The following is a 288,358-nucleotide window of genomic DNA, read 5'->3' on the forward strand; positions in this document are numbered from 1 at the left end:
TGCTGTAATCCATGAGGATCCCAAGACTCTGGAATCCTGCTAGGAATTACCTTGCCACTACTGGACATGGTTAAAGAAACTTTAGACCTGTGTAATTTACCCAAGTCAATGTTCTCAACCCTTGCTGCATTTTAGAATCACCTGAGATGTTTACAAAGGACCAACTGGACACTAGTATTTTTTCAAAAGTTCCCCCAGGAAATTCAAATTTGTAGACGCAATAGACAACCTCTGAACTAAACGTACTTAATAATCTTAATACTTATAAAAACCAACCAACTAACCAACCAACAATGACCCAACAATTTTATTTCAAATAGGAAATATCCAGGTAGCTTCAAAGCAGGAAGAAAATCCCATATGTCCCATAGACTGTAGAACATAAGTCATCAGAAACATTTCACATTTGCTTTCTGTTGTTCTGTTATCAGCACAAAGCAGTTGGGAAACCGAATGCCCTTGGGAATACTGGGCTTTTTGACAGTTTGAATGAAGGGGTATCCCTTGATATAGAGCATCCCCTGGTGCTTGTAACTCATAGGCAGTCTTTTGTCAAAAGTAACATCTATTAGAGAACTTCAAGGGGAAAAGACTGAGCCAGAGGAAATCACCTGAATGTAATGTTTGGTGCTGGCAGGAAGGAAGATCAAGACTTAGCAAGACCAGAGGTAGCTTAGGAAGGGAGGACTTCTGATAATGTTTTTCAAGCAAATGAAAGTTATGATTACATTGCTACCACTTTCCTTCATCTGTACTCAGTAAGTGTGGGAATAGACCCAGACAATGAGGGTCTTTGTATCTTAAGATTGAGGAACATTATATCTAGAGGTGTATATATTCTAGAAGCTGCCAATTCCACTTTAGCCAGCCAGGAAGACTTGACAAAGATTCTCAGTCAGCTCCTGATCTTCTGAAAGGTAGAGGAATGCATTAGATAATGTTCAACCTTCCATGTGCTCTTGGACAACTCAGCTTATCTTCCCTAAGATTTTGTTTCTTTGTCTGAAAAATGGGCAATGTGGCATTTGCCTCAGATAGTCATTATGAGGATTAAATTAGAAAATGTGTGTGAAAGTGCCTTGTGAATTGTTCAGCCCAATAAGGTAATATTGTCTTTTTGGAAACCTCCCACTCTGAAGATTCAGCTAGACCAGGATCCAGTGGCTTTCAGTTTTGGCTTCTAGGGCATGTGTAAAATAACGGACAAGCACAGTTGTTGATATAACTTGTCAAACGTCTGTTCTCAAGTGGGCAATTAGGAAAATACATTTGAGCTAAAAAGACAGAGTGATGTATTTTTCATGACTGAGGTTACAATTGTATTTTAGGTTATTATATACTAAAGACTAGGAAATTAATTGGTGTCCTCTAAAATGCAGGAGAGCAAAAGATTAATCTGATAAATGGTTTCCATTAAAAATTCCATTTGGCTTCTCAAATTCATCTTGTCTCCTGCAGTTTCTGAATGCCACAATGTCCTCCCCTTGTGCCTTCCAGCTGCATTCGCTTGCTCCCTATATCACTAGGTTTGGAGAATATGAGTTTTTATACAAATCCAGTAGCACAGTATAACTAGAAGCTTAACCCATTAGCTCCCTAATTCATGAATATGTTGACTGAAACTATGGTTTTGTCTTTCAATTTAGGGTTTGGTTGATACTCAGAATGTAATCTTTGTTGATATTGAAGAAAAGGGTTTTGGTGACAGCATTTCATACAGATAGTGCAGCTGAGACCACCCAAATGAGACTATCATCGAGATGTGAAGTTATTAGTGCTTACCTAGGAAGAATTCCCATCAACGATGAAATAAACAGGGCAGGAGAGAAGGCTGTTTCAGGGGACGGTCAGTGTTATCCTGGGGGAGGTGGGGGTGGGGGACACTGGTAGAGAAGTGGTCAGTGTTTCCAAACTTTTACTCAGATGCTTTTCCAATTAGGTGTCCCATATGGCCAGCAGACAAAACTGGGTGGATTCCACTTCAGGCTTACAAAAACACAGACACTTAGATGCCATCTTTCTGAAGAGAATCCAAACTGATTGCAAATCCAGAACTGAGTATGCCACTACATGATGACACTGAGTTCATATTTCTCTGATTTGTCCTCAGATTGTTCAGCCTTAAAGACTGAGTCAGGCTCTGGATGGTGGATTTCAATGACAAGAACATAGATGAGGCCTCCAATGACAGCACCAACCAAAGGGCCCACTACAGGAATCCACCAGAAGTTGTTTCCAGCTCTGAAATCAAACAAGAAATTAGTGATACATTTCTTGGCCTTCCTCCTGGTATTACTGTCTAGTTTTTCACTCACTTGTTAGTCTTTCTCATGCTCATGGTTCCCTCTTAACTCAGCAAGATCTAAGTATAAGGAGGGGTCACTGCAGCATGGCAACTGTCATCCTTGATTTTCCACTACACCTGATTTCAGATGATCTATTTCCTTGTCCTACTAATATTTGTGAGATATTACGTCTTACTTATTTTCCTTTTAGAAAATATAGTGCCTGAGCGAGCCCATGGTTAGGATTGAGGGTCCCTAAGAAAGTTCAGGTCAATTACTCAGGAAGTGCCTTTCCCTCATCCTGAAATAATGACGCCTGTGGATTACGAGTAGAATGTGGAGAGATTCCTGGGCATTACTCGTGTATGAGGGCAATCAAACTAATCAATCAGGAAATGTTTTTCAATTAATGAATGAATTTTTAAAAAATCTAAGGTGGACGTGTGAATTGCCTACTAAATATAATTTAAATCCATACGTATTTTTTAAGGTCATAGCTTGAAGCTACCCTTTGATAAGGTTGTCATGCCATGATGCTCTTTCTTCCAGAAATCCTCAATGTCAGTACATTACAGCAAAGCTATGGTTCTGGGGAAAAGCAGGTACCTTTGTGAGTTGTCACCATCTTCTTTGGAGAGAGAAAATTCATGTAAATAATTTCTTAGAAAGGATCAGGAAAGCAAACAAAAGTATACAGTATATTGTTTAAGGATATGTACATTTAAGATAAAAGTATTTTTAAAAAGCGGAAGAATGGCAAACACAAAAGTTCAGGATAAATGCACAGGGGGTGGAAGCCAAGAGGAGTCCCCAGAGGCATGTGAGAATTTCAGTGTTCTAGTTGGATTCTAGAAGGACCTAGAGCTGTTCTTTTCATCATTATGCTTAATAACTACACATATGTTCCATGTGGCCTTTTGTGTATCTCAAACTTTGATTAGAAAGAACGATAAAGGAAATAAGCAGGAAATAAGAACTCTGTCCTAGAATCCAGGAGACTAGGTCTAATCTCAAGATTATCTAGAAGGTCTTTGAGCAAATCAAACTCCCGTTCTCCACTGTGAGCTCCACTTCCTCCATCTGCATGGTCCTTTCCACCTGGAGCACCTAGGTTGTCTCTGAAGTCCTCCATCGCCCATGCAGGGTTGATGGAAGAGCACTGAGCCTGAGCATGGCAGCCACCAGATGTCACTCTTACAACACGGCAGTGAGGATGCTACACTGCCGCTCTCACAGTGCCCTTCCCCAGGCCCCAAATCCGGATGGATTTTTCTAGAGGAGGCATATGGAGGGTGGCTGCTTCTCCCATTTGGCTGTAAAGACTTGAAGTCTTCTTTAGAGCTCAAAACATGAAGGGAGTATAAGCTACCTGTTGGGTCCATCATTTCCTTTTGTGGCAAATCTCTTCCTGTCATTCAGCAGATGAAGTTCCAAGATATCAGCCAGGGTACATGTCCTCCTTTCACTGGCTGGACACTTTTTCTTTTATCAGACTGGACATGTTGTGTGAGGTTCACAAGTCACAAATGGAGGCGCTCAGATGTGGTTACCTGCCTAGCCTAGTCCCATATGCACACAAATAGTGATCATTTGCACACTATGATTCGGGGGATGCTAAGAACATATCTATGTTAACTGTCTAAAGGATCATCTTTAGAGATTCGTTACTTTGGGTCAACTATTTGAAAAATTTAATAATACTCCTGAGAGCTTTCCCTGATTAAGTCATTAACATCTTAATGTGAATAAGTGGAGAGAACTTTGATGGGAAACATCTTAACATTTAAAGGAAAAACCAAGAGTCGCCCAGGGTCTTTTGACTCTTGCCCTCATCAGACCCTCTGGCACCTCACTGTCCCTGCCATCATTCCACTGCTTGCCATTCAGGGGTACATGGGGTCCTGGGAACAAGGTAGCCTTGTTTTTTCTCTAAGACCTTAGGTGTGGATCCAAGCTAGGGTATCTACTGAGGGACTTCCCCTTGGATATAGAACTCTGAGGAAATGAGACACTCTAAGAACACTTTGGAAGCCTGTTGTCCCTCAAAGGTTTTGGGGAGAACTTTTTGGTTGAGGAGTACCAGCCAACCCTGCTCTTTCCTAATGAGTTTCTGCTTCCTCACTCTCTCCTTTTTCAATCAGTCCTATAGGATGATGTCAGATTAATTTTGCTAAATTGACATTCTAAACCTGCCAAACTTGTACCCCAAATACTTTGCTACTCCCTATAACCTACAGAATAGGGAGCAGAAAAAAAAAAAACCAAAATTCTCATTCCGGGAGTCCAGGTCCTCTATGATCTGACAACTGCCCTTTCCAACTTTCTTTCTGCACCCTTCCAGTTAAACTAGATCACTTGTGATTTTAACATTGTGTCTTTAAATAAGGGTTCTCTCTGCCTGAGATATCCCCTCTGTTGCCTGTTTAAACATATCCAAATACTATAAATGCTCCCACTTCCACTCCCATAACTCTTAAATTTGGAGCTGTAGACCTCTAAACTCCTGGAGTTAATTAGTCAAATATCTTTAATGGCACTTGACCACTTTAACCTTGTGTAAGAGCTTCTGCAATAACTTCTTAAATAGAGTATAAATAAAACTGTGAAGGACAGAAACTAGGTCTTATCATCTTTAGCAGAGAGCCTTGAGTAAGAGATCAAGCAGCTGTGTGAATGAATAAATGAGTGCATAGAAGGGAAAAGATACTGATGCTAGCTAAGGACATGGGACATTAGGTGATTCCAGCATTTTCCTCCACGTGGGTTCTCCTAACATATACCTAACACAGCAAAGAGACGTTGGGGAAGATCTCCATCTGTTTCGGAACAACCACGTCTCTTGAACTTTTGAATGAATCACCAAGGAGGGCTCAAAGAGGGTGGGAGAAGAGCATGATCTCCAAGACTGAGACTCTGGAAGGTGGAATTAAGGGAAACTCATGGGCTAATTCTGGGCTCTGGGAATAAGGAGATCCTTAGGATGTATGTTTCTGATGCTCCATTGGAAGGATACAAGAGATCCATCCTCGTTGGGGACATTTTCATGTTCTAGTTGTGATCATTCTAGGACAGAATTTCTCAACCACAGCCCTATTAACATTTTGGACTGAATAATTCTTTGTTGTGGGAGGTGTGCTCTGTGCATTGCAGGATGCTTAGCAGCAGTCCTGGCCTTTACCCATGAGATGCCCATAGCATCTCCTTCCCCCACCTCCAGCTGTGACAACCAAAATTGCCCAGGGGAACAGTTGCCCACCTCTGGTTGAGAACTGCTGTTCTAGGAAATTTATTGCATTGTCAATTTCTTGAGGACAGGGAATGTCAACTGAGTTGCTTTGCATCCTTCTACTCCTAGGAACTGTCAGCACATAGAAGTTATTCATTCTTTTATTCAATACCTTGTTATTGAGCCTTTCTATGAGCTACACCCTGTTCTAGGCACTGGGGATATACCAGGAGAAAGGCTGTCAAGGTACTCGTGGCACTTACACTCTAGACGCTCTGAGTGCTATCTGTGGTGGCAATCTCAATGGTACCAGTTATTTTAACTTCTTTTTCACCCTGGTGAAAGGCAGGCCAAACTCCAATGACTCTATGTCTAGGTCATCATTTGGGAACACTCATGTCCTTTGTTCTCACAGGAAACATTAAACTAGAATTTGCTCACACATGCTTTTCCTACTTTTCTCCATGGTAGAGCCCTGTTTCCTGATGAACCAAAGTGAGCTCCTTCCCTGCAGGGAGTTGCCATGGGTGGATGAGGATGTGCCTCTGTGACTGCATGCAGAGAAAGCAGGAAGGAGTGAAGGGGCAAAGTTTGTCCTAGAAGGTAGGTACCAACAGCTGGCATATTTCCTCAGCACATTCTGAAGTAGAAAGCGTGGAGTCTTGCCATTTCTGGGGCAGAGGCTCGATCTTTACGTCTGTCCTGTCAGGAAGTTCTTACTCATATCTCCAGAACCAAGTCAGCTCTCACATTTGCCATCATGTCTTTCCCAGCTTCCCTGGCAGTTACTAACTGGTCATCTGTGTTCCCGCAGCACTTTTAGGGGCTGCCAGAGCACTTATTATATTGCTCAAGGCGAGTGCTTTTGCTGATTTGAAATTTCCTTGCTTAGCACAGTGACTAAAGCATAGATAATGCCCAAGAAATATCTGTGGAATAAATACAGCATAGGTTGCGTGGTTCACGAGGAAGAGCCCCGTAGTGGCATCAGAGGATGCAAATTCTAGTCCAACTTTGTCACAAAGTGAATCTGCAGACAAGTTATACAGCTAAAATGTTCACATAAAATCATATAGCAATTGAGGGATTATTACTATGTGGGACAGGTTTATCTCTATTGAATTTACCTAGAGCCGCCTCTCTTTCTGTCTCTTTCGCGCGCGCGCATGTACACACACACACACACACACACACACACACACACACACACAATCATGCCACAAAATACCAGTGCAGTGTCCCATGCTTATGACCAGAGTGTGCAGTTAACCTTGGCGCTGTCCTCTGAACTCCCCTGTATCTCCATGCCGAAGCCCCGCCCTGCTGGTAAGGCGCAGCATAACTGTCTCCTCCCCACCACTGTTACTTACCTGAAGACTTCAAACCCCCAGCCTGCCAAGGCAGTGAAAAGTCTGGGACTCAGGTCTCTAGCTGGGTTCATGGCACAGCCACTGTTCAGTGCCAAGGAGGAAGAAATGACAGTGATCAGGAGGCCGATGACAATGGGCTCTAGGCCTCTGGGGGCTCCCAAGTTTCTGGAGTCAAAAATGGCAAAGATGATCATGAGGAGTATTGTGGTAGCCACCACCTGGAGAGGGAGAAGTTGAGCCAGGGCTTTAGCCTGCATTCTGCTCACCTGCATGCCTCAAAACCATCCTTTCTTACTATTCTACAATATTACAGTATTACTTTACTTATATTACAATATGCCTACTAATAACTGGCATGTACTGGGTGAGTAATTGTGCCAGTCTCTTCTTTCTGCAACACTGTTTCCAAGATATTGTTTCTTTCCAAACAATATCAAATGTTAGGAAAAGGATATCGTTATTTCAGGCTTTTCTAATCGAGCTAAACAAGTACTATGCTTTCAAAAGGAAATTGAGCAATAATTTAGCAATATACATTCAAAAACATAAATTTATGTATACAATTTGATGCTGCCGGATATTTGAGAATCACCCCGTGGAAATAACCTAAAATGTGGAAAAATCATTTTAAAATGTCCACGTTAGCAAAATTTATAGTACTGAAAAACTGGAAGCTTTTACTCTTTTTTTAGTCTACTATATAGCCATTAAAAACTATAAACATAAAAGCTATGTAGTAATATTTAAAAATGCTTATGACTTTAAGTGAAAAAAAATTTGTATGTGCTTTGTGTTTTCCACAGCTGTCCCTCAGTATCTGTGAGGGATTGCTTCCAGGATTTCCTGCAAATACCAAAAATCCATGGGTGTTCAAGCCTCCAGTATAAAATTGTGTATTATTTGTATATAATCCATGCTCATCCTGCTGTATATTTTAAATCATCTCTAGATTATTATAATACCTAATATAATGTAAATATGGTATTGTTTAGGGAATAATGACAAGAAAAAAGTCTGTACATGTCCAATACAAATGCAATTTAAAAAATATTTGTGATCCATGGTTGGTTGAATCCATGGATGCAGAATACACAGATATGTAGGGTTGACTCTACTTAAAAACACACATAAAAGAAAACTTTTAAGACAATAAACAAAAATGATAATAGGTATTCTGAATTGGCCAATTATAGCTGGTTTCTATGTTATTTATTTCCCAAACTACTGTTTAACAGTTAAGTGATAGCCATTATTTATTGAACATTTATTATATGCCAGGTACTTTATATGCTTTATCTCATTAAAACTTCATAGTAGGGGCCGGGTATGGTGGCTCACACCTGTAATCCCAGCATTTTGGGAGGCCGAGGCAGGTGGATCACGAGGTCAAGAGATCGAGACTATCCTGGCTAACATGGTGAAACCCCGTCTCTACTAAAAATACAAAAAATTAGCCAGGCGTGGTGACGGGCGCCTGTAGTCCCAGCTACTGGGGAGGCTGAGGCAGGAGAATGGCGTGAACCTGGGAGGCAGAGCTTGTAGTGAGCCGAGATCGCGCCACTGCACTCCAGCCTGGGCAACAGAGCGAGATTCCATCTCAAATAAATAAACAAAATAAAATAAAATAAAATAAAATAAAAACTTCAGAGTAATGCTGTGAGGTAAATCCTGTTATTATTCTCAGTTTATAGATAGGAAAACTTCAGTAGAACAAGGTTAAGACACTTGTCCAATGTCAGACTTGTAAGAGGAAGAATCGGGATGGGAACCAGGCAACTGATTTTAAAGTTTAAGTTCATTATCATTTCATCTGCTTTCCAAAATAATAATGTTAAAATAATTTTTAATATTAAAAGACACAGGTTCCCCCAAGAGCACTCTTCTGTGGAAAGCCTTCTCCAACTCTCTCTTGCAGAGTAAAACCTCCCGCCTCTGGGCTTCCATGACATTCTGACTTTACTTCTATCACTATCCTTGTCACTCTGCAAAAGAATATCTGTTTACTTGTTAGATTGAGCCTCAAGCTCTGAACTCATTGAAGAAGGAAGAGCATAGAGCTGTACGTGGCTAAGTAGGTGCCCAGTAAATAGTTATTGGGTGAATAAGTGATTGATTATTAACAAAACCAAGGAATATGTTTGGACAATATTTAGAGCTAAGCAATTTAGTAATCTTGAGATAAGGTGACCCCAAAATATGGTCATGATGACCAAGAACTCTGTTGGGTGTTGACTGACTGATAACTGGTAATTTTTGGAACTCTCTCCAAAGCCTAAGGAATTCAGAGAGCCTACAGAGTTTGCTGATGGTTACAGCATCAGGGTTTTCTAATATTTGCTTTTTCTACTTGACTATGTACACAATAATGGACTTAGAAATCACAGACCTTAGAGAAATTGCAAACTCACTCTGAGACAAGGACACAATGAAGAAAGCTCAGGATATAGTATGCAGGTCAGCATTGATCAAGATACAGCTTTGGGAGACTGAGGCAGGCAGATTATGAGGTCAGGAGTTCGAGACCAGTCTGGCCAACATGGTGAAACCCTGTCTCTACTGAAAATACAAAAATTAGCCAAGAGTGGTGGCTCACGCTGGTAATCCCAGCTACTTAGAAGGCCGAGGCAGGAGAATTGCTTGAACCTGGGAGGCAGGGGTTGCAGTGAGCTGAGATCATGCCATTGCACTCCAGCCTGGGGCAACAGGCTCAGTCTCAAAAAAAAAAAAAAAAAACTTAGAGAAAAACACCAAAATAACCAAAATTGTCGTAGCTCTTCTATGCTCTCTGCTTCAAATTTCTATTATAATATGGCCCCTATACTCCAGTTTCTTATCTAATTATGTATTTTTTCTTTTATTTTCTTCTTTTTTTTTTGCCCAGGCTGAAGTGTAGGGTGCGATCATAGCTCACTGCCGCCTCCAGCTCCTGGGTGCAAGCTATCCCCCAACCTCAGCCTCCCAAGTAGCTGGGACTACAGGTAAGCACCACCACACCTGGCTAATTTTTGTATTGTTGGTAGAGACAGGGTTTTGCCATGTTGCCCAGGCTGGTAGTGAACTCCTGGGCTCAAGTGACTTGTTCACCTTGGCCTCCCAAAATGCAGGGATTAAGATGTGAACCACCATGCCCAGCCCTATCTAATTATATCTTATTTTGCATTGTTTCCTTGTTCAATGCTCTTCAACTAGATTCTAAATTTTTGGGGCAGATACTGTTTATAATGCATTTTTCTCATATTTTTCTTTTTATCCTCATAAGTAACTTCATGAAGGCTCATGTTACCCCCATTTTACAAGTGAAAAACTTGTGACCCAAAAAGTTCAGTACTTTTCTGAAACCATGCAGGAAGCTGGAGGCAGAACAGCTATTTTAATTCAAGCATTCAGACTCTGCATCTTGGATCTTTACAACTCACATTTGCTTGTCAGTCTTTCATGCTCCAGACACAGGGTCAAGCACATGGTGAGTTTTTAATAAACGCTTGTTGCCTGTTTGATTTATTGATGAAAGTGGAAAGTAAAAAAGCTAAGGACATGAGGGCATAGTTTTTCATCCATACATTGAATGGAGATGGGCAGAGCTGATGAACTGGAACATCCATTTTATACACATGCCCATTCTGATCTGCTCCACTGTATAAACCTGATCATAGAAGCAGAACTTGGAGATACTGAAAAACATAGCCTTCCTTCCACTGCACTGACCAAGATGACTAGCAGCCTTCTTGGGACACCATAAGGGAAGAAGAGTCTTTTGAGTTGAAAATGTTAGTCCTGCCACAAGCTGACCAAATAGGTGTGCTATTGGTTACACCACAGTATGCTTGGGTGCCAGAAGCTTGTTTAAATGTCAATAAGGCAGAGATACTTCTAGCCACCTTGACAGTTTAAATAAATAAACCTATGTACATGGTGAGACGGAGAGGACTGATGATACCCTAGGCTCAGCTACCACCCTTCACAGTCCCTTTGATTTGAAATAGAACTGTCTTCTCTTGTGGCCTCCACACTTAGACCACATGTTAAAAGAGACAACAGTGAAGTGAACTCCATTCGTGTCTACAGGGGTTGAAACGTTTAGTCATTCATTCTTTTCTGGATCTCAACTAATGGGAACAAGTGTATGTATTAAAGAGGAAGGAGAAAACTTTTCTGGTGGTATCAGCTTCCTGCAAAGGTAAAACGATTATCAAGAAAGCTTGAGTTATGCCCAGCAACCTTTGCCGTTGGAAATACAATCTCTCCTTTCTGATTGGTCTCTAATTCTCCAATGCATTTCCCTTATAAGAGCATATCTTTTCACCAAAGTTAAGTCTTTGTTGAATTTACACTTACTTGATCTGCAAATGCATTCGCCAGAGATAGATACGGAGCTGGGTATGTTGCAAAAATGTGTGCTGTTGCATTTTCTCCCACGATCAGCAGTTTTCCACCAGCAAAGGACATAAGTCCATCTACGAAAGACAAAACTCCAGCACATTAGTGTTCTCTGGGAAGAGGTGAAGGAGGCCTATGCCAAGCCTTCTGCTAAACAACCAGTCACTCAGGTTGAGCTTGGCATAGGCATGTCATTTGTCTCTCTCTACTTCTGAGGAATGATAGTTTTAGGAATGCCCATGTGAATCCCAGGATGGAGGGTGAAAGGAAGAAGGCCCTTGGCCTCTCTGAATGGCCCACTCCAAACTTGGACAAATTCTTCTTCAATAGGGTCCTGGGAGTGAATTCTCTTTTGTGGTAATTCTTGGATTTTTCAAGGTCAACTGAAAGCCAAAGCGGGGCTTGGTCTCGCTCTAGGAAGAATTTGTACTTCCCAGAGGGCTCTCAGTAACCCCTAATACCACTCCAGAATTTAAGGGTGTTGCAGTATACTGAAGACACCCTTAGAGCTAGGGGTATGGCAGCCACTGCCACAGCCAGCACTGACCCCAGGCCATTCTTGCCATAGCAGTGGGCTCTGAATTTCCTGTGTGGCCTTGAATTCCCTTTTAGCCCTTTTAGACTCTAATTCTCAGAGAGACACTCTATGGGGAAAAGTCCCTTTCCATAACCTATTTCTCTTTTTCTTTCTTTTTTTTTTTCTTTTTTCTTTTTTTTTGGAGACAGGGTTTCTCTCTGCTGCCCAGGCTGGAGTACAGTGGCGTGATCCTGGCTCACTGCAGCCTTGATCTGGGCTCAAGCAACCTTCTCACCTCAGCCTCCTGAGTACCTGGGACTACAGATGTGAGTTACCACACCTGGCTTATTTTTAATTTTTTTTTTTTTGAAGAGACAAGCTATCCCTATGTTGCCCAGGCTGGTCTTGAACTCCTGGGCTCAAACGATCCTCCCGCTTCTGCTTCCCAAAGTTTTGGGATTACAGGCGTGAGCCACCACACACCTAGTCCTCCATGACTTCCTAAGGCCTTCAGTTTGGGAGTCATAACGTATTAAGTCTCACCTTGGGTTAGAAGGAAGGAGCTGCTTTAACAGTTGATTTCATGGAAACACCAAGGTGTTTTAGTTTGAAAGGCCTCGAGAGTCATGTAATTCAATTTTCTCATTTTCCAGAGGAGGAAACTGAGGCTAGTCAGATCAGATGACTTATTTAAGTCGCACAGGTATTTACTGAACAGCTAGAACTAAAGTCTGGTCTTCTATCACCAGTACTGTGTTTTTCCCAAGGACTGTTGCAGAGTGGAAGCCCTGGCTGTTTGATAGAAGGACAATGAGGCTCCCACCCAGCCCACATCTCTGCTGTGTCTCTTCCTTCAAAGATATCATCCCAGAGTCCTTCTCTCAATACTTACTGGTCACACCTTTGCCACCAGAAAACACCTCCTTTCCCAGCCAAATCAGAGACAGCAGTGGGGAAGCCACTGGCCTATTGTTTGTTGTATGGATGTTCATGTTGTAGTTCTGGCTTGGCACAAAGATAGGCTTTCTTTAAGTTCTGCTTCCCATTTAAGATATGACCATTTTCATCAACAGGATTCTTGAATTTGCTGGAATGATAATTTGGCCTCATTTTCTCAAATTTAGAACTTCCTGTCACTTGTAGAACGCTTCCTGTCCTTGCTTTTTCTCACCTGTGCCTACCAAGTAATTCTGACTTTCAAATTATGCCCAGCTCTTCCTAATCTTAAGACTCAGGGACTTTACTCACCATAGTAAATGCCAAAGAGGGTTGCGGCCCCCGCAAAGGCTCCCAAGAACTGGGCTCCCACATAAAATGGCAATTTGAACCATTTCATCCGTCCAAAGAGACACATTGCAAAAGACACAGCTGGATTGATGTGGCCACCTGCAAAGAAGGGAAGATTGGAGAAGTGAGAAGGCAGGTCAAGATGAAGAATATACAGAAAACCATCTAGAGCTCTCAGGTGGAATTCAGTCTTCTAGGTAGAGAACTACTGCCTGTGACGAGAAACAGGGGTGTGTATGCACATGAAACAGAGAGAGTGTGTGTATCTGAGCAGGGAGAGAGGGAGGACTGATCATTTTCTTTTCTTTTCTTTTTTTTTTTTTTTGAGACGGAGTCTCGCTCTGTCGCCCTGGAGTGAAGTGGCCAGATCTCAGCTCACTGCAAGTTCCGTCTCCCGGGTTTATGCCATTCTCCTGCCTCAGCCTCCCGAGTAGCTGGGACTACAGGCGCCCGCCACCTCGCCCGGCTAGTTTTTTGTATTTTTTTTAGTAGAGACAGGTTTCACCGTGTTAGCCAGGATGGTCTCGATCTCCTGACCTCATGATCCACCCCTCTCGGCCTCCCAAAGTGCTGGGATTACAGGCTTGAGCCACCACGCCTGGCCAGGACTGATCATTTTCATGGCATCCTTGGATAACTGTTTAGAATGTTTATCTTGATGAAAGGAGAGTCAGGTATAAAAAGAAACTTGATGTGCTCAAGTGGCTCTTTATTAATAGGGTTGTATCCCTCTGTCTATAAAGCAATCACCCCAAACAGATTGATTTAGCTATTAACTTCAATATCTTTCAAAAGTCAATATGCTTATCCAATATATGTATAGGATTTAAATCTATATCTAGCAATTTCTCAGGCCATGACCAGAGGACATAAAAACAAGCTCAAAAGAGACGTATCTTTAAGGGAAAATGACCGTGGGTTGCTGAGGGTGGGGGCATAGTTAATTTTGAGGTGGTCACAGAGTTTGAGTGGCTAGTTCTCAGTTCCTCTGCATAAACAATGCATTTCTGTCATACACAGAAATGTAGCAACCCTTTCCTGAGCCCAACCCAGGCTCCAGCTAGAGAAATCAGCTTCCTTGACTTGCATCCAGCCATAAAATCAAATGGAGAGTTTGCTCTGTGGTTGGTCTCTAACATCTCCCGCTGGCTTTGCTAGTAACAACAAGAGCAGCATTTATCAAATACTTGCCAGACACTATTGTAGGGGTAGTAGGTGCATTTGATCCCCTTAAGAACCCAATGAGATGGGTACTACTCCAGTTAACAGATGAGAAAACTGAGGCATGGACGGAAAGTAAGTTTCTTAAGGCTACATGATCAGTAAGTGGAAGAACCAGGATTCAAATTCAGGTTTATCTGAATTCTAGAGGCTACATTTTCTGCTATACCACTTCCAGACCATCGTCACTGTGTTTATAAAGGCTTCTCTGCTTTCTTGGGCAGAAAAATAAATAAAGAATTTTTTTAAATTGTCTGAGCCTATAGGCTCACTTCCTAGTGAAAACAGATGTTCATTTGAGGAAGACAGATGACATTTTGTGTGGAGGGGGAATCAGAGACACCACATTGAGATGTGGACTTTCAGGCTGTGGACTTAGTTGTAAACAAAGGAGAGACGATGGTGGTGACGATGATGATGCTGATCCTACACAGAACCAAAAGGTGCACTTGTTTCTAGTAGCCTCTACCACTCCCTGTGGAGAAAGCTATGCTTTTTCCAAGTCTACAGGACAAAGTGGATTTGCAGTGGGTAGGGGGATTCTGGCTACTGGCTAAGCCACAAGGGTCCTTTCCTCACCTGCCCCTGCCACTCAGTGGCTACTGTGAGTGAGAAAATGCCAGTGTATTGAAGCACAGATGATTTCCTAAAGCATTATAAACACTTCAACTGTTGGGTTTTCTTTTTCAGTGCAGGAGAGCCACAATTCTGGAGACTAGCAGTACGCCTTACCAGGGAAGGCTAGAAACAGGGGTTAGGAGGGAGTAGGGGGCACACAGGGCAGTGGGAAGTTCCTCTTCTCCCAGAAGCTTGCTGCAGAGTAGCTACCTCCAGCTGCCTGGAGGTAACCATTGTGAAAGGAAAAGGGGCGGGGGGCCAGGCGCAGTGGCTCATGCCTGTAATGCCAGCACTTTGGGAGGCCGAAGTGGTTGTATCACGAGGTCAGGAGTTTGAGACTAGCCTGCCCAACATGGTGAAACCCCGTCTCTACTAAAAATAGAAAAAAATTAGCTGGGCGTGGTGGCAGGCGCCTGTATTCCCAGCTACTCGGGAGGCTGAGATGGGAGAATTGCTTGAACCCAGAAGGTGAAGGCTGCAGTGAGCCAAGATGGTGCCACTGCACTCCAGCCTGGGCAACAAGAGCGAAACTCCGTCTCAAAAAAAAAAAAAAAAAAAAAAAATTAGCTGGGCATGGTGGCTCGCACCTGTAATCCCAGCTACTCGGGAGACTGAGGCAGGAGAATTGCTTGAATCCAGGAGACGGAAGTTGCAGTGAGCAGAGATTGTGCCACTGCACTCCAACCTGGGTGACAAAAAAAAAAAGAACAAGGGGGCTGTAAGGGATCACCTCCAATCCAACTCCCTTCAGTTTCATCTACCAGTGGGAGATCTCTTTGTTTAACAATTTCCTCTTCCGAAATAAAATTTCCCATAAGTAGGTTTCTGTTTGTTAGCTCCTTCTAAGCATCTTAAGGCTGGAACTATTATTTACCTTGGACCTCACATGATGCAAGGCATTTAGTAGGTGCTCAATATAAAAGCTGAAGAAATAGGCTGGGCGTGGTGGCTCAAGCTTGTAATGTCAGCACTTTGGGAGGCCAAGGTGAGTGGATCACGAGGTCAAGAAATCAAGATCATCCTGGCCAACATGGTGAAACCTTGTCTCTACTAAAAATACAAAAATTAGCTGGGCGTGGTGGCACACACCTGTAGTCCCAGCTACTTGGGAGGCTGAGGCAGGAGAATCGCTTGAACCTGGGAGGCAGAGGTTGCAATGCTCCGAGATTGTGCCACTGATCTCCAGCCTGGCGACAGAGTGAGACTCCACAAAGAAAAAAAAAAAGGTTGAAGAAATAATCAGAGGCCTTATTTAGATAGCTCAGACTACAGAGATCTACAGAGGAAAAAAAAGTTGCTTGGGGATCAGAAAGGGTATGTCTGGAAGGGTACTTTGCAAAGCAATGAGGAAAAGGGCTGGAAAGGAGGCAGAAAGGTTCAGAAAGAGAGGTGGACAAGTGGCACCCTGATGCCTCTGGTTAGAGGCCAAGTGGCTGCTAGAAATTTCTCCCTGTAGAGATGAGTGGTCACCCTGAGTTATCACAAGGACAAGGCAGAGCAGTGTATTGGAAAGAACATGAGAACTAGAGTCAGTGCACTCAAGTCTTGGCTTTGCCAAGCTTGCTGGGACAATCAGATTATTCACATAAAGGGCCCATGGGCACAGCTGGAGCCCACAGGGCACAAGATGAAAGTCTTAGGTGAGCAGAGGGAACCCCTTCAATGTTCTATTCTATGCATATCCTTTCCTTCTCCCCACCCATACACAATCCTGTGATCAAGATAACCCTATATTTTATTTGTTGTGAAAACAAGGCTATTTGCTTTTTCAATAAGTTTATTTTAGTCATAAAATGCTACATCAAGAGCAATTACCATTAGCCTAAATGCTTTGTGCAGGATGCTACATAATTAGGGTATTATGACCGCTGATTGACTGGATTTGACTGGAACATTCCCAGGGGAGCAGGATGCTGTAACTTCTTTACAATAAGGTGATGTTTTATATTTAAAAGACAAATATCTGATGACCTCACTAGTTGGTGACCACAAAATGGGATCCCATTTATATTTATGCCCAGTATAAATTGGTTACTTTTGGAATTTTCAAGCAGATCTTACAAACCAGTATGTGCCCACAAACCAGTATGTTAGCTGCAGCCACAATGAGAAAGTCACCTCACACACACAGTCCTCTCCTATTCCTGCACCTGCTGAAGCTGATACTGATCCTGTTGTCCACACAGATGTCATGATGGGCCAGTGTGTTGTGCTGCATGTTCCCAAAAAGTTCCCAAAGCCACCAGTTCTCAAGGAGCCTGAACTTTGCTAGATTCCAGAGATAGAATGGTAAGGACTGCCTTTCCAAGCCAATGTTACCATTTTCCAGCCAGTCTCAGACACAACTCTATTTGTATTTTAGGGTGTCATAGTTGCTCATAAACATTTTGGTCAGGTCCTGGCTCTCAGCCAGAAGCACAGCTCCTACTGAAAGAAGTCCCATCAGTTTTGGCCCTTACTCTTCTAACTCTAGGGACTCAACCCCAGTTTAGGGGCCACAGAAGACTTCACACCATTTCTTCACTCCTTCTTCCTGCTGGTTCTTTCCCTTTTTCCCTCCTACAGTGACTGCAGAAATCCCCAGGTATATCAATGGACACAAACAGATATGGATTGCAGTGGTGAAGGGTGTTAACAACAGTGGTAGGGTCTGGGGCCAACTAATTCTAAGTATCTACTTGATGTTCAGTTACACAGGCAAAATACTCCAAAACCATGTCTCTACCTAAAAAACGGCTGAAAATATGGCTACATCTACATTACCTGGTGAACGCAGTGGGAGCTTATAGGGGAAGCAGTTAAGCCTTGGCATATTTAGGGCAGTCCCCTGGTTTTTCTTGTGCCCTTCTTGGAGTTTGCCTTGAGGTAAGCAGTACAGTGCTGGGATCACAGCAAAAGCTGGACAAGAGTTTGAATGAAGACACTGTGCATGCTAACAAATCACGTATACAGGAATCTGGGAGGTCAAGGCTGCAGTGAGCTGTGATCCCACCACCACAGTTCAGTCTGGGCAACAGAGTGGGACTCTGTCATAACCTGGACCGCCTTTGGATCTGAGTCTGGCTGGGATATGGAAAGGGTGCTAGCCTGTCAATGGCCATTCCAGGTGCACAGCCCAAGGAGCTCCCAGGGAGTCTAAGCAATTGTTCTTCAGTGCTACAAAGGCAGTGTTTGCTACCAGGCCAGCCAGCTTAACTGCAGGATCCTCTGCCCAACTAACCTGCTTGTAATGCCCTTCTCATAATAGAGCGTTGGAAATGCTGTGTAAGAATGGGGATGTGTTGGCTGGGTGTGGTGGCTCATCCCTGTAATCCTAGCACTTTGGGAGGCTGAGGCAAGTGGATCACTTGAGTCCAGGAGTTCAAGACCAGCCTGGGCAACATGGCAAGACACTGTCTCTACAAAAAAATACAAACATTAGCTGGGTATGGTGGCTCATGCCTGTAGTCCTAGCTACTCGGAAGACTGAGGTGGCCGAAGGTAGAATTGCTTGAGCCTGGGAGGTCAAGGCTGCAGTGAGCTGTGATCCCACCACCACACTCCAGCCTGGGCAACAGAGTGAGACTCTGTCTTAAAAAACAAAAAACAGGCAGGGTGCAGTGGCTTACACTTGTAATCCCAGCACTCTGGGAGGCTGAGGCAAGTGGATCACCTGAGGTCAGGAGTTCGAGACCAGTATGGCCAACATGGTGAAACCCTGTCTCTACTAAAAATACAAAATAATTAGCCAGGTGTGGTGGTATATGCCTGTAATCCCAGCTACTCGGGAGGCTAAGGCAGGAGAATCGCTTGAATCCGGGAGGCGTAGGTTGCAGTGAACCAAGATTGAGCCATTGTGTTCCAGTCTGAGGGAAAAAAGCGAGACTCCTTCTAAAACAAAACAAAACAAAAAACAAACAAACAAACAAACAAAAAATGAGGATGTGCGCTTCACTGTCATGCAGATCATGTGAACCTCGGCCAAATCTTGGCCTTGCCTCTTTACCAGCTACAGGGCTTCCAGTTATTTACTGACTCCCTCTCAATAGGGATCTCTTTGTAGAATGGAGACAGTAATACCCACCTCAGAGTGCTGTTGTAAAGGAGAGGGAGATAAAGGCAGTCTGGGATTTAGCACAGTGCTCAGCATACATGGTTTCTCAGTACCCTTTCTTCTCTTATCACCAAGTCTTGACTCAATGCTCTTAGGATCCACACCAGGCTGCTGAAAGATTCTGAGTGTTTTTGGTAACCAGATCATTTCCACAGTCACTTCCTAAGTCCCTAGACTGCATTAAATTATCATCATTTCATTTTGTTTCTGAGAACCATGTGAATGGCTTCTAATCAGTTTACTCCTCAGGGCAGGATTAGACTAAGACCTTGTAGATCAGATCTACATGTCCATGAAAGCACCATCCATTTTGCAAGAGACCCAGACTCTTCCTGTTTGCTATGGATAAAGGTCCAGGACTTGCCTCTGTTGGAGTGACCTTCACTGAGCTATTCACAGGGTATCTGGGAGTTGGATTCCAAATGTGGGCTAGAGCAAGTAAAAAATCCCATTGACTGGTGGAGAATAAGATGTAGCAGCCAGACTTAGGAATGAATCCTTTATGAGCTCTAACCCCCATTTCTGTCTCTTGTTAAATGTTGCCTTTGCATAAGTTACCATTGGTTGGTGATTTTAATTTTATCTATAAAAATTTAATTTTATCTATAAAAATAGGATCCAATACACACTTTTGCAGGATTTTTAAGATATAAATAAATGTTGGTATGTGTAGCACTCAGCACTGTGCTGCCACATTGGAGTGGTTGAATTAATAGCAGCATTCATTATGTCTACTGCTTACCAGAGACACCGCCAGTTACATAAATGGCCATTGCAACTGCCATTGAAAATCCAACATTGATAGTGATGATCCCTCCAAAACTTCCTCGACTGAGAATAGCCTGGGCAACAGACCCGCATCCAAGGACCTGGAACGAGAGGGAAACTCAACAAGTAAGTGAGGACGGCTAGTGTCAGAAGTAACGGAAACTCGCAGTAGCAAGTATTTTTAAAACAAACTCGTGCATTGGGTTGCCTTGGGTTTTATACAAATCAAATTATAATGATTCAGCTATACGCAGAGCAAAATGGTGAACCCAAGGCTGCATTTGGCTTATAGATAGATGAGTTTTGCTGTGCCTGCACAATGCTCAGATTTTGCCTACATTTATAAATCAGGAAATTTCACACAGTGATCTAGTTATCTGATTTTCTTTAAAATTAAATTTTTTATTTTGAGACAATTATAGACCCACATGCGTTGTAAGAAATAATGCAGAAAAGTCCCATGTACCTGTTACCCGCTGGTTCCTTTTAATCAACCAGAAGATCTGGTTATTCACAGGGAAATAATCGAGCACAGTAGCAGCTAGGGGATGCCTTTAAACAAAGCTTATGCCTTCCCAACTGGCTCATTTCACTGCCCTTCACTCATTTAGGTCACCTTCCTGGCCTCTGTAGGTATTTGAGTTTGACAGTCCTGTTCTTGTAGCTCCCAGTATAAAAGCAGGACCAGGCACACAAACCACCATACACATATCCAATAAAGGGGAAAGGCCATTTGTACTATGTATTAGAAAAAATGTCTGATATGCAAGAAAACAAAGGAAAATCTTAGGGGGATAGATTTGGCAATCAGGACCCCCTTATTCTCATGTAATTTCTCCCTGATGGGGCTATAGTTTCCTAGGGAGCACAGGCTGCCAAACTCACTGCTTCTTATATTCCCTATCGCACCAAGCCCAGTGCTGTGTTGACAGTAAGCATTCTGCAAACAGTTGCATAGTGAAGTGTGATAGTGAGTCTTCCACAGTCTTGAGCCGGTAGAGGATATTTTGGAGAATGAAATCCATATTCAGAAAGGTTTGCAATAAATATATGATGGTACATCCAGTCAGTAGACTGCTAGTCTACTGAAAAAAAATATAAGTAAAAGAAAATAGAATAAAGGAGATTCGTGTGTACCAAGTGGAAAGATCCCCAAGGTATATTATTAAAATTTTAAAAAGATACAGAGCAGTGCTAAAACATGCTGCCAATTGTATTAAATACATTACATGCATTTATTTTTATATACATGATCTCTCTCCATGAATACATAAGCAGCAGAAATGGGGTTAGACCCGAAAGGGTTGTGGGGAGCACATGACTGGGACAGAGGTTGGAAGAGAACTTTTCGTTGTATATCCTCTCTTTTTTTAAACCCATGTGTTTTCTACTTTTTTGTTTTAAATGGGCCCCACATATTCATTGAACAATCAGTTAAAACCATTTAATCACAGTCCATTAAAGAAATACTTGGCAAAGGACGGTTCTTGGGAAAGACAGAACAGTTGCATACAATTTTGGTAGGAAAATGAGACAGCAAATGACCACCAGCTTTCACTGTGCTGTGGTTTAAAAAGCGAGTGTGGTCCCGGAGGCATAAGTGTAGGAATTATTAGATGATTAGATGGAATCCAGTTGGGATTTTATAACTAAAGATGAGCAATTAACTTGAGGGACATACTATTTAGGGGCAGGAAAATAGAGCATATGAGGAAATATTTCAGAAACAAACATATTTTAGGAAAAAGAGATTAACAATGTGAAGGTTTTTTATCAGGAAGATAATAACCTACTATTGTGTCTTTTCATAAAGGGTTGAAAATGGAAGAGTCTAAAACTAAAATATGAAAGCTTGCACAAAGACAATTTTTTTATTGTGATGAATTAATTCTAAATAGCTCCCTCAGGAGCTATTTAGAGGAGTATAAGTTACAAACAAGAGATATTTAATACATATAGAATGATTTCTCTGACAGTGGAGAAATTACGTAGATGATGCTTTCATGTCCCTTCCAGTCCGCAATTCTAAGATACATCCACTTGTCTTAGCAAGCAGAGAAAAGATGGAGAGCTTTGCAGCCTACACTGAATGTTAAATACAGTTACAGCAAGAACATGTCCCCTTTCTCTTTTCAAAAAAAAAAAAAAAAAAAAATCCCCTGGGTCCATTTTGTAGCATAACAATTTCACCTAGACTTGACATTACTTTTTCCTAGAATCCTTACCTATTATAATAACTGCCGGAATTAAAACTACATTGGTGTCTTTCTTTCATTTTAATTTAAATCCAATTAAATGCTCTGGGCACAACTTCCAGGCGGACTGACATTTTTGTAGTATCTCCTAAAATGAGGAATAAAACAATACTGACAGCTGAGATGACTTGATTTAGACAGCCGGGGCTAAGAAGAGACACAAAAGAGAGAGGCCAGTCCTGAGCTATGATTGCTTTCTAAATAAGCGTCTCCCCTCTTTTATGATCCTGATGTACATGCACTTGTGCGAGTCTAGAGGGGACATAAAAGCTTTAAATGGTTCAAGTGGGCCCGTGGAGGCTTCTGCCTTGTCAAATTTCACTATGATTAATCCTCTCCTCTTCCACTCTAGATGCTGAAATGGCTTTTCTTAGGAGGATAATCAATGCTGTGTGCTGCAGGAAACAGGAGGAGAGAGGAGCAATGTGGGGACTTCAGTTACCCTCATCAGAAACGCCGCTCAGAGGATTGGAGCCCAGATTTCCAGCACTGCATCTTAATTTAGAAATGTATTTGCTGTAGCCCGAAAAGCAACAAGGAAGCCAGGTAACTGCCTCCTGGTTTCTTCCTTTGCCTGCCTCCTCTTGCCTATATTCGTAGCACCAGGACAGCAGATCATGGACATTCTAATGTATCATGAGCTGCTTGCTGGAGATCTGGTCACCCACTCTGATTCTCTATGTGTTCAGTGTAATTTTTTCCTCCGAAAATGAGACAACTGTTTTTTATGGTATTGACAATAAAAGTTCCATCCTGATTCCCTGCTCTCACCTTCAAGAACTGCCATTCCTTTCCCTTCTTAGACTCAAAAAGAGCACATTATCATATCCACTCTGCTTGATTTTCCTGGTCTCCCCATCTAGAAAGCATTTCTTTTTTTTTTTTTTTTTAATTTTTGTGCCGGAGTCTCTCTCTGTTGCCCAGGCTGGAGTGCAGTGACACGATCTCGGCTCACTGCAAGCTCTGCCTCCCGGGTTCATGCCGTTCTCCTGCCTCAGTCTTCTGAGTAGCTGGGACTACAGGCGCCCGCCACCATGCCTGGATAATTTTTTGTATTTTTAGTAGAGACAGGGTTTCACTGTGTTAGCCAGGATGGTCTCGATCTCCTGACTTCGTGATCCACTCGCCTCGGCCTCCCAAAGTGCTGGTATTACAGGTGTGAGCCACCACGCCAGGCCTAGAGAGCATTTTTAGGTCCATCGCCCATTCAGATTTTTCTGAACAATCCTAGTGTCTCTCCTCTGAAGTTCAATTGTACTGTTTATACTCTACAGTAAGTACTTAGTTACCTTCCAAGTGCCTAATCTTGATTTCCTTATCTAGAAAACAGTCTCTTGGGTTCCTTTCCATGTTAACATTGTGGATATTCTAATGCATCATGGTCTGTAATATGACAGTCTCTTTGATTTCATTCTGGCCTCTTGGGTGGTTTGCTTCCTGAGTCCACCACCCACTCCTCCTCGGCAGGCCTACAGACCCTTAAGATTTCTTCTACCTTCTTGACAGGACCTAGCACTTGCTCAATCTAGCTGCCTCTTCAAGAAGAATTAGAAAAGTCACAAAACTATAGAGGAGATGGAGGGCATGACAAATGCATGGACACAGTGAAGATCTAGTGTTCAATGAGTCCTTCACTGTGTCTTCAAAGTTCCTCATTAATCTTTCATTCATGTTCTCTCGATAGCTTCACCAAGCCTTCTCTTCTCTCATCAGCACATCCCACCCAACTGCCTTTCTGCATGTAACACCACCTTCTAGTTGACTCAGCACCTATTAATGGATGTGAAGACCAATGGTAACTCAGAATACCACACAAATTTTGTATTTCAGTTATCCAGCACTGAAGAATTCACCATCCCCAAACTTAGTGGCTTAAAATGATAACATTTATTTTGCTTATGAATCTGCAATTTGGGAGGGGTTTGGCAGGGCATCTCATCCCTGCTCTACTTGGTATCAAATGAAGTGGCTCAAAAATTGAAACATTGGAATTATTTGAAAGCTTGCATGTTCATGCATCTCGAGGTTGATGTTGACTGTCCACTGATACCTCAGCTGGGGCTTACAAATGGTTTCTCCGTGGGGCCTGGCTTCTTTACAATATGGTGATTGAGTTCCAAGACTGAGCATCATATAGCTTCCAGAGACTGTGCTCTTAAATCCTGTACCATGCCATCTCTCAGTTATGCCATTTTGCTGGTTCTGAACTCAATAGCACACAGAAGGCATGTGATACAGGTACTATCCCTAAAACATCCTAAATCGGTGTTCACCTAACCCATACTGGATCACCTTTAGGGATAGGGCGCTCATTACCACATTAGGCAGCTTGTTCTGTATACTTTTTATTGTTCCTGTGGTTGGAGCATCCTTCCTTACACGAAGTTGGACGCTTCCTTCCTGTAACTTCTGTCCATTAGCCCCCGGCATACTGTTGAGACCAATGAGAATAAGCTTTTCACATACCAGGCATTGCGATAAGTGGAGGGGCATAATGCCCTCCCTGGGTTTTCTCTTTGTTTGGATACTTGTCCCTTCATCTTTGATCTCTGCATCTCCTTGGACTCCCAGTGAGTCTCACCTGGGTAAGCTCTATGTTGTCAGTGTCCCTCTTAAAACACAGAGCCCAGAAATGGACACAGTCCTCCCATATTTGTATATCACATTATGACATGGTAATTAACCTTCTGACTCATGGCTTCTATTGCCATCTGGTGCAACTCTTAGCCATGGAATGTTACTTAACTGTTTACATATTTATGCCTGATTTTCTCAATTGTATAAGAAGATTTTCAAGATAATATGCTGAACTCTTTTTGTCTCTGTAACAGCTTCTAGTATATTGGGTGTTTTTGAGTAACAGATCCTGGACATTATTTCCAGGGATGACACTTGTTGGCAATGTAAATGAACATGTTATTTCTCATTCTCAGCTTGCTCATATATTAAAGGGGAATAATGATATGTGCCAGGTTTGAATCATATGGATTTTTGATAAAGCATCAAATGAGATAACAAGAATAAAGGCAATATTTAAACAACAATGGGCAACAATAAGGGTAGGATATTATTGTTTTTAGTATAAACTCAAAAATTCCGGTTTAGGGTGAATAGGTTAAGAAAATAGACCCATGAACTTAACTGCTAACTCACTGCCTGGCAATAAAAACAGGCGAGAAAAGACATCTATAACAGAATACATCTAGTTGAAATATTTGCTGTTTCATTCCTAGTCATGGGATTTAATTTTGGTGAGAGAGGGAAAGCAGGAAGCCGATAAGATCTTCAAGGTGTTTTGACTATTTGTGATTACTCTCCAAAGATCGGCCATTTCATAATTGGCAGGATTTTAGTGCTTTCTGTAGGAAAGCAATGCTAGAAAATAGAAAGATAAATGCTTTTTTTTTTTTTACTATCAGGTTCCATACATGGAAGAGGAAAAGACTTCCATTGGAAAAGGAAGAAAGACACTTGAAAGGCAGAATTCCTACAAAACATTGATTGGTGGGAATTCCTCCAGTCATTCCCAATTACCCAGAGCAAAAATTCTGGGATTATTAATACCTGTTATTCCTTCCCCTTCTCTCCCTTGGCCACCCATAGTCCGTCATTCCCATATCTGGTCATCTGCAGCCTCCAATCAGTGTCCCCACCTCTGATCTCTCCCCATCCAGAGACCATTCCAGATGAAGCACCACACACCACCTCCCCACTGCTCAGGAAATGTCAGCCCAGAGTCCTCAGGCTGGTACTCAGGGCTCTCCATTGCCTTACCTCATGATTCCCAGCCACCTTCCTTTCCAGTATTCTTTAGCACAGATCTGCATCAGCCAGGCTGACATCCTAGTCACTTGGAGCCCTTTGAGCTAATGACACTTGTTTTCATCTCTGCATATCTGCTATGCTGTGCCTTTCGGAAGAAACACCCTTTCCTTGCACCTTCTCCAACTAAACCCAATCTGTTCTTAATGATGAGCTGAAATCTTGCCTTCCCGATAGGACTTTGTCTGACAACAGAAGCCCTCATTGACTTCCTGTGCCTACTCTACCACGTCTGCACTTTGCCATTTTATTATATACCTGCCACCTTGTCTTGTGGCACCAATCCCCCCAAAACTATAATGTGCACCAGGGAAGTACATTTGTTTTTCAGGTTAATTGGAGAAAAAGCATACAAATTTATTTAACATGTATACATGGGAAGAACTACAGAGTGATTACCCTAATTCTTTATATTCCATGCTTAAATAATAATATTTGATGAAAGATATTAAAATATCTAAACTTAAGCAAGGGCAAAAAAAATATTTCCCTGCTTTCAAGGAAAAGCAGGAAAAGATAAAATGTTTAGTTTGGCCTATCCATCTGATAAGGGATTAATAACCAGAATATATAAGGAGCTCAAACAACTCAATAGCAAACAAACAAACAAACAAAATCCAAATAATCTGAGTTTAAAAATGGGCAAGAGATCTGAGTAGTCATTTCTCAGAAGACATACAGTGACCAACAGGTATAAGAAAAAAATGCTCAAACAATCATTAATCATCAGAGAAATGCAAATCAAAACCACAATGAGATAGCAACTCACCCCGGTTAAAACAGCTTTTATCAAAAAGACAGGGAATAATGGATATGGAGAAAGAGGAACCTTTATACACTGTTGGTGGGAATGGAAACTAGCATAGCCACTATGGAAAATAGTGAGGAGGTTCCTCAGAAAACTAAAAATAGGACCGCCATATGATTCAGCAGTTTCACTACTGGGCATGTGTCCAAAAGAAATAAAATCAGTATGTTGAAGAGCTATCTGCAGTCTCATGTTTACCGCAGCACTATTCACAATAGCCAAAATATGGAATCAACCTAAGTGCCCACCAACCAGATGAATGGATAAAGAAAATGTGGCATATATATGCAACAAAACATTATTCAACCATAAAGAAGAAGGAAATCCTGTCATTTGTAGCAATGTGAATGGAACTGGAGTCATTATGTTAAGTGAAATAAGCCAGGCATAGAAAGACAGACATCACATGTTCTCACTTTTATGTGAGAGCTAAAAAAGTGGGTCTCATGAAGACAGAGAGTAGATGGGGTGGTTACTAGAGGTCAAGAAACGGCAGAGGAATGAAGAAAGGTTGACTAATAGGTAAAAATACACAGTTTGATAGAAGAAATAAGACCTAGTGCTTGACAGATCAGTAACATGACTGTAGTTAACAATAATCTATTGTATATTTCAAAGTTGCCAGAAGAAAATAATTTGAATATTTCTAGCAGAATGAAAAGACAAATATTTAAGGCAATGGATCACCCAATCACACTGATTTGATTTTTATACATTATATGAATATATTAAAATGTCCCATGTACCCCCAAAATATGCACATCTGTCATGTATGAATAAAAAAAGAAAAGCAGGATACAAAACTACCCTGAATAACCCTCCTTTAAACAATGTGGAAATGATAAATAAACAGGAATCTTAAAAAACCCAACTTAATTTGGAGGTATGATATGAAATGTGAAAAGTAGGAGGTGTAATTTCTAAGAAATATCAAGTGACACTGCTGGGCAGTTCCCAACTGAGCCATGACCCCTATGACAAGCTGTTTATTGGACACAATGTAAAAGCTGACATGGTGAAGTGATTATCACAAGCTGAAATGCTGGGAACAGAGAGGGAATAATCAACCCACAGGTTTTATTGCACGTAACCCTTCTTAAATCTCTTGTATATTTATTACGTCCTTTAAAGTGTAAAACAAGATAGTCCTAGCAGAATACCTGGTGCATAACAGACACTCAATAAATATTTGTCCAGTGAGTATTTAAGAACTGAGTCCTTTCAGAAAAGCAGTAGTTAATGAAGTTTAGGAATTTCTTAGTGAAGTGTTTGTGAATGCATGCAACCTGGGGCCAGGGACCACCATGGAACCCTAGAATTACCGCAAGAAGTCTGTGATTCCTTGTGTGCATCAAACATTGTCCAAAAATTGAAACAATAACATGTCTTCTATCTACCTTTTGTGATCTTGTATTTTCAGAATTAATGAATACCAAAAGAATGCTGTAGTGTATACAGTTCTTGAAAATTTTTGAAGTTAAAAAGATCTCCTTGGGAAAGATTGTCACGGGCTTTGGAATAAATACTGTACAAAAAGTTGACCATCTTGACTCATCTGTTTAGGGTAGTGTGAATAAAGGTATACTAGCTACCCTCTATTTAGTTCATTCTTTGTGCCAGGTTGCATGCTAAGTGCTTTACTTGTATCCCTTTATCACTGTCCCATTATTAACAGTTGTAACATTCTGGGAGGTAAGGAGTATTATCTCCATCTCATGGATGAGCAAATTGAGGCTGAGAAAGACCAAAGCCACTTGCCTAATTTTTCATCATTGTAAGGAGACAGAACCAGGATTTGATCACAGGTCTGTCTTAGTCAGAGGCCTGAACTTTTAGCCATCACACACTGGATGGAACAAGCGGTCATCAGATGCAGCTGATGCCTCCAAGAATCCATGGATATCTTCAGGGAGGATACTGGGTTTTCCACAGGATGTGGAATAGGGGCATCAGTTTTTCTAGCTGCATGTTGAAAGCAGAGGGCTGCCTGGGAAGGTGAGGACTTGAAGACCCCAGGTAGCAGCCATCTGTTCCCAATCTATCTAGTATAAATGGCCTCATTGTAAACCAGATGTGTCAGTCCAAAGAGAAAGGACTGAGGCTGAAGTTATCTGTCTCCTTATAGTTCCTGGTCTTTGCCAGGACAAGTGCTTTTCTGGTAACAATAAGTATGGTCACCCTAGTTCAGAAAATATACAACACTCGTGCTTTGTCATCAAAGCATCTCAGAGATCTAGAAAAGAAAATCTTTCAGCTCCAATTTCCCTTCCTTTCTCAGAGATGACTGAAATATTTTGGTGATTACCTCCAGCTTTTTCAATTTATGCAAAATCTATTTTCTTGATTTCTGCTCACTTGATTTCTAGCTCCGCTTGCACAGACAGCTTCCATTAGATGATCAAGCGCCCACCAGGAGAAAACTAGAGTGAAAGGTACAGTTAAACCCTTTCCTCTCTTGTTCTCTCTCACACTCTCCTCTCCTCATAGTGTCTTCCAATTTTGTGGTTATCAACACACACTCCCCGCTAATGCTGACCAAATATGCCTAATGCTGAAAGTGAGTATGGACCTAGAAGGGGCCTTTTCCACACGGATGAGCCACGCCCAACAGCCACATGGGTTTCTGTGGCACTGGTCAGCATTTGGGGCGCTTACAAGGGAGTTGAACAATTCCCCTTACTCCCACCTGCCCCCTTTATTACATTTTATTTAGCTAAAGTCAAACAAGTAACCCAGGTGGACATTCTAAAATGCCCCAATACCTCCAAGTCTCACCCAGCTGGAATGTGTTCATTATTGTTCTTTCAAAGACTTTTCTGGGAAGCAGATCCAGTGGTGCCAGTTCAGTGCACCTTTGCTCCGTGCTATGTGGACAGCAGCAACGTGACCCAGGAACATGAGTTCCGTGTGACTGCTTTACCTCGTACCCTGCTGCAGGTCTTCTTGGATACAGGAAAGGAACACATTTAAATTATTAAACAAAAATACTCTCCAGTAATTTCTCATTAAATGATGCAAATATTTATAAAAACAGAAGCATTAAAAGAGCTTATTTGTGGCAACACGTATTTTAAATCAACTGATTTGTGTGTATCACGTGTGTATGCATGTATATATGTGGTATGTATATTCTCATTTAGTCCTCTTTACGGGGAGGAAAGGACTCCTTTTTCCATCGAAAGAAACCGTTGGACAAAGAAATTAAGTAATTTTCCTGAGGACATTTGTAGGGTAAGCGCACCTGATAGCAATAACTTAAGCCTACCCTTAGACTGACCCTGTATGGCAGATGCACCTGAATGTTCTGAGCTAGGGAATCTGGAAGTGGCCAACCCAGAGATGCGTTCCCTATCTATGATAAACACCTGAACCCTGGCCAGTTCTATGCAACATGGCCGTACAAGGGATTGAGGCCCTGAGTTTTGAGTTAAATGAAGGTTGATAGGTGAAAGTCATTAAGAGGAGGTTATTAAGCGAAAATACTATATAAACTGCATGCTGTTTACAGGGGATTGCAGTTTTCCTGCGCAGTCTGCGGTCCCTGGGCCGTGAGGTTACATCCATATTGATGAGGAGTTTCTTGACCGAAATGCGCTATGTTCGATGAACGATTTAAGGTACTGTGTAATATTAAGGATTTTTAGTACGGGTTGATATTCGTGTTGACTAGTTTGAGTTAATACGGTTGATATGGTGAATGTGTTATAGTTGATTCGGGGATTGTTAATATGTGGTTATATGTATGTGGATTATATTCTTGATGTACTTTAATGTATTAATGTACTATATATGGTTACACAATTATAGTACAATATATTATTCATGGGATTAACAGTAATGCACCAAGTACATAAAAGCACTTAGGTATTAGTTCATTAATGCTGACATAGTGGTTCAAGTGTGTGCCGAAAAAAGTACAGGGAATAGTTTAATTAGAATTTCAGCTTGGGTGTTGATGGTGAAGAAGAAATGCTTCTTCCCTGAGTTGTCCTGGGGAGGGAATTCTCCATTTCTGGTTTACAAGACCAGAGTATTGAGTTATACTACAAGGGCAGTTTCATTTGAATAACTTGTTTTCCATTAAGGCCATAATTAGTATAAGGTGAGGATAGTAGAGATGTGCATAATGGATGCTGTTTGTCCAATGATAATAAAAGGGTAGTTGACTGGCTGCACTCTGATTCATGTGAGTGTGAGACTAGTGGACAGAATACTATGCCTTGCTGTTTAGACATGTGAGGTATAGGAATAACTGCTAGAATAAGAATGGAAAATATAAGGGCCAGTACACCCCCTAGTTTATTAGGGATGGATCATAAGATTGCATATGCAAATAAAAAGTATCACTCTGGTTTAATGTGGGGTGAGGTATTGCGGGAGTTGGCTAAAGTGTAATTATCTGGGTCGCTCAGAAGATCAGGTGAAAATAGCACTAGAATTATTAGAATTATTAGGAAGAGGAGGAGGAGAATTAGGCCCAGAATATCTGATTGTGTAGTAGGGGTGGAAAGTGATTTTGTCAGGGTCTGAGGAGATCCCTGAAGGGTTATTAGATCCTGTTTCACATAAGAACAAAAGGTGAACAGCCGCTAAAGTTGCAATGATGAAAGGTAAGATAAAATGGAAGGCAAAAAATTGTGTAAGGGTGGCTTTGTCTACTGAAAATCCACCTCAGATTCATTGTACAAGGTCAGTTCCAATATATGGAATGGCTGATAGTAGGTTTGTAATTACTCAGAATAGGTTTGTAAAAACTCAGAATATTTGGTCTCATGGGAGTATGTAACCTGCAAATGCTATTGCTGTGGTCATGAATAGCAGGATAATACCAATATTTCAGGTTTCTAGAAATATAAATGACGCATAGTATAAGCCTTGGCCAACATGTAGGAAGAGGCAGATGAAAAATATTGAAGCGCCGTTAGCATGAAGATAGCGAATTATTCAGCCTTAGTTTACATCTTGGCTGATATTGGCAATTGAAGAGAAGGCAGTTAAGGGATCTGATGTGCAGTGTATGGCCAGAAACAATCCTGTGGTGATTTGGAGAATTAAGCAGGCACCAATAAGTGAGCCAAAGTTTCCTCATGTAGAAATGTTGGATGGTGTGGGAAGATCAATGAATGAATGATTAATAATTTTTATTAGTAGGTGTTTTGCGTGTTTTGGTCATTAGTGTTCTTACAGTTGAAATACAATGATGGTTTTTCATACCACTAGTCATGGTTGTAGTCCATGTAGGAATAATGGCTTATATTTTATTTTTATTAAGTATTCTTTTGGTTATAGGGTTTGCAGGTTTTTCTTTGAAACTGTCTCCTGTTTATGGGGGTCTATGGTTAATCATTAGTGGTGCTGTGGGTTGTGGTATTGTGTTGAATTTTGGTGGGACTTTCTAGGGGTTAATCGTCTTCTTAATTTATTTGGGTGGTATAATGGTTGTTTTTGGTTGTACGGTGGCAGTGGTTGTTGAGGAATATCCTGAAATATGAAGGTCAGGTATTAACATTTGAGGGGCTTTATTATTAGGATTATTAATAGAGTTGGTGTTGATTTGGCGAATGGCTGAGTATGATGGGATGGTTATTACAATTAATTTAATAGCGTAGGGAGTTGCATAACTTTTGAGGGTGAGGGTGGTTTGCATGAGGATTCTGTGGGTGCAGCTGCTTTATAAAGTTATGGGTATTGGTGGTAGTTGCTGGTTATTTGTTAGTATTTATGTTGCACTTGAAGTTACTCGGGGTGATGATTAGATAATTAAGATTAGAGTTGGAAGAGGTAAAATTAAAAAAAGGAGAGGAAATAGAGTTTCTTAGGCCTTTTGGGGCAGATACGGTAATGGAGGCTGATATCTGAGTTTGTGAAATGGTTTTTGGTATGGACTTTCCTATCAAATATTTTGGCTTGTAAATAGGCTTGAGTGGGTGGGGGGGGTGCTGTACGGTGGATTGTGGCTGAGTAAAAACCTAGTATATTGGAGAAGTTAAATGTCTGTAATGGATACTTTAGCTTAAGGTTATTCATTATAAAATTTAGTTCTATTGCTAGTAAGAGGCCTGACGTGGTCACACCTAGGGCTGTGAGTTTTAGGTGAAGTGGTATAGTTGTTTAGGGGGATGAAGTGGGAACAATATTATTGGTAATGAGGAATCCAGCGAAGATAATGCCGATTATTAGGCGCTTAACTGGGTTAATTAGGAAAGGGTTACTTTTATTAACAATGATCAGAGTTGTGAAGCTAGGTCGTCCTATCAGAGGGAAGAAAATAATCTGGGTACTATAGACCGCTGTTAGGGAGGTTGCACTAAGAGTAATAGAAAGGGCTCAGGCATTGGTGTATGACTTGTTTGCCATTTCAATAATGAGGTCTTCAGAATAAAAACCTGTGAGGAAAGGCATACCTGTATGTGCAAGGCTGCCAATGATAAGGGAGGAGGAAGTGAGGAGTAGAGTCTTGAATAGTCCTCCTATTTTTCAGATGTCTTGTTCATCACTGAGATTATGGTTGATGGATCCTGAACATATGTAGCTTTTACAAAGACGTGGGTGTGGATATAAAGAAGTGCTAGGTGTGATTGATTAATACCCACTGTGACTATTATAAGGCTTAGTTGGCTTGAGGTGGAGAATGCTATAATTTTTTTTTTTTTTTTTGGATGTCATTTTGTGTTAGAGCACAAATTGCTGTAAATAAGGTGGTCATGTCTCTACACATAATGTAAAGGTTTGGATTCATATATTATTTTCTATTAAAGGGTAGAAGCAGATAAGTAGAAAAACTGCTACAACTATAGTGCTAGAGTGGAATAGGGCTAAAACTGGGGTTGGGCCTTCTATAGCAGAAGGAAGTCAGGGATGAAGGCCAAATTGAGCTGACTTTCCTGCTGCTGCTAGGAGAACACTAATTAGTGGAAAGGAATTGGGGGTAAGATTTAGAAGAAATATTTGATGAAGCTCTCATGTGTTGGAAAATAAGAGGAATCATGCTATAGCTAAAATGAAGCCAATATCGCCAATCGTTTATGCAGGACTGTTTGGAGGGCTCCTGTACTGGCATCTGCTCGGCCGTATCATCAGCCAACTAGTGAAAAAGACATAATTCCCACACCTTCTCATCTGATAAAAAGTTGGAAGAGGTTATTGGCGGTAACTAGAATTAATATTGTGGTGAGGAAAATGAGTAAATATTTGAAAAATTGATTAATATTAGGGTCTGAGTTTATATATCATATTGAGAACTCTATGATAGATGAGGTAACAAACAGTGCTACTGGATAAATATTGTGGAAAAGTAGTTTGAAGCTTAGTGAGAGTTGAAGAGTTTGAATTGTTATTCAATGTCAGTTTGAGAGAATTATTTCTTGATCTATGAATATGTATATTGTTGCAGGGATGAGGCTGCTAATAAAGACACATGCGATAGATATTTTTACATAGTATAGGTCTCAATCTTTCTTGCAGGGGTTGGCTAAGGTAGTAATAACTGGTAAGATTAAGGGAATTAGTGTTTTTATAATAGTGGTATAATACATGTTTATTACTTTTACTTGGAGTTGCAGCAATATTTTTGGTTCCTAAGACCAATGAATAGCTCTTATCCTTTAAAAGTTGAGAAAGCCGTGTTATTAGGGATGGGAGCATGAGTTAGCAGTTCTTGCATACTTTCTCGGTAGATAAGAAGTTGCAGGTTTCTATTATTAGATCCACAATCTAATGTTTTGGTTAAACTATATTTACAGTATGCAAACCCCATAATAATCTTAGGGTTTAAGGATAATAGAAAGATAGTTGCAAGGTATATAAGTATGAATGTATTTTCTTGTGTGAACGAGGGTTTAATACTGTTAATGTAATATACAAGTGTCCCTCGTTGTGTTGTGATTAGTATATGTAGGGAGTAAAGATCTGTAATTAGTATATTAAGTCCTATAAGCATAATGTTTGATCAAAAGAGTAAAGCCATAATGATGAAGAGTTCTATTAAGTTAATAGTAGGAGGAAAGGCAAGGTTAGTAAGACTTGCTAAAAGTCATCAAGAGGCTATTAGTGGAAGCGGTGTTTGAAGGCCTCAGATAAGTAATATAATTCGGCTATGGACTCGCTCGTAGATCAAATTTGCTAGGCAGAGTAGTAAAGATGAAGTGACTCCATGGGCAATTATAAGGGTGACTGTACCTGTAAAGCTTCAAGGGGTTCGAATGAGAATAGCCATAATAACAAGTGCTATATGGCTTACAGAGGAATATGCAATAAGTGATTTTAAGTCTGTTTGTCGTAGACAAATAGAGCTTGTCATAACTATTTCCCATAAGGATGGTGTGAGGAAGGGGTAGGCTATATATTCTGTTATGGGGTTGAGGATAAGGGTAAGCCAAATAATACTGTAGCCACCTAGCTTTAGGAGTACCTCTGCAAGTACTATTGAGCTAGCAACAGGGGCTTCCACATGGGCTTTGGGGAGTTATAGGTAAAGTCCATATAGAGGTATTTTTACTATAAAAGTCATAATACATGCTAGTCCTATAAGATTATTAGATCAGGAAGTTAATAGTTCTTGGGTGGTAAATATTATTATGATGATGATGATGTTTAGTGAACCCAAGGTATTTTGAGTATGGGCAAGTGTGATAAGTAGGGGAAGAGAACTATTATAGAGTTTTTTCCAGGGAGGTCACTCATTGGAAAGGTGATGTTGGCTTGCTAGAATTGTAAGACGTAGTAGTGAGGTTGTTAAGATTAGAAGGGGCAATGTTAGTGGGTCAGAGGAGAAAGTTAGTGAGAAGTTAGATGAATTATCATTTAATTGGGTAAGATATAGTAGAGTAATGAGGCTGATGAATAGGCTGTGGATGGTTATGTTTATTTGGATTATAGAGTCACTACAGAGTCATGTTATTGGTAACAGTATAATTGTTGGAATAATAACTTTTAGCATTGAAGTAAATTTAGATTTTGTACATAATCTAGGCTGTATGTGTTGGAGATTGAAACTAGCAAGGCAAGGCACACTGCGGCTTCGCAGGCAGCAAATACTAGGAGAATAATGGGTATTATGGAAGCTAGAGTGAAATGTATATTTAAAGTTAGAGTAATTATAATGAATACTGATAATACTATACCTTCTAGGAATAATAGGGATGATGTTAAGTGGGATCGATAAACTAATATTCCCAGCAGTGCTATGGTGTATGTGAATATAATATTGATATAAATAAAGGGCATTTGGTAAATATGGTCTATCATAATCTAATGTGTCGAAATCATTTATTTTAACTTAAATTATCTACCAATTCAATTCAGTCAAATCCTTTTTGGGTTCATTCATAAGTCAAGCCTAGGATTAAAATGCTAATTAGTATAAGGGCTGTGCTAATTATTAGTGTCAGGTTGTTTGTTTGAAGGGCTCATGGCAGGGGCAGTAGTAGAGCAATTTCTAAGCTGAGCAGGAGAAATGTGGTGACCACTAGGAAAAATTTTATGGAGAAGGGGAGGTGGCCAGAGGTTAATGAGTCGAATCCGCGTTCATAAGGACTGGATTTTTCTATATAAATACTAAGTTGTAGGAGTAAAAATGTAATTGCTATTAGTAATAGGGCCAGTAAGGTGTTGGTTACTAGGGCTAGGGTCAGGCTAATTACTCTTTTTCAAATATTGTTGAAGTTTATTGATTGGAAGTCAATGGTAATGCTTATACTGAAAGAGTAGGATCCTCCTCAGTAGATAGAGACATATAAGAATAGTCATACTACATCTATGAAGTGTCAGTATCAGGCAGCGGCTTCAAAGCCAAAATGGTGGTTAGATGTAAAGTGAAATTTTAATTGGCAGAGGAGGCAGATAATGAGAATGTTGACCCAATAATGACGTGAAGTCTATGAAAGCCTGTGGCTATAAAGAATGTTGAGCCATAAATTCCATCGGAGACAGTAAAAGGGGTCTTGAAATATTCTGAAACTTGTAGGAGGGTGAAGTATATGCCCAAGGTAATTGCGATGGCAACTACTTTCCATCAGGCTGTGGTGAGCTCAAGTAATTGAAATTCCTGATGCAAGAATGGGGTAAGGCCACAGTGGAGAGGGTCTGAATGGCAAATGTCCCTCTGAGACAGGGCATACGCTATCCATTTCCCCGCAACCCCACTATGCCCACATCACTCATATGTGTTGCCTGTTTGGTCTCACTTAGCTTTGGAGCTGTTGACTCCTGTCTTAAGGTCTGGGAAGATGAAACCATTAAGCTTTTGGTGCCAGCGATTTCCTGGCCTTGCAGATACCATGGTGATAACACACCTGGGTTGGGATGCAATCCTAGCTCCTGAAGAAAGAATCTGTGGCTACCATCAAAGGAAGGGCTGCCTATGGGCAAAACTTTGTCTAAGGTGGTGGCCATAGTGTTTCCAAACAACGCAATCCCCATTCTTGAGAAGGGAGTCACTTTAGGGCTTACCAGAGGCTTCCCTGCTCCTATAAGTTTGTAACTGGAGGGAAAGGAGAATCCATGGCAATCTGTCAGCACGGCACCCTCTGCAAACCTTGGCCCTCCAGCCTGTGCTGTAGGTGTGTATTAGAGAAGTCTCCCATCCGTCCTGCCCCACCTGTTTATTCCCACCTATTCAGCTTATGTGACTATAGCCTTTTGAACATATGAAGATAATAATAACACCAATAACAACTGATCTATATTGAATGATTTTTGTGAGTTAAGCACTTTCCATGCATTAGCCCATCAGTCCACACAATGACCTATGAGTCAGGCCCTCTTCCTGTCTCCATTTTACAAACTAGGAAACCAAAGCTTAGAGAGGTTAAAACAATTGCTCTCACATTCCCGTAAGTGGTAAGTGCTGGGGCCAAGGTTTGACTGCACATGATTTTGACCAGCGATGGGTGAAAGAGGAAACATTCACGTGGCATTGGAGCCATGGTGAGGCGCTCTCACGCACTTTACTTCTATGAGTCCTTCCAATACTTCATCCCCAGTTAAAAACTGAAAGTTTGAGTGACTTGATACAAGACGTATTGCGAATAGGTGACAGTTTCTGAATCTGGAGCCAGATTCTTTCATTCCCATCCCAGTGTTCCTCCTGTGACAACTGCTGCTGCCTCTGTGGGTCAGCCTGTTTCCTTTATTAGCACAGAGTGCAGATTTATGCACAGCTTTCCCGTCAGTTAGTTTTCCAATTACAAAATAAAACTTTCTCAGTCATAACAAAAATAGTCACAAAGAACCAAGACTGAAACCTGGATCTTCTGACTAAAAAATAAAGTATGTGGTGGCATGCAGCCTAAGAGAATATCAGCATAAGATCAATCACCCAAGAACCAGCTGTACTTGAAAAGAGGCAATAATAGGGCAGGCTCATAAAAACAGGAATCTGCAATGTGAGAGCCAGGTGAATGGGAACATGGCCAGCCTCAGTGCTCTCCAAGCAGAAAAAAGTACCAAGAACCAACTCAAAGCTCAGAAAGGAGAGGTGATTGAACTCCACTATCTCTACTGGGCTGAAAAGAACAATGCTCTCCTTTTCTGATCCCGCCAGGCATTCACATCGCTCAACTCATCCCAAATGCTGACCTGGATGGGAACTTGATCACCATCCCAAGGGCCAGAATAAGAAATGAATGAAGCATTTATTAATTAAGTTATGTGTGTTTGCATTAGGATAACTGTGACGCTGAGTGGGCTGTGTGTGAGTGGGGGTTGCTGAGGACAGTTCTCCCTGTACCCACAGGGCCCAACAGTGCCAAGGCCACCTCCTATCACTCTCAACCTGGGAGATCTCTGCAGATGGAGGAGTTCTGAGGATTGATGTGTTTCCAGGGTCTGCAAATCTCAAAGTATGTTTCACAGATCATTAGTCCCATGAGATGCTCCTCAAAAAAGGGGTTTGTGGTTAAGTAGAGCTGAAGACAGCTTTACATTCTGTTCCCCTCTTAGAGATTTATAGAGAACATTAAAGGCTCTGATAATTCCTGCAGTTGAGAAAACTGCTTATTTTTGTTTAACCCAGTGTTTCCCAAGCATATTTGGGAAGGACCACATATTTTCTTTCACTTAATTCTTATTTGCATCTTTTGGAGCTAGTATTTTTCAGAACAGATTTTGAGCAACTCCCTAAAAAAATGCTTTGAAAAGGCATACTCTACTGGGTGAACTCTCTCATGGGGAGGAAGAGGGTGAAGAAAATACACATGAATAGGTACAATTTTTAAAATTTCAAAAGGGTACACAATAGAATATAAGAAATGTGTTTCCTTCCCACCCCAGATTTTAAATATTATTCTCCACAGGTAACTAATATGAATACTTTCTGGTATGTTGTCAAAAAGATGTGCATGTGCCTGCGTGTGTGTGTGTGTGTGTGTGTGTGTGTGTGTGTGTGTTTATACAGGTGAGGGTATTTAACACATACCATTTCTGCCTTTTTCTACTTGAATAGCTTAGAGTATTTTCATATTAGCATGTAAAGCTTCTATTTAATGACAAAACAGGAGTCTTGCATAGATGCACCCCCATTTCTTTAACCAATCACCTGTTGATAGAAGCATAGGGTTTTTGGGAGGTCTTCTCATAACAAAGCTTGAGTTTTCAGACAGACTCTAAGGCATGTGCGCTGAGAAGGGACTAAGCCCTCAAGTCCTTTATGGTCTTGACTGACTGTTCCAGGCTTACATCTTAGCATGATCAGCCAAGATGCCAAGATGGAGAAAAGGGCAGGGGGCAGGGCAGGCACACTTTGCTGGCATAGTTTCTCTTAAATCATTTGCTTTGCTTAGAAGTTTCAATGAACTCAGCAATCCTGCCCCAGACATGGAATTAGGTGCCTGCTGGAGGTATAGTGGGCACCTAATTTCTTCACGGCTGAACAGCCTCAGCCATTTGAACTATCTGTGGGTTGTTAGGTCACTCTCACAGGGCTGATGAGTAAAGAAGGGCCAACTTCTGCTCTCATTACCATGTTTTCCTTTCTTGTCAAGTAATGAGAACATGTTGCAATGGGCTTCGTCACTAAAGAAAAACTAACCAAACCCACTTCTGGAAAGTAGAAAAAAAAAATACTTCCCCTTTGAAAGTCAATGAAAACAGTGAGTTTTCTGGGAAAAATTAAAATTCACAATCAGAAGCAGAATCCTGTTTGGCAGAATCAAGTTTGGCTCTGGGAGTCTGCAACCCTTAGATCAATGATTCAGAACTGACTTTTCTACCAAGCGCCTTAAACCGTGTGATTTCCCAGGCGAGCCTGGTCCTCTGCGTTCATTGCTGACAGGAGGAAGTCTGTAGGAAAATTCTCCCTCAGCTGCTACTGACTCAAAGTCTAAGGATGTCAGAAGAGCCGACCTCGTTTGTAGGAAGCACGAAGTCTCTCAGTCACTCATGGTCACACGTCCCAGTTTGGGAGAAAGGGCACAGAGCGCTGTTCTTTTGGGAGAGTGCTTTTCAACAGGCACCTACCTGCATCCCCCAGGCTTCTCTTTTCAGTTTGCCACTTCACAGTAATCATTTCTGGCTGGCGTTATACCTGGGGAACCCAGCAGAAACAAATGCAAACCTGCTCTGGAAGAACAAATCCACAGCTCAGGCCACGTGGAATTCCCACAGGGAAAAATAAATCTCCCTGAAGAATTTACAATACAGATGTATAAAACAGTAAAGGAAAAGATCCTTTATGAATAAGAGTCAGTAGATAAAATAGGCAGAATGATTCACTCCCCCAAAACTCGAGATGACAGAACAGGTTTAAAATATTATAAATATATTAGGCTTTGGTGAGTTAAGGAAATGAAAGAAATAAGCACATAAGAAAAGAAACTAAAAAAAAGAAAAAAGCAAACAAAACATATAGAAATGAAAACATAATGAAACTAAAGACTCAATGAATGTGTTAAACAGAAGATTAGATAGAACCGAATAGGGAATTGGTGAACTGAAAGATAGATTTGAAACAACTGTACAAAATTCAGCACGGATTAAGAGAATAAGAGAAGAAATATGAAAAAAATGGTTGAGACTTTAAAAAATGACAAGGTCAAACATGCATACCAATAGGAATTCTAAAAGGAGAAAACAGACTGAGGGAAAGACAAGGTAATAAAGATGAAAATTTTCCAGAATTGGTAAAAATTGTAACTCTTTAAACTGAAGATGAAAAATGAGTTAAGCACTGGAAATAATTTCACCTCTAGTCACATTATGGTGAAATTTCAAAATAAAAAACAAAGTAAAACTCTTACTAGTTACTAGATAAATTCAGATTATTAAGGAACAAAATGAGACCAACAGGCTTGTCAGCAGCAATAATAGAGACATTGGAATGACACCTGAAAAATGCCAAGCAAAAATAATTATCAACCTAAAATGTATCAGCTAATTTATCATTCAACCTTGAGCATAAAATAGACACATTCAGACAAAGACTGAGAGAGTTCATGTGTCACACACCCTTCCTGAAGAATTTTCTAAAGGAAGAACTGCAAGAAGAAGGAGATAGAACCCAAGAGAAAGTAGTGGGTTTATGCAGTAATGATTAGCAAATAAACCAGTAAATGATAGGAATGCATTTTTACATAAGCAAATAAAAATAAATATTTATTTTAAAACATCAGTAATAACCATAATAATGAGGGAAAAATTTATTAGACAACAATGACATGTAAGATGGAGTGGTTGATTGGAATTAGGATTTTTTAAAGTTGTTGTGTTGTTCAGAAGAAAAATTGATTTACTTAAATATATATATGTAATTTTTTTTTTTTTTTTTTTGGACACAAAGTCTTGCTTTGTTGCCCAGGCTGGAATGCTTTGGCACAATCTCCACCTCCCAGGTTCAAGCAATTCTCCTGCCTCAGCCTCCTGAGTAGCTGGGATTACAAGTGTGCACCACTATGCCTGGCTAATTTTGTGTTTTTGGTACAGACCAGGTCTCACCATGTTGTCCAGGCTGGTTTTGAACTCCTGACCTCAGGTGATCCACCCGCCTCAGCCTCCCAAAGTGCTGGGATTATAGGCATGAGCCATTGCACCCAGCCTAAGGGTAAATACTTTAATAGAAAGGGCACACAGAGGAGAAAGGGCAAGAATAAAGAAAGCTGATCAACTCAATAGGAGGACATAAGGAAGATCAAAGCAGAAATTACTGAAGTGGAAAACAAAGAAACTTCTAACTTCTTTTTAAAATTTGAAAAGAGGATGTCACCTCAGATATAGTAGAGATTTTTTGTTTGTTTGTTTGTTTTGAGTTGGAGTCTCGCTCCATTGCCCAGGCCAGAGTGCAGTGGCACAATCTCAGCTCACTGCAACCTCCGCCTCCCGGGTTCAAGCGATTCTCCTGCCTCAGCCTCCTGAGTAGCTAGGACTACTGGTACATGCCATCATGCCCAGCTAATTTTTGTATTTTTAGTAAAGATGGGGTTTCACCATATTGACCAAGTTGGTCTCGAACTCCTGACCTCTTGATCCACCCACCTTGGCCTCCCAAAGTGCTGGGATTACAGGCGTGAGCCACTGCGCCTGGCCAGACCTGTAACTTTTAAAGAAATTTTTTTCTTGTCATCTGTCCATCCCTCTCTTTTTTCACGCACATGCTGAGTAATCTTCAAGAAATAGATAACTCCCATTTTACACAAAGTGCTCCAGAAAATAGAAAAAAAAGGGAAAATTTTGATTCATTTCATGAGTCTAATATAACCTTGGTAATAAAAGTAGAAAGAGAACAACAACAAACAATGTTCTCAACAACAAAAAAATGATATATGAGGTAGTGCAAATTTGGACAAACAGAACAATGGCTCTGAGTAGTCCAGATATAGAACCACATAAGCGTGTGAACAGGTATATGATAGGAATGTCATCACAATCAGTGGAGAAAAGACAGACAGTCAAAATTGGTCCTGGGACAATTGTCTGTCGTTCCAGACATAGATAATAGACCCCAATCCCACATCATACACCAAATGCATTCTAATTATTTAAAGACACAAATATGAAAAGCAAAATATTAAAAGTCAATAAGAAAACACAAAATACTTTAATGTATGGATTTAAAATAAATACAGATATCCTATAACAATTAAGAAAAAGTAAAGTATCCCAAAGAGAAAAGTGCAGAGGCTTTAATCAGGCAATTTACAAGAGGCACCTAAACATTTAGTAAATATATGAAAGTAAATCACTGCACTGGAATTGAGTACAATTACTAGTGAAATTCCATTTTTCTATCTGTCAAATTAGCAACATATAAAAGTTGGATGATATCAAGGGAGGTTGAGTATGTGCTAAATGGGAACTCATGTCGCTGCTGGAAGTACAACTTTGAAATCACTCTGGAGAGCGATTTTATAATTCACATAAAGTTGAGAACGCACATACCCTAGGACCACCAGGTCCTCTTCTAGGTATATACTCCAGAGAAACTCTTGAACATGTGTACGGGGAGACACATACCAAGATGTTCAATGCAGCAGTCTTGGTAATTGTAATCAACAGCAAGAGGGCGATGGATACATAAGGCAGCCATACATGTTCCCAAATTAATAAATTTAAGAAAGTGTCTCTGGGGAAAAGTCTCAGACTGGATGAGGTGTACAAGCTATGAAGCTATATATGTAAATTTTTAAGCATATAAAACTATAATATATATTCTTATAGACAACTGTAGTAAAAGTTCAAAAGCATATATTAGAATGTTAACTGCAGCATGGTTAAGAGAAACTGGAGAGATTTGATTCTATTCCCAGCTCCACCACACACTTGCTTGTGGTCAAGTCACTTAACCATACTAAGTCCTAATTTCCTCATCTATAAAATGAGAGCAATATCTTTATCTCATTAGATTTAGTTTAGATTTAGTTTAAGGATCAAAGTGTCTGGGGTATAGAGTATGCTCAGTGTTAACCTTCTTTGCCCTCTCTTTTCCTTGTCATCATACTTGACAGGAGAGAGTCTCGGGTCTTTAAAGTCTTGCTTCAAGGTAAGGATCTGAGGAGAATCCTCAGTGTTGAGCACTTCTGCACACTGATTTAGAACCTCAGACATTCTTAAAGGGACAGAACTCCCAAGTACAGAAGTACCAATCCTTGAAGGATTGAGCATTGAACATAAATCATAATAACAAGAGGCAGGTGAAACTGACTGTAGACATCCTCTAACGTTCTGCTGTGGTGGAAAGAGCTTTTGATAAAATTCTGTAAGACTGTGGGTGTCTGTTCTCTCATCTGAAAGATGCAAGGGTCAGGCAACAGAGGCCATCTTATTCCAAAGCTTCTGAGTGAGGGCCCGAGGATGGTGGATACCTGCATGACTTGGACAGACAAACCACCCACAGACAGAATCATCCAGGGTACTGCTGACAGCAGGGGCTTCTGATCTATTATCTATTGGCCAACTGACAGCTCTAACTCTGTGTGACCCTCAGTCCTGGGCACCCTAGACTTGGAGAGATGGATGGTTTTGTAAAATAGCAAGCTAGAAGAATCAAGCATGGAGGAAACAGAGAAAGAACAGGTGGCTGTTGAGCCAGAAAGCAAGAGAGAGAAGTTATGGGATCTCTTGAGGCCCACTTTCCTATAGGTCCTTTGCTCTGAACCAAAAGAGTGGTCTTGAGGAGAAGCTAGAAAACAGAAATACTAGAGGAAAAACACAGTGCATTGCATGGTCAGTGAGTTTATCAGAGCTGTGAAGACATCGCTGAGCCACCTCAGAACCCTGGTGTTCCTTGAGGTTTGAATGTGTTTGTAGGTGGTGAAGAGATCCCAAGACTCTGCTAGCAGATCTTCTACAAAATGTCCCCCCCACCACGTCTGTTCTGTAAAATCATCTTTTGACACTGCTATTGTATTTTAGGCTGTAAAATTTGTCAAGTTTTCTTGGGCTTTCACATGAAAGGAGTTAATTCTCATCAAATGATGGTATTAGGAAATGACTGGCGTCAAGATAACAAGCCCAGCTTTCATTCAAGGGCTGATAAGTCTCTTAATTATGTTACACTTATCTCTCCATCTGGCAAAACGCAGTTGATCGCTCTCCTTTCTCTCTCTTCAGGAAACATATAAACAGAAACAAGAATTTGGATGAGCGAATACTCTGTGCTGCATGAGGGAAGAGCACAGTGGAAGTCCAAGGGCGAGTGTGTGCCCAGGGCAGGTCAACTGGGCTCTGGGCTGATTCCTGGGATGCATGATTACATCAGGCTCTGCTCAGCTTCTCCACCAATAAAAAGGGCCAGTGATATCTGCCCACCCTTATCTCAGAGCTCTCCTGCCAGTACCTGGGCATTCCAAATAATGTATTAGACCAAAATTGTCCTGGATTCTGCCCTGCAAAGTGAATGTCTCCTTTAATTTGGCTTACGAACTTTTCGATTTCACTCTAAATCCTGACCATAGATTCTTTTGTCTCAAACGCTCCCTAAGATAGAATAGACCTACTTGAAGATCTGAACAAACTTTGTAATAATAATTTTAGCCCTAGGGTGTCTATAACCAGCATATCTGATTGAGAATCCTCTCAAAATGGAGTGACAAACTCTGTGACCCCAGCAAGGAGGGACACTTTCTCACCCAGTCCTGGCAGAAGGTAGGAGCAGGAAGAAGGGAACACTGCAGTGTCTGAAATTTCTCACACACAATCGACCATCCCCATCCTTCCTTCTTCCTTCCTGTACTGCCCACTCCCCTATTTCCTCCATAGTCTGTGTTCTAGGATAGTTTCTTTCTATTTCCTTCAGGGCACTCAAGGTAAAGATCAAGGGTACTACTTTTAGCTGAAGTACTTGCATTTTTTTCCATTCTAAGAGATGCTAAAAGTTATACCTCTAATGTGGAAGTTTGACAGGATGAGAAAAGAATTTAGGATCTGTCCGTCTGCACAGTATGTTATCTACTCAAAAGTCCAGCCCTGGAAGGCTGTCCTTCCACCTTAGGAGGAATTGGGGCCGCTTGCTAGGTTGTCACTTCAGCATCTTAAATAAGATGAGCTCTGTATCAAAGAATCCTGAAAAGTTTGAAGAGAGAGGAGAATATATAGAGTAGTAGGAGTGAGCATGGTTCCTGTGAGAAATGACTAGACATGACTAGAGAATCTGTGAAGTTCAGCCTAAGGAAGAGATCAGCGTTTTGCATTGCAAACTTTGCCCCGACACTAGTAAAGGTGAAAGGCCTACCTATCCCAATGACTGAAAGGCCACATTAGAGCTAGCTTTTTGGCTTATGACTTAATTGTTGTTGGTTTTAATTGTAGTTTATAAAGAATTTTTCATGGACCTTCTTTTCTCTTAATGCTACCAGTAGGCCTTATCAATCCTTTACACCAACTGCTCCCGATCTTTTGGCACCAGGGATCACCTGTACCAGTCTGTGGCCTATAAGTTGGGGACCCCTAATTTATACCATGGTGTGGATTAGTTTGAGATGCTCCCCATAAGAGCAGTTTTTGAAAGAAGGGAAAAAAATAGCACCAGACTCCCAAGGTCGAGGGAAAAAACCGATCTCACATGTTTAAAGGACTGAGTCCTTCATATCCTCTGCCATCTTTTTAATGTTCCCCTCCCCTTTGCCTTATCAATATGTAAAGCTTTTTACTAGAAAATACAAGGCACAATGCACATTCTCTAATAAAGCAGAAACAATTACTTTGGATAAACTTTGAGCAAAACCATGTAGATTTCTTGGTTTAAAAAAATTGTGTTTGTGCAGGAACTTTTTGTTTATACATCCCCCCAAGCTCCAACAAAACTGAAGACGATAATCAAGGTTGCAGATTTTATTAGGGTTCACTTTAGAAAATAAACGTATGGTATAAATGGAAATTAAATATTTCAGGAAATGACTGGCTTTATCCAGAAGATATAAGGTTTAATTTTTCAACAGACAATATCAAGATGTTCTTTATTAAACCCCCACCTTGCGTGGTGGGGAAGACACAAGACCAGCTGAGCAGTGAACTGCTGAAAGCAACTTTCACTTACAATGCAGAAAGCATGAGATTATGAAACAGGTTCTTCTTAAGAAATAAAGAAGGTTTTAAACTTTTTGGTTGCAAAAAAAAAAAAAGGATATGTAGTTCACTTCCTCCTCTGTTTTCCGCAGAGCACTAAGAATTGTAACTGAATTTGCTTCACTTTTCTGACCCACTCGTCACTGTGAGGCTGTAACCAGTCTGTACTGACAACTGCTTTCCTCTTTGGGGCCAGATTGTCAGGTAACATGACAGAGGGGTCTCAGTCTCCCTAAGAAAGATTTTCCAGTAAGCAGTGACTGGGAATCATAAGAATCATTGACTTTTATCTTCTCTCTTTTCCTTCTAACTCCTCTTACTACATTATGACAGTGAGTGTGGTCAGAGCAGCCAACAACGAATGCCAAGGGAAGATGAAGAGTGCAAGAAATTGTCCATAGCTCCCTGAAAATACTTTAACGAATCTGGTCTAATGTGTCTCTCAGAGATCAGAAAATTTATGACTGTCTCTTCATGTTACACTAGTTCAGTATTTTGAGTTCACATTTGTTTCTCAGTCTTGGCTTAGCTGATGCATTCCGAGCTTATTCTTCTAAATTATTATGTATTTGCCCAAAAGCAAAGAACTTTTAATGCACAGAGTTTATGGGCTATTCTCTATAACTTTAAGGAAAATGAAATTATTTATACCTAGAGTAGGAACTCCTTAAGTAGGATAAAAAAAAAAAAAAACAGTTGAAATCAATAGTTGCCACATGATAATACATTTCTATTCACAAATGGTCTGGCTCCAGGTAAAACTTCAGGATACAGAGAATGCTAGAACGTGCAGCAAAATGAAAGCCCAGACTACTTAAGTAAACTTTCCAGTCTCTTGTTAATAGCTGAGTAAATCTCTGGGCAATCCTCAAGAGGTTCTTAGAAGTCATCCCTCGTTTATATCTAGAAGGTTCTTGTAATTGTCTTGTAAATCTCCAAAGATCTTTAGAGATTACTTTACTTTAAATAGAGACAAAGAATGATACCAAACTAAGCTGGACTATTGCCTGGGACACTATTTCTACCTAGTGCAATTTTTAATTTCTTAAAAATCAAGTGATCTGACAGCACAATACTTGTCAAGCACTTGTCATACTGGGATGTCTCTTGCCATCTATATACGTATTTTTGCCAACCATATTTATTGACTATTGATGCTTATTCCAGGTGACCGAGTCACCCCAATGCTTAGAGGAAGCAAGCAGGGTACAAATCAGTTAATCAATGAAAACATTGTCTAATGACTGACTTTTAAATCACAAAGCCATTTTAGAGTATAAGTAAATACCTGAAATAAAGAAGGCACTTCACACACTCCCTCTCTTCCATTTCCATCAACTTTTGTGGACAAATGCAATGGGTAATTGAAAACTTAATATCACAACCACTAAATAGTCAAACAGCCTTTAGTAACTTGTTGCTTCCTGGAAAAGATGAATCTGATAATTAACTTAAAGAAAACAAACTGAACAGAACTCGCCACTACCAGCCTGGCAGCTAGGGAGGCAGTATTGGGTCTGAATCGAGGAAATCAGGAAATACTTACAATCATGATGAACGTGCCCAAGAACTCAGAGAGGGTTTCTTTCGCTAAGCTGCTCTTCAAGACCAGTCTCTGCTTGAAGCTTTTCCTCTTTTCTGCTTTCTCTGGCTGCATCTTGGGGCTTCTCTGAGGACTCCTGTTTCCACCAATGCCTATCTGTTCTGGTCCTCACTTTCACAGCCACATGAAAATGGACGTTTTGACAGTGGCTCACAGATTCCTGGAGATGTCTGGTGAGAGTCTCTGACGCACAAATGCCGTTCCAATTAGAGGCTGTGGCTTAATCGTCTTCTGGTGGAACTGTCATTCCCTGTTCGCTGCTATTTGTTTGAATCTGCGACTTAGAACCTGAAATCCCCCAAATGATCCTTTTTGTACCTGATAGATTAATCATTACCTTTATTCTCAAGGTACTTTTTTCTCTGTTGGTTTTTTTCAAGAGATGAGAAAAGAGATGTGCCGGTTGTGTTGCCAAACCACAGTGATGGGCCCTTGTCCAGAAAAGATTTGCATGTTACACAATTGCAGGCTTCTGATTTTTTTTTTCTCATTCAGAAGTGGGTTGTTGGAGTGTAGTTTGGAATTGTCAAATCAGGTGTAGATATATCCAATGTAAACATTCTTTTCTGAAAAAGGTTTTTATTGCAAAATGAAGAATTTGAAGAAAATATAGATTTATCACCCTAGAAGATTAATCACTCTTGTTTTCTTCCAGTATCATTTCAGTGACTTCATGATACCACTCTGAGGTTAGTAAGAACCACAGAGGCCATCCTAAAGATAGAGAAATTAACATACAGGGAGACGATTGCAAGCTTCACACTGCAAGTCTCCTCTTTGGTTATGAAACTGGGCTTCATTTGCTGAAGATACTTTAGGATCCAAGAATCAGAAAGATGGAGGAGTCACCTTTTTGGGTTTCTTCTGAAGAAGTATTTCAGTTTGAAAACAGTCACTCTTCTTCATTTACCATGAAATATTTAGACATAATACATAGGAAATAAACAATAGCAGGTTGAAATTCTTTACTGCATGGAGATGACTGAGCTGGAAAGAGATCAATCAGCATGTATGCCATCCTAATCAAATAAGAAAGTACACCTAACCAAGGCTCCTAGGTTATAGCCTTTAAATTTGATAAATTGACATCCTTGCTGGCAACAAACTGTGTTTGGTACTAGCTTCTTGTCCTGCCAAATATTCAAGCCTCGTTTTTCAAAACTGGCTTGTCTGAAGAAATAGAATACAGCATTAGTTTCTAAACACCAAGGCGGGCCTAGTTTCTGATTACCAGTGTGGATTCATGGAATTAGTACCCACGCTGTGTGGTTCCTTCCAGTCCTCCCACAGGGAAGCCAGCTCTGCATCAGGCCCTCCCCTAGCTTTGCAAAAAGGGAGGGAGGAGAGGACATGGAGAAAGCAGCTGATGAGAGGCCAAAGGCAGAAGGAGACTTCTGATCTGTAGGTGACATTTAGAATTTAGACTTTAAAAAGTTATAACTTGCCTGAAGCCACACTACTGCAGAACCAGGACAAAACCTCAGCATTTTAGCTTTAATTCCTGGTGAAGTTATCAGAACTACCATTGTCTAGAAGGATTAGCTATGACCATACCATTACCAAGTCCCAGTGGATGGACCAGAGAAACCGGACTTTCTTACTGTGACTACAGCTAATAACATGCAAGAGTGTTCTCTGGTCTTCCCATTCACTCATCTAACAACTATTTATTGCACACTCAGTACATGCCAAGCACTGCACTTAGCAAGAGCACATAGGGTTCTTGCCCTTCACAGAGCCTAGAGTCTAGTGAAGCAGACAGATGTAAGTGAAATAATCACACACACATAAATACAAAATCACAACTGAGATGTATGCTGCAAAGATGGGGGCCATATTTCTATAAGCAAATATAACAAAAGGATTTGACTTTGTCAGAGAGATCGCTGATGGCTTCTCCAAGGAAATCATGTATGGACCGAGATCAGAAAGAAGCATGGGTTTAACTACATGAAGTGGGGAAGAAAATGCATGTACAAAGGTCTTGGTGGGTTTGGGGGTAGAGGGTAGGGGACAGCATGATGTCTCTCAATAAGAGAAATTTACTGTGGTTGGCCCCAGAGAGAGTGAAGGAGTACAGCATGCAAAATGAGCCCCGAGGTGTGGGCAAGGGTCAGACCTTACTAGGCCTTGTAAGTGGTAGTTAGGGCTAAAAGCTTAAGTCATTGAGGTGGTTTAAGCAGAAATACGACACGATCAGATTAGAGTTTTGAAAAGATCCTCCGAGCTGTGAGGTAGAGAGGGGACTGGAGGGGACTTGGAATGGTCATAGGTAGATCCATTTGGGGGTATTACTGAATTCCAGAACCAGGTGGTAGCTTTGATAATGGAGACATGGAAGGATCCAAGAGTTCTTTATATCTTAAAATTGGAAGAATTTGGTAGATCAGATGTGGGAGATGAGGAAAAGAGACTGAGAAAGGTTGGTTCCTGGTTCCTAACTTGCTGGGGAAGCTGCTGCTGAGCCCTGTGAGAAGAAATCCTGGAAGAGGACCAGAAGTGCAGTGGAAGATTGTTAATTCTGCTTGTGCAAAGTTGAGCCTCAGGGGCTTCTGAGTGACGTAAATTAGGAAGTGATATGGGTCCAGATGAAGAAGGAATGTCTGTGTGCTCATGGTGGTGATAACTGGAGCCTGGAGTGAAGAGGCTCCCTAGGGAGAGAGTTTGAAGAGAGCTAAGAGTTTGATATGGAACATTTCATGCTTAGGTAGAGGAGGATGGAATCTTCATTATTTCTGTTTTTCTACCTTCAATTGACAGTCACACGTCTCACCTCCATCATCACAAACAGCTCATCATCAAACATAGCTGAGTCATATAAAATATTCACTGGACAAAATGTTCCAGCCACCTAACAAAATGTTCAAAAGCATTCTAAGAGGGTAAGCAATGAATAGTATTCCTCCTTTCTTCCACCTGAGAGGAGGCCTTTGTCAAAATACCCTGACTCCAAAGTGCTAACTGGAAGCATAAGGGAGCTTTTAAATTTCATTCACTCAGAAAAAGTTTTCATTGAATATGTACCATGTGGCAGGCATAGCATTAAGCAGTGGGAATTTAAAAATGAAAAAAAAAATCTCTATTATTAAGGAATTAATAGTCTAAGTGACAAAGACATCTGAATGAATACACCATAGAGCAGAACAGAGTTGTAAGCAAGATACTGAACCAAAATTTCTGTCACCATAGGGACATCTGAGCACTAACTCTGCATTTGCCAACATACAGAGGAAAGAATGAGTACGGTGACTGCCATCAACAGTTCTAAAGCTGATGAGCTTTCCTGGATGCACTGCTATACTGATTCTCCAGGGCTGGTGGATGCTGTTCTTTTATTAATAGTTCCCTTGGCTCTGCCCCTTCCTACCTTGTCTTCTCCCCCACATTCCATTCTGTGTTTATCTACTTCTGCCTTGCGTAACCAACTTTGCCTACACTCACGCAATCCCAAGATAGAAGCCTGGTGTTTATAAGCATAACCACCTCACATCCTGACCTCACTTCCCCTACACCTCCTTATTCTAAATTCCAGTCCCTCAAAGCCTTCCTCTCCACCTAGTTATTACCTCGTGATTACCCAGGTTAATGATGCACTTCCCAGCATCTCAGGTTCCATTGACCCAGTGACTTTCTTCTACATCCATGTTGCCAAAGCCCAACTCTGGGTATGCCCAACCATCTTTTTTTTTTTTTTTTTCCCCTTCAGAATTTCTCTTCCCAGGCTGCTAAATGTTGCTGAAGAAAATCACAAATGTATTGATTGACTCTATTGCAGATAATTGTGATGTAGGATCAGCAGTGGCCCCATGTTCTTAATCTTTTATTTCCAAGTTTCCAGATTTTAGCATGCATTAAAATCAGCTTCACTCAGACACTGGTTCTGTAGATCTGGGATGGAGCCCAGGAATCTCACAAGCATACTTGATAATTCAGAGCCCATTCTTTGCCCAGCAGCAACCACATACCTCTTCTATGCCCTCCAGCTCACAGTCCCAACCTTCCCACTCAGATGATTACTTTTTTCTCCAAATCCACTGGGAAAGCATAGGTTTCATTGACTGTAAGTCCTTTTATGCTCTTACTCCTAAAAAATTTGCCTTAGTTTTATTTATGTTATCCTCCTTTCCCTTCCTTATTCCTACCGTTTGCCCCATGTTGGTGTTCTGTTCCAGCCCCTCTGGAACCTTGGCCAGTCAACATTCCCTTCACTCTCAGTCTCTTTCCAACATTGGCTTTCTCCCACAACCCCAGGACCAAAACAAACAGAGGTCTCTCTAATACTGAAAAACATTCCTCAAAGTTGTTTTACTCCAAATTACCACTTTATCTATTAATATCTCCTCCACTTTCTTTCTTTTCCACTTACGGAAGAAATAGCCTTTTTCCCATGAGTGTAAAATCATATTACACTGTGAAAAAAATTAGAAGTATTTAAATTAAAATGTTAAAATTTCTTATAATCCCTGTCATCAGAGATAACCATTGTTAACAGGTTGGAATATCTGCAGAATTTGTTTCAATAGGCTGGGCATGGGAACCCACGCCTGTAATCTCAGCACTTCGGGAGGCCAAGGCGGGTGGATCACCCAAGGTCAGGCATTCGAGACCAGCCTGGCCAACATGGTGAAACCAAGTCTCTATTGAAAATACAAACATTAGCTGGGCATGATGGTGCATGCCTGTAAGAGGACCAGCCTGGAAGAGGACCAGAAGTGCAGCGGAAGATGGTTAATTCCACTTGTGCAAAGTTGAGCCTCAGGGGCTTTTGAGCGATGTAAATTAGGAAGTGATATGGGTCCAGATGAAGAAGGAATGTCTGTGTGCTCATAGTGGTGATAACTGGAGCCTGGAGTAAAGAGGCTTCCTCGGGAGAGAGTTTGATCCCTAGGGAGGGATCAAACTTTTTTTCGATCCCAGCTACTCGGTAGGCTGACACTGGAGAATCGCTTGAACCCAGGAGGCGGAGGTTGCAGTGAACCAAGATCGCAATTGCGCGCTGCACTCCAGTCTGGGTGTCGCAACCAGACTGTCTCCAAAAAAAAAAAAAAAAAAGTAAAGAAGAAGAGTTTGTTTTAGTAGATCTAATAATATATAAGTATCTATTCTTTTCTTCACCCTAAAGGTAGGGTTATACTACATTTACTATATTAAAATTTTTTTCCCACTTGAACGTTCCTGTTTAGCCTTCTATGGCAATGTAAAATTCATCTTTCTAATGACTGTGTAATATTCCCTTGTACAAATGTGCCATAAATTAAACAAACTCCTCTTAATAGGCAATTGATTGTTTCCAATTATTGTTCATTAAAACAACTCTGCAATGAACATCCTTGAGTATCTGTATCTCGTAGCATAACTTCCTAGAAGTTGAATAATTAGTCAGAGTATGCACATTTAAAGTGTGTTAAAATATTTGTTTTCTCATTTTCTTTAATATCGGGTAATTGAAATCTATTAAATGTTTTTCCCAATCTAACAGTTAAAAAATATTGTTTTAGTATGTATTCCTTTGCCTAACAGTGAAGTTGAGCATCTTTAATGCATTAGCTATTTTTTATGTTTTATTTTTATGTCCTCTGCCTACTTTTCATCTGTAATTCTTACTTTTTATTACTTTGTTTCAGCTCTTTATAAGATATGAATATAAATCTTTTATTTGTTAGATGTGGCATGTCATTGTCCAGTTAGTTATTTATCCTTTAAGTTATGATGATTCTATTTGATTGTGATATAGAGGTTTAGAAAATTTTGTGTACTCAATTCTGAAACCTTTTTCTGTTTAGTTTCTAACTTTGTTATTTGTGCTAAGAAAGACCAGCACTATCCCAAAATGACAAGAGTATTAAAATGTGTCCTATATTTTATTCTGGTATTTTTACTGTTTCATTTTTATATTTAAATCATTAATTTTTCTAGAATATATTTTGATGTATAAAGTAAGGCTCTAATATTTTCCCAATATTTTGATCTCTTATATATAAAAACTTCCCAGAAGTAAAGTTGTTATTTTAATACCTCTAGTCTTGCTATATATTTTAATGACTTTCTGGTAGATCTCCCCTCATTATTTTCTAACATATATGAGCTAGATGAACTTTAGAATCATTTTTTTAAGTTCCATCTCATCCCAACTATAATTCATAAAAAGGCATTCACTTTATGGATAAAGTTATAATATAACTTTCATAACCCAAAATATAGTCCATCTGTCCATTTAGTCAAATCTTTATGTCCTTTAAGTTAAGATACATTGTTTTCTCTGTTGCGTCTTCCAAATTCTTGTTAAGCTTATTTCTGGGCATTTGATATTTATTTGTATTTATTTTTGAAATTAGGTTGAGATCTCTTTTTTTATTCTATTTTCTAACTGATCATCACAAGCAAAACTCTATTTCTGTGTGTATATCTTCTATCTGCCCACTCTAATGAACTTTCTTTATAGGTTAAAATGGGTTTCTACTTGATATTGTTGAGAACATTGTTAGTTTTCTACTTGGCATCTATTAAAACTTCTTTCTAGTAGACCAAGTTTTCATTTAAAATATCTGCCTTTCTTTCTATGCAACTGGGCTTTTGGTGGAAGACTGATCATTCTCAGATCTAAGGGAAAACACTGATTAGTCTAAGCCTACAATAATGATTTTCCTCCCCTTGAAAACATGACAGGTTCAGGAAAAATGTGATTTAATTTGGGCCAATGAAATTTGAGAAGATGTTAGCTGGGGTTTTGGAAAGAAGGTCCTCATTTCTGTGAAAGCTACAAAAACCCAGTTCTCTGTCATCTACTGGATATGAGCAAGGAAGCTTGTGGCTATTAAAGACAGCCGTTCTGAAACCATGGATAGGCAGAGGGCATGAAGGGGAGGGAGGATGACTTGATACAGAATCTAGCAGGGCATGAAAACAGGACATACTTGCATCACTGATGATATTACTTCTGGATCTACCAAACTTGAGGCCTGTTCTACCCCAGGGCTTGCAATTATTATATGAACCAATAATAGTTAATATTTTCAAAGCCAATTTGAATATGTTAATTTCTGTTAATTTCAACATTAAAAGCCCTAACTGGTTTATTAGCTTAGATTTTTGAAGGTAGAATATAATATGAACTATAACAACTCACTTTACCTCTTCTAATACTTCAATTTATTTCTTTTTCTTATGTTATTATATTGGCTGAAGCCATTACAAAAATATTTAATCTTAATAATGAAAATTAGCATTTTTCTATTGTTCCAAAATTTAAAGGCAATGCCTTTCTGTGTCATTCAGTAAGTATCATATTTCCTATTATCATGCTTAGTTTTTTTGTTAATTACTGAGATTTTTAAAAACAGTAATGAATATTGAATTTTTATCAAATGTCTTGAATATTTAATGAGAAGTTTTCACTTTAAAAACTTTCATTTTTCTTTATGTCATTAGTTAGTTACATTACATTTTAAATGATCTACTGTTGAAACAGCCTTACATTCCTGAAAAGTCTCCTGCTTGGTTGTGATATACATATACTGCTAGATTTAGTTTTCCAATACTTATTTTCGATTTTTTTGCTTGGATATTCATAAGCAAAACTATAAAAGGGTAGTTCATGTTTCACTTATCAGACTTTGATATCAGACTAACACTAGCCATGAACAAATGAACTGCATAGATTTCCATATTTCTCTACCCTATGGAACAGTTTAAATAACCCAAGAATTATCTGTTCCTTAAAAGTTAATGGGTTTTATGTACATGCAAATATGAGCCAAGTCCTCTTTGGCTAGTAGATCTTTGAGAATATTTTAGTATCTACTATCATTACTGTCATCTATAGGTCTTAGGTACATTTTAGTCATTTATGGTTTTCTAGAATTTGTTCTACTCAACTTAGAATCTCAGAATTAATAAAACACATACAGTGTATAATGTAAAGCATCCTTTATCCTTTTAAACGTAATCTATTTGTGTTTTCTCTTTTTTCTCCTTGGTCTCAATTGCCAGAAGTGTATCCTTTTTATTGTTATTTTTGAAGAACCATGTCTTTATTTTATTTGTCAAAAATAGTTTTGTTTTATTTAAAATTAATTAATATATGATATTCCCTGAATTCCCTTTTCTGTATATTTCTGATTAGGGTGGACCACAAGAGAGATTCTTTTGCAAGACATGAAGGACAGGTTTGAACAGCAGCCCTGTTGTAGCTCACACATTCCATCACCTATCTGCTTGTTCACCTTTGTGGTGTAAGGCAACAGGCACACAGCAAGCACACCCAGGCCTTCTCCACCTTCCCCTGGGTCCTCCTTCAGTTTCTCTGGCTTCTACACTAGATGTGTACATGTTCAACATCAACATGAAGTGTTCCAGTTTCTGTAGGACATGTATACCATCAAAGTCAGAGGCAACAGGAACCGACACAGGTTTTGACAGGTGTCAATCTGAGACAGCCAAGTATAAAGAGGTCCTCGGAGAACCTCTAACTGGCCTGCACACTGGGAGGAGTGTACACTGAGGTGGAGCCTCGGGAAGTTTGTACCGTTTGCAGGGAGGAGGATCCTGGCCTCTCCCGTTCCAGGGTGGTAACCTGGGGATTCAATCTGTGATATGGGGGCTTGTTAACAGGAACATCTTTCCCATTGCTGAGTTTTTTCCCTTTTGCCCAATAAATTTCATTTTTTTTTCTCACCCTTCAAAGCGTCTATGAGCCTAATCTCTCCTGGCCACGTGACAAGGACCCCGTTTTTAGCTGAGCTAAGGAGAAAGTCCTACAACAAGTGTGTCCTCATGAACTCCGGACTGTGTTGGTAGGTTCCAGATTCTTCTTGTTCCCCTTCAAATTGCATCTATTTTCTTTTGACTGCCCGCCCTGTGGACATGAAGCATTAGCATCAGACATAAAAACAATAGCCTTATAAGAGACTGTTAAACCATCTCTCACAATTGTGTAAGGTCAATCACTGTAACAGACTCCTTCATACATATGTACACACATATATATGTATTTGTATACATATATATAAAAGACATATATGTGAGATCCTGCTTCTGTAATTGAACCCTAAGTTATTTATGTAGGCATTTTCGCAGCTATGCGGGCATTTTCACAACAGCTTCCTTATGAGCTACATCTTTTATCAAAGTAAAGCGTTATTTTTCAGCTACTAAATGCTTTTTTGTTGTATACTATACTTTGTGTGCTGTTAATATTGTCACTCCTACTTTTGTGTTTGTTTGCTGTATCTTCATCCATCCCTCAATTTTAAATCTGTGGAATAAAAATTAGATCTACATTATGTTTTACAGTCAATCTTTTAGAATCACCTATTTAGTTTACTAGCAAAATATCATTTTACAAGAGGCTGATATGTATTTAGCTATGTTCCTGACTCTGAGTGAATCTCTACATTATCTATTTTGTTTATTTTTATTTATTTATTTATTTATTTTTGAGACGGAGTCTCACTGTGTCTCCCAGGCTGGAATGCAGTGGCACGATCTCTGCTCACTGCAACCTCACCTCCCGGATTCAAGAGATTCTCCTGTCTCAGTCTCCCAAGTAGCTGAGATTACAGGCGCCTGCCACCATGCTCAGCTAATTTTTGCTTTGTTTAAATGGAACTAGATGAGTGAAGTCATAATAAGCAGATTGATCAGCATATGTTAATAAATAATAACTTTGTATTGCCATTATAATTTACAGAGTTAGTACATAAATAAAACTTTCAACAAAAATTTTAATACAGGCTTTTCATTTAACAACCATTCATATTCTAAATGTTACAAATCAACATCCTTGAAACTTAAAAGAAACCTCTCAATATTGTAGGAAAGTTTTTGTCCTTTTTAGTAAACATACAAAGCCAACCTTCTGATGACAAGATTTAGAATAAGAATAGATATAATTTAAATTTTTGTAGCCATAGGTAGTCTTCCCCATTAGCTAGATGAACAAAGGTGACCTGCTACTCCAGCATTTGATATTCTCAAAAGTACTTATGGCAAATTTCTGCTACTGAAGTTTGGGAAATTTGATCTCAATTTTAATCAAAGCTAAATTACATATATTTGGAAATTTTAATAATTTATTTCTAGAAACTTTTTCAGTGTTTTCTGTTTGAATGGTTAAAATTAATAGTGACTGGGCTTCCTATCATCAGACTCTCCTTCTCCTAGACTGTTTTCAACCATCATCCTAATGCACATATCATTACTCATTTCTCCTTCTTTCATAAACTGTAGAAAAAAGTCAAAATACTGTAGGCCTGCCATCTGTTGTTAGCATAAGATAGATTTCTGAAATAAGACACAAAATGCATAAACCATAGACGAAAATGTTATATTTGACTGTATTAAAATGAAACAATGCCTTTTTATCAAAAGACAACAAAAAGGAGAAAAAAGAGGATATTTGCATCATATATAGCAGACAAAGGCCAATATCTAATATACACATAAAGGAGAAGTAGGCAACCCAATGGGAAGATGGGCAAAAAACCTGAAGAGACACTTCACAAAGAGGAACCTCAAATAGCCAATAAACATGAAAAATGTTCTCTGCTTCACTAGTAATTAAACAAATGCAAATTAAATCCCCAATGAGATTACATTTCATACCAACTGGATTGGCAAAAGTCAAAAAAGAAAAGAAATTGCAGTATCAAGGGTCAGCAAACATGTAGAACTACTACAACAACAACACATTTCTGGTGATAGTGTAAACTGGTAAAATATCTTTTGAATGAAACTAAACCCAATTTGCCAATTTGGTATTACCTAATAAATTTTCAGGTGTGTGTACATAATGATCCAGCAATTTCACACCTAGGAATCCACCCTAGAAAAATTATTGCATATATATACCTAGAGAAATATATAAAATGATTCATGACAACACTATTTGTAGTAACAAAATAACTGGAAAAAAATATGTGAATCAACGGTTAAATGGATAAACAGTACATTTTTATAACGAAATGCCATAAAGCAGTTAATGGCTTACAATTACACATGACAACATAAGTGAGTCCCAGAAATATAACATTGAACAAAAAACATGTTGCAGAAGAACTGTTGGTTGCCATAAACTGAAAGGTGGGTTCACAGGTGTTAATTGTACCATAAATTATTATGTCTTATATTTATTTTATTAATAAAGAGAAAAAAATAAAACAACATTGAAAACATAGGAGAATAAATAAACTTCCTGCTCATGATTCACCTTGTGTCACCTTGTTTGGGGGAGAAATCTTTTAAAAACATAATTTAGATAGAATATTCCCATTTATTTATTTATTTAGAGGTGGAGTTTTGCTCTTGTTGCCCAGGCTGGAGTGCAATGGTGCAATCTTGGCTCAGCAACCTCTGCCTCCTGGACTCAAGCGATTCTCCTGCCTCAGCCTCCCAAGTAGTTGGGATTACAGGTGTGTGCCACCACTCTTGGCTAATTTTTGTATTTTTAGTAGGGAAGAGGTTTCACCACGTTGGTCAGGCTGGTCTTGAACTCCTGACCTCAGGTGATCCGCATGCCTCGACCTCCCAAACTGCTGGGATTACAGGTGTGAGCCACAGCGTCCGGTTAACATTCCCTTTTTTAAAACTCAGTGATTCCCCTCTACGTAATAGGTAATGTCCAAACTTTCTAGACTGATATTTAAGTTCTGTCATAAATCTGACTCCTCCATAGTTGCACAAATATGTATCTCAATATTCCCAGCATGAAATACTGCATTTTATCTGAAGGGTCCACATAGATTCTTCCACAGCACTCCTTATTCATTTCTGCCTACAAGTCTTTGCTTGTGCTGTGTCCTCTCATCTGGAAGGCTCCTCTTCTGCCTCTCTTTCCATCCAAATTGTACTCACCTCACCTTTTGAAGAATTGGACTTACTAATTCATTTATGAGTCCTTCCCTCACAATTCCATTGAACAGGGAAATCTCCCACAATCAAATACGTATACCACTCACTGTATGAATTACTCACATAGTTTAATCACATCAGTTTCTTCTCTCTTCTTGTATATTTGTACATATGTATGTATGCATATGTTTTCTCTCTCCAAATAGATTATAAACTCTTCAGAAAAACGAACTATGTTTTATACTTTTTTGGTATGGTCGAAAGGGCTTAGTACAGGTAACGTGTAATACAAAGAAACAAAATTTACCAGTAGCTTGCATAGCAGACATGGTCTTTTCCTTCCTTCTGTGTCCCGAGACTCATGGATCTATGATCCTTTGGTCACAGGTTGCAGGAGCAAGGAAAGGAAGTGTGTGTCTTAGAGGCTGATGAGAGATGGATAAGGCTTTGGGAAAGGATAAGAGAATACAGAGCCACATCCGGGTAGTCACGTCAAATCTTCTGCTTTAGAAAGATCACCTCATTTCAATGTATTCTATTTTCATGAACTAAGAAAACCTAGAAGATTGTTTTTACCAAACACACAAAATATTTTCACAAAAAAATGATAATCACAGAAGTACAATTTAATAAATATGGAGAACCAAGTATGGACAGAATGCTGGGCCTTTCATTAAAATAAATAGCTCTTCACGGTTTATCAAAGATTTGCACCAACTATTTTATTTGTATCTCAAAACAATCCTATAAAGTAAAAAGAATAGATATATTGCATATTATATGTATACACGTATATGAATTTCTTGTTTCTTGCCTGTCTCTCCTACTACAGTGTCAGTGCCTAAAAACAATGTTGACTATTAGACTGTTAGATACCCAGTGCCTAATCTTTTTTTTTTTTTTTTTTTTTGGCAAAATCTCACTCTGTAACCCAGGCTAGAGTGCAGTGAGCATGATCTAGGCTCACTGCAACCTCCGTCTCCCAGGTTCAAAATATTCTCATGCTTCAGCCTCCTGAGTAGCTGGGATTACAGGTGTGTACCATCACACCCAGCTAATTTTTGTATTTTTAGTACAAATGGGGTTTCCCCATGTTGGCCAGGCTGGTCTCAAACTGACCTCAAGTGACCCCCTTGCCTCGGCCTCCCAAAGTACTGGGATTACACACCTGGTCTGATGTGTAATCTTTAATAAACACACGAGAAATTGTGAAGCAAACCCTCACTATACAGTTGAGGAAACTGAAGCTCAAGAAAGAGGACTGACCTGTTGAAAATCATGCAGTTAGTGGAGAGCGAGGATTCAAATCTACACCTCTGGAATCCTGTTCCATTTCACCTTCTGCCATTGCTCAACACAATGGGGAAATCCCATTGCCAAAATTGAAAGGACATTTTGATCATAACTTTTTGTTTGTTATGATTTTTTTTAAAATGTTGTTCAACTTTTTCTAATTTCTTTATGATTGTGCTATTTACATAGAATGAATACACTAAAACTGGGGAAAGGTACCTTAGGTAGAATTGCAGCTCTCTGTGAGGGCAAAGCTGAGGCCAAGAGCTTGGTCTTTGTCACTTAGCCTAAATGGACTCCGCAGGCCCAGCCATGTGCGTCTCCCAGTCACACAGCTGATCACACAGGCTGGGGCGATCCAGTCAAAACTCATCTTCAGAACTGCAAAAACACAAAAGCCTGTGCCTTGATGACAGGGCATTAGCAACAACTGTGCATAAGGTGCCTAGTATTACAACTGCAGTGTTAGTATTTCAGGAGCCTAAATTATTTACCAGGTTACCTGGGAGTTGGGTTGAGGAATCACATTTCCCACACATTAACAGTGGACTAAAACATCTAGGACTTCCATTCTCTGTAAGTCACTGCATTTTTCCACTTCCATTCCCCAACTAGCAGGGGTGCTGAACACAATATCCTGAGAAAGGCATTGAAGTTCCCCTAAATTCTGAGCAATCAGGATAGGAGTACATTGCTTGCTTTTCGAGCTTTGGTAGTGGAAAGCCTCAATGCCTACTGCTTGCCAAATATTAGTCCCGTGTACTCTCTGGATAGTTCTGAGAATCTGGGGATTCCTTCTGGTCCTAGCAACTATCACTCTTTCAGTTGGTTATATTGCCATTCATGTCTGTGAAGGTGCTAGATCATAAATCTCTCCTTCCAGAAGGAACTCAACAAATTTCCATTCCAACTGTTGCATTGAGCAAAGAGCACACAAAAATCAATTGTTATGGCTCTTTTCAATAAAACCCTCTTCTCCTGCTGTCGTATTTGTAACACAATGGAGAGAAACAGCAATGCCCACTGATCTCAGTTAGGTGACCTTTACTTCATCCTCGGGAAAGATGCCATGTCTTTCCTGGTGCCAATATCCTGTGGCTCTCCATAGACTTCCAGGAGACACTGAAGCACATGGGCAAGGAAAGCTTCCCTCGTCTCCCAAAACCAGCAAGGCTTATATTATTAATATTATTATTACAATTTAAAAATTAATTTGGAAGCTGTTGAAAATATACTACAATGACCTGTAGAAAATGAAAAACAAAATAATGTCATTTCAAATAGACCATTATCTAGGAAGTCACTGCAGAATATGTCATTGGTACCAAAACCTTTGTTCTTGGTAGTGAATGAAAGGTGTGTTTTTAAATGCCATATTTCTTGATGGAAATACACTCTCAAAAACACCTTGAAATACCTCTGGCTTGATGCAAAGCCTTTGGAGATTTTGACCATGTTTACTCAGGTAGATCTTTTGTAGATGAATCTCAGAATAATTGATCAAATTCCCACAAACCTGAGTGGCTTCAACAGTTAAAATGATAAAAGTAGCTAATCAATTAATAATTGTATAAGCAGTAGGAAAAAAATTTAAGTCAGCTCCATTTTGACTGAGTGATCTGAATTGAACATAGTCATGACTGATGTGTGCTCGCCAAAGGGCTCCTTGACTCTGACTTTTATGTCCTCTATGATCTGAGTTCATTGATCTTTTGGGTACAAAGATGAAGACCATTTGTTTACCCAAACATTTGTTCAGAGAGAATTCGTTTAAGGCAAAGTGAGTTGACTAAATGAAGCAAGGTCACTTTTGGTTTTGTTTGTTTTTGTTTGATCCATGATATCAAAGAGACTGTTGAAATTTGGTATGCTACTAAAGGACATGAAGAAAAACATTGCAATCTATTTGAAACTAAATGGAAGTCAATAATACCTTTCAAATGAGCATTTTATCTATAATTTTAAAATATTTATTATGTTTGGTACATGAAAGAGGTAAAGTGACATCTTGAAAGTGGTTTAATCCACTATCTTAAAACAAATTGAGTGGATTTCCTATATTGTCTATATTATGATATTTTTAAAAATTCATATTGACTCAGTTCAGTTCAGCAAACATTTTTTGAATGTATGGATGCTTAGCACTGTGCTAGGCCCTGAATACAGGAAGATAAATGAAAAGCAGCCCTGGCTCTCAAGATGATTTCAATCCAATTAAGAAAACACTTACAGTGTTGGTAAATTTGGTAAATGTATAGAACTTCTATGTTATCAAATACTCCAGGGTGAAATTAGAACAGAGATGAGGACTCGCTGGTTAATAAGTACTCATCCCTTTGTTTAGCAAATGCATTTGCAAAGAAAGTAATATAACATTATCTACTTTCTTGCAGAGAGATTCACAAGATCAGAATTTTAGAATTGGAAAAAGTGGTAACATACACATAACCCAACTCTTTTATCATCAATAAGGCAAGAGAGGCTCAGTGACTTCCCTGGAGACAGCTCATGGGGAACCAAGACTAGAATGCTAGAATCAAGGATTCTAATTTCTTTTATTCTTTTGTTTTTGTTTTTGAGACAGAATCTTGCTCTGTCGCCCAGGCTGGAGTGCAGTGGCACAATCTCAGCTCACTGCAACCTCCCAAGTTCAAGCAATTCTCCTGCCTCAGCCTCCTGAGTAGCTAGGATTACAAGCGTATGCCACCACTGCCCAGCTAATTTTTGTATTTTTAGTAGAGACAGGATTTCCTCTTGTTGGCCAGGCTGGTTGTGAACTCCTGACTTTGTGATCTGCCTGCCTTGGCCTCCCAAAGTGCTGGGCTTACAGACCTGAGCCACCGCACCCGGCCCCTAATTTCTAGTCCTCTCTTCTTTCCTCTAGAATGTGCTGTCCCTCCTTGTTCTGCTATTGATTTTACTCATGAACAGTGGGGCCTCAGGGTCGAAAGTCTGGTTGGAAGAAGAGCTGGGGGACTTGCCTTGGAGTTGTGTTGAGTGCATGACACGGACCCATAGAACTGTTTTGTGAAGATACTTTACATAAGATTTGAAAAATATCAGTTACACTCCTTCTAAATTGGTCCATTATAATTACATTTGGGGAGGACTGAAGGAGATGATGGAAATTGGGAGATTCCTAAAGCCCTACAAGCCACCTCTTGGTGCCACTACTGCTTGTAAAATATAATATTGTCATTTAATTTGCATGCAGTTGAATTAAATGAGCTCTTAGTACATAGAATTTATGGAACTTCTTGCCTCTAAAAAGATGTTAAGGTAAGACTGATTAACTCTCTTACAAGAGGGGATAGGATTGTCCTTTGAGTGGAATCAACTGAGACCCAGGATGTCTTCAGCTTCCCAGATCTGGAAGCTTAATTTTATTGTATTGCCCAAATGTGACTGAGCCCTGGAGAACTGAGTCGTGATACAACATTCACCAGATACTGACTAACAAACAAGATGACCATTTATTAACTTACATTGTGCAGAACAACCATGATTACCCTGTTGGCTGATCAGTACATGCTTCCTTAGTAGTAAAGTCCATCAGAGCAGCTAAATTACTCTTGGAATCTTGGAAAACATGGATTAGAGTGGAGGGAATGGCTGCCTTAACAACTCACTGTTATTACTGAACTGCTCCTTCCACCCACAGACAGGTTCCCTTCAAGAAAGAACTTGCTTCCCATTCCACTCTCAGGGATTCTCTCTCCAGGTTCCAGATCCTCCTGAACTTGATGAGTCCGTCTGGTGGCTCTATTTCATACTCCCTTTTCCTCAGCCAGATTTTCACCTTTCAGTCCACCTGCTTTGGGATTGATATTTCTTTAGATGGTTCCTGGCTCTCAACCCAACTTTCACTCCTGGCTTCTGTCCTTCAGATAACTCTTGGAACTTGTCCCTATCCATTCTGACATCTAGCCCAGCAACCAGAATCTTTCTGTGTCAGAAATGCTAGCATCCTCACTCCTATCACTCTGTTCCAGAAAAGATTCAGACAGTAACCTGATTGATGTACCTATTTCTACTGTGGGGATCTATCTATGGAAAGAACCAGAACATTGTGTTCGTTGGTCATGACTCTATCACCCGAGTGGTGCTGGAGACCATTTCTTTACTCGTGAGAGAGAGAAGAGTATAGCGTTGAGTTCGAAAACTCCCAAGTTAGAGGGCTTGGGTTTCTATTAATATTTCTCTTTCACTACTTAATAGCTATGAATCTTAAGCAAACTATTAACTGCTTTGCACCCAGTTTCCTTTTAGAACATATGAAGATAATAATAGTTCATACCTCATGGGACTCCTCTGAGGAGTAAATGAATTATTTCATATAACACAGTCCGTATGACAAACAGGAAGGACACAATACTTGTTACTCTTCTTACTTTTTCTAGATTCCAAGCAGCCCCTTTTCTTTATGACAGCACCATGACCTCAGACATTTCACAATCCTATGGAGTGGGTTGTAGTTTCAGAGTAACACCCCCTTGATCTGATGTGGAAGTAGATTAAATTAGATTAGATTAGAAGAGATTAGATAGAATGTGATTGTGGAGGAGCACAATCGTATTGTGTAACATCTCCAGGACATACCGCCTAGCAGCTGTCTTATCAAATGACAACAGCCACCTCTTACTGAGCATTTTTTTATGTGTCAAGTACCATGCAAATTGCTTTATGAAAATTGTTTTGTAATCTTTTATGTGATGATCAGTCAGGTGTGGTCACAAGAGGAGATACAGGAGAGGCTCAGGGAAAAACAACAAAGTTTATTATACTCACAGATCCTAGAGACAAGAGGCATGGCAGGCCATGCTACCCCACAAAGTGCTACATACAAGGGAAAGACACTAGGGTGGTCGGGAGGCAGATGACAGTAGCAAGGAGAGGGTTTAGGTCTTTTTTTTTTTTTTGAGATGAGGTCCTGCTCTGTCACCCAGGCTGGAGTGCAGTGGCATGATCAAAGCTCACTGCAGTGTCCAACTCCTGGGCTCAAGCAATCCTATCACCTCAGCCTCCCTCACAGCTGGGATTATAGTCATGTGCCACCACACCCTGCCAATTTTTAATTGTTTGTAGATATCTTATGGAGGCAAGGTCTCACCACATTGTCCAGGCTGCTCTTGAACTCCTCAGCTCAAGTGATCTTCCCACCTTGGCCTCCCAGTGTTGGGATTATAGGGGTGAGCCACTACAGCCCTAAATGAAGATTTCCAAAGAAAGGGAAAGGCAGGACCGGGGGTACAGTTTAGCATTGGTTATTTTGATAATTTCAGTGGGCTTTAGGATACACAGTGGGTTGTGAGTTGCCTGGCAGCTGGTCCTGGGATGATTAAGGCAGAGAAATCTTGCCTCTTGGAGTGTGTGGACCAGATAGAGAAGGTATGGCTCTGGATTGGTTAGTATATCAAAGATGTGCTCCTATGTGAGCCATTTGTTGATCTTTAAGAATTGGCTAGCCCTGGAGGAGCAGTCTCTGCTCAGCTAGCAAGGTTTTCTTAAGATATCAAAAAATCATAAATATGGAAAACTAAAAATAATTTATAATACAAATATTACCACACATAATCTTGGTAATATCTTTGTAAGGAAAGATATTGTTATTGCAGTTCTAAAGATAAGAAAACTAGACTTCCAGGCATTAGGACATTTGCCTGGGTGGGCAGTAATTGGAGGAGTCCTGATTTGAATTGAGGTCTTCCTGGTTCTATGTTGGGAAAAGCTGAGTGTTGGGGCAAGCTTGCATGTCTGACAAAGTAAAAGAGTCTTAGAACATGTCCAGGGTCCAGGGTCTAAAACCCTTTGTGGCCTTTGGAACACCAAGCTCTGTGCTAAAGAGTGATGTACCATAATCTAAGCCTGGGGCATAAAACCCCTTGTGGCTTGGATAGAATCCAGGGCTCATGGCTCTGGAATGTGTCTAGACTTTCTGGCTCCTTGATCCTTGCTCCCCAAGGATTGATTGTATCTTGAGTTAAAAGAACCTGCTCTCCATTATCTCCAGTGGCAGAGCATACGCTAAACCATCACAGCTGTAAATCATGTTCTTAATGCAACAACTCCCTTTCAACCCCACATTCTCACCATCTGTTTCTTTGTTTGATCACCAATAAATAGTCTGGGCTTCCAGCGCTTGGGGCCTTCTCAGCCTCCACACTCACGATGGCCCCCTGGTCCCACTTTCTCTCTCAAACTGTCTTTTCTCATTCCTTTAACTCCACTGGACTTTGTCACCCCCACGACCTGGTGTTGGGTCCAATCACCCCAACAGTTCCAGGGCTCATACTTTTCTCCAGAATGTTCTATTTTTTTTCTGCATACAATTTAGAGTGACCCTTTCCTTAAACTGTCTACCTATTGTAGGGGTACCTTTGTATAGACTCCTAAAATATTGACATAGACCTCATTGTCCATTATCAAGTTAGACCAGGTATCTGGAATTTCCTGGGACAGCCCTGGTTGTGTCTTTTCACATTATGCTGTCCTGCACCTTGTTTATTTATTTTGCTTCTGTTGTTTATTGTTGTTTTGGCCCCAATTCTGAGCCAATGAACTATATTTTTCCATCTTAACATCCCTCTGGCTGAAGGCCAACTTACCAGTCTTCCTAGGAACTGAACTGATCCTGGGGTTGAACCTCAGGTAGCAGTCAATTATTATATTGATTAGAAGAACTGGTGGGTACAGATTGGGGGCACCATCCTCACGCCCACCTCTGTGGCATCCATGATGATCCATTTCCAGTCCCTTCCTTGGCTCCACTCAATTCCTTGCTGGGGTAGCCATACCCCAAGTTCTGTTCTTGGCCTCTCTCTTGCTCATTCACGTTTCTCTTCAAGGCTGAGCTCTAGCCTCTGGTTTGCCTCACATGAGTGTTCTGCTTGGGCGTTCTAGGTCCTGAGATGAACTGAAGACCTTGAATGGTAGCCTCTGTATCACAGGCTGTACCCCACATTTTTGCCTGCAAACTTTCCTGTCTTCTCACCTTCTCCATATCTTGTTGACATATCCTATTTTCTTGGTCTCCCAGGTTTGAAATCTTGGAGTCACCTTTAATGTAGCCCTGTCCTTAGACTGCAAATTTAGCCATCTACTGTAATACCTCTTAGATTTACATTATCTTTCCCTGTCTTACTGACACAGCCCTAAACCTTTTCATTACATGTGTTAAGTATTAAAATAACCTGTCAACTCCAGGGTTTATTAACCTAGGAACTAAACACCCTCTATAAGGTCCACAGATGAGCTTTGATGTGACTACAAAGCCCCTGAAATTATTTTTTAAGTTCTTGTGTGTTTGTGTGCATACATGTATTTCCTGTGTAAAATAATACTTTTCATCAGCCTCTTAAAGGGGCTTGCATCTGTTTCTTAGTACCACCGTAACAATCACTAAAAATTTAATGGCTTAAAACAACATAAATTCATTCTCCTACAGTTCTGGAGGACGGAAGTCTAAAACCAAAGCTTTGGGAGGGCTTCACTCCTTCTAGAGGCTTCCACTTCTTTGACCTTCCCAGCTTCCGGATACCACCAGCATTTGTCGGCCTGTGGTTCCCTCCTTGCAATAGTGCAGCCCTTGCTGATATCATTACATTGCCTACTCGCTCTGACCTCCTGCCTCTCTCTGATAAGGACCTTTGTGATTACATTGGCCCCACTCAGATAATCCAGGATAGTCTCCCCATCTCGAGATCCCTAACATTTGCAAAGTCCCCTTTGCCACTTACAGTAACATTAATGGGTTCCAGGAATTAGAATGTGAATATCTTTGGAAGGCCATTATTCAATCTACCTCAGCAGTCAGTGCCCCAACTACGTTGTGAGCCACTGGCTTAACTGATTTTTTTAACAATCCAGAAAATTATTTCTCTAATGTCGCTCTTATCTTGCCATTCTCCTGCTACATTTACAGTGTCTTCTCTTACCTATCAGATCAATCCACTCTTTGCACCAAGCATTAAAGTCTGTCAGCCAACGAGACCCACTTTATCTCTCCAATCTCATCCCCAACATTCCCCAGCTGGGACATTCTAAGTTATTCCCATGAGAATGCATTGTCACTCTTAACTCCGCTCCTGTTCATGCTGTTTCCCTGCTAAGAATGCTCTGTTATCTCACTTCTCTCCACCAGTGTAATTTCCTCCCTTTTATCAAAGACTTTCTTCCGTGTAATTTATCCTTCATGTTTTCCTTTATGAAGTCTTAGAGTTATTACTGACTGATACTATAATCATTTATTATTTTGAATCATCCTCTTGCTGGGGGTGAGTCAATATTCTGAGGGAAAAAGCTTCTTATACATTCCTTGGAGCACCTAAAGGAGCTTATGAACAAATAATTCCTTTTTATCTGTTTCATGTTTTCTCAGAAAACAACTATCTACCTCAAAACACATTGTGTCCTTCATTCTGGCCCTTTGTCCACCATCTGATGATAGCCATTCTGAAATATGGTCCACCATGTGACCTACACGAAGAAAAAAAAATGTTCAATGGACAAAAGTTTTAAAAGTATTTAACTAAAAATATTAACTTTATTTCAGCTCTTGATATTTAAAAGCCTGAAAGATATTTTGCAGGTATTTTCCCTCATAAAAGACTGAAAATGGCATAACTTGGAGGGCTTTAGAAAGTGAGATTAGGACTGAGTGTGGTGGCTCACACATGTAATCTCAGCACTTTGGGAGGCCAAGGCAGGTGGATTGCTTGAGCTCAGGAGTTACAGACCAACCTGTGCAACATGGTGAGACCCCATTCTCTGGCAAAAATACAAAAATTAGCCAGGCATGGTGATATGCACCTATGGTCCCAGCTACTTGGGAGGCTGAGGTGGGAGGATCGCTGGAGCCTGGGAAGTTGATGCTGAAGTGAGTGTGATTGCACTACCATACTCCAGCCTCAGCAATAAAGTGAGATCCTGTCTCAATAAATAAATATATAAGGTGAGATTATTTAGCCTATGGTACAGATGGAAAGTGTTGTTTATTTATAGTGAGCTGGAAATACTCCATCTGTCTTTTCCTCTTCCCGTCAAGTGGGGATGGGCTTGGCAAACATGCCTTGGCAACTTCTCATCAGTTTCTCTTTAGAATCCTGGGGAAAGTCTGTGATTAATAATAGGATCCTTCTACCCTCACCTTCTCCATTTGCTTCTCCTTTTGGCCCCAACTGTAAATTGTCTTATTGTCTCTCTTCTGGTAACCAAATTTCTTTTGTGACTCTATTTTCAATGGTTCATTCTTTTATATCTCCTCTCCTACCTACATCTCTGGGACAAGAGAAAGAGACCAACCTTTCTGAGTCCTCACTATTTCCTCAATCCTCATTCCTTTGAATTCCAAACTCTTTGGCCACATTGTCCTTCACCTTTTCTAACTTCTGTCATGCTGTGGTCACGGACCTTATATGAATGTCCCAAGAACACCTCAACTCATTCATATAGGAGTTCGCCCTCTTTCCTGTAAAGCCTTTTCTTCCTCCTGTATCCCCTCCCCCTAAATGGCATCACCATGACCCAGTCATTTCATCCAGAAACATCTGTAAACTCTTCTCTCTCCTGCATTCCTCGTATGCAATCCATTAACACGTTCTCTCAATCCTCCATTATTCTTCTAGAATGTTTTCTCTTCTCTTCAGCCCCACCGCCACAGATATAATCCAGGCTCTCAGACTGTCTTGCATGGCTTAGTACCAAGGTTCCTAATGAATCCTCTGGCCTTGTTCTGCTCCAGCCTGTCCTGCACAGTGTTGGAAGACTGACTTGCCAAAGTGCAGACTGGATCATAGAGGTCTTCTGTTGTCATCCTCCCTGCCCACTCCCCTCAACTGGTCGAATCAGTTTGTGTCTCAGTTGAGAGATTAGGTCAAGTGGGACAGAGTGGAGTCTCTGGGTGACTTCTCTTGGGAACCTTTCTCAATCCTTTCCAGGTAGAATACGCCACTTCTTCCATTGTACCTCCTCCCACACGTACACTGTATATTCTCCTACCATAGCACTCACAATACCACAACACTGTATTTGTTCACATGCCTGTCTCTGCCTACTAGAATAAAACCTCTTGAAAGCAAGGACTACACAGAAAACAGTGTCTATGCCCCGCCCTACATCCCCATGCTGACTTCTGAGCTTTTCTGCAACTGCAGATGATAGTTATAGATCATGCTGGCACCTTCCTAGCTCAAGTATTGGTCCACCTGCTTTGCTGGCTGAGGGCTTTCTCCAATGCCATGGGAACTTGCTCTGCACAGCTGCAGAGCAACTCAGAAGTGCCAAGAATGTATTGCTTCCAGGACAAATATCAACCAATGAGAGATAGAAATCTGTGGGAAAATACCACAGTTTCATGGCCCTTGTTAAGACTATTTTGAGGCATGATTTCGTAGAGGATAACCAGAGGAACTGGGCCCCGGTTGTCCACAATAACACAGTCATTAATGCATCCCTTGCTAGCTTTTAATTCCTTCCCTCTCATTATTTCCCCACTCCTCCTCCTGTGCTTCCTGGGAGCACCTCCTGAATAAACTATAGCCTAACACTTATCTCAATATCTAAGTTAGCGGAGATTCCAAACTAAGACAGACAATTTCTTATTCATCTTTTTGGTACATTTTAAATGCTTAATAATAGTTGATCTATAAGCAAAGGAATACATTAATGAGGGGTGTAATGATTCCAGAAGCCAGATGGGAAGTTGTCTTAGAGTCAGGGATGATGAGATGGGATGAAACAGTGGGAAGTCAACAGAACTGCCCAAAGTATAACGAGTAGTCAGAAAGAGGCTAGAACAGAGATTGTACAGAAGAGAGTTGGGGTAAAAATCTAAAAAATGAACCAATAGACAAATTAGTTGGATAGTTGAAGATTAGTATGAACCACGGGGTCTATTTAGACTGGAAGGAGTGAGGATCACAGTTGGAATGATTTCTTTGAGCAACAGGGCAGAGCAAGGCACACTATGAGACAAGATCTCTTGTTTATAACTGATGCTACATGCATTTCACAGCTTACAACCTCAACCTTCATGAATTGCCCCACTCATCTTTCTAGGCTCGTATCTCATCATTTCTCTTAAGAACCCTGCTCTCAGTCCCTGTACATCTGCAGTTCAACATATGGTATCCAACTATGTTCTTCTATCTCAAGCTTCCACCCCTTTGCCCATGTGATTTCCTTCGCTTAGAAGAGACTTCCCCAACTCAATCATCCTAGCTAACTTACAATTGTCCTTCAAAGTTCAACTCTAATATTATCTCTTCCAGAAAGGTTTTCCTGTTCTCTTCCCCACCATCTCACAAAACCAGGCAATGCTCTTCTTGCACACATAGTACCTGTGCATGGAGCCGAGTGCACCCTCATTGTGGTCTACTTCTCTGTCTCCTTTACTAAACTGTTCTCTTTCTTGGGAACTTTGCACAAAATCTAACACATTTGGAATGTTTAACACAGAGGATTCTGCATAAATGGCAGTAGCATGGCAGGATAGCTTTTGTCTTCCTAAATCACCACATAAAAACAGAGAGTAGGCCAGGCATGGTGGTTCACGCCTGTAATGCCAGCACTTTGGGAGGCCTCATTTGAGGTCAGGAGTTCAAGACCAGCCTGGCCAACATGGTGAAACCTCGTCTCTACTAAAAATACAAAAATTAGCTGGGCAGGATGGTGCATGCCTATAATCCCAGATACTCGGGAGGCTGAGGCAAGAGAATCACTTGAACCTGGGAGGCAGAGGTTGCAGTGAGCTGAGATTGCACCACTGCACTCCAGCTTGGGTGGCAGAGCGAGACTGTCTCAAACAAACAAACACACACAGACTGCCTAGCTAGCAAAACCAAAAATTCATGATCAACAGTTATAACAAAACTGAGTGACAAGATTTCCCCGACCCCCAACATATAAACAGGTGGAACAAGCCACTAACTGCTACAATGCTTGAGTCTTATGTGCTTCTGTCAGGGAGGAAGTGAAGCAGAAAGAAGCAAGAAGACATCAAAACTTGAAAAGAGAAAAACCCTGAATCAGCCAACAGATATCCAACAGAAACCATGGGAAAAGAGGGATATGAAGTCAGCAGCTGACACTGGGAAATTTCAGATCATCTCTAATAATAGGTGAGTGTAAGGGGCCCATGGTGAGGGCCTAGGGGATGGGGAAAGTCCAGCCCCTCGTACACTCTCCAAACTGACCCATCAGGGCTCCCTTCCCATTTAAGATCTGACTCCAGGAGAAAGTGCTAGGAGTGGAATCAAAATAGAGATGAAGGCTCAGATAAAAGTGAGTGGGCGGAACAGAATCAGAGTATCCCAGAAGGCAAGCCTTTATATATTTTTTAACACCACCTGAAAACAGCAAGAAGGAGCTTTGTGACGTTTAAAGAGCTAGCTAAACTTCTTTCTTCTAAATGTTCATGAAAACAAAGTTGGCCAATCAAATTCACACAGAAATTAATAACAGAAAACTACTGAGGTCAAATTCTATACAAAATTAGTATGAGAAAATGAGATACCCGTTTATTAGAAAGGGGGAGATAGCAACTTGAAAATGGAGGAAACTAATGTAATTGTGGAGGTGAGGAGTAATTCATACTTGAGCCAGTGATACAGGGTCAGAATTGAAAAACTGGAAATGTAAGAGGTATCGGAGAAATATAATTTCTAGAATCTAAGAGAAGGACTATATTTGGAAGACTAAGTAGATTTTAAATCTCTCTCAGGTAGGTAATGTGTGATAGGAAGTGTTGTAGTGTTGTTGTTTAGAGAATTTTCCTTTTCTCTTTGAGATGAGGCCTTGCTTTGTCATCCATGCAATCTCAGCCTCCCAAGCAGCTGGAAATACAGGGGCGGGTCACCATGCTCAGCTAATTTTTAAAAAAATGTTTGTAGAGATGGGGTCTCTGTATGTTGCTCAGGCTGGTCTCGAACTCCTGGGCTCATGTGATCCTACTGCCTTGACTTCCCAAAGGGCTGAGATTACAGGCATGAACCATTACGCCTGACCTAGAGAACTTTCTATGTGCCAGGTACTTGCCTTATACATTTAATTAATATTTTGAAATTCAAATGAAATAAAAATAGTATAGTATATGTAAATAATAATATATGTATTTATTGATATATGTGAATTTTCTATTATAATAAAATTTTAAATTATTGTAAGATTATTGTAAAAGCAATATATAAACATATTAAAGTACTTAATTCATTAATTCAGTTAATTCACAACAGCCTTAGGAAGTAGATACTACTATTATCTCTACTTTATGGATTATAAATCTAAGGATAAGGAGGTTAATTCATTTGCCCATAGTCACCCAGAAAACAAGTTGAAGAGCTGGATTTGAGCACAGGTAGTTTTGCTGCAGAGTCCAAATAATGACACCTGGAACCATTACTTAATAGTTCTGTGATCTCTGGCAATTGTAGCTCTAAGTCTCACTTTTCTCATCATTTTTATGAAGTGGGAATAAGAATCCATACATTTTGTGGAAACGATGAAATGAGAAATTGTAGGAAGAGCAGTGCTCACAATCTGTTTCTTTAGGTCTCCCTGCCAGACTCAGAAAAAATGTTCTGCAGACCCATGGTGTTCCTTTGCCTGATATCTCTTCCCCTCTCTTTTTCATCTATTTAAAGTCTACCTGCCCTTCCAGTTATTTTCTTCAAGCTTCCTTGACTACACAAGCACTAAATCATCTGTGTTTCAGAAAATACAGATCTTAGAGTTTGTGAAGAAGTTAGAACCAAATACTTTGATACTTCTCTATATTAATCCCATTTCATCTACATGATTCAAACTTATCAGAGCAGTGCCATATATTGAGCATAACATGATAAATAGAGCCAGGCTTCACACGTGCTCTGTAATGAATGCACAGTCCCACTGCTAATCAGCTATCTGATTGTGATCATGTACCAAATAAGTTTCAGTTTCTTCATCTATAAAGCTACAATAAAAACTAATGCCTTGATGGAAATAAGTTTCATAAAGTATAAATTGATATGCAAATGTAAGGTTAAATGCTGATAACTTACCAAAAATGTTAAAAATGAGGCTGGGAGAGGTGGCTCATGCCTATGATTGTAATCCCAGCACTTTGGGAGGCTGAGGTGAGTGTATGGCTCGAGCCTAGCATTTTGAGACCAACCTGGGCATGGTGAAACCCCATCTCTCCAAAAAAAAATTAGCCAGGCATAATGGCACACGACTACAGTCCCAGCTACTCAGGAAGTTGCAGTGAGAGGGTCACTTGGGCCCAGGAGGTTGGGGCTTCAGTGAGCCAGGATTGTGCCACTGCACTCCAGCCTGGGTAATCAAGCAAGACCCTGTCTCAAAACAAAACAAAACAAAAAACTAAAAATGTTTGTTAGTGAAAAAGATGAAAAAAGGGCCTCTGAAAATTGTCTCCTCTGTAAAAGCAAAAAGAACACTGGCAAAAATGGTCAGAATCAGCTTTTTACAGGACTCTAAAGTTAACATGATTTGCAGCAATTCAGGTAAGCATTTATTTAAGAAAAATGGACACATCTCAGTAAGAACAGGAGGCTTGTGGCATTTTAATTTGGACTATTTTCGGCCCCCTTAACAGGTATGTGGTAGTCTTAAAAACCAACAGTCCACAATGATGGTAAAAAGCAGCACCTGGTGGCCACCAGAGAATGAGTTTCTTCAAAGTCCCATTCCCGGAAAATTGTTATTTGATTTTTTTCTGTGGTTTTTTGGCTAATTTTGACGCTCTGTACAAGCAAGAAGTGAAGATAAAATTGGAGTTGTAACTTTTAGGATGAATGTTAAAGGCATGCTGCCAATAAACATACAGAGCCACTAGGCAAAGACTGGGAGACTTCACTGGTTCCAGGCATCTAAGGAAGTTTATGTCCAAACAATGGCTGACCACTAAGATAACTGAGCAGAGACTTCAAGTGGCCATACACAATAAATAATACGGACTTTACAGAATTAGTTCAGAAAGTTTATCAAACAAACAACAATAAATATTGATGAGGGGAGATAATCTGGCTTCTAGAATTTTCATATTATGTTATTTGAAATGTCCAGTTTGCAACAAAAAATTATTGAACATGCAAAAAAATCAAGAAAGTATGGCATATAAATGGGGGATAAAAAAGGAACTAATAGAAACTTTTCCTTAAGGAAGCCCAAACATTAGCCTTATCAGTCAAAGACTTTGAATCAGCTGTTTAACATATATCCAAAGAACTAAAGGAAACAATGTCTAAAGAACTAAAAGAAAATGTGAAATGACATCTTATCATATAGAGAATATTGATGAATATAGGAATGATAAAAAGAAACCAAATAGAAATTCTGGAGCTACAAATTACAATTACTGAAATGAAAAATTTTCCTGAAAGAATCAACAGCATATTTGAGCAATAGAAGAGTCAGTGAACTCAGAGATAAATCCATTGAGATTACACAGTCTGAGGAACAGAAAGAAAAAAATGAAGAAAAATGAACAAAGCCTCAGAAACCAGTGGACACAATCAAGCATACCAGCATATGCATAAGAGGTCAAAAAGAGAAGGAGAAAAAGGGGCAGAGAGAATATTTAAATAAATAATGTCTATAAACTTCTCAAATTTGTTGAAAACTATTAATATATGCATCAAAGAGGTTCAACGAAGTCCAAGTAGGATAAACTCAAAGAGATCCACATCTAGACACATAATTAAACTGCCAAAAGACAAAGACAAAGAAAGAAGCAAGACAGAAGTGACTCATGGCATCCATGTGAGTCTCGAAAAAATTGATGGCTGATTTCTCATCAGAAACCAGGAAGGCCAAAAGGCAATGGAATGACATATTGAAAATTCTAAAATAAAAAAAACTAAGAATTCTTTATTTGGCAAAAATATCCTTCAAAAATGAAGAAAAAATTAAGATATCCCCAGATAAACAAAAACTGAGAATTTGTTGTTAGAAGATATGCCCTACAAGATACACTAAAGGGACTCTTGCATATTACAATGGACAGATACTAGATAGTAATATCAATCCACATGAAGAAACAAAAAACCTTTATAAAGTCAACTAAATAGGAAAATATAAAAGGCAGGCTAGATATATTTTTTGTTTGTAACTCATTTTTTTTCGTATCTGGTTTTTAAGGCAGCTGCATAAATCAATAATTAAAAATCCATGTTAATGGGCATATAACATATGCATATGTAATTTCTGTGACAATAACAGCACAAAAAAGAGAGAAGAGTATAAAGCTATACATGAACAAAGTTTTTTGTTTGCTAATAAAATTATATTGGTATTAATCTGAGCATTATTGTTCTAAATTATGTTAATTGTAATCCCTAGGACAATCACTAAAAATAAATTTTAAAATATAGTATGAGGGAATTAAAATGGTACAATGAAAACTACTTAACACAAAAGTAGGAAGTAATGGAAGGATAAAGAAAGAAAAGAAGGCATAAGACATACAGAAAACAAATAGCAAAAGGGCAGACGTGAATCCTATCTTATCAGTAATTACATTAAAGGTAAATAGATTAAGCACTCCAATCAGAAGGCAGAGATTGGCAGAATAAATTAAAATAAAACATGAACCAACTGTGTGCTGTCTACAGGAGATATACTTTAGATTCAAAGTCACAGATAGGTTGAAAGTAAAAGAATGAAAAAAGATAAACCATGAAAATAGTAATAAAAACAGAGCTGAAGCAACTATACTAATATCAGATGCAATGGACTGAATGTTTATGTTCCCTCCAAGTTCATATGTTGAAATCCTAACCCCCAAGGTGATGGTATCAAGAGGTGGGGCTTCTGAGAGTTATAGAATCAATGCCCTTATGAAAGAGACCACAGAGAGAACCCCCTCATCTTTTCCACTATGTGAAGACACGACAAGAAGACAGTTTTCCATTTTCAAACCAAGAAGTAGACTCTTGGCAGACACTGAATCTGCTGGTGCCTTGATCTTGGACTTCCCAGCCTCTGGAACTGTGAGAAATAAATTTCTATTGTTTATATGCTATCTAGTTTTGAAAGTTTTAGATACTAGGATGAAATCACTTTTTTGTTAGACCTCCCCCACCCCCCCCCCAAAAAAATAAAGCCAGGAGAGCATGAAGGGGGAGAATTAATGCTTGCATGTCTATGGTAAAGTCTGTTTCAACAACTTTATGCAATGACCCCACAAGAAATTCTTTCTTTAGGGCTGTGGAAATTTAGATAAGATGCTCTCAAAAGAACACCTGGCCAGTAATAGCATCTCCACCAATGAACTGACACCAACTCTGCATTTGAGTATTCAAAACCAATAAACTGTGTTTCCAAGCAGTTTATGTGAACTTCCCTTTTGCCTAATCAAAGTTTTTCTTTACTCTCCCCTCTTCAGACATATACATGACTTGGCATAGCTGTGCATCTTATAGTCCTCATTCTAATTCTCAAGTAAATTCAACATATTTGGAGACATTTTTGTCTGCTGTTTCTTGTTTGTTTGGTTGTTTTTTTTTTTTTTTTTTTTTTTTTTTGGTTCACATAGTCTAGGACAATATATTATAGAGGTCTAAAAGGACTAAGACATTAGAGAAATTAGACTTTAAGGAAAAATTGTTGCTGGAGACAAAGAAGGATGTTTTACAATGATGAAATTATCAATCTATCAGTAAGACATAACAAGTATAAGCACATATGTATTTAGCAATAGAGTCCCAAAATACATTAAGAAAAACTGACAGAATTCAAGAGAGAGATACACATTTCAACAATAATATTTGAGGATATCAGTACCTCACCTTCAATAATGGATATAACAACTAGTGAGAAATCACGAAGTAAGAAAAGACTTAAACAACACTATGAACCAACTAGAACTAACAAACATCTGTAGAACACTCAACCCAGCAACAGATTACACATTCTTCTCAACTGGGCATGGAACATCACACAGGATAGACACTAGGTCAGGCCACAAAACAAGTCAGAAAAAGTTTAAAATGACTGAAAGCATACAACAAAATATGCTCCTCAAACACATTCGAATGAAATTAGAAATCAGTAGTATAAAAGAATTTGGGGAATTCACAAAAATTGTGGATCAAACATACTTCTTTTTAAAATTTTCAACTTTTATTTTAGATTCAGGGGGAATAAGCACAGGCTTGTTACAGGGGCATATTGCATGTTGCTGAGGTTTGGGACATGGATGATCCTGCACTCAGGTAGTGAGTATGGCACCTGATACATAGTTTTAGCCAATTTCCCCCTTCCTCCCTTCCCCCAATAGTCTCCAGTGTCTATTTCTTCCATCTTTATGTCCATGTGTACTCAACGTTTAGCTCCATTTATAAGTGAGAACATGCAATAGTTGGATTTTCAACAAAGTTGACAAAAAATGAGTGATGGGGAAAGGACTCCATATTCAATAAATGGTGCTGGGATAACTGGCTAGCTATATGAAGAAGAATAAAATAGGACCCCTACCTTTCACCATATTCAAAAAATAAGTCAAAATGAATTAAAAACGTAAATGTAAGACCTCAAATTATAAAAATCCTAGAAGAAAACCTAGGAAATGAGCTTTCTCAATATCAGCCTTGGCGAATAATTTATGCCTAAGTCCCCAAAAGCAGTTACAACAAAAACAAAAATTGACAAATGAGACCTAATTAAACTAAGGAGCTCTGCACAGCAAAAGAAACTACAGGCAGAGTAAACAGACAACCTACAGAATGACAGAGAATATTCACAAACTATGCATCCAACAAAGGCCTAATATCCAGAATCTATAAGCAACTTAAATAAATCAACAAGAAAAAAAAAAAACAAATAATCCTATTTTTAAAAATGGGCAAAGGACGTAGACAGACACTTTTGAAAAGAAGACAAGTGGCCAACAAAACACATTTAAAAAACGGACATCAATACTAGTCAAAAAATATCAAATGAAATGAAATGAAAATCAAAATCACAATGAGATACCATCTCTTATACCAGTCAGAATGACTATTATTAAAAAGTCAAAAAATAACAGACGCTGGCGAGGCTGTGAAGAAAAGGGAATGCTTATATACTGTTGGTGGTAATATAAATTAATTCAGTCACTGTGGAAACCAGTTTGGAGATATCCCAAAGAACTAAAAACAGAACTACCATTGGACCCAGGAATCCCATTGCTGGATATATATCCAAAGGAAAATAAATCGTCTACCAAAAAGACATGCACATGTATGTTCATCACAGAGCTATTCACAATAAATAGCGAAGCCATGAAATAAACCTAGGTGGATAAAGAAAATGCGATATATATATATGTATATATATATATATAGATATACACACCCACACACCATGTATATGTAGATTTATATATACACACACACATACTATGGATACCATGGAATACAACACAACCATAAAAAAGACCAAAATCATGTCCATTGCAGTAACATATATGCAGCTGGCAGCTATTATCCTAAACAATACACTCCTCAATAATCAATGGGTCAAAGCAGAAATCACAGGGATGTTGGAAAACACTTTGAGATGAAGGAAAACCAAAACACAACATTAAACTTTTGGAATGCAGTGAAAAGAGAAGAACTTATAACTACAAATATCAACATTTAAAAAAGAGAAAGACCTCAAATTAATAATTTAACTTTCCATCTGAAGAAATTAGAAAAAGAAGATCAAACTAAACATGAAACAAATGCAAGGAAGGAAATAATAAAGATTAGAGCAAAATAAATGAAATAGAGAATAGCAAAACTAGAGAAAATCTATGAAACTCAAAGTTGGTTCTTTGAAAATATCAATAAAATTGACAAACCATTAGGAAGAATGACCAAGAGAAAGAATCAAATTACTAAAATCAGGATGAAAATAAAACATTATTACTGATCTCACAGAAGTAAAAGTACTTTAATATTATGATCAATCGTATGCCAATTAATTAGGTAACCTAAAAAAACGAACAAATTCCTGGAAAGACACAAACTACCAAAACATACTCATAAAGAAATAGTAAATATGAATAGATCTATAACAAGTAGAGATTGAGTTAGGAAAACAAACAAAAAAACAAACAAACAAAACCTCCCACTAAGAACCAGGTAACTTCATTAGTGAATTCTACAAAGCATTTTAAGAAAGATTAACACCAATTTTTCACCAACTCTTCTAAAAAATAAAAGAGGAGGGAAGATTTCTCAAGTCACTTTATGATACCATTATTATCCTGATACCAAAACCACACAAAGACATCAAGAAAAAAAAAAACTATAGACAAATATCCCTTAGGAATATAAACACAAAACTTGTCAACAAGTACTAGCATGTTAAGTCCAGAAGCATATGAAAAGGATTTATCTCAGGAATACAAGGTATCTTAACATATTAAAATCAAGGTATTTTAAAATACTAACATCAATCAATGTAATGAGCCATGTTAATAGAATAAAAGATCCAAAAAGCTCAATATTATCTCAATAGAGGCAGAAAAAGCATTTGATAAAATCTAACATAATACAAATCTTTGATATTTTGTAATAAAAGTACTCAACAAACAAGGAACAGAAGGGACATTTATCAATTTGATAAAGGACATCCCTGAAAAACCCACAGCTAACATCATACTAAATGGTGAAAGAGTACTTAGTTTTTCCTTCTAAGTTCAGGAATAAGACAAAATGTCTACTCTTGCCACTTCTATTCAACAGTGTACTGGAGAGTCTAGACAGAATAACCAGGCAGAAAAAGAAATAAAAGGCATCCAGATTATAAAAGAAGAAGCAAAACTCTCTCTATTCACAGATAATAGGATCTTGTACATGGAAAAGTTAATGAATTATGCACTGATAAAAAATCTATTAAAACAAATAAATTCAGCAAGTTTGAAGAACATAAGATCAACATTAAAAAATCAGTTCTATTTCTATATATAACCTATGAACAATTTGATGATGAAAAAGAATTCAATTTATAATAGCATGAAAAATAATTAAATGCTTGGGAATAAATTTAACAAGCAAGTGCAAGACTTCTGTACTGAAAATAACAAAACACCATTAAAACAAACTAAAGACCCAAATAAATAGGAAAGACATTCTATGTTCATAAAGTACAAGATACAACATTAAGATGAAAATACTCCCTCAATTGATCTATAGATTCAACACAATCCCTATAAATATCCAGGTCTTTTTGAGCGAAATTTACAAGCTGATTCCAAAATTCACATGATAATGCAAGTGACCCAGAATAGGCAAAACCATTCTGAAAAAGAAGAACAAAGTTAGAGGACTCGCATTTCTAAACTTCAAAACTTACTTCAAAGCTACAGTAATCAAGATAGCGTGGGATAAAGATAGATAAATGGGGGCTAAGGATAAGGATAAGATACATAAATCAGTGGAAAAGAATTGAGATTCTAGAAATAAACCCATATATCATGGCCAGTTGATTTTTGACAAGGATGTAAAGACAATTGAATGGAGGAAAGAATAGGCTTTTCAACAAATGGTGCTGAGACAATTGGATATCCACATGCAAAAAAATTAAAGTTAGATTCCTACCTCACTTTGCATACAAAATGAGTGATAGACTTAAATGCAAGACTTAAAACTATAATAATCTTGGAAGAGAACATAGGTGTAAATCTTCCTGACCTTGGATTTTGGACAATGCTTCCTGAGATATAATAGCAAAAGCACGATAGATAAAAGAAAAATAGATAAATGTCAGCAAAATTAAAAGCTTTTTGCATCAAAGAACACTATCAAGAAAGTGAAAAGACAACCCACAGAATGAGAGAAAATACTTGAAAATCTTATATCTAATAAGGATTTAATATCCAGAATATATAAATAACTCCTAGAAATCATCATTAAAAAGGTACCCCAATTTAAGAGTGTGCAAAGGGTTTGAATAGATCTTTCTCTAAAGAAAATATGCAAATGGATAATCAATGAAAAGATGCTCAACATCATTAATTGTTAGAGAAATGCAAATCAAGACCCCAAAGAGATGGCATTTTAATAGCACTAGGATGATGATATAGTTTGGCTCTGTCCCTACCCAAATCTCATCTTAAATTGTAGTTCCCATAATCCCCACGTGTTGTGGGAGGGACTCAGTGGGAGGTAATTGAATCATGGGAGGCAGTTACCCCCATGCTGCTGTTCTTGTGATAATGAGGGAGTTTTGACGAGATCTGATGGTTTTATAAGGGGCTTTTCCTCCTTTTGTTTGCCATTTCTCCTTGCTGCTGCCATGTGAAGAATGATGCGTTTGCATTGTAATTATAGGTTTCCTGAGGCCTCCCCGGCCCTGTAGTACTGTGGGTCAGTTGAATCTCTTTCCTTTCTAAATCACCCAGTCTCGGGTATGTCTTTATTAGCAACGTGAGAATGAACTAATACAGATGGCTATAATCACGAAAATGGATAATAATAAGTGTTAACAAAGATATGGGGAAATTAGAGCCTTCAAACATTGCTGGTGGAAGTCAAATGGTGCAGCTGTCTTGGAAAACAGTCTGGAAGTTCCTCAACAGCTTAAACATAGAGTTACTATATGACCTGACCATTCCACATCTAGGTCCGTATCCAAAATAATTGAAAATATACGTCAACACACAAATTTGTACACAAGTATTTAAAGGAACATTACTCGTAATAGCTGAAAAGTGGAAACAGCCCAAATGCCCATCAATTGATAATGGATAAACAAAATGTGGTATAGTCATACAAAGAAATATTATTCAGCAATAAAGTATGGATGAACCTCAGAAACATTATGTGAAGTGAAAAAAACCAGTCACAAAAAGCCACATACTGTATGATTCCATTGATATGAAATATCTAGAATGGTTAAATTCATAGAGACAAGAAGCAGATCAGGGGACGGGGAAGGGGAAATGTGAGTTGATTCTAATGTGTGCACATTTCTTTTAAGAGTGATGAAAATGTTTGGGAATTAAGGAGTGGTGACAGTTGCACAATTTTTAGGAATATACTAAAAATAACTAAATTCTATACTTTAAAAGAGTGAACTTTATCGTATGTGAATTATCTCTCAATTTTTAAAAAATACTTGTTGGATGGCTTAGACCACCTATTACTAATTAATCCACTTCCAAATATGTGTCCCTGAATGTCCAAAGGCACCTTGAATGTCTCTGTTCCAGTGGAAAAAGTGCCTGGTGTATAGCCTGCCTTTAGACTATCTCTGAGATCAGAACCTCCCTCCAGCTCTCTGTGAGTTTCAAGTCAGTGTCTGCTCAGATGTGCAACCAAGGTAAGCCCAAATTGAATACAGAGTAATTGGACTGGCTGCTATGGGAACACTGATTGCCCAGGGTCAGATAAAGGTGGGCAGAAACAAATTAAGCACTTGGTTTGGGAGTGTGTTGCAAATCCAATACACACCTGTGACTCCAGCAGTCAGGAAACCTTGTCCCAGAGGCACCTTCCTGTCAGAGCAGGGCAGGAGCCAAGAAGCCAAAACAAAGTCCAAAACACTGCTTTACTAAGGAAGACTAGCAGCCAGAACAAACTCAGAGAAAAAACACACTTAGGTAAATATAGAGCGTGGGGGAAGGACCTGAAATGAGGGATGTGGACAGATGTACGAAAAACCAAATATTATTTACCACGGGAAAAGTACAAAGAACACTAAGTTTGGAGTGGAGAACCTCTTTTACTATTAACTTTGAGTAGTCTTAGGCAGTCCACATTGAGCCTCAGTTTTTTCATTCTGAATTGGAGAGGCTGGACTAAATGATCCCTGAGAATTCTTTTGGCCTTTGGTTACTAAATTACAGGGCATAGACTTGAGAGCCAGACAGCTTGGGTTCAGGTTGTGACTCTTCCACTTACTTACATGTGTGACCTTGGGAAAGTCACTTAACTTCTCTGTGCCTCAGTTTCTTATCTATAAAATGGTAATGGTTATAACACCTGTGATTGTTGCAAAGAATAATTAAATAAATCTAGGTAAAGCACTAAAAATAATGCTTGGCACACAGTAGGTACTGGGCACACATTAGGTATTGTTAATTACATTCTGCAGTTCCACACGATTCCCCTGCCAGAATTAAAGTAGCACTGAGGACAACTTGCCTTCTACTGTGTTTCTTTCTGACATGTACTGCAAAGAAGATGCATGAAAGATAAAGGGGAAATCTCTGTTTCCAAAAGCACCATGCTGAGAGAGTACCCTATATCCTTGCATGGAGGCAGAGAAGTCAGGGACTCATTATTATTGACTTGGAAAAATATCTTAAATCGGCATAATTTTTTTTTTATTTTTTAATTTTTTTTTTTTAAGAAGGCGTCTCGCTCTGTCGCCCAGGCGATCTCAGCTCACTGCAAGCTCCGCCTCCCGGGTTCACGCCATTCTCCTGCCTCAGCCTGCTGAGTAGCTGGGACTACAGGCGCCCGCCACCACATCCTGCTAATTTTTTGTATTTTTAGTAGAGACGGGGTTTCACCATGTTAGCCAAGATGGTCTCGATCTCCTGACCTCATGATCTGCCCTTCTCGGCCTCCCATAGTGCTGGGATTACAGGCGTGAGCCACCGCACCCGGCCAAATCAGTGTCATTTTGCTAATAGTTCTATGATGTTGCCTAATTATTTTAAGAAGCCAATTACCAATAGATGCCAAATTTGGTTGTAGTAGGAAACATGCTAAGTGAAATGAGATATGAAAAAATGGTCTCATTTCAGGGCCTAAGAGTCAAAGAGAGAAAGATGTCTTTGTGCGTGGAAAACGAGGGAATCATGTCCAGCGTTTTTGATCATAGCCTCAATGGTCTTGAGTTGGTTCTGGTTTTGTTAGTTATGTCATTCCTGACCATGGTTTGAGATCTGAGTTCTACGTTCCGGTTTCTTCCACAAAATGGTGAACTGTTCTATTCATGAACAAATCAAAAGGAGTAGAAGCCCTTGTTATAAAGAGATGATGATATCCTTCTTGAATTGAGAAACAGGAAGATCTCAATGACATTATTACAAACCTCAGAGTTAAGAAAATGGAAGCGGCACCAGGCGCGGTGGCTCACACTTATAATCCCAGCACTTTGGGAGGCCGAGGCGGGCGGATCACGAGGTCAGGAGATCGAGACCATCCTGGCCAACATGGTGAAACCCCGTCTCTACTAAAAATACAAAAATTAGCTGGGTGTGGTGGTGGGGGCCTGTAATCCCAGTTACTCTGGAGGCTGAGGCAGGAAAATGGCTTGCACCCAGGAGACGGAGGTTACAGTAAGCCAAGATCATGCCACTGCACTCCAGCCTGGAGACAGAGGAAGACTCTGTCTCAAAAAGAAAAAAAAAAAAAAAGGAAAACAAAGAAAATAGAAGAGGCCTAAGAAGGAAACAGAAATGTATCATATGTCTATAATACTGTCTTTAGGAATAAATTTTGCTTAGGAAGGAAAGAATGTATTATTTGAAAGCATTTAACTTGCATCCAGTCTTTGTGGGGGCTGAAGTGATACAATTTGGGGACCTCCTCTAAGAAAAATTATACAAAATTAATGCCCCAAAATTTTGATGGGGTCCAATTGATCAATCTTTTCCTTTACGGTGTTGTATATCTTGTTTAAGAAATCCTACTCAAACTTTGAGGTCATTCCTCTGTACAATCTTCTTAGATTTTATAATTTTGATCATTAGGTTTTTAATCATCTAGTACTGACTTTTATGTCTGGTATAAGATAGGAGTTGAATTTCATTTTTCCCCATTTGGACAACAGTTGTTCCAGCCTCATTTGTTTTCTCACTGTTACCACTGCGCCCCTCTGTCATTCTTCACGTGGAGGTGTTTCTGGGCTCTACAGTCATTTCCAATTGTCTATTTCTTTATCCCTGAACAAATACCACATTAACTCAATTACTATGCCTTTATAATAAATTTTGACTTGTGGTCACCCAAGTCCTCCCATCTTGTTCATCTTCAAGCGTATCTTTGACTTCCTGGGTGCTTTGCATTTCCAGATACATTTTTAGAATCAGTCCCTCAAGTTCTACAAAAGTACTTATTGGGATTTTTATTGGAATTTCATGAATTTTAATCATATGGGGCAAATTAGCATCTTTACAATATTGTCTTCCAAGCCATGAACAAAATATCTCTCATTTAAATGTCTACTTTAAAATCCTTCAGGAAAGTCTTATAAATCTTCCTGAAGTGGTTCTATAGAATCTTAAATTATTCCTAGGCATTTGATATTTTCAGATTACTAATGGTATCATTTTAAGCATTTTAAATTTTCTATTTGTTGCTAATCTATAGAAATGTATTGATTTTGTATCTATCAACCTTATTAAGTCTAATATTTTAATCATAGATTATTTTGGATTTTATATGCTCAAACATAATACCTATGATTAAGTAACTTTCAAACCCTTGTACTTTTTATTTCTTTTTCTTGATTAGTGTACTGCTAGGCCCACAGAAGCCATCTTTTTTTGCTAATGGTCTTAAAGAGAAAGATTTAACTATTTCACTATTAAGTATAATATTGGCTCTAGGTACTTTTTAAAAAATAAACTTTTTAAAATTAAGAAAATTTCCTTTTATTCCTCATTTGCTAATTTTTCATGATGAATGGATGTTAACATTTATCAAACACTTTGTGCAACTACTGAGATGGTCATGATTTTTCTTCTTTAATCTGTTAAGATGATAACTTTCGTTATACCGTTTACTAATTTTAAGTTAGCCTTACATTCTTGGGAAAGCTCAACTCATAATTCTTTGAATATACTGCTATATTAAGTTTGCTAATATTGTATCTAGAATTTTTGAAACTATATTCATTGGTGAAATTGGCTATAATTTTTCACTTTTGTAATGTGGTTTTGGGATTTTGGCATTAAAGTTACAAGCTCAGAAAATGAGTCTTTCTCATTTTCTGGAAGAGTCTTTTCCTTGGATGTTATGCAGCATTAGCCATGGGCCTGGACTTTTCTTTGAAATAAGTTTTTTAGGTACTGATTTAATTTCTTTACTGGTATAGCAACATTCAGATTTCTATTTCTTCTTAAGTCAATTTTGGCAATTTATGGGGTTTTTAAAGATATTTATCTACTTTATCTACATTTTCAAATGTATTGCAATAAAGTCGTGTATAATATATTCTGACGCTTTAAAACCTGCAGCAGCTAGAGAAATAACATTTTTATTATTCCTGGTATTAGTTATTTGTATCTTCTCTCTTTTTTCTTGATTAATCACATTAATGGTTTGTCAATTTTATTAATCTTTTCAAAGACTGATCTTTTGGTTTTGTTGACTTTATTGTATGTTTATTTTCTATTTTATTAATGTCTGCTCCAATTTTTATTACTTATTTCCTTCTACTTTATTTGGGTTTAATTTTATACATTTAAAATATTTCTTAAGAAAGATGCTCTCTACACAGTTCCAGAGCCTCTCTGTTTCCTGGTAGCTTCACTGTGTGGGTTCCTCACATGGTATTTCTAGCAGGAGAACTGGACATTTTAAATGGAATCTCAGAGCTTCAAAAGAGGGAAAAGCAGAAGTTTCCAGGCCTTATTAAAACTTGCTCCCAGAGCTGGCATAGCATCACTTACACGGCCATTTCTTGAATATAGAATTACAAAGCCAGGGCAGATGCAAAGGGAGGGGAATAGCTCCACCTCTCAATGAAATGAGTGGTAACTCATTTGTGATTACCTTCAGTTTATCACATTTATCATACATGTATTTTGCTGCAGATGTGCATGTTGCTGTCTTTTGTATATACCCATACTCAATATATCCAATTATAAGGTATTTATTTATTTAACTCTATTAAATTAGACTATTCTCCAAAGTGTGGTATTAATTTACACCATTAATAATGTTTCAGAATTCCTATTGATCAGTATCCTTACCAACACTTGATAAAATCAGTCTTTTTTCATTTTAGCCTTTTGGGTGAATATGTAGTAGTTTGATTGTGGCTTCAGTTTACATTTCCCTGATTACTAATGAGGCTGATTCTCTTCCCATATGTTAATTAGCTATTTGGATTTCCTTTTTTGTGAAATGTCTTTTCAAGTCTGTGACTCAATTTTTGTTAGATGATCTGTCTTTACATTTATTTGTATAAGTTCTTGATATATCTGGATATGAGCTTTTACCAGTTACGTATGTTGTAAATATCTTCCCTTTATTTTGTGGCTTACCAATGCATTGTCTTCACTGTGTCTCTTCTGATGAATAGTTCTTGATGCTAGTGTATTTCCATTTATTCATCTTTATAATTAATGCTTTTTGCCCACGTTTAGTCTTTCCCAACCCTAATATTATGAAAACATGAAGTTTTTTTATATTATCTTCTCAAACCTTGATTTAACTTACACATTTAAATCTGCAAACAACCTGGAGTTAATTTCATGTGTAATGTGAGATATTTTTCATCCTGTGTGAGTATCTATTTGACTTAGCACTGTGTGTTTAAAAAAGTGTTGTTTCCCTCATTGCTTTATCATAAACCAGATGTCCATATAGGTATTGATCTTTTATGGTTAGACCATTCTCTTCCATTGACGTGCTGACATATCCTTGTATCAAGACCATAATGCCTTCATCCTGTAGTTTTAAATAAGTCTTGCTAACTGATAGAATAAGCATTTAATGTCATACATTTCTTTGTAGGTATAGTTTTAGTTCATCTGAAATTTTTTATAACACTTATTTTTTGGTTATAGGTTAGTTCTATTAGTTACTATTTTTCATTATGATTTTATTTGATCCATTAGTTGTCTAGAGGGGTATTTCAAATGTTAAAATGTAGGAAAATTTTAAAGTTATTTTTGTGTTAATTGCAGAAATTCATTACTCTCTGGTAAAAAAGCATGATCATAATATATCTCATTTAAATTTGTTAAAGCATCAATGTGTATTCTCCAAATAACCTACTGATTTTTTTTTTTTTCTGGATCTATCAATCTGAGAAATTGAGAGTTGTGAGAGAGTTGTGTCAAAATCTCTTACCTTGATGGTGACTTTATCTATTTCTCTTCATGGTTTTGTTAATTTTTACTGCATATGCATTGAAGCCTTACTTGTATATATAATTTTGGAAATGTTATTTTCCTGATGAAATGAACTATTTGTTGGTTAAGCTATTTTACTCTGGCATTTTTTTTAAAAAGTCAATTTTGTGTGACATTCTTCTCAGCTAAAAACCCAGCTTCCCTTTGGTATTTCCCTGACCTTTTTTGACAATTTAAAAAATAATTATTGATTATCTTTCTACAAGTCTTGGAAAATTCTCAGTCAATATTGCCTCTTTCCAGTTCTCTGTTATCCTTTTATGAAATTCCAATCAAACATGTGCTAGTTCTTCACTCTCTAAGCTCCATCTTTTTACCTCTTTCACATACATCATCTTTTTGACTCTCTAAACTACAGTCAGGAAATTTTCTTTGATTCTATCTTTAAGTTTACTAATCCTCTCTTGGTCTATGTCTAATCTATTATTTAAACATCAAATATCAAATTTTTATTTTCAATTATTATATTTCTTTTCTAAAATTTTATTTGATTTTTTCTTCTTGGTTTTATATAATAGTATTTTTAATTAGTAGTATTTTTAATAGGTGGTATGTTTTATATATATATATATAAATAAAACCAAAGTATGTATGTATGTGTGTGTACATACACATATACCTACCTATAGGTGTATATATACACACACATACAAATACACACACCTACCTATTCCATTCAACTGGAGTGTGTGTGTGTGTGTATATGCACACTCAGAAAATACTTTATATATGGTATTATATATATATATGCCATTCACTACATAACAATGTTTTAGTCAACAATGAACCACATATACAATGATAACCCCTTAGATTTTGGTATGTTTTCATTTTCATTTGTTTAATTTCCATGTGTTTGTGTATTTTTTGAGGTTCCTCTTGTTATTGATTCTAGTTTTATTCCAATGTGGTCAGAAAAGATACTTGATATAATTTGAACTTTTATGGTAATTTGTTGATCTTGTCTTGCGGCCTAAGATATGGTCTATTCTGGAGAATGTTCCATATGCTGAGAAGAATATGTATTCTGCAGCAGTTGAATGAAATGTTCTATGAACATTTGTGAGAACTACTGGGTCTAGCGTGTAGTTTATCTCCAATGTTTCTTAGTTGATTTTCTGTCTGAATGATCTGTCCATTACTGAGAGTGGGGTGTTGAAGTCACCTACTACTATTGTATCACAGACTCTCTTTTTAGATAATTAGCATTTGCTTTATATAATTGGGGCCTCCTGTGTTGAGGGCATATGTGTTTATACTTGTTATATCCTCTTGCTGAATTGACCCTTTATAAAGTAACCTTCCTGTGTTTCTTTTGGTAGCCTTTGATTTGTAGCCTATTTGATCTGATAGAAGTACAGCTACTTCTGCTCATTTTTTGGTTTCCAGCTGCGTGGAGTATCTTTTTCTGCCCTGTCACTTTCAGTCTATGCATGCCTTTCTAGACGAAGTGAGTTTCCTGTGGACAGCATATAGTTGGGTTTTGTTTCCACATTCACTCCATGCCTTTCAATTGGAGAATTGGTAAGCAAAGGCTTCCTATTGCCATTTTGTTGCTTGTTTTCTGGTGGTTTTGCAACTACTCTCTTTGTTTCTTACTGTCTTCTGTGGTTAAGCAATTTTATCTGGTAGTATGTTTTAATTTGTTCCTTTATTATTTTCAGTGGATCTATTATAAGTTTTTGCATTGTGGTTACCATGATGCTTACAAACCCGTGTACTTTAGTATTGCCTACACACAAGGATATCCTCCCACATGTATGCACTATAACCATCAAAATCAGGACATTAACACCAATACATTATTACTGTCTAATCCTCAGGCCCCATTCAAATTTCACTAATTGTCTCAATAGTGTATTTTATAACAAAAGAAGCCATTCTAGAATCATGTGATACATCTAATTGTCATGCTTTCTTAGTCTCCTGGGAACAGTTTCTCGGTCCTTTCTGGCTTTTCTTGATCTTGACACTTTTTAGCATTACAAGCCAATTATTTTCTAGAATGTCTCTCAATTTGTGTTTGTCTGATGTCTTTTCATGGTTCAATTCAGCAAGGACACAATAAATGAGGCAAGACTCTGAGGCTAAGTGTGGAAAGTGAGCTCAAGAATGTAGGTGGAAAGACAAGCCCCAGTCCCAAGGAATGGTTTTCTTAGGAAATGAAAGGTACAAATAAGATTTTAAAAATAAATGTTGAGACTGATTACAGGGAAGTTAGAGGAGCTTGTGTCCCATGGCCTCATTCTTCATGGCCAGACTTCCTGAAAGACAACTCTGCCTCCACTTCCTCTTCACTCATGCACTCCTGCCCCCACAAATTTAGAGAAGCAATTTCCTCTTTAAAGGTCACCAAGGAATTTATGATTGTAAAATTCTATAGTATTTTCTCGGTATTCATCCTTCTTGACCTTTTTGCAATAACCACATTATTTTTTTTTCTTTAAATAGCTATATTGAGATAAGATTGAGATAACATATTTTTTCTTTAAACAGCTTTATTAAGATTTATATATTATACAATTTATCAAGTAAAGTGTACAATTTAATACCTTTTAGTATACCTATAGAATTGTGCATTCATTACCACACTCTATTTTAGAATACTTCAAGGAAACACTGCTCTCCTTAGCTTCCAATCCCCAATTCCTCCACCTTCTCCCCCGCCCTGCCCAACCACTAATCTACTTTCTGTCTCTGTGGAACATTTTATATAAAGGAATCATATAATATGTAGTCTTTTGTGACTGGTTTCTTTCACTTCATGTAATGTTTTCAAGGCTCATTCATATTGCAGTATGTATCAATCCTTCATCTTTTATGGCTAAATAATATTCCATTGTATGGCTATACCACATTTGTGTATCCAGTCATCACTCAATGGACATCTGAGTTGTTTTCACTTTTTGGCTACTGCAAATCATGATATTTCTGTTCATGTTAAAATTCTTCTTTTGGCATTGACACCATTGTATGCCATCTTACTTTAATGATTTTCTGATAACTTTTGAGGAAAGAAAGAAAGAATGAATGAATGCTACCTGACCAGCCTGATACTCAGAAATCTGCATAATATGAATTCATTTTTCTGTCTCTCTTATCTCTGTTACATATTCCCTTAACTAGAGGCAAACCATATTCAGTGATTGGAAGCCTCTGAATTTTTAGATGCTTTTTCCATTTGTCATTCTTGCCAAAGATATCCTTTCATCTTTCATGGACTAAAATATCATACCAAATCTTTGAGACTTATTTCAAATGCTATCAATAACTTTTCCATAATCCTTCTAAACTAACTTTTACTAAATGTTTATGTTCTTTGTTTCTGCCACTGCTGTACTCTCTTTACTACCAAACTGTTAGTCCTTGAGGGCATGGGTTATGTCTTCCCTTTGTGTATCTAAAGCCCCTTGCAAAGTTGATCTATTTGAAATAGGGACCCAATAAATACTTTGAAACATCTAGGGGAAATCATATAAATTGACTCAATGTTTCAAAAGAGTATCCAGATAATTGGGGGAAAGTTATTTGGGGATTCTGACTTATCCAGAATCTGAAACTTCAGTTATCTTTAAGTTAAGGCATGACCACAGAAAAGATGATTATTATCTTCTGAATATTTCCTATTATATTCCATTTGAGGTAATGACTCATTGTTTTAAATATACTGTGACTCAACACTAATTCTAAGTCAGTATCTACATATATGAAGCAAATGGTGAGTGACTTTAAAAAATAATTGAGTCATTAGACTTAGGGGCACATAATTTCCAAAACAGTACTTTTATTGAAAATAAACAACAGCAGCAACAAACCAGTACGACTACATACAGCAGGTAATGCAAAGTGAGGGAGTTCTATAGTCAACTGAATGGAACTACCACCAAGGTTATGATATGCCTGGGTTTGTGGCAGGGAAAGATTTCTAAGATTGATTTTAAAATAGTAAAAATTACATCATTATTCATCCTCAAAAGACTGCTAACTATAACACCACTTATGAGGTATTCTGGCCTATAAAATTTGAACATAAATCTCATCAAGACTCTAAGTCAAACCCCCATTTTACATGAAATACAGAAGATAGAGGAACAATTGAAAGAAAACTGTAAATAATCAGCTAAATCCTGAATGTAAACATTCCATGACACAAATATCGTTTTTGTTTTTGAACAAATCAATGTCATAAAGAAAATAACAAGAGATTGAGGACTATTTCAAAACAAAAAAATCTTAAGAGATATAACAATAAATGCAATATGTGAACCCTGTTTGAATTCTAATTCCAAAAATTGACTATGGAAAGATACCTTTAAGACAACAGAGAACATTTGCATATGGACTGGGTTATAGATTATATTAAGGAATTGCTCTTAATTATGTTAGATAAAATAATGTTCTGGTGGTAAGTTAGAGATACATACTAAAGTTTTAACATGTGGCATAGCTTAACTTTTAGGATTTGCTTTAAAATACTGCAGATAAAGGCTGGGCGCGCTGGCTCATGCCTGTAATCTCAGCACTTTGGGAGTCTGAGGTGGGTGGATCATGAGGTCAGCAATTCAAGACCAGCATGGCCAACATGGTGAAACCCCGTCTCTACTAAAACTACAAAAATTAGCCAGGCACAGTGGCAGGCGCCTGTAATCCCAGCAACTCGGGAGGCTGAGGCAGGAGAATCACTTGAACCTGTGCGGCAGAGGTTGCAGTGAGCCGAAATCGTGCCACTCTACTCTAGACTGGGTGACAGAGAGAGACTCTGTCTAAAAAAAAAAAAATTACTGTAGAAAAATAGTGAAGAGAGGTAAAATGTATTTGGCAAACTGTTGACAAAGGTGGATAATGGGTACACTGGGGTTTATCATAATTTCACTCTTCTTTTGAGTATGTTTGAAATGTATCATAATAGAAACTTTTCTTAAAAAAAGATTACTAATATGAAAAATTTGGATATAAGTGAAATATGCCAAGTACTTACTGTGGGTGAGATCCTGTACTAGATGTAACATTTTTATATATGATACTTTACATAATTGTCAGTATAATCCTGGGTGGGAGATATTCCTCTCCCTCATTTTATATATGAGGAAGTCAAGGCTTAGAGAGATGGAAGAATTTACGTGGGCTCACAGAGTTGGTCAACAGTGGAATTAGAATGCAGTCGGCCTCAATGACTCTAAATCCAAAGCTCACAGCTATATCACAGCTATTTCATAATCTTATCAATAATCTGAACGTGATTTTAGCCAGATAAATTAAATTCATTATTCTCTTATGTTATTACAGGGAGATAGATCAGACAAGAGGAAATGAAAAAATTGAGGGATTCACTTCCTTCTGTAAGTGGATAAAAATCTTACAAAGAATAAAAAAGTGAAGAAGCAGAAAGTATTACTGATCGAAAGGGACATCAACTTTTGGAAAGGAAATGTTTTAAGGTAAATAGTAGGACAAGAACGTGTGAAGTTGGTGGATTTTGGGGAAACTTAGAGGAAATGAGACCAGATCATTTTGAAGATTGCTGATACTGAACTGCACTGCCCCATTGCCCCAGTTACACAGCCTTCTCCTGACATTAATAATATGTTAGTGAGAAAAGTCACTTGCAAATTAGGTAAAACTTTACTAGGGGCCAACCAACATGTTATCTAGCTACCTCCACCTTGGGGAAGGTCTAGGGAGGAGTTTCAGAAGATTTATGCAGTAGACAAAAGATGAGGACAAACGAAGATGTACTTGGTTTGTAAATAAAACTAACATTACCATACCAGCAAGTCTGAGAATGATTTGCTTGCACAGTTCTGCCAGACCTTCCACTAATGCAGTCATAATCACTTTAAATAAGCTTAGTATTTGTGAATCCACCTTAGCCCATAGGCTAAAAATAGACCACTGATGCATGGGAAGCAATGCTAGCATTGGAACACTTTCTCCTGGTATGACACCCTTGGAATTAGTTTAGGTTATCAATAACTGTTAGGCCATTAATAACTAATAACCAATGTTAGTCTCCTGCCTTAATTTAACCCTGCTGATGACTGCTACCAAGGAGAGTCAAGCTCCCAAAGGTGTTACGACAGGCAGAAGACTGAGTAACAGAATGATTAGAGTCAGTTGATTAAGCCCACTGTAGGAGTTTGTACCATTATATAAACTTTCTTGCACATGTCAGAGCTGAAAGATAGAGAAGATATGAATCAAGGCTTTACTTGCTCTGTCATCCCATTCTTAGCCATTCCTTCCAATTTTCTTCCTTTTCTTTCTATTCAGGTACTCTAATGACTGCTTTGAAAGAGTCAACTTACAGAAATTTTCAAGTTAAATGATCAGAAGTACCGTTTGAAGTAAAACCATAGGCTGGGCGTGGTGGCTCATGCCTGTAATCCCAGCACTTTAGGAAGCTGAAATGGGAAGATTGCTTGAGGCCAGGAGTTTGAGACCAGCTTGGAAACATAGCAATACCCTGTCTTTGTAATTCTTTTTTAAATTAGCTGGGCATGGTGGTGCATTCCTATAGTCCCAGCCATTTGGGAGGCTGAGGTGGGAGGATCACTTGAGCCCAGGAATTTAAGGTTACCAGAAGCTATGATCGCATTACTACACTCCAGCCTGAGCAACAGAGCAAGACCCTAACAACAAAATCAAACCACAGAAAATGTACTGATTACCCTTGGTATTTTCCAGCAGATCCACTTTTTGGGTTCCACCTGGTTATACCTTGCATGTATGCACATAGGATGATGACAAGTTGCACAGGTGTTCTTCAGGGCTGGCTCTACTTTTCACTTATCTTCCCCTAGAACTCAGCAATCCAGCCAAAAAGACAAGAGGATTTTACAAGCTACCATATTTCAACCAAGTGTCTATGCAAATCTCCTCCTGCCACAGACAATATCCTTGGGTGATCCTAGGAAATTATATAACACTAGTGAAAGATCACACAGCTCCCACCCAGTAGACACATCAAGATAAAATAGGATAAACAGACATGCCTGGACTGAATTGTGCCCTTCCCTTTACCTTAGTTCGTGTGTTGAAATCCTAACCCCACTATCTCAGAATGTAACTGTGTTTGGAGACAAGACTTTTAAAGGAGTGACTGAGTTAAAATGAGGCCCTTAGGGTTGCCCTAATCCAACCTGACTGGTCTCCTTATAAGAAGAAGAAATCTGGGCATACAGAGAAACACCAGGGATGTATATGCCCAGAGCAAAGACCACGTGAAGAGGCACAAGATGGTAGCCACCTGCAGGCCAATGAGATAAGCCTCAAAAGCGGCCAACCTAGCCAACTCCTTAATCTTGGACTTTTAGCAAGCAGAATTATGAGAAAATAAATTTCTGTTGTTAAGCTGTCCAGACGATGGTATTTTGTTATGGAAGCCCTAGCAAATCAGTACAAGTCATCACTTATTTTGCCTAGTGACCATAATGATCAAAGAGAGAAAGAGATTCTTCAAGTATTCAAGTATCAGTCAATGGGAACACTTAAATCTTGATTGGAAAATTAAGATATAAAAGAAAACAAAACAGTTATATATACATATATCCACACATACATATACATGTAAATGTGTGGTATTAAATTGCCATACTGATTCCATAATTATTTAATTTATTTATTATTATTATTTGAGACAGAGTCTTGCTCTGTTGCCCAGGCTGAAGTGCAGTGGTGCAATCTCCACTCACTGCGACCTCCACCTCCTAGGTTCAAGCAATTCTCCTGTCTCAGCCTCCCAGATAGCTGGGATTACAGGCACCCACCACCAGGCCTGGCTAATTTTTGTATTTTTAGTAGAGACAGGGTTTCATCATGTTGGCTGGGCTGGTCTTGAACTCCTGACCTCAGGTGATCTGCCTGCCTGGGCCTCCCAAAGTGTTGGGATTACAGGTGTGAGCCCCTGTGCCCAGCCCATATTTATTTATTTATTTATTTATTTATTTATTTATTTTTTTGAGACGGAGTCTCGCTCTGTTGCCCAGGCTGGAGTGCAGTGGCCGGATCTCGGCTCACTGTGAGATCCGCCTCCCAGGTTCATGCCATTCTCCTGCCTCAGCCTCCCGAGTAGCTGGGACTACAGGTGCCCACCACTTCGTCTGGCTAGTTTTTTGTATTTTTTAGTAGAGACAGGGTTTCACCATGTTAGCCAGGATGGTCTTGATCTCCTGACCTTGTGATCCGCCCGTCTCGGCCTCCCAAAGTGCTGGGATTACAGGCTTGAGCCACCGTGCCTAGCCCCATAATTATTTATTTACTGCTGTTAGCTCCCTGGAATTGTGGCAATAATAACAACAACAATAATAATAATGTCTAATGCTTAAATAACATTTACTGTGTGTCAAGTACTATATCCAATTATTTAACCTGAGAGAGAGAGAAAGAGAGAGAGAGAGAGAGGGAGGGAGAGAGAGGCACTATTATTACCCACATTTAAAAAACAAAGGAACTGAAGCATAGGAAGGTTAAATAATTGTTCCAGGTCACAGAACTAACAAGTGGCAGAGTTAGGATCTGAGCCCAAATAATTGGTTCCAGAATCTGGGTTGCTAAGCATCACGACGCCCTGTCAAGTTTTCGCGACCTAGTAGAGAAGGATTGAGATCTAGGGTAGAACCTTGCACAGGTCTAGTGAAAGCCTGCCCATGTTAAAAGACTTAGCAGTTAAGATCTAAACAGTCACCCAACCGTTTGAATATGATTGGTCAGTATGTCACTTTGTAGATAAAAACAAATTCAGTGATTATACCTGTGCAGTTTGCCTTCAATTACTGTCTCTATAAAGCTATGGCCTAAATCTGCCACATTTTCTGGCATATAGCAAAAAGAATTCTGAATTGGAAAGTCAAAATATCTAGCCTCAAGGCTCTGCTTTATCATTATGAGCCACTTAACCTTGAGCATGTCACTTAACTTAGATTGGGGAAGATTGTCTTAACTGTAAAATGAAAAAAAAAAAAAAGACTGTGGGCTTGATGTGAGGATGGAGTAAGATAATGAGTAAGATTCTGGTAGAGAGAAATTGCTCAATAAATTCCAGAAAAGTTAAATGAAACATCCTACTAAGATGAAAAAGAATGCATGACAGTGAATTTAAGATTTTATTGCCAATGATTCTTAAATTTAGAGATGAGTCTAATATTTGGCAGGAAGAATAAAACATAAATGAGGTGGAGGAAAAATTTTAATTCATTTTCTTTTTGGCCTGTATCACTTTCCTAAATATCCCTTAGATGTTTGCACTCTACCATGTTAAATATGGCTAATAATTAAAGAGTCCTGCTCTAGGTGGTGAAGGCTATCACACATTTAACACTACTTTATGCAACTAAATCATTTGTATTAATAAATACATGGTTATTCCTTCAGTATTTACAATCATCTTTGGGGTCAAATAGTATGCAGTAATGTCAAAGGCATGTGAACCAGAACAGCTCCATTTTGAATAGGAGCTGGGTAAAATAAGGCTGAAACCTACTGGGCTGCATTCCCAGACGGTTAAGGCATTCTAAGTCACAGGATAAGATAGGAGGTCAGCACAAAACACAGGTCATAAAAACCTTGCTGGTAAAACAGGTTGCAGTAAAGGAGCCGGTCAAAACCCACCGAAACCAAGATGGCTATGAGAGTGGTGACCTCTGGTCGTCCTCGCTACTGCACTCCCACCAGCACCATGACAGTTTACAAATACCATGACAATGTCAGGAACTTACCTTTTATGGTCTGAAAAGGGGAGGCATAAATGATCCACCCCTTGTTTAGTATATCATCAAAAAATAACCATAAAAATGAGCAACCAGCAGGTTTCGGGGCTGCTTTGTCTATAGAGTAGCCAGTCTTTTATTCATTTCCTTTCTTAATAAACTTACTTTCACTTTGCACTGCAGACTCATCCTGAATTCTTTCTTGTGAAGATCTAAGAACCTTAGATCTTTGCAAGATCTTAGGTCCCTGGGTCAGGACCCCTGTCCTGTAACAGTATTAACTATAGTATAGAACCCCAGGACTAAGGTTCCTCCTGAACCTGGATGCTGAGGAGCTAGAGGAAGCAGAAAAGTCTAGATAATGAGACTGACATCACGACCTTCAAACGTGGAGAGAAGAAAAGGAGAAAGAAACTGATGAAGAGAAGTAGGATTTTTGTCACTAGACATCATTAGGGAGGAATGAGGGCATCACGACAATAGACTCTGAAAGTCTAGGATCTGGATATAAGGAAGCAGAAGAAAAGGATGATTCTCCAAGTGGGGAGTGGTAGAGAATCAGCTCAAGCATTTTGCCTCTCACTTTTTGGTTACATGAAAGTAAAAGAGTTCCAAAACAAAACTAAAATTAAGAAAGTATTCCTTTAAAATGGAAATTGCTTTCCTGCCCTACCATCCCTCCTACATGGCCTGGATAACCGACAGCCTCCTTGAGGTTATTCCAGCCTCTAAGCAGCCCTTCCCCCACCAACTATTTCCATATTGCACCAGGCCTGTCTTTCTCATTTGCAATTCTTAGGCCATTCCCTGATAAAACAAACAAACAAACAAACAAAAAACCACCTTCACTGGTTCCTCAGTGTTTGTTAGTTTTAATTTATAAAGAAAAAAAAATTTTTTCTCCCAGCAAGCAATTCCTTGACATGACTTGTATCTGTTATCTTATTGCTGTATAAAAAATTACCCCCACACTTAGTGGCTTCAAACAGCAAGTCATTTATTATCCCTCATGTTTACTGTGGGTAGACATTAGGGCAGAAGAGAGCAGGGATGACTTGTTACTGCTCTGCGATGTCTGAAGCCCTCCAAGAAGGCCTCACCTCTAGATGAAGGAATGTAAGTTCCATACTGTGGGATGGAATATGTATCCATGAGGCCATCTTTGGAAAATATAGTCTGTTACATTACTTACTTACCAGCCTACCTTTAAGCATCATTTCCATCTATTCTTTACCATTCATTCTACTCTCTTTCCATACAGATCTTCTGTTTTTTTTTTCTTTGAACATGAGAAACTTTTCAAAGTCTCCGTTCCTTTGTATATGTGGCTTCCTTCACCCTGTTAACACCCAAGTGAAAACCTTCTTATGCTTCTAGTTCAAATTCAATTGCAGCCTCTCTGTAGAGGCTCGTCCTGGCCCAGAGGTTAACGATGCCCTCCCCTAGGCTCCTATCTATGCTATGGATGTCTCCATCATACCGTGTTATCTCTTAGATTTTTTATCCTCACCAGACTGTGGGCAACTCAAAGGGAAGGACCAGGCCTTGTTCATTTTTCTACGAATTCCCCTTATTCTCTCCTGAATGCCAAATATTTAACACAGTGCTTTGTACAGGTACTGCTCATTAAATGTGTGTTGAATGGCTGAACAAAATTTTAAGGCAATCTTAGGAAAATTATAATTTCAAGGGCAAGTCGGGATTCTTGGTCTTCTATTACAAAAGTTTTTTTACTGCTACTGTTATCTGAAATACTTTATTCTTTTAGGCCTTATATTAATACTTAAGACAGAGCGGAGGGAAAGGCTGGAGAGAACAAATAATGAGTCCAGCAAAACAGTTTTCAGTCAAAGTATGGATGACAACTGCAGAGACATTTCTATGGATCTAGGAAAGAAAGGACTGAGCACAGGAGACCCTGGGGGAAGACCCTGGGGGAAGAAGAGGCAAGGGCACTCATGGGGGGAGATAGAAAACAAAACGGGAGGTTGGAAGCACCAGGGATGAGTGCTGCTGGGCTCACAAATTTGCCCTTAGGCAGATCTTGCTCATCTTCAGCTGTCTCTGGACAAATAGAAGCTGGATGCAAAAGTACCCCATGCTCTGCCTGATCCTGGTTCCTCAGCGGCAACACAGTCCCGGATTTTCCTCCCCTCTCCTTCCTTTCTTCCTTCCCACTGCTCAAGAGTTGCAGCTGTTGTGACCTCACAGGGCTGAAGGAGTGGGACGGAGGCCCCCCACTGCCTGGATCCCACACTCCCAGGAGCCCCAGGGTGAATCTCAGATGGGGCTCTGGCACAGACACCAGTGAGGTGATGATAAGGTCTCCAGTTTCATCCACAGCTATTCTGCTTTCCAGTCTCTCCATTCTGATTCTGGCCCTAATTTTCCAGACTTCTGTAACGGATGTGTCTTCCAGGATCTGAGTTTCCTCATCTGTCATAAAAGGTGACGGGCTCCATCAGTGCTTCCCCAAACTGCCTGAGCACAGGGATCCCCTGGGGGATTTCAAGTCATTAAAGACACGGAATCCTGGGCCCTTCCTTGGAGACTGATCCAGCAGGCCCAGGAGGAACCTGGGAATCTCTTTTATTTGCAAGCGATGACATTAAGTTTGGGAAAGCCTGGAAAAGATGACCTCTAAGTCCCTGGTTGGACTTGATTGAATCACCTGCTTTCAAATTTTCTCTTTTGGCAGCATAAAGGGTGGACTGAAGTCGGTCAAGTCCAGAAGCAGTAAGAACAAATTATTCCAATAGTCCAGACATCCTCTCCTCCCATCAGTGGCTTAGAGCATTCTTGTTTCTCATATCCTACAGGAACTGATCTGGTGCCCTTTACCTTTAACTGAAATTCATTCTCATCAGTACATAACTTTGCAGAGCTGCGTATGCTGCTCAAGAGATGCAGAGGACTACAACCAAGGAAGTAGCATTACTGGAGAGAAAGGACTCCATAGGGGGAATAATAGTGAAACAGAAGATGCAGGACTTGATGAGGAGAGGGTTAACAGAGACCACTTTGTATCTTGCAGGGTGTTGTAGCCACTGCAGTGTGAGTGAGCATCTTCAGGCATCTCACAACCCTTTCTTTTTCACCTTCTTCCTTTTCCTATAGTTCTAGGAATTTCTCCCATGCCTAAGGATCCTTTGATTTCATGCACAGACCTTTTGGACCTTTTTCTGCTTTTACCTAGCTGTTTACAATGTTGAATGACAGTGACTTACACATCACACTTCTCTAGGACTTGCTACCATCTAACACCTGTAATACTAGTGTAAACAGGAGACAGAGAGAGCATGTGAATTGATTTGCTCTAGCTCCCCCTTCTGCCTAAACAAATTTCTTGTCATCTGGGCTAGCTTATTTCCTAGGTTTTGTTCCACAGGTGTGCCACACTGTAGCCAAACTTTTCTTTTCCAAAATTTGCCCAGTCTTCCGACCAATAACCTAATCTTGCCTATGTCCCTTCCTCTCTATCATGCGGGTCCAGGTAAACTCCTTCTGATCCCCACGGGGACATACCACTTTCTCTTTTGGCTCTCCATAGCACTGCACACCTATTTAGGGACAAGACCATCACTGTGCTCCCTGCTGGCCTGCACAGAGAGGTCCTTGATGGGAAACAATGATTTAAGCATCTTTATACTTTGCAGTACCTAACAGTGCTGTGGTTGTTTTTGTTGGATGATGAAGATGTAATGTAATAATAATTTCTCACTTATCCTATAACTTGTTTAGCTCAACTGTGCCCTGATTCTTTATTCCACAGTTTTGTGAATAGCTTTGTAACATAGTTATTTTCCTTTTATATTTAAAAAAAAAACCTAGATCCTCTAATATAAACTTTTGCATATTCTTATGGAAAAATGCTGATATTAACATTGACATTTTCTATTGGGAAATGACAATTTCTCTTGGGAAGCTGGGGACATTTGCAGTGGTTCAACACATTGAATAAGAGAATAATCAGGAATTGAGTTTTGGTTTCCTGGGTCCTGATCCAGTGTCCTTTCAATTATTTAATAAGGTAAACAAACACAAAATTATTGAGATATGGAAAACATCAATAACGTTGACACAGCCTGCTAACAATACATGAAAACCACTTAAAAATGAAGATCCAATTAATGTACTGAGTTTAAAGTCAAACATGTTTCTGGAACTACTTTGCATATCTTTTCAGAGAGAACTTAAAAAATATTGTGGGCCCTCTCTATCCACGGATTCTGTATCCGTGGATTCAGCCAACCTTGAATGGAAAATATTCTGCAAAACAAAAAAGGATGGTTGTGTCTGTCTTGTCTTTTCTTTTTTTCTTTTCTTTTCTTTTTTCTTTTCTTGAGACAGGCTCTCACTCAGCTGCCCAGGCTGGAGTGCAGTGGCACACTCACGGCTCACTGCAGCCTTAACCTCCTGGGCCCAAGCGATCCTCCCACCTCAGGCTCCCTGGTAGCTGGGACTACAGGGATACACCACTATGCCCGGCTAATTTGTGTATTTTTGGTAGAGACACGGTTTTGCCATGTTGCCCAGGCTGGTGTCTGTTTTTTCTTGTCATTATTCCCTAAACAATATAGTAAAACAACTCTTTACAAAGCACTTACATTTTGTTAGATATTGTAAGGAATCTAAAGATGATTTCAAGTATACAGGAGGATGTGCATAGGTTTTATGCAAATACTATGCTAATTTCTATCAGGGACTTGAGCATCCATGCATTTTGGTATCACTGGTCCTGGAACCAATCCCCTATGGATACCTAGGGACACTGTATGCAGGAGGGTTATTATAGGCAACTGATGATTTCTGAAAAGGTACATGGAATGGACACAGAGAAATATCAATCTCTTGAGCCTACAGAGAAAAGCAACTCCTTTTACCTAGGCCTACTCCTAATATTTGTGGGGAAAAAAACCAAATGGAGACCCAGAAACTAGACATTCAAATATTTTACAATCTTAAACTAAACTTAAAAACTGTTAAATATAATGTCCTCTCCCGCTTTGACAAATAGAGCTTCATGTTGGTAAAATGTTTAAGTATGTAAAGCTATACTTTTTACTTGACTGAAAACAAAATATCAAGACTGTTGAATTTAATTATGACTGTGTATGTCCTATTGTTCTGCTGATGTGCCAGCAATGTTTGGATAAATAATAAACATATATATAACTCATAAATTACATATTTATTTGATAAAATGCAATTGTTACATTTATTTCATCAAATCACAATATTGTTATAATCAAAGTTTTCACACAATTTGGTGATATTGACAGTAATACTTTAAAGGATCTTTAAAAAATGAATTATATTTGAAGTATACAAATATGAAGATATTTTCATCAGCGATGTGAACTAATTAAAATGGAAACATTATATTACTTCCCTCATAGTTTTTAAAGTTATCTTTTCTAAAATATTTTAAAAATTTTTTAAATTAAAGGTAAAATAGAAATTAAAATTAATGAGTGCCAAACTTTTAAATACAATTATTAAAATGTTATTTATTCGGTTTTTTAAAATGTAAGTACTTCTTTTAAAAATTTTTATAAGAATAAAACTGTTAGCAATTCTAGAGTTTAATGTGTACCTAGTCGCCCATGTAAAAGGTCAAATTCACACGTTATGTCTAGATCTACACATATGAAAATGTAAGAATATTTTGTTGTTTAATATTGCAAAATATTCCTCAGTCATCACACAGAACTACTGAGAAAACCATGTTAATTTGAGACTATCCTAGAAACTATCAACTAGAACACAAAGAGAAGCAAGAAAATCTAGACACTCAGCATGGCACCTCTGGGAAACAGTTCTCCCACTTTGGAAGAATTGGGTGCATTCATGCTATCTGAGAGGAAGGACGTGATAAGTTCATTAATGGGTCTTTCTCTCACCTTTGTACTTGCACTGCTCAAATGGTGACACCCCATACTCTAATGATGCTAGCTGCTTGACACACTGATCTTCCCAGTATTCCTTGCAAAGGACACTGTCTTTCTTTCTCTGAACACAGGGCTAGAGATGAGGAAGAGCACTTCCTTCGGGCCTGAACAGTGTTAGTTGTGACAGTGATTGTTTAGGGTTAGAGATGGTGCACACATCTGAAACAGCCTGTGTCAGATCGCAAGTGACAGAGGGTCCCACGTATTCCTTACTGAATTTGCTTTTTGTGTATTTATGACTGCAGGGCCCTCTATAGCATGAGTACCAGGGCAGACACACTTCCTACTCAGGTACTACTTGTACCTTCCCCTTCCAGTTCCTCTGAGCACACCAAGTGCCGTATTTTTTTGTCTTTTGTTTTCATTTCCTGTGCTCCTTAGTAGTGAGAGCAGCATGGGAAAGATTTACTCACATGTGTACTTTTTTTTTTTAGATACTGAAAAGGGTAAAGCACAGTTAAAACACAGTAAATCTAATCTTGTGGGCATAGGTGTATTTGTAAAGTCAATTATGAAGACTTATTATGACAAACAAATTGCAAATTTCTTTAGTCATAAGCAGAATTTATGTTTTCTTTTTCATAACCCCAGGGTATCTAGCCAGTGCTAAGCACATTAAGAGTCCCTTAATATCAAACACATGAATATAGCAGTAATTCATTTTTAGAATATTTGGTAACGTGCACTTGACACAAGGATATTGGCACTTTGCATCTGTATAATTCAAGGGAAGAAATACAGACTTTTTATAAGCCAAGTGTCACCTTGAACGTAAGGAGTATAAAAATCAGTAACAAACTTTTCATGCCTCAGTAGAGTAGCACATACACGACCTCAAATTCTCTTTCTATCACACTGCAGACATCAGGCCAAAGTGACTTGTTCACCTTCTGTTTTGATGTCGAAGACATCACATACTTTGAAAATGATTTCTGATTATTTTCCCCACAGTCTTGCCATCCTTAAAAACAGTTTTTCAAGTGAATTCTAGCTCTTACCCACCTTTCCTGAAGTGGGTGGCTTTTTATAATTACTAAAAATGACTATTTCTTTATAACCAGAGAAACAAAAAGCCAGAATTTTAATAACTGATATTACACAAATTCATTTTAGATCTCTGAATTATCTAGATTCCAAATATCGCTGACCATAGAACATTAAATTATTCAAAGTATCTGGACACATCTTTAAATCATGAAATCAAGTGAGTTTTGGAGTGATCCTAAGGTATACTAAAGATTTTATTTGATTTGTGATATTAGTTTTCTCATTTAGTTTGTTTTCTCAAGCATTTGTTATGAAAAACACAAGTTAGAAAAACTCCATAATCTGGAGTAACCATCTAGATTTGTACATTTTTGTACTAAAAAATGTCTTCAGATGTGTTTTTTGTTCGTTTGTTTGTTTGCAATTTTGAATTTTGCATTCCTCTACAAGCGCAGGTTTCTCTGGACAACATATTGTCTTTCCTATCTTGGCAAGTCCATAAAACTCCTTAAGAGCAGTACAGTACTCAGAAATGTGAAAATGGAAAATTTGAGCTATTTAATTTATATAACAGACTCTTTCTTCAGAGCAGAAAAGTTTCAGTCATTTCAATTGGCAGGCAGATGTTGCCCTAGTGCTGCCTCCATATTCATTAGCCCATAATGAATCTATTAATTGAATATGTAAGTTTGGCTAATTAGATGTAAGACATTACTTCAGATTTAAAGGGTAATAATAAAAAATTTAAACTGCAACACCAGATCAAGCATTTAAGAGTTGATAAATGTGAACTGGAAAGTGCACAATTCCAATATAAATTAGCTAATTGCCTCTGTTAATTTAGGTGAAATACATTAGCAGAAAGGTCAATCCATTTGAGGCTGGATGTGTTTTTCAAATACTAAATTAAAAATAGCAAATCAAAGAGCACTACAAAGTGGGAAGGCACAGAATCCATTTGCCCAATCCAGAGGTTTAGAGTAGATTCAAGTAACCTCACATGGTTAACCTTCTGGGGGTTAAACAGTGGTCCTCAAACCAGGCTGTTTCTTACTAGACATCAGAAAGTTTGTTTAAAATATCAATGCCTTGGGCCACATCTTAAATTAACTGAAATCTCTGGAGGTGGGACCAGGCATCCATATTGTAAAGCTCCCTAAATACAATTGGAACCTGGTTTGAAAACCACTGGTCTATTCCATGAAAGTCTAACCCCTTGACTAAACAGGAGTAGGTGGCAACATCTCTCTACAGTAGGTGTGTATGCACTAGAAACATGACATAGTGTTATATGTAATACTCTTAAGTGGAAAAAAAATAAGCTGCCCTTGTTTTCACCTCTATTCTCTCTTCCGGCTAGGTCTGTATCAAAGGGTATTATACTTGAGATCATATAACTTGAATTTGGGAAGTGGGAGGTAATCTCAGCTCCAAGTATTTGCTTTTGGAAATTCCAGTTTTACAAATTGCTAATTTGGTAGATACCATCAGTTACCTTTACACTAAAAAATGTCAAATAAGTCTTTGTTGGGCTATGCTCTGGAAAATGTTCTCTTTATCTTTTGTGTCACATGTTCCTCATAGCACCCAGAAGATTATAAATGCCCATGGGAGGCCCCTCCAAAAACATTTGTGTGTCGGTTGTGAATGGGCTGTCCTCTTTTAGACATCCTCTTTCACTCTCATTCTGCACTGGATATTCTGATTTCTTTCTTGTCTCATATGATCTGTGAATATTTTCACAGATTTGATTACTGTCATTCCACAGCCTCACTGTGAATTTGAGGGTAGGGATGTGCCACAAAGTTTCTCTGGGTTCTTCATAGACTCTATGTCAATGCTTGGCACGTAATATATGCTCAATGAATGTTTGTTCAATTGAACTTAGTTGATTGACAAACAGAGAAAAAAAAATCCAGGTTCAGGAACTGCAGTCAGAAAGACACAGATGCTCTAAAAGTGGGATTATACAGCCTGAAGCAAGACCCCTCCTTGCCATTTGGTGGTAGATGTCCAAAGTGGGTGCCTACCCCAGCCCTAAATGCCTCACAGCTTTACTCTATGCCTTTCGCACAGCAAACTGTTTGGTTGAGATAAAAGAGGCTGCCATGCCTCCTCTGTTGTCAGGACATCTAAAGTGTTCCTCGTTAGTTATCTTTTCAGTGGCCCATTTCAGCATGTAAAAAGAGTGAGAGACAGTTCACTTAGCCTCATATTCTAGTGAATATAAATACAGATCCCTGCCCCGAATAGTGCCAAAGTTCATGTGAGAATTCCTTATGCCCAAAGACCCTGTAAGTTGAGTGGCTGTATAAGCACAGATGGACTTGGGGAGGAACCTTAGGAATGGGAGGATCCCATGTTAAGTATTAGGTTGATGCAAAAGTAACTGTGGCTTTTGCCACTACTTTTAAATGGCAAAACTCGCAATTACTTTTGCACCAACCTAATAATAACAGGAGTTATTTGTAGAACTGAGGAATTTTAGAAGGATAAAAAGAAAAAGGAAAGCTAAAAAATGTGAAATAAAGAAAAACAGCAGACAACTTAGTTACATGCCAAGTACTTATCTGGGCAAAAAGAGAAATAAATTCTGGAATCTGCCTTTTAATAATTCTTCCTCACTCACATGATAAAAAGAGTAGCTTCCAATCTAAGACACACTAATGCAAAAATGCAACTTCCTCTGTGACAGAGTGCTCTGAACACTATGTGAGTGGGACCACAGTGTTCTCGTATTGCACTTTCTATGGTAAATTAGGCTAAGAAACACTTTTGTTCTTTTCCTATAAGTCAAAATAAAGTCCTTCTCCTAAACTAACTAAAATCTAAAATTTGTCTGACTCTATGAGATTATTTTTTCTCAAGGCAAATTCAAATTAAACGATAACATCTCTTAAGCATTTCTCACCAGTATCAGATAAAAATACATTGAATCCAAGCTATTATGTTTGAATGGACAATACTCACTTGCACATACACACCATCGGCTGTAGGGGGCGCCAATGCATTTCCCTCAGGCCCTTCAGAAAAGGTTGCGTAGCTGGAATTTTAATTTCTTCCTGTGTCTGTTAAGTGTGATTATTGATGAAGTACTGAGCTCATCCCAGTACCCAAATTGAAGCTTCTTGAACATATACGAAACGGAACTGGGCTTTACAACAAAGGCACATCTAGTTCCCAAGTTTAAAATAGTCTCCTGGGGTCCCTGAAAAGTAAAGGATTTAATATATAAAGAAAAGAACTGTGTTTTGTATCAAGACATAGTTTTTTGAGTCATAATAAATTAGGACTCTACTCCCCGCAACTCCAAATACCTCTTCTCATTGAATATAGTGACCAGAGGCCACATCAAGAAATGAGGAACTTAATATGTAGAGAATTTTTATGGTTAATAAATACCACAGTCTCAGCCTCTTTTCTTCTGGATGTTAGAAGGAATAGGATAATTAAATGGGAGGTTAGATCTCACATAAAAAGTTAATATACAAGTTAAATAAAAATATAAGTAGATTTATTTTATAGAAGTTTTCATAATGGGTCCCAAATACTTCATTAAGCATTTCTGGATAAAAATATGTAAAGCTCTTTATAAGCTTTTGTTAATAAATTAAATACCATTTCTCTATAAATATACCTTGCATTAACTGTTAGAGTTTTCAGGAAACATTTCAAATAAAGTGGCCAGGCATATCCCATTTGAGATGAATGAGATCATTAGGAAACACTTATACCTGAAATAAGCACCGACATCATTCTGCATACAACCTAAGGGCCCTAATTTTTTAAATATTTCAAACAATGTGCCTCTTTCAAATCATTACATGTAGAGACATGTAAGGAACTGATTCAATTAGCCCAGAAGAGGGGAATGCTATAATGTGTGATTTATTTTTGAAGATAAATTAAAACGCAAGTGTATCTGTTAGGAAAGGTAGGTTGTCATCATGGTTAGTAATGGGAACAGGAAAGCAATTAAGCAGGGCCACCTGAGGCTGAAATAGCCCCTAAACACAGAAGCTTGATGTTCAAGCTGGACATTCGGTTATTGTCAAAATCAAAAGTGTATCTTCTTTGAGAGAGATCTTTGAGCTACATTTAGTTCCCTTCATTGATTTCTAAAGCACAGTTCTCAACTTACATACTTTCCTCCCCTTAACTGCAGCTAACAAGAAGCCTAAATTGTTATGGTTTCATAACTTAAAGCCGAACTTCACATAAAGCTGATGCCTTAAAATTACAACTTTGCATTCTATTATTTAGGTGAGGAAATATGAGGCAAGAATTTATTTTTCTCCTCTGCAACTCCAGGATATTGGCTCCACCAGGCCTAATAAATTGTTTTCATAAGGAAATAAATAGAGCATGCTGCAGCTTAGGTTCCCTTATGCAAGCAGTTTCAAACAAGATGTATGCTAAGCAATAAATAATTACAGATGGGGGGGTGGGAGGAGAAACACTGTAAGGGTGGGAAAAAAACAGTTTCTTAGCCAAATTGGGGGAAAAAGACTGAAATTAAAATTGTTAGAAATCTGAAGGTAGTTGACTGTCATTTTAGAGACAGGGTCTCACTCTGTCACCCAGGCTGGAGTGTAGTGGTGTGATCGTAGCTCACCATAACCTTGAACTCATGCTTCAAGCAATCCTCCTCCTTCAGCCTCCTGAGTAACTAGGGCTATAGGAATGCACCACCATGCCTGACTTTTTTTTTTTTTTTTTCTTGGTAGAGGCAGGGTCTTGGTATGTTGTCCAGGCTGGTCTTGAACTCCTGGCCTCAAGCAATCTTACCACCTTGACCTAATTACAGGTGTAAACCACCACATCTGGCCAAAGATGTCTTCTTAACTATTGTGAAATCTGTAGAGAATATGAGAAAATGCTAAAACAAGATGATAAAAGAAAAAGAAGAGGAAATAAGAAGGCGAGAAGAGGTGTTAAGGCAGCCTTGAAAGTAATAGCCATGTAAATCTTACAAACTGAAACCAAGAAGATGAACACCAAAGAAGCATTTATAATTCACTGTTCTTTTCTACTAAATCTTGTCCCCACCTTGATTTAAAAAGCTTGAACAACGACCGGGCATGGTGGCTCATGCCTGTAATCCCAGCACTTTGGGAGTCCGAGGAGGTTGGCTCACTTGAGGTCAAGAGTTCGAGACCAGTCTGGCCAACACGGTGAAACTCCATCTCTGCTAAAAATACAAAAATCAGCTGGGCATGGTGGCAGGTCCCTGTAATCCCAGCTACTCAGGAGGCAGAAGCAGGAGTATCGCTTAAACCCAGGAGGCAGATGTTGCAGTGAGCCGAGATCACGCCATTGCACTCCAGCCTGGATGACAGTGTAAGACTCTATCTCAAAACAACAACAACAACAACAACAACAAAACACATACAAACAGATGGGGAAAAGCAAAACAAAATTTAAGATCAAGAGGAGAAAATGTTCCTTAATCAGAGTGAAGGAAGTTACTTTCACTTATGGTGGAAGTTGTAAAAAGTGCTCTGTCTTTTGCTCACATCAACCAACAAAAATTCTTATTAAATAGTTGTTATGTGTTCCACACTGTTTTAGGAACTGAGGAAGGCACAAGGGAAACAGACTGGAATGCAAGATCTCCGCTCACTGCAACCTCTGCCTCCTGGGTTCAAGCGATTCTCCTGCCTCAGCCTCCTGAGTAGTTGGAATTACAGGCGCCTGCCACCAGGCCCAGCTAATTTTTGTATTTTCAGTAGACATGTGGTTTCACCATGTTGGTTAGGCTGGTCTCGAACTCCTGACCTCAAGTGATCCACCCACCTCGGCCTCCCAAAGTGCTGGGATTACAGGTGTGAGCCACAGGGATTACAGGTGTGGGCCACTGTGCCCAGTCTCTATACCTTTTCTATAGTGTTCTTTTTGCTCTTGTTGAAGCCTCCCTTCTCCCTTAAGATCCATCCAAAGGTCAACTTTCCCAGGGAGTAGGAGTTCTCCTTGGCCGAGCACCCAGCTCATGTTGTTATGGCTCTTTTTCATGTTTTCCCCACATCCTCTCATAACTAGTGATACGTTTTTCCACAGGTATTACTGTTCCCCCTTGCTGGAACCTTCTCTTTCTCCCCAGTGAACTCTAAGATTTTACTTTTTTATTTCTGAGTTGTATCTCTAACCTTCTAAGGCTTTGATAAAAGTATATCTTATGAGCATACACTGTTACTAAGTCATCATTTTTGGCCATAGAAATTCCCTGAGATCCCTCAACCGCCCAAGGTAAGGTCTGTAGTTTCTCCATGAAAACAATTCAGCCAGGTCACTTTGGGTTCTGAGAGGATGGAACTTATTTCTATAAACTTAATACTAAAATGAAATATTTTTGTCTGTTTTCACTATTGCTTAGCATCCGAGCGCTGAGCATTAGGCAGTTTTAGTTACTTAAAGTATCTAAGGAAAGATGTTTTCTGGTTGACGCTTAATGTTTTCTTAACACCCAAGAAATGGGACTCCAGCGGGTCTGAAAATGGCATTTTAGACGAGAATCAGGCCGGGCGCAGTGGCTCATGCCTATAATCCCAGCACTTTGGGAGGCTGGCGTGGTAGGGTCACTTGAGCCCAGGAGTTCAAGATTACAGTGAGCTATGATGGCGCCACTGCATTCCAGCCTAAGTGAAGGAGTGAGACCCTGTCTCTTCAAACAAAACAGAAAGATGAGAAAGTGTTGCTTGGTAGTGTAGAAAAAGCGTTTATCAACACTGTAGGCCCCCGTCAAGCTTACATTTGGAGTGAGGAGTAAGGAAGGGAAGGGACTTATGCAGGTCTTTGCATTCGGCCCTGATTTAGTCCACGGAGTTCAAAGCCCATTCTGAGGCAGGGTCTCTAGGCTCTTGGTTTACACGTGCAGGCTGACCCACAGACGAGAGGGCAGCTTGTTGGACTTCGGAAACACTTAAATTAGGGGGGAGATGGAAGTTCAACCCTAAAGGGACAGTAAAATGAGCCTAAGGTCTGGCGGGACGATAGCTCTCAGCGTGTAAGGAACAGAAAAACAAAATAGGGTTTCTGTAGGTGTGCTGGGGTGAAGAGGGGAAACAGCCGGAAGAGGGGATCCGAGAAGAACGAAAGGAACCCACGAAGTACGCAACTCCTCCAAAAAGCCGGGGATGACCAAGGCCCACATCCTCCCGCCACAGCGCAGGCCGCCCGGGCGGTCCCAGCCGGCAGAGGGCAGCAACTGGGCGGGCGACGCCTGGCAAGGGCCGCCCCGCGCTGACCCGCTAGCGGGGATCCTCATTCTGAGAGCGGGGCGAGGGGGACTCGCACCCACCGCCACCTCTCCCCGACCCTCTGGCCACCACGCACCCTGGCCCGGCTGAGGGGAGTCGGGAAGAAGGGAAAGAGGGCGTCGCTGCCGAGAGCCCGGCGCGCCTGCCCGGAGGAGGAGAACGGAGGGCGCCCCCCGGGTCTCCGGAAAAGAAGGGGGACGGCGTTCGGTGGGCTCTGGGACGGGGATGGGAGGGACCGTGGGCGACCTGGGAGCCGTCCTCCGCAGTGTGAACTTTCCCGGCCGCTCTCCGCTCCGAGGCAGCACCCGACCGCTCCGGTCCCCGCCAGCCCGTGCCAGCTCCGCTTCCGGGGGCCACGACCCCCTCCCGACTTCGGCCGCGGTGCGCCTCACGCCGACTCTGACCCAGTGAGCCGGAGACCGAGTCCGGTTGGCTGAGGCCCGCGGGCCGCGGCTCAACTTCACGCTCCCGCCGTCGAGGACTGTGGAGGCAGCGTGGGCGTGGGCTGGTCCCCGTGGCCGGGGGACGGGGGAGCCGGGCGGACTTGACCGTGGGCTCAAGCGTCTCCGGCCGCGCGGCGCGGGCTTTATGTAAATGGAGGCTGCGCCGGGCGTCCTAGGTAGGATGGACCAGCCCCCCGCGCCTCGGCCCTCACGTCCAATAAGAAGAGCCCCAGCTTGACACCTGCCTATATACAGGCGAGCGCGTCCCCGGGCCGCGGACCGCGCACAGCCCGCACTGCCCCACGCCGCGGGCTAGGGACACCCAGCCTGCCACCATGACTTCCAGCAAGATAGAGATGCCTGGCGAGGTGAAGGCCGACCCGGCCGCCCTCATGGCGTCCCTGCAGCTCCTGCCGTCGCCCACGCCCAACCTGGAAATCAAGTACACCAAGGTAAGCGGCCGCGGAGCGCCCGTCGTCCACGGAGACTTTCTAGAACTTTCTTTCCCCGATCTCTTTAGCGGATGAGAGCGGCGTGAGGGGGACGGGGGGCCGGGGTCGCCGGGGCCAGCCTGTCATCCCTGCTCAGCCGAGGGACCCCCTGCCTGTCTTCGGGACTTGGGCGTTTGAAGCCCCTCCGCGGCCTTAGGACGCCTTGGGGACTTGCCCCAACCTGAAACGCAGCGCTGAGCGGCCGCCGTCAAAGGCTCCTGCCCCGGACTCGGTCTGAGGTTGGTTTCTGTCCGATTCTCCCGGTCCCGACTGCCGCGGGGAAGGGGTCGGAACCGCTTCGTGTCCTCAGATGGAGGCCGGGGTTCCCCGTCCGCTTGGCCACGCAGCCTGGCAGTCGCTTCTCTGTCCCTTCGGGGCCGCTCGGCTGCTGGTCCCAATCAGGTCCTCCGCAGCCCGGAGGGTGCTGAGGGGCTTTCCCGTAAGAAATTGTCAAGATACCAGCGCTCTGGCCGGTTTGACAAATTTCACAGAAACCTGACTGATAAGTACAGTAGATCCAACGTCAGCGTTTCATGTGAATTTTGTAGGCAGTGGCAGTTTTCCTGGGAAACTTAAAAAGTTTTAAAATTTGTTAGCATGTTCGGTTTTAAACTGAAGAACTTATTTTTTTTTTATAACGAACTTTGACATCTTGGGTTTGCTAAGGAGGATTTTTGTTGTTGTTGCATCGCATAAAAAAGAATATGCGTCTGCTACCTAATGTAAAATGAATATACTTTCCACAAATTCGGCATAGAAAAAAATGACCGATTACAAACATGGGTGTATTGTAATGCTGCAACATTTTGAGGGAGGTGGTGAGAGAGAGATGGGATTCAAAACCACGTTTCTTGGAGTTCATTTTGTAGTTCTCTGGTTTGATTTTCTAGTCCTTTCGGTACATTTCTACACCCAACTTCTCCCAATTAACTCAAACGCGTAGACGCACATGCATATGGTTAAAGGTTGATTAAAGATGTATTCCATCATGCTTTTTTACAAGATAAATTTTGTAGAGAAGTAAATTGTTTGCATCTGGCTTAATGGTTGAACGAGATACACAAGAAACAACATCAGAATATTGAGATTTTACTTGCATTGAGTTTTAGCTTACAAAACAGGGCGATTTGTGTTTTCAATGTCGATTTAGATGGATTTAAGGTACCTGCTAGCTTTTTTAGATGGTGTGACAAATTTTTCAAAGCCGTTTTAATGAGAGGTCGTTAATGGTTATAGCCTTTTAGGCATTGTTTGCATAACAATAGTGCCAATGTGTGGCACTTCTCTGGGTTTAGGAACGAGCAGGGAAAGCAAGCAGCTTAAAAGTTTTGTTTTATGAGGGTCTCTAACCTCTTCAGGCTCTTTTTAAAGGTTAAAATGGAAGGTCTACACTTAAGACCTAACCCTCAGATTTGGGAAGGTTTGATTTTAGTCTTATTTTTGATGGGATTTTCCTAACAGCCTCTGAAAGAACTTTTAGGTATGCAATAGGTACGTTTTTCAGAATTTAATTTGGAAGCTCTTCCAGTTCTCTTATTCCCTAACTACCCCCTCTCTTTTTTCTCTCTTGTTCTCCCCCAGTAGGAAAGACAACTGATTTATAGCTAATTGGAGCCTTTAATGTGGAGTCTTTTAGCTCGGGGAACTTTTATCCAGTATCCACTTTCCCACTTCATACAAAGAAAAACAATCAGAAATGAAATAATGGATTGTAACTCGATTCTTTAATTTGTGGGGAGGAGGTACCTTATTTTTGTCTTGACAAACAACCCTCATAAACACTTAGTAACACTCATCTAAAGGCGAGCTCTTTCCACAAAAACTTGTTAAATCAGGTATCTGTGAACATTCCCAGCAGTTTTCCTCCTCAGCTCTTTAGTGAGACTTCTAAATTTTCTAAGACAAGCATGGTGGACAAGCAGTATTTTTTAAAAAACATGAAGAGCAGAAGCTGCTCTTTTGGTAGCCCAGGGTAATGACTTTTTTACTTAAAGGAAAAATAAGATTAATAGTGAGTTTTTAAAGAACATGACCAGAAGCTAGGGAAATTATATTAGCAGTTTCAAACAGAAGAATGAACAAGATAGAATTGACAGTCCTTTAGGATAGTGATACCATGTTCATTAGGGAATTTAAAAGGGTAATGGCTACAAAATTATTATGCTTTAGGGCCTGTTAAATATCACATTTGAAACAAACACAATATTTGCATCAGAAAATGATACTATAATACAATATGTTATTAATTTTTTTGTCTTGCTAAACATACATCTTTAGTGAAGGATATGACTTTCTGTATGATTTTTCATTGTGGTACTGGGACCCACATAAAGTCACTACTTACTAATAAATGACCGGACTATGAGAATTTCAAGTAATGTGCACTTAGAAAACTTTGTACTTGTGATCTTGTATTTTTCTGTATTTTTGCTCCAATTTCCTTCTTCTTCTGGAAGTATTTTACATTTTTTAATAAAGGGAATGGGGGAGATGACCAGAATTAAAAGTTAACTGCCTTTGCTTGCCAGAGGTCCAGTGGAAATGCTCCAGAATTAAAGTTCATTTCCTAAGGATGTTGAAAGGGCTAAACTCATGGTTCTGTATGGACTTTTAGGCAGTTACATTCCATTTTTAAAAGTACGCTTACCACTCTGAAATTCCAGTATCCATATTAGACCAATGATCAATGGCAATACCATTTTTGGAACGTGTCTGTTTCTATTTCCCTAATACAGAAAGCTGGACCCCAAGTTTTAAAAGTGATCCCTTATTAAGGAATGTGCTTTTTAAAACAGATAGTGTTAGTCAAGGAGGAGTGAACACTGGCATGAAGTATTGAGGGGACCAATTTGGTACCAAGAGAATGTGCTCTCATTTGCTTGTATCCTAAGAAGACTGCATTCTGATTGCCTTGAGCGATGTGTTTATGAATTAAAAATTTTCTGAGTTGTCTATTTTATTAGTCTGACGTTTATAATTTTGTATAGCTGATATGGGAATACGGACATTACAAAATCAAGGCTCAGCACTTTACTGACAGCCCCTGTCTGCAGGGGATACCTCTTAACATATTCCCAGGTCTTTGGAAACTTGCCCTCTGTATTCCACTTCCACCTTCTTTTCTTGGCTGTATATTCTCTTCTGGCTCTACCGGTCTCTCCTTTCCTTCCTCCCTCTCCTAGATCGTTGTGCTGCGTTTCTGTTGGTCACTTCTTCAATGAGAGTTTATGCCCATAACTAACAGTAGCAAAGAGTTATATTTTTTTTTCCTACATCTGATACTATACGGAGCTAAAACAGAGGGAGGAGGGGGATATTTATCAGATACTGACCTGCTAAAATAGAAGAGGCAAAAAGGCAATCAACTTAAAACTCAGAGCTAATATGCATCGTGAGTCTAGTGTTTGTCCTTTTATTTATTCTTTTAAACTTCTGTTTTCTGGGGTCGATTTCAATTAAATTCAAAAGGCATTTGAGTGGCCGTGTTCCTAACAAGGGTGCTTTTCACTATGTTAGACTAGAAACATCTGCTTTCTAGGAGATTAGGGTCTTATTAGAAAGATTGTGTGCCAAAAATTGGTTGTTAGTACAGCAGTAGTTCAGTTGATCAATGTAATAATAATTATGATGATAATACTTACGCCACTTACATTTTTATATTGCCCAATGGTTTGCCTAGCACTTTCATATATATCTTGTTTGATCCTTGCAAAACCTTTTGAAGGAGAGAGAGTAGAAATAAATATAATAATTCATAAGGAAGACATTGGCCTTGACTTTAAAAAAAATTGATAGTTTTCCTCACCATACAGTTTTTCTAATGGTCTGTGGCACATTGTTTTTTCATCTTGTTTTATTCTTTTTTTTTTTTTTAAAGGGAAGGAGTTTAAATCTTTATTTTTTTGTTGCTTCTCTCACAACCATGGAGAGAAAACCAGTCTACCCCTCTTAAGAAGGAGCTGCCTTTTGTGACTTTTGATTCTAATACTTTAAATGACTATTTTTTATTTTTCTATGAGATTTTTTTTTTTAATCTGTGGCAAGATTCTTGCCTATGCCAGGAATAATTTCTTAAAAGATAGGTGTGGATCTAGATCCTTCCAAACCTTTACTCGAGATTGTCTGTTTTGGTCATAAATTGTCAGTCAAACTACATGTTAATAGAGGACTTCAGGTTTTTTTAAAAATACTTTTTCATAACTGTACAGCTTTTTGATGTTTGTATCATCTCCATTTACAGGGAATCTGAACAACTTCATCACAGGACTTGAATTAGATAATTCTCCTGGGGGTCCTGCCCTGATCCCTTCTACTACATGGGCTTATGTTACCATGTGGAATTATCATTTGCTGAGGGACTCCTCGTTCTTTATTTCTATAAAATGATGAATGCTAGTTTTTCTGTTTCAGAGTAGGGAATTCTCTGAGGAGACTGTTTTGTGAGGTCTGACTTCCTCATAGCCAGGCTTAAGAAAGGTAAATCATGCATAGTTAATTCTCCGTTGCATCGGTGAAGCACCATGATCTAACCATGACCAAAGCAGTAAATATCCCAAGTCCCATCACAGAGTTATCAGTTCTGAGTCTTAGTTAGACAATAAAATGCAAATACTGATTGGTATTTTTGTCTCTTTAGTTATCTTAGTGACAGTTTCAGGGGTCAGCAAACTGTGGACTGTCTGGTTTTATAAACTTTTACTGTAACACAACTGCACTCATTCAGTTACACACTGTCTGTGGCCACTTTCTGACTAGAATGGCAGAGCAGAGCAACGGAAACCATGTAGCCCACATTTTAGAAGAAACTTGCATGCCCTTCCTTGATTTGGAAAAAGAGAGACTCTGAGTTAAAGTAGGCCTTTGATCAAATCCTGGTCAGAAAGATGCTTATTAGCTATGTGGACAGTTAATATTTACTTGGCATATAGTGCCTGGTATGGTGCCAGGTCCTAGGGATGCAACAGCACACACACCAAAAGATATGTGTGGCATCTTAAGGAGTTTCTTCACTGAGTTTCAGTTTCTACATTTGTCATCATTGAAATAATAGTATCTACTTTATGGGGTTAAAAGGACTAAATGAAAAGTATGTTGAAGTAAGTGGCATATAATGATAGCCAATACTAATTCTATTGCATTTTTGCAAAGTGATGAATATATATATATATATATATACACACACACACACACACACACACACACACACACATACTTGGAGATCTAAATTAATGGAATTCAATGTTAAGGAAGATCAGAACTATATGATCAACTGGCCGGGTGCAGTGGCTCACACCTGTAATCCCAGGACTTTGGGAGGATCACCTGAAGTCGGGAGTTTGACACCAACCTGGCCAATCATGGTGAAACCCCATTTCTACTAATAAAACAAAATTAGCTGGGTGTGGTGGTACACGCCTGTAATCCCAGCTTCTTGGGAGGCTGAGGTAGGAGAATCACTTGAATCCAAGAGGCAGAGGTTGCAATGAGCCCAGATCACACCGTTGCACTCCAGCCTGGGTGACAAGAGTGAAACTTCATCTCAAGAAAAGAATTATATGATCAGCAAAGTTTTATAAAACAGGCCATGTATTATTATTTTAATTACTTTTATTACATTTATTATTTGCATTACTCATAAGAGTTCAATATTAAGGGTAACTATGGAATCCTCCTTATATAGTTACACTGCATTTTTACCAAATGGGATTACTGGGAGGGTTTTCCACCGAGGTCTTGTCTTTACTAAAAAGTTACTGAAGCGATTTCTCAGACAGTATTTTAATAATAAAATTAGATATCTTGACGTTTGTGCCAAAATGTAGCATGAATATGCCTCAGTATGCTCGATTAGCTGAGCCTAAACTCCAGGTTGCAAATAGACATTTCTGGTATTTTAAGTAGTTTGGATAAAAATACTAACAAGATATTGGTACATAAATGGGGGATGTATGCAGCATACAAGGACATTCTCAGAAGGTAGATACCTTTTGGCAGTGGGAAGGTATCTTACTTTATGTAATTTAAAAAGCGAAGAAACTTTACTAGTCCTGACTAAGATAACACATGGAATTTTAAGAGCAATTCCCAGGAGCAGTCACCTTCCAGAAGGTAAAAGCACCACGCAGTGGCTCTTTTGAAAGCCCTCCTAGCATTTCCTTAATTTCTTTATTAGCTGTGACAGGTAATTTCAAAGCCATTCATTTCCCCCCAAACACCAAATCTAATTCACATAGAGGTGATTGCTCTAATGTCACCTGGGTTAATTTTTAATTGCCTTTAATTGTATCTTTGAGATCCATTTCATTTAACCTTTTAAATATATGAGATTATGCATATTGGGAATTACTTATCTTGGCATTTCTCTATTGTCTGCCTTTAAGATTGAGTTATGTTTAAATTGTTTTCCTTCAAAATCTTAGAGCTTATTTACAGCAGGTTTATTTACAAGTCTCTGTTGGATCACATGATTGAAAACACTTCCAGGCTTTCAAAATTCCAGTTGGAATAATAATTGGGTGATTTCACCACCTAGGCTTCTGTTGGGCTCTGAACAACACTTCCCTAGGGCTAAACGTGGGAATTAATTGACCTCTGTAGAATGTGGTTAAAAATTAGTATGTCTGTGTGTGAACATTCTAATTTTTATTATAGAAGAAAGCCTTCTTTTACTCCAGTTCAGCTCTGTTACCTCCAGAAGTAGTTATCTGCTCTATTTCCTTTCCTCATCACTGTCTGACCTTTGGAGAGCCAAAGTACTATTTCTTTATCACTACAGCTCTGGAAAGAGAAAAGCTTTTGTTTAGGTCTAACTGGAAACACCTGTCTCTTATCTAGAAGAATTTAGCATATCATGAATGTGAACACCCTTTCCAATCTTGATTATAAATGATAGGGAAAATTTTTCAAAATAATTAAAAAATAATATTTTAATATTTCTTATCTTACATAATTTTCATCCATCTATTCATTGGACTTCGAATTTCAAGTCCAGTGACTCTTAGGGTTTTTTTTTTTTTTTTGGACTATCATTTCTAGGGTTTTCTTAAAGATTAAACAATCAGAAAGTGGTATAGGTTGTGTGACTCTTCCACAAGAAGAATGGAATTACCTCCCAGTAAATGAATGTGGCAAAATAGTGTGAGTTTAGGAAACCCACTAATTATTTAGCAAACCCACAAGATACACAAAAATAACCTATTTTCCCTTTTCTCCACCTCTCACTCCTAACGCTCATATACCGATCTCCAGACTCAGATGTGTGTGATAGTGGCACGATTTCAGGTGGGAAGGAGAAGGGGAAGGCTTTGCCTGGAAAGGTGAAATTATGAAATGCCTATATGAATTTATGGAGAACAACTGAAAGTCATATCTCTAGGTGTGAAAATTGGACTTGCTCACGAAATCCTTTTTGGGAGGAGATAAAGAATCACTGTGAGACTATTTGGTTAAATTCCCCAACAAAACTGAAACTGGTAAATTCTGCCTCATGTATGTTTTACAGTTTGATAATATAATTGTATTAATTGTATTATAATTGTATTTTATTATAAAATTTAATTTTAATTTTTATTATTTCAGGGTCATTTTTATTTTTGGCTATAGCCAGAGCTACTCTTTTGCTTCCCTGAATTTATTTATTCATTTGTTTATTTGACATTTATTAAGGTGTTTCTTGTACATATTGTGAGTCACTCTCTGGCAGAGAAAGATATACAGGTGTGGCCCCTGCTCTGAAGAGGCAGGAGAGGATTCCCATTTGGGTGTGGAGTGGGGTCATGCACACAGTAACTATCGTTCTTGATAGAAGATGCTAAATGCTTGAGATGAATGAGGATTCAGAAGATAAAGAGATGTTTCCAGCTCAGCAGAACAGCACACTATTGCCAGACATATTTGACAGAAAATGAATTGCTTTAATCATACAGAAAAGTAAAGCAGTAATATAACAAATGTGTGTACTTATACCTAGATTTGTTCTTAATGTTTTGTAATATTTGCTTCTAATTTTTTAAAAGGGTTAAATTGAAGCCCCCATTTCCTTCTCTTTCTCTTCCTTTGTTGTAGGCTTTTATCTTTCCCATAGGTATATGTATCCATAAATAATACATGCTATTGTTTTGCATGGTAACATTTTTATATAAATGTTTTGTGTATATATACCATATATATATCCTTCTGTAATTTTATTAGCTTGCTAATCATATGTTCAGTATTCATCCCTGTTGTTGGATATACTTGTAATTAAGTGATCATAATTGTTGCAAAATATTCCGTTATTTGAATATATCCTAATTTTTAGTTCATTCTAGTATTGACAGTTATGATACATCCGGCATTTTGTTATTGCAGTAATGCTGCATTGAACATTCCTGAACATGTCTCCTCATATACCTGGTGAGAGAGCATCTAGGATGTATACTTAAAAGTGATATTGCTGGCTCATGGAGTATATGTATCTACAACTTAATTAGGGATTGCCAAATTTCTGTCCAACATGGTTATACTAGTTTCCACCATCAGTATATTCCCAGTATGTACACCTCCAGTATGTCCCACCGGCAGTGTATCAGAGTTCACATTAGTCTACATTTTCACCTAACTTGAGATTCTCATACTTACTAAATTTTGCCAACCTGGTAAGTGTGAAATGGCATCTCATTGCTACTTTAATTTGCGTTTCCTTGATTTCTTGTGAGATTGAGCATCGTTTCATGTTGGCCATTTGGCTGTCCTCCTTTGGCTAATTTATCATTTGCTGATTTTTCTATGTTGTAAGTATTTACTGATTTATCAGTTTTTATAAATGTATTTTATAAATTTTATCAGTTACTTACTATACAAACATTTTCCTTCCTCCTGTAACTTTCCCTCCTTTCTTTTTCTTGTGTAATTGTCATACAGTTTTAAATGCAAATGAGGAAGGATTTTTCCTTTAGGGTCTTGTTTCAGAAATCCATTCTCACTCCAAATTGTTCAAGGCATTCTTTTTGTAGTCTTCTGAAAGTTTATTGTTTTTGCTTTTTACATTTCTGTCTTTACCTCCTAGAATTGGTAATGCATGGGGACAATAATAAATATTAAAGACAAATGATGTAGCATTGGAAAGTCAAACAATATTAATGTTTAAATAATTTTTAAAAATTGTATTCCCTGAAGTCTTAGAATCAGATTAGGAATTCTAGAATGTGTGGTCTTCTCTATAATGGGAAAATATGAGAAACTGGTTGTACTTTGTTGGATGGTTTTAATACGTATTAGTTTCCCTAAACTGAGAACAGTACCATGTTCTGTAAACCTACCTCTAAGTGACCACTGTATAAAACTCTAGGATAACATGATTATTATAACCTATTCATGTCAATACTTAATTTCTCTACCTTTCTTAGATTATCTAGAACAGAATAAGTACTTAAATGTTAGCTATGGTTGTACTCTTGCTCATGTGCGTTTGCACGCTGTCTCTCACACATGTACACACACTCATTTTTGAAGGGTCAAGATAAATTGATGAATTCTTTACTCTGTGCTGCCTATATATTTGGCGAAAACATGGATAGGTAGCAAATAAAAAGAATTTCTAAAAGAAAGACCTTTTTCTTGAATAAGTCTTTTCGAGAATACTATACTTCATCTTGTTAGTGAAGAGGATTTAAATTATTCCTTAGTACCAGGTCTGAAAATAACACTACTTATTTTGTTAACACTTTAACTTATGTTATAAACCCAAAGCTGGTGTATATATTTACCTTTGTGTTTGAATTTCATCAGTGATTTGGTTCATGCATGTGTATCTCTCATTTTAAAGAAGATATTGTGGAAGTGTGAAATTCTCCAACCTTAAAACTAAAACTACCCTTTTTGTGTATATAATTACATATAATACCCAACAATTTTGGCTACACACTTATTTTTTGATAAGGAATGTATTTTCTCTGAGCATTCATATTACTTATTTGCATTTCTCCTCAGTGATAAAATTTTTGCATTGCATTATATTTTTCTGTGTAACTCCCTACTTCTAAACTGTACTAGATTATAAACTCTTATTTATTATGGTGTTTCTGAAGGTACCTAGCTCAATGTCTAACAATGTAGATGCTTCAAGAATGTTTTATTAACAAATACTTATTATATTTTAATAGCTACAGCTTTTATTAATACTACAATATTCAAAGTACTTTTCACATATGATTACACTAAATTCTTGGGGCAACACTGATGTGAATATTATATTAATATCTTCATTTTATAAGTGAGAAAATCAAGCATGTTGAAGTTAGTTTTTTCAGGCTCAATAGCAATAGTGGGTGACAATTCCAGGACTCAGTGCTCCTCCTTCTCTACTCATAAAAATAAGGACAAGTGTAAGAACCACTATAAAGACAATACAATTTGGACTATTAGCCTAAAGCCTTGCTGAGTGTTTTTATAGGAAACCCAAAGCCCAGTTCTTCAACTACAAATCCCATATTTCATTCAGATCCTAAGTCTAATTCCACTCAGTATTGTCTGTAGCTATCATAAGCAACAATTCTAACCATAGAAAAAATGGGAGTATGCATTCAAAAAAAGGGGAGAGAATTGATACAATTTGACACTTCAGGTATAGGTCACCTGGGAATATGTGATTATTTAGGTTATGATAAAGAACTGTGGTTTTCGATTCTCACTGGTTGGGTTAGTCACACACTGCCCTTAATAACACCTGTTTATTTGGTCTGTTTTGTTTGCATTCAAAAAGTGTTTTCCTTTTTTTATGGCTGTTAAGATTGACTTGGGAGTGAGGATGTATGAGGCTATTGAGGATAATATATTTTACATTCTTTCTAATGCTTTCTGTGCCCCAATGGGCCATCATTTTGTGTAACTGGGCTATAATTTCTGTGAGAGAGATGCTTCCCAGAAAGAGTTGGGTGGATATGTTCCATCTTGTCTCATGAGCAATCATCTTACCAAGGCTTGATTACCATCAGATCCCTCTATTACCTATAATCTCACTAGGGAGGCATAATAGAGGAATTCATGCAGTACTCAAACTGAGTTTCAGCAACACAAAGATGTGGCATTTGGGGTGCACAATTAATGTTTCATTATAAATGATTCAAAAATCCTATCCAAAGAAACTGCTGAAAGGTTGTCTCCTTTAAGCCAGATCTCGCAGTCTTCGGATTTGTCCGACTTCACTTTTAGAGAGAACACATCTCTCTTTTTTACTTCCCAAACTTACGCCTTTTCTCTCCTTTTTTTATTCCTCTCCTTTTGTGCTTCTCTTCTGCTTCCCTAGGTGTTTTTCTTTAAGACAGGCACTTGATGACTCTTATTTCTCGTTTAGACTCATTTACCTGTTTTCATGAAATGGTTGGTTATGCCTGGGAACCTTTGTAGTTGGCTCTCCCAGCTGTTGGCCTAAATGGTCCTTTGGGAGACCAGAAGCAATGAACCTGGAATAACCACATTTGACTTCTGGGAGCCCTCTTGAGAATTTAGTAATTACTTAATGGATTGAATTGGCGACATATACTATTCCAGATAACAGCCTGGGTTGCATTAAATTAACCTTCACAAATGGGTATTTATTGGTGTACTCTTAAAAGACTACACGTGTTGGCTGTAATTGCTCTTCCATGTTTCTCCATGCTGATAGGTATTTGTACTGAGTGAAAAATTTCTGAGATTAAAGCTTGGGTGGTAGTTGTAGCCATTTAGTGATGTGTGTCATTGTGTTCAGCACATTGAGCATAAATCCTGTCTTGTAAACAGCAGGGAGACTAATGAGTTTTGCCCACATTCTGGTATCATTACCAGGAATTCCAACAGAGAAAAAGAGAAGGCTTAGAAAAGAAGTACACAAAACAGTGATTTTTGGAACTCCTGATGATCTGAATTAAGGATAAAGATTATTGCTCAACATTTAGTATAGGCATGTATACACAAATAGGAGTACATAAAGTACACTTAGCCGAAAAACAAACTAAACATTTTGCTTTTCCTGAACACTTGCAGGTCACTAACTTACTGCTATGGAGATGAGGGCCTTGTTTATGAGTGTCTGTAATTCTGAGTGGTGCAAAAGGGACAAGTACTGAAATAATGCAGCTGTTAAAATGACAGCATGCTTCTTGCTTTTTTGGAACACCTCATAATTTCAGTGAACTAAAATTTCACACCAATTTTAGTTTTACAATTTTTAGAGTATTTCTGCTGTCATTTTCAGTGATAGGCACACATGACTTCAGAACACAACAAATCTCTTACAAGAAGCATTTTAAATGTGGCATTTTAGGTTTATTTCAAACTTCATTATTACTGTTAAGTAATGTGTGTTTTATAATGTCACACCAAGGGATCCAATTATTGTTTAATGCCTAAACTAGTTCTTTTCTTCGACTTAAATTTTTATGAGAGCCGATATCATGGCTGCCTTGACACAGTGTGGTCCATACATCTTCGTGTTTGAATGAATGAGTAAATGAATACATACTAGACAATAAGTTGTCTGATTTCATTTCCAGAGTCATTAATAGTTAAAATGGCAGGACTAGAAAGTGAATTCCAAGGTAAACAGTTTTGAAATAACTTTCTTTTATGTACTTCTTTTAAAGAAGTTAGACACACACAACTTTGGAAAACTCTTCTGCTTCATTCCCACACATTTACCCCTTCCTTTGAAATAGAAACCTTTCACAGTACCTTGCAGAGCAGTGAACAAGGCAGTGGACAGGGCATTAGAAGACACGTGTTCTGACCCCAGCTCTGCCACTTATGTATGTTCATTTAACAGTTTCTTGGATATGCAGGCATTGAATAAATACTTATTGAATTGGTGAATGAACAAAATAACTTGATCATTTATTATCTAATCTATAATGGGACCTGGAGATATGGAAATGCTTTGTGATACTGGGTACGCCACTTAAATTTCCCGATAACAGGAGGCAGAGGTTGCAGTGAGCCGAGATCGTGCCTCTGCACTCCCGCCTGGGTGACAGAGCAAAACTCTCTCTCAAAAAATTAAATAAATAAATAAATAAATCCTGGTAACAGTTTTATTACTTATAAAATGAGAGACCAGAACAAGATGCTTATTAATTAGTCCACCTACTTTTTTAAAGTGTTGGATTAGAAAAACTATACGATTTCTTTACCCCACCCTGACTAATTAGACCTCTTTACTTTCCTGGGCACAGAACCTGGGATTATGAGCATCCAAAAGACAATACTGAACTACTTGCATGTTTAGTTGTAGTCTTTCGAAGACCCAAAATTTGCACTCAAAACATTTTGTTGAAAATATTGTCTCAACAATGTACTTAGTTACCAAAAAGTAATCCACAGAAATCCCTGTTAACGATTCTCGTAATATAAATGAGTGGCTAGCAGTGTCACAAAGATCCAGTGGGAATCAAAATGTTTCATGTTTGCTGAAGACTTACCATACTAGAAATTAGAGCAATGACTCCCAAGAGACTTCTTCCTTTGAGTCTTGGTGAAAATTGATTTTAATACTTTGTAATAGTAGTAGGCAGAAAATATTTGTTGTCATTTCTCCTCCAGACCATTTCGGCAGCTTTCCTGCCAAGCTAAGCTCATGAAAACCATGGAGGGTGAGGAAGCGCGGTGGCAAGGGAACTTGTCAGAAGCTTACAGCTTTTCACTTGAGTCTAATAGAGACTTAGCACTTTGCAGGTCAGTGCCACTGCTATTTGTCTCTGACCTGAGAGATCTGGAGTTCTTCACATCAAAACCACATCTTGCTGAGCAGAGATCAAACGTAGGAAGGTAAGAATTCTGCCAGTGATTTATCATGCCAGGGAGAGTGATCAGGCCATATGGGGCCACTGCAAATGAAGTTGACATTCTGGCAGTTTCTCATATAGGCCTCTCATGTAGTTATGGCTAGTTTTTCTTGTAGAGGAATTCCGGGTCAAGTGGCAGCTTTCAGTGGTATTTCTTAGCAGGACGGACCTCTAACATGAGGTTTATTTCAAAATGAAGTCCTCGCAAGAGTTTTCTAATATTGTATTTAAATGGCAAATAGGGATTTTGATCAAATATTTGATGGCTAATTTGAGCTTTTCATTTGTCTTCTTTCCTCCTTTTTTCTTTCCTGGGAAGTTGCCTATCTGGAAAAATAAAAAGAGAAAATTAAGTTTAAGATCTACCAAAATTTCTCAAAATATTAGGTGTGCCTTTAAAATGAACTCTATAAATTATGCACAATTAGGCTTATTAGTTTATCATCACAGTTCATTAAGTCAGGGGCCTTTAGGAATAATCCAGTTCCTGTGGTAAGAGGAAGCATCACATTTAAGGAATAAGTTAATTCTTTAAATGCAATTCTTTAAATACAATTATTTGCTAAAATCTGAGTCAAGTGCAAACGTTTTTATTTGACAAAAAAAAATCAATAATTCCTCTTTATTTATATCAACAGATATGTAAAAATGATGGTGCTACATAAAATTCAGCTTTTTGTTTACTGTCACAAGCAAATGTTTAGTCTCCTGTGGAGAAATGACTCATTTATTGGTTCAAAGGCTTCTTCAACCTTAGGATAAGCACTGGGGTGTTCGAACCCTTACTTGCACAGATGTTTGCTTTGCAGCATAAATGAAAGATGATATTCACGTTTAAACATAGTGGTTCAAGACATTAACTTCTAATTCAACTGAAGATGCTAGTTGGTACTTCCGGTTTTACTTTTTCTGTGATGAGAAAAATTTCCATAATTGAAATAGGCTTTGGTGACTAGAACTAGGTCTTAACCTACTGTAGTAAAAATTCACTTGATTTGTTGAATGATCACTTTATCTGTTTATAAACTAGAAATTAATATTCTGGTTGATGAAGTACTTCAGCTCTGCCGGGAGCAAGTGTAAGTGCCATAATGAAATGGAATTTGTCCTAGTTTTCACTTGCCATTCTTGGAACATGTACAACGTCAATGAAAACGTGGTATCATTGTCAGATAGAATATGTGATTTTTAGTGAAATGTGAAGATTAAGTAAATAATGGATTAGTTTTTTTAGTATAAGTATATCCTATAATTTCCCATACTTAGACTGAAATTTTATTTACTGTTTTTCTGAAATTCATATTTAATTATATTTTTATTTGCTAAAACTGGCATTTCTAAACTGTTAAATCATTGGTGATTTTTATCTCTGACCATTTAATAAACATCATTTTAATGTAAAATTAATTAGCATTAAAAGTGAAAACCAAGGAATTCTTTAAAACTGGTACATTGGAATAATGAAGAGTGCAGTAGAAAGACTTTTTTTTTTTTAAACCCTAGCAATACTATTGAATAAATAGGGCAACTAAGCCCATTGTAAAAACAGCTTAATCTCCTAAATGAATTGCTCCAACCTTCTAATTCAAAATCATACAAACAAAAACATTGAGATAAGCTGGGTGCTTTTTCAAATGGGGACCCCCGTGGCTTTGAAAATAAACACTTCAGCCCCCTTCCCCCTCAAGACCCACACTCACACCCACTAGCCTTTCTGATGTCTTCCATTTGCAAATGAACAGGCTGAATTCTGAGAAAGACAGAAGACTAATTAAACCTAGGGAAGATAGGCAGAGGAACATTTGTTTCCAAACAGAAGACAAAAAGAAACCATGTTACATTCTCAGTTTTCAAGACAGGAGTACATGAAAGCCATTTCTCTTGAGTTTTCTTCCTCCAAAGTACATTTCCCACGCGCTGTTCAGACCCTCTCAGGGCCAGACAGCCTTAGCATGTTTGAACCAGCCTGCATTGGCCTGTCCCCATGGCAGTGTCAGAAGTGGGTAGCGATCAGACATTTGGGGAGACCAGTTAATGTGTTGGACGGCTTTCACCATCTTTACCTCTTTCCCCGCCTTGTGTGTCTCTGCTGGTTTGGCTAAGGGGTCTTAGTAGCAACAGATAATAAGTGAATGAATACTCAGACAGAAGGAGTGACTAGCTTCTTAAGAGTACTAATAAATTGCCTTGAATTGATTGCTTATATTCAGAAGCAGAATGAATAAAAAGTCTCAGTGCATGCAATGTTAGGCTTTTCAGTACTCCAATACCTTATTTAATCCTTACAACCACTCAATAAAGTGGTTTTTATTATCTTATTGTACAAATGAGAAAATTGAGCCACAGAAAGTTTAAATGACACATCTAAGTCACACCATCTGGCAATCTTTGTACACATAGGAATATGACCCATTAAGAAATTATGTGAGAGGAATAGAGGCACAGCTGGATCTTAGGATAACTTCATCAAATTTTTGCGTTTAAAGAAGATGTGGTATATTCCTAACATGGAATACTCCTCAGCAGTAAAAACGTTCAACAACATGGACAAATTGTCAGATATGCTGAGTGAATAGAAAAGGGTACATACTATGTGATTCCATTCATATGAAATTCTAGAAAAGGCAAAATATAGTGACAGAAAGCAGATCAGTGGTTGTTTGGAATGTCAGGGTGAGGGTGGGTAAGAGGGAGGGATTACAAAGGGAAACAAGGACACTTGTGGGGTGGGATAGGGAATGGATATATTCATTATTTTGATTGTGGGGATGGGTGTACATATGCTAAAACTCATCAGATGCATACATCTTATTATTATACCTTAACAAAGTATTAAGATTTTAAACCTTTAAAAAATAGAGTCCAAGAAGACCTCTATGAGACTCAGCTCAGGTGTTAGTCATACCTGTCATTTGATTAAGGGGGACTGGGAAAATTGGACATTTGAGATCTGTTGTGGGGGTACCCTGCTGTAATGCATGGAATCCTGAGTCAAATGGAACACTAGGTCTGCATCATAGGTCCCTGTGATTCCCCCGGACCCTTTAATCTGAATGACCCAAAATAGCACTGACTGTCTCAAGCAGCATCATTCTGGGAAATGGGCCAGATCCCCCACCCATACTTCCCTTCTCAATTCATTTGAATCCAGCCTTGTCCATCAGAGGCTGACCAAACTGTCGTCTGGGGAACCCGACTAGTGACCTTTTGTCTCTGTACTCTCATCAGTGTCCTTTCACTTTTAGAAACAGACCTTGAGGTTAGATGGATATGTGAGAAGCTAGGTGGATCTTGGCTACCTAACTGTTAATGTCCTAAGTTATTTCCATTTACAACATTAACACCGTTTGTGTAATCATTGCACATTAGAACGATGTGTTGGGCAAACAACACTTTGAAATACCCAGCCGCTTACTCTGGCACAATCACTTTCTATTAGTATTTTAAAGCTGTTTTAAAATGTTACCTTTAGTTTTACATTTTTTTTTTTGACCTGTACTGTCGGAATACTTGGGCAGTCTAGTTAGCAGCCTTTTCTAGTGAAGACTTTTCCTTTTTCCTGACTTTCAGCTTAGGACTCAGCATAAGTGGGGTTCAGGGTCTGCAATATTGGGTCCATTATTTAAAACTGTTAATTGATTTCAAATTGTGATTGATAAATTAGTCCTTCTCAAAGCAAGCTTTCTAAAACCATACTTTCTGCTGGTAAAAGATTATGCTTATTGAACAAAGCCCCTGTCTCTATAATATCAAAACATTGACTTTAAAGTGAAAAATGCAATCAGTCATCTAGGTGCTTTTTCTATACAGTGCCATTTGGGTGTTTTTTCACTTTTTAGCCAGATGTTTTGGCGTGAAGCAAAGCGAATGAATAATGGAAGTAAACAGAACCACTCTTGCTCTAACCGTATAACCATTTCAGGAAAAAGTTTTTTCCCCTCTCTGATCTGAGCACTTGCCTTATCATTTTACTCTAGAATAAGTAGACTCTTAATTAGATATAAAATAAGGTGGGGCTATTTTTTTTCAAAGTTAAAAATGCCTTGATTACCTTTGATTATAATGCTCAAAGGACACTAGCCTTACAGAGTGCCATACTGAGGTGATCATCAATACAGTTTTTTTAATGTTCTATAGGTCAGTGATAGCGCAGTCATTTTTTGGTTGTTCGTAAATCTCTTTAAAGTAGAAACAGTGGGACAATCATGTAAAAGGAGATAACTATCATAAGTCCTCAAACTACTTCGTTATATTGTTTAACTAAAAATAATTGAACTTTTTCATGTAAATAGATCATTCTGGATATTGATTTGCTATCTGGTACTCTCTTATGAGGAATGAAAAGCAGTTTAATGGCAAGTTGAGTAAAATTGAACTCTCCAAGGCACAATCTACTGCAGAGTTTAATGCAAATCATTTGAAGCATTTACTATTAAAAAAACAAAACATTTTATTACTGAAATAAAACATGGCAGATTTATGTCAAAGATTCACTGAGGATAGGAAATTATTTACATCTAACTCTTATCAATACCTGCTGCCTTGCGAATTCCTCAGGCTTTAGATTCCCCAATTAGAAAATCCATGGCAGCCTGTCTGTATGGTTACGGCCATTTTGCTGTGGGCTGACAAGTGTGATAAGCCTAATTTGTCCTCTGTTGTTTTCCTGCTGCAAAAGTGGCCAAGCAATGCAGGCTGTATGGCTAGTAAGCCTCACTGTTTTCAATCTTTATCCAACTAACTGTTAAGATTTTTACAGCAACTTAAAGCAACTTTTAGAAGAATCTGATCCTGTTGACAGCCAATCTTACTTCTTTATCCCAGCCCCGCTTCTTTTTCTGGAAACATGATTATATCCTTTGAGCATCTACTGCATGTAAAGTGCCATGTTAAGATGTGGGGGAAACCAAGTGAAGCCAGGAGACCTTTCTTCAAGGAACTTAGGGAAGAGAGAAACTCCCATTTCAACCAGCTATACCTTAGGGACATTTCACATTTTATCTCACTAATTGTGCAATAGCCCTGTAAGGTAGGCAGGTCTTATTTCTGCTTTTACAAAGGAGGAAACTAAAGCTCAGAGAGTTTAATAGCTTGCTCAGGATTTACACAAATGGCAAAAGGCAGACTGGCATTAAAATGGAGATCTTTCAACTCTACCTCCCCCATTCTAGGTTGTTCTATGAGGAAGATGAAGGAATACATACATGATTAATCACCTCAATCTTTAATGAATTTCTTGATTTCTTTACTTTGTTTTACATACATAGACACAACCCTTGTAACATTTAACCATCAAGCTTGAATAAATTAAGCAACTCTACACCTGTCTTGGGGGAACAGACTTGTTTGTTACCTTGCTATCCTGATGCTCTCTTTTGAAAAGTAAAATTGTGTAAACCAGCATAGTCACTTTTAATGGCTTTCAAAAAGCCCAACTTTATGATCTTACTGTTTCAACACAGGGATACAACCGTCTGCACCATTCACATGTCAGACTACCTTCCTTGGAGACCGTGAGATATCTATTCCTTTGTGGGTTGGGAAGGGACATTTCTTATTGGCAGGAAGCCTTTGTTGCAGGGAGTATTGTCCTTATTAAAGTTCTTAAAAGCATTCCCCCAGGAAGGTGAAATTTCTGAGATTAGAAAATATATGACATTTCCTGCCATGGTGCCCAGAATCTAAGATGCTTTGAAATATTGACAAAAGGAAGTTGTACTTACAGATTTTTTTCAAATGCATGTGTAGAGTGTCTCTAATAAAGTACCATTATGAATTTTTATTTTAATTCCCTTAGGTGGAAGAAGAAATTGTGGGCCAAACAGCAGTGACCATATTCTTTTTTAAATTATACTTTAAGTTCTAGGGTACACGTGTAGAACATGCGTTTTTGTTACATAGGTATACATGTGCCATGGTGGTTTGCTGCACTCATTAACCTGTCACCTACATTAGTTATGTCTTCTAAGGCTTTCCTCCTTTAGCCCCCCCATCCACTGATAGGCCCCAGGTGTGTAATGTTTCCCTCCATGTGTCCACATGTTCTCATTGTTCAGCTCCCACTTAGGAGTGAGAACATGTGGTGTTTGGTTTTCTGTTCTTGTGTTACTTTACTGAGAATGATGGTTTCCATCTTCATCCATGTCCCTGCAAAGAACATGAACTCATCCTTTTTTATGGCTGCATAGTATTCCACAGTGTGTATGTGCCACATTTTCTTAATCCACCCTATCATTGATGGACATTTGGGTTGGTTCCAAGTCTTTGCTAGTGTGAATAGTGCCACAATAAACATACATGTGCATGTGTCTTTATAGTAGCATGATTTATAATCCTTTTGGTATATACCCAGTAATGGGATCGCTGGGTGAAATGGTATTTCTGGTATTTCTAATTCTAGATCCTTGAGGAGTCACTACACTGTCTTCCCCAATGGTTGAACTAATGTACACTCCCACCAGCAGTGTAAAGGTGTTCCTATTTTTCCACATCTTCTCCAGCATCTATTGTTTCCTGACTTTTCAATGATTGCCATTCTAACTGGTGTGAGATAGCATCTCTTTGTGACTTTGATTTGCATTGCTGTAATGACCAGTGATGATGAGCATTTTTTCATATGTTTGTTGGCTGCATAAATGTCTTCTTTCAAGAAGTGTCTGTTCATATACTTTGCCCACTTTTTGATGGGGTTGTTTTTGTCTTGTAAATTTGTTTAAATTCTTTGTAGAGTCTGGATATTAACCCTTTGAGTAGTGACCATTTTATAAAGACTTTGGCATTTGATGTGCTTTTCTTTTTCAGTCTGGGATACCCAGATTCTACAGAGAAGGGAACATGCGAAAAAGGACTCACTTTGTTGCCATGAAATTGTAACCAGCTCCTAAATCAGTTAGCTTGGCCATTCCCTTTTTCCTGCTCATCCAAAACCAGCCCTCCTGTGGGAAGTCATTATGATAGGGATTGGTTTTGAGGTCCTTTTTCTGAATCCTCAAATATAGTCCTGTTGGTTGTAAGAGCACAAATCTATTCTTTAATATGCCTAGGAAAATAATTTTCTATTTGAGGATTGTAATACTCTGGTTGTTGACTGTCCTCTGGCAGAAGCTCCTGCTTCTGCACCTGGGAAGACTGCAGACAGTGTCCCAGGACCTCCATTCTAAGTAGTGTTTCATTAGGAATATAAATCAACAGTTTCCCTAACATATTTTGCTTTCAGGAAAGAAAATGAAAAATTATATTACTGCCACCTGTGTTGATTGTGCTGAAGTAAAAGGACTCAAAATTCCTTGTGCTGAACAGTATCTAAGAAGCATTATGATACAGGAATAGAAAACCAAACACTGCATGTTGTTACTCATAAATGGGAGTTGAACCATGAGAACACGTAGACATGGGGAGTGGAACATCACACACGGGGCCCTGTCGGAGGGTGGGGGGCAGGGGAGGGAGAGCATTAGGAAAAATACCTAATGTACACGGGGTTTAAAACCTAGATGACAGGTTGATAGCTGCAGCAAACCACCATGGCCCATGTATACCTATGTAACAAATGCACACATTCTGTACCTGTATCCCAGAACTTAAAGTAAAATAAGTAAAAAAGAAGCATCATGATGGAGATGCAGCAAGGATCGCTCAGATCTGGTCAGCCATCAAGTCCTATTTTCAAATAAACATCAGCAAAAATTAAATTTAGAAAAAGCACTGAGGTGGGAATCAGGATATAGGGGTTCATTCTTTATTCTGCCACTAACTGGGGGTATGTGGCCTTGGTCAAGCCCTTGGACTTCTTTTGACAAGTTTATTTATCTAACACTTGCATTTGCAGAAATTATGTCTAAGACCCCGTACAGCTCTGTGAATCTGTCTTTTCCTAACCAAAGGAGCCTCTACTATGTTTAGACCAAGAAAAAGATTCTCATTCATTAGAGCAATTCACAATTTTAAAATTGTGCTTTAATAGGACTTGACTGTTAAAGTATGATCTTGGTGTGAAACTAAAATCTTTTTTTTTTTTGGCAGGGAGGGAGGGTTTCCAGCCGTTCGTGGTGATGATTTGGCATAGGTTTAAAAATGTTTGCTGTAGGACTCTTTTCCACCTGAATCTCACTATTTCAGATGATGTCTTTGTAGTATATTCATTGTGTGTTAAAATATTAGACATAATTGGAAAAAAAGGCAGTCGCTTTTGAGAATGCAGAGGGCATCCTCTGCAGCAGTCATGGAGATTCTGTTATTCAAATGGCTATGAAACGTTAACGTACACTTTAGAAAAGGAGCAAATCAAACCTAGATTATCACAGAACTTCTGATAAACTTTCTTATTGAGCGCCCACTGGTGGCCGCATGTGTTCTATATCCACTAACCCAGATGTACAGAATATTAGAACTCAAGGGTTGTAAGGTATCGCAATAGATTTAATAATAAATGACATCTTCCATTTGATAGTAGCTTTTTGAAGTGCCGTATTGAAAAGTATTCAGAAAAGTTTAGCTGTAAGTGTCATGATTTATTATTAATGTCTGTCAAGAGCCTGGAAACAAGATTTGTATTGTAAGTGCCACGGGTTAGCCTTCCTTCAGTCACCACGTCTGGTACCTTCATAGACACAGAAATTGAGGAGTAGAGAAGCTGAGTGACTTGCCAGATATTTAACATGAAACCAGGACTAAAACACAAGGAAATTCACTTCTTCCTTTTCCTCCTCCTCCTGTGCTATAGAAGAAAATAAGACTTTTAAAGTGGTATCCTCTTATAAATAAGCCCCTAATGCACAGTCAGCTTAAATAACAAACTATAAAATGGCCACACTGCATCATTGATAGTGGCCAGGTGAGAAGAGTGCAATTCCAATTTGGCCTTTCAGACTGCAGGTCACTCAGGAGAACTCCAGTGTTATTTATGATCCAGTGCCCCAAAGAAAAGCAGTTCGTTGTGAACCACCTTCATTTGCAAGGGCTTTAGCAGGATACCAGTGGTACTGCATCCTTTTTAGTAAATAAGTCCCTAGTCTTGGTGGCCACAGTGTCTTTATCTAGAATCATGTTCTGGATGAAAACTATTTGTCTTCAAATCAGACAAGAAAATCCGAAGGAAGCCTACAGTATAAATGAGAGGGTATTCACTGTAGATTGAGAGACAGCTTTTCTGGGACATGAGATGAAAGTGATTCTAGGATTTCAAGAAACTTGACCCCTAGAATTCAACACATACATTGTTTTGCTTTTAGCTGGAAGAAACAATGTATGTTTTTAATTCATACTTGCTGCTTATGTAATACCAATACTTATCAAACATTTATTGAGCATCTACTGTTTTACCGTTCCTTAGGTAGATGCTGGTTATACAAAAGTAAAGATGACATAGTGGCATAGTATTTGTTCTTAAGGAGCAAGCAATCTAGTGGGGGCTTAGGTCAAGTATTACAGGACAGTATGATAGGTAGGTATATGTCTGAGGACCTGCAGTTAGTTCTGTATGAAGGGATTTAGGAAGGCTTTACCAAGAGTTCATATTTGAACTGAGTTTTGAAAGATGACTAAGATTTTACTGTTTTGTCAACTAAAGAAGGGAGGAAACAGTATGTTCAAATATCCTGACTCACAAAAGTTCATGTCATGTTTAGAAACTGGTATAGTTTTAGTATAGAATTTGAGAGGGGTTGGGACTTCTACAGTCTGAATGTTTGTGTGTCGCCAAAATTCGTATGTTCAAATCCTAATACAGTAGTCTCTCCACCCCATTCATGGTTTTGCTTTCCGCAGTCAGATGTGTACAGTATAGTAAGATATTTTGAGAGACATCACATTTACATAACTTGTTATGGTATGGTGTTGCAGTTGTTCACTTCATTATTAGTTGTTAATTATGTCTAGAGCCTGTAAATGGTAAGCACTCAAATGTTAACATTTATTATTATCTTGCTCGATTCGATTTTCAATTCTGACTTTATAGTAAATTTCCTATTTATATTATTTCTACTGCCTTTGGCCCAACAGAACATAGATCTTTAATTTAGAGTTACATATTAGCAGAGGAGAGGGGGAACAGCCACAGATGTTGAGAGGAAAGGTTCAGGTTTTTTGCCCTGTGAATTATTTGTGTTGTGAACTTGCATTTACATAATAAACTTTAGCTTATTCATCTAGACAGGGAATAATGCCTACATCATAGATTTGTTATCTAGATTAAATGAAATCGTGGAAGTTCACAGTACATGGTAGGCCCCTAATAACATTAGTAGTATCTGAATTATTTATTGAATGTATGTTATCCATGTACTTTGGGTTAGAGCAAATTCTTCTCCATAGATTATCTGTCTGCAGGTTGTTTTATGATTCATGGTATAGTTGGACGTGAGTAAACGTGTTGTATTAGCACAGCTCTTGAAAATGAACACACTTACCAAACAATTCTGCCCCTTCAGCTGGGGATTCAGAGAGCCAGTGCTTTCTTTAATGAAGGCCACTTCATCAGAACGTTCAGAAGAGTCAGAATATTCAGAGAGGTGTTCTGTTGGCTTCTGTCGGGCAGGTGTGGTTGCTTTCTTTGGTTGGAATTCTTTAAGACACACAAACTGCCTCTCTGATATTTTATACAGTTAGAATATAAAATATATTATCTTTGAAGCATATTCATAGCAGGTATTCAATAAATGCTTGTGAATGTTGTTCCCACATTTTATTATTGGAACTGTGACCGTGTTGATCTCCCCCGCCACAGTACTGAACACTTATTTCAAGGGCAAAGAGCTGATTCTTATTTATTTTATATATCTTCCAATGCCTAGCACAGTGCCTGCCGTAAAATAGATGACTAAGAAATGATTGCAAATAAAGGAAGAATTAATGACTTCTAGGGAGCTAGGACAAACATGCCAAATGCCTCTCCTTTTACTTGTAACTCCCCTCCCTTTTTGTTCTCTCCTTTTCTCTTTTCAGCTCCTCCCTTCCTGTTGATAATCAATGTTGTGAGTCACTTAACTAGCCCTAACTCACATTTTTAGAATACAATATTTCTTTCCTCTCTTCACAAAAATGAAAGGTGACATGTCTCTATTAATAAAGAAATGGCCTCAGCAACTTCTGGAAAAACTCTAGTGGTTAATCAGTTACTTTTTATTTAAATATATATGCTTAATGCTGAATTACATTGTAAAACTCCCAGGCTGATTTATGGTCTCAGTCTGCCTTAATTAACATCGATTCCAGGGGTATAGTAAATGGAAATGGCCTTCACAATTGAGGTTGAACAATGAACTCTCTGGGTGTTGTCCAATTTGTAACATGATTTACATGGAAGCAAGCCCTTCCTTTCCCGGGGTTATCCCTTTTTCATCTGGTGTTTAGGACGGGTTATATATAATCCATAGATAGGAACATTTGCTGTCAAATACTTTTGCTGATTTAGAGCTAGGCCACAGAGTGGTCACTATTAATAAGGAGAAAAAAAAAAAAAACTAATCTGAGACTTTGCAGGGATTCCAGGTTCTTGCTATGTGTCATCGCTTGTCCAGTCTGTGGCGGTTTTACGAAGTGGCCATAATGAAAGTCAGATTAAATGCACAGGATATATACATTTAATCAACAGCCATTGGAGTCTGTGGTGCTGGAAGAGTTATAAGAGCCCCATGAATGCAAATTTATTGCAAAAGAATTCAAGGGGTGGGAGAATGAATGTCTGCTGAATGGTACTACCTGACACAGGACACCAAAAAACTTTCCAGAGTGAATGATTTAAGTGTAAGGTTTGGCTTGTAAAGCTGCCAGCTGCTTGGTTTCAAAACTTGAAACATTTCCAAAACATTGGATGAGGCACTTTATATGTGCACTAGAGTAAATACTCTGGTTTTACTGCCAATTTAAATGTGCTCAGTTTACAGTAATGAGCTTGTATAGGCATTACCTTGTTTATAGAAAGTGGAACAGGAAGAAATGAACATTAACCATTACCAGTAGCAATTCCCATTGCCTTCTACCACAATATTGATGGCAAGTTTAATTTCTTCCAATTTGGGACTGTGTCACAACTGACATTGGTGTGTATTTGGCTTTAATGTCATGTTGCTTCAGCAGAGGAACACATGCTGTGATTCAGCTTGCCTCTGTCAAGGCTGATCAGACCAGTTAGTTGTTTCTTATTATTTTTCCTAAAACAGATGTCAAAGGCACAGATACGGGAATTCTGGAACAGTAGACTAGGTAGGAACCCTGATTACACATAACTGGGTCTGTTTTCTACAAATGGATCACTCATGGGAGCCACTTATTTTCCCTTAAAAATTATTTGGGTGTATTTTTATGCTGCACATGAAAGCAGTGGTCTCTCTCTCTTGGGATGACTGGCACAGAAATATCCTTATCCCTGTTTGACTCCTTGGATCATTTCCTAGAGATAGGAAGATATTTAGACTGAAAGACATAATTTATTTGGACTGGAGAAGAAAGAAAATACAGAAATTTAAGAAGACTCCAGCAAATACAATGCCTAGAAGAGAGAAGACACTCAGTAAATACTGTTGAAGGAGATAAGAAAGGAAGGGAAGGAAGTAGGTAGGGAGGGGAAGAGGGTGTTAGTAGGAAGATTCCGGGGAAACCCATATCTTAAGAGACATATCCTCATGATTTCAGAGATTTAGATTTCAAGAGACAGGAAGATAGAGAAAAACAGAAGGGGAAGGCCGCATGGGGGAAAACTGAGGTTAATGGATGTTAGCAAACTTGGACAGAGAGACATTAATCTCAGGGGAGATAGAGAGATTAGGGTGTGTGTTATTAAGAAAAACACAAAGTGTATCTTTTGGAGTTCAATTGATTTCAAAGTCCTTTTTATACATTGTCTAGGTGGATCAAAGACTGCCGGTTGCCAGGGACCTCTTATCTTTATTTCTGCTTTAATTTGCATGACTTCTTAGAACCTTTCGGCCTAAGTACACATACGAATATAGGGATGATGCTACCCAAGGATTTCCACACTTTCAGACAGTACAATTTCTTCTGCATTGTGTGGGATACTAGCTAAATGCAGAAACTGACCAAAACCGAAAGCATAATATAGGTCTGCAAATAGAATTATGATGCACAAGAATGTGAATATCACATTTATTTTTTCATGTCATGGGCTGTCCATGTTTTCAGGTTGGTTTTGCTTTAACGGTTTTTCTAACAGTACTTTCATGATGAAAAAAAAACATAAAGTTAGTTATTTAACATTTAATAGTTTAAGTATTAAATGCCTAAATTTTGAAGTTTCATGGGAGATGAGTTCCACTTCTTTCTCTTAGCCCTATCAGTATTTATTTTCCTTGGCTTTTAAAAGTCTCCTCTTCCCGTTTCCTCTACAGTATTTTTCACTCCATTTTATAGTTGTCCTTCCTAAATGTGTGGTTAATTTATAACATATCTTAAAATTTCTTTCTCTTTTCTCATAATTCTTTTTTTTTCTATTTTCTCAGGTCTTCTTTCTATAACTCTGTAGACTACCTTTATGAGTTTTCTGATTTATTTACTCATTCTTTCTTTGAGTTTTTGTGATTTGGGGGCCTTGGTGCTTGAATACATATTCTACTTACTTTGAGGACAATACTGTGGTAGAAGCTGTTGTTAAGAATCCAAGGGGCACCTTCATCATTTGAGTTTTTGGTAGAAGGGGAGAAAAGCTAAATGTCCATTTCTTTCTTCTCTGTCACACTTCTTAAACCAGGGTATCAGATAATCTTCTGAGAGAAGCCAAAGTAAAGAAGGGTTGAGCAGGCCAGCTGAATAATTCTACTGAGGATAGAGTTTTTTCTTCTGCTTTCCCCATTCCCTACTCCGGGTCATACTTCCTCATTATTTCTTATTTTCCCAAAGTGTGCTTCTAACATGTCAGCCACACAGATTTCTCTTTTCTCTGAAGCAAACTCCTGCACTGCTTATCTACACTATCCATCTTGGCACTAAATCACAGTGTCTTTTGTTATTTAACTTTCCTTAGAGTAATCTTGTCATTGAAACATTATTATAAGCTCCAGGACAGCAGAGTACACGTCTTCTGTGGATTTTCAGTCATACTTACAATTTCATGCTCAGAAGAGGCCTTTAGTAAATATTTTGCAGTGTCTTCTGTGAAGTCACATTTCTGCTCAGGTATTCTTTTCCTTCTTAGTTCCAACTGGTGCTGTTCATGTTATATCAACCTGTTTCACAGGGGAAGATGTGGGAGGGAGTTGTGCAGGTCCCTTAATGTTAAAAAGTGGTTGCATTGCAACTGAGAGCCATAACTATTCTTTGGACATTTCTGTGGACTATTATTTTTAAGTTTATGTATTTTAAAAGGTTAAGAGTTGTTGCCAAAAGTTGCTGCCCAGTGTCTTTCTATCATAATGCAGCTAGATCTTGGATAAATATGTGTATGAACATGAATATGTGTTTGTGTGTATATATATGTGCATAAATATGTTTTAAATTTTATTTTCCAGTGATTCATTGATAGTATATTGATTGTATGTTGATCTTGTATCCTGGAACTGTGCTAAATTTGTACTTCTAGCAATTTTTTAAGATTTCTTACAAATTTCTACGTGGACAATGTCATCTAAAAATATGGTATAACTTCTTTTATTTTGAAACTTTGGCCACCTTTTTCTTTGTTTAATATTGTAATAGCAAATGTTATTATAATATTAAATAGAATTAGTAAGAGCTGTCCTTGCATACATTATTTTTTAATGTATTGATTAATTAAAAGACCAGTGATCTGGAAATGGATAGCGAGCTAAAGGAAAATGCAAAATCTGGGTTTACTCTAGAGGTGAATGCCAATGCCAGTTCTGGGACTAGCAAAATAAATCTGTGTCCAGCATCAGCAAAATGTACATTTTTCTCCAGCTGTCACAAAGCAGTCACCGAGATAGACCACACTCTGGGATATGAATCACAGTTTACCAAATTTAAAAAAGTAGAAAGTATGCAAAAAAGATATTCTCAGATTACAATGGAATTAAACTAAAACAGAAAGATAGCTGGAAAAACCAAAAATATTTGGAGATTAAAGAACATACTTCTGAGTAACACATGAGTTAAAGAGTAAGTCTCAGGAGAAACTAAGAAATATTTCGAACTAAATGAAAATACAACTTAAAAAATTGTGGGATGCTGCTAAAGCAGTATTTAGATAGAAATGTATCACACTGAATGCATATATTTAAAAATAAGAAATAGTGTAAGCTTCTTTTTTAGGAAACTAGAAAAAGAAGAGTAATAGAAATAGAAAAAAATAACAGAAATTATAACACAAATCAATTAAATTGAAAACAAAAACAATAAATACAATAAAACTATAGACTGGTTCTTTGAAAAAAATTAATAAAATTGCTAAACATGTAGCCTGGCTAACTAAAAGAAAAAGAGAAGACACAAATTACTAATGTCAGAAATGAAAGAGGGACTATTGCTGCTACTGCCATGGACAATAGAATAATAATATAGAAATATTCACAACTCTTTGTCGACAAATTTGATAATTTAGATGAAATGGGCCAATTCTTTGAAGGATGCATTGTACCATAACTCAAGGAGAAATATGTATGAATAGGCCTATATCTATTCAAGAAATTGAATCAACAATTAATAACCTTTCAAAAAAGAAAGCACCACGTCCAGATGGTTTCACTGGTGACTTCTGCCAAACAAACATACCAATTATCTACAGTCTCTTACAGAAAGTTGAAGCAGAGGGAACACTAACTCATTTTATGAGGCCATCATTACCATAATATCAAAACCAGATAAAGAGAGTACAATAATGGAATACTACAAACCATTATCTCTCATGAACATAGATGCAGAAATCCACAACAAAATATTAGCAATTTGAATCCACCAAGGTATAAAAAGAATTATACACCATAACCAAACAGGATTTATTTCAGGCATACAAGGCTGATTTGGCATTCAAAATTCAATTAATGTATTCGGTCTCATTAGTGGGCTGACAAAGAAAAAAATCAGGAGATCGTGTCTGTACATGCAGAAAGAGTATTTGACAAAATTAAACACCCATTCATGATGTAAAGAAAAAGCCTCTCAGAAAATTATGAATAGAGGAGAATTTCCTCGAACTGATGAAAAATATCTACATAAAACCTATAGCTAACATAATACTTAATGGTGAGAAACTAAATGGTGCGAAACTAGATGCTTTCCCTCTATGGTTGGGATCAAGACAGGCTATCTCTTCTTGCCGCTCCTATTCAAGATTATACGAGAAGTTCTAGTTAATGCAGTAAGAAAAGAAAAGAAAAAAGACTAGGAAGGAAGGAATGAAATTTTCTTTTTTCATAGATTACATCATTTTCTATGTAGAAAATCCTTAAGAATCAATCCTTCTCCAAAAAAGAAAAAAACTAGAACTAACGGGATCACAGTAAGTTTGCAGGATTCAATGTTAATATACAAAAGTCATTTGATTTCTTACATACTAGTAATGAACATTTGGATTTGAAATTAAAAACAGTATCATTTACATTACCACTGAAATGTTTAGGAATAAATATAATAAAATATGTATATTTATAAGGGAAACCACAAAACTTCAATGAAATAAATCAAAGGAGATCTAAATAAATGGAGAGATACACTATCGATAGGAAGCCTCAATATTATTAAGATGTCATTTCTTCCCAAGTTAATATGTAGATTCAATGCAATCCCAATCAAAATCCTAATAAGTTATTTTGTGCATATTAACAAACTAATTATAAAGTTTATCTGGAAAGGCAAAAGACCTAGAATAGCCAACACAATATTGAAGGAGAAGAACAAAGGAGGAGAACTGATATTACCCAATTTCAAGAGTTACTCTAAAGCTACTGTAATTAAGACAGTATGGCACTGGCAAAAAAAATACAGAAAAATAAGTGAAATAGAGAAGAGAACCAAGAAATACATTCACACAAATATAGTCAACTGATCCCTGATAAAGGAGCAAAAGCACATAGTGGAGAAAGGATTGTCTTTTCAACAAATCATGCTGGAAAAACTAAACATTCACGTGCAAAAAAAAAAAAAGAAAAGTCCCAACACTGAACTTAAACCTTCCACAAAAATTAACTGACAATTCAATATTGAGTTAATTGAGAAATCATTTTTTTTGTATAAAATAATTTATGACAAACTTCTGAAAAAGAGTGATTAGATTTAGTGTTGTATGGTCACTGTATTGTTTTGGGGGAGGGTTAAGATACTGACTAACTTTAGTGGTCAAGTTGTTAAATATGCATAAAATAACATGAATAAACAAAAAAATACAATGCACAACTTACACACCAATAGAAGGGAGTAACTGCATTATAAAATGAGTAACAATAACGACATACTTTAATCAACTAGAACTAAGAGGCAAGAAAGGAGAAAATAGAAGGTAAAATAAAGCATGTCAAATAGAAGGCATCAAGTCTTGGCCGGGCGCGGTGGCTCAAGCCTGTAATCCCAGCACTTTGGGAGGCCGAGATGGGTGGATCACGAGGTCAGGAGATCGAGACCATCCTGGCCAACCCGGTGAAACCCCGTCTCTACTAAAAAAAAAAAAAAAATATATATATATATATATATATATATAAAACTAGCCGGGCGAGGTGTCCGGCGCCTGTAATCCCAGCTACTCGGGAGGCTGAGGCAGGAGAATGGCGTGAACCCGGGAGGCGGAGCTTGCAGTGAGCCGAGATTTGTCCACTGCACTCCAGCCCAGGCAACATAGCGAGACTCTGTCTTTAAAAAAAAAAAAAAAAAAAAAAAAAGCATCAAGTCTTAATATAACAGAATATATAACACTAAATATAATCCCAATACATACAAATGTGTTTTTTATTTGTACACATTTTTAGGGGTACATGAGATGTTGTGTTACATGAATATAATGTGGTAATCAAGTGTGGATATTTAAGGTATCCATCACTTAAATAAATTTTTGTAAAGTATAGTCATCCTAAGCTATCAAACCATGAATTTATTCCTTCTGTCTTACTATGGGTACCCTTTAACCTACCTCTTTTCATCCTTTCCCCTCACCCCCACTCACCTGTCCCAGTATCTGTGATCTATTTTACACTACCTCTATGTGTTCATAATTTTTAGATCCTACATATGAGAACATGGAATATTTGTCTTTTTGTGCCTGGCTTATTTTACTTATAATGACTTTCAGTTCCATCTGTGTTGCTGCAAATGACATCATGATTCCTTTCTTTTCTATGGCTAAACAATATTCCATTGGGTACGCATGTGCGTGCGTGCGTGTGTGTGTGTGTGTGTGTGTGTTGAGGGGGCACTTTGGTTGATTCTGTATCTGCTATTGTGAATAGTGCTACAATAAACAGGCTAGTTCAGCTATCTCTTTGATATATTGATTTCTTTTCCTTTGGATAGATAACCAATAGTGGGATTGCTTGATCAAATGGTAGTTCTATTTTTAGTTTTTTGAGAAATCCACATATACTCTTTTCCATAGTGGTTGTATTAGTTTACATTCCCACCAACCGTTTACAGGAGTTTCCTTTTCTCCACGTCATCACTGACATCTGTTATTTTTGTCTTTTTATCAGTAGCCATTCTGACTGGGGTAAGTTGATAACTCATTGTGGTTTTGATTTGCATTTCTCTGATGATTGTGATGTTGAGCATTTTTTAATGTATCTGTTGGCTCTCTTGCCTTTTGTGAGAAATATCTGTTCATGTTCTTTGCCTACTTTTTAATGCAGTTTTTTGGGGTTTTTCCTGTTAAGTTGTTTGAGTTCTTTGTATATTCTGGCTACTGGTCCCCTTTAGGATGAATAGTTTGCACATATATTCTGCCATTCATCAGGTTGACTCTTTACTGTGATGATTATTTCTTTTGCTGTTTAGGAGCCTTTAGTTTAATTAAGTCCAATTTGTCTGTTCATATTGTTTGTGCTTTTTAGGTATTAGTCATAAATTCTTTGCCTCAAGCAATGTCCTGGAAAGTTTTCCCTAGATTTTCTTCTAGGGTATTTGTGGTTTTTTTAATAGCTTTGGGTCTTTAAGTCTTTAATCTGAGTTGACTTTTATATTTGGTGAGAGAGAGAGGTCTAGTTTTATTCTTTTTCAACTGTCCAATTTTTCCAGCACTTTAAGAGGTTATCCTTCCTCCAGTGTAAGTTCTTGTCAGCTTTGTTGAAGATCAGCTGGTTGTAAATGCGTGGCTTTATTCTTGGGTTCTCTGTTCTCTTCCATTGATTGGTCTATGTGTCTATTTTTATGCCAATACCATGCTTTTTGTTACTGTAGCCTTATAATATATTTTGAAGTCAGGTAATGTGATTCATGCAGCTTTGTTCTCTTGGACCAAGATTGCTTTGGCTCTTCAGGTTCCATATGAATTTTAGGATTTTCTTCTAATTCAGTGAAAAATGACATTGGTGTTTTGGTAGGGATTGCATTGAGTCTGTAGATTGCTTTGGGCAATATGGTCATTTTAATTATATTCCTTCAATCCTTGAGCAATGAAAGTTTTTCCATTTGTGTCATCCTCAGTTATTTCTTTCATCAGTGTTTTGCAGTTTCTTTTTATATATCTTTCACCTCTTTAATTTGAATGTATTCCTAGGTATTTTTATAGGTATTATAAATGAGATTGCCTTCTTGATTTCTTTCTTGACTAGATCATTATTAGTATATAGAAATACTACTGATTTTTGTGTGTTGGATTTGTATCCTGCAACTTTACTGAATTCATTAGTCAAATCTAAGTTTTTGGATGGCATCTTTAGTTTTTTCTAAATAGAAGATCATATCATCAGCAAAAGGGACAATTTCACTTTCTGTTTTCTAATTTGGACACCTTTTATTCCTTTCTCTTGTCTGATTTCTTTCTTTCTCTATCTAGGACTTCCATTACTATGTTGAATAGGAGTGACTAAAGTGGACATTCTTGTCTTATTCCAGTTCCGAGAGGAAAGACTTTCAATTTTTCCCATTCAGCATAATATTATCTGTGCATTTGTCATATATGTCCTTTATTAATCTGAAATATGTTCTATGCCTAGTTTGTTGATAGATTTATCATGAAGGGATTTTTTTTAATTATTATAATACTTAAAGTTCTAGGGTACATGTGCACAACGTGCAGGTTTGTTACATAGGTATACATGTGTCATGGTGGTTTGCCACACTCATCAACTCATCGTTTACATTAGGTATTCTCCTAATACTATCCTTTCCCCAGGCCCCCACCCCCTTACAGGCCCCAGCGTGTGATGTTCCCCACCCTGTGTCCATGTGTTCTCCCACCTATGAGTGAGAACTTGTGGTGTTTGTTTTTTCTGTCCTTGTGATAGTTTGCTGAGAATGATGGTTTCCAGCTTCATCCATGTCCCTGCAAAGGACATAAACTCATTCTTTTTTTATGGCTGCATAGTATTCCATGGTGTACATGTGCCACATTTTCTTAATCCAATCTATCATTGATGGACATTTGGGTTGGTTCCAAGTCTTTGCTATTGTGAATAGTGCTGCAGTAAACATGCGTGTGCATGTGTCTTCATAGTAGCATGATTTATAATCCTTTGGGTATATACCCAGTAATGGGATCGCTGGGTCAAATGGTATTTCTAGTTCTAGATCCTTGAGGAATTGCCACACTGTCTTCCCCAATGGTTGAACTAATTTACACTCCCACCAACAGTGTAAAAGCGTTCCTGTTTCTCCACACCCTCTCCAGGATCTGTTGTTTCCTGACTTTTTAATGATTGCCATTCTAACTGGTGTGAGATGGTATCTCATTGTGGTTTTGATTTGCATTTCTTTAACTACCAGCGATGAGCATTTTTTCAGGTGTTTGTTGGCTGCATAAATGTCTGCTTTTGAGAAGTATCTGTTCGTATCTTTTGCCCACTTTTTGATGGGGTGGTTTGATTTTTTCTTGTAAATTTAAGTTCTTTGTAGATTCTGGATATTAGCCCTTTGTCAGATGGGTAGATTGCAAAATTTTTCTCCCATTCTGTAGGTTGCCTGTTCACTCTGATGATAGTTTCTTTTGCTGTGCAGAAGCTCTTTAGTTGAATTTGATCCCATTTGTCTATTTTGGCTTTTGTTGCCATTGCTTTTGGTGTTTAAGTCATGAAGTCTTTGCCTATGCCTATGTCCTGAATGATATTGCCTAGGTTTTCTTCTAGAGTTTTCATGGTTTTAGGTCTTACATTTAAGTCTTTAATCTATCTTGAGTTAATTTTTATAAAAGATGTAAGGAAGGGATCCAGTGTCAGCTTTCTACATATGACTAGCCAGTTTTCCCAGCACCATTTATTAAATAGGGAATCCTTTCCCCATTGCTTGTTTGTGTCAGGTATGTCAAAGATCAGATGGTTGTAGATGTGTGGTGTTATTTTTGAGACCTCTGTTCTGTCCATTGGTCTACATCTCTGTTTTTGTACCAGTACCATGCTGTTTTGGTTACTGCAGCCCCGTAGTTAGTTTGAAGTCAGATAGCAAGATGCCTCCAGCTTTGTTCTTTTTGCTTAGGATTGTTGTGGCTATGGGGGCTCTTTTTTGGTTCCATATGAACTTTAAAGTAGTTTTTTCCAATTCTTTGAAGGAAGTCATTGGTAGCTTGATGGGGATGGCATTGAATCTATAAATTACCTTGGGCAGTATGACCATTTTTATGATATTGATTCTTCCTATCCGTGATCATGGAATGTTCTTCCATTTGTTTGTGTCCTCTATTTCCTTCAGCAGTGGTTTGTAGTTCTCCTTGAAGAGGTCCTTCACATCCCTTGTAAGCTGGATTCCTAGGTTTTTTTTTTTTTTTTTCTAGCAATTATGAATGGGAGTTCACTAACGATTTGGCTCTCTGTTATTGGTTTGTAAGAATCTTGTGGGTTTTGCACATTTATTTTTGTATTCTGAGACTTTGCTGAAGTTGCCTTTTAAGGAGATTTTGGGCTGAGACGATAGGATTTTTAAATATACAATCATGTCATCTGCAAACAGGGACAATTTGACTTCCTGTTTTCCTAATTGAATACCCTTTATTTCTTTCTATTGTCTGATTGCCCTTGCCAGAACTTCCAATACTGTGCTGAATAGGAGTGGTGAGGGAGGGCATCCTTGTTTTGTGCCAGTTTTAAAAGGAAATGCTTCCAGTTTTTGCCCATTCATTATGATGTTGGCTATGGGTTTGTCATAAATAGCTCTTATTACTTTGAGATACAGTCCATCAATACCTAGTTTGTTGAGAGTTTTTAGCATGAAAGGCTGTTGAATTGTATCGAAGGCCTTTTCTGCATCTATTGAGATAATCATGTGGTTTTTGTCATTGGTTCTGTTTATGTGATAGATTGTGTTTATTAATTTGTGTACATTGAACCAGTCTTGCATCCCAGGGATGAAGCCAATTTGATCGTGTTGGATAAGCTTTTCGATGTGCTGCTGTATTCAGTTTGCCAGTATTTTATCGAAGATTTCGTATCAATGGTTCATCAGGAATATTGGTCTAAAATTCTCTTTTTTTGTTGTGTCTCTGCCAGGCTTTGGTGTCAGGATGATGCTGGCCTCATAAATGAGTTAGGGAGGATTCCCTCTTTATCTGTTAATTGGAATAGTTTCAGAAGGAATGGCACCAGCTCCTCTTTGCTCTTTGTACCTCTGGTAGAATTCAGCTGTGAATCCATCTGGTCCTGTACTTTTTTGGTTGGTAGGCTATTATTGCCTCAGTTTCAGAACCTATTATTGGTCTGTTCAGAGATTCAGCTTCTTCCTGGTTTATTCTAGGGAGGGTGTATGTGTTCAGGAGTTTATCCATTTCTTCTAGATTTTCTAGTTTATTTGCATAGAGGTGTTTATAGTATTCCCTGATGGTAGTTTGTATTTCTGTGGGATTGTTTGAGATATCCCCTTTATCTTTTTTTTTATGGCATCTATTTGATTCTTCTCTCTTCTTTATTAGTCTTGCTAGCAGTATATCTGTTTTGTTGATCTTTTCAAAAAGCAGCTCTTGGATTCACTGAATTTTTTTGAGGGGATTTTTATGTCTCTATCTCCTTCAGTTCTGCTCTCATCTTAGTTATTTCTTGCCTTCTGCTAGCTTTTGAGTTTGTTTGCTCTTGCTTCTCTAGTTTTTTAATTGCAACATTAGGGTGTTGAGTTTCGATCTTTCCTGCTTTTTCTTGTGGACATTTAGTGATATAAATTTCCCTCTACACTCTGCTTTAAATGTGTCCCAGAGATTCTGGTACGTTGTGTCTTTGTTCTCATTGGTTTCAAAGAACATCTTTATTTCTGCCTTCATTTAGTTATTTACCCAGTAGTCACTCAGGAGCAGGTTGTGTCAGTTTCCATGTAGTTATGCTGTTTTGAGTGAGTTTCTTAATCCTGAGTTCTAATTTGATTCCTATGTGGCCATCTTGGAAGCATACCGATAGGAGCGGGATGTTGATTGTATCAAATGCTTTTTCTGCATCTATTGAGATGATTATGTGGTTTTGGTCCTTCATTCTGTTGATTTTCAGTGTATCATGTTTGCTGATTTGTGTATGTTGAACCATCCTTGCATTCCTGGTAAAAATCCTACTTGATCATAGTGTTTTATCTTTTCAATATGCTGTTGATTTAGGTTTGTTAGTATTTTGTTGAAGATTTTTGTGTCTATTTCATCAGGGATATTGGCTTGTAGTTTTCTTATTTTGTTGTTGTTGTATCATTGTCTGATTTTGGTATTAGGGTGACGGTAGCCTTATGGAATGATTTAGAGAGAATTCCCTTGTTATGGTTTGGATGTATGTCCCCTCCAAATCTCATGTTGCAATGTGATCCCCATTGTTGGAGGTGGAGCCTGGTGGGAGGTATTTGTGTCATGGGACGGGATCTGTCAGGAGTGGCTTGGTGCACTCTCTGAGGTAATGAATGAGTTCTTGCTCTGTTAGTTCATGTGAGAGCTGGCTGTTTAAAGAAGCCTGGCATTTCCTCTTTTCTCTCTTGCTCCGTCTGTCACCATGTAACACACCTTCTTCCCCTTTACATTCTTCCACGATTGTAAGCTTCCTGAGGCCTCACTAAGAGCAGATGCTGGCACCCTACTTCTCATATGGCCTGCAGAATCATAAGCCAAGATAAATTCTTTTTAAATTACCTATCCTCAGGTATTCCTTTACAGCAACACAAAACAGACTAACACATTCCTCCTCTTTGATTTTTTCGAATAGTTTCAGGAGGATTGATATTAGTTGTTATGTATGTTTGGTAGAATTTGGCTGGATTCTTATCTTGGGCTTTTCTTTATTGAGAACCTTGTTATTACTGATTCAATCTTGCTTCTTGTTATTGAGCTATTCAGGTTTTCTATTTCTTCCTGATCCAGTCTTGGTAGCTTATATGTTTCCAGGAATTCATGCATTTCCCCTAGGTTTTCCAGTTTGTCAGTGTATAGTTCTTCAGAGATTACTGTGGTAACCATTGTAATGTCTCCATTTTCAATTCTGATTTTGTTTATTTGATTCTTCGCCCTTTTACGTTGGTCTAGCTTGTGGTTTATCAATTTTGTTTATCTCTTCAAAGAACCAACTTTTTGCTTTGTTGATCATTTTGTATTCTTTTTAGTCTCTGTTTCATTTAGTTATGTCTGATCTTTTTATTTTCTTCTGCTAATCTGAGTTTTGGTTTCTTCCTGCTTTTCTAGTTTCCTGAGGTACCTTGATAAGATTATTTATTTATAATGTTTCTACTTTTTTAGATGTAGACATTAATTGCTATAAAATTTCCTCTTAGCACTGCTTTTCCTATTCCCAAGAGTTTTGGTATGTTTCTCTTTTCATGTGTTTCAAGAGTTTTTAAATTTCTATTTTTATTTGTTGACACAGTGGTCATTCAGGAGCATGTTGTTTAATTTCCATGTGTTTGTATAGTTTCCAGAATTGTTCTTGGTATTGATTTCTAGTTTTATTCCATTGTTGTCTGAGGAAATACTTGATAAGATTTTTTTTTAAATTGCTGAGATTTATTTTGTGATCCAACATGTGGTCTCTCCTGTAGAATATTACATGTGCTGATGAAGAGGATGTATAGTCTACAGTAGTTGGATAGAATGTTAGGTCTGTTTGTTGTAAAGTCTAGTTTAAATCCAGTGCTTTTGGTTGATTTTCTGCTAGATGACCTGTTTAGTGCTGACAATGAGGGTGTTGAAGTCCCCCACTATTGTTGTAGTCTGTCTTTTTAGATCTAGTAATATTTGCTTTATGAATCTGGGTGCTACAGTGTTTGATACATATATATTTAGATTTTATATTGTCTTGTTGAATTGATTCCCTAATATTATATAATGACTTTCTTTGACTTTTTTTTTTTTTAAACTGGTCTTGGCTTAAAATCTGTTTTTATCTGATATAAATACAGCTATTCCTGCTCACATTTGGTTTCCATGTGAATGGAAAATGTTTTTTCATTTTTTTTCATCCCTCAACTTTCAGTCTACATGTGTCTTTACTGGTAAAGTGAGTTTCTTCTAGGCAGTATAAAATTGGATCATTTTTTAAAAAGTCATTCAGCCATTATATGTCTTCTCTGTTTTTTTATATATTCTTTGCGTTTTTTTCTTTTTATTGTTTATCACTGTAGTTTGATGGAGTCCTATAGTGGTACCATTTGAGTCTTTTCCTCCTTTGTGTGATTGCTTTACAAATGAGTTTTATACTTTCGTATTTCAAAGTTAATATTTTGAGCATTTTTGTTTTTGAGATGGAGTTTCAGTCTTGTTGCCCAGGTTGGAGTGCAATGGTGCAATCTCAGGTCGCTGCAACCTCCGCCTCCCAGGTTCAAGTGATTCTTCTGCCTTAGCCTTCCCAGTAGCTGGGATTACAGACATGAGCCACCATGCCCGGCTAATTTTGTATTTTTAGTAGAAACGGGGTTTCTCCATGATTTGGTAAGGTTCATCTTGAGCTCCCGACCTCAGGTGGTTCGCCTGCTTTGGCCTCCAAAAGTGTTGGGATTACAAGCATGCACCACCCCGCCCAGCCCTATTTTGAGCATTTCTTGTAGGGTCAGTCTAGTGGTAATGAACTCCTTCGGTCTTTGCTTATCTGAGAATCAGTCTATTTTGCCTTCATTTGTGAAGGATAATTTTGCTAGAGATAGTATTGGGTTGCCAGTTCCTTTTTTTTTTTTCCCCCAGCACTTTGAATATACCTTCTCATTCTCTTCTGGCCTGTAAGGTTTCTTTTGAGAAATCTGCTGTTAGTTTGATGAGGTTTCCTTTGTAGGTGACTAGATGCTTTTCTGTTGCTGTTTTTAGGATTTCCTCTTTATCATTGACTTTAGACAGTCTGATTACAATATGCTATGCAGAAAACCTTTTCATATTGTATCTGCCTGAGAATCATTAAGCATCCTATATCTGAGTGTATTAATCTGTTGCTAGACTTGGCAAGTTTTCCTCTTTGTTTCTTCTTTCTTGATTATACTGATAACTTGTAAATTTGGTTACTTTAAAATTCTCCCAAATGTCACAAAGGCTTTGCTTTATATTTTTTAAATTCTCTGTTCTTTATTTTGTTTTACTGGATTATTTCAAAAGACCTGTCTTGAAGATTTGAAATTATTCATTTTGCCTGATTCTAAGATTTTAAATGCATTTTGTTCCCTTCAATGAATTATTCTGTTACGGATTTCTGTTTGGTTCTTTAAAAAAAAATGTGTCTCTTCAGTAAATTTCTCATTTATTTCCTGAATTATTTTTCTGATTTTTTATATTCAGAATTCACTTGTATCTCACTAAGATTCTTGAAAGTCAATATTTTGAATTCTTTATCTGGGATTTTGAAATGTTCTGATTAAGATATATTGATGGAGTGTTGTGTTCATTTGGAGGTGTCATATTTCTTTGCTTTTTCATGTGGTCTCTCTCCTTACGTTAATATCTGCACATCTGGTATAACAGTTGGTTCTTCCTATTTTTGAATTTACTTTCATAAGGAAGGACTTTTTCCTGAAGGTGTATCTATGGTGTTGGTTGGATGGGGTACTTTGGCTTTGATTCTGGGTGGATGCAATCTATATGATTTTTTTTGGCAGTAAACAATATCAGTGATATCTGTGATTTCCTTGGTAAGTTAGAGTGCTGTTATAAGCAGAGGCTGTGGTGAAGTGCTGAGGACTGGGATGCCAGGTAGGCCAGTCTTCAGACCCCAGTAGTTGCAGTGGTGGGTTGAGTGTGCCTGTCTTTGTGCCCCAGTGTGGAATACCCTGGCACCTGTGTTGGAGCAGGCTGATTCTTGGCTTTCAGGTGGCTTTCTTACCTGGAGGTAGTGGCAGCAGTGGACCACGTGGTTGTATGTTCTCAGGCCCCTAGGCAGCTCGTGTGGCATGGCAAGAGCAGTAGCAGTGGTAGGATGATCCTCTGCATCCTGAGTAGTGTGCATGGATATTTCGAGTGGCTGTGATGGGCTGGACAGGCAAGTCTCCAGGCCCGAGGTAGCACTTTTAGGTAGATTTCAGCTTATGTGGTAGTGGCTAGTAAGGTAGGCCCAACCTCAGTACCCTGTGAGGAATGTTCAGGTACCCAAGGTGGTAGATTGGATTGGACAATCTCTAGGACCTCAATCTATGTGCTCTGTCTCGGGAATGGAGAACAAAGCGAGGCCGCATAGGCTTTTGTTCAGCCTCCACAGTGGTGGGAAGAGGCACCAGCTGTGATGGGCAGGGGTAGGGCAATTGTTAGGCCCTAGGCAGAGTGCTTGAGTGAGGGGCAGTAGCAGCTGCATTGAGGCCCTGCCACTGGAGAGGATGTGGCCATCATCAGTGGCCACAGCGTGGACTGGCAGGTGGGAAATGTGTGTCTCTTTCATGCCCCAGTTTTAGTGAGGCTTGATGCCCTGCCCTCGTGGCGGTAGCCTGCACCTAACTCTTCACCCTGCATCACCTGCAGCAACCCCTGTCCAGCTCATCACCAATTCCAGCAGCAACTTGTGTCTCCATCTTAGATCTCAGCAACACATGCCTACCAGCACTGGGTGCTTCAGCTTGTGTCTCACTGACTTCTTAGCCTTGGCTGCAGGAGCACTCCCAGCTTGCCCCACTGTCCCAGCAGTAATAGCCTGAGTTTCCTTAATGCCTCAGTCCTGGTACTACTAGGCCCCAGGACAGCAAGCAGTTTGTCAAAGGCTAGGTTTGGAAATAACGCCTTGCTGTAGCTGCTTAGGTCTCAGAAAGGATGTGGGGCCCAGTGTTGAGTTCTCTCTTAGGAGCAGTTCCATCCCATGGTCTCCTGGCAGCTCCCTGTGTTAGTTTCAGGGCCTCGGGGGGTTGAGGGTTTTTCAAGTGGCCAGGATTACACAATTCCATGGTGGGAATGTTGGCTGCTGGAAGTCTCTCATCCATTTCCTACTTGGGGAAATCACTCCTGGCTCCCAGCTGATCCCAGTCAGGGAGGATGCAAGAGGCTACCTGTTTCCCTGTTTTTGGTGCTTCCTGTCCCTTCTTTGTTGAATTCCATTGTTCTCTTGGATAATGTATTTGAAATGTGACTGTCTATATACTGTTCTGGTTTTCCTAAGTGGAGGAGTCAGGCATATAAAATGCTTCTAGTGAACCCTCCCCCACTCAAAAAGTTAGTACAAATATATTAAACTTGCTAATTAAAATACACATTTTCATATTAAATAAAATCTAACCATGTATCACAGAGACACATGAAAATAATAAAGACATAGTTGAGAGCAAAAAGATAGGAAAAGATAAATGAGACAGATACTGGAGAAAGGCTTAGGTAACTGTACTAATATTAAACAAAATAGGCTCTAAAATACAAAACTTTATTAGTAATAAAGAGCATCACTTCATATTGATAAATGGTTTACCAGAGAGATCTAATGGTTACAGACTTACATTCACTAATAAAATACCCTGAAAATTATAAAGGTAGAAATTTGGAGTTAAGGAATATGTTGATAAATCCACCACCAAGGTGGGAAATTTCAGCATGGCTTTCTCAGTGATCACAGTACAAACATAAAATGTTGATAACAATCAAGATGACCTTAATGCATTTCACAAAATTGATACAGTAGACACATACAGAAACGTGCCCCAAATAAATACTACATTTGGGCAAGAAAAAGAAAGAAAATATCTAAGAATAAATAAATTAAAAATAAAGATTAGTGGTTACCTCTAGCAGCAGGGTGGGTCAAGCTGGAGGATGGGATTAGGAAGAAACACACAAGTAGCTTCAGTAATACTAATAATGGTCTGGTGCTTGAATGATGTGTTCATGGTATATTTTAATATGGTAGATCTTAACTTTTATATTACATGTATTTTTACTGCATCTATTAAATATAACATAAGAAAATTTTGTTCCTCAAATATTCTCCTCATTCTTCAGTGTGTTTCAGATTTGTTCTTGGTGTGGGAGGTACTGTATTCTGACCATATCAGGAAAGATGTCAGAAAGTGATTCATGTCGATACCGTTTGACCTGGCAATGCCATTACTGGGTATACACCCAAAGGGATATAAATCATTCTATTATAAAGATACATGCACACATATGTTAATTGCAGCACTGTTCACAATAGCAAAGATGTGGAATCAACCCAAATACCCGTCAATGATAGACTGGATAAAGAAAACATGGTACATATACACCGTGGAATACTAGGCAGCCATACAAAGGAATGAGATCATATCCTTTGCAGGTACATGGACGGAGCTGGAAGCCATTATCCTCAGCAAACTAACACAGGAACAGAAAACCAAACACCACATGTTCTCACTTATAAGTGGGAGCTGCACAATGAGAACACATGGATTCAAGGAAAAGAATAACACATGGTGGGGCCTGTCGGAGTGGGGAGGCAGAGGGAGAGCATCAGGATAAAAGAGCTAATGCATGTGGGGCTTAAACCTAGGTGATGTGATGAAGGTGCAGCGAACCACCATGGCACATGTTTACCTGTGTAACAAACCTGCATGTCCTGCACATGTATCCCGGAACTTAAATAATATTTAAAAAATAATAAGAGGAAAGAAAGTGATTTATGTCCTCTCTCAGCAGACTTTCCATTCCAATTAACGTTAACTAAGTGCCCACCATTCTGTCTGTTTAATACCAACAACAACCTATAATATGTCAGTGGACAGTTAGTTCTTCACAGTCACAATGGAAAGAAAGTTAGGTTTATGTACTAATCCCTCCAATCTCTGAGAAACCTGGAGTAGATAGGTGCCTTCTTTTATGGACCATCTATTCCTTTTACCTTCAGTTATAGCATCACAGAAGTACATGATTTTGATAAGTCAGTATTTGTATAGTTTCCAAATGAAGAAACTGAGCAACAGTCAGGTAACTTAGGGTCAGATATATTTTCAACTTTCAAAGACCTCTATAGTAAATCCCACATTTTTCCTCATACTAATTCCAAAATTCAGTAAACTACAAAGCAAAATTTTCTGGTTTCTTATCCTGATATTAACATGGCTTTGAGTTAAACTGATTTGGTATAATTGGGCCATGTTAAGACAGCTTGAATGGCTTATTTTGTTTTCCACAAAGTCACATTTAAAGAAACTTTTGTGAAGATAATGAATCCTCATTTAACAAATTTGTTTGGGGCATTTAAAATATGAAAGGTAGGCACCAAAAAATGACACTGACATTTAAACTTTTTTTTTTTTTACTTTCCATTTTGAAATAATTTCAGATTTACAAAAATAAAGTTCAAAAATAGTGCAAAAAATTTCTGTATACACTTCAAGCAGATTCCCCAAATGATCTTACAATTATAAGAATGATAAAAATCAGGAAATTAACATTGATACAATATTATCATCTAACCTAAAAATCTTAATCAGATTTCACCAGTTGTCCCAATAATATGTATTTTTTTCCTGGCTCAGCAGGGAATCCATGGTTACATGATGCATTTAATTTTTATGTCTTATTAGTGACCTTTCTTGAACCAGTTTTTTAGTTTTACTAGTCTCTCATGACCTTGGCACTTTAATAAAACATGGGACAATGATTTTGTAGGATATACTTTAGTTTGGGTTTGCCTGTGTTGTATCCTTGTGATTGAATGTAGATTATGCCTTTTGAGTGAGACTACCACAGAACTGATCCTGTGTCTTTCTCAGCATATCATATCAACTGCACATGGTATCAATTTGTCCCATTGCTGGTGACATCAGCTTTAATTATTTGATTAAGGTGGTGTCTGCCAAGTTTCTCCAACATAAAGTTATTATTTTTTTCTTTATAATTAAGTATCTTGAGGGGAGATACTTTGAAACTACATGAACATCCATCATATATTTTTCATTGTATATTTGCCCACTAATTTTACTATCTAGTGATGATTTTTACCTGAAGCAGTTATTACTCTGGTATTTTACAAATAATAATCATCTAACCCCATCATTTCTTTACATCTAGTAGTTGGAATTCTACTGTGAAGAAGAGCTCCTCCTTATCCCACATTTATTTATTTATTCATTAAAAAATGTATATCATTATGAACTTTTGGATGGCTTTTTCATACTATGGGTAATAATCTATTACCAGCATTATTTATTTTTTGTTTAAATTATTCCAGCATTGTCCATTGGTAGCCTTTTCATGTTGACTTCTGTATCTTTTTATTATGTTCCTGTCGATTTGTAAGTATTTACTTGATTTCAGGCACCACAGCGTTTCAGGCTCATCTTGTACTTTTCCTGCTACAGTTCTGAAATAAACCATTTCTCCAAGGAGCCCTGGTCAGGGAATAATGCTAAGGAACAGGATTCAAAACTTTTGAAATTGCCCAGAGAGCTGCAGATGTTCAAGTATTGACCGTGGAGATATTTGTTATTCCATGTGCCAACAAAGTTGTCCGTATGATTTTTTAAGTGTCATTTTATAAGACTAGGTCTATAAAAACAATGATGCAGTAAAATTAAAATTTTAATTTTGGCACACCAGGAAAAATAGCCATCACATTTACCATCTGGTTTCAATGTATTCATTTTATTTTTATTTTATGAATAATTTACAGAAGTAAGAATAAAGAGATAGTAAAAAAAAAAAAAAAAAAAAAAAAAAAACAGCAAAATAAAGAATTTAAACATAGCAAACCAAATTTTTATTTCATGTTTTCCTGATTTTGGAGGTAACATAACTTGAAATTGGCAATGCCTTTGAATGCAAATAACTGCTCATGAGCTGTCATATATGAACCTGGAACGTAATCATCTCGTAAATACTGGCTCCAGATTTTAAACAGATCTCTAGAAGGTTATAGCTCATCATTACCTCGGGTTCTTCTTGCATATGTGTTATTACCACAGTGTAATGCTATAGAAAAATTTGAGAGTTCATGATTTTGTAGAAAAGGTGGTCATGTTTTTGTTTCACAATTACAAAAATATTTTCATTTTTACTTTTATAAATGTCAGTCAGATTGATCAACCCAATGAACTTTTAAAATTTCTACATAATGTGTTTTTCCAGTCACCTTTACATATATACCTACCTTCAGCATCTGTCCATTTATAAATATAAAGTAAATTTTTACCAACAAATATTATAAAATATAAAATAATTGTCATATGTCCTTTTACCAAAGCAGGATGGTCCAGGTTTTTGTTGCAAAATATTAATGATGAAGTCCTTCCTATTAAATAATTAGTGGGTTAGAATATTATGTTTCCTTTTTGTCTTTGTAAATGTATTGTTTACTCTGATTCTCAAGTCTGACAGAATTGATCTGAAAGACTCATAGTCCAAGATTGTGCTTCTATGGTCAGTTTTACCTCATCATTATAATCTCAAGTGCTCTGTCTCTGCCTTCATTTTCTCACTCATCTAATTATTGTGAAATATCTTTCTCTTAATTTTATTCTTTATTCCATTATGGGCAGAAAATTAAGAATTCTGAATTCTTAACTGTGTTCAATGGAAGCTGAAAAGAATATGGCAAAGATGGCATCTCTGGACTTCTTTTATAACTTTTTGAAAGATGATGTATTAGACAACACAATTAGAAAACGGAAGGATGATAGACTGGTGACATTCATTTCTAGGCAATTTTGTAATTTTTTTTGTTTCTTTATTATTTTAGTTGTTTAGCATAGTTAAAAACAATTGATGAATGATGATGAAGTAATTCCTAGCATGATGAAATAGCAAAATGTTTTAAAATACAGGAAATATAAGATCACTAAAATCTCATAATGTATCTTAGATCCTATAATGCATCTTAGGTTTATAAAATGATCGATAGACTAAGTGATTAAGAAAATGAGTTGAACTTACTAAGTATTTTTTCCTTTTGATTTTTGGAAAACCTGTGAGAAACAAAAATCATGAAATATCAATCTTTACAAATAATTAAAACTGCTGCACAGAGAAACTTAAAAACTGAACTTGGGGCTGGGTGTGGTGGCTCACACCTATAATCCCAGCACTTTGGGAGGCCAAGGCAGGCGGATCACTTGAGGTCAGGAGTTCATGACCAGCCTGGCCAACAAGGTAAAATGCCATCTCTCCTAAAAATACAAAAATTAGCTGGGCGTGGTGGCGGGTGCCTGTAATCCCTGCTACTGGGGAAGCTAAGGCAGCAGAATCACCTGAACCCAGGCGGCAGTGGTTGCAGTGAGCCGAGATTGCGCGCCACTGCACTCTAGCCTGGCTGATAGAGCAAGTCTCCATCTTAAAAACAACAACAACAACAACAAAAAAACAAAACAAAACAAAAAAACTAGGATCAGTGGACTCTGGTGATATTGCAAATGTTAAAAAGTTTGATTCAGTCACATGGTGAATAAAAGGATAGGGACATTGGTAAGACCACTTTTTCCCTAAACCCAATAATATTCCAGAAGTGGATCCTTAATGAAACTAACTTTTAATTTTCTGCTTTTGTTACCTGGACATTATACTGTGTTCAAAGGAGCATGCAAATGTAATGAGCTATCAGCTGTGAGCAAGTTTATTAAATAGTGAATGAAAAGAGAACCAGACCAATAATTCCAGAATTCTAACTAGCCCAGGCTTGGACATTAACTAGTTGTGTTTCTTTGGGCTAATCCTGGAAATTACGTATATTGGAAAGAACAGTAGCAGCCTTTGAGTCAGCCACAAGAAGAACCTGCTTCTTTGGACTCAAACTCCCTGCCTCTCAATTTTCTCATGTTTAATAGAGATGACAAAACCCTGCTTCACAGGGTTATTGTAAGTACTAAATAAACTACTAGAGACCGTCAGACTCTGGAGGGCTAGAACTCTCTTAGCCATCTTTGTCTTTCCTGTGACTAAAAGTTACGTGAGTATTTATTGGGTAAATTATGTTACACATGTTTATGAACTGTGTATTATAAACTGTAAAATGTACAATTATAAGGTCATTTTGTTTGTATCAGTACAGCTGTATTAAGTGCTCTACAAATTTAAGGTCTTTTCCTTTATCTTAAAAATCCTTTGGGAAAAGAGAGTTCTAGTTAAATCAGTGCCTCCTTCTACATGGGCTCATTGTTTTTATCAAATCAAGGAAAAGTTGTAAAGAGAAAGCTTTGGGACATTTTCTAGAATTTGATATTTACCAAGTGTAGATTTATATTTATTAAGCCTCATCTCTGATTATTTTTTAAATGGCAGGCAATAAATCAATCAGTTTATTATTGTGTTTGTCCTAAATTGGATGACTGACTGGTTCATAAGTTAAGAAATTTCACTGTGGTGCTGTAAATTTTGTAGAGTAAAACATGTTTGTATGTCCTCTAAGATTACATGGTCTAAAAATACTAGTTTAGGTTTCTCGATAACAATTTAAAATTTTTCTTGCCTTATCTTATCCCTTGTCATTTAATTCATTTATTACAAATCTTAAGAGAAATTGACTTGAATAATTTCTCAAATCTTTGGTCTCTTTGCCATTTTAATATAATCTCAATTTCATATATAGGGAGATCAAGTCTTTTAAGAAATCCTGGGGTGATCATTTGAAAGTTATACCCCACCTGCCAACTCCCCATCCCCATCTCTTTTGGTTCTGCAATATAGCCTATTCAGCAAAGGGAAATAAATCTAACTTGGATTTACACATATAACTTGTTTAACTCACTAGTTAGTTTGGTTAGAGTCATTTTTCAGGACCTGACTATAAATTAGGTGAATGCTTATTGCAGCACTATTCAAGTTTCCTTGAGAAGCCACTTAGGCCTCTGGCAGAGAAAGTAGGATCTAAGGCTTGATGACTGTAAGTTTGATTTGTAAGTTTAACCCTCCTGGATCCTGGCCAGAGCTTGGGCTGTCAATAACTGTTGCCTTAGCCTCAGTGTATGATTGTATATATGTGAGACACTATCCTTATTTGTATCTTTCGTTAGTTGACAGGTTCACGAAAGGTAAGAACTGTAGTTAGCCTTTGGATGATACTAAAGCAAAAATATAGAGGAAATTCCTAAATTGGGGTTGAGTCTAGAAGGGTCTCTTATAGCACTTCAAATTCTATACTTTTATTATATAACAAGTGTTATTACCATAGTAGTTCCATAACACTTGGCCATTGACTGGCTGCTTATCACCTGTGTCACAGATCCCATTCTGTTATCTACTCCCTTAGATCTTTATAAACAACGAGTGGCAGAACTCAGAGAGTGGGAGAGTATTCCCTGTCTGTAATCCAGCCACAGGAGAACAGGTGTGTGAAGTTCAAGAAGCAGACAAGGTATGTCTTTTTCAGAAAAAGATGCCCTATGAAATAACTGCCTTCAAACAGCAGAGCAGTAAACATATGCTCTCAATACACAACTACATGCTCATGCTTCACTTTTTTCATGACAGCAGATAAGTTCTTCCTTTCTTTGGAGTGTTTTTCTTCAGTTGTGCCTCTTCCTCTCTAACAGGCAGATATAGACAAAGCAGTGCAGGCAGCCCGCCTGGCTTTCTCTCTTGGTTCAGTGTGGAGAAGGATGGATGCTTCAGAAAGAGGACGTCTGTTGGATAAGCTTGCAGACTTGGTGGAACGGGACAGGGCAGTTCTTGCAGTAAGTAACCTAAGAAAACATTGTCTTTACCCTACATTTACCATTCTGCTGAAATTTGTATTCCTCGGTTTTATTTATTTATTTATTTATTTATTTATTTAATTTAATTTAATTTAATTTAATTTATTTAATTTATTTATTTTGAGATGGAGTGTAGCTCTGTTGCCCAAGCTGGAGTGCAGTGGCACGATTTCAGCTCACTGCAACCTCTGCCTCCCAGGTTCAAGCGATTCTTCTGCCTCAGCCTCCTGAGTAGCTGGGACCACACCTGGCTAATGTTTGTATTTTTGGTAGAGACAGGCTTTCACTATGTTGGTCAGGCTGGTCTCGAACTCCTAAAAGGATGCTTTGAAGCAGACCTGGGGAAAAAGCAAAGGAATAGGTATAAAATTAGACATGTTTGGATTTGGGGATCAGATGGAGAAGTGGAGGATCAGCTGAATATCGTCTCTCTGAATTTTGAAGAGAAAACTAGAGCTTTCCATGACTGATAAGGACCTTCCTTTCTACAACTCCCCCTTCCCATGACAAATTAAAAACAGTCAAGCAACAAGAGAGTCACCATGCTGCTTGGAGAAAACCAATATGAAATGATTCTTTTGAGAATGAAATAGAACAAGTGTTTACCTCCCCAGAGTTAACCTCTCTTGACTAAAGAGAATCCTTCAGAAGCAGAGGGGATGGTACGGACCTCCCATACACTTCTGCTCCGTTTGCCCTGTCATTCTGTGAGCCAATAGAAAGCAGAGACAGCAGGAGACAGCAACTTTCTTTCACTAAAACAATGATTTTCCTCACATAAGGAAATTCTCCTGCCCTAATGGGTTTTGTTGTTGTTGCTGTTTTTAAAATAAAAGTCAATTTCTTAGAGAATATAAAGTTTTTGGAAACTGGAACCATTTAGGAATGTATGCACTGTATACTTGGGATCTCCACCTAGGATCAATGAGTATTTAGAGTTTCCTTGTTCAGTCAGGGCATTCAAGCCATGAGTACTATATCCTTCCCCCTACTTGGGAAAATAGGTCATTATTGGGCTTGCTTTCGGGGAAGGAAACATTTTTTCCCTTTGTCAGTGTCCCTCCTACCATAGTTCTTCCCTTCTACCATCCCCCTCAGGAATCTGTTGATAGTATGGGAACAAAATGATTCCTTTATGGAAATGGTTTGGGATTCTGGCTATGTATAACATTTATTTATATATAAAAACATTTTCTAATCTGACACTCTAGGGGAATACTGTTCCAATGAGGTGTTTATACATACTGTGAGAAAGGTATTTCATGATGAAGAAACTCCTTGCAGATTCGCAAGAGACTGGGCATATTAAAGGCTCAGGAAAAGCCTACTAAATGCTTCTTAAGCTTATTTGAGCCTCATCACCATTTTTCTGGCTAACATACCAATATCATGCAAAACCAAGTGTTTTGGGACACATTAGAGAATGCTGTTTTTATACTTGTCTCTTCACTGGATTATCATTTTCTTGAGAATTGAACTTTTATTTTACCTTTTTTTGGTAATCCTAGCATGGTTCTTAGCACATAAATGGCAAATGAGGGCACATAGGTGGTCAATAAATAGACTGTTTAATTGAGCTAAAGATACATGATATCTATAGTATTCGATTAACACCATACTAGAAGATGATTAATTTCTGCAGTTACATTTTCATATAATAAAACTCAAATGCCTTTCTTTTACTTCTCTGTGTCCCACTGATCAAGTCTCTTTTCCTACCACACCTAAATGAGATTCCTGATTTTAAACACTCTCAAGCTATGAGAAAAGTGAGTTTTAGTAAAAGGTAGCCTGTGGAAGACAGGGGAGCTCCTGACTGGAAAACTGAAGTTAATACTGCATCCAAAGTAAACACAGTTGAAAATAGACCTAGAGCTGGCAATTCTCAGTGGATTTGGCTGGTGTCAGCCGCTCACAGGGAACATTTAGGCAACCCAAATTCTGGTTATTGACATTATTCACTCTATGCTGTGTAGATTTTGGTGCTGTGCTAGCTGTACAGAGAATGTAATGCCTATCTTGTACACATACACATGTTCTAAAAAGTACTAGGAAATAGTTTGATTCCCTTTTTTAAGGGTGAGCCAATATACAGTGATAAGTAACATGATATTTTTAAATAAGTTTCATTTTACACACATACTAAGTACATAAATTGTACTGGAAGTCATAGTATTTTCATCTCATTGATTGGATAATATTTTAATTTTAGCTTTGTCAGAGATCAAATAATTTTCACACCAGTATGTCTTATGAAATATACTTGTAGGAAAAAAAGACAATTACAAACATGTTTTTGTGTATTTCATTTGTTGAACTTGTAACACCTTTAATATTTCTCAAGTCAAAATACTCTTCTCATTTCAGCGTATTCATTTTTCATTGTTTTTGTTACAGACTTAGCCAGTTCAGGAACATGTCATTAAAATAATAATGTTTATAATGTAAAGCAGTTCAATATTGCTATTTTTATTAAATGGAGCAGATACTTCACTCTTAATAGGTAATGGTTGTTAACGTAAATGTTTACAAAAAACCAGCCTTTAAGTTGTTAACATCTGGGCTTCCCTAGAGGAGATCTTGTTTATTTGGTAGTAATAAATAAACTTGCTGTGCACTGTGGATATTCCATTTCTCAGCAGGGGTCTTGGCAGCTGTGGAGAACACTTTCTATTCTCATCAGTTGCATAAAGAGCCCATGTTTCTGCTCTTCTTTATGGATTCATATTACTGGTATAGACGCCAAAATATCCCCAATGAGCTCTGATCATTAATATAACGGAAGCTGTTTTGACAAGCAGAACATTTCTTTATCATTAAATAAATATTGTGTTAATATATTTGGATAGTGGTTACTGGAAGCACACAGGCATAGGAACATGCACATACATACTCATTGTGATTTGTACTAGGAACTAAACCAAACTGACAGTACTAGAAATTTTTTTATTTGAGAATAAATAAAAAGATTTATTTGACCAGGTATGCATCTCCATATTCATTTGTATTCTGTCTCTTTCTTTTTTCTTCCGCTCTAGAAATTAGTGTATCACTGGAAAGTTCTGGGGACTTAATATCTCTCCATTTCTTTTCCAACAGACCATGGAATCCCTAAATGGTGGCAAACCATTCCTGCAAGCTTTTTATGTGGATTTGCAGGGCGTCATCAAAACCCTTCGATATTATGCAGGCTGGGCTGATAAAATTCATGGGATGACCATTCCTGTAGGTATGTGAAATCTGAGTATGTTGAAAAGGAAAATGAGACCACCAGAAATGCACTTTGGCTACCAAACACAAACAGTAGTCACGTAGAATACAGATATGAGCATTCTTACAGCAGTTAGAACTGAGTGAAGAACCAACCAAATTATGTCACTGACTCTGACAGCGTCCCTTTTTCTATAGATAGTCCACATATAAGTATAGGGGCATGCCACTTCATTCATCTAAGGAACAGATATGTATTTGTCAGCTGGTAAGTGGTCAGCATTGTGCTAGATTAGGTGCTGGTGTAGGTATGAAGGGGCATTATTGGATGGAGGGAAGTCAAGGAAAATTCCAACAAGGTTAAGGCTTGCTCCTTGCCCTCCTGAAACTTAAGATCTACTCATTGGAAGGAAATACTCTTAAATGTTAACAGTTGTCTCTGGTGAGATTATGTCTGATTTTCAGTTTCTTTTTTATATTTTTCTCTACTTTCTATATTTCTCGAATGGCCATGAATTACTTTCATAATCTAAAAACAACAGTAATCCTAACCCTTTTTATTATTAAGATTCACGTTAGATGACAGAACCAACAAAACAAAAAACTTAAAGGCCCCTTTAGGAATGTTATAATTGGGTGCTAACTTGTGTGCTTCACCTGTCAGTGCTGTAGCCCTTTAAATGAGAAGAAAAGTATCCAAGACTAAAGCAACTAAAGCAGTCGGTGAAGAGATGTTGATCTGTGCTTGAATACTAGTGATAGCTAATACCATTTGAGTGCTTTCACAGCAACCCCAAGAGAAAGGCACTGTTATAAACATCTTCAGTTTACAAAAGTGGAAAGAGGTCTGGTAAAATAAAATTAGTCTTCCTAATTCACAGAGCAAATAAGTTTTAGAGCTAAAACTTTGACGTTAGAACCTAGGCTTGTAACTGCTTCACTAGAGAATTCAAAATAGAGCCTAGGAGGAAGAGATATCCTTATAGGAAAGGAATGGACTGAAAGAGATAGGGAATGGTGAGTAGACATAAGGAAAGGAAATGCACATTTACTGGGTGGATACTAGATGCCACTTAGCACTGTGCCAGGTGCTCTACCTGTGTTCTCCAGAAGGCAGTCTGCTTTCCATGGAGAGTGCATAGTAGCAGGAGTGGAAAGTAATGCTGAGGACTTTGAAGTGTCTTTTTTGGGCCTTTCTAGCCAGGCTGACCAGTATTGATTTACTACAAAAGGGAGTGGTTTGGCTGATAGTGTGGATGGCTGGGAACAGTGCTTCCCGAATTTAATGTACGCATAAATCATCGAGGGTCTTCTTCAAGTGCAGTTTTTGACTGAATAGGTCTGGGATGGGGCCTGAAACTCTGCATGTCTAACCAGCTGCTCGTCCCCTGCATTGAGTAGCAAGGAGAGGACACAGCAGAACCAAGTTAGGGGGCTGTTGTGATGCCTTGTGTAGGTGTGGTATGAGAAGGGAAGTATACAGTGAGAATGGAGGTTTAGAGACAAGACTTCCAAGGATTATTTTTCACATCGCCCCCACAAATGATGACATGTGGAATGTTAGTTTTAGAAAAATGGGTTTGTGATTGTAGGGGCTTTTCCTTTCCATCCAGAGGTTTTTCGCTTCTTCACCTGACTGAAAAGGATGGAGAAGATTGCTCTTGGGGAAAGTCCGAATCTTAGTTCACTTCTGACTCTAAGGATATTATAGAACAGCTCTTCCCCAGCATCACTTGCAGGATGTGGGGATGGCCTCAGTGAGGTAAAAAGTCACTATTTCTTATGAGCATTCCTAGTACAGGGCCTAAGAATTAAAACCTTTGTTAACAATGGGATACATGTCACTCTTCTTAGGTGGGTCTGTCCTGTATCAGTACAGAAGGTAAATTAACAAGCTCAAAGTCCCTAGTTGGGTGTTTTTTTTTTGTTTGTTTTTTTGGCCCCACCCCACCTGCCATTTCATTATTAAAACAACAGATATGTTTTATGCATTTGAATATCTTTTCAAACTATTTACAAATCTCTGAAAAAGATTGTGAAACAGAAGGCAATACACATAGATCTCTATTTGGCCTAACAGTATCTTGGTTTTCTTTTACTTCCTCAGAAGGGAAGATCCTGATTAGATAAAGCTAAATATTGATTGGCATTCCTGATTATGTTTGAAGCTTTAATGTAACTTGATCTGGCAGTAGAGGTGGTTGGCCCATAAGCCTTACTGTTTTCATCTGATGCTTTTTGGAGATCCTGTGGATGCTTATCTGCAAGTTAGAAATACAGGGCATAGAAAAGGCTCTCACAGTAGTCTTTCCCAACTTTACTCCTTAACTGTTGTTCAGCCAATGAAGGAAAAAAAAATGAGGAATTCTTTTAAACTCTAAGTAACTTTCTGTTTCCCAAAACCAAAAAGTTTTTCTGAAAGTGCATTTAGAGGCATACTGGGATGAGGGACTCTACCTGTCATCAGGCCTGTAGGCAGAATTCCCAGGAGGCTGAAGTTTGGGTCATAAGAGCTCTCCCCATGGTATGTTAAACAGATGAGGGAAGGATGGAGGTAGAGGTTAACTTGGCAGCTTTCCTCTCTGTTCCAGTTTTAGATACATTTGGGTTTGCCTAGAGGTCACTAGGTCAACAAATGTAAGATGGTATCTCATTGTGGTTTTAATTTGCGTTTTTCTGATGGCCAGTGATACTGAGCATTTTTTCATGTGTCTGTTGGCTGCATAAATGTCTTCTTTTGAGAAGTGTCTGTTCATATGCTTTGCCCACTTTTTGATGAGGTTGTTTTTTTCTTATAAATTTGTTTGAGTTCTTTGTAGATTCTGGATATTAGCCCTTTGTCAGATGAGTAGATTGCTAACATTTTCTCCCATTCTGTAGGTTGCCTGTTCACTCTGATGGTAGTTTCTTTTGCCATGCAGAAGTTCTTTAATAGATCCCATTTGTCAATTTTGGCTTTTGTTGCCATTGCTTTTGGTGTTTTAGACATGAAGTCCTTGCCCATGCCTATGTCTTAAATGGTATTGCCTAGGTTTTCTTCTAGGGTTTTTATGGTTTTAGCTCTAACATTTAAGTCTTCAATCCATCTTGAATTAATTTTAGTATAAGGTGTAAGGAAGTGATCCAGTTTCAGCTTTCTCCTTATGGCTAGCCAGTTTTCCCAGCACCATTTATTAAATAGGGAATCCTTTCCCCATTGCTTGTTTGTGTCAGGTATGTCAAAGATCAGATGGTTGTAGATATGTGGTATTATTTCTGAGGGCTCTGTTCTGTTCCATTGATCTATAGCTCTGTTTTTGTACCAGTACCATGCTGTTTTGGTTACTGTAGCCTTGTAGTATAGTTTGAAGTCAGGTAACATGATGCCTCCAGCTTTATTCTTTTGCCTTAGGATTGACTTGGCAATGTGGGCTCTTTTTTGGTTCCGTATGAACTTTAAAGTAGTTTTTTCCAATTCTTTGAAGAAAGTCATTGGTAGCTTGATGGGGATGGCATTGAATCTATAAATTACTTCAGGCGGTATGGCCATTTTCACGATATTGAATCTTCCTATCCATGAGCATGGAATGTTCTTCCATTTGTTTGTGTCCTCTTTTATTTCATTGAGCAGTGATTTGTAATTCTCCTTGAAGAGGTCCTTGTGTGTGACGTGGTCCTAAGTGTGACGTGGCGCTGAGAAGAATGTATATTCTGTTGATTTGGGGTGGAGAGTTCTGTAGATGTCTATTTGGTCTACTTGATGCAGAGCTGAGTTCAATTCCTGGATATCCTTGTTAACTTTCTCTCTTGTTGATCTGTCCAATGTTGACAGTGGGGTGTTAAAGTCTCCCATTATTATTATGTGGGAATCTAAGTCTCTTTGTAGGTCTCTAAGGACTTGCTTTATGTATCCAGGTGCTCCTGTATTGGGTGCATATATATTTAGGATATTTAGCTCTTCTTGTTGAATTGATCCCTTTACTCTTAATGTAACGGCCTTCTTTGTCTCTTTTGATCTTTGTTGGTTTAAAGTCTATTTTATCAGAGACTAGGAATGCAGCCCCTGCCTTTTTGTTTTCCATTTCCTTGATGGATCTTCGTTCATCTCTTTATTTTGAGCCTATCTGTGTTTTTGCACGTGAGATGGGTCTCTTGAATACAACACACTGATGGGTCTTGACTCTTTATCCAATTTGCCAGTCTGTGTCTTTTAATGGGAGCATTTAGTCCATTTACATTTAAGGTTAATACTGTTATGTGTGAATTTGATCCTGTCATTATGATGTTAGCTGGTGATTTTACTCCTTAGTTGGTGCAATTTCTTCCTATCATTGATGGTCTTTACAGTTTGGCATGTTTTTGCAGTGGCTGGTACTGGTTGTTCTTTTCCATGTTTAGTGCTTCCTTCAGGAGCTCTTGTAGGGCAGGCTGGTGGTGACAAAATCTCTAAGCATTGGCTTGTCTGTAAAGGATTTTATTTCTCCTTCACTTATGAAGCTTAGGTTGGCTGGATATGAAATTCTGGGTTGAAAATTTTTTTCTTTAAGAATGTTGAATATTGGCCCCCACTCTCTTCTGGCTTGGAGAGTTTCTGCCGAGAGATCCACTGTTAGTCTGATGGACATTCCTTTGTGGGTAACCTGACCTTTCTCTCTGGCTGCCCTTAACATTTTTTCCTTCATTTCAACTTGGTGAATCTGACAATTATGTGTCTTGGAGTTGCTCTTCTTGAGGAGTATCTTTGTGGCATTCTCTGTATTTTCTGATTTTGAATGTTGGCCTGCCTTGCTAGGTTGGAGAAGTTCTCCTGCATAATATCCTGCAGAGTGTTTCCAACTTGGTTCCATTCTCCCTGTCACTTTCAGGTACACCAATCAGACATAGATTTGGTCTTTTCACATAGTCCCATATTTGTTGGAGGCTTTGTTCATTTCTTTTTACTCTTTTTTCTCTAAACTTCTCTTCTTGCTTCATTTCATTCATTTGATCTTCAGTCACTGATACCCTTTCTTCCAGCTGATCAAATTGGTTACTGAAGCTTGTGCATTTGTCACGTAGTAGTTCTCTTGCCATGGTTTTCAGCTCCATCAGGTCAATTAAGGACTTCTCTACACTGGTTATTCTAGTTAGCCATTTGTCTAATCTTTTTTGCAAGGTTTTTAGCTGCTTTTTGATGAGTTCAAACTTCCTCCTTTAGCTCGGAGAAGTTGGATCGTCTGAAGCCTTCTTCTCTCAACTCATCAAAGCCAGTCTCTGTCCAGCTTTGTTCCATTGCTGGCGAGGAGCTGCATTCCTTTGGAGGGGGAGAGGCACTCTGATTTTTAGAATTTTTCATCTTTTCTGCTCTTTTTTTTTCCCCATCTTTGTGGTTTTAACTACCTTTGGTCTTTGATGATGGTGATATATAGATGGGGTTTTGGTGTGCATGTCCTTTCTGTTTGTTAGTTTTCCTTCTAACAGTCAGGACCACTCAGCTGCAGGTCTATTGGAGTTTGCTGGAGGTCTACTGCAGACCCTGTTTGCCTGTGTATTAGCACTGGAGGCTGCAGAACAGCAAATGTTGCTGCTTAATCATTCCTCTGGAAGCTTCATCTCAGAGAGGTACCCAGCCATGTGAGGTGTCAGTCTGCCCCTACTGGGAGGTGCCTCCAAGTTAGGCTACTCGGGGGTCAGGGACCAACTTGAGAAGGCAGTCTGTCCGTTCTCAGATCTCAAACTCTGTGCTGGGAGAACCACTACTCTGTCAAAGCTGTCAGACAGAGATATTTAAGTCTGCAGAGGTTTCTGCTGCCTTTTGTTTGGCTATGCCCTGACCCCAGAGGTGGAGTCTACAAAGGCAGGCAGGCTTCCTTGAGCTGCAGTGAGCTCCATCCAGTTCAAGCTTCCTGGCCACTTTGTTTACCTACTCAAGCCTCAACAATGGCAGTCCCCCGGCCTCACTGCTGCCTTGCAGTTCGATGTCAGACTGCTGGGTTAGCAATGAATGAGGCTCCGAGGGCATGGGACCCTCTGAGCCAGATGCCGGATATAATGTCCTGCTGTGCCGTTTGCTAAGACTGTTGGAAAAGTGCAATATTAGGGTGGGAGTTACCCGATTTCCAGGTGCCATCTGTCACAACTTCCCTTGGCTAGGAAAGGGAATTCCCTGATCCCTTGCGCTTCCTGGGTGAGGCGATGCCTCGCCCTGCTTTGGCTCACGCTCGGTGGGCTACACCCTCTGTCCTGTACCCACTGTCCGACAAGCCCCAGTGAGATGAACCCGGTACCTCAATTGGAAATGCAGAAATCACCCATGTTCTGCGTTGCTCACACTGGGACCTGTAGACTTGAGCTGTTCCTATTCAGCCATCATGGAACTGCCACTCTTTACTTTTTTTCTAGGCAGAGAAGAGTACTCATTATGTACCATGTGAGGTATAGATGAGAGGGAGAGTTAACACTCTGTCTCCCGTTTGAGTTGGCTCTGCCTAGATGAAAGCTGAGAGAGGCACTCAGTCCTGGGCTCACCTATTCCAGGGAATGTTTCTCCGTAATGTTCCCATTATAACTTTCTAACAAGTTTCCATGTGTTCTGTGTTCATATGCACAAAAGAGTTGTCATTGGGGTTTTTTCTTTTCATTTATTTTTACCCCATTTATGATCCTTCTTGACATTATACTCGAATTCTGTGATTTGTGATTATCCATCTAAATCCAATACCTTCCTCACAAGAGTCGCTAATATGTTTTTATGGGGAAAGAATTTGAAGTCTGAAAACCCAGATCCAAGTCCAGGAGCCTCAACTTAATCACTGGTACCACTTTGGACTTAACCTCTCTGTGCCATATTTTTCTGTTTATAAAATGCTGATAATGATAGTTGCTTTATTTTTTTCATAGAGTTTTGAGTGTAAAATGAGATAAAGGTGTGAAAATTATAAGGCTCTACAGAAATTGATACCATGTTTTCATTCTTTTTTAAACCATTGTAAAGTTTTAAAAATACAAATCAGATTCTCCTACACTATATACTCCTTTCAGGAAAATTAGTAGAGTTATTAGACAAATAAAAATAAATAAAAATGAAGTCAGACAATTGTAAAGCAACTGTAGGGCATCATAATACACATGGACTCCCCTTTATCCTCCTGGTCTTGCTACTCAGATTGTGGTCTATGGATCAGAAGCATGAGCCTCATCTGGGAGCGTGTAGAAGTGCAGACTCTCTGGTATCATCCTAGACCTGTTGATTCAGAACATGCATTTTCACAAGATCCCCAGGTGCTTAGTGTGTACATTGAAATTTGAGAAGCACCATATAGTATCTCATGTACCACTGGTAGCATTCAAGATGATGCTATGCAGTAAACAAGTAAACTTTTTTTTAAATTTTAATTACTTGGTTTGAAGAATATTAGAAGAACATATTACCAACCCATGAAACGTGTTATTTTATAGATTTTCCTTGTGGTAAGGCTAACAGGTGAGTTAATTTAACACAGATTATTAAGTAAATGATAGAGCAAATGATTCTTGGAAATGGCAAAAATTATAAAGGTGGCTTTTGTAACTGGTCTTAGGATAACCCTGATCTAGAAGCTCAGTGGGATTCATAGCAGGGTCTTAGTAGCTGTGAATGACTTCTGGGGTGCTGTTAGCCCTAGCTGAAGGTGCCTCCAGAAGGCTTAGCTCTTGTGTTTGTCACGCACCTCAGGTCAGACTAGGGTTGTCATCTTTCATCATCCACTGAAAATGCAAACAGATTACAAGGTCTAGGGCCCTTTATTTTATTTCAGTTCTGGATTACATGTGCAAGATGTACAGGTTTGTTACATAGGTAAACATGTGTCATGGTGGTTTGCTGCACCTATCAACCCATCACCTAGGTATTAAGCCCAGCATGCCTTAACTGTTTATCCTGATGTTCTGCCTTGCCCTGCTCCTCCCCAGAAAGGCGCCAGTGTGTGTTGTTCCCCTCCCTGTGTAGATGTGTGTTCAGTTTCCCCTAATAAATGAAAACATGTAATGTTTGGTTTTCTGTTCCTGTGTTAGTTTGCTGAGGATAATGGCTTACAGCTCCATCCATTGTCCCTGCAAAGGACATGATTCTATTCCTTTCATGGCTGCATAGTATTTCATGATATATATATTTTTATATATATGTGTGTGTATGTGTATATATGTGTATGTATGTCTGTATATATGTGTGTGTGTGTGTGTATATATAAAATATATATACCTACATACACACACACACACACACACACACACCCCACATTCTCTTTGTCCAATCGGTCATTGATGGGGATTTCAGTTGATTCCACGTTTTTGCTATTGTGAATTGTGCTGCAGTGAACATACACATGCATGTATCCTTATAACAGAATGATTTATATTCCTTTAGGTATATATTCAGTAATGGGATTGCTGGGTAAAAGGGTATTTCTGGTTCTAGGTCTTTAAGAAATTGCCACACTGTTTTCCACAATGATTGAACTAACTTACATTCCCACCAACAGTGGGATATTAGCCCTTTGTCAGATGAGTAGATTGCAAACCTTTTTTCCTATTCTGTAGGTTGCCTCTTTACTCTGATGGTACTTTCTTTTGATATGCAGAAGTTCTTTAGTTTAATTAGATCCCATTTGTCAATTTTGGCTTTTGTTGCCATTGCTTTTGGTGTTTTAGACATGAAGTCCTTGCCCATGCCTATGTCCTGAATGGTATGGCCTAGGTTTTCTTCTAGGGTTTTATCGTTTTAGGTCTAACATTTGATTCTTTAATCCATCTTGAATTAATTTTGTATAAGGTGTAAGGAAGGAAGTGATCCAGTTTTAGCTTTCTCCATATGGCTAGCCAGTTTTCCCAGCACCGTTTATTAAATAGGGAATCCTTTTCCCATTGTTTATTTTTATCAGGTTTGTCAAAGATCAGATGGTTGCAGATATGTAGTCTTATTTCTCATTTCTCTATTCTTTTCCATTGGTCTATGTGTCTGTTTTTGTCCAAGTACCATGCTGTTTTGGTTACTGTAGCCTTGTAGTATAGTTGGAAGTCAGGTAGCAAGATGCCTCCAGCTTTGCTCTTTTTGCTTAGGATTGACTCGGCTATATGGGCTCTTTCGGTTCCATATGAAATTTAAAGTCATTTTTAAAAATTCTGTTAAGAATGTCAATGGTAGTTTAATGAGAATAGCATTGAATTTATAAATTACTTTGGGCATTATGGCCATTTTCATGATTATGATTCTTCCTATCCATGAGCATGGAATGCTTTTCCATTTTGTATCCTCTCTGATTTCTCTGATTGGTGGTTTGTAGTTATCCTTGAAGAAGTCCTTCACTTCCTTTATTAGCTGTATTCTTAGGTACTTTATTCTCTTGGTAGCAATTGTGAATGGGAGTTAGTTCATGATTTAGCTCTCTGCTTGTCTGTTGTTGGTGTCTAGGAATGGTTGTGATTGTTGCACATTGATTTTGTATCCCGAGACTTAGTTGAAGTTGCTTATCAGCTTAAGAAGATTTTGTGCTGAGACAATGGGGTTTTCTAGATACAGCACCATGTCATCTGCAAACAGAGACAGTTTTACTTCCTCTCTTCCTATTTGAATATGCTTGCTTTCTTTCTCTTGCCTGAGAAAGAACTGGCCAGAACTTCCAATACTGTGTTTAATAGGAGTGGTTAGAGAGGGCATCCTTGTCTTGTGCTAGTTTTCAAGGGGAATGCTTTCAGCTTTTGCCTGTTCAGTATGATATTGGCTGTGAGTTTGTCATAAATGACTCATTATTTTGAGGTATGTTCCATCGATACATCTAGTTTATTGAGAGTTTTTTAACGTGAAGGAATGTTGGATTTTATTGAAAGCAGGCTCCTTTCTTTGTCCCTTCAACTCTTCCCAAAAGAGTTTTGGGAAGAGTTCAAGCACAAAAATAGCCTTTATTTTTAAATTTACTACTTAGACTAACTGTAGGGGCTACAAGATTCTGTCTCTTTCCCTGTGTTAGCCTATAGATGAATGTTTATAAAATATGTGAATAGTTTATCCAAGAGACTTTTAATTCCTCATAACTCAGTTTCTCTTGAGACACAGTTATAGAGTCAATTCCTCATGAGGTCAGATTTTTAAGATTTTTGTCTGCATTTTCTTCCCTTTTACTTTTTTCAGTAACTTGTGACATTATATAAGTATAACAGCTAAATTTTAAAGCATCTAGAACGTGTAGGGGGAAATGGTTTATGAATTGCCATGCCGTGCTTGTGTATTTGCCTTGTGAGTTTTCTGAACCATTCCAGGTTCCTACACGTGCTGCTAAAGTAAACACCTGTGCTCTTCTGTTCATCTTCCCATTTTTTTCCTCAGTCCCATTTGCACTCTACCTTGACATTACTGTCTGATTCTGTGGTTTGTGACTATCCACTAGAACCTATCACCTTAACCAACTTAGAAAGTTCAGTTGCAGAAGATTTTCTTGCAAATGAAAATCTATAGCTTATTGATCAGTGGTGTTGCTCCTCATGAAAAACCTTTTCAGAGACTTACAAATTGAAAAAGCATGGTAACTTGTAGTCTTGTAAAGAATGATATCCAGAAGATTCTTCAGTTGTCTGCATACAAAGGTAAATAGTTAATTTGATGTTTAAAGTATTACTCAGACTTCATATTGTCATCCTATGGACAGTTGCAACGTCTTCGCTATTTTTTGTTGTAATAGATATTTTAAAATAATTTCATACAGTTGCAGAATCCAGCCTACTTCTGAATTTCTTCGATTTAGAATAATATACATAAAACAAAGTCAAGAGATAAGTAGCAGATTGGGGAGAAATCTTCACAATATTATGACAGAGGCCTAATTTCCTTAATATCCATAGAGCTCTTCAAATGGCTAAGAATAACCCAATAGAAAAATAGCAAAGAATATAAACATGAAAAGATGTTCACTCTCATATATCATTAAACATAAATCAAAACAAGTTGCGGTTTTCCAGCTGTCAGATTAGCTGAAATGAAAATGTTGGAAAAACCTCAGGGTTAAAGAGTAGGCAGAGTAGCATGTTGTTCAAAATATGAATTGTTAAAATGTTCTGAAGGGTGATTTGGCAATATTTATGAAAATGTGAAATGTACTTACACTTTGATCAAGAAATTCCATAGATAGGAAAAGATATATATGCAATGATAGTCTTTGCAGCATTATTTATAATACCCTAAACTGAAAGTGACTTCTGTGTCTCTTAGGAGGATTTACAGTAGTAACATTGTTTATTGAGCCCATGGAATAACCTGCAGCCACTAAAAAGATGTCCTAGCTTTACAGGAAACAAAAAAGGGGGAAAAACAAAATATAAAAGACTGCCTAATATGATCCCATTTGTATATAAAAAAACAGGAGGATAAGAGGATCCTATAAATACTTGTATGTGAATAAAAGTTCTTGAAAAGAGGAAACAGATAGTTAATTATGGAAAGAGAGGGTAGAGAGATCAGAGATCCAGAGGATAGAAAGTGACAGTGGGAGAGTGAGAGAGAGAGACCAAGACTGTAATTATTTAAAAAATAAATAATTTTGAATTTGTCAGAACAATTTTGTATGATAAATGTGCTTTAGATGTGTTGAGAGACTGATAAACAATCTGATTCATATCAATTCTCTTTTCCAAACCCACACAGTCCTCCTGTCCCCACCTTCATTTCCACCCCTAGTAGTTACGCTTTCATGAATATTAGCTGAGTGTTTTTACTTCCCTTGGGGGACTGCTTTTGAGAGAGAAAACAAGTATCAGTGAAGTGGCCAAAGGGCCGGCAATGGAGGGGAAAATAAAGACTTTGCCCAGTATTGAAAATGAAAAGCTATCTGCTAAAAATGAGCCATTATTTGGTAATTTTAATTAACCATTTAAAATAATTCAGATAAAAGCAGTGACATTTTCCTGAAGAAGAATTTGGTTTGCACTTCCTATCTAATTATTTCAGTTGCCTATTACTCCTGTAAGGAAAATAAGGTTTAATATTAAGCTTTTCTCAAGCTCTTTTTCTTTTAGCCCCTAGGACATTCTCATTTCTATGTCTAGTTCAGGGGCAGATGCTTTGGATTATTGATTATTGATGGAGGTCTTTTTAGAAATGGACTTTTACCTTCTTTAAATAGCCCTGGACATGCGTATGTCTCACCACTACCCAGGAAGTACATTTTGACACCTGGATTGAGTTTTGAAATTTATCTTTTACTCCTCACTTTTTCCAGTTGCCCCGCATTTTAAATTTGCCCAATAGCATTTTACTTAGTTTATTTTAATACTTCAGTAAGTTATTTAAAGGTTTGTTGACTCAGTTTTTAAATCAAACAACTGTTCTACATGTTGCTTTAATATTTAACATAAAATTCAGTTTTTTCATGTTTTTCAGCTCTCCCCTCTGCCACCCTGAGGACTTCTAGTATCATAAATTTGTCCTTCATTTTGCCTTAGAGATCCTTTCCTCAGTACTGCGTTTGGGTGTCTGATAGAGATATCCAGAGATACCCTGTGCCCAGTGTTAGGCTTCTACAAGCTTTCATGCACAGCTGAGTAGGATGTTTTTCAACTTCATTTCTGTTTTTGTTTTGTTTTGTTTTTGCAGCCACCGAACTTCTCCCTCTGCAATTTTTTTTTTTCCTGATCTGAACTTTCTGGGAGTGATCAAGCTTTTTTCTTTCAGATGGAGACTATTTTACCTTTACAAGACATGAACCCATTGGAGTGTGTGGACAGATCATCCCAGTGAGTGTATCTCCTCGCACCTCGTATTTATTTTCATTTGACCCAGTTCTCTTAAAGACACATAAAACGTGGTCCTCAGTGATGTGTGTTTTCCATTACTGGGGAAAAAAAAAACTGAGCTCATGTTGTTGACATATCTTTAACAGCCTCCCTGCAAATGCTTATTTGAACAGGTTAATAGGGTTTCAGCTCTGTTACCAGGAGTTGAATTCTCAAGTCATGGAATTCTCATGATTAAAATAAGCAAAGCACAGTGTATTAATAACCTGCCCTTCATTATTATGTCCATTCTGCTTATGGAAAATTAATGCTTTGTTATATTTGTTTATTTTTTAGAACTGTGACTCACCATCCTTCCAAGCATATTATTTTATATGATCTTTTAATCCCATTCTCTCCCACTGTTTCTTTTCACAAGAATCTAGATAGAAGATGCTACAGAAAACACAGCAGTACAGTTAACGTCACAGTCATAATTGAAACCATGCCGAGCTGCTGTGTGTCTTGTAAAGAGAAATAGATGTAGTGCTTAGTGTTTGGATTGGAACATTAAACATTGTGCTTTTGTTCCTCTCTCTCATGCACAACCTTTGTACAATACAAAACATGACCAAAGCTTCTAACAGTACTAGCTAATAGTTCTGGCAGGGATTTCAAGGGGATGCTCAAAGTAAACTCTTATAGTATAGACAGGAAGTTTTCTTTTTTCAAAATACAGTAGTATAACTGAAGATAATCTTTGGCATTGGGAACCAAAGATTGGGGAAGGTATAATATTTGTTTGAATAATTGATAAATCCCAGATTGCTGTGAAATTCATTAGGGAATGCAAAGGTAAAAAGAGAGGTTTGGGTTAAGTTCTTTTGCTCCTAAAGGCCCTAGGGAAATCCCACTTGGATCAGCTCTGGGACGAGGTCTGTCACCTTCCTCGTAGGATTCAAACTTCCCTTTCTTGCCCTTTGCCCACACTCTCAACGCTGCAGCTTCACTGACAGGACAAGAGTTGCTTGTCAGCCAGCTCTGGCTCAATTACTGCACTTCAAGATTTATACACTGTAGATGGAATTAAAACATTACTATGGACTCCCAACTTTATAAACAACTAAGGGGAAAAGAAACTGGGTGTTTGGTGAAGGCAAGACACTTGTATATTTTTGCAAGCTTGCCAGAGCCAGTGAGAAGCCTTCAAGGATGGCAGCTGAGATGCTTCAGGCAGAAACACATTGTGGTCAAGGGCTGAAGCCAGGGGATATGGATTTCTGTTTTCTTTCTTAATGAAATTATCAATGACACCTGATAGTACTGAGGTTCATGCCTCATCTTCTGACAATACAAGCTTAATATCCTTTATAAAATCAGTGTAAAACATTTTAGACCCCAGCTTCATCTACTCATGTAAATGTACTGTAGTCTCCAATAGCTTCTTTTACAGTGGAAAACAGACAAATGAAAATTTTTGCATACTCATAAGTATATGCACTTTATTTTTTGCAATCATGTATGTTCATGACAGTGCATGTATCTAAAGAAAAAGTACTACCTTGAAATACACATTGACTTAACTATAACTCATAGTTAGAATTTTCTTTTCTAGTTCTTCCATGTTGAAGAGCTTTTCATACCAGTGTGAAAATTCTGATGTAAAAATCTGAGATGCAGGAAAAAGTTTTCATACATGAGAACTTATTGGAACCAAAGCCTAATTTAAAAATACATGAAAACAACAGTGACCAAAAAAAAAAAAAAAAAAAAAAAAAACTCCCTTTTCACCGTGGGATTTCTTTTGGTGGGTAGTTGAAATACAGTAATTGGTTGGTCAAAGAGAAAAGGAGAGATTTCCAAGGTCAGTGCTATTCTATTCTTAATGAAGTAATTGAAAATCCAAACATCTATACTTTGTAGTGGTCAAGATTTATGTTGAGGAGTAGTTTGAGAAGTATGAGAAGTCACAGCTTGAAAACAAAGTAGTGGAGGAATATTTTTCCCTCTATCAACTTTGAGTTTTTTCCTTTCAGTGGAACTTCCCCCTGCTGATGTTTGCCTGGAAAATTGCTCCAGCCTTGTGCTGTGGCAATACAGTAGTTATTAAGCCAGCAGAGCAAACACCACTCAGTGCACTCTACATGGGAGCCCTCATCAAGGAGGTAAGACAAATGGACTTCAGGAGTGCTTGTGACTCCCCTTACAGCTGGAGCCTACTAGAGCATATCTCATTTAACATGAATGCATCAGCTTTCATCAGCCACATTTCCTCCTGTTCTGTTTTCTTAGGCTGGCTTTCCTCCTGGGGTCGTCAATATTTTGCCAGGATACGGGCCAACAGCTGGGGCAGCAATAGCTTCTCACATTGGCATAGACAAGATTGCGTTCACAGGGTCTACTGAGGTAGGTATCTGAAAAACCAGGGATTAAAGAACAGTCTTGCGAATGAGTTGAGGGGTTACAAAAACAATAAAACTAGTACCCATAGGCTAGACACCAAAAGGGCAGTGAGTACTCAAGCCCACAGAGGATAACATCAGTGTCATAGAACACTGGTGGATGTGAAAGCAAAGGCACACAGGGACCATTTGACCCCACAGATCTCTGAGCATTTTTCTGATACCATCTGTGTAAGAACTATCCCAGAATCAGGTGTTCTAGCCACTTGGTTGAGTCAAGAACGGTAGTGGCAGAAGCAAGTTAAGAAGCTGGAAGTCTAAACTAGTCTCTGGTAAGGATAAGAATGGAGACACAAGCTTTCCCTTCTCATTGTTTGGACAGATCCTGTAAGTGCAATTGGCAACTCACTATGCCCCATTAACCATAAGAGATGATATAGAGCAGGGTTCAGTACATTTTTTCCTGTATAGGGCCAGATAGTAAACGTAGATTTTGTAGGCATTGTGGTCTCTGCTGCAACTACTCAGCTATACCATAGTATCACCAAACAGTCATACATAATACTGAGTGTGGCTATGTGCCAATTAAAGTTTATTTATAGACATGGGAATTGGAATTTTTACATAATTTTTATGGATTACAAAATAGTAATCTTTTTATTGTTTCTAGACATTTAAACTTGCAAAAACTGCTTTTAGCTTGTAGGCCATACCAAAACAGCAGGATTAAATTTGACCCATGGGCCATAGTTTACAGATCCCTGTTACAGAGTCACAAGTCAGCTTAGGAAGATTTATAAATATTACTCAGATGTCTTTGGTTCAGGTAACATATGATAAAGTCTTATTCATTGTTTCAAGTAGAACCTCACAGATGACATCATCATTGAACAAAAGATGTCTGCAAGTATAGAGCAGTGCTGTCTAATAGAATGAGAGCAACATTTGTCATTTAAAATAGGCTAGTAGCCACATTAAAAATTAAGTGAAATTAATTTGAATAATTTTAATCCAGTATTTTCAAAATATTTCAACATATAATCACTATAAGCTATTAACACAATATTTTGCATTCTCTTTTTCATATTCTTTCTTGAAAATATGGTATGTGTTTTACACGTACAGTATCTCTTCAGACTAGCCACATTTCAAGTTCTCCATTGCCAGGTGTGCTACCGTATTGGGCAGCACAGATCTAGAAATGTTATATCAGTTGATACAGAGTTAATTATGCTCGGTTAAACTGACTCACAGTAGTAAATTTAATTAATAAAAGATTTATTAATAAACTTGAATATCAATTCACAGATTACTGAGTTTTGTGTTCGTCAAGTTAACCTTGTTTGTTTCCAAACATTTTATTCTAGTTGTACTTGTTACTGTAATTTTGCCGTTTAATGAAATATTTAAATCAAAAAGTTTAATGCTTTGAAAATATTTACTAAAGGCTAGATACTAAGAAAAACTAAACACGCAGTCAGTTAGGAGTAAGCAAGGCAACTGTAAAAGACTGGGGAAAAATAGAATGGGCACCTGGAATTGCTTTGCAAATGTTTTTAAGTCCCTATTTCACTTTAAAGAAATTGAAACCAGAAATCTTAAACAATAATTTAGGGGTGTGATTTAATCAGAAGAGACAGTTGGACCCATAATTAAAGAAAAGTTATTGGTTCTATATCAAAAGACTGGAGAATGAATATACATATTTTTGAAACCAAAATGAAATATTTAAAGTATCTTTTAGTGCTTTAACCTTTTTCTGCTGACCCACCAATAGTCCTGATTGAGTCAGTCAAGAGGCTTCTATTGTGTAATTTTTTTTTTTTTGAGACGGAGTTTCACTCTTTTGCCCAATCTCGGCTCACTGCAGCCTCCGCCCCCCATGTTCAAGCGATTCTCCTGCCTCAGCCTCCCACGTAGCTGGGATTATGGGCACCCACCGCCATGCCCGGCTAATTTTTTTATTTTTAGTAGAGACGGGGTTTTGTCATATTGGCCAAGCTGGTCTCAAACTCCTGACCTCAGGTGATGGTCTCCCAAAGTGCTAGGATTACAGGCGTGAGCCACGGTGCCTGGCCTATTGTGTAATTTTTGTAAATAAAAATGACAGCATAATATATCAAGCAAGAGATAACACCTTGTTATGTCAGTACCTGCATCTCTGCCGTTTATTTTTAATAGCTGCATAGAATACTCTTACGTCAGTATGTCATAATTTAATCCTGTGTTAATGTACTCTTGAGGGTGTTTTTTCCCACTTATTTTTCCTGTTAAACAGACTACTGAAATAAAAACCTTTGCAGACCCAAGAAAAATTTTACTTGTGTGTGTGTATATGTATTTATAAATCTTTAACTGTATACATGTATGTATATATGTATACACCCGTATATAAATGTACATATTAGACACTCAGTTGGATATGGTTCTAGAAGTGGAATTGCAAAATAAAAACATATTTATAACTTGCTTACCAAGAAGGCCTTAGAGTAATGGTTTCATTTATAAGAGGTCTTTTTATGTTAGGTATGTTAATCTTTTGTTTGTTGTAGAATTTGAAAATATTATTGTTTGTTCTTTGCTTTTTAATTGTTTTAAAACAGTTGTTTGCCATGTGCAGATTTTAAATACGTGTAGTCCTCTCCTTTAGTCTTTCTCTGACAGCTTCTGAATTTCCTGTCATTTTTGAATGACAGGAAATGTAGGTACTGACATGACAAGGTGTTATCTCTTGTTTGATATATTATGCTGTCATTTTTATTTACAAATCTTTAAGATTATACAAATGGCCCTTAATATTTTCTCTCAGTACTTCTATGGTTTTGTTCTTGTTTAAATCTTTAATCTGGTTGGATTTATTTTCATGTATAATGAAATGTGAAGGTTGTTTATAAATGAATGTTCAGTTACTTCAAAACAATTTATTAAACAGTCTACCCCTTTGTAACGCATCTGAATATAACATAACATTACATGATACGTTTCCATATATACATGTTGGCGTAAATGTAATTTGACTAAAAGTAATTGGCAAAAACTGCAATGACTTTTGCACCAAACTATACAGGAAATTTCTGTTTTAGAGCTCATAATTTTGTCTGTTCTTTCACTACTACTAGACTGTCTTAATTACTATGTTTTATAAGATAGTTGTTACCATAATGTAGGCAAGATACCTTCTTATTTGGTTTTTCAAAGCTCATTTATTCTTTTAGAAGACATTTCAAATCGATTTTCTAAGCACCTTATGTTACTCTAAAAAACTTTCATTGGAATTTTGATTGGCATGACATTACATGTCTATATAGTACAATGAGGAAAAGTGTTGTCTTTAGCATATTTTGTAGTGCAGGCCTACTAGTGATGATTTCTCTCAGCTTTTGTCTAAAAAATGGCTTCATTTTGTCTTTAATAACTTTTTTCTGGATATAAAATTCTAATGTGACAGTTTGTGTTTTGTTTTATTTTACTTTCAAGACTTTAAAGACAACATTCGGGCATGTTTCTGACTTTACTGTTTCTTATACAGCAATCATTCTTATCTTTATTTTACTGTAAGTAATGTTTCTTTTCCCCCAGACTGGTTTTGAGTTTCTTTTTGTCAGTTTTCAGCAATTTGATTGTGATGTGCTTTTGTGTATTTTGTTGGTTCGTTAAAATTTCTGCATCTGCGAGTTTATAGTTCTCGTCAAATTGGGAAACATTTTGACCGTTATTTCTTCAAATCTATTTTTTGCTTTCTACTTTCCCCTTCCATTTACAGATACATTAGATCATTTGTCATTATCTTAAAGGTCACTGGGACTCTTTTATTCCTTTGTGCTTCTGGCTCGGTAACTTTCATTGTCATCTTTGGAGTTCATATATTCTTCTGTAATGCTTAATCTGCTTCAGAGATTTCATTTTTAAGTTCTAGAAATTCCATGATTTTTAAAATATAAGATACTTTCTTCCTCACTACACCCCCTCATTCCTTTAAATTTGTGTAGACATATCTGTTTTACAATCCTTGTCTGTGGCCGGGCGTGGTGGCCCACACCTGTAATCCTAGTACTCTGGGAGGCCAAGGCAGGTGGATCACCTGAGGTCAGGAGTCCGAGACCAGCCCGGCCAACATAGTGAAACCCCAGCTCTAGTCAGGCATGGTGGTGCACACCCGTAGTCTCAGCTACTCGGGAGGCTGAGTCAGGATCATTCCTTGAACCCAGGAGGCAGGTTGCAGTGAGCCGAGATCACACCGCTACACTCCAGCTTGGGCGACTGGAGTGAGACTCCATCTAATAATAATAATAATGAAACCCTTGTCTGTTTTAACTTCTCTGTCGTTTCCGGATTTATTTCCTTTGACTGGCGTTTTTCCTGTTTTTGGATCGTTTTTATTTTGTTTATTTTGAAAGGATACTGGACATTGTGACCATTATATTGTTGAACATACAGATTTTGTTGTTTTTCTTTAAAGAATGCCAAGGTTTGTTTTTTTGTTTTTGTTTTTTGTTTTTATCAGGTAGTTAAGTTACTTGAGGTTCAGCTTGTCTCTTTTGGAACTTAATTTTAAGCTTTGTTAAGACTAGTTTATTCTTATTAATAAGTAGAAATCCTGCTGAGGTTTCCATTGAATGTTCCCAGGGTTCCACAAGATCTTTCTTATCTGTCTGGTCAGAACTCAGACCATCATATTCTCCTTTGGTCTCCTCATCTCCTATTGCAGTCTAGAAAGTTTTGGCAAAAAAGGATTTCCTTTGTTTTCCTTTTCTCTAGATTCATAGTCCCATACTGCCTGATATCCAATGGTTGAATAAAACAAGTTCATATACTTTTCTAGTTGTTTATAATGGTAAGACAAGTCCAGTGTCGGCTGCTCTATTACAATTAGAAGCAGAAGTCTCTCTGGCACCTTTTGATTAATTTTGATATTGTTCTTTGATTTTCTTTAGGTTTTCTGCAGATCGCCTTTACAGTTACTGGGGTTACTATTTTATTTACTTCAGTTGGTCAAACCAAAGTATTAGGAGTACAACCATAAGGACATACTGGATTTGAAAAAGCCCTGGATTTAATTAATAATTGAATATTTAAGAATTACTTTACTTTCATAAGTAACTCCTTTTTCATCTTTGAGTGAGCTGATTTGCTTATCAGTTTAGTCTTGATTTTATAAATTTTACTTTCAGAAGATGGCATTTTCTGGTCATATATGAAGATTTGTGGGGAGAACATTCTCTTAGGAGTCTATCCCTTAGGCCTTCTCAGTACCTCAAATAGTATCTTATGTATGGTAAACATACATTGTAAATATTTGTTGCTACATGGAGGAAAGACTGAATTTGGTAAATAAAAACTTAATCTCAGAGGTAGAAGGTGAGGTATCAGTAGAACCCTTCCCTTCTTTAAAATGCCACCGTAAGCATACGGTTTACTGTTTTTTAGTTCATAGCTATACAGTTATGGACCAGCCACTTGGTTTTGTACAAAATCGGTTTAATAATAGCATACATACCTGTTTCTCAGGGTCGTGAGAATGAAATGTAGTATGAGTTTGGGAAATTTTAAGCAGTAAGCAAAAGTTAGTTTGTAATGTGACATCAGCATCTCAAGAAGGGAGAGATCTCTAGGGGTTGGGTGGTCTCAAGGTTTCAAGACAAAGAGGGATTTGGTGGATATGTAGGATATGGATAAGTAGAGTGAATTGGGAAGAAGTGGCAGTGTTAGTCAACAACTAGAAGAGGGGAACACAAAGTCTTAGTGGAGCAGCATAGGGATTGTGAAGGGACTGAGGAGAAATGTTGGGAGTCAGATGAACTGGAAAATAATATGGTACAAATCAAGGCACTGGAAAGAATTCTGAGTGAAAAAATTGTGGCCAACATGTAGAAGATATCACAAGAAAACTATATACCAACATCTTATGAGTATAGATGCAAAAATCCTAAGCAAAATACTAGCAAACAAAATCCAGCAATATATAAAAATGATTATATACCATGACCAAGTGGGATTTATTCCAGGAATGCAAGGTTGGTTTTATATTTGTAAAAAAATCAATGTAAATACACCATAGTAATGGAATAAAGGACAAAAACCAAGTGATCATCACAGAAGAAACATGCAGAAAAATGTTCACAGCAGCATTATTCCTAATTGCCAAAAAGTGGAAACAAATGTCCATCAAATAAGCTGATTAACAAAAAGTGGTAGTGGTCTATCCATACAGTGGAGTATTATTCACCTATAAAAAGGAATGAGGTATTTATACATGCTACAGCCTGAATGAATCTTGAAAGCACTATACTAAATGAAAGAATCCAGTTACAAAAGGCTATATCATGTGACTATATGAAATGTCCAGCATAGGCAAATCTATAAACAGAAAGTTGATTAGTAGTTGCAAAGGACTGGGAGAATGGAAAGGGACTGCTAATGGAATATGAACTATCTTTTGGGGTATTTATGTCCTCAGATAGAAGTAATGGTTGTGATGGATGCACAACTCTGTTAATATACTAAAATCCACTGACCTGTACACATCAAAAAAGTAGATTTTATGGTGTATGAGTTACATCTCAAGCTGTGAAAAATCAATTTTACGAAGTATTAAAGGCTTTACATTTTGGATATTAATAGCCAACATTGATTTAGCACTTTCTTTGTGTTAAGTACCTGCTAAATACTTTGAATCCATTATTGTAACAACCCTACACCACAGAGCAAAATGTGGCTAAGAGGGGTTAAATTACCTGCCCAGGGTTACATGCTCGTAAGTTGTAGGGCTGAGAGTCACACACCACCATATTCCATGTTACAGTGGTACACTGCCTCTCAGGCTAAGGGACTGTACACCATCCCATAGGAGGAGGGAGCCATTAAAATTCGGAGTGACATATTAATGGGGGTACTTGGGAAGGATAATTTCTCAGTGCAACATGCTTTGCTGAATGAATGGTCAAAAAAGAAAGGTCATAGACACACTGTAACTCCATTTCTCTCTTTTTTTTTTTTTTCTTAAATTCACTTCAAAATTGCATGGTTAGCCTCTTTAAATTTCGTTTGTTACAATATAAGGTTTCCGTTTGACACTGTCTGATACAGGACTTGAAAGTTTTAAACTTAGGTTGTTTCAAGTCAATTCTACAAACATTTATTGAGCACTTACGTGTCTAGCACTGTGCTAGATCTAGGAGAGGCAAAGGTGTTGTTTTCTGTGACTCAGTCTAGCCCAGGCAATAATCTGTGAATATGTAACTATTATAGTGTGGTGTGTTATGGGAGCATGGAGGAAGATGAGAATTCTCTGCATCATTACCTAAAAATGTTGTGATTTTCAAGATGCTAAAAGTTCTGTCATTTAATATAATTTTCAAAAGTATCTATATCTAGGAGAAAGGCATTAGTTGAAGATAATTACATTTGAATGAAAAGCTACTTTATTCAAAGATAAAAGTTATTTTAAGATAAAAGATAATTCTCCATCTTAATTCCACAGTTTGTTAATATTCACAACCGGGAAGACCTTAAGACTGTCTTTCTTTTCTCTTACCACTAATCTCTTTGGAGAAAATGGAATTGTAGTTGTATGGGAACCAAAATACAAAAAGAACTTCGAGGAAAGGAATGCTAGCTGTGAGGACCCTTGTGAGTAATTTGTTGTTTGATATTGGCAGATAATCAACAAATACTGGTATCATTTATTCTCAAAATCATTTCCTATGCCAGATAATAAAGAACCAGTACTTTGTAAAAGCTCAATACATATTTTGCTGGAAGGTAGGATGGGATATTAGGTTTCACTGCTTCCTTTCAATAGCAAATGCAGTTTTTTTGGTCATTCCTGCAGTTGTACTTTTAACAGGCATTTAAACACCAGAGCTGCAGATTTTATGTGAATTCAGTGTCTATCCTTACAAGTCTCTTTAATAGGATGTGAAAAACCTTATAGAGATGGGGAAATAAAAACAACACAGCCCTAAGAATCTAAATCATACCAGATGGGACATGTTGAGAAGGGTAGTGTGTGTCTGATTTCCTAGGGTCCTTAACTCTTGGTAGGTGAGCCAACACTGAACACCACATGCTCAATGACTGCTAAACATGTAGCTTCAGTGTTCTAGTGAGAGTAGTTAGTAGTCAGGTGGTGCAAAAGCCTGTAAAAGCTGGAGAAAATAATAGGTTTTCTTCAACAGTGATTTCCCATGAATCGTCTTTTTACACTTCAGATTATATTCTTAACCACATTCAGGGCAAGTTAATGTCCATATACAAAACTATGCAGATTGCTTGTCATAAGCAAAGATAATTCCCAAGCTGAACAGTAAATGATCAATCTGATTAAGCTATGATCAACAAAGACCAACCCATACAATTTAACATTACTTTGGGATTTTTACAGCTTTAATGTAGTTCAGCCTGAGTTAATTTCTCTTCATCCTTTGTTTACTCTCTTAAAAGAAAGTACTCCTCAGTGCTTTCCAAAAATGAAAGTTTGACAGAATAGTATATCACAACTCTATACTTTGCCTCTCTCTAAACCAACTAAAGGAAATCATCACTTTTTCAATAAGAAGTTCTGAACACAGTCTTCAAATCATGCTAAAGGAATCAAGATGAAATATGTCAGAGTCATATCAGAAAACTAGACAATTTAAACATCTATTATACTTGAATGGATTTAGTCACAGTACATGTTGTTATTCTCTCCAGACCTCAGATATCCCGGCTGTAGATTGAGATGATTTTATCTACCTCATGGATTGTGAGGATGAAAGATGATTTGAACGTGTTCCCCGGAAAGTGTGTGGGGATTATTTAATCTACAATGCAATAGTGTTGAGAAAGGGTCACTAGTGAGAGGTGTTTAGGTGGGTACTAATCTGTTAACCCACATTAATAGATTAATGCCATTATAAAAGGGCTTGTGGTTACACATTCAGTCTTGTGCTCTCTTGCTCTTCCATCTTTCACCATGGGATGACACCACAAGAAGTCTTTCACCTCATGTGTGTGTCTCAACCTTGGACTTCCCAGCCTCTGGAACTATAAGAAATAAATTTCCTTTCTCTATTAGGTATCCAGTCTGGGACATTTTAGGTAAACTGAATGGACTAAGAAAAGCTAGTATATCTAGTGTGTTTAGCACAGGATCTAATTCTTAGTAAAGTGTCAGTAAATATTAACCATCATTGTTTTATATTTATTTTTAAAATGAAGTTTACGGGACAATTAATGCTTGGGGAAGTGTGGTATAATAGATGAGGCACTAGATTTGATCCACCAATCATGGATCAAATCCCAGCTTTTCTGCTGTGTGACTTTTGGTGAATTATGTAGTCTCTTCTTTCATGTCTTCTTCCATTAATAAGGCCTATGAAGCACTCCCTACAGGCTCATTTGAAGATTAAAGTAATGTATTTGAAAGTTCCAAGCATATTGCTTGGCATATTGTAATAACTCAGTAAATGGTAGTTGAATCTGAAACTTCCATTTGCATATATTTCATTATTATATGCAAACTGCCATTTGCATATATTTATTATTATATGTAGCAGTAACTACATTCTGCTGTCCTCTGGCAACTTTACTCTCCTTTTGTTTATTTTGTACTTTTTGTAAATATTTTACGAATAATTTTGGCTGCCAATAAGTTTTTTTGTGTATGTTTGCTCTTCTATTTCACTTCTTGGAAGACTGCCTGGGTGCTTGCTTGGATAAACTGATTATGAATCCTTTTTCTTTTTTGGTGAAATAATGTACTGGATTTAGAATATGGTGCAGGAACCCAGGAGCTAATTTTTTGAAAAGATTAACAAGATAGACCACTAGCCAGACTAATAAAGAAGAAAAGAGAGAAGAATCAAATAGACACAATAAGAAATGATAAAGGGGATATCACCACAGATCCCACAGAAATACAAACTACTATCAGAGAATACTGTAAGACTAAACCAGGAAGAAGTTGACTTCCCGAATAGACCAATAACAAGTTCTGAAAGTGAGGCGGTAATTAATAGCCTACCAACCAAAAAAGCCCAGGACCAGACAGATTCACAGCTGAATTCTACCAGAGGTACAAAGAGGAGCTGGTACCATTCCTTCTGGAACTATTCCAAACAATAGAAAAAGAGGGACACCTCCCTAACTCACTTTATGAGGCCAGCATCATCCTGATACCAAAACCTGGCAGAGACACAACAAAAAGAGAAAATTTCAGGCCAGTATCCCTGATGAACCATCCAGCAGCACATCAAAAAGCTTATCCACCCCTGTCCTGTGCCACCCCATCCCGCAGCCCCCCAGCCATGAGTTACACACAGTTCAACAAGGGCCTCTTGTATGGGCTGTCAGCCGAGGTAAAGAACTGGCTCCTGTCCAAATATGACCCCCCGAAGGAGGCAGAGCTCTGAAGCTGGATCAAGGGACTCACCGGACCTCTCCATCGACCCTGACTCCCAAATAGAGCCTGAAGGACGGGATTATTTTATACACACATGAACAAGCTGCATCATCAAGGCCATGGTCAACTATGGCATGAACCCCGTGAACATGTTCAAGGCCAACAACCTGTTTGAGAGTGGGAACACGAGGCACGTGCAGGTGTCTCTTTTTGCTCTAGCAGGGAAGGGGCCGTGGAGCGGGGTGGACATTGGCGTCAAGTACTCAGAGAAGCAGAAGCAGAACTTCAATGACGCCACCATGAAGGCCACTCAGTGCATCATCAGGCTGCAGCTGGGCACCAACAAATGGGCCAACCAGTCAGGCATGACCGTGGATGGCATAAGGAGGCATCTCTATGACCCCAAGAACCACATCCTGCCCCCCATGGACCCCTCGACCATTAGCCTCCAGATGGATACAAATAAGTGTGCCACGTCCATGACGGCTCATGGGACGCGATGGCACATCTATGATACCAAGCTGAAAACCGACAAGTGATAATTCCTCCAAGTCCCTGCAGATGGGCTACACGCAGGGTGCCAACCAGAGTAGCCAGGTCTTTAGCCTGGGCCAGCATATATATGACCCCGAGTACTTCCCGTAAACCACAGTGGCCAAGAGGGCTCCCTTGGGTGCTGGCGACTGCCTGGGCCCAGGAGAGGTCCCTGAATATCCCCCTTACTACCAGGAGGAGTCCAGCTACGCTAGTGAGGCTGCCAGCACTCTCTCCCCCCATTGTTCCCCTGTCTGGGTATTTTGGGTTTTTCGGGTTTTTCTATGTTTTCATCTATTTTTTTCTTTCTTAACCTGTTCAGTGCTGCCAGTCAACCAAGGGTCTCTGAGTGGCAAGATGGAATCAGGCAGCAGGGCTTTTTCCCCCCTTGACTTGGTCCTTCGCAGGACTGAGCCAACCAGGCTGTGGGGGAAGGGGTCAAGGCCATATCCCAATATGTATAGGGTAAGGGTCCCTGCTGGCACGTCCAGGCTGTCAGCAGAGCTGTGCTGGGGAGAAGAGACATGGGCTTGGAGGGAACCAGTCCCCGAAGGTTTCCAGTTGCCTCACCTCTTCCCACTTTTGTCAGCTGATTACAAAAGTTTCAGGAAGTATTAACAAAAGAAAAATACATATTTTTTCCCCAAGGAATGGGGTGAGGACAGTGGGGAGGGTGCTGGGAAATGAGTCCCCTGGGAAAGGGGACCTGGCTATGATGCTAAATATTTCAGGCTCCCAAGTGGCTGGGTTTCCCTAGGACCCTCAGACCAACAGACCTCAGACCTGCCTCAGGGCCCAGTGGGGAAAGTGAGTTCCATACAAGGAAGTGGAATGCTGAGTTACTGGGGCTAATCCCAAATCCCCGCCCCACTGTAGCCTCAGTAGGTTCTATTTTTAGTTGTTGTGGCCCAGGCTGGAGAGCAGTGGCATCATCTTGGCTCACTGCACCTCCGCCTCCTGAGCTTAAGGGATTCTCCTGCCTCAGCCTCCCAAGTAGCTAGGATTACAGGCATATGCCACCATGTTCAGCTACTTTCGTATTTTTAGTAGAGAGGAGATTTCACCATGTTGGCCAGGCTGGTCTCGAACTCCTGGCCTCAGGTCATCCACCCGCCTTGGCCTCCCTAAGTGCTGAGATTACAGGCGTGAGCCATTGTGCCCGGCCCCTTAGTAGACCCCAGCCCTTCTCCCCTTCTGGGCCTTGCCAGCTATATTGCTCCATCTCCCCTGGCCATGTGCCCCGCGAAGTACTGCACAGGGACCCCCCCACCCAGGGGCCCTGCTCCATGAGATAATGTAAAATACGACTGTGGACCAAACACAATAAAACCTCTGTCTGTAAGGAAAAAAAAAAAATCTTATCCACCACAATCAAGTCGGCTTCATACCTGGGATGCAAACAGAACCAAACAGAACCAGTGACAAAAACCACATAATTATCTCAGCAGATACAGAAAAAGTCTTCAATAAAATTCTATACCTCTTTATGCTAAAAAACTCTCAATAAACTAGGTATCGATGGTATATATCTCAAAATAATAAGAGCTATTTATGACAAACCCACAGCCATTATACTGAATGGGCAGAAACGGGAAGCATTCCCTTTGCAAACCAGCCCAAGGATGCGCTCCCTCACCACTCCTATTCAGTGTAGTATTGGAAGTTCTGGCCAGGGCAGTCAGGCGAGAGAAGGAAATAAAGGGTGTTCAGATAGAGAGGAAGTCAAATTGTCTCTGTTTGCAGACGACATGATTGTGTATTTAGAAAACCCCATCATCTCATCTCAAAATCTCCTTAAGCTGATAAACAACTTCAGCAAAGTCGTAGGAAACAAAATCAATGTGCAAAAATTATAAGCATTCCTATACACCAACACTAGACAGCCAACTCATGAGTGAACTCCCATTCACAATGGCTACAAAGAGAATAAAATAGGAGTAAAACTTACAAGGGATGCGAAGGACCTCTTCAAGAACTACAAACCACTGTTCAATGAAATGAGAGGACACAATAAATGGAAAAACATTCCATGCTCATGGTTAGGAAGAATCAATATCACAAAAATGGCCATACTGCCCAAAGTAATTTATAAATTCAGGGCTATCCCTATCAAGCTACCATTGACTTTCTTCACAGAATTAGCACAAACTACTTTAAATTGCATAAGGAACCAAAAAAGACCCTGTATAACCAAGACAATCCTAAGAAAAAAGAACAAAGCTGGAGGCATCATGCTACCTGACTTCAAACTTTTCTGTAAGGTTACAGTAACAAAAACAGCATGGTACTGGTACCAACACAGAGACATAGACCAATAGAGCAGAATAGAGGTCTCAGAAATAACGTCACACATCTACAACCATCTGATCTTTGACAAACCTGACAGAAACAAGAAATGGGGAAACAATTCCCTATTTAATAAATGGTGTTAGGAAAACTGGCTAGCCATATCCAGAAAACAGTAACTGGACCTGTTCCTTACACCTTATACAAAAATTGACTCAAGATGGATTAAAGTCTTAAACGTAAGATCTAAAACTATAAAAATCCTAGAAGAAAACCTAGGCAATACCATTCAGGACAGAGGCATGGGCAAACACTGAATGACTAAAACACCAAAAGCAATGGCAACAAAAGCCAGAATTGACAAATGGGATCTAATTAAACTAAAGAGCTTGTGCACAGCAAAAGAAACTATCATCAGAGTGAACAGGCAACCTACAGAATGTGAGAACATGTTTTGCAATCTATCCATCTGACAGAGGGCTAATATCCAGAATCCACAAGGAATTTAAACAAGTTTACAAGAAAAAAAAAACCATCACGAAGTGGGCAGAGGATATGAACAGACAATTCTCAAAAGAAGGCATTTATGCGGCCAACAGAGACATGAAAAAATGTTTATCATCACTGGTCACTAGAGAAATGCAAATCAAAAGCACAATGAGATACCACCTCATGCCAGTTAGAATGGCAATGATTAAAAAGTCAGGAAACAACAAATGCTGGAGAGGATTTGGAGAAATAAGAATGCTTTTACACTGTTGATGGGAGTGTAAATTAGTTCAACCACTGTGGAAGACAGTGTGGAAACTCCTCAAGGATCTAGAACTAGAAATACCATTTTTGACCCAGCAATTGCATTACTGGGTATATACCCATAGGATTATAAGGCATTAAACTATAAAGACACATGCACTCGTATGTTTATTACAGCACTATTCACAATAGCAAAGACCTGGAACCAACCCAGGTGCCCATCAGTGATAGACTGGATAAAGAAATGTGGCACATATACACCATGGAATACCATGCAGCCATAAAGGATGAGTTCCTGTCCTTTGCAGGGACCCGGGTGAAGCTGAAGCTGGAAACGATCATTCTCAGCAAACTAACACAGGAACAGAAAACCAAACACCATATGTTCTCACTCATAAGTGGGAATTGAACAATGAGAACACATGGACACAGGAAGGGGAACATCACACAGTGGGGCCTGTCAGGGGTTGGGGGGCTAGGGGAGGGATAACATTAGGAGAAATACCTAATGTAGATGTGACAGGTTGATGGGTACAGCAAACCCCAATGGCATATGTATACGTATGTAAAAAACCTGCACATTCTGCACATGTATCCTAGAATTTAAAGTATAATTTTAAAAAAGAATACAGTGCTGGAAGAAGATGCCTGGTACCTATTAAGGAACTCACTTACGATTTCTTGCTGTGGCCTAGAGTGGTGGCTACTCCTTCAAACTGAGTTTGCCATAATGGAATTCTGGTGTAGGGAGAAATTTCTTTGCAGAAAAATATTACGTAGTTTCCTTTGTTTTTCAGTAGTTGTGTAAAGATCACCTCACCTGCAGTGGTGAGGTTGGAGGTGCTTATTAAAACACAGATTTCTGGACTCCACTCAAGATTTTCTTAAGTTAGAATTTTGGAAATAGGTCCAGGAATTCCCATTTTACTAAGTTTACCCAGTGATTCTTACATTCATTGACATTTAAGAATCACTAGTTTACACATAATTTGAATAGTTGGGTCATACTCCAGAAGATGCTTCCAGGCCCACTTGAGAAAAAAAAACCACAGTTCTGAGTTTGTTAACCTGTGCTCGAATAAAGCACTTGTGTAAACTGAAAGATACCACTCATATTGTTTGCTATGTCTGTAGTTGGTCAGGAGAGAAATAATTGATGGAATCCACCTTAAGGAAAAGAAATGAATTCACAGTCAGCTTAGCAAAGCAAGGACATGGTCCATGTATTCCCTGTAACCATAAATTAACCAAGAAACAAAAAACTGCCAGTATTAAAAGTTTGCAGACATTTCTAAAAGCTCACACATACTAGAAAACTATACAGAACTGGCAGTATAGTAAACATCTGACTTAAGACAGGGGTACATAGGGGCATGTGAGCAAAGTTCTACTTTGATTCTATTTCTCAGAAGCTCTGGCTCATACAGTACAGCTGTAAAGTAAAAAGAGGTATCTATAAGCCACACTGCTTAAACAAGTAATACCGTTGCTACTCCTCTGCCACTTTAATCTGTTTGTAGTTACAGTTTCCCCTCACTCCTGTGGCTCTTCTTATAGTGGAGCAGCCCTTGGACCCACAGAGCCACTAACAAACTGTCTAAGCTGTAAAAGAGAGATGACTTTGAGAATCTTAGAACTGAGATTTCTCTTTCATTCCATAAGCATTTTTATTTTCCCACTGTGTACCAAGCATTGGTGTGTATAAAGATGCCCTTAAGTCACTCCATGTTTTACCAGTGAAGCCATTGAGGCTCACCTAGCATGCAGCAAATAGGGCTGATTGTTGGTAAAAATCAGCTGAGTTTTTCTCTATTCCTTCTCTTCTTCTGTGCTCCAGCCCTGGTCCCTGATTTTGTAGGTTTAGCACAGCTAAACACCTCCAGTGCCCCCAGGACCCTTACGTTCCCCCTGCATAAGTTGTTCAGGGGAGCCTGGGGAATCAGCTGAGGAATTCATAGGAAATTTTATCTTCCATACTTGGCTGATGAGATTTTCTTCTTAAGCAATTTTTGGTGATTTGGCTGTTACCTGCTTAACGTGATATTCCTTAGGGAAGGCCCATGGTTAATTTCAGTTATAACTATTGTAAGTGTTGGTTTCTAAACATGGCAAGTAACCACCATTTCCAAGCTAACTGATTCAATTATTTGTTTACCAGTATGGAAGTAATGAAATGGGTGAATCAACACACTATGTCAAGAGATTTCCCTAAAATAGCTTGCTTTAAATTAACAACCTCTCTTTTGAGCACTAGACTTCTAACTGTAGCGTGGACATCTCTACCTGGGTATCCATCATATACCCAAATCCAAACTTCTTAGGGTAACAGATTGATTCATGACCTGACCCCTACCTTTCTCATCACCTTCATTTCCTACACCTGCCCATTGTATCCTTGTCTTACTAAACTGCTTGTGAAACCCCAAAGGAGACATGCCTTTCACAGTTCTGTGACTTGACACATGCCATTTCTTCTACCTGAAATGAACTTTTTTCCCTTATCTAGCCAGGGAAGCCTTAGCTCAATATTTTTTTTTTATAACTTCTATGCATATAAATAAGAACTGATCAACTTTATAGTGACTATGATGCTTTATTCTTTGGATTTGTAATCTCAAATATTGCCTCCTTTTCACTCCAGTCATCAGACTTTATTTTATTGGCCACTGATCTGTTTTTCACCACCTTTTCCTTGGAAGTTTTTTTTAATTCACTTTTTTCGCCTGTTGAACTCTAATTATTTCAAAATATAATAAATTTATGTCTAATGAATTTTACTATGATTATAACCATTATATCATGTGTTAAGTCATCAGGTAGATTGAATGTAATTTTCCTGCCAGTAGTCCGCAAAGGACAACAAAGAGATATATGGCATAATTTCTGTAATGAATTAACATTTTTGCTTAATGTACCTTTATTAACAGCTTTATTGAGGTGTAGTTGATCTACAGTAGATTTTACATATTTAAAGTATAAAGTTTGATATGTCTTGGCATGTGTATCCATCTACCTGTGAAACCATCAGTAGAGTTCACGGTGAATATGTCCCTCACCCTCACGTTTCCTAGTGCCCCTTTGTAATCTCTCTCTCCACCCCCACCCCCACATTCCCAGTCTTTCTGGCACTATAGATTATTTGCATTTTCTAGAATTTTATATAAATGGCAACATATAGTATATACTCTTTTGGCCATTTTTACTTAGCACAGTTATTGAGATCTATGTTGTTGTATCAGTTCATTCCTTTTTATTGCCAAGTAGTATTCCATTTATGGGTATACAGTTTAAGTATTCTGAATTCAAAAAATCTGAAATCTGGAATGCTCCAAAACCTGAAACTTTTTGAGCAACAACATCATGCTCAAAGGAAATGCTCACTGAAACATTTCCTTTTTTCGGATTTTGGATTTCCAGATCAGGGATGCTCAACTAGTAAGTATAATACAGATATTCCAAAATCTGAAAAAATATCCCAAATTCAAAACGCTTCTTGTTCCACACATTTTGATAAGGGATATTCAACCTGTATCAGGTTTAATATCCATTCAGCCATTGATGAACATTTGGATTGTTTTCAGTTTTGGGACTACTACAAATAAAAGCTTCTATGAACATTCATGTGCAAATATTTGTATGGACATGTATGTCCTTTTCTCTTAGGTGAATACTTAAAAATGGAATGGCTGAATTGTGTGGTAGGGCAGGAAACTGCCAAACTGTCTTCCATGTCGGTTGTACCATCTTACATTGCTACCAGGAACGTGTAAGACTTTGAATTCCTTCACCTCCTCACCAACATTTGATGTGGTTAATCTTTTACATTTCTGCCATTCAAATAGGTATATAGTGTTGTCTCAATGTGGTTTTAATTTCCAATTCTCTACCATTGACTGTCCTTTCATTTCCATATTTGCCACAGTGTATCTTCTCTGGTGAAGTATCTTTAAATCTTTGCACATTTTGGAGACGAGGGTTGTTTGTTTTTCGTATTGTTGAAGTAATGAACATTGTTTGCATATTCTGGATAAAAGTCCTTTGTGCTTTGCAAATATTTTCTCCCAGTGTCTCTTAAAGAGAAGTTTTTAATTTTGATGATGTCCAGTTGACTAATATTTTGTTTTATGGATCAGGCTTTTGGTACTGTGTCTAAGAAATCTTTGCCTAACATAAGATCACAAAGACTGTCTCGTATGCTTTTTTCTAGAAATTTTATAGTTTTATGTTTTACATTTGGGCCTATGATCTACTTTAACTTTTGAGTATGTTAAGAGATAAGGATCCAAGTGCTAGACAGATGGATAGATAATGACAATAGTTCCTGCACCATTTCTTGAAAAGACTGCCCTGGATCCATTGAATTGCCTTTGTGATGTTTGCCTTTTTCAAGCATAAGTTTTCCATATTTATATGGGTCTTATTTCTTTTTTTTTTTTTTTGAGATGGAGTCTCGCTCTGTCACCGAGGCTGTAGTGCAGTGGTGCCACCTCAGCTCGCTACAATCTCCGCCTCCCGGGTTCATGCCGTTCTCCTGCCTCAGCCTCCTGAGTAGCTGGGACTACAGGCACCCGCCACCTCGCCTGGCTAATTTTTTGTATTTTTAGTAGAGACGGGGTTTCACCGTGTTAGCCAGGATGGTCTCGATCTCCTGACCTCGTGATCCGCCCACTGTGGCCTCCCAAAGTGCTGGGATTACAGGCATGAGCCACCGCACCCGGCCCTATGTGGGTCTATTTCTATACTCTGTTCTTTTCAGTAATCTGTGTAACTGTTACATCACAAGTACCACATTATTTTGACTATTGTAGCTTTATAACAACAGGAATTTTTTTTATCTTCACAAATAAAACATTAACAACTACATATGCAATCTTCCAATACTGAGATACTCAATAAGGAACTGAGAGAGAGAAGGGAGAATTTGGGAAAGAGAATAGGGTGGAAGGTGGCTCTTTGAATTGTTTTGCTTTTAGGAATACTTAACATATTAAGTAGCCTATTGCAGTGTGAATAGAGCAAGTTTCAGCTAAATTTTCTGACAGAATCTACATTTGATTCTTCCCTCTCTCTAGAGACGCTTACATTCATTTGGAGTGGAACAATCCTGTGACTTCTAGGTTATCTCTTAGTTTCTTCTCTGGAATGGCATTATTGGCAGACACTAGAGGACTTAAGGGAGAACAGCATTGTTCTAGAATATAAAAGCCAACTTGTAATTTCCATAGTAGTTGTGGATGGAGAATTTTCACAGGCAAATCAAATGATCACATAATCCCCAAACCCCTTTTCAGCTGTAGTTATTTACTTCTTTATCCATTTATTCTTTCTAACTTTGCAGGATACTTGAGAAGTTATATAGATTCTTCCAGAGTGAACATGTCCCTTAAATATGGATTTGAACATGGCTTCTGCTATGATCACCTTAGGGAGATGGGACCTATTGGTACGTTACAAAGTATCTGGAACAGTTAACAACAAGAATCTTACTTGAGGTGGCTGCTTTCCACTTTATTAAAGCAAAAGGCCTATAGAAAGCCAACAACTTTACTCAGATTAAAGATGGGATTAATTTTTCCTTATGCAGCTAAATACATAAGCAATACATGTAAATATTTAATAAATATAGAAGAGCTCTTATAAACACAAGTCAATAAACAACCTCAATAAAGTGCGGGAAACAGTATGCATTTTGCTTGGGATAGTGTTTTCTTTACTCAGTGAGGTTAACAAACAGTGATCTCATCATTAGTCAACAAGATAGTAGAGAGACCATCAAAGCAAACTACAGGAGAGTCCAGATTGATTCGTGCCAAACAAATGTTTGTAGCTAGCAGCTGTATTATCACTCATTCTGATTTACGCAGCTGGGGTTCTCCTTTCATTTCCTAAGTGAGATAAATGTCATGTTGCATGATACAAGCACCATCTCTACTGCTTGAGTCATGAATCAGCTCAGCTCCCTCCTAGTTAGCTTCGCCCCTCATTGTAGGTTGGGGGAAGTGGCTTGCTACAGTTATAGCTATAAATAGCTAATAAGCTTTTTTCTAAGGTTGTGTGAGTCCATTTGTGAATCATTTGCTATTTTATTAAAAAATACCGGTTTGATTGAATGTCATGAAGGTATTGAAAAAACCAGTTTCGTGTGGGAAAACATTTGGTCTTATAGGTTGAAAACTATTAGCATAAAACTTCTCTTTTTAAAAAATTCTTAAATCAAAACTTGAAGACTGGAGAATAAAAAAAAGTATGGTATAGTCTCTGCCTGCTGGATGAGATTCCATGATTTATTCTCTAAGTCAAAGATTCTGCAGTTAGCTTTCTCCTCAGTACTCAGGCTGAGTTTGAACAGGTCCTAAGGTGCTGATCCCTTTAGCTCACCTAGTTAATGGGACATAGAGTACTCTTGACTACTCCATGCTTTTTCCAGTCACAGCAGACCAAGACAATCAAAACCTTGATTTTTTAAAGCTTATCTAAAATAGAAATGGCAGAGTATTATGTAAAAAAGGATGGCTAAATGTACAGGGTAGTTGATCCTAGAACATGTTAGTGGTAAGTGATGCGTTTAACTGTCAAAATGCTACTCACAGCAAAGGGGACCCAATCCCCAGGAAGAGGTCTGGAAAAGAGGAGAGAAAAGAACCTGAGGTTTGATGTGCACATTCTGAGACCAGTCCTGGCTCTGCCATTCAGTGGGTGCCTGTTTGCCAGTCATTACTTGATCTTTGTGAGTCTTTTTTCCAATTATAAAGTAGGATAATAATTCCTGCCTCCCAGGATTGTCATGAAGATTAAATAAAATAATGTTTGTGAAAACAAGTCAACAGAATAGGTGCTCAATCAACAATAACATTAGCTGGACACAATGGCTCATGCCCATAATTCTAGCACTTTGGGAGATCAAGACCAGAAGATTGTGTGAGCCCAGGAGTTCAAGACCATCCTGGGCAAGATGACAAGCCCTGGTCTTTGCAAAACTAAAAATAAATAAAAGAAAGTAGCCGGGCTTGGTAGTGTGCACCTGTAGTTCCAGCTATTCAAGAGGCTGAAAGGCAGGATTGCTTGAGCCCAGGAGTCCAAGGATGCAGTGAGCCGTGATCACACCACTGCTCTCAAGCAATTTTTATATTCTGGCTTATTGACTTAACGCATTATTTAAAGTTCATCTGGGTCCTGGTGGCCCACGCCTGTAATCCCAGTGTTTTCAAGGCCTAGGCAGGAGGACCCCTTGAGGCCAAAAGTTTGAGACCAGCCTGGTCAACATAGTGAGACCCTGTCTGTACCAAAAAAAATTTTTTTAATTAGCCAGGCATGATGGCAAGTGCCTGTGGTCCCAGCTACTCAGGCTGAGTTGGGAGGATTGCTTGAACTCAGAATTTCAAGGATGCAGTGAGCCATCATCATACTACTACAGTTCAGCCTTGGCAGGAGAGCGAGACCCTGTCTTAAAATCTTCTGTGTGTACATACACATATTTTTTTAAAAATCAGTCATTGTAGTGGGGGAGACAGCTATTAAGCACAAAGTGAGAGTTATATACATAGCACTGTGAGATCAGAGAAGGAACACCAAACCCTGCAGGGAGGGTGGGGGAGGAAAGCCACCTTCTCAGAGGAGGTGAAAGACGTATCTCTGTAAAAATGAGTTTATCATCAAGTAAGCAAGGTGTGAAAAGGCTTTGCAGGTAGATGGAGCAGCTTATACAAAGGCACACAGGCATGTTCCAGGAAGGGCAAGTGGTTTTGTGTGGTTAGAGTCGTGGGCGTGTGGTGGTGGGAATGGTGGGAAAGAAGGCTGGAAACATAGTGGTTATATTGGCCTTCATAATCTGAATTCCACAGATAAAGGTTTAAACTGCTGTTACCACATAAAGGAACTGCTTCAATGCCTTGGGTTTGTTTGTTTCTGGTGGAAATCAGGACAGATTAATTTGGCCTGTTATTTCTGGGTACATCAGAAAGACCAATACCCAATCCCCATATTTTTAGCATTTCTATTCCCAACACAGTTGGAACCAGGAAGCATAGCAATGAAAATTAAGAAAGAACAGGGAAGAAGCAGAGAGTAGATCTCTTTGGGATTTATGAAAAGATATTACAAAAAGCAGGCATCTTTGACTAGTTTACTGGGGTCTCTAGTAGAGATTTATTTTTCTATTTTTAAAAAGGTATTATATCTCTGAGAAGATATCTACCTTGATATGTGTAATAAAATAGCTCTGACAAAGAACTCACCCTCATATGAGTAATTAATAAAAAGAAACATTTTACCCAACTTTAGAAACTGTTCAGGGAGCAACTGCCCTGAATAAAGAGGGCATGAAAAGCCTTTTGTGTTCCTTTTTGTCCTGTATAACAAATTATTTTTCTTGCAAGGCCCCAAATTGCTTTCCCCTACATTGCCGCATTGCTGTGAACATGATTCCAGTACCCTGTGGCTCTTCCAGGGATACTCCTGGTATCAATCTTGAGGCCTATTCAAACGAGGATGGGAGTCAGAGTTGAACTGTGCCAACATTCCTGCTGAGAATTAGCCCAGTTTCATTATGTGTGGAGGAGCCCCCAGTTCACTGCCCTTACATGTTTGGGGTACCCAGAGCTGAGAGGCTCTGCAGGGAGTACAAAGTTAAGAAACTGCATGATAGGAACACTAGCACTTACTCTTTCATAATGAGCTCTGTGCAGGAAAACTAAAAAATGAGTTTTTTCTGTCATTCAGTGCAGCTGTGGTGTTCTACTTGTAGCAAGCTACTTCTGCTTCACAAGGCAAGAAAAACACAAGAATTGTGGACAGACTTTCAGAATGAGCAGAGTCCCCAGGAGTCCTATCTGTCTTTTTTAACTCCTTAAATTAACTGGAGTACTAAGGGAGAGATTTGTTGCTTGGCCTGTGCCTTCATTCTACAGATGAAGAAACTGAGACCCAGGAGGAGGTGAAGTGGCTTTCCCAAATTGAAGATTCATTAGAAGCTAGAGTTTGTAGTACCAGGTCTTCTGACTCCTGTGGGTCAATTGGGGCAGGAGGTATAAGACTCAATGTGGGCTTATAAATATATAAGCCTAAATATGGTTATAATTAGCCAGGTTGTCAGCAATGGGGCAGAAGGTATCACACGAGTGCATTGTAAAATCTTTTCTGCTTGGAAGAAAAGATGACAGTGAACTAAAACTTTGATCTCTGTGCCTTTATGTGCGTTTATCCTATTTAATCCATACTACATCTTATACAGGATTTGATTTCTCAAACTGTATGTTTAGCTGTTTTATTTCACAAATTGCCAATTTCATCAGAATAGGACTTGGTATCATCAGGTACATCTCTATCAACTTGCCTTTTAACCACTTGGAAGACCTGTGCACGTCCTTTATCTTGCCATGCACTCCCACCTTCTGGTCATGTCGGGAGGGGCAGTATCCCTCAGGAACCAAAGTGAAACTTTTTCATTTTAGAAGATTGGTCAATCCTAGGCTTTTGTTTGAAGTGTAATTCGTTCTTTCTTAGACTTTCGAATGCCACAGACTCTGACTTAGGAAACCTTTGGGTTATAACAAAGTACTGAGGAACTATAACTTAATCTGTTCAGATCTAATATTAAATGAGACCCAGATTTTTTCCCTAGTGAACTGCAAAGCCACATTTATTGAACACCTACTAGGTTTACATGGGAGTCCTTTTAGCTGTGCATTCCTTATTGGTAAGGAGCTATGCCCAAGAGTGCACCTGGCACATAGGAGAACTATGAATATGTGTTGAATGAGGGACATTGGTGAAAGCCAGGGTTGTTCAGGAGTGTCCTGTCCTGTCCTGAGGCCACTCCAGATGGAAGTGGTTCTCCCATAGGCTAACACATCCCATTCTGTCTTGAACTGCAACTCAACTTTCTTCCAAAGATGAAGGGGAAAGGTATTATTCATCTGAGATTTGCCTTGTGGTGGTTAGCACAAATTTGATTTCTAAGGAAAGGCTGGTAAAGCATTGATGCAGGGAAAATTATTCTTAGGTATTCTTCTCTGATGATCATAGACTGAGTGAAACTTTTACTTTTATATAGGTACTGTAGCCATGAATATAATCACTGCCTGACATTTCTAGTGGCAAAAAAATAACCTCTAGAATGGTCTGATGAATATCAGGGAGTAGGGCTAACAGAAATGTAATGCCAGCTGAGCCAGCAGTGTCTGCCAACCCCACATATTTATTCGGCATCTTACTATGTGTAAAACTCATGATTTTTCCTTGATTTTGTTTGTGTCTTGAATGTAAACCTGAAGGCAGAATCTGTATTCTGTTTTGTAACTGATGATTTATGAACATTATTTGTGTCTTCAAGAGGTGATATTCCTACCTACTTTGAAATCAGCTTGGAGTGCAGGGATAAGATTTTGATGGTATGTGGCACACATTAGTGCTCAGTAAATGTAGAAAAGAGAACAGAAAAATGACAGAATGTTGGGAGGAAGGAAGGGAAGGAGAGGGAGTAATCCCAAGCCTGGTCCCTGGTGTCAGCCTGCAGGTAGTCCAACAGGTTCTGTCATGAACCAGCTGGGGAGCCTGGTGACATTCACTAACTTCTAACTCAAGTTTGCTCACCTCTGAAATGAGATAAAACCTGCTTTGTAGGGTTTTTGAGAGGGTTAAGTGACGTAATGCTTGTAAATATCTAACATAGACTGCTCAATAAATATTAGTTTAATTTAATGAATAATATGTTTGTGAATTCCAGTAATTGTCTTGCTGAGAAAGCAGTTACCTCTTTATCTTCCTGGACTTTAAAATGAGTCCACATCAGTTAATTTGGATTCCCCAGAGCGGAGCGAGCCAGCACACTGACTTTCTCAGAAGAGCAGACAATCACAGACGACAGCATCCTCAGGGAACACCCCTCCCTGAGTGCTGGCATTAAGTCAGAGGATTGCTGTTTCCCCAACTGCCCTTCACTGTGAGTTCCCCCTCTTACCAGTCATAATTTTCACCATTCCCAGAACAGAGGGCCAGATTCTCCTTCCCTTTGTGTCTGCCTATTTTCTTCTCAGAGGAACATGTCTGTGTGAGAACGGGGCCTTTACTGAGCCCAGGTCTTCCTGAGGCATTTGCCTGAAAGTGGAAGAGACACAAACTGGCAAGGGAAAGGCAATCTGGCAGGTTGGCCACAGCTCACCCATCAAACTTAAGGGCCAGGTGTTAGCATTTTCCAACACCTTGATAAGTAATGTTTTCAGCAAATCGAGAAACTCTAGTTCTGCCTCTTTCAGAGACATCACTTTTTCCCCCTAAGGTTAGCTTTTCTCAGGATGGGGATACATTTTCAAAAGCTTTTTTACAAGGAGGCAGAGTTACAGCTAATGAGTGATATTGAAGACTGAGGAGAAGTTGGAGTTTCCCACTGTTTTTCTGAAGGAGTTAACAGCATAGGCAGTTTGGGAGATCTAGAGGGAGACCTGCTTTGGAAGGTCCAGCCATCTCCTTCACATCACCCCCATTTCTCTCCATTGAACATGGAAGAAAAGGGGAGGCCCTGGCTTCTCACACTTGCTCATGGTTAGCATGTCTGCACACTCACTGTGTGCCAGGCTGGGTTCGAAGTGCCATATATGGTACACCACTTAATCCTCAAAATAGAATTCTAAAGTACATAGTATTTTTATCCCCCCTACAGAGGAGGATCCAAGGCTCAGAGATAGTAAATAAATTTCCTAGGCTGAAACAGTTATTAAGTGATAGAACTGGTTAAAAAAAAAAAAAAAAAGAATCCGGGCAGCCTGGTTCCAGAGCCTTTTCTCCTACCCAGGGTTCTCTGCTATCTGCAAAGTTGTTAGTCCCACTGGAGGATCTCAACAAGGGACTGCAGGAATTGAAAGTAAATGTAGCGTTTCTCTTCCCCAGGCTTTTAAAATATTTACTTTTCAGGAAAATGTCAGGAACAAGTAGCATTTTTTCATCTCAACAATACCAAATTGCCTCTATGGGCTATATGGTGGCTCTGCTCTCCTTTTTCCGTAAAGTGGCGTATGCTCTCCAGTAGAGTCGCACCCCGTTGCAGGTTAGATTCCCAGGGAGCATTCACGGAGTTGTACTTTAGCTTGCAGGATTTGACTAGGGATCCCTGCTGAAGGGGAGTGGCCATGGGGAAGTGGAACTGCAATACAGGTCTGACGCAGCCTCTGCCAGTCACGTGGGTCATCATGGAGTATATACGGCCCCTCAGAGCCCACTCCTGTGCTAGGCTGAAAGGGTAGGACCTTTAAACAAATCCTGCCACTACCAGTGGGTGGATATGGGCCACTTGGAAGTGGGCATCTCCTTGGGCAAGGGAGCTCTTTTCAGCTGAAGTGGACCCAAAGGAGGTGACAGCACTCCCCATCACTGAGGTAGAGTTGTGCCTTGAGCAGGGGCTCTAAGTAGTGGATCTTTGTTTCCATTGTGAGTCTTTCATTTGCATTGCCAGTGTGAGTATACTCATTGGCAAGTGCTTTCTTCTAACTCAGCCTCTTGTTTTATTGGATTCAAGATAAATGGCATTTACAAGATTGCACAAAAAGAGACAGATTCTCAACTGTAGCTCTAGGCAGAGGCAGAGGTATAATATTGATAGTCTCTTTGGAGCATGTAATAAAAATCATGCCTGGCATTTCGGGAGATACATGAACAATTTGTTTTACCCTCATGATATCTTTAAAGTGGCACCAGTTGACTTTTTTCTGGAGCCAGAGTCCAAAGCTAAAGGCCACAATACAGTGATGGAAATCTCCAGTTACATTTTGCCTGCCAGTTGTCTTTAGAGAAATCTTTCAGTGATGAAGATTCCAGATTTAACTCCCTTTTCCTTACTCCTTCCATCATGAAACTAAAGCTATCTTCCAGTTCACTCCAGCATGGACATTAAACTGTACCCCACTAACTTATATCTTGTACACCCAAGTTGATGACAAGAGCTGGGCTGGTTTGCCTTTTAGCATTTGTTACTGTTGCATCCCAATGTTACCCTGAGCTGGCATTGACCAGTGACTGTCTCAACTGCAGGGTGTGCAAAACCTGTCTCCATTTCCCTTCTTTCAGGTTGGAAAGCTTATCCAAGAAGCAGCTGGAAGAAGTAATTTGAAGAGAGTAACTCTGGAACTTGGAGGCAAAAGTCCTAATATTATTTTTGCTGATGCTGATTGTAAGTCAACAACAGGTCCCCTACATGAACCAGCATACATCCTTTGGTACTCTCTTTTGTATCTCCCCTTTTTATAGGACACTAGCAAAAGATCTTTGAAGCTAAAGGCAATCAAGAAGATCTCTAAAGAGAAAATAGTTTGATAATGGGGAAAAAGCACTTTTCAGTTGACGACTGAACCATTTGTTTTCTAGATACTAACGAGCCATTTTGAATCTGTGATGTTATAGAATGGGGGCTGAGATGAAGGCTTGGTCAGTGGCATATGGTTTAACAGCAACGGTCTCAGCTGCTGAGTACCTGAAGGATAGTCTCTCTGCCTAGATACAATAAATCTGTAACTTTTCAACTGTGCCTGGTGGCTGGTAGACCATTCTAAATCAGTCCAACTTCATCAGCCCTGCCAGCATTTTCCAAACCCACAGCCCCTTTTCTCTTTAGTCAGTTCCAACACCTTCCTGCTAGTCCCATGACTTTCAGTCAGGATGACAGCACACATGGGTCAGTTCGGTATGTGTAGTCCTAAAGCTGGGATGATTCCACCTTGCTAGTAGGACCTTACAGAGGCTTAGAGCAGTAACTGAGAAACCCCATGTCTCTAGGAAGGATGCCACCTAGGCCATTCTGCACAGGTGTGACCTTTCTGTTTTGAAAAGCTCTCCAGGTAAGGAAATCCCAACATCTCATTCAGTGATTCTTTTTTTTTTTTTTTTTTCTTCACATTTTGCCAGGCAGAGCTGCTTTCCCAGTTTCACCACCAGAGAGATCAGAAAACCGAAAGCAGATTGCTTGAATTTCAACCCCAGCTTGGAATTTGCAGAGTTCAGCTTTAGCTCTATGTTAGTTGTCAAGAAAATCAGAATCCTTATGCCTCTTCCTCTTGAGGAGTAGCAACCCCATTGCCCTCACATTGACTGATTCATTTATTTAGTCAGTCGGTCATTTAAGCAACTAATGCATGTCAGATTAAGCTATTTTGAAGTATAAGATAGAAGGGTTGAATATGGAAGAGTTATCATATGATTTTACACAAGTCCATGTCAATCTAGAGGCAATTTAGTGTCTTCAAAGAAGACCCATTGGTGTTACGGTTTAATCCCCCAAATACCAAACATACCGCTACAAGGCCCTGTACATTAGGAGTTGTAAATTGGCCAAATACAAAATATAGACATGTTTACCTGTCTAAACATTACACTATGTTCAAAACAAAAACTGCATATTAAAATATTGATTTCTGTGAAAATTGAGACGATCTGACAACCTGGGGCTCATATTTATGCATGACAATGATTAAATATAGTGACTTCTTAGCCTCTCCATTACATTGCTCCATACCACCTGGTAGCCTCATACCTTTACCTTGTCTGCCTAGCCCTGTGGTGTATTGGGGATTGAGACTCCTGTTATACGTGAGGTTCAGTCCCTCTGTTTGCAGAATAAGAAAGAGACCCAAAGAAGGGAAGTCGTTCAAGTTCACATAGCATGTCAGGGTGTAGTTAGAACTGGAACTAAGTTGCATTCCCAATCCAGTGCTATTCATGGTTATGTCCTGCAGTGAGCACACTATACCTGGGGCTTTGGAGAGGGGAGGGAGGTGGCTCCATAGATAAGCAGTGGCAACATGGCTGTTTCCTCTTGTAGTGGACTATGCTGTGGAGCAGGCCCACCAGGGTGTGTTCTTCAATCAAGGCCAGTGCTGCACTGCAGGCTCTCGCATCTTCGTGGAGGAGTCCATCTATGAGGAGTTTGTGAAAAGAAGTGTGGAGCGGGCCAAGAGGCGCATAGTGGGGAGTCCCTTTGACCCCACCACTGAGCAGGGTCCCCAGGTAGAAAAATCATAACCATTCCCTTTGTTTACTTAATTCTTGGCTGGCACAGAACTGTGTGCACTCTAGTAGGACCCAGCAAAGCAACATCTTTCTTTTCAGCTGCCTTCTTTATTCCCCACCATGTCTTCATGGCTGGAAATGTAGCCAGAGAGGGATTGCTTATTTCTTATGCTTCTCTTTCCCTTTCTAAGTTGTATCTCTGAGAAACTATGGGATTACTGTTACTTTAAGAATATTCTGACCTTTGGGACTAAGCTGGAATCTCTCATTTCTAAAGAAAGCCCTGAGTATGACAAGATGGGTCTCGACACTAGAACCCAGTCCCAGTCCTTCCAATCACTGAACTTTAGGACATCCCTACAGATGCCACAGTCAAGGACGGTAGATATCTTAAGCTGCCAAGGAGTCTGTCCAGCAGCCTGAACCAGTCTGGACATATCACTTGTAGCTTGTGAATGTGTAGGAAATGAAGGGCTGGCTCGCTTCCCTTTTTCTGTATGGTTATTTCTTAATCTGAATGCCTCATGTACTGTAGTGGGGTGGGGAGGGCCACAAAGTCTCTCATAAGCAGCCAGACTACACTTTTCACCTCTGCAGGTTCACCGTAATCATCAAAGCATATTTCTAACGGGAATTCTGGTTTTAATCTGTAGACAGGTTCTGAGACTTTTTAGAAGGAACTTGGACCAGCTCCTATATGGGTCACTAAAGCATGGGTTTTCCTGTTAAGGGACAACATCTCCTCAGTTTAGGGACTACTCAAGAGAAGACTGATGTTCTGGCTGAGCCATTCAAACTTGGGTGAATGTAGGTTTTTGTATTATTTACCTCTGTCAGTTTTTTGGGGGAAGACTGACCTTATTTTTTTTGGACTAGGAAGCTAGTCCTTCACTCTTTACTGTTAATATTTTTCTCTAAAGTTCCTCTAAAAATAGGAATTCCTTTAAAAACAAACCACAATAAGATTGGGTGTGTAGCACTATCTAAAGAGGTTGTGTGCTAATTTTGGCCTCTTTTTTACTATCAATACAACTTGCTAACTTACTCAATTATAAAGGTCAGTTTTCCCTCATACGAACAATGAATAGTAAATTAGCCGGAGTCTCCATCATTTTGAAACATTTTTCTAAATGTTCAGCTGGTACTTCTGATTAGGCAATATCGTCAGAGCAGTACATTTATTGGAATCATTGATATATTAGGAGTAACCATACAAAATTGCCAATTTTTTGTAGGTCAAAAATTGGTAAGTAACAGCAGTTTTAGATTTGACTGGGTGTAAACTTTGAAAAAATCATGTTTCCCACAGATTGATAAGAAACAGTACAACAAGATCTTAGAACTCATCCAGAGTGGTGTGGCTGAGGGTGCCAAACTGGAATGTGGAGGCAAAGGACTGGGCCGAAAGGGGTTTTTCATTGAGCCCACGGTGTTTTCCAATGTCACTGATGATATGCGGATTGCCAAGGAGGAGGTATCCAATATGCTGTTCTTAGAAAAGCCACATCTTTCGTGGGATTGTTTCTAGAGCATTTCTAGTGGATGATATTAGAGTTTTAGCTCTTTGTATTTTACATATATTCATTTTGCAATAGTAGTGAACATGGCTATGAAAATTCCAGTTTCAAGAAGAAAAGTAAACCAAAAGACAAGCAAGCTAGGTGGAGGCCAGGTGACATGCTGTGTGCTTGTGATTATTATTAGCCAACAGAACAATCAGAATATCCTACCATTGACCTCAACAACACACTGGCACTAGTTCAGTTCTCCTAAATGTGGGTCACTAGGAATTGTGGGTCACTAGGATGTTAACCATGAGAGAGAATACATTGAAGCATCTTCACATCTGTGCAAGAGAGGGACCAGGAGCAAGTCAGCCCACAGTCCAGGCATTCAGTTCTGGAGCAGTGTTTGCAGCATCATGGAGGATGCCACTTCCTCTTCTCTACCTAAAGAAGACACCCCTAGCATACAGAGTGGAATCAAGTGATGCCGGGGAGGTTGGGGAATTTGGGGATGTTAAACAAACACTAATGTTAGACTTTTCTTGCATAGGATGGGAGATTTTACAGTTTTGAACTGCTAAACTTAAATGTCATTTAAGTAATCAAGGCAGAGTAAACGTGCATTGAAATGTGGAAAGCGGGTAAAAGAATGACAGAGCAGCCATGTTGAGTCATACTATCTTTTGGCAGATCTTTGGCCCTGTTCAGGAAATTTTGAGATTTAAGACGATGGATGAAGTTATCGAAAGAGCCAATAACTCAGACTTCGGACTCGTAGCAGCCGTCTTTACTAATGACATCAACAAGGCCCTCACAGTATCTTCTGCAATGCAAGCTGGGACTGTTTGGTAAGATCAGAGTCAGTCTTGTAACGAATTCCACTGGTGGTATAGGGACCAGGGGGAAATAAACAAGTATCTTCTTGGAAGGATGGGGAATACCAAAAGCAATCAAACTTTACCAGAAAAGGGGTACAGCCTGTACTGCTTAGATCCAGAAATCAAAGTAGATTTTAAATTACAAATTTTTCCTCTGGAGGAAAGGAATTTAAAAATCAAACTTGTAAAAGAAATGCCATGCCAGTCAGATTCTTTCTGTGTGGCCAAACTTTACATGAACTCACAGTACTATGTTTTCTTCTTTCAGGATCAATTGTTACAATGCCTTAAATGCCCAGAGCCCCTTTGGGGGATTCAAGATGTCTGGAAATGGGAGAGAAATGTAAGTCTCAAAGTTGCTGATGCCTGCAGGGAAATAGATTGCAAATATCAGCACAGAGCAGTGCTTTACAAATAGTCTAATTATCTTACACTCATCCATTCATTCAACAAACATTTTGTTGAGCACATGGTACTAAAAGCTAAGTACCACTACATGTTACAGAGATGAATGAAACACAATTCCCTTTCCCAACGTGAGAACAGAAAAAATTACTGTACAGGAAAAAATTCCCTGTAATAAAGGCTATGATAGAAGTATGTTAAACATTTTGTCAGTACAGAGAAAAATTTTTGACTGGTGGGGTCAGAGAAGACTTCACAAAGGAAGTAACATTTTTTTCCTGGAAGTAACATCCAGGAAAAAAATCCACTTTCCCTCCTTTCGAAAGAAACTGATCTATATTTTCCAAATCCTGTGGCTCACAGAGGAAACCTGTTTCATGCCCATTCCCTCAGCCATTACTGAATGCATGTTCTTTTGAGCAAACGCCTAGTTCACAGTTAACAAGTATTGAGCATAAACTATGTACAAAGCACTGCGCTTGGTCTGTGGAGGAAGATGCAGGCCCTTAAGGCATTTAATATGTTTTGGGGTAAATAAAACTAATAACATTGAAAGAATCAGAGGAATCGCAGAAAAGACTGAAAAGCAATGGAGGAGCTCAGGGATAGGGAAGATCATTGTGAGCTGGAGAAGTCTGGGAAACCTTTAGACGTGATCTGCTACAGGGGTTTGAATCAGCCTTTCAAGAAGAGGAATGCTTGGATCGAGAAGGGGGAATATATTTTCAAAGATGGTGGGCAAAGCAGGGTAGCAGTGGGGGAGAGTGAGTAAAGGTATTGTGGGAAAAACAACTGTAGTGTTGGTGGGAGAAATGCAGTGAACCGACAAGACAAGAGCAGAGGATTTACATACTGCAGATAGTTTCACTGGTAATCTCAAGCTCCCAAGCACTGAACTATAAAGTAGGTATAGCTTGGAGATTAGAGCAGTTTCTAGAATCACACTGCTCGGATTTGAATCCTGCCTATATTACTACCTGTACAAGCTTGGACAAATTCCTTAATCTAAGTAAGCCTCAGTTGCCTCATCTATAAGATGGGAATAATTATACTACCTACCTCAGGGTTGCTGTGAGGATTGAGTGTAAGGATTAAGTATGCAAACATCCAACAGAATGTCTGGCCAGCCTTCAGAAAATGTTAGCTGTACTCATAACATTATTCATCAAGCAGATTAGTGCTACATAGATGATCCCTGTTATTCTTAACCTGTAACTTTGGCGGAAGTTTCCCTAAATCTCATCTGGTGTCACCGACTTCTGTTCTGTATCTGGTGATGCCAGGGAGAAGTTGTTCTCACTTGAACCTTTTCTTCCGGCCTCCAGTACCCCTCACTTACTTTACAGCCAGAACCTATAGCCAATCTGGATCATATTTGTTCAGTTCTTAGTATTCCTTCAGCTTTCACAGAGTTTTCATGTACTCCAGGTATCTCTTCATTTGCTTTTGACCGTAACTGTCTGCTTCCACTTTTCAAGATGCAGTCCGCTTCTTATTTCGTTTCCTTCCTCTACGTCTGTGCTTTCCCAGTCTCTGAAATGCTGGGGGTAGTCACTGGCTCTGGGAATGCTGCTTGCATTGACTGTTCTGTTACAGATCATTAACAGGGTGAATCATGAGCATAAACTATACTTTCAATAAATGATCGCTGGTTGATGGAGCCTAATCCCAGGTTAAGCCATGGTCCCTCATCATGGGCAGGCTTGTGACATTAGCTGAGTCTAGTCTATACCCATCAGAAATGTTCTCCTTGCCCAGAAAGATGGTCCAGGAGACAGTTTGGCTCTATCTGAACCTCACATAACGGTGCCCAAGAGACTGAAGAACCATTTCTCTCTACTTGTCTTGCAGGCACTGTGGTGATTGTACCTTCCCAGTGGAGTTAAAAAATAATTAGGAAACGTTGTTCTTTGATGAGACCCACTTCATCTTGTCTAGATTGCATGGTTTTTTTTTTTTTTTTTTTTTTTTTTTGGTCTCTACTTACCCCCAAAACATGTTTTCTCTTTCTTAAATGACACAGAGTGACAGAAAATGCTTTCTTGGTCCCCAACTCTTCCACCTCATTTGATATAACCTCAGAAACTCCACTTAACCCTCCATCTAGACAGAATTGTTCATCTCATGGCCTGCAAATGCCATGCAGCTTTGGTCCCTGACAGCTCCCTGTCTATCTCTAAGAGGATCAGAGACATGAAGTGGCACTTCCAGAAACATCTGGAAACTCCAGGGAGGGCTGACCTAGCCCATGAGGTCTCCCCACAGAGAGCTGTGGGGAGGGCTGCCCTCTGTAGGTTATCTAATGGGCTGCCCTCTTAATTCCCAGGCTCAGAGACAAGCTTTTCTCGCGTCCTCCTGCCCACCGAATTCCGCCTGTTTGACTTCTCCTGTCCTTTACTTACTTCCTCATCAAACTCCCCTGAGATAAGGGGTGGCAAAGCACAAGCCATAAAATGTCACAAACTGAGGAGATGGAAAGAATGCTGTGAACCTCAGCATTTTAAAAACTCAGGACACTGGCTTTGAAAATGAGAAGCATTGTTAGATAATCTAAATCAGGGCTTGTCAAGTTTGTGTGTGTGTGTGTGTGTGTGTGTGTGTGTGTGTATGCATGTGTGTGCACGCATGCATACAGAGAAGTCACCTCCAGTCTGGGTGATGGTTTTGTTAAGCATGTGTATCTAGGGACCCACTCTCAGAGATTCTGAGTTAGGTGATCTGCGATAGGACCCAGGACCTGCGTTTTTAACAATCTTCCAGAATGACTCCAGTATAGATCACTGCCCAGGACCCACAGAGAAGCACCTCCATTCCAGCAGCGTTTTCCATTGCATCACACACCCAAACACTGGGATCCGCCAGTCACCCTCGGAAGCAGCCTGCCTTCTAGTGACCCGCTCCCACCCTCCCTCTCAGTCCCCACCACCTGCAAGCTCCTCTGATGCAGGTGGTCTGGAGACCTTACTCTGGGAAGTGCTGCTGCAAGTCAAGTTAAACAGCAGGAAAATATATACCCTAAACAGAAACTCTTACTTGTTTTATGAACGAGTCTGAGTGATTCCTAAAAATGGCTGGCCAAGAGCTACCAATACTGACAGGTTACTTTAAAGCCTCTAGGCGTGCCAAGTTTGATTTTTCTTAGGGACTAGAACCTAGTCTGCTGAGTAGCAGGAATATAGGCTTCTAAATGTGATTGTGCCTTGCTGTATCTTCCTGCTGTGAAAGTGACCATGCAGAGAGATTGGGCTGCATCAATAATGATATGCATGTCTTTTGTGCATCAGTGGGCTTCTTCCCTGTTAACTGTATGTGCCACAGAATTTAACTAGAGTAAATAAATTTGAGACAGAAATTCTGGAACAAGATGGTGAAATTGCTTAAGAATCCAAACTTCAGGGCTTAGTGACCTTTAAGCATTGTTTCCCAAAATGTGACCCAAATGATCATCTATCTCACAGTCTCCTGGTCCCTCCCCTAGAGCTTCTGAAACTGAATCTTTGTGGGGTAGGGGTAGCATTCTAGAATCAACAGTTGAAGCAAGCTTTTTGGGTGATGTGTATGCTGAGGTTCAGGAACTGACTGGAGAGATGATTGCACCAAGAGGATGGCAGTGGACTCAGCTGGCATCTCTTAGCTGGTTCATGGCAGAGCTGAGTGGGCACTCCTGTCTCTGACCCCAGCTTCAGTGCTCTTTGTCTCCTCCATGCCTTCTCAGTTGTGCCACTAAGACCTCTTACTGGCTTTCCTTCATGTCCTGGGCCCAGGGTAGTTCTTTTCATACCAGATTTGAGTCCATTTCCCCTGTGCACAGATTGCTGCTCAGGACCCAGAGAGGAGCACCTCTGCTCCAGCAGGGTTTTCCATTGCATCACACACCCAAACAGTAGGATCCAACAGTCACACTTGAAAGCAACCATAATCACGAGGTTTCTGACTCTGTAGACTTCCTTACATTTCTCACAACCTAGTTAGAGAGTCACATGGGAGTGAAGTGTGGCTTGGGACCTGCCCCAACAAGTGCGTGCAAAAGCCAGGAAACAAGGGAGTAAATTCACTTCAAATGGGATGCACATGGTGTCCGTGATGAAGAGACACATTCAGAATTGCCCAAGGACAGGAAAATGACCAAAGAGATCCAAAGCTGAGCTGGTAATAATGAGACTCTAGGCCTGGATGGAGTTAATGAGGGAAGCATGAAATGAGTGGGGCGCTTTCAGTGGGTTTCTCTCATTCCTCTAAGCGAAATGAACTATACCAACAAGAGAACAGCCTGCTTGCCCCAGTCTCTCCTTGGCTGCCCTCTGTTGTCCCTGTCAACTCCAGTGCCCATGGTGCTTAGAGGAGCTGCTGGCAAAGCCACTGGAGCCTTGTGTAGGCCATGGAGGCTCCTAAAAGGAACCCGAATGAATCACTTACAGCAGGTCTGTCTTGTAAAGCCCAGCCACAGTAACTCATACACTGACTTTCAAAAGACAGCCTTTCTTAATCATTTAATCCTTTCATATTCAAATATATCTCCTAAACGTTCTTTTATTTTTTCCTGATCTCGAAGATATGATGAAGATATGACAGTAGGGTAGAACTAGGGAAGGGGGAGTAGGAAGCTTGTCCTTCCTCCTTCCCTCTTCACTTCCCTCCCTCCGTTCCTTCTTCCCACCTTCCTTTCGTCATCAGGTACCTTCTTTGTGCCTGCTGTTGTAGGTATACCCTATGTTTGGTGGAAGGCAAAAAGAAAAACCAGTAGGATACAACTCAATAGGGAAGACAGAGATATTCAAGCCCTTTGTCCTCCCAGTGTGTTAAGTGTTGTGGCTGAGGTGTAAACAAGGGGCTATGTGAACAGAGAGGACTAAAGAGGAGCTCCACCTGAGGCTGTTGGGAAAAGCGTCACCAAAGAGTGACTTTCAGAAGAAGAGAAGAAAAAAAGTTGTTATTTTAAAGAAAAATAGGAGAACATGCTTGATTTATATAATGAAATAGATAAAAGGAAAAAAAGGCATTTAAATAAGGCGAAAAGAACAAGAGAATAGAGAAGAAATGTGGAGGAGAAGGAGCATTGTAGTAAGCACCCAGAGGGACAGGAAGACTTAGACATGTGACCCGCTCCCACCCTCCCTCTTGGGGGAGGAAAGCACACTAGGGTCCCAAAGAACTAATACTGAACCAGTGCTGCCTTGTAGAGAGAGGCATGGCCAGGGCGTTCAGAGACCTGGGCCTGGTCCCACTGCTGCACATAGCACTCAGCCTCTCAGCACAGCCTGGGGTCGTTTGTGTGCCCTCTGGCCAAGGCTGACGGTAGGTCTCTGAGTAGTTGAGAGTCATTGCCTTTCTGTGCAGTATTGTGAAAACAAATCACCTTTTAACTTTAAAAACTACTCATGAGATGACAGTTTCTCTGACCCTCAGAGGAAGGCTGGGCTGCCCATACATGAGGAATTTTTACATGAACACCCCAGGACTTGCTGTTCGCAGGTGATAAACTGCACCTCCTCGGGACTCCCGCTGCACTCACATGCAGCTCCCTGGACTTCTGGTATCTGACCCGGCCCATTTCTGTGTTTCAGGGGAGAATTCGGCTTGCGGGAGTACTCAGAAGTTAAGACTGTGACAGTAAAGATCCCCCAGAAGAACTCCTAAGAAGGCCACGAAGGAAGATGAAGCTCAGCCTGCATGTCTCTCCCTCTCTGCTTTCTCTGTAGGGCCCAGCTCTCAGGAATACAAAGTTGAGCCACGGTCCTTATTTAAAGATTGAAAAGATAACATGTAGGTCAGGCAGCTCACTGCACAACTAAAGCCAACCAGCTGGGTACAGTTTATTGGCACTCTGTAAGGGGCCACCTTAATCATACCAAATATTGGGGAAAGTGGGATAAAAGGAAGAGGAGGAGCTAGCAGACACTTCCGGTAAGTCTTTCTGGAGCACAGGATGAAATAAGGGAGCTGTATTAAATCATGCCTTTGTCACAAAGAACTTTCCTCTTAAAGAAAGGTGACCTTTCTACTGTCTTAATTTTCCTCCTTTCAGGCCCTCTTCGCTCACCCACCCTCCCTCTCTTCCAAGGAGATCTCAGCTGAGCTCATTTTGGGGCAGATGTTTGGGCAGGGAACAATTTTCCAAGGTTTTAAAGCCAAATTACCATTTCATGTTATCCGTTTCTTCAAAGCAAAACTTGAAATGGTTTTAGCTAGAGTCAGACCAGAATGAAAATGCCAGGAGCTGGTACACTACAGATGTAATAAGTACCTGGGATATGCCTGACCCAGTCTGGTTTGCTTTTACACATAAATAACATGAATGAAAAAAGACTGGGACAATAGAGATTGGACGTCATCATGTGCAGTTCACAGCTTCTGAGTTTGCTGCACAGTTTTGGGGTGTTTCTGTGTGTGTGTATTTGTGTGTGTGTGTGTGTATTAGATTCCTTCCTTCTCGGTTATTCTGGAATAAGGCAAGGGGTGGATTGTTTTTCATAGCTAGATAAGATCTTTTCCAAAGTTTTTCTTAGAACCAACCTAAAAATCCAGGTAGGCCCAAGAGTTTGATAATGCTGGATGCCTTGCAGATATCATTCAGTTTCTAATATTGGGCAACAATTACTATTAAATGAATTATTTCTGTAGTTGGAATCTGTAGCTGCTTCTTAACCTCTACACCAATACCTGCTCTTCCAGTGCTGCAGGTGTGATTTTAGTCTGTCACACTGTACCAATGTGCCCTACATCTATTGGGAGTGACCTTGGAGTATCTGGCCAAGCCTAGGAGTTTCCTTTTCCATTTGCCGAGTTCCACTGTGCTAGGACTGCTGTGCTCCACCGAGCTCCTCTGTCACACCCAGGGGCTCATCCACATACCATTCTTGCACCTCACTGAGCAGGCCGTGGCCTACAGTGTGGGGGGAGTAAAGCAGGCTCGCCTCCCTTTCTTCCCAACCACATACTCTTCTGCTTTCCGGTGACTCCACCAGTTTGATGTGGGAAGTGTTAGCTTCCTTTCCTTCTATCTTTCCAGCTGTCAAATCCAATCCAGTCTCTAACCTAGATACAGATCATTTATTTAAAAGTACCAAACATAACCTAGAGTATGTGGAATATGGGCAACCTATGTATAGCCTTCTGTATGTAACGATTTTCTGCTTCCTAACCGTACCAGTTTTCTATTTATAACTCTTATCTATCCATGATGTTTTAAAGTCTCCACTTGCTGTTATTTACAAATGACACTGCATTCAACAGCCCGATGCCGTGAGCCCTGACAGATGCCATATTTCTGAGTGCTTCCATGTGAATGCCACCCTCCTCCTGTAGCATGTGTCCAAGTGGACATAGCCACTAACCAACTAGTTACCTTTGGACTGCAATATAAAATGTGAAAATGAAGATTTATTTCTTTTAATTTACTTAAAAAGAAACCTCCGTGCTAGCAATAAAGCATTTTATATTGTGTACTCCTTGGGATTGTTTGGCTGTGTTTGTAAGTCCTTGTGTCATATACTGAGTCTGTTTGGGTCCTTCCCTCAGCTGCTGGGTTTTTCATCTGTGTTGCTCTCTTGGGTAACTGAGCAGAAGCCCACAAGGGTATTTTTACAGAATTCATTAAGGTACATGGTATTCAGGTAAACAAAAACCTTGTTTTCCAATACTGTTTAAAATCTGTGTGCACGTGTAGTTTGGCTGGCACGTAAGTATAACCACGTATGAAATATATGAAATAACAAGTTTCCTTTAGAATAGTCTCCATGAAAACAAATGCAGAGTCTGTAGGGTCTGTTTTCACATGTGGACTACACACCGCAAGCTCACATTGCTGATGGCATTTCACAGTAGCTTTATTTTTATTTACCAAAGTGAAATGAAGTCAAAGGCTGATAACCTGATGAAGTATTTTTGCAGCTGTAAAAAGAAATCTGCAAGTGGTGACTGTACTACTACCAAGATTGAGCTTGTTTTCTCTCAGTGTGTTCTCAGAGTTGAGCTTTTGAGGAGTGGTTCCAACCCTTTAGAACCGCACATCTCCCCACCTTTCCTCCCAACCTTTGGAATCTCCACCCAAGTTCCAAACAAGTGAGACAAAAGCTAAACCTAATGTCTTAGCCCCAGAGCAGATCTCGCTTGGGTGATGAGACGCATTGCTGTGGACTGGGGTTCACTGCTCTGTTTGCCAGTAGCTTATCTTTCAGAGAAACAGATGGCATGGGAGAATGCAGCCCCTGTGGCACCAGATGGAACTCTGAAATACAAGATGTGGGACTCCGTGAGACTCCACCTAATGTCCTGTCCATTGAGCCATCAGGAAGAAAATGAGAAAGGCCTGGACACGAAGTAATCATTTGAAAGTCTTTTAGAAAGGTGCCATTGTTGCATGTATAGATAGCAGGAATCTGGAATCCGATAGACATGCAAAAACATTTCTGATAAAAGGAATAACCTACAAAGGCAGAGAGGAGAGGCCAAGCTCAGCATACTTAATATGACAGTGAAGAGACGGGCTGGCAAGAGCAGGCACTGCATACTGGCAACTGGTCAGACTACAGAGGGTCTTAGGTCAGCCAGAGCTGTTCCCTAGTAATGTAATAGAAAACACAGACACTTGTAGGCTTTGAGTTGAAGTGTAATGGAAGCAGTGGTTGGAGTATACTGGTCTGGAGCAAAGTGGATGAAAAGAGAGAGACTGATTACAGAGTTTGTTTGCCATAAAACTATGGATGCCATAATGCTATGGGGAAGGGAGAGGAAGGAAATCAGTGGAGAAGTCACTGGAACTTAAGGAATGAATATGAAAGAATGAAAAAAGTTTATTAACGAGGGCAAATAGGAAAATGGTAATGCCACTGCCACAGAGGCTATAACATGAAATGCAGTTTTGGGGAGAGATCTTGACTTCAGGCTTTTGACATGTAAATTGTGGGGTGATGAAGGGACATTCAGGTAGAAATCTCAAGCAGGCAGTTGGACATAGGAGATTCAGACTTGGCTCAGGTGGACCAGATTCTCGCATGAACATAAAAGTGATGGCTGCAGATCCAGAGCGGGTGAGAGTAAAATCAAAACCAGGGCCAGGGAGAAAAAGCCCAGCAAAAGAAATGGAGGCTGTAGTCAGAGAAATAGGAGGCAAGCTCTGCAGGTGGTAACACCCCAGAAACAAGGGAGAAAAGTGAAGGAGCACAGGCAGCAAAGGCTTGAGAGGTAGAGGGTGGTGTGTGGAGCCCGTGCATTAGAGGCTTTTGATCTCTGTCTTGATGAAGTAGAAGTTGATGGTGTGCATTAGCTGGGAGTGGTGATGGCAGGGCCCTGCTCTGCTCTAAGCTGTGAGCCATGTAACCTCCCCCATGCTCGGGGACAGCCCCTTGCTGTGTCAGGCCCTCGTCCTGAGCCTTCCCACAGATTCCCCTGCCATGAGCCAGGATGTATGGAATGCCTGCTCTCTTTTGCTCTCCACCCGATGCTCTTGCCCACCCAGAACTCCAATAGAGAGGGAGGGCAGGAGCTCACGGCTAATAACGGCCTCATGAGTTAGAAGAAATGAGAGCTTACAGTAGCTGGGGAGGGAGGAAACTGGTCTCAGAATACATGTTAAAGAATGGGTAGATTTAGGAACGTGTGAAAAGGAGGAATACAAGACGGCTAGGGAAAAAAATCTCAATGCAGACGTCGCTAGTTCTGTACTGGCAACATTCTTTACAGGGAAGGAGGGAAGGTACAGCCAAAACAGAAATGCCCATTGCCACTTATATGTATTTATACAGTCATTTATTTTAGTTTTTCTTTTGGTTGACTAATAATTCAGAAATACTAAAATCGGTCACAAGAATGCTTAAAAGGTAAGAACAATGATAAAAACAAAGTCCCATGAATTAAAAGTTAGAGTTTAAAAAAAATGAAGATAGAAAACTAATGAAATCAGAATGGGGCTAGAAAAATACATACGACAAGGTCTTCCCACGCTGCTTCTGTGGCCCTGCTGCCTCCCTCATGAGGGAATGCTGACACTGCATACCCATTGGTCCTAAGAAATGAACCTCCCTTCCACACTCCCTCTCCCCCTTCCCTCCACAGATGTTTATTCTGCTAGTCACACTGGCACAGGTGCTAGGAATACAAAGCAAGCCACACATGGCTACTACCCTTGTAAACCGCGTAGTCTAAGGTCACTCATAACCAATAGTCAGCAGGTTCCCTTGCCATCCCCCTGTACCTCCTTCCCACACACAGACACAGGAGCTATGGAAGAGTAACGTGGTACCTTTCCCAGGTCTGCTTAGTGGGTAATCCGGAGTGACAACTTTGCCTGTGTCGTCAGCTGACTAGCAGTGTGGCAGAGTGTAATTTCAGCATGTTGTATCAGAGGGTGAGAAGTGTAGTCAGAAGTCCTCATTCATTGTCCCTTAGCAATCATTTACAAGATGTATGTCTTAACTTCCACGGGCCTCCACTTCCTCCTCCGTAGGATCAAGATGATCATTCCTGTGCTACCTGCCTCACAGAGGTGTGTGGGGATTAAGCAACATGGTGGATGATATTTCTTCCGTTAGTCTGAGACATGATATACACACACAACTCCGAACAACTACAGAAAGCAAAAGCAGGATGCTCTTTGACGTTTCCTCATCAGTCTACAAGACATCAGAATTCACTTCTCACCCAGTGTTGAGGCCTTCATGTAGACCTTAACTCTAGTATAGTTTCCTGCGGGTATCCAGTGGGGCTTCCTTGCCTGGAGGCCAGACCTCATCTGAATACCTCAAGCCAGCTAGGGGCCAGAGGGATGCATGCAGCTGTGACTTTCTTCCCAGTTTCAGTCTCTTGTACATTCAACACATTGTTCAGACCCTCTGTAGAGCGATAATCTGGCCCATAGCCCTGGCCACGCCGTCTGTGCCACCCAGAATGTCTTACACAGCAACTGCTCCTCCGTGGGACCAGCTGGGAGTGAGAGCATGGGAAAGTCCACTCTGGAACGGCATGAAGCCCTCTTCCTAAACATGTACACTGTCTGGTTTTCACTTGGTTATTGGCCAGCTTAAAAGGATGACCAGCTTGCCATTTAGCCTTTGATGTGAAACGGCTGGGATAATGTTTCCTTTGGCCATTTATCTATGTAGCGAAGAGGAACCTGAAACCAGCACAGCCTACCCCCATTCCTGCTGGAGTATGCACACCTCTTAATGGTTTCAAGGTCTTTTGGGCTTGCTTGTTTTTTTGTTTGTTTCTCTAGAATAGTCCCCGTCCTTCTCCTCAAGAAATAGATGTTATCAAGTCTATTGAGTTGCCTAATTTCTTCTACAACATGGTTTCCCCAGTGTGTTTTCAGAAGGGTGCCTCTGGTTTCCTGCTTTAGTGTCTAGACAGGAGAAAACCAAACCAGCTCAAGCAATCCTAAGGTGGAAAGAGGAGAGACCCCTCCTACCCCGCCTGCAGTCATATGTGGGGATTCTAGGACCCTGTGAAGACCTCTTTCTCTCTAATCCCAGGCAGTTACATCCAATTTATGGACCAATAATGTAGTACCTTTCTCCAGTTTCTCTTGGTTGGAAATGTAAAGTGACAGCTTTCAAGACTGCCATTGGGGGTAGCTGAGTAGCAAGGAACAAGAACCTGTAGTGCTCTCTGGCTGGCCAGAGCTTGGCATACCCAAGGGAAAGGTCTGTTTGTTAAACAGTGGAGGCCCCAGTCTCGATTTCCCGAGTTAGGTTCATTCATAAACAACACAGGATTCGTGTAAAATGGAATAAAATCCAGATGCCACTTGTTAATACAATTAGTTCATGCTCCCTGGTGGCCCTGGGGAGGTTTGATGCCCACAAACATTCTCAGAGCCTGCAACAACGTCTGTTCCCAGCCCTGAGCTATGTGTGCCAAGGCGGGTGGGGACAGGGGCTTGTAAGGCCAACGCTGGGGAACGGGTGTGTGTGTGTGAAGGGGGTGTCTACCCCTCACATGTCTAGTCTTTGAAGCTTCGATCTGACGTGCTCTAATTCCAGAAAGGGAGGCCTGTCGGTAACATCAAGACCTCCTCAAACGGGCAAAGGAACAGAATTCCAAAGTGCTCCATCACTTACCAGCTGTATGCCCTTGGAAAATTAATTAGCCTTCCAAATTCTCTATTTTCTCCCCTGTAAAATGGGGCGATAAAATTACCCGCGCCTACACTGTTGTCATGAGGGTAGAATAAGAATGCGTATAAAGTACTTAACAGCCCCCATTGTAAGAGCTTAAACAAATGACAGCAATTAATGAAAAGGAATAAATAAATCGGTATTTACTGGAGGCTGTAGTCCCAAAGAGGTTATAAATTTCACATTCCCTTGGGGTCAGTTTCTATGTGGAAGCCAGGCAGGCGGACACCTACATTAAGGTAGACTCAGATGGTGGGACTGGAGCCAGTAATTAGGAGAATGCTAGGAGGTTGGAAGGATAATGACCATTTAAAAATTACATGTCTGTGCCCAGTCAGCTCTGCTCCACCTGCTGAATCACTGAGACACAGAGAGTTTTTTTTTGACACAAAATGTTGGGCTGGCTCTCGTTTGTTTAAACAGATAGCAAGAACCGGTGAGGGATAAATTGGTGCAGCTAGCAAATAAATACTAAGTTAGAGGAGGGCTTTGCCAATTCATGCTAAATAAATGTTAGCTGTATTAAGATTTTTATTATTATCATGGTCACCAAGCTTGAGGAACATGGTGGTTTTTGGCCTGGGAGAGAAATGACTTGCCTGCTTTGAATATTTAAGTGGAACCACAGCAGTCCTCAGGGGGTGATGAGAATGCCTCTGGAAGAACAACATTCTGCAAAGGCCTCTCCCCTCCCCAAAGCTGCAAGAGGAGCAGGGCTGCCCTGGCCAGATGCTGAAAGCAGGAGCCCTCTCCCAAGCAGGGGCTGAACTCAAGTCAGCTCCACCTAAAGGACAGCAGAGAGAAAACTGGAAAATGCTCAGAACAAGTCTTCTGTTGCTTGTTTGTTCTGTTTCATTCCCACAAGAAACTGTTATTCTTGCAAACTAGATACAAGAATTGCCCACAAGACTCACTGATAACCTTTTAAAAATCTAGAAAAATAAACCCACGCTGGAAACCCACCCAATCCTGAGGTCTCAGCTTGGGGTGTGATGACCCAGGATTCTGACTTAGCTTTTTTTTCCCTCCACTTTTCTTCCTCTCAAAGATAACAAGTAATGCGAAACGCCACATACATATTGGAAACACTTGTCATTTTTTTCCACTCTCCCTCAGCGATATCAAGGACTATAATAAATAAGCCTGTCAGGAATTCTTGTCAGGAAACTAAACCACAGTTTTTAGTCTTGCCTATTCAACACATTGTTCAGAAATGTTTTGGTAACCTTTAAAGCCCTACTCCAGGAGAGAGCTTCCCATACCCTCCAATTCAATTCTTTCCTATTTTGAAGGTCATGGACACTTTGGGAGACGTGCTTATTTACATGGGTTTGAGTCATGCGTCCAGGTCCTCTGTTGAGGAGGCAGGAAGGCACAATGCTTGTGAGGAAAAAGTGTTCCACAGAGCCACTAAATTGTGTAGTTCCAGCCCTCCTGAGAGGAAAGGAAAGCCTGCGGGGTGTTGCTGCCTGCTAAGGAGGGCTCACCAGTGTGTGGGGCTCAGCTCACAGCGCATCAGGGGGCGAGATGATCTCAAGTGATGAGCACAGGGGCCCAGCTCCATGGGAAGGCTGTGTGTGGGAAGGCTGTGTACAACCATGAAGGAGGCAGGTTTGTCCCCAGTGCCCAAACCTGCCAGATATGGTCCTCTCATCTCATCCCTGTCTAAACCTGCTCATAGCTGGGACTTGAACAGGTATTTGTATCATGTTCACGATAGCCAAAAGTGTCCATCAGTGGATGAAGGAATAAACAAAATGTGGCAGGCATATATATGTATAATTGCATATATGCATAATTTCTGGTATACTCATTTTCTTTTAGTGAGTCTCAAGCTACTCTTCTTCTGATCAAAACTGAAATTTCACTGAATGGTCCCCTTGGCCACCCACCTGATGCTGACATGGCTAAAACCATGCTTTTGGTGCTCAGAGTTACACACACACACACCACACACACCAGACGCACACACACACACCAGACACACACACAGCCCCATATACCCCACACACCCCCACACACACACCACACATATCCCCCCCACACACACCTAACACACACCCCACACATTCACCACACACACAATTGTTTTTATATACGTATATATACACAATTGCATATTATATTATTATATACTATGTAACATATTAAAACATAAATTTTTTCAGCCTTAAAAATGAAGGAAATCCTGTCACATGCTACAACATGAAAGAACCTTTAAGACATGCTACATGAAACAAGCCTGTCACACAAAGACAAAATTATAGAATTTCATTTATATATATGAGGCTCCACTTATATAAGATGCCGCTTGTATGAGGTGCCTAGAGTAGTCAAATTCACAGAGACAGAAAATAGAGCCGGGCGCGGTGGCTCACGCCTGTAATCTCGGCACTTTGGGAGGCTGAGGCGGGTGGATCACGAGGTCAGGAGATCGAGACCATCCTGGATAACACGGTGAAACCCTGTCTCTACTAAAAATACAGAAAAGTAGCCGGGCGTGGTGGTGCGTGCCTGTAGTCCCAGCTACTCGGAGGCTGAGGCAGGAGAATGGCGTGAACCCGAGAGGCAGAGCTTGCAGTGAGCCGAGATCGTGCCACTGCACTCCAGCCTGGACAACAAAGTGAGATTCTGTCTCAAAAAAAAAAAAAAAGAAAGAAAGAAAATAGAATGGTGACAGCCAGGGGTGAGTGGGAGGGGGAATAAGTGTTAGTGTTATGAATGAATATGGAGTTTCACATGGGGAAAATGAAAAAGTTCTAGAGATAGATGATGGTGACAACAGCGTGAACGTGCTAAACGCCACAGAACTATGCACTTAAAAATTGTTAAAATGGTAAATTTTATGTTATGTATATTGTACCACCATAAATTTTTTTAAACCTGCTCATAAAAAGATTTGAAAAATTCATATACACTCAGGATATACGGCTAATAAGACTTAATATCTCTCTCATGCATTTTAGTAGGGGAGAAACCTTAAATCAAAGCTCCTTGTCCCAGTTTGTATAGTAGGGACTGCAAGGAAATGAAAAACAGAAAATCTCTTAATGACCATCCCTTTCTTTGACACGTATCTTGCTTTCTTCTCTCTACAGGAACAGAAATCATGAGGGATCAGGCATGTTCATGCTAAAATACAGCGTTCCTTGCTGGGTTCTCTCCAATTCTAACAGGCTATTTTCTCTTCCTTAACTTATGTTTGGTCACTGCTACTCTTCTTTCTTCTGATCAAAACTGAAATTGCCCTAAACAGTTCTTTTTGTTGCCCACCCAATTCTGAAATGGCTAAAACCATACTCCCAGTGGTCAGAGCTACAAAATCTTCAGTGTTACTGGGAACTGTTTTCCAAAAGGACAATTATATCTTCCTATCATTTAAAAAATATAGATTCAAACAGATAAGAAATATTTAGGTAGGGATTATAGATAGAATTTGGAGAGGTAAAGGGGGTCTTTGAGGTTTTGTCTTAGTCCATTTTGTGTTGCTATAGCAGAATACCAAAGACTGGTGAGTTATAAACAATAGAAGTTTATTTGGCTCACTATTCTCAAGGCTGGGAAGTCCAAGAGCATGGCACCAGCATCTCGTGAGGGCCTTCATGCCACATCATCTCATGGCAGAAGGCAGAAGGGCAAGAGAGGCCAAGAGCAAGCCAGCAAGGGAGGGCTAAACTTGCTTTTATAACAAACCCACTCCCATGATAACATTAATACATTCATGAGGGCAGAGCCCTCAAGACTTAATTGCCTCTTAAATATCTCACTTCTCAACACTGTTGCTTTGGGGATTCCATTTTCAACACATGTGCTTTGAGGGGTACATTCAAACCATACCTGGGGGCCTTTCAGATTATTCTGTCTAATATCCTTATTTTACAGATGTACAAAGTGAGCCAAAATGACTTCCACAGGATAAACCTTTAAATCCAGATCTTGGGACTTAAGTCCAATGCCTTTTCTCCCCTGCCTCCTGGGGTAGAATTTTGGGAAAACTGCTATCCTACCGAATCCCCTATATTACTTTACAGAAGTAAAACACAGTTGTTAATTGCACATGGCTCCAGAAAGCTTCATGAAGCATCTTTTAATAGAGTACATTAGCCCATTAGTACCCACTAAACACATCATCACTCCGTTTACCAGATTAGCTTGAAGAAAGCAGGGTTTGAAGGGCAGGGGACCTGGGGCAAGAAGTAGAACTGAAATAAAAAGATGCTCGGGGCTACAGTGAGGTTAGGGTGAGGGTTTTCATAGTTTGGAAATCTGGCATTGAAAACCTGAATTTTACCTGCTATTCTGTTTCTCAGCAACTCTCTAACTTGGCTTAGTCAGTGCTCCTCTCACAGCTCAGTTTTCTTATCTGTAAAATACAGGGGTCCTGAGTAAGGACAGAATAGTTGTCCTTGAGGGTAGTGGTTCTTGAACCTGGCATCAGAACCACTTTGGAGAACAGATTTTAAATGGCTGCACCATTTCCTCTCTGAATATTCTGATTCAATTTGACTGCAGTAGGCCCAGAAATCTATATTTGTTGTTTGTCTTATTTTAAATGTAAATTATTTTAGCTATTTTAAAATTGTTAACTACATGCATTAGGTTAAAAATTCTAAAATAAATAAGTAAATAAAAGTATATGTATATTGGAAGATTTCCTTCCAATGCCTTATCCCTGTGTCTCAGTCCTCAGAAACAAATGTGATTACTGTTTCTTGGTATCTTTCCAAACATGTCACATACATGTTTAACATAAAGCACCAGTGCTTGTGCTACAGCTGGTCTCAAGACAGGCATTGGGGGGCCCTCTAGGGTCTCCTTATCTCAGAGATGGAGAGCTGAGGCTTTGGGTTTTGCGAAATGACAGCACATCATGTATGCAGTGCTCTTAGTTCTGTGCTTGGCGTGTCCTAGAGGCCCAGCTTATGTTGCCTGTTGTCATCTTACTGAAGACCTGTGCCATTCTGGGACTGGAGGGCTGTGGCTCCATCCTTCCCCAGACCCTCTCTCCTCCTGCAGGGGGAAAGCAGAATTCTTTTTCTGGCACGGAACTGTCCCAGGAAGGGCTTCTACCAAGCCCAGAGCCTGCCCACAGAGGCTCGAGGCTGCTGGATGAATGGCTCTGGGGACCCCTAAGGTGTTGCCTCAGAAGGGAAACCTGTCAAGGTAAATGTGCCTCTCCTCTGGCCCCTCTGGGAAGATGCAAGTCCTGCCCTGTGTATTGCCTCTTTCCTTACTCCCTCTGTCATTTGCACATCAAAAATTCAAACAAAAAGACAGTTTTCCAAAGTTGACTGACTTCATACCAGAAAGACTGCCCCATAAAAGGAGCTGGGGTTTCTAGAAAGTAAAGGCCCTTCATTCCTGACATTTGAGTCAGTAATGGCCATAAAGATCTTCTATTAATGGTCCCAACAACCCTTCATTTCCACGTACTCCTAACCCTTAGCTAATAAATAGCACAATGAAGCTTCACCAGGGGTCTGGTTTTGGACAAATTATCTTTTCAACACTTGGATCAGTTTTCTTCATAGCTTGGTTGTTTCCTGTTTCTTAGCATCCAGTTGGCTTGCCTTGGAGCTGGACATGAGTACGGGCTTTGTGTGCAAGCATATGAAGAATTCCTGTGCATTTCTTAAAATTCAATGTTCTCCACTCTGGCGCTCCCACAGGGACAGCTGGATGTGCTGGGAGGGCTCTTGACTAGGAGTCCAGGCACCTGGGTTCTGGTCCCAGCTGTGTGCTGACTCCACGCCCTTGAACAAGCGATTTAAGCTTCGGAATTAGCTTCCCCTTCTCAACATCCTTTGCATTTGTGAAATGTCTTTGTTACATGGTTCCACTGAAAGTCCACCACTGCCCTGGTGAAAGATATGATTAATCCCTGTTTTGCTGATGGAAGCTGAGATTTGTGAGGCTATCAGAAGTGGCAGTACAGATACTAGAATCTCGTCTTCTTCCAGACCTTGGGGTAGGGCATCAGTAGAGGTGACGAAGCCCCCAGTCTCCAGCCCCTGCCAAACCAATTCTCACTGTCCACTCCTCTCCTCTTTCAACTCCAGCTTACCCATTTGGAATTATTCCCACTCTGCTCACTGGTGTCTGCATCCACACTTCCCCAGATCCCTTTTGTCATTCCTTCATTCATACTTTCAGCAAGGATAAATTGTCCTATGCTCAGTGTTGGGCATTGCACTACATCGCGAGACTACCTAATGAACAGCAAGTATTGGTCCTTGGGAGCTCCCAGCCTATGTGGGAGACAGAGAAATAAATCACTATAACATCATCTATAATATAATATCATTATAATATCATATGAAAAGTATAGGAAGAAGAAAACCTGCAATGGGAAGGCAGAAGAAGAAAGTGATGCATTTTGATAGGGAGAAGCAGCCAGGGGGAATTTTAGAAGAACTTTTATAGAAACTCTGATATTTAAGTTTTTATAATGCCTCTCTGCTTCCAAAAAGTACATTAGAAGGATGAATGGAGGAAGGAGGTCAGAAAATGAGAGATTATTTATTATGTAGCCTACAATGTATCAGGAACCTTTTATTTGCTCAGTGGCACACAGGTAGGTGCTTCAAATGCGTGTTCAAAGCTCAGAATCTTACTTAACCCTGTACTGACTCCCTCTATGATGGTAGCTTCTAGAAAACAGTGTAGACAGAAGTAACAAAAGACAACAGAAAGTACATGGAATCCACTTCAAGGGGAAGATACCTATCCATCAACCAAGCTCGATCCGTGAGTGTGGGTAAGAAAAGTAGTGAGGTACTTGTAGGGCCTTGAAGACTGATTCAGAAAGGGAGGGAAGGGGACTAGGAGTCTTTTCTGACAACAGATGGAAATGATGACTGTACTGCTCTCCTCTGAACTTCTGAATGGAATTTACAAGGAGGTGGCTGAGACATAATATGGAAGACAGGCTCCTGAAGATAACTCAATACCAGGATTTGCTTATTTGCTCTATGACCTTTAGACTGATTTCTAAAGTGACTTCTCTAATGTAGCAGGCGGGCCAGTGGACTGAAAGCTGCTCTGCTGGAATCCACAAGAAGCAGTAATAGTAAGGAAAAGGGAACCCATTACAGGGCAGGGTAGGTTTGCAAGATCTAGCCACACAGCTTTGAACCCAGGATCAGGGTGGGGGAAGTATAGTGGTGGAAAGACATTCCCAAGCACCCTGAAGAAAATGGATCCTTCCACAGCCACTGCCATCAAGCAAGTAGAACTCTGCCTGCTAGAGACAGGACTTTCATCTCATCAATTCCTAGCACCTCCACGTGCCTGGCTGTGATACAGCACTGTGAACAAGACTTGGCTCCTGTCTCCAAGCGGCTTGTGGTTTCATTTGTACTGACTGGGCTTGCTTGCATATTGCCACACCAAATGGCATTGATGGACAGTAGATGACAACTTACTGGTTGAATTAAAGAGTTTATATTCTTAGTCCATTACAACATGATCTGAGGTTTAAAACATAATCCTTACATTTGGTCAAGCGGGACCATTAGACTAGATAAAGGTCAAGAGTGATAGCAAGACTGGATCTGAAGTCAGACAGGCAGGCTTCATATTCTGGCTCTGCCATTTATGTGGGACTTGGGGTAAGGTGCTTATTTTTTGCAACTCATTTTCATCTGCTATAAAACTGAGAGGGAGAATAATATGTGCTATGTTGACAATGTATTCCGACACCTAGAACATGGTATGCAGTTCGTAAGTGGTATTTTTAAAAGTATGCACACAACAGATATGAGAAAATATTTGCAATGCATTAACAAATTATCAGGATCCAAAGTGTATAAAGAGCTTCTAGGAATTAAGAAGAAAAAGACAAACCAAAAGAAAACTGGGCAAAGAATATGAAAAGGCAATTCAAAAAAAAATGAATATAAACAGCCAGTTAACATGATAAAAGTTTCTTATCTTGGCTAGTAATCACAGTAGTGCAGATTCACAATCGTGAGATGCCACTAATACTTTTAAAATATACTTTCATAAAGCTCTACCATAGAATAAACTGTATTTATTGACTCTTTTCCATGTACCAGGAAGAGGGAGAATGATTAGTTTCAAACGTAACTGTTAAGTGAATAAGGCCTGTTGCGGAAAAATATATAAAGCATGATACCACGTAGGTTAAAAATGCATAGAAGGCTGGGCGTGGTGGCTCATGCCTGTAATCCCAGCACGTTGGGAGGCCGAGACAGGTGGATCATGAGGTCAGGAGATCGAGAACATCCTGGCTAACACAGTGAAACCCCGTCTCTACTGAAAATACAAAAAATTAGCCAGGCATGGTGGTGGGCACCTGTAGTCCCAGCTACTCAGGAGGCTGAGGCAGGAGAATGCCATGAACCCGGGAGGTGGAGCTTACAGTGAGCCGAGATCGCGCTGCTGCACTCCAGCCTGGGTGACAGAGTGAGACTCTATCTCAAAAAAAAAAAAAAAAAAAAAAAGCATAGAAAGAGGGGGTGGCCAACATGGCTGACTAGTGTGCACAGCTCTCAGGAAGAGGAACAAAAGGGGAAAGTAAGTACAGCACCTTCAACTGAAACATCCAGGTGCACACATTGAGACTAATCAAGGAAAAAACCCGCCCCATGGAGAATGGACAAAAGCAAGGCAGGATGACGGCCCACCCAGCAGCAACACAGAGCCAGGGGAATTTTCCCAGCCCAGGGAAGCAGTAAGTTAATGTGTGACCCCGGGAACCCTTGATTTTCCCATGGATCTTTGCAACCCTCAGGTCAGAACCCCCTCGTGAACCCACTCCCCTAGGGCCTTCAGTCTGACACACAGAGCTATGTGGAGTCTTGGGAGAGCATCCACCCAGGCATGCACAGAGACCCAGGAGCCTTAGATACCTGAGCTTTCCAGGCCCTTCCCAGCAAAAGTAGCTAGCTGCATCTCTGGCAAAGTGGGAGGTTAGACCCCGGCACATATCCCTAGGAAAGAGGCTGAGCAGCAATAGTCTACAGGTCTCACTTCCACAGCACCTCACAGGGTAAGACCCACTGCCTTGGAATTCTAGCCTACCGTTTTGTACCTCCCTGAGACAGAGCTCTCATGGGGAGAGATGGGCTGCTACCTTTGCTGTTTGGGCAATTTAGCCATCTAGCCTTCAGGCTTTGGAGAATCCAAGCCAACTGAGGGCGGAAGCAGGCTACCAGCATAGCACAGCTGCTCTATGAAAACATGGCCAGACTGCTTTTATAAGCAGGTCCCCAATACCATTCCTCCTCATGGGACAAGACCTTCCAACCAGATCTCCAGCCACCTCCTATGGGTATGTTCAGGCCAGGAACATGTTCATACCTCCCTAGGATGGAGCCCCCAGAGGGAAGGGCAGGCCACCAACCCAAGGAAACTAAGAACCACAATAAAACAATATAGGAGCTGAAAGATGAAATAGCCAGTATAAAAAAGAACCTAACAGACCCGACAGAGCTGAATAACACAATATAATAATTCACAATGCAGTCACAAGTATTAACAACAGAATAAACCAAGCTGAAGAAGCAATCTCAGAGCTTGAAGACTAGCTTTCTGAAATAAGACATTCAGACAAAACTAAAAAAAAAAGGATAAAAAATGAACAAAATCTATGAGAAGTATGGGATTATGTAAAGAGGTCAAATCTATAAATCACTGGCATTACTGAAAGGGACGGGGAGAAAGCAAACAATTCAGAAAACACATTTCAGAATATTGTTCATGAAAACTTCCCTAACCTTGTGAGAGAGGCCAACAATCAAATTCAGGAAATACAGAGAACCCCTTCAAGATTCTACACAAGATCATCCCTAAGACACATAATCATCAGATTTTCCAGAGTCAAAAAGAAAGAATGTAAAAGGCAGCTAGAGAGAAATGGCAGGTCACCTACAAAAGGAACCCTATCAGGCTAACAACAGACATCTAAGCAGAAATTCTACAAGGCAGAAGAGATTAGGGGCCTATATTCAACATTCTTAAAGAAAAACAATCTTCACCCAAGAATTTCATATCCAGCCAAACTAAGCTTCCTAAGCAAAGGAGAAATAAGATCCTTTCAGATAAGTAAATGTTGAGGGAGTTTATTACCACCAGACCTAACTTACAAAAGATATTGAAAGGAGCACAAAGCATAGAAAGGAAAGACTACTGCCAGCTAATACAAAAACACACTTAAGTACACAGACCAGTAACACTATAAAGCAACTACACAAAAAAGCCAGCAGAATACCAACTAACAACACAATGACAGGGCCGAACCCACACATACTAATATTAACGTTGAATATAAACAGACTAAATACCCCACCTAAAAGGCACAGAGTGGCAAACTGGATAAAAAAGCAGCACCCGATGGTATGCTGTCTTCAAGAAATCCATCTTACATGTAATGACATCCAGAGGCTCAAAATAAAGGATGGAAGAAAATCTACTAAGGAAATGGAAAACAGAAAAGCACTGGTTGCAATCCCAATTGCAGAGAAAACTGACTTTAAACCAAAAAGATCAAAAACGACAAAGAAGGGCATTACATAATAGTAAAGATTCAACAAGATGACCCAACTATCCTAAATATACATGCACCTAACACAGGAACACCCAGATTTATAAAGCAAATTCTTAGAGACCTACAAAGAGACATAGACTTTCACAAAATAATAGTGGGAGACTTCAGTATTCCTCTGACAGATAAATGACAGGTCATTCAGGAGATCATTAGACAGATCATCAAGGCATAAAATTAACAAAGATATTCAATACCTGAACTCAACATTGGACCAAATGGATCTGATAGACATCTACAGAACTCTCCACCCCAAAACAACAGAGTATGCATTCTTCTCATTGCCACATGGCACATACTCTAAAATTGACCACATAGTTGGACATGAAACAACTCTCAGCAAATGCAAAAAACCTGAAATTATACCAAACACACTCCTGGACCATGGTGCAATAGAAAATAGAAGTCAAGATTTAGAAAATCACTCAAAATCATGCAATTACATGGAAATTAAACAACATGTTCTTGAATGACTTTTAGATAAATAATGAAATTCAGGCAGGAATCTAGAAGGTCTTTGAAACTAATGAGAACAAAGATACAACATATCAGAATCTTTGGGAAACTACTAAGTCAGTGTTAAAAGGGAAATGCATCACACTAAATGCCCACATCAAAAAGTTAGAAAGATCCCAGATTAACAACTTAACAGTACAACTGAAAGAATCTGAGAAGCAAGAGCAATCAACTCCAAAGCTAGCAGAAGACAAGAAATAACCAAAATCAGAGCTGAATTAAAGGAAATCAAGATGCCAAAAAAAAAAAAAAATTCAAGTGACCAATAAATCCGGGAGTCAGTTATTTGAAAAAATTAATAAGACAGATACACCATGATATAGTTTGGATTTATGTCCTTCCTGAAATCTCACATAGAATAATAATCCCCAGTGTTGAAGGAGAGGTCTGGTGGGAGGTTATTGGATCATAGGGGCAGACTTCCCCCTTGTTGTTTTCATGATACTGAGAGGGTTCTCACAATATCTGGTTGTTTAAAAGTGTATTGCACCTCCCCCTTCACTCCCTTCCTCCTGCTCTGGCCATGTAAGAAGTGCCTGCTTCCCCTTTAACATCTGTCATGACTGTAAGTTGCCTGAATCTTCCCAGCAATGCTTCCTGTACAGCCTGCAAAACCATGAGCCAATGAATCCTCTTTTTAAAATAAATTACTCAGTCTCAGGTGTTTCTTTATAACAGTGTGAGAACAGATGAATACAGACTGCTAGCAGATTAATAAAGAAGAAAAGAGAGAGCAAAATAAACACAATTAGAAATAAGGAAGGAAATGGTACCACTGACCCCACAGAAATAAAAATAACCACTAGAAAGTATTATGACCACCTCTGTGCACAAACTAGAAAACCTAGAAGAGATGGACAAATTCCTGGACACATATGCCCTCCCAAGACTGAAGGAGAACCAGGAAGAAATTGGTTCCCTGAACAGACCAATAATGAGCTTTGAAATTGAATCAGTAATACATAGCCTACGAACCAAAAAAAGCCCAGGACGTGATGGATTCAGAAATAAATTCTACCAGATGTACAAAGAAGAGCTTGTGTCATTCCCACTGAAACTATTCCAAAAAGCTGAGGAGGAGGGACTCTTCCATAATTCATGATATGAGACCAGCATCATGCTGATACCAAAACCTGGCAAAGACACAACAGAAACAAACAAACAAACAAAGGAAACTTCAGGCCAATATCCTTGATGAACATCTACATAAAAATCCTCAACAAAATACTTACAACCCGAATCCAGCAGCACATCAAAAAGCTAAGCAACCACGATCAAGTAGGCTTTGTCCCTGGGATGCAAGGTTGTTTTAACATATGCAAATCAATAAATGTAATTCATCACATAAACAGAACTAAAGGCAAAGACCACATGATTATCTCAACAGATGCAGACAAGGCTTTTGATAAAATTCAACACCTCTTCATATTAAAAACTCTCAATAAACTAGACATTGAAGGAACATATGTCAAAATATTAAGAACCATCTATGACAAACTCACAGCCATTATCATACTGAATGGGCAAAAGCTGGAAGCATTTCCCTCGAACACTGGCACAAGACAGGATGTCCTCTCTCAATCTACTCCTATTCAACATCGTATTGGAAGTCCTAGCCAGAGCAAGCAGGCAAGAGAAAGAAATAAAGGGTATCCTAATAGGAAGACAGGAAATCAAACTATCTCTGTTTGCAGACAACATGATTCTATATCTAGAAGGCCCCATAGTCTTGGCCTTTGGCTGATAAACAGTTTTGGCTGATAAGCAAGATCCTTCAGCTGATAAACAACTTCAGCAAAGTTTCAGGTTACAAAATCAGTGTACAAAAATCACTAACATTCCCGTACACCAATAACAGCCAAGCCAAGAGCCAAATCAGGAAGGCAATCCCATTCACAATTGCCACAAAAAATAATAAAATACTTAGGCATACAGCTAACCAGGGATGTGAAAGATCTCTACAAGAAGAACTGAAAAACATTGCTCAAAGAAATCAGAGAAGACACAAACAAATGGAAAACATCCCATGCTCATAGATAGGAATAATCAATATTATTAAAATGGCCATACTGCCCAAAGCAATCCACAAATTCAATGTTATTCCCATCAAACTACCATTGACATTCTTCACAGAACTAGAAAAAGCTATTTTAAAATTCATATGGAACCAAAAAAGAGCCCAAATAGCCAAAGCAATGCTAGGCAAAAAGAACAAAGGTGGAGGCATCACATTACCCAACTTAAAACTATAATACAGGGCTACAGTAACCAAAACAGCATGGCACTGATTAAAAAAAAAAGAAAGAAAGAAACAAGCAAACAGACCAATGGAACAGAATAGAGAGCCCAAAAATAAGGCCACATACCTACAACCATCTGATCTTTGACAAAGCTGACAGAAACAAGCAATGGGGAAAAGACTCCCAAATTCAATAAATGGTGCTGGGATAACTGGCTAGCTGTATGCAGAAGATTGAAGTTTCCTTATATCATATATAAAAATCAATTCAAGATATATTAAAGACTTAAGTGCAAAACCCAAAACTATAAAAACCCTGGCAACAACCTAGGGAATACCATCTTGGACACAGGAATGGGCAAAGATTTCATGACAAAGACACTAAAAGCAATCACAACAAAAGCAAAAATTGACAAAAATTATTTAAGAGCTTCTGTATAGAAGAAGAAACTATCAACAGAGTAAACAGACAACCTACAAAATGGAAGAAAATATTTACAAACTATGCCTCTGACAAAGGTCTAATATCCAACATCTATAAGGAACTTAAATAAATGTACAAGTAAAAAGCAAACATCCAGGCCGGGTGCGGTGGCTCAAGCCTGTAATCCCAGCACTTTGGGAGGCTGAGATGGGCGGATCACGAGGTCAGGAGATCGAGACCATCCTGGCGAACACGGTGAAACCCCGTCTCTACTAAAAATATAAAAACTAGCTGGGCGAGGTGGCGGGCGCCTGTAGTCTCAGCTACTCGGGAGGCTGAGGCAGGAGAATGGCGTAAACCTGGGAGGCAGAGCTTGCAGTGAGCTGAGATCCGGCCACTGCACTCCAGTCCCGGCGACAGAGCAACACTCTGCCTCAAAAAAAAAAAAAAAAAAAAAAAAAAAAAAGCAAACATCCTCATAAAAGGAAGAAAAGCATGAACACTTTTCAAACGAAGACATGCATGCAGCCAACACATAGGAAAAAAGCTCAGTATCACTGATCATTAGAGAAATGCAAATCAATTATAGTTTTAAGTCAGATAATGTGATGCCTCCAGCTTTTTTCTGGAGATACCACAATGAAATACCATTTCACACCAGTCAGAATGACTATTATTAAAAAGTCAAAAAATAACAGATGCTAGCAAGGTTGCAGAGGAAAGGAACACTTACACACTGTTAGTGGGAATGTAAATTAGTTCAAGCATTGTGGAAAGCAGTGTGGTGATTCCTCAAAGAGTTAAAACCATTCAACCCTGAGTTAAATGCTCGAAGAGTTAAAACCATGTTAAATTCCTCAAAGAGTTAAAACCATTCAACCCTGCCATCCTATTACTGGGTTTATACTCAGAAAAATATAAATTATTCTACCATAAAGACACATGCATGTGAATGTTCACTGTGGCGCTATTCACAATAGCAAAGACATGGAATCAAATGCCCATCAAGGACAGATTAGATAAAGAAACACCATGGAATGCCATACAAGCACAAAAAAGAATGAGATAATGTCTTTTGTGGGAACATGGATGGAGCTCAAGGTTATTATCCTCAGCAAACTAACACAGGAACAGAAAATCAAATACCAAATGTTCTCACTTATAAGTGGGAGTTAAATGATGAGAACTTAGGAACACAAAGAATTAAACAACAGACACTGGGGTCCACTAGAGGGTGGAGGATGGGAGGAGGGAGAGGAGCAGAAGCGATAACTATTGGGTACTGGGCTTAATACATGGGTGATGAAATAATCTGTGCAACAACCCCCCATGACATGCATTCACACCTCTGGAACAAACCGCCACATGTACTCCTGAACCAAAAATAAAACTTTTAAAAAAAAAGCTGCAAACATACGAGACATGTTTATGAAGTTCATGTGTTATTGCAACTATATAAAGAGTTGGAAGGATTCATACCAAATAGGTATCATGTTAGCTTTATCCAGAAAACTTCAATTTCTTATAAGACTGTATTCCCAGATTAGTTTAAATGGGTAAGTTAAGTGATAAAGAATATATTATAATTTATCTGAACATGGGGTGTGGTTAAAGGTTCCAGCTGTAAACTCAGACACCCTGGGTGTGAATACCATGGCTCCACCACTTATTCGCTGCATGAGCTTGCCCAAGTCATCTAACCTCTCTTTACGTTAGTCTCCTCGTCCTTAAAATGAACGTAATAGTAGTACTAGCCAAGGGGAGTAGTTGTGAAGAGTCAATACAAGTATACAACTTAGTGCCTCAGTAATGTAGGTTTTACTATCATTACCCTCCTTCCTCCCATAGAGCAGCAAAAACCATCCCATACTGGAGTTGGAAAGGTTCACACTAAACCCAGTGTCATTCTACTGTTAAGGAAACTAAGGTCAGAGATTCAATGACTTGTCCAAGGGACACAGTTAGTAAGCTTTAGACTCCAAGTCCCGATTCTGTTTCCCAAGTCTTAATGCTGTAGTAGTAAAAACTCAAGCTTTCCAAGGCATGAAAACATCCAGACGAGGCTTCATTTCTGTAAAAACGTTAACAGTTCTTTCCTTACACACATCTCACCAGACTTCCTTAGGAGAAGTGCAACTGCAATAAAAGCCTTACTCATGGCCTGAATATTTTGCTTGAGGGCAGAGGGAAAAATCAGTTGTGGTCATGGTGACTGTCTTATTTCCAATCAATGCTCCAAGGAAATACATCACTAACAACTAACATTTGTATGTCAAAGCATTTTCACATATTGTCTCATTTGGTCCCTAAAACTTGATGAGGCAGGACTCATCATTATTCCCAAGCTACAGAGAAATAAACTGAGACTAAAAGAGTTTAAGTAGTTTGCCCAAAAGTTTTAGAGAAGATTTAGCTTTCTACTAATTTTTAAGTAGCAACTCTAAAATTCAAAAAAATAAGCAACTTTTAAAAGTGTGAACTATTGCTTTTGGTTTTTGTTTTTTGTTTATTTTTTGAAGAACTGGGATATAAGCAGGTTCAAACATGCTTTATGAGCATATATATGTATGGAAACCACACACATCTCAGATATTCTGTAATAGAACTACTTTCAGTCACTTTACCTTATTGACTTAACATGAATCCTGATGTTTGTTTCAGAAAAAAACAGTTACTCTTCCTATGTAAAAATGTTTTCATTCAAAATATGCTAAAGATGAAAAGTATGATGAAACTGATTATAATTTCCAACTTTTATAATTTTATACTAGTTTTGGGGGGCAAATAAATATAACTTGATAAATATAGCTACATTTCCTTTTAAGAAGAGTTTCACAAACTCATCCAAACAGAGAGAGAGCTATGTGAGGGGCCCCCTTCATGGGGTGCCCATCTGTAGATAGGTCCAGAAGTAGTTGGAGATGACATAGAAATATTAAAGAAAAATACTCCTCTCCATGGGAGTCAGGGCTCATTCCCTGTAGAAAGAGGTCTTTGGAAACAAAAATGCTCAGCTCTCAAACGCTAAGCATGTATCTGTATAAATGTGGTGGTTTATCACACTCCCTCCCATCACACCCATGCCCATCTGCAAGTTTATGTGAATTAGAGGCAAGCCCTTAACTCTCTCTACCCAACAAAGGAAAATCAAGGGGGGTTGGTTACAGTTGATAGGAGTGCCCAAACAGGCATAAGCTACTAGATGTAAATGAGAAGAAGGGGCTCCAAAACCAAAGGAGAAGATTCCGAGTGGAAAGTCCCATGTCTTGAAGACAAAGTTCCTCCTTGAGCTTTCCCCGAAAAAATACCTTGGCCTGGGAAGTGGGTCTTATGGGAAAAGGGAACCTGAGGAGGAGGCCTGTCCTGGCTGGAGAATGTTTTAATAAACTTCTACTTTTGGCTGCAGCTGCAAGTGGTGAAGTGCAAAACGCAAACAAAACAAAGACATGCAAATGGTCTGTGTGCTTTGCTAGTGTAGCCCACCCAGAAGCGCCCTGCTCAGGAAGTTGCCAGGAAGGTGATGGGTGGAGCCTGGTCTCCCCAGCTCAGCCATCTTTCAGACGCCCCAGTGCATCCTGGCAGAGTTTGGGTAATCAAATTTTCACAACAGTATCTGAGCATTTTTGCTATTGTGGTACAGACCTATCATCTTTTAAATGTAGCTAGGAGAGTGCTCGTGGCCTATCTTCCTTGCACAACATCTGAGGGTCCGTAGCAATGGTAAGCACACTCACCAGTATACGGGACTAACATTCCACATCTCTCCTCTAACTTTGAAACTCTTTATTGATGAGGCCAGATGTCAGGAATACATTTTTGTATGCTAAAAAAAAAATTTTTAAATCTCTACCAAAAGAAATAACCTGGATAAATTTGTCCTCATAAGCAGCGAATGCCACCAACAAGAAAATTCATGCGTGTTCATGAAATGAATGTTTTGTGGGGCTGTTGGAGAAACCACATATTGTTGTCATGGCCCTCTCTCACCACTCCTATTCAACATAGTACTGGAAGTTCTGGTCAGGTCAATCAGGCAAGAGAAATAAATAAATGGTATTCAAATAGAAAGAGAGGAAGTCAAATTGTCTCTGTTTGCAGATGACATGATTGTATATTTAGAAAAACCCATCATCTCAGCCCAAAATCTCCTTAAGCTGATAAGCAACTTCAGCAAAGTCTCAGGATACAAAAATCATTGTGCAAAAATCACAAGCATTCCTATACACCAATAATAGACAAACAGAGAGCCAAGTCATGAGTGAACTCCCCTTCACAATTGCTACAAAAACAATACCTTGGAATCCAACTTACAAGGGATGCGAAGGACCTCTTCAAGGAGAACTATAAGCCACTGCTCAAGGAAATGAGAGAGGACACAAACCAATGGAAAAACATTCTATGCTCACGGATAGGAAGAATAAATATTGTGAAAATGGCCATACTGCCCAAAGTAATTTACAAATTTAAAGCTATCTCCATCAAGCTACCATTGATTTGCTTCACAGAATTAGAAAGAACTATTTTAAATTTCATATGGAACCAAAAAAGGGCCTGCATAGCCAAGACAACCCTAAGCAAAAAGAACAAAGCTGGAGGCATCATGCTACCTGACTTCAAATTATACTACAAGGCTACAGTAACAAAAACGGCATGGTACTGCTACCAAAACAGATACATAGACCAATGGAACAGAACAGAGGCTCGGAAATAACACCACACTTCTACAATCATCTGATCTTTGACAAACCTGACAAAAACAAGAAATGGGGAAAGGATTCCCTATTTAATAAATGATATTGGGAAAACTGGCTAGCCATATCCAAAAAACTGAAACTGGACCCCCTCCTTATACCTTATACAAAAATTAACTCAAGATGGATTAAAGACTTAAATGTAAGACCTAAAACCATAAAAACCCTAAAACAAAACCTAGACAATACCATTCAGGACATAGACATGGGCAAAGACTTCATGACTAAAACACCAAAAGCAATGGCAACAAAAGCCAAAATTGACAAATGGGATCTAATTAAACTAAAGCACTTCTGCACAGCAAAAGAAACTATCATCAGAGTGAATAGGCAACCTACAGAATGGGAGAAAATTTTTGCAATCTATCCATCTGACAAAGGGCTGATATCCAAAATCTGCAAAGAACTTAAACAAATTTGTAAAAAAAAAAAAAAAAACAACCCCATCAAAAAGTGGGTGAAGGATATGAACAGACAGTTCTCAAGACATTTTTGCAGCCAATAAACATATGAAAAAAAGGGTTCCTCATCACTGGTCATTAGTGAAATGCAAATCAAAACCACAATAAGATACCATTAATGCCAGTTAGAATGGTGATCATTAAAAAGTCAGGAAGCAACAGATGCTGGAGAAGATGTGGAGAAACAGGAATGCTTTTACAGTGTTGGCAGGAGTGTAAATTAGTTCAACCATTGTGGAAGACAGTGTGGTGATTTCTCAAGGACCTAGAACCAGAAATACCATTTGATCCAGTAATCCTAATACTGGATATATACCCAAAGGATAATAAATCATTCCACTATAAAGACACATACACATGTATGTTTATTGCAGCACTTTTCACAATATCAAAGACTTGGAACCAACCCAAATGCCCATCAATGATAGACTGGATAAAGAAAATGTGGCACATATACACCATGGAATACTATGCAGCCATAAAAAAGGATGAGTTCATGTCGTTTGCAGGCACATGGATGAAGCCGGAAACCATTATTCTCAGCAAACTAACACAAGAACAGAAAACCAAATGCCTCATGTTCTCACTCCTAAGTGGGAGGTGAACAATGAGAACACATGGACACAGGGAGGGGAACATCACACAGCAGGGCCTGTTGGGAGGTTGGGGGATAGGGGAGGGACAGCATTAGGAGAAATACCTAATATAGATGACGGGTTGATTGGTGCAGCAAACCACCATGGCACGTGTATACCTATGTAACAAACCTGCACGTTCTGCACATGTATCCCAGAAGTTAAAGTATAATAATAATAACCCTTTTTCCCATTTTTGAGGGTGAAAGAATTTAAATATTTAAAATATTTCTTAAAATTTAGTATATAACCGATGATAATGAAGTCCAAAATGCTTAATGAGTCATATTAAAGAAAGCAATTTGCTGTCCAGTGGGGTCACCTGCTGCTTTGGACAGGAGCCATCTCCCCATAACTTGGTACATTTCTGCTGGATCCAGCTTTCAAAATAAAAGTGTACAGTCATCACTGGATGTCCTAAGGTAACTGTACCACATTCACCTCAAGGAGATTTCTCCCCTGTGAGTGACTTTATCCATCAGTCAGGCCTCCAACCTACAGCTCAGAGAACAGGCTGAGGTATCCAGTTTCTGCTGACCTTATGGAAAGGGGCCTTCGATTGAGATGCATCAGGCCAGTTCTGCACCAGATGAAGAGGACACTCTAGCTTGAAAGTCTCGGTACTCCCCACCCTAATCTGAGGAAAGCTTCAGGATTCGTGAGAGCAGAGCTTGATGAGGATTGGTTTCACTTAGGCCATTCCACTTCTCTTGCACAAGATAGTAACTCCAGAGTAATCTGTGACAAATCACTTACATGTGAAGAGGCTGTTGAGTGCCCACAAAAGCCAAACTCTCGCTCTCTGATGGGTAAACACATTTTCATGTAGCCTGTGGCTTTCACCATAGAACACCAGCAGGCAAGGCATTGCCACACACATTTTAGGTCCCTGGACAGAGGTGCCACTTAAGGAATTACGAATGTGCTACCCTAAGTTATACCAGTGCAAGGTGATGGATAAGGTGGAGGTGGGCCTCAAATCTATCTGTATACCAGTACCACTTGGGACTTTGCAAAAATGCAGATTTCCAGTCTCTTCCCAGAGACACTAAATCAGAGTATGTATCTGGGCTGGGGTCTGGCAGCACTTTCGAAAATCTATAAGCTGATTGCCCTACACTGTACCTTGGGTTTGTATTTGGGAACAACCGACCAGCTAACTGTTTTAGGTATAGTAACTTCCCAGAAAAGATATTGGTTTCATCTAGAACTCTAGATAAGCCTAATAAATATTTCTAAGAAGAGACTTTCTGTGGAAGTTATTAATTTTAACTTGGCTGAAGATATTGCTGTTACTTTTAACCACATACGATTTAGTCTTCATTTGTAATCAGACTAGTAAAAAACTAAGTTAAATATGTTTATATTTTTTAGTTATTATATATGTTGGGTAACAGGGAAAATCAGAATAGAATAAATATATATATTTTTAAATATATATATTTATATATATTTATAAATATATATATTTATATCAATGAATATTGGTCAACTGGAACAATTAACATGTCTACAACATTTGTGGTCTCTACACCTAATACAGTGTATCTCCAGAATAGCTGTGGTTAACCCACTGAACTGGAGTAGGTTTTCTTGAAAAAACAATGGAAACATGCCTGTGCACACAATTTATATTGTTTCTTTTTGATGGAAAGAAAAACTCCAAGTCTTGCTCCTTTGCATAACAGAGTGTCGTCAACAACGTTCCAATTCTTTTTGTTAAGCCAATGAGAAGAACAGAGTAAGGGGGGTGTGGAGGCCCATTCCCCTGGATTAATGTGCTGGCAGAGATTTTGTTCGACCCTTGGGCTGAACCAAAATCTGTTCCAAGGTTCTTAAGGGTTCAGCAAAGTGTTTGTTTGAATAAAAACTTCAACTAAAAAAATTAAAATAAAAACATTGTTTGCTTGTTTTAAGATATTTTACATGCCACACAGTTCCTCAGCTCAGGAAGAATCAGAAATAGCCACATCACACCATGAAGTGAAGAATATGGTTTCTGTGGTTGTTGGAAAATGCATGAGAAATTGCAGGAGGACACAGCCAGTGAACTGAATAAAGAAAAGAAGAAGAGCCATCTTGTATACAGCCCAATTCCAAATTTAGAGATTCATTCATTCTTTTAGACAACCCCCATCAAGTGACTTCTATGCACTAGACACTAATACTAGAGATTTATAGATGACTAACACACATCTAAGAACCCTGAGGGAAAATGACAGATAATAAATAATTATAACATTACTGGAGAATTCAAATACAGTACACTCCTACAGTACAGAATATATGAGGATGGATGATTTGTGAGTTGGACTATTGTGGGACGCATAGGAGTTCACTAGGTAAGAAAGGGAAGGACATCCTCTCCACCCCCCAAATATGAAAAGCACAGAGATGAGAGAGAAAATGTCCTGAGTGGAGAATGGCCAGTGGTTCAGTGTGGTTGAAATACATAAATGTGAGAAGTAATTCACCTACAGTTGTAAATCTTAGCAGAGTCCAGGCCATGAAAGGTAGTTACTCATGCTCAGAAATTAAATGTTCCTCTTCAAGGGGTAGGGTAGTCTTTGGGGAATAAGATTTCTGATGACAGGATGGAGGATGAGCTGGAAAAAGATGAGACTGGAGGCCTCTTTGACAAAGACATCTATGACAAAGCCCAAGTGAATGGTGATGTGCACCTGAACCAAGACAGCAGCAGAGGGAAAAGAGAGAACTACTTGCAGAATGCATATGAAAGAATGAATTTGAGTGGACAAAGGTATCCGAACATCAAGCTAGGAGGTTAACAGGAAAAATTCTGACCCAAGAATTGCTATTTCAGCATCCTGTTTCTCCTTCTCTCTCCTTGCCACCATATGCCCTTATTTCCTCAGATCCTTTCCCTGTTCTCTTGTTGCTACTTCTTTTTACATTTTATCCATTGAGACTTGAAATGTCACCATTGCCATTTAGGTGAGCCCCCATCACCATTACCCCATGAACTGCAAGAACTGAGGCCATAAACAGAAGCTCGGGAGGCAGGAGGTGGGTCCCTGTTGTACAGCATTTCTCAGTCATAAGAATAACAGAAACACTTGTGTATTGCTTCACTGTGTCCACAGGTTTTTTTTGTTTTGTTTTGTTTTTTTTTTTTTAACATCTGTGCTTCACTTTCCAACTTATCTGTAGGAAAGGCAAATTTTATTATACCCATTTTCAGGGAAGAAGGAACTGAGGCTGGGTTCATAGCACACTCTCAGACAAGCAGGGTCGAGTAGCCCATATACTTGCTGTCCCAATAATCCCAGACTGGTTTCCTCCCTCTTCTTCTAGGACCTTAGGCTGTTACCCAGACGCTTTAAGAGTCAATTTCCTTCTCTGAAAATGAGGACAATAAAAGTATCTGCCTCCTGGGATCATTGGACATGCTGAAAGAAATCATGCATACAAAGTGCTTAGCAGAGACTTGATGAAGTCTCTATAAATGTTAGCCATTGCTTTTATAGGTCTTCTAGCTCCAAAGTCCCAGCTCATTCTACTGTATCACAGTGTTCCTTGCTCCTGGGAACGGAGACATTTTTTTCAGAAAGCTGTAGTTTGCCTTACAGGCCACTGAATGGATTTCTGCCTGCTGACAAAAGAAAAAAAGAATGCCACAAATGAAGCAGGAATATTTCACTGGCCTGGTGTGTCATTCAATAGCCACAACTTATGCCCTGAAGTTATTTAAAATACAAAGGGCACAGTGGCTCACGCCTGTAATCCCAGCACATTGAGAGGCCGAAGTGGGTGGATCACAAGGTCAGGAGATCGAGACGATCCTTGGCTAACGTGGTGAAACCTGTCTTGACTAAAAATACAAAAAATGAGCCAGGTGTGGTGGCACATACCTGTAGTCCCAGCTACTTGGGAGGCTAAGGCAGGAGAATTGCTTGAACCCAGGAGGCAGAGGTTGCAGTGGGCGAAGACCATGCCACTGCACTCCAGCCTGGGCAACTAAGTGAGACTCCATCTCAAAAAAAAAAAAAACAAAGATAGGTAGACAGTGGCAATGGAGAGAGATGTTAATTTTTAAAGATCCACTCCCAGTCCCAATGGAACATCCTATACTTGGACCAAGTGTAAGCCTGATAGGGTGAAATGTTGACATGGCTATGTGTCTTACAAGGACACCCGCTACTGGGCTTGGGTGGAGTTTTTGGCTTGCATTTCCTGGCAGTTTCAAGTAGAAATTACAATCGGAAGTATCAGGGTGTTTTTGAGATCCTGGCAATGCTGGGTATCTGCATTGGTAACAAAGGCAAGGAGCCAAGCAGTGTGTCCTCCAAGCAGCTACTCACTGGCTGAAAGACTTTCTCAAGAAAAACATATTTCCAGTTCCCGCATCAGGATCTACTTCTACCTCCTGAGGCTTTTCTACACACTTCTCTCCAGTGCTGATGCTCTATGATGAACAATGTGAAGGTGGTGGGGCACAGGGAGGAGGGCAAGAGGATGGGCACGGTATTTGGGAGCATGATGGGGATAGATATCTTAGGGAAAACAAGTAAAGAAGAAAGGAAGAGGGCTTCCACTGCCTGGCTGGATGGAATAAATGTTTGAGCAGCATTCTGTCCAGCTGGGGAAAGGCCAAGACTAATTTAACCTTTGGTCAAATGGTTGGGAGTTAGCTAGTTTCCTTTTTCCTCTTACATCACTCCCAGAGATTCAGACAAAAATAACACGGTCCCGATTACATGACATTATGGGCTCTGAAAATACACCAGGGAGGATAGTGTTGAAACCCCTCAGAGGCAAATTAATCCTAGCAAAGCAACAGCTGTAAGACTGATACAAACGGGAGAAACAACAGCATATTGGTTCCAGGTTTGCTTAAAAGTTTATTTTAATCCAAGTCGTTTTTTAAAAAGGGTTAAAATCACTAATTGGGAGTGTTTCTGTTACTTGAAAATGGAGCTTTATGAAATACTTATCAATCCTCTATATGCTGTTGTCCACTGGCATACTTTTGGATTTAACTTCCAAATTCTCTTTTATATCCTCATTGTTTAAAGCAGAAATAAATGCAATGTTGAGGAAGAGCTTGCCTCTGCTGAATCACAGCTTCCACACCAGGCCTGCATCGGCGAAGTGAAGGTGTGGGAGTTGCCTCTGTCCTGGGCTGCTTGCCCAAATCTGGCAGGCAGGAGCTGGGCACCTGCCCCTCCTCCCTGAGTTGATCCTGTCCAGAGTGGACACTTGAGCATTTCCTGAAAGCACAGCCTGCAGCCCCTGGAGGACAATCTGCAGAACATCTATGCACCATTTACACTCAAAAGTCAAAATATTTCTTCTCCCCGGGACACAGCAGCCCCCTCCACACCCGCCCACTTTGCAACTGGGCATTACTTGGAGACCCAATATGAACCCTAGAATAGAGATCTCACAGCTGGAGCAGAACTTAACCAAAAGGAACACACTTTTAGGACAAGAGGAAATTGATCGTAACGGTTATAGGCATGGTCTCTGTACTTAGGCTGCCTGAATCCAAAGCCAGCTCAGCCCATTGTTGTTAGTGTGACCTTGGGCTATTGCCCCTCTGTGCCTCAGTACCCTCGCATGGGAAATAGAGATAAGAACAGCATCTACACCGCAGGGTAGTTGGAGGATGAATGATACTGTTTGGAAGGTACACAGCCTAACAAATAACAAGAACAAAACAATCAAGCTGCTCTCATTGTCAGAACCACAATGGTATTGGAGGTCTCAGCAAACTTACTCTAGAAATTCAGTGGTGGCTAATGGCCTCAAGTAATCTTCGGGACTGGCCTAATTTCTAACTCTTCTATCATAAAGGTAAAGACTCTCAGGACAGCAGCCATGTAATCCATGAACAGTCCCAATGTCCAGTCAGACGAGCAAACAGAAAAGATCCATGTTTTTCTCTTGGGAACAGAGAAAGTGGTTTGGGCTCTGCTTGGATAGGGGCTAGGGGTTAGTTGCTGGGAAAGAGGGAGCAAGGTCATTAACACATAGAAGGCAGATGAGCCATTTGAAGGGAATGTTGAAGCTTGGGAACCATGGCCTCCACGCATCCATCTATGCGTTAAGTCATTCAACAGATCTCCATTTAATCTGTGCCTGGTGAGCACTGTGCTAAGGTCTATTTGCAGAGTGAGTATTTGATAAAGCTTATAGAATAGTAGCAGAGATATATTAAAATTTAATTACATGAATATTTAACTTAAAATTGTGTGGTTTTTATGGGTTATTTTTAAAAACAGAGCATTATGATAGGAAATAATGAGGGGGCCACAGAAATGATCCCAGGGGATTGAGCAGCTGGAGGTTTGAACCTGTTCCTCATAGGGCCTCCTGGACAGGTCAACAGCCTCATTTCACTGGCTCTGGTCCTTCTTGACTTTGGCCTTGTAAACTATCACCCCTTCTGCCTCGGCAACAACTACCCTCAACCCCACCAATGCCCACTTTCACCTTGGAAATAGGCATTAGATTAGCACACCACTTTTATTAACATTCTCTCCTTGCAGAAACCCAGGCATGGGTAGGAGGTGGTTGTTTGTCCATCGCCACATGGCAGGTTGGGAGTAGAACCAGGACTCCTGAGTCTGGGTTAGCTGCTCCTCCCCTACACCCTGTGACTCAGAGCTCATATGCTGACCCCTCTGGCTCTGACTTTTTTCCCAAGAAATAATGATGAGAGGCAAATGTCTCTTACACAAACATCTCCTAGAGAAATTCATCTTGGGGCAGCCCTACTGTTACAGGGAAACTTGGTCCTTTTTTGGAGACCCCTGATGTGTTCTGAGGTCCCTCCAGGATCCCATCACGTAAAAATAACAACAGAATGAAATAAAATTAAACAAAGTGAAATAAGCCATTGCAGGGCATGCTGGAGATAACACCTTCAGAAGGATGACTGCTTTGGCTCAGTGTGCTATGGCTTGTATTCTGACTGGCCTGGCTTTCAGGTCACTCTATCAACGAAGGAACATATTTCTGGGTATTTCTGACTCATCTGTAGACCTTTTGCTAGCACAGCACATAACTAGTGGGACTTCAACCCAGGTCTTTTGACTCCAAGCCCAGGGCTTTTCAACTCCAGCATGTGCAGTTAGTAACAAATTCTGTTTGGGATGCATGGAGGTTGCAGAAATTGTGAATGTTTCAAATGGTGATTTCCCATGGGTAGAAGGAGCAAGGCAGATGGTCACTAATTTATTCAACGAAGATACATTGCATGCCAACAAATCAGGCCTTGTGGATTTCCTGGTGAACAAGAGAAATTCAAGCCCCACCCTCATGGACCTAATAATCATTCAGGAAATTCACATAATAAATGCAGAACTACTCAGATAATGATTAATTACCAACAGTGCTGTATGCTGTGAGGGTTTATACAGGGAGTTCTGGCCTAGATAAGAGGGAAGGCATAATAGAACTCAGGATCTGTCCTTCCAAATCAGGGCTTATTTCAGTCCTACCCATCTCAGTGAAGAGCACTGCCCCCTCCCCCTCATCCAAAGTAGAAGCCAATGACCAGAGAATCCTCACATCTGCTCATTCCTTTTTGCCAGCCTTCATCAGATCCCCTTAGCTTTGCTCCCAGGTATCTTTGCAATTTTGTACCTCTTTTCATGTTCACTGCCACTATCTCCACTAGCACGACTTGAATGCACCACTGTAGTACCCGCTATGAGGTTGGCTGCCACCCACTTTGCACTCCACCGTACACAATGCAGCGCAGTGATATTCTGAAAAGAAAACCCGGCTACGTCGCCCTTTACCCCTCACCCTCTACTCCCCTGCCCTTTGACATCCTCATCCCCATCCCACACTTAAAACCTCCATCTCTTCTCTTTACTTTCGGAATCAAAGCAAAATTCTAGAGGACATCTACAAAATCCCGGGTATTCTGCCCTTTCCTCTCTCTGCAACTCATTCTGAACACAGCCGGCGCTCGCTTTGCTCCAGCCACCCCAGCCCTCTTTGCAGCTCGAATACATGTTTTGTGACCCTTCCATGGGCTGTTTCCGTGCTTGGGATGCTCATGTGTGTCCCTGGTTGCCTAAAGCAGCTTTCCCAGTCCTCCCTGACTAGGTCCAGTTCCTCCAGTGATGGTCCTTTATCATACATGTACCTTGCATATTTGGAGCTTATCACAGCTGCATTCTGATGTTTACCAACTTTATTGTCTGCTTCCCCTACCCCAGATGTAAGCTCCGTAAGGACAGGGACATGTTTGCTTTGACTCATGTTTAATCCCCAACATCTGGCTCAGGGTCTGGTACACAGTACGTAAGGAAACAAAGAGAAAGAAGGGAGAACTCCCTGATGAAGTTTGAGCTGAGAGCTGAAAGACAAGAGGCATTCAGTTAGACAGAGTCTGGGGAAGAAGGAATGTTCCAGTCTAAAGGAAAAGCATGCCCATGGAGAGAAGAATTGACATGAACATGAACCCTCTCTCACTTTATAGGGAGAAACAAGAGGCATCAGAGAAGAACTATATGGAGGGGCAGTGCCTTCCATCCTGAACAAGTCAGACAGATGGAGTTTCGCCGAATGTGGGGATGGGAGTCGAGGCGAGGGGCTGTTCATAATGAACATGGTCACAAAGTAGGAAAATATATATACGTTGTATGCCACATATACAGAATATTTTATACAGCATTGAAAGGCCAGAGTTACTTCACAAGGTCAGGGTCATGTAAATTTTTTAAAGGCTTTCTTCATGAACTAGACTATGGCGTTCTCAGAAAGAGATTCAATTTTCACAGTGGCACATTCCCCTAGGTAACCCAAGAGGAAACTAGTGACAGGTGTCCCCCAGAGAACAGAGACAAAATTGCAGATGAAGCAACCATAGTTGCTGGCTGTGAGGCAGAGCTGCCCACTGTCCCTCTGAGAGGGAAGAAGCAGAGGAATAGACCATTAACATCTTTGAATGTCCAGGGAGGCACAGTGGGCAGGACCAGGGCTCTGGTTTGTGGTTAAGCGAGTGAGGGTCCTGAGGAGTGGGGGCTAGGCTTTGGATGTTGGGAGTTGAAAGAGGGGCCTCAAAGTGATCACAACACTCAAAGACCAATGTGAAACCTTACAGCCTGACCCTCACTTCTGCCCAAGGGGCAAGTTAGCCTGGTAAGTTAGAACTCCTTGTTCTTCCATTGGGTACAGTTTGGGGATGTTCCCTTGAACCTTCAGGAAAACAACTGCTTACAACTAATTTGCATACAGCATGTGAACTGTGTGTGGGAAGCAGACATGGTGGTCAGGAGGTATTGGAGCTACTAGATTTCCAAGGACCCCCGATTCCCCAGTATAATCACCTTGGGTTACATTCTGCAATTATTATGGAGGGTGAAGACTGCAGACCAGCAGAGGACCCCAGAAGCTGAGCAGACTATATGGCCCCTTCCTTTGATACTTCCCTTTCCTCGGCAGGTTCTAAGGGAGAATCGTTGTGCCACAGAAAGGAGGGACCTGTTACAGGTTACAGGTGCTAAGGCCATGTAGCAGAAGGGAATTTTGTGTTCATAAGATAGAAAGAGACGACCAGATGGCTCAGACAGAGTAAGTGCGGGAATTGCAGGGTGGGGCTCCAGAGGCTGTGGAGATCAATCAGCTGGCTGTTTTCATCCTTGCTCAATCCACTGGACTCCATTCAAGGGTAATGAGAAGCCATCAGCAGGCTGTAAGCAGTGAAAGCCACAATCTGATCTTCATTTTCAGAGCATCTTGGCTCTGAGTGAAGAATGGATTGTAGGAAGCACAGAGAGGCCAACAGCAAGTTGCTGCTATAACCAGGTGAGAAGAGAAGATGCCTGAGCTGGGTGATGGCAAAGGACATGGAGAGAGGAAGTGGCTTCCTGTTCCATCGCTCAGCAGTGATAAATCGTCACGGCAGCTGGGAGGAGTAGGTTTCTGACTTGCACAAACTGGATAGTGGGTGGCGCCATTGTCTGGGCTCTGGGACACTGGAGGAGGATCAGATACAAGGTGAAGGGGAGCTGTCAGGTCCCATACTCTTTGGTGGAAACTATTTATGTGGCTATTCCTCAAGAGAATCCCACAAGCAGCTTCCTGGTGGCAGCAGTCCCCACGGATCTTAGTGACTCCCCTCCTCTGCACAGCCTGGTGTGGAAGTGGGTGCCCATGGGACTCATGGCTGCTCCTTTGCTCGTGAAAGGTTTGGTTCTCATTTTCTCCTCGGCAGGCTCTCTGAACTGGCATGTTTGGGAATGTGGCATAATGGCCCTTCCTCGTCCCTCTTATGTTTATCTTTGCCTATGGATCACCCTCCCCAACAGGATGGTGACCACATCGGTTTCAGCAAAATAAATTTGCCAAGTACCTGGCTTTGGGTTCAGGGCTGGGCTTAGTTCTCTACCACTGCTCAAAAGCTGACAGAAGACTGAGTCCTCCCCTTCCCTAAAAGGTTTAGATCTCTGTAACCACAGGTACATTCTGGGGATGGGCCTTCTGGTTAGTACGATAAAGGATAGGATGAATAGTTAAGGACACTATATTAAAATTGTCTAACAAATGCCAAACAAGAACCAGCTTACTTTGTTGTGGTTTTTTGTTGTTTTGTTGCTGTTTTGAGACAGAGACTTGCTCTGTCACCAGGCTGGAATGCAGTAGTGCAGTCTTGGCTCACTGTAAGCTCTGCTTCTTGGGTTTAAGTGATTTTCCTGCCTAAGCTTCCCGAGTAGCTGGGACTACAGGCCTGTGCCACCACGCCCAGCTACTTTTTGTACTTTTAGTAGAGATGGGGTTTCACTGCATTAGCCAGAATGGTCTCGATCTCTTGACCTAGTGATCTGCCTGCCTCAGTCTCCCAAAGTGCTGGGATTACAGGTGTGAGCCACCGCGCCCAACCTGTTGTACTTTTTTGACCCAGAGCCTGAGCACTTTGTCTTTTGCTGTTTCACATTTCCACACACAGGTTGCACCTTCTCTCCGAGGCCTCCCCATTCTACTTCATCTTTCCTTGGCATCTTTTGGGTTTCAGGTCTCAGTGGCCGCCTCCCTGACTTCCAGATCCATCCTCCCCTCCTCCAGCCCTCCCCTCCCAGCCCCCTCCCCTCCCCTCCATACTTTCCTTCTCCCCTGTCACCATTTGTTCTCTATCACCCTCCTTTCTGGCTGGCTGATGCTGGAAACATTTCAGGAATTTTTAATTGAAAATACCATGAGAACTGTTATCACCTCAGTTTCACCAGGGAGAGAACCCGCAGCTCAGGGATGATGACGGGTCACTCCCAGGGCTGGGGGAGTTTAATATCTCACCCAGGTTAACCAGGCAGCTGGGCTGCACGAACCTGGGCCCCGGGTGGAATGTGAGAATGAGGTACAGCGTGACGGGAAGGAGGGTGTGTTGAACAACCAAAAATTCCTATACAGGCTGAGTGAGTGGGAGAGAAGTCCAGGAAGAGGAATCCATTAAAAAGAATAAAACAAAGGATTCTACCACCACCCCCCGCAACTGCCCACCACAGAAATGACTATGAGGGGAAACAGGTGCCATGTGAAACTGGAACAAGGCTCTGGGGGCTCTGTCCTCCCTGCCTGGAGTCGTCGCTGCCCTCCCTCTGCTCTCGCAGCTGTCCCAGCCCCTGACTCTGCGCAGCCTGGGTCAGATGAGCTCACCCTCCTTTGATCTCCTCCCCTGTGAGGTCACCAGCTCCCCCGCCACCACCCCAGGTCCCAGATCAACCTTCACATCTGCCAGGATCACAAAAACAAGGAGGCCAAGGCCGAGGAAGGCAACAGTGGCCACGGCAGGGAATGGGCTGGCCCAGTTCTTATATAACTCTATGCCAGAATCAAAGTATCCTGTTGCAACCCCTGTGGAACAGGGCAGGCCGGCAGGGATGCTGGGACAGCAGGGAGAGCTGGTGATGCTGTGGTTCTTCCCTCCTCACTGGCATCCTCAATTAGAGCAGAGGTCTATGGCTCGAGAATCCTAGATTACCAGAACTGGAAGGAGCCCAAGCAGGCCTCTCCTTTCTGGGTTCTCAGCCTGCGAGCTGGATTCGGAGGAGGTGTTGGACGGGCAAGCCCTCCAACCAACCCCTCTTCAGCCAGGGTAGCTCCATCTTTATCTCTTTCCTAGAATGAGTTCTTGTGCAAGATGTTGAGACAGGATTCCACTGCTGAAAAAATACAAATAGCAAAAAGTCCAAGCCTTTCATGTCTACGCATACACTTAGGCCCAGAGAAGTTCAGTGACTAGCCAAAATAATACAGCAGTAACTGTGTAGCCAGCCCAGCCTTGGATCTCCTGCCCTCAGCTGATCTCTGCTGTGACTGAAGATCATGGAGGAGGAGCAAGGCCACAGCCTGGGCAAGGCTGATAGGAAGGAATTTGCCCACCTCCAGCCTCCCACACGGACCCTCTGAGTTGTAGTGACTTGAGATAGGAATGAAGACCCAGAAGGCCTGTTTAATTTCCCAGAGGTTTGAAGCTAGGACTTTTCAGGTCTAGAGCTGTCAGTATCACTTTTGTGATGAAGCATTATTGATATTTCCCTCTGAGATGCTGGGATTGATAAAGCCACTTATACCAACGCACAGATTATCTGTACCTATAAGGTCAGCAACATTATTCCCAGAGCTAAGAATCCTGGAAATCATAAAAAAAAAAAAAAAAGGTAGAGAGAGAGAGGGAGGGAGAGAAAGAGGAAGGGAGAGATGGGGAGGGAGAAGTAAGTAAGGAGAAGTAAGGAGAGGGAGTGAGTGAAGACGGAAGGAAAAAAAAAACATATGCCTAATGGGCCATATGACCCTCTTATTCCGGAACAACCATCTGAAAAATGGGGAGGTGACCAGATGCATGTAGCTGGCTCTCACCATAGGCCCAAAGCTAAATTCTGAGCTCTCATGGGGTGTTTTCGTCTGATAATTTTCTAAAAGGAGATATAAAAACAGAGAAAATGAAAACCCAGGAAGAAGACATAAAGCTGAAAGGGTGCTGTGAAAGAAGATGTCAGGAAAGGCCAAACATCTGGGAAGGGAAATGGCAGGACCCAGGGTGTTGGTGAAGACACTGCCAGCATGTGACTGGAAAGGGTGAACGCTCCTCCCCAGGGCTGGGGCCAACCCAGGGCAGCCCTCACCTCCCTCTCCCCCAGTTAGTCCTCGCCCGACCTAAGCATGAGCAACTCTGCTAGCACATGGTGTTTTCTTTCTCCTGAAATAAAATATCATCACCTGATCTTAGCTAAGTAACTGTGAACTTGTAAAAGTCTGTTTGTTGTTCCCCAGAGACCCATTCAAGTAGTTTTTCAGATGAATTTGTTCATGAAAACACTTTGCAATGTTTCTCTAATTGTTTCTCACAACTCCCTTACACAATCCTGCCACAGGTGAGTAAACGAAGGCTCATACAAGGAGTGACATGAGTGGCAGAAACCTCCGCTGGTCCTTCCTTCCAACCTTGGACATTGCGGGCATTTTCCACATCTAGAATGCTTGCAGAACTCACACACTGGATGTTTCCAGCTCAACCCAGACCGTCAAACCCAGGTGTCTATTTGGTTTGCCCAGGAAACAGCATCCTGTTGATAACCATTAAGTGCTTTTACAACTTGTTAGGAGCTAGTACATTTCAGTTCAGAAAACTAGGAGTTCAGGAGACTGAGTGAGGCCTAGAGTTCTAAGGAGTCTAGAGGATTTTGAGAAATATATTTGGGATTTAGCTTTCATTCTGCTAACTAATATGTTGTTCTAGCTCCTTCTCTGTCTCCCTTGAGGTTTGGTCCTGCACAAGTATACAGGGTGTGTTAATTATTTAATTACTCAACTAATATTAATAACATTTAATGTTACATAGTATAAAACATTATATGTAATGCAATATTTTATGTAAGCATAATATATCTCTTATAACATATAATTACAAATATATTAATAAACATGTAAATAAATACAACTGTCATTAATAACCCTCTTATTCCTGAAGAATCATCTCAAAAATAGCGAAGTAACCAGATGCATTTAGTTGGCTCTCACTGTAGGTCAAAGCTAAATTCTGAGTTCTTGTGGGATATTTTCATCTGATAATTTTCTGAACGGAGATAAAAACAGAAAATGAAAACCCAGAAAGAAGACAAAGCTGAAAGGGTGCTGTGGAAGATGATATCAGGAAAAGCCAAACATCTGGGAAGGGAGATGATTAAATAATCCTTATAATAAATATTAAGCAAATATCTAGCACTATGCGCAAAGCAGGGTTCCCGGTGCTGCAGATACGTGTTGGGGTGGGGAGTTGCCAAGCTGAATGGGAGCCTCTAAGACGGGTATTGGCTGAGGGTCAAAGGCAGGAGGAAAGCATGCAGCCACCACTGCCCTGTTGTGATGACTGAGCTGGAACTGCCCCAGGGAGACTGCTTCCAAGGCCTATGCCACCAATGTGATGATGTGAAGGACTCTTGTGGATAAATGGTGAAAATTCTGTAGAGTTACGGAACTGGCTAGAAGGACACTTCCTTTCCTCACCTCCACCCGCTCCCTGCGCATTTCTACTCTGTAACAGATGATGATCCTTTTCCTTTTGGACACAGTCTTAACTACAGTGACTTTCAACCAAGTGCTGGAGCAGGGACAGAGAAGGAAAAACACTGCTGCTGAGAAGCAGGTGGATTAGAAAGGAGGCCACTTGCTTCTAAGGGATGAGCTGTCCCAGGGCAAGGGAGGATGTCAGCGAGCAAAGACTCAGGAATTTCTCGAGGTAGGAAGTTAGGATCAGCCTAGGCTGGGGGCTAAGCTGAGGAGGACGGTTCAAGGAGCTGAGAAGGGAACATACTCACAATAGAATGGAAGACTGCTGCCCTGGAAACCAAGGGGCTCTGGGTGCATCCTATGTCTGCTTCTAACTAGCTGTATAATGGAGGAATAGTCATTTCTCCCTGGCCTCGTCTTCCTTGGTGAAATGTAAAACCTTATTCTTTGGACTGGGCTCCTTCCTACTCTAAATTCTGAGATCCTTTTTAGACCCTAGCAAGAAAGGGTAACAATATCTGGGCCTAGGAAGGAGGAGAGACACACTGCAAAACTCTGGCTCAACAACAGATTTGGGTAACAAAGAGAGAGCTGATTTGGAAGCAAGAGAAATGGGTTCCAGCCCCACCATGGCCCTGCACTCAATCTGAACTTGGGCAAATCAACTTACCTCTTTGAGTCTCTGTTTACTTATCTGAAAAATTAGAAAAGTGATCTCTAAACATTTTGCAGCTATTTTCAAGACTTTTTTAAAGCAAGATAATTTTTCTTTTTTTTACTAATTACCCATATATGACAGAATGCAGAATGCATGTAGCTGGCTCTCACCATAGGCCCAAAGCTAAATTCTGAGCTCTCATGGGGTGTTTTCGTCTGATAATTTTCTAAAAGGAGATATAAAAACAGAGAAAATGAAAACCCAGGAAGAAGACATAAAGCTGAAAGGGTGCTGTGAAACTTTCCTGGTTGAAGTGATGGGGAAGTGTTCGGGAATCCTCTCCACCAGTAGTGCTGCCTCAACGCAAAGACAACAGCCAAGGTACCTTCAAGCAGTTTGGAAACACAGACAGAACCTGAGTCTAGCCCTGTGGCTTCGGTGAGTCATTCCACTTTTCCTGGGTCTCCCTTCCTTCATCTAACACGGGGATAAGAATTCCTGTTCTAATGAGCGCCTGGTGACTAGAGTGAAAATGAGACAAGGAATGTGAAAGGCTTTTTCAAACTCTCCAGTGCTGTATAAATGTACACAGTCAATTCAGGCCTGTTTTCAACCCCTTAATCATTTCTGCTGGTCTAGAAACCAAGTCCTCGCAAGAGCAGCCCCAAAGTACATGGTTATGAAATGAAAAAGGTGAAAAATATAAGCAATACATATCATTTCTTTGTCCATTCTGCTCCAGCCCAAAGCATGGTATAAGGCAGATAGCCCCAGAAACCAGAGGCAGCACCCATCAGATCGGTACATGAGGCCTAGAGCAGCTATGATTAAGGCTACACAAAGACAGAAAACGGGGCTCTCTTGCCCACACACTTACCCATGCAGGGGTCAATGAATAGTGCAGATAAAAGAGACCTTCCTGCAGGAGGAAAAGGCTTATCTGGGCTGGGGCAAGGGAGTAAACCTTCCAAAAAGAGGTCAGGTAGCTGGCCGGGTGCAGTGGCTCACGCCTATAATCCCAGCATTTTGGGAGGCCGAGGCAGGTGGCTCACCTGAGGTCGGGAGCTCAAGCCCCATCTCTACAAAAATTAGATGGGCGTGGTGGTGGGCACCTGTAATTCCAGCTACTTGGGAGGCTGAGGCAGGAAATACACTTGAACCCAGGAGGCGGAGGTTGCAGTGAGTTGAAATTGCACCATTGGACTCCAGCCTGGGCGACAAGAGTGAAACTCTGTCTCAAAAATAAAAGATAAAAAATAAAAAAAATAAAAAGTAAGGTAGCTGTGTCCCGCTTTAAAATATTTCCAAGTTCCTTTGATGAGCACTTCTGTTTGGCATTCCTGTGTCCCCTGACTCATAACCCCAGCTGGTCACCCAGATGACTACTAGCAGCTCTGCCCTGGAAACAGTTTCCAGAAGAAGAGATGAGATTCCCTAGGGTCAGCCTCCTTGCCTTCCTGCCCAGACTCCCTCATTTGCCTTCCTGGTCTTTACCCACTGTGTTCCTCGTGCTGCCCCTCACTCATCATGTGTATTGGTTATGACTGAGCTCAAGCTTGTAGGACTCCCAGAATGGGAGGAGGTGGGTTTGGCTTAGCCTGCTCTTTGCTGCCCTCACTCTTTTACTCCCTTTGCTTCAAACAGGCTCCTGCTGGCTTTAATTAAGCCTGTGGAGCCTCCCCCAGGGCGGGCCCTCATGAAATGAGGTGACCCAACTCACCAGGGCTGCTCCCCCGAGGCCCCTCAGCTCCAGGCTTATCACAACAATTTCTGCTTCACATTTTCCACAGAACATTGCAACCTGAACAGGAAAACATTTTCTGCAAGTGCAGAAGCCAGCCAGGGCACTGGGTCTCAAACAAGAAGGCTCCAGATGCTCTTGTGGCCCACAGGGCTCAGCTGTTGGAGAGATTGCCAGTGAGGAACTTAGCTTTTCCATACCAAGGAAAATGGCTCCCGGGCAGAGTCATAAAAAGCCAAGTCCCATAGTCAGCAGAGCTTTGCAACTGGGCCACTACTTTTTCACGGCTCTTTAAGAATGAATCCATGAAGTCCAGGTATATGGGAGTCCCAATCACCTACTCAGTGAAGCCTCTACTTTCAAATCAGGAATTTAAGACCCTCAACAGTTTTCTTCCCTCTTCTGTTCCAGAGTTTTAACCTAAAACTCTTGTGGAAATTCTCACGTTCTGCAAAAGGAAGCAACTGGGGAGTGCAGTTTAGTGGTTGTATCAATCAGAACAGGATACATTATGCTGTAGTAACAAATAGCCCCACAATCTAAGTGGCTTAACATGCAAGAGTTTATGTTCCAAATGTGCTCTTTGTCCCATATAGGTTGGTAGGGCCACTGTTTCATATAGATATTCAGGAACTCAGGCTGACAGAAGCTCTACTCTTTTGTGATGGGATCATATGGAATATACACAGTCTCTTTAGCCATCGTAACAGGGGAAAGACTGGGGGATTGGGAATGTGAATGCCAATGCCTCTGCCATGGTACTTAAGAACACAAACACTGGAGTCAGAACAATTTCACCACTCAATAATTGTGGACCTTGGTCCACTTAACCTCTCTGATTTTTTTTTTCATTTTAAAAATAAGATATAATATACGTACCTTAACCCTCTTTAGTGCACAGTTTTGTGAGTTTTGACAAATACATACAGTTGTATAACTACCATCACAATTCAGATACAGAAAGATTCTATATCCTCAATGATTTTTCATGCCCTATGGTAATGGACTTCTCCCCACTCCTCAGCTCCTGGCAACCACCGATTTGTTTCCTGTTCTTAAACCACTGATCTATTTCCATAAATGGAATCATATAACATATATCATTTAAGTCTGGCTCAACATAATACACCTGAGATCCATCCGTTTGGTTGTATTAGTAGTATATTCCTTTGGCTCAGGAAGTAGTGTTCCTTTGCATGGATGTACCACAATTTGCCTACTCATTCATCAGTTGAAGGAAATTAGGTTTCAGTTTTGGACAATTAACTATAAAGCTGTTATAAACATTTGTGTACAGGCTATTGTCTGTATCATTTCACTTGGGTAAATATCCATGAGAAATATTTCTGGGTAGCCTAAGTATACATTTAACATTTTAAGAAATGCCAAACTGTCTTCCAAAGTGGCTGAACCGTTTTACATTTCTACGAGAAACGTATGAGAATTTCAGTTACTTGGCATCTTTTCCAGAAGTAGTTTTTGTCATTGCTGTTAGCCTCTCTAATAGTGGGTAATTGTATCACATCATGGTTTTAATTTCCATTTCCCAAATGATTTATGATGTTAAGCATCTTTTTATGTACTTATTGCCACCTGTATGTCTGGTAGGTAAAATATCTGTCAAATCTTTCCCCCAACTTTTAAATTATTTTTTAATTATTAACTTCTGTGAGTTCTTTGTGTGGATTTAAGTCCTTTAATCAGACATATGACTTGCAAATATTTTCTACCAATTCATGACTTGACACAATCTTCTGACAGTGTCTTTCAAAGAGCAAAAGTTTTTTATTTTGATTAAGTCCAATCTATCATTTTTTCTTAGCTGGATCATGCTTCTCAGCATTGTATCTAGAAAATTCAAGTTAACAAAGATTTTCTCCTAATTTTTCTTATAAAAGTTTTATAGTTTTAGCTGTTACATTGTCCATTATCAATTGTGAGTTAATTTTTATGTCACAATATATGGATCTAGCTTCATTTTATTCATATGGTTATCAGTTTGTACAGTACCATTTATCTGAAACATTAAATTGCCTTTTCCCCTTTAAATTGCCTTTGCACCCTTATAAAACCAATTTATGTAAATATATGGGTCTATTTTGTTTTACTGGCCTGTTCTTCCATCAATACCATACTATCTTGATTATTGTAGCTTTATGAAATGTCTTGAAATCAGTTTAAAGTGAACATTCAACTTTATTTCTCTTTAAAAAAATTGTTTTGGCAATCCTTGTTCATTTGCTTTTCCATAAAAAACTATTGAATAAACTTATTTCCACACACACACAAAAATTACTGATATAGATTTTGATGCAATTTACATTAGCCTATAGAACTATCTGGAGTAAATGAACATCTTAACAATAGCGAGTTTTCTAATCCCTGAACGTGGTATATCTCTCCATTTATTTGGGTAGTCTTTGATTTCTTTTGTCAACATTTTGTAGTTTTTTGTGTATTTTGTCGCTTTTTGCATGCTTGCACATACAGATACTACACATATTTTGTAAGATTTACATATATATATTTTATTATTATACTTCAAGTTCTAGGGTACATGTGCACAATGTGCAGGTTTGTTATATATGTATACATGTGCCATGTTGGTGTGCTGCACCCATTAACTCGTTATTTACATTAGGTATCCAGAACCTACAAAGCACTCAATCAAATTTACAAGAAAAAAACTATATATATATATTTTACGTATTTTAGTGATATTAAAAACTCACTTATTAGTCTCCTGGTTTTTAAAAGTGTATGTAGCATCTTCTAAACAAATTATCATATTTTCTGAAAATAGTTTTCTATCTGTTTAACTTCTTATATTATTGCACCTTCAGTAGAATCTGAATAAGAGTATTCAAAGCAGACATACCTACCTAATTTTTAACAAGCATTCAGTCTTTCACCCTTAAAGTCAGACGGTAGCTATTGGTTTTTCCATAGATGGCTTTTATTAGGAGGAGAAAATTACTTTCTATTCCTAGTTTATTGGTAGTTCTTATAATAAATTATGTATTTGTCAATTTTCTGTGTCTATGGAGATGATTATATAGTCTTTATTTTTCACCCTGTTAATAATTACATTGATTTTTTGGGTTATCTTGCATTCCTGAAATAAACCTCAGTTTTAAAATATTAAGGTTTTTACATCCATGTTCATGAGAGTATTGGTCTGTAGTTTTGTAACGTCTTTTTTTTTAGTTTTCGTATCAGAATGATCTTCGTCTCATAGATTGAATTGGAAAATGCTCCCTCCTCTTCAATTTTCTGAAAAAAATTTATATAGAATTTGTACTAGTTTTTTCATGTTTAGTGGAATTCCACAGTAAGTCCATCTGGGCTTTGAGGTGTTTTTGTGGTAGGAAGGTTTAGAACTACAAATTCCGTTTCTTTTACAAATAAATGTAGATTTTCAAGTTTTCTATTTCTTCTTGAGTAAGCTTTGGTTATAGTGTTCTTCAAGGAATTTGCCCATTTTTTCAAAGTTGTCAAATATATTGGTATAATTTTGTTCAAAAAATTGTATTATTGTTTAATGTCATTGAACCTTGACGCTATCATGCCATATTTATTCCTGGTAATCTTAATTTGTGTTAACATTGTTTTCTTTTAATTAGTTTGGGTAAAGGTTTGTTACTTTTATTGATCTTCTCAAAGAACCAACTTCTGTTTCATTGGCTTCCTCTATGATTTTGTCTCTTTTCTATTACATTGATTTCTACTCTTATCTTTATTATTGTTTGCTCTTTTTTTCCCTGCTTTTCTAGTATAGAAGCTGAGGTCATTTATTTGAGGTATTTTTTTCTAATATATGAATAATAGCTTGTAATATTAGCATACAAATATCCCTCTAAGCACTGATTTAGCTACATCCCACAAATTTTGATATGCTGTGTTTTCATTTTCATACAGTTGAAATGCCAAGTTCTTTTTTAATTTCTTCTTTCATCTATGGACCCATGCATTATTCAGAAGTGTGTTATTTATAGTTTCCAAATATTTAGGGATTTTTTTCAGCTATTTGTTATTTCTGATTAATTTCATTGGAATCAGAGAACAAACTCTGTAGAACTGTACTCCTTTAAAATTTATTGAAATTTGTTTAATGGCCCAGATTGCAGACTGTCTTGGTAAACGTTCCACATGCACTTAAGAAGAATGTATTTTCTGCTGTTGTTGGGCTGTTGTAGTGACATGTGAGGCATGTGAGGCAGAAAATGTACAAATGAGCCTAAGCCTGGCAAAGTATTAAGTAATGAAATAATGAAAGAATTTTCCAAACTATAATAAATTATGAATGTCAAAGTCTCTGTTGTAATTCAGGAAAATGACCAGGACTTTTGTTTTTGTTTTCTTAAGAAAGGCATAAAGGACTTGGAATTGTAGCTATGATAGACTGAGCATTCCTAGATATTATCTCGTTTAATCCACATAAGACTTTCAAGGATACGAACTTCTCTCCTCATTTTATTGATGAGGATATTCAGACTTGTAGAACTTAAATAATTGTTTCAAGTTTATAGAACTTCCAAGTTAGTACTCCTAACTACAGTGCTATAGTACTTGGGGTACAAGGAGAGTACCGAATTTTGAGTCGTAAGTGTATTCTTGGGAAAGTCACCTCACCTCTCTGTGATCTGTACAATGAGAAAGATGCTCTTTCCTAATAGGATTACAGTGGGACTTAAATAAGATGAGTTATAATAAAATAATCTGAAAGATGTAAAGCTAATTATATAGTCATTGTCATCACTATCCTAACAACAATCTCAGAGAAGGATGTATGATGAAGGAAGTTGGGCTGGATGTAAACAGACAAAAATATTGATTCTCAACTCTGCAAAGTTGAAGGCTAGGGAAAAAGTCTCTAAAATCACGAAATGTGTGAATCCAAAATTCTAAAATTAAGAGTATCTTTTCAAGCTTGAAAGAGACAAATTAGTGCAAGTAAAATAAACTAGTACTTTACTAGTAGATGATAAAAATGTATGTAATATATTACCCCAGAGGTATAGAGTACTTGCTGAAAACAAAGTGGGTTCAAAAAAAGTTTAGATTAATTTACATGTAATACTTAAATAATTATTAGATGTTATGATTCTTTCATACAAACCCTTAAATGATTTCAAGATGAGAATCAAGGAAACGACCCCCCGCCCTGCTCCCTCCAAAAAAAACCTCTTAGTACCTTTGCTATAAATGGGAATCTGGGCTGGATGGGCAGGGCCTACTCTGGAAGGACTGGATTAGGCCTGAGTCAACCCAACAATGCAGAGTAGATCCAAGAAAATCATATTTGCAAAGGCTGTATTGACTGTTAGCATCTGTCACAGGACCCCTATGACAACATTAATGATAGAAATTTGAATTTTAATCATCATCACAAGAGAAGAGTAAGAGATAAGACCACCATACTCCCCACACTAAGTGGGATCTGGGTAGAATCCCCAATTTCCCAAAGAATAATCTGTGGCTAAATTGTTGGTCTCTTATTACACTCCTCTTTAGTCACCCACTTATGAGGCCACACTGGAGACTTTCTCATCTCCCAGTGTGAACTGCTGCACTTCTAAATTCTCAAACCCATGTGTCTCAGTGTCTGAACACAACATGCTCACTTTGGACTATCAATCCTTCACCTTATTCATGACATTAGCTTCTTGACTCCTCCATTTCTCCCTGTCTATCAGTCTCCTCCTGGCTCTATTTCTTCCTCTCTCAGTCTAGATTCTTCTTACCAGCAACTTCAAGTTGGTTTTTTCTTTTTTTTTTTTTTTTTTTTACCACCTCCTTAATTACTCCTTCCTGAAAACTTCCAACTTTGGGTTACCCCAGCCAGCCTGAACCTGGGTTTCTGAGTGATGCTAGAAAATATTCCATTACCTTGGATGGAAATCACTCCTCACTGTGCCTCTAAGTAGCACCAGCCTTCCGTTCTGCTCAGCAAACCTCCTCATCTCCTAGGTAATGCTCTCTCCCACTCCCACAGTAGCCAGTGAAAATCTTCACTGCTCTCCTCCAACCCCCTGCCAACCCTTACTCCTCTTGCTTGGTGGATGACTTTGACCCTACTCTCAGGTAGGCTCCCTTGACTCCCAACTAAACGCTGTCTGCATCCAACAGCACCTTTACCTCTTCCTTGTTGATCTTAAAGGAGACAATGTCCCTCTGACATCCAAGGCTAATCCCTCTGCCTGAGTCCCATAGCACAAACCCTCCTATTTTCTCCAGGTACTTGCTCCACTAATTAGTCCCTCTTTTTTCTTTCCTGCCCCCATTCTTATTCAACCTCATCACCTTCACTGTCTCCATCCTCTTACCCCATAAACAACTTTCTATCTTAAAATTAAACAAGTAGCCTCTCTTCGTTCCCAGACATCTTTTAAATACTGTGGAAATTCACGTTCCTTCACAGCAAATATTTTTGTTCTTGTTCCCCACATTCACTGTTTCTGCTTTTTTTTTTTTTTTTTTTTTGAGATGGAGTCTCGCTCTGTCACCCAGGCAGGAGTGCAGTGGCACGATCTCGGCTCATTGCATGCTGTGCCTCCAGAGTTCACGCCGTTCTCCTGCCTCAGCCTCCCGAGTAGATGGGACTACAGGTGCCTGCCACCACGCCTGGCTAATTTTTTGGTATTTTTAGTTGAGATGGGGTTTCACCATGTTAGCCAGGATGGTCTCAATCTCCTAACCTCGTGATCCACCTGTCTCGGCCTCCCAGAGTGCTGGGATTACAGGCATGAGCCACCATGCCCGGCCTGTTTCTGCATTTTAACCTTCTTTTCACTTTTCAGTACTTTGATGACATAGAAAGATGATTGTTCGGGGAGTCACAAAGATCTGGTCCCTTGTGTCATTAAGGCTAGTCCACAGTTGTGGGACCTTGAGAAGTCATCTCAAGACCTGGTCTTCCACTTTCTCATCTATGAAATCAAGCATTTGCTTTACACTAGGCATTGATCAAAGGGCTTTGACACACATCAATTAATTTAATCCTCCCAAAAATTCTATGTAGAAGGTCCTCTTTATTCCCATCTTACTCTGAGGCACAAAGAGGTTGAAAAACTTGTCCAAGGTCACACAGCTAGTAAGTACAGAAACATATTTTAAATGTATCAACCTAGCTCCTCCAACATCCATGCAATTTGTGTGTGGGGGGGGGTGGTGGGCAGGGGGTGGCGGTGGGGCATGGTCTTTCTCTGTCACCCAGGCTGAAGTGGGGGGGCACTATCATGGCTCACTGCAGCCTCAACCTCCCAGGCTCAAGTGATCCTCCCACTTCAGCCTCCTGACTAGTTGGTACTACAGGTGCACACAACCACGCCCAGCTAATTTCTTGTAGTTTCTGTAGAGACTGGGTTTTGTTATGTTTCCCAGACTGGTCTCGAATTTACAGGCTCAAGTGACCCTCCTGCTTTGGCCTCCCAGGGTACTGGGATTACAGGTGTGAGCCACCACACCCGGCCTATTCATGCTCTTCACATCTCTCCTCGATGACCACTGTCCATTTCCTTTTCTGCTCTCCACAATTCCAGAATGAATCCCAGGAAGTACCACCTCAGCTGGTGTTCAAGTTCCCTGCTGCTTCACTGCAAAGCAGTGGACTTACCTACTCTTCTCTTGAAGCTTCTTACTCCAGGCAAGAAGCTCCTGGAAGGTATTATCACTCTTGAAGCTCTGCTCTCTCAGTGAAATTGAGATACACACTCTCTCCTGTGAGAATCCAGGAGGTCAGGGACGGTACTGCAGTGAGGAGAAACTGAGCTAAGTCATCAACAAGCAGGGAAACCTATGCAGCAAGGCTCAGTGACTCAGACCAACTATTTAATCCCCCAGTCCCCAAGTAATGAAGATAACCTTCTTGCCCTGCCTGTCTCTCCAGGAGAGAGTAGACAGAAGAGCACAGGGAAGCAACAGAAACCAGTATTTTTTCTTAATAAAGTTATCTCTTCTTTCTTGATCCTGAATGGAAAATATTTTGGAAATGGACCACCAATAGGGTTTTTGTAAAATTGGTGCCTAGAATATTTCAAAACAAAGTTTGCAATCTTCACGCATCATGCTGCCTGAAGGCAGAGGGATCAACTAGATGACCTCTTGAGGTCCTTTGCAGTATGCCGCCCCTCTGAACTCAAGGAGCAAGGGCTGGGGAACAAGACAGTGTGAAGGAAATCTTGTTCATACCTGCCCGGTCTGGGGACAGTCTGCTAAAAGGTGGGACCACATTGAAGAAGTCGGGAAATGGCTTGAAGTTTTCTTCTTTTCCATACATTTTATATCCTGGCTCCATGTGATGGGGGAGCGGGAGCTCAGATTTCACAAACAGGGTCTGGGGAGGCAGGAAGCTCACTGGCTATGTGTGCCGTTTTCTTCCCTTGCTTGCCCACATCTTACAAATCTCTTTCATCCTTTTCCTTTCTGGTTTCTTATCCCCTTGCCTCTGGCACTGTAAAATCTTGGCAGGCCCTGAAGCCAAGCTTATTTGGGTTGAATAAACAGTTAGATGAGGTTTTATTTTCTTGTTTCTGCCCTGAATTGGAGGAAAGGGAGCTACAATGCAAAGCTGGCCGCTTGGGAAGCCGTTACATAATTCTGCTATTCCTCCAGGGAGAGTTCTTATTAATAACCCTTATTAATAATAAATCAGCAAGAAGTTGAGGAAAATCAGAAGGTCACTTCATACAAGAAAGGTGAGTTGCCAGGCGCAGTGGCTCACACCTGTAATCCCAACACTTTGGGAGGCCAAGGTGGGAGGATCGTTTGAGTTCAGGAGTTAAAAACCAGCCTGGGTAGCACGGGAGACTCCATCTCTACAAAAAGTCTAAAAAATTAGCCAGGCACGGTGTTGCCTGCCTATAGTACCAGCTCTTTGGGAAACTGAGGTGGGGGAACTACCTGGAGAATCACCAGGAGGCTGAGGATGCAGAAAGCCATGATTCAGCCATAGCACTCCAACCTGGGTAAAGGGCAAGCCCCTGTGTCAAAAAAAAAAAAAAAAGAAAGAAAGAAAGTTGAGCAAATTGAATGAAATGAACCCAAGATCCAAATTTGAAGCTGAACACTTCTCTCGTTTTGCCCAGCCAGTTCTTTGGAGCAGCCACCCTAGACTATTTCCTTTGTCCCTTTTTCTGAACAGAAAAGCTGCCTTTGAAATGGATCACTTTGACCTGCTTGATCATTGCAGCTACAAAATAACACTCATATTTCTTTTAAAATGCCCACCAAAGAAGTGACTTGGGGGGGTGTCTCTGAGGATGTACTTGCTTATTACTCATATTTGGTTTAAAAATCATCATTTAAATAATTTTACAATTAACGGCATTTATTAATCAAAGACTCAAAGGGTTAAGGATACACCCAGGAATGATCCCACATACTGGTTTCCAGCTGTGCCTTGGGACACAAGAGACTGTTTTTAGTATATAGATCCTAGGTGGTTTCGCTTCTCTTTGAACATTTGTGATGATGGAACAAAAAGTAAAGAAGTTGGATGGGGATGGGTGTGTGTGTGTGTGGAGATGGATGGATGTACTGGGTAACTCCACTGAACAGGTGACTTAGCCCCTACTCAGAGAAAAAGTTCCAAAAACACAGCAGGATCACAGGTGAGATATCATACAAAATACTAGAGAAGACAAAATAATCTGCATGCCTCTCTCCATCCCCATCCCTTCACTCTCTTGAGCTTCTTCATCTCATGATCAGGAAATCATCCAATAAAGAGATTAAATACCCAATACAGATTTTTCAGAAAGGAAAAACTTCTCTACAATTCTTGCTAGAGTCTAACAACCCACACTACTTGAAGAATTTTCAGTAGAACTGACCTGCTCTAAAGTTCACTAGTCCCAATTCTGTTTTCAAGGTAACAGCTGAGTATCTGTTTCCCAAATATTTATGTTACATCAGATAATGGACTACAGACCCAAGCCTAAGAATCAAAGTGAACAGTTTTGAGTCATTCAAAAGTATAATCCCGGCCGGGCGCGGTGGCTCACGCCTGTAATCCCAGCACTTTGGGAAGCCGAGGCGGGTGGATCACGAGGTCAGGAGATCGAGACCATCCTGGCTAACATGGTGAAACCCCATCTCTACTAAAAATACAAAAAAGTAGCCAGAAGTGGTGGTGGGTGCCTGTAGTCCCAGTTACTCGGGAGTCTGAGGCAGGAGAACGACGTGAACCTGGAAGGGGGAACTTGCAGTGAGCCAAGATGGCACCACTGCACTCCAGCCTGGGCAACAGAGTGAGACTCCATCACACACACAAAAAAAAGTATAATCCCAGTTAGGTAGCTTCCCTTTAAGGGTGAGGGTGGCCTAGTTAAAGCCTTCTTAACCAGTGAGGGAGGAAGTAGAAAGGCCAAGTACAGAGTTCTAGTTTGAGTTCTCCTACAAGCTAATACACCGAAAAGTCCCTGGGGCCTCAATTAATTTCCTTGAGGGCAAAGACAGAGGAGGCTTGGACCTGACAGCCTCTAAGGTCTCCTCCTCTTCTAACATTCTACAGTTCCAGAAAATCTTCAAGGCCTAGAGATCTCGTTATTTTTGTGTGGAAAAAGCAATGACAGCAATTGATTGCTATTGTATTCGTTCAATCTCCACAGCTTTTTGAAAGCCTTTAAAAAGTTCTGTCATCTACTTGGCTAAGGAAAGAGACAAATGGCATCCCCTGACCCTCTGCTCCAATTTAGTCCCATCTGTCCCAAGAGTCTTCTACAGAGACCTCTATTAACATCTCCTTGATTTCTCCAATAATAATGATGGTAATGATAATGATAATGTAATTATCCCAGTTTACTGATGTCAAGTGCATGTTGATTACAAATGGAACAGGAAGTATTTACTTGCCTCCCTCTTCTCCAAGCTGGTTGTGAAATCAGAGCCCAGCTTTGGCGCAAGCATGAAGCCTGCACCTTTCATAATTGTGATGGGATCCAGATGTGGCTCCGTCCCACGAAAGCAAGTGATGAAAGCAGTAAATGGGTCCCATGCACATACGCTCTGCCCAGGTGGGGTCTACTCCCATCTCCCGCTCTGTGAGACAATCCTGTTCTGCATTTCCTCCAATTAACTCTGATGATGTAAAAGGTTAAAATACATCCCCCATGGCAGCTTGCACATAGTAGGTGCTTGGTTTATATACATTCATTTATATTCCAGTGAGGGCAGAGCATCCCACTGAAGGCAATCTGAAGGCAGCTGAATGTGTGGTACTCTTGGGGTGATGCTGGGTGACACAGAAATATATTGATGTAAGAATGAGCCATTATCGGGAAGCAGAGGCCAACACCGCAGTGAAGGAAGGGTCTTTCAGAAGAACCGTTGCAGAGTGAGGAGGATTGACCTGCAGGAATCCATGGTGAAGAGAACATGAACCTGTCCGATTTGGAGAGTCAAAGAATACCTCATCCTGGAAGCCAGGAGGTCAGAGTGTAGGAAGGGAAGGGTGTTCTTGTCACAGCGCTCAAAGATGTTTCTTGGCATCCCCAATCCTGCAGTTCTTAATCTCCCATTACATTGGTTTGTGGGTATGGTGGGATGGGCTTTCTGTTTCTCTCTTTTATTTTCCTCACCACTCACTGTCCCTTTCTCTTTACCCCACCCAACCCTCCAAAATTACAAAGTGTATTTACACAATGCTAAGCTCACTGTTTAAAAAAATTTTTGTTTCCTCACCTGAATAGAGTAAGAAAAAGTTGTGTTTTTGTGAGGTTTATGGACAGGCAGATCTTCATTAAATTTTTCTGAGCACACATCCTTAATGATAATGGAGACAAGCGAGTGTTCTTAACACAGTGTAGCAACAAGCACTCTTAGAGAGTAATTAACAAAAACATTACTTTTTTAAACCTAAAAAAGTAAGACGTTTAAACAGTGTCTTTACTTATCAATCACAGGGGACCAATTGTTATATAATTTAAAAGTGGCATAGTTTGAAAACTACACTCTATTGGGATATGAATATTTTTTAATTGTGATTTTCATTTTTTCCTCAAATGTCCTAGAGTATTTTTACATTGTATATGTAAACTGCTTATGATTTTCATGTTTTAATACAAAACTATGGGTTTTTTGTCTGTTTTAGAGACAGAGTCTTGCTGTGTCACCCAAACTGGACTACAGTGGTGCAGTCAGAGCCTACTGTAACCTCGAGCTCCTGGACTCAAGTGATCTTCCTGCCTTAGCCACCTGAGGAGCTAGAACTACGGGTGCACACCACCAACCTGGTTAACTTTATTTTTGTAGAGACAGGGTCTCAATATGCTTCTCAGGCAGGTCCTGAACTCCTGGCCTCAGGCAAACTTCCCATCTTCGTCTCCCAAAGCACTGGGATTACAAACATGAGCCACCACCATGCCCCAGTTTTAATATAAAACTCTGTGTTTTGAAGGTTAATTGCAATGTGTAGGTTACCAGCAAGAAATGAAATGATTCAGATACAGTAACTGAATCTCCTGAACAATTGTAGCTGATTTGGTCAAGAGCCAATTTAAAAAATTTTTAAGCTGTCAAATTAAAACAAAAATCTTTTTTTTTTTTTTTTTAATGAATCCAGGAGCTAGTGTTTTGAAAAGATCGACAAAATAGACCACTAGCCAGACTAATCAAGACAAGAGAGAACAATCAAATAGACACAATAAAAAATGATAAAGGGTATATCACCACCAATCCCACAGAAATACAAACTACCATCAGAGAATACTATAAATGCCTCTATGCAAATAAACTCGAAAAATCTAGAAGAAATAGATAAATGCCTGTACACATATACCCTCCCAAGACCAAACCAGGAAGAAATTGAATCCCTGAAGAGACCAATAACAGGCTCTGAAATTGAGGCACTAATTAATAGCTTACCAACCAAAAAAGTCCAGGACCAGACAGATTTACAGCCAAATTCTACCAAAGGAACAAAGAGGAGCTGGTAGCATTCCTTCTGAAACTATTCCAAACAACAGAAAAAGAGGGAATACTAACTCATTTTATGGGGCCAGCATCATCCTGATACCAAAACCTGGCAGAGACACAAGACAAAAAAATTTTAGGCCAATATCCCTGATGAATATTGATGCGAAAATCCTCAAAAAAATACTGGCAAACCAAATCCAGCAGCACATCAAAAGGCTTATCCATCACAATCAAGTCGGATTCATCCCTGGGATGCAAGGCTGGTTCAACATACACAAATCAATAAGTGTAATCCATCACATAAACAGAACCAATGATGAAACTCACATGATTATCTCAACAGATGCAGAAAAGGCCTTCAACAAAATTCAACAGCCTTTCATGCTAAAAACTCTCAATAAACTAGGTATCAATGGAATGTATCTCAAAATAATAAGAGCTATTTATGACAAACCCACAGCCAATATCATACTGAATGGGCAAAAACTGGAAGCATTCCCTTTGAAAACCAGCATAAGACAAGGATGCCCTCTCTCGCCACTCCTATTCAATGTAGTATTGGAAGTTCTGTCCAGGGCAATCAGACAAGAGAAAGAAATAAAGGGTATTCAAATAGGAAAAGAGGAAGTCAAATTGTCTGTTTACAGAGGACATGATTGTATATTTAGAAAACCCCTTCATCTCATCCCAAAATCTCCTTAAGCTGATAAGCAACTTCAGCAAAATCTCAGGATACAAAATCAATACACAAAAATCACAAGCATTCCTATACACCTATAGTAGACAAACAAAGAGCCAAGTCATGAGTGAACTCCCATTCACAATTGCTACAAAGAGAATAAAATACCTAGGAATCCAACTTACAAGGAATGTGAAGGACCTCTTCAAGGAGAATTACAAACCACTGCTCAAGGAAATAAGATAGGACACAAACAAATGGAAAGACATTCCATGCTCATGGATAGGAAGGATAAATATTGTGAAAATGGCCATACTGCCCAAAGTAATTTATAGATTCAATGCTACCCCCATCAAGCTAGATTGACTTTCTTCACAGAATTAGAAAAAACTACTTTAAATTTTATATGGAACCAAAAAAGAGCCCACATAGCCAAGACAATCCTAAGCAAAAAGAACAAAGCTGGAGGAATCATGCTACGTGACTTCAAAATATACTACAAGACTACAGTAACAAAAACGGCATGGTACTGGTACCAAAACAGATACACAGACCAATGGAACAGAACAGATGCCTTAGAAATAACATCACACAACTACAACCATCTGATCTTTGACAAACTTGACAAAAACAAGAAATGGGGAAAAGATTCCCTATTTAATAAATGGTGTTGGGAAAACTGGCTAGCCATATGCAGAAAACTGAAACTGGATCCCTGCCTTACACCTTATACAAAAATTAACTCAAGATGGATTAAAGACTTAAATGTAAGACCTAAAACGACAAAAACCCTAGAAGAAAATCTAGGCAATACCATTCAGGACATAGGCATGGGCAAAGACTTCATGACTAAAACACCAAAAGCAATGGCAACAAAAGCCAAAATTGACAAAGAACTCTAATCAAACTAATGAGATTCTGTGCAGCAAAAGAAACTATCATCAGAGTGAACAGGCAGCCTACAGAATGTGAGAAAATGTTTGCAATCTATCCATTTGCCAAGGGGCTAATATCCAGAATCTACAAAGAACTTAAACAAATTTACGAGAAAACAATAAACAACCCCATCAAAAAGTGGGCAGAAGATATGAACAGACAATTCTCAAAAGCAGACATGTATGCAGCCAACAGACACATGAAAAAATGCTTATCATCACTGGTCATTAGAGAAACGCAAATCAAGCCGGGCGCGGTGGCTCAAACCTGTAATCCCAGCACTTTGGGAGGCCGAGACGGGTGGATCACGACGTCAGCACATTGAGACCATCCTGGCCTACACGGTGAAACCCCGTCTCTATTAAAAAAAAATACAAAAAACTAGGCAGGCGAGGTGGCGGGCGCCTGTAGTCCCAGCTACTCGGGAGGCTGAGGCAGGAGAATGGCGGGAACCCGGGGGGCGGAGCTTGCAGTGAGCCGAGATTGCGCCACTGCACTCCAGCCTGGGTGACAGAGCGAGATTCCGTCTCAAAAAAAAAAAAAAAAAAAAAAAGAGAAACGCAAAGAGATACTATCTCACACCAGTTAGAATGGCGATCATTAAAAAGTCAGGAAACAACAGATGCTGGAGAGGATGTGGAGAATAGGAATGCTTTTACACTGTTGGTGGGAGTGTAAATTAGTTCAACCATTGTGGAAGACAGTGTGGTGATTTCTCAGGGATCTGGAACCAGAAATACCATTTGACCCAGCAATCCCATTACTGGGTATATACCCAAAGGATTATAAATCATTCTACCATAGAGACTCACGCACACATTTATTGCAGCACTGTTCACAATAGCAAAGACTTGGAACCAACTCAAATTCCTATCAATGATAGACTGGATAAAGAAAATGTGGCACATATACACCATGGAATCCCATCCAGCCATAAAAAAGCATGAGTTCATGTCCTTTGCAGGGACACGGATGAAGCTGGAAACCATCATTCTCAGCAAACTATCCCAAGAACAGAAAACCAAACACCACATGTTCTCACTCACAGGTGGGAATTGAACAATGAGAACACATAGACATGGGCAGGGAACATTACACACTGGGGCCTGTCAGAGGATGAGGAGCTGGGGGAGGGATAGCATTAGGAGAAACACCTAATGTAAATGATGGGTTGATGGGTGCAGCAAACCACCATGGCACATGTGTACCTATGTAACAAACCTGCACATTCTGCACATGTATCCCAGTACTTAAAGTATTAAAAAAACAAAAAACAAAAATAAACAAACCTTTCTTCCCATTACACAAATACGCATGTTCATTGTACAAGATTTAGAAGATGCAGACAAATCAAAGAAAATAAAAACAAATCCATAACCGCATCCTGTAAAAATTATTTTTTCAAAAATATTTAATAATTGGGTGACCCATTGGAGAACGAAAGAAGTGTTAAGGGATCAGCATCCTGGACAACAGGCATAAATGGGACTGTCCTGGGAAAACTGGCACATCTGTGTATCCTATTCATTGAATACATACTATGTCCCCAAATTGTTATTGTTGTGGGGAAATCTTCAGTGAGCAAAAATATAAAAATTGCTATTCTCATGGAGCTTATATTCTCGTCTTAACAATGACCACAGTTAACATTGGGGCATGTATTGTTCTAGTCATATAAATGGGCATATTTTTTCTTTAAGTAAAGACATTGCGTTTTCATCATTTTATGAGAACCTTTTAAATGTACTATCTGCCTTCCTGACTTTTTATATAGAGGGCTTTCAATGTCATTTTGCATTTTCTAAGGAGGTAAACTGGTATGTTAGAACGGGGAGAAAACCAAGAGATGTTGCCCAGAATTCATGCCCATTCTTCTACCAACTGGCCATCAGATTTTGGCCTGATAAATCTTTCTCTGGCCTCAGCTTCTTCATCTGCAAGATTAGGTCAGGATGATCTCCAAAATACCTTAAAGTTTTAAATCTGTGACCGCATAGTTCTATGATTTCCTTCTAATTAATATATGTCAAATTTGGACAAGTGGGTAAAAATCCTGTGATTTTTCTGAGAAAAATAAGACAGAAAATATTTCTGCATTAAGATATACTTTATACTCATGAATACAATACTTGCATGATAGAAATGTTCATATTTTGAATATATTTATGTGATAAATATGTTAGGGAAGCTTTGTTTCCCAAAATGTTGAATGCTTGAATGAAAACGTATTTCTTAAGCTATCCAGTAAGGTAATTTTTTAAGTAAAATGATCAACAGTTTCAGATGATTGCAGCTCCTGAACTCTGAAGACAGACAGTTCTGTTCTCCAAAGTAAGCACAAGATACCTTTCTGCCTCTGGGAGCACTGCAGAGCTCTTATATTGTCTTTGGTTATGGTGTTTTAATCTCAACACTAGTGAACATGTTCCTTTCTTCTGTGTCTTCACAGAGGAAACATAAAATTCCGCGTGCTTTTTGTCAATGTTTTCGGCCTATTACTCATATATTGCAAAAATGAAGAGACACTGGATTCCATGCAGTTCAGCAGGTTGTACCTCCGTTAATAACATTATGAATATCTTGTAAATTCAATGAGCAAATTTATAGCTATCAATAAATTTTCCTTTACATTTAATAAAATATACTTTTACAATAAGACTACATTTTATAGTACTAAATTGATTTTAAACCTCTAAAGAACAATCAAAATAACCATACACATATATCTTAATCTTCCTAGAATTTATATTTCTGGTCAACAATGAAAATAAATGGTTTCCTGTACGACTGTTATAACTACTCATTTTTAATAACGCTATAAATTTGCCTGGTTCTTAGCCTGTCATATAATGTTGATCAGGAGTTCATCGATAGTCTGCCATCAGGGTGTTTGAGGGCTGGAATTCTCTAGTGAAAGGCTGTCAGTCTCTGCAGGGGCCTTGCAGGTAACACAGGAGGGAGGTGGAGATCCAGGGAATGTAGGTACCATGTAATAGGTGCAGCCTTACCTTGCAGAAATGAGGGCCTAGGGGCACCAGATCTTTTGAAAAGCCAGAGACATGGGTTATAACCATGCGGAAATTTTAAATGTCAACTAATTTTTAAAATACACTGTACAATCTACTCCCCACCCAGTCACCTCAAAAATCTGTGGTGCAGGATCTCCCAGTGGCTTCCAGGAGACAATCATTATCCTCAAGTGCCCAGCAAAGTGTGAAACCAGGCCAGTGAACATCAACAGAAATAGAAAGCCATAATACTATTTAATAGCTGTGTGGGGAGATGTGATGGTTAATACTAAGTGTCAAGCTGATTGGATTGAAGGATGCAAAATATTGTTCCTGGGTGTGTCTGTGAGGGTGTTGCCAAAGGAGATTAACATTTGAGTCTGGATTGGAAGAGGCAGACCCACCCTCAGTCTGGGTGGGCACCTCCTGATCAGCTGCCAGTGCACCAAATAAAACAGGCAGAAGAACATGGAATTAGGAGACTTCCTAAATCTTCCGGCCTTCATCTTTCTCCCGTGCTGGATGCTTCCTGTTCTCGAACATCAGACTCCAAGTTCTTCAGCTTTTGGACTCTTGGACTTACGCCAGTGGTTTGCCAGGGCTCTCCGGTCATCAGCCACAGACTGAAGGCTGCACTGAAGGCTTCCCTGCTTTTGAGGTTTTGGGACTTGGACTGGCTTCCTGGCTCCTCAGCTTGCAGATGGCCTATTGTGGGATTTCACCTTGAGATCGTGTGAGTCAATTCTCCCAATAAACTCCCCTTCATATACACATATATCCTATTAGTTCTGTCCATTTAGAGAACCCTGACTAGTACAGGAGGGTCAGGCTCATAGATGGTACATAGAGAACTCAGAGAGGGTCAGAGGAAGAAACATGTTTGTAGTTACCCTGGACTTGGGGCTTGAAGAGAAGAAGGACCCAAAATGGTGGTGAGAGAAGGGTATTTGCTCTGTTTTCTGAGATGAATGATACTCAAACTCGAAGGTGGGTTACTGCAGAAGGGGCATCTCTCCTCTGGCAACAGCTTTATGCAGGGCAGTGGTATGGGGCAAAGGCAGAATTTGGCCTTTCAGTTAAAGGGGAGGAGGAGGGAGATGACTGATGAATGAGCCTCACTCTTGGAAGGAAAGGAGGTAGCCTGCAGCCTGTGAAACTGAGGGACTTCTGGCACCACCCTACGGGGACTTCTAGAACCAGTTAAATACTTGGGATGGAGGTGGGGGGAGGTGCGGGGGCGGAGGTAGGGGTGCCAAGAAAGCAGGAAATAAATACCAAGAGAACTTTGTAATCATTTTGGAAGCTCTGTGATTTTTCCTTGCTTATTACTCCTGTTACCGCCCCTGTTCATGTTCTTGAAAAACCCATAAAGAGAAGCAAGCACGTATGCTTATTTTGAAGGCCAACAAAAGGAAGCTGAAGCTATGAGGACTCTGGGTAACTCTTCCACTGGGCTTGGGAAGTGGCGTCAATGAAAAGGGAGTCTGGAGATTCGAGAAATTTTGGAATGGGGAGGACTGAGTGAAGAGCCAAGCTGGGAGGGAGGGCAGACCCCAGCCCTGAGCTGGTAGAAGGCGGCAATGGAGGCCCCCACAGGAGACCACCACTCCCCTCTCATGATTCCAGACAAAATACAGGATGACCAGGTAAGTTTCAATTTCAGACAAACAACAGCAATTTTTGGTATAATTATGTTCCACGCACTCTTCAGGATATACTTATACTAAGAAATAATCTGCTGTTTCTCTGAAATTCAAATATAATCAGGCATCCTATATTTTTATTTGCTAACTCTGGCACCCTTGTTCGCATTTGCTTGCTGGTCCTTCAACCTCATTGCACCATAGTGTGATCAGGGGCTGCATCAGTCCCATATAGGATAGGAGGGTGGCCCAGAAAGCAGCCAGCTATATTTGAAATGAACTCCTACCAGAGGTCTGTGGGCCCCAGGACAGAATCGTTATCTAGGCAAAGAAGTGCTATATGGGAGAAGAATGCTTCCAACCTTAGAGCCACTCTTTGACTCACTTCCTAGATTTGCAATCCTCAGCAAGTTGTATGGTAGCACTGATACAGGTTTCTTTTTTTTTTTTGAGACGGAGTCTGGCTCTGTCGCCCAGATTGAAGTGCAGTGGCATGATCTCGGCTCACTGCAAGCTCTGCCTCCCGGGTTCACGCCATTCTCCTGCCTCAGCCTCCCAAGTAGCTGGGACTACAGGCACCCGCCACCACGCCCGGCTGATTTTTTGTATTTTTAGTAGACATGGGGTTTCACTGTGTTAGCCAGGATGGTCTCGATCTCCTGACCTCATGATTCGCCCGCCTCGGCCTCCCAAAGTGCTGGGATTACAGGCATGACCCACCACGCCCGGCCTCCTATTTTCTCATCTGTAAAATGGAGAAAATGATACCTCCTACTCTGCAAACGTTAAATGGCATTCCAAGCACGGTGCCAAGATAAATTGCTTGATAACATGATAGGGATAGTTTCTACTATTCTGTTCATAGGGTATACTTCTTTTTAGGGCACAGTCCCTTGGGTAATGCTCGACAAATGAAAACCAGCCCCAGTGCTTTCCACTGGATATTCCAAGGAGTGTTTTGAACTAATCTTGTTCCCTTGAAGTTCCTGGACTTTGTTAGCAGAAGTAAGTAGTATGTAGTAAGTTCATACCTCTCAAAAAGCACTATAATTTAGGACCTGCTTGGTCATTTTCCTAAAACACACCCAAGAAAGCACCTAACTCCTCATCCCACATAGACCAGGGAGAGACTCAAAGTAACACTGAGTCTCATAGCTGTAACATCTCGAGCAAAGAAGTGTAGACATTCTTCTGGCTAAATCTGAATCTAAGCTGGGAGGGCATGTAGCCTGCTTCCTCCCTACATTCCTCTAAAAAACTCAGATTCCCCAAGATTAAGTGTGTTGCCAAAGAATTTCAAGGCACATAAAGGTGAAGCTTGGCATTTGCAAAGGAGAAATTACTTTGAGCTTGTTTTACTAAAAAAATTAGTTTTGCTTAAATCTGTCCATCTTTATCTGGACCACTGTGTTACAAAAACACACAAATTATCAGAGTTGTAGCTACATTTCTTTGGCTCTGATTTTAGTGGGAACAAAGAGAAGTTCATCTGGAGATGGAGGGCAGTCAGCTACAGGCAGGGTGATGATGGGAGTTATCAAAGATGCTCAGACTTGTGTTCTTGTGCTCCATCCACAGCACGCTAAAGAAACCCAAGCTGCTGCCAACTTTTCCTCCACTCTCATATGTTAGGAAGGAGTTGCCAGAGTGATCATCAAAAATGCAGAAAGAACAGAAGCCCAATAATACCGGTACTTTATTTCTCTCTAGAAGACCATGTCACGGAATAGTAGTGTTGCAGAAAGAGATGCCAAGAGGCCTCTTCTTGACTTTGTTCTGTGAGCCCTCAGGAAAACCCCAGTCTCTCAGAGCTCCTCATCCCTCATCTGTAAAATGAGACTCCAGTAATCTCCGTTGTGCCTACCACAATGGTTGTGGCGAGAATCAAATGAGATAATGTATGCAAAATATTGATATGCCCCAGAACTCCACCCTCAACCCTGCTTTTTAAATCTGTAGTCTCTGTATGTCAACTTGTCACCGTTATAAATGATGGGCTGCTAAATGACTGATCAACTGTATTTCCCACTGCCTAATGGATGTTCCAGTATCTTATGGCCAGTAAATTAAAAACTGAACCCACCAGACCTGCCTCTCATGCTCATGATGCATCCAGACTGAGCAAGGGTCTTGAACAGTTCCCCCACACCAATAGTCCTGCATTTCCCACACCATGTTTCTCCAGGCTCTCAAGGAAGAACATGGACAATTGTTACCTTAAAGATATCCAGAATCTTGGAAGGTGCAGGGGCAACATCCTTCAGCTCTTGTAAGTGTGTAGACAGTGCATCTCCACACACACCAACCACAAGGGGCTCACTCTAAGCAAGGCTCCTTACAACAACAACCAAAAAAACCCCAGAATCCTGTGAAAGTAGTACCTGGACTTGGAGGACGGACCTGAAATTCTGTCTCTTGTTTCGTCAAAGAAAAAAGGCTCTGGATTTAAGGACAACCAATTAAAAAAAAAAAAAAAAAACTAGCAGGTTGAATAAAACTGCATGTGTTCTCCTACTCTAATATATTCTATTCCTTGGGATAAGGAACAAAGTTGACGCTGAACACAGAAATCTCGTAGGTGCTTGGATTCTGAGTCTCTAAGAGGTGTAAGCAGGACTAGCCAGAAAGTTATGCTATTTGAGGAATGACTGTAAGATGAGGCAAGGATTCTGTTAATTCCCAGTATCAATGGCAATGTCAAGAACATAGTAGGTGGTGAGAAAATATTTTTGAATGAATAAATGAGGGTAATGTTTTCAAACTGGACCGCTAGGTTCACAAGAACACTGCAGATTTGATGTTCACAAATGTTACATTCCATGTTGAGATTCATAGCCGGGCTGGTGCTGTTCTCATGGGCTGCATAACTATTTTGCCCACTTGGCAAATTACTTCTCAAACTCCTACAAAAACTCGTAATTTTACTGTTGGACAGTTTTCAAGGTTAAAATTCCCGCACTGTAAGCCTTGTAGCTTTCATGTCTTAATGTTTTTCTGTGTTTTATGAGGAGCCATTTCAAAGATAATGGTAACGAGTTATACTTTGCCTCCTCAGAAGATAATTAAGAGCTAACAGACAAATTGAATCTTGGCATTTGAATTAACAGCAGGCGATAAATACATCCTGAAATGTTCAAATGTTAAATTGTAAGGCAAGTTGCTTTATCTGGAGCCCTTTACAAAACATAGACTCTGTTACCATTGTTACGGGGTAACTGGGTATAAACTGTTTCCTGAAGAAAGGATGCAGAGATACAGCAAGGAAGGCAAATATGTAGCAAGCATAATGCCACTACTTTTTCCACACCCACAGCAGTCATCACTAATTGATTGCAGAACTCTTCTCACTATGCTCAGGCAATTCTTATTAACACAGTTTCCAGTAGCCATTAACAATCAATCACAGAGTGGCATGTGAGATTTAGCCATTTAACAGATATTTATTGAGTGCTGGCTATATGCCTGGTAGTGGGGATTTACACAGGCAAAAATGTCTGTCTTCCTAGAACTTGTATTACTGTAGGGGGCAGGGTCAGTAGTTAAGATAAATAAGTTAAATATTTAGTAGCATATTAGATGGTAACAAGTGCAGTGGAGAAAAGTAAATCAGGAACGGGGGATAGAGACTGTTGGGAAGAAAGAGGTTATACTGTTAAATAAGTAGTTAAGTGTATTATCTTTTTCTGAGTAATGAATTATCCCACAGTTTGGTGGTTTAAAACAACATTGTGATTTTACAGTTTCTGTGGATCATGAATTAAGGAGCAGCTTAGATGGATGGTTCTGAGTTGAGTCCTTCCTGAGGCTGCAGTCAGTATGTCAGCTGGGGCTACAGTTATCTGAAGGCCTGACTGTGGATGGAGACTCAACTTCTAAGACATCTTACTCTCATGGTTATTGGGAGGAGACCTCAGTTTCTTATCACATGGGCCTCTCCATGGAACTGCTTGTATCTCCTCACAACATGACAGCTGGCTTCCCCAACAGTAAGTGACCAAGAGAGTAAAGAGGAAGCAACAGCATATTTTGTGACCTAGCATTGGAAGTCACATTCTGTTATATCTGCCACTTCTCACTGGCTACACAAATCAATCCTGTTCAGTGTAGGAGGGTACTATGCCCTAGCATGATGCCAGGAGGCAGCTATCATTGGAGCCATCTTGGAGACTGGCAATCACACCAGGGAAGGAGATGAGAGATAGTGTTTGAAGATAACTGGGTCAGAAACCTCTAAGAGGTGAGAATTACAAACGTAAATACTGTGAAGTCAGTGTTTGCATGGTGTATTTAAGAACTAGCAAGTAGGCCAGGATGCCTGGAATGGAGGTGGAGATTGGTAGGAGATGAAATCAGAGTCACAACAAAGCCAGATCATGGAAGCCTTGTAACTACTGTAAGGACTTTGGGTTTTAACCCAATGTTTCAGTTACCTTTACTGCAGTAAAAAACCACCCCAAAATTTATTGTCTATGACAACCCCATTTTACTGTGCTTATGGATTCTGTGGGTCAGGAATTCAAACAAGGCATAGTAAGGATGGCTTGTCTCTGTTCCATGATGTTTCCACAATGTTTGGGTCCTCAACTGAGAAGATTCAAAGGCTGAGGGCTGATGGTTAGGGATTAAAATTTTTAGAGGCACCTTCTCTCACATGGCTGTAGTTTACTCTGGCTGTTGTATGGGACCTTAGCTATAGTTCTCAGCTTGAGCATCTACACATCGCCTCTTTCTATGACCTGAGCTTCCTCATAGCATGGTACTTTGACTTCTTGGATGAAGGCTTAGGGAGCCAAAGGCAAATGTCTTCAGAGAACCAGGTAGAAGCTATATTGCCTTGTCTTGCATGATCTAGCCTTGAAAGTTACTTTTATCACTTTTGCCATAGTTGTAAGGCTGTCCAGGTTAAAGAGCAAGAATACAAACCCCATTTATCTAAAGTCATATTATAAGAAGAGCACGTGGGTTAGGAAATATCATTGCAATTGTCTTTGGAAAATTCAATCTCCCACTCTCTGTGCAATGGAAAATGATTGCATTATTTTGAGCAGAGCAGTAACATGATCTGACTCACATTTAAACAGGACCTTTCTGATTGCTACGTTGAGAATAGACTGAAAGGGAACAAGGTTAGAAGCAGGAAGACAAATTAAGAAGCTATTATAATAATCCAGACAAGAGGTGATGAGAACTTGAATGAAGGAGCAGCACTGAGTGTGGTGAAGGTGAAATGGGCAAGACTGGAGTCAAATTGAGTTGTTTTTTTTTTTTTTTTTTTTTTTTTTTTTGGCAGGGTGTTGAGTTGCAAACAGGAACTCAGTTTCAGACATGTGAAACTTGGATGCCAGTTGACATTAGTATTTAGAGCTAAAGAAAGAAAAACAGGTTGGAGATATGAATGCTAAAACATATAGATATTGAGAACTATGAAACTGAATGAAA

General features: G+C 39.6%; 2 protein-coding genes and 1 pseudogene across 3 annotated transcripts; 2 read left to right on the forward strand and 1 right to left on the reverse strand.

Annotated features, from left to right (window-relative positions):
- Nucleotides 1-289: 289 nt before the first annotated feature.
- On the reverse strand, nt 290-48,665 carry AQP9 (aquaporin 9). Of its 2 annotated transcripts, XM_023228627.1 has the most exons (6): nt 48,186-48,665; nt 19,737-19,863; nt 13,024-13,161; nt 11,217-11,335; nt 6,882-7,099; nt 290-2,241 (listed from the first exon to the last, which is right to left on the reverse strand). In XM_023228627.1, exons 1-6 carry the CDS (start codon nt 48,294-48,296, stop codon nt 2,067-2,069), a joined length of 888 nt encoding a protein of 295 aa, XP_023084395.1. In that variant the 5' UTR covers nt 48,297-48,665; the 3' UTR covers nt 290-2,066. The 2 variants fall into 2 exon arrangements, with proteins under 2 accessions (XP_023084395.1, XP_023084396.1); XM_023228628.1 differs by lacking the exon at nt 6,882-7,099 and having other exon boundaries at nt 2,155-2,241.
- A 66,350-nt stretch (nt 48,666-115,015) lies between these two features.
- ALDH1A2 (aldehyde dehydrogenase 1 family member A2) lies at nt 115,016-221,024 on the forward strand. Its single transcript, XM_023228626.1, has 13 exons — nt 115,016-115,237; nt 164,661-164,765; nt 164,944-165,084; nt 168,205-168,334; nt 180,971-181,032; nt 183,048-183,176; nt 183,304-183,417; nt 210,427-210,529; nt 212,174-212,358; nt 213,671-213,835; nt 214,557-214,714; nt 215,013-215,087; nt 220,714-221,024. Exons 1-13 carry the CDS (start codon nt 115,121-115,123, stop codon nt 220,784-220,786), a joined length of 1,557 nt encoding a protein of 518 aa, XP_023084394.1. The 5' UTR covers nt 115,016-115,120; the 3' UTR covers nt 220,787-221,024.
- Nucleotides 193,703-199,317, forward strand: LOC111553693 (annotated as a pseudogene).
- Nucleotides 221,025-288,358: the final 67,334 nt, after the last annotated feature.

Source organism: Piliocolobus tephrosceles, chromosome 6, assembly GCF_002776525.5.
Source record: "Piliocolobus tephrosceles isolate RC106 chromosome 6, ASM277652v3, whole genome shotgun sequence".
Lineage (NCBI taxonomy): Eukaryota > Metazoa > Chordata > Mammalia > Primates > Cercopithecidae > Piliocolobus > Piliocolobus tephrosceles.

Coding starts and splice junctions, on each gene's coding strand:
- AQP9 (XM_023228627.1), bottom strand. CDS start 48,296: ATGCAGCCAGAGAAAGCAGAAAAGAGGAAAAGCTTCAAGCAGAGACTG. Junction 13,162..19,736: donor TGTAACTGGCGGTGTCTCTG/GTAAGCAGTAGA, acceptor CCTTCTTTGCAG/GTGGCCACATCAATCCAGCT. Junction 11,336..13,023: donor CCTCTTTGGCATTTACTATG/GTGAGTAAAGTC, acceptor TGTCTTTCGTAG/ATGGACTTATGTCCTTTGCT.
- ALDH1A2 (XM_023228626.1), top strand. CDS start 115,121: ATGACTTCCAGCAAGATAGAGATGCCTGGCGAGGTGAAGGCCGACCCG. Junction 210,530..212,173: donor TATTTTTGCTGATGCTGATT/GTAAGTCAACAA, acceptor TTCCTCTTGTAG/TGGACTATGCTGTGGAGCAG. Junction 214,715..215,012: donor ATGCAAGCTGGGACTGTTTG/GTAAGATCAGAG, acceptor TTCTTCTTTCAG/GATCAATTGTTACAATGCCT.